At 40.6% G+C, this 288358-nt stretch overlaps 3 protein-coding genes and 2 long non-coding RNA genes across 5 annotated transcripts in view; 3 read left to right on the top strand and 2 right to left on the bottom strand.

The window, feature by feature from the left end:
- Positions 1-48312, bottom strand: part of LOC140371856 (uncharacterized) — a 179939-nt gene extending 131627 nt beyond the window's left edge. Inside the window, exon 1 of the mRNA XM_072459085.1 lies at positions 48300-48312. The gene's annotated coding sequence lies outside the window, so the exon portion shown is untranslated. The remainder of the gene's footprint in view (positions 1-48299) is intronic.
- A 19140-nt stretch (positions 48313-67452) lies between these two features.
- dthd1 (death domain containing 1) lies at positions 67453-85993 on the bottom strand. Its single transcript, XM_072459439.1, has 10 exons — positions 85757-85993; positions 83517-83953; positions 80915-81245; positions 76467-76646; positions 75357-75607; positions 73101-73259; positions 70717-71009; positions 68523-68773; positions 68391-68448; positions 67453-67820 (listed from the first exon to the last, which is right to left on the bottom strand). The coding sequence occupies exons 1-10, from the start codon at positions 85991-85993 to the stop codon at positions 67492-67494; spliced, it is 2526 nt and encodes an 841-aa protein (XP_072315540.1). The 3' UTR covers positions 67453-67491.
- On the top strand, positions 71709-72073 carry LOC140372036 (uncharacterized). Its single transcript, XR_011928514.1, has 3 exons — positions 71709-71739; positions 71808-71967; positions 72038-72073. It is a non-coding gene; the product is annotated as an uncharacterized lncRNA (long non-coding RNA).
- LOC140372035 (uncharacterized) lies at positions 72188-72797 on the top strand. The gene is made up of 3 exons (XR_011928513.1): positions 72188-72273; positions 72345-72495; positions 72585-72797. It is a non-coding gene; the product is annotated as an uncharacterized lncRNA (long non-coding RNA).
- Positions 85994-91005: 5012 nt separating the features above from the next.
- arap2 (ArfGAP with RhoGAP domain, ankyrin repeat and PH domain 2) lies at positions 91006-211455 on the top strand. Its single transcript, XM_072458669.1, has 32 exons — positions 91006-91813; positions 92719-92801; positions 96635-96711; positions 96915-96979; positions 97690-98010; positions 99324-99393; positions 108903-109023; positions 117697-117887; positions 127329-127435; positions 132649-132848; positions 138403-138488; positions 139554-139736; positions 144637-144811; positions 151118-151246; positions 167678-167822; positions 173840-173942; positions 174815-175013; positions 183720-183783; positions 184618-184781; positions 185339-185551; positions 186361-186466; positions 188579-188726; positions 192733-192810; positions 194849-194923; positions 196069-196186; positions 197384-197512; positions 197661-197794; positions 199789-199871; positions 204450-204485; positions 205857-205920; positions 210582-210689; positions 210919-211455. The coding sequence occupies exons 1-32, from the start codon at positions 91071-91073 to the stop codon at positions 211276-211278; spliced, it is 4878 nt and encodes a 1625-aa protein (XP_072314770.1). The 5' UTR covers positions 91006-91070; the 3' UTR covers positions 211279-211455.
- Positions 211456-288358: the final 76903 nt, after the last annotated feature.

The raw sequence follows: 288358 nt of genomic DNA, 5'->3' as shown, positions 1-288358 counted from the left end.
AGTCAATTGAATTCAATCAAAATGCTTGCTTTAGATATGAAAAAGATGCATTTTATGTCCACATTCCATTTTATTGAGCGATGATTGTGAAGGTTCCACAATCCACCGGCTGCACCAGTGACAGAGGAACAAGGGTCGGACGTAGAGGGCATCTGATCTGGCATTATGTTGATTTGAATGTAACTGAATGATATAAATGTGCTAGTCTCTTCATTTTCTGTGAGCAAATACCAAACAAAAATAGAGAAGTATTCATGCTCTTCTTTACTCTGACTTTTCCCCGTAGGACAAGTCGATGGGCTGCATATTGCATTATTTGCCGCAGTGGATGGCTTTCGTGTGTTACGGTCTCTCGCACACGATGATTAATTCAGACAAGGAAGCGGGCCCCTAACATGTCACAAGTCATTTTTAATGTGCAGTGGTTCTAAGTGTTTATTTAGTCCCTTAAGGTTTCCACAACCACATGCAATGTTTCAACTGAAGAGAGACGATATATACAGACTATTATGACCTGTAGACATATTATCCAGTGTGTAGTATAGTGGCAATAGTCATGCCCAGTATTTGGACATCCGCGTGCACGTTTCATGGCAACCACAGGGCCAATCGGGAGCGAGGTCGTAAAAAGGTACAACCCGCTCACGCTGCTGGTTCCCACGGGGCGGGCGCTTAGCAATGAGCCGTGCTAACTGTCAATCGAACCTGTTGCTAACGCGAGCTGAAAAAGGACATTAGAGAAACATAAGAGGCGCCTGATTGGACAGATATTATTGTTCATATTTACAGACACAGAGAAAGAGACTCAAATATTTGGAACGTGGCGACTAGCGGGCTAGCTACGTCCATTTATGTATACAGTCCGTGGCAGCAACAGGAAGTGGTAGTGGCATGTGCAGTACTAGTCGTAGTAGTAGTAGTAGTTGTAGTAGTAGTGGTATTTCTTGCAGTTCTTCGCCATGTAGCCATGAGAAGTACAAAAGTAATACTATGTTGCAGCATTGGCAGTGTGTAAGTAAATATATTGAAATCCATTTTACGTTACACATGCGTTCGCACATCCGGGAACTTGTGCTGTGGCAACCGAGTCCGCCATTTTGAAAGGGGCACAACAGCACGTCTACTACACACGAAATCCAGGAAAAATGAGGCCAAAATGACAAAAACCTGCATAATCTGTTAGGACATCGCTCTGTTGACTGACCAAGAAATGATAGCTTTGTCGTGTACTTTAGTTTGCCGTTATCGTCAGAATAATCAAAGTATTCGTAGCTCATTATGCCGTAGAAAAGGATGCAGTCGTGTTGTTTTTTATATATCGCCTGCCCCTTTTAAAATGGCCGCTATGGGGAAGTCCCGCGAACACATGTATACATGAAATATTTCTCTCATTCAAGCATGACATTATCACAAAGTATCTGGAGCTCTTGTTTAAAATAAAGCACTATTGTCATGCTTTTAAGTCTCCTCATTGTTCTTTACCCATCAAATCACTTTCTTTTTCTCATCAATCCATCCCTATATCTTCTAGCTCTCCTTCTCTCTCTTCTTGCTCTTGACATGAGTGAAGAGGCCCGCTGAGATAAAACACAATGTCAGGCCTCTCTCCGCTGAGTGGGAAAATTGACTGGGATTGTCTGTGGCAGTCCCCACTCGCAGCACTCTGTGGACCGTGATGCTTAAAGTGCTGTTCTAATTAGTTTTCTCCCTGTCCTTTCCACCATTACCACACACACTTTGCCTTTTGTGCGTGCCTCGCTAACTTCCTGCTCCCCACAGTGTCTTTGTGGAGAGTGTGGTGGCTGCACTGCAAAACCTGTGAAAGTGGATTCGACTCAAATATCGGGAGATTGAACATCAAAAAAATAAGGAATCAATAAGATGCTGGGTCACCACTGGCAAATAGATCACCACGGAATTACTTTTGACTGAATCGGGAATCAATCCACACATTTGGGCACATTCACGAGGTACCAATAGCACTGTAAGAAGGTTAAACGCTCTGAAAAGTTAATTTTGCATGATATGGGCCCTTTAAACTTGCTGCTGTGCATGTGTAACCGGGAGAAACAGTTATTTTCAAAGTATCGCTTAAAAACAGCAGATGTGTGTTGCAGGTGGCTAAAGGAGAGGCGGACACAACTTAAGGGTTAGGGCTAGTAACAATAGTAGTAGTAACAATTTAATAGAAGTATAAAACAATCACACAATACAATGTTTTTTATTCCTAAAGGTTAAAAGACAATATTTAAAACACCATCTGTGTATCCAAACAGACAGGAGCTGACGAGGTGCGAGGGAACAATAGAAAAGGAGTCAGAGCGCTCACTCGGCTCCGTGCGAAACAAGTTTGCAAACTTTGTTCAGTGACAATGACAATAAAAAAAAATTCTGATTCTGATTTGCTCAAACAAATAACTCGCCTATTGTGACCTGTGGCATATAGTGCGTTGTATATACTACTGTTTTAACCCGGCTCTCGCCAGATTGATGTATGTCTCACTCTGAACTGAGTTATACGCATGAATCAGTCTGCGAAAGCTGTCGGGATGTTAAATAATACTTATCAGTGAAGTTTGAAGCGTCACAACAGCGGAAGAAGCCGAACAATCTAAATTGTGTCCTCTTTCTCATCCACAAATGTACAAAGTGCCATTGTGTGCACGTTGTTCCTAAAATAACCCGAAGCACAGCCGTCGGCGCCGCGATGTTTGTTTTGGCTTTTGATTTTTTTACAGTGTATGGGTGTCACACAAGCGACGTCTCTTTCTGTATTTGTCTGCTTAAGAGATGCTCAGAGATGACGTGGAGGCCAGAAGCCAACGCAACACACTGACTGCCCCAGATAGCGTTTGACAAACACACTGCTGAGGGCAAACTAAAGCTGGGAACATGTGGAGACCTGCGATTGGTTCAGAACATCATGTGGTACATCTCTACAGCGAAGGACCGAATGTCACACAGTCATCACCAGATATATATGTACAACGCTTAGGAGCAGATGGAGCTCTGAATATATGTTATATGTTAATGAACTGGCACAGCTACATTGATTATACTGAATCCAACTCATTATTGTCAGATCTTCCATTTACATTTTTGGACCCAATTTTCGTGACTGTATTGGAAAAACAATTGGTACATGACACGTTGCCTTTAGAGTATTGTTCTGCCACATTAGAATGCAACTGTAGTGTTGAGGGATCAATAGAAGAATAATGCACCTAAGCTCATTACAAGGTGATAATGCACTCACTTGTACCCGACAGGCCACACAGGGCTCATTTGAATACTATGAAGTACACGGTGTGACGCTCAGGTAGTCGTGACGCGGGAGGGTCGCCGGTTCAGTCCCAGTTGGTGCGTTCTTTCGTCAGTAAGCGAGCGATGGAGTGATTTAGTTAAGAGTGCGTGTACGCGAGCAAGTATCAAATACAAAACATCAACTTAAGTAAAAGTATTTCACAAGGAACTACAAAAGGCCTGATTTGCATATAACTGCATATAATTGCATATAACTGGATATAATTTGCATACAACTGCATATAACTGATGTAAATAGAGTGTTTATTTTACCATTATTATTAGTATTATCTTGTCTTACTCTAGCTGTTTTTATTTTATTTCATATTTATTTTTCCTCTCCATTCCTTATTAAGAAATTAGAGGTTTTGTCTATAGGAGTTTTTGTTTATAAGAGTTCTTCTATTAAGAGTGTTTTTTAAACTTCCTGTAAGTTATCTGTCCTTTTCCTCTGTATCTACCTGCGTTGCAACAATGAAATTTCCCCATGTGTGGACGATAAAGGAATATCTTATCTTATCTTATTTGTGGTCTACATATGTTTAATTTATATGTATTTTTAACTCAAAACCCTTAAAGAATAGAAATAGACAATCACCCCGCTCTGAAGTGACTGTTGTCCCTTTATTCGTCTAATGTCTGTGTTGTTGTCTGTCTTTTGCTGTTGTTGTTCTTGTTGTACTCACGATACTTTCACTCCTCCATCACGCTCGGTGGTTAGTCCCTGTTAACCGTATTTGACATCACGCTCTTTGGGAAGCGCGCCCCTCCTCTAATCACACCCTAACCTTGCTGGAGAAAGCCGACACATTTTCTCCTTACACCACGGCTTTCTCCCCGCTCCGTGTGATGAGGCGCTTGGTGCGAACAAGCAGATTGCCGCACGAGCTAATGAATTGTGCCAGATGTATTTACATCTCCAAATGGATATGTCTCTCTGAGCCAGTCCCAGACATTTAGCTGGTGGAGCTTTAATGAAACTGCTCTGAATTAGTTGGTAAAATGTGGAAGACTGGAATTAGATTTAGTTTACTCCAGGTTTTGACAAATGAAGCCTGCGTAAGTTCACCTGGAAGACCTAACCTAAATCTGCGTCGGCCACCATGGAAGGACCCCTCTCCCCAGCGCCATCATCGCACTCAAGAGGCGTCCGCCTGTCCGTCTGTGAGACTCAGATCCCTCACTTCACCATGGACTCTTCCAGGTTTCTGCGCTTATCCCAAAGAGGTTATGCAGTTTTTCCTGGCCAAGAAGGATTGGTAAAAGGACGGGGGACGTCCGCGTCATGGCCCCTACACCCAGGGCCGGCCCAAGCCTTCAGGGGGCCCTAAGCGAAAACACTTTTGGGGGCCCCTCACCACGTCATCAGAATCAGTTTTATTGCCATTGTCAGTGAACAATTCACATATGGGAACTTTCTTCAACGCAAACAAAGCGCACCAAAACTCCAGGGCACATGTTTGCCAGTTAGTTTATTCTCAACACCTCACAAGCTCAAATATTGATAACTTAAATCCCACAATGCAACTTGGTATTCCGCTGACATCACCTCTACTCCCTGTACAAATAACACACGTCCCAGATATGTTTTTGGGTGTATTTGTGGGCGTTAAGGGTCGACAGCCACATTAGCAGTTTAAATTAATAAACAGGGGGGTCTGGGGGCTCTCCCCCAGAGATTTTCAGACCTTTTTCGTGTATTCTGCTGCATTTTAATGTGGTCCAGTCGGCTAAAGTAAGAGTAAAATGTTGAGGTTGTAATGCTATAAAATGATGATGTGATGAAACTGTGCCAGGAAAAAATGACTAAAGCCAGTTATTAATACATTAGTGTACTTAATTACTCAATACAATATTGGCTATGAAAAATAATTATGATCAAATTGATTCATTTTAACTGAAAATGTAAAAGTAATAGTTATCCTTACTAATTTATCTTTTACAGCTCCCAACTGTTCCTTCTTGCTAAAGTGACAAAACAAGTTATATTAAATTAAACAAATGGCATAAGCATTGCTTGATTAACAATTAACACTGATAAAACAGTGCAAACATGTTATTCCCAGAGAATGAACAGAACTAGAACTGAAGGTCCAAACCTAGCTATTGTGAAGCGACTGCGTTTCTGCAACTTTGCCACTTTTGTATAAAAATATATAGTATTATTCTATAACAGACGTAATCATAATATGTCTGGTTATTTTTCACTATCAATTTATTATAATTTATAACAAATAGTCTAATGATGCTTTTTTAAATAAATTGAAATGTTTTATTGCTCTATTAAAAGTTAATTACAATATAAATGTTTGTTCTGATCAGAACGTCACCCACTGGACTCCTGCATGAAACAATGCTGCGATGTGATTGGCTGATGGACCTTACACGCATAAACCTTTACATTCCTCTTATTGCACTTTAAGAAGTCAAAGTAAAACAGACATCACGAGTCACGATTGATCTCACACATGGTGATGTGAGAGAGGGACGCAAACTCAAACCTGCTCATCTCAAACTGAGGCTGCACAGGGGCCCGGGACAGGGGCCCGGGACAGGGGCCGCACACTGTTCACTCCAAAGTCTCACGTCAGAGGTTCTGGACGAGACGGCGCTCGTCCGGACCGGATCTCCGCCTCTTAGTGACCCGGGGCATAGAGGCCCCTCACCGGCCTCACCTGCAGCTAACACTACGGGGCTGGTGTAAATGTGAAGCTCATTATCTTTCATTCAGACATATTGTGCGCGGGGCAGAGCTCTCGTCGCCTCCAGCCTGAGCGAACTAACGTGACAGAATCGTGTTGTTTCAAACAGCAGCATTAACCGTCTCTTTGTAAGATAAATTCAATACCTGGAGAGTGTTGTTGAGTTTGCAGTTTCTTTACATCGTCAAGAAGTTTCTTCTTTCGTTTTTTGGCACCAGGAGATATATTCCTCTGGACATGAGGACCACGCAGGGACCACGTTCTGTTGTGTTTATGTTTTGCTCTCGAGCTCCTCGCGCACATTGAAGTTGCCCAATCAGCGCATGTTTGGTGTCTTGGTTGCCAGATTGTCATTACAAATAAATACGGTTTGTGCGTTATATGTTACCGCTGTGTGCGCTGCCGCGCCAGCAGCGCTACTACACTAGTGGCGCACGCTGCTCTTGCACTTCGCATAAGACGGGTTGCCAGATTGGGGGCCCTATTAAAGCCTCGGGGCCCTACGCGGCTGCTTAGTTCGCTTATAGGCTGGGCCGGCCCTGCCTACACCTGCTCCTCATCCCCAATCAACGCTTAGTCACTCCTCCCCGCTCCAATCAACGCACAGGCGGCAGCATTTTAGCGCTCAGGCTGATGGCTCAGTCGCTTCAAACCGTATCTGCGACTGATATTATGTCAGATTCAAATCAGATTTCAAATCAGATGACCCTCCACTCAAGGCTCCCCGTCCTTTCAGGGCCCCCCTGGGTCCTCCCGCGGTCATCCGGCTCGGAAGAGCGCATCCACCTGACCCGGCGGAAGAGCTGAGCGGCTCGCCGCGTTTTCTCATCACAGGACTCCTCACTTTCGCTGGAAACGCTTCCATCCACCAGCCGCGCGCCCCGCAGCAGGAACCAGGAAATCATCAGCCGCCCCGCGCACGCCGCGGTGCCGCGGCACCTCTCCTCCGCATCGAGCGTCGGGACGTCTCCTTCACGTGGCTCCTCCCGCGCCACAGCGTCTCTCCACCGGATCACACTGACACCCGGGTCCAGCTGCATTGCTCAGCAGCTCCAGAACACGCTCCTCTCCACGTCAGGCTCTACCACGCTGTCAGCGCTCTCATCCTCTGCTCCAGGAGGCTGGCCCCAGGTTTCGCGGCCCGGTGACGCCCCCAGTTGAAATTAAGTATTCCTAAATGTTTTATCTGAGTATATTGCACAAATCACAATCGTAGTGATATTTTCGAGTCTCAACCACGCCGTTTTTCATAGACGACCAGAGTTGTAGAGCCGTGTAGAGGCTTAAAACTGTGTCTTCACGTTTGCGGCGCACGTTCCCCTCCCGCTCCTCATGAGCACAGAGCGCGCACCTGATGGAGCGCACCTGACACCTGACGGAGCGCACACCTGACGGAGCGCACACACAGCATACGGGTTCTCTCGTCAGCGCGTTGACGTCACATGGCTTTAGCTCCCCGCGGAGCGACACCGGAAAACGATCAGTGCAAGTACCGCACAAGTCCATGCCATTCATTCAACTCCCCGGCCAAGCTGGCTCCACCGACACCCCCGCTGCAGCCGTGCGGCCCTAATCGAATGCCCAACGCGCCCCCAGTCGAAATTAAGTATTCTACATCTTATTTGTCTTTTGGCTATCGCAAGCACACTCTTGGTGATATTTCGGGCATCAGTCTATTCTCATTAGGCGTAAAATCGCACAAGTCGCTCAGTTTGCTTCAACTGTTTTTCATGTTTGTGGCTGCGTGCTCTCCCTCCCCCAAAAGGCGGAGGAGGCACGGAGCGGCTGCATGTCCCCCTTCCCCCAAAGGCGCGGAGGAAGTGCCAAACGGCGCAGGTTCTCCCTCTTAACACAGGGGGATTTTCTCATTACCTGTCCCCTTGTTTTCTAGGCCGCGCTTGCCCCGCATACTCCCCGTCCATCCCAATTTGTAATATCTATACCCGCTGTCCCGCTCCAGTCTACATCCCACAGTCAGCCTCTCCGGCCAGCTCCCGTCTGTGACTCAAGTCCCAGTCATCCCTCGCCTTCCCCGCTGCCCATCTCTGCTGTCCCGCTCCCGTTCATGTCCCACATCTCTCATGCACCCCTCTGTCCGCCTCCCGTCTGTGGCCCAGGCACCCCCCTGTCCACCTCCCGTCCGACCAGAAACGCGTCCAGGGTCAGATCAAGGGTCCGGTCTGACACGGCACCCTTCCGTCCGCCTCCCGTCCGTGGCCCATGCCCCACAGGCACCCCTCTGTCCGCCCCCCGCCTGTGGCCCATGTCTCACAGGCACCCCTCTGTCCGCCCCCCGCCTGTGGCCCATGTCTCACAGGCACCCCTCTGTCCGCCTCCCGCCTGTGGCCCATGTCCCAAAGGCAGCCCTCTGTCCGCCTCCCGTCTGTGGCCCATGTCCCACAGGCACCCCCCTGTCCGCCTCCCGTCCGACCAGAAACGCGTCCAGGGTCAGATCAAGGGTCAGATCAAGGGTCAGATCAAGGAGCCGGTCTGACACAGCACCCTTTCGTCTGCCTCCCGTCTGTGGCCCGTGTCCCACAGGCACCCCCCTGTCCGCCTCCCGTCTGTGGCCCATGTCCCACAGGCACCCCTCTGTCCGCCTCCCGTCTGTGGCCCATGTCCCACAGGCACCCCTCTGTCCACCTCCCGTCGTGGCCCATGTCCCACAGGCATTTCTCTGTTCGCCTCCCGTCTGTGGCCCATGTCCCACAGGCACCCCCTGTCCGCCTCCCGTCTGACCAGAAACAGGTCCGGGGTCAGTTCCGACACGGCACCCCTCTGTCCGCCTCCCGTCTGTGGCCCATGTCCCACGGCACCCCCCTGTCCGCCTCCCGTCCGACCAGAGCCAGGGTCAGGTCCAGGGTCAGGTCCAGGGTCAGGTCCAGGGTCAGGTCCAGGGTCAGGTCCAGGGTCAGGTCCAGGGTCAGGTCCCTAAATTTCAAATCTCTTAACGTTAAGGCCCTGCCTCGTCACCGCACGCACACCGGTCTCTCTTGCCGCCCCATTCCTAGTCGTTCATATGTTCAGAAGGCCAGCCCACGTCAGCACCTCGGTCTTAGAACGCCCTAGGGCCACGTCGTTCCCGCGCATCTGTCCCCTCTACTCCGGGCTCGTTTAGATTAGGAGCCGCTACTTTCGTGGGCACCAGGCGTACATCGCCCCGATTTGCCTCTAACATCTACAGCCTAAATTCCCTGCACCCCGGTGCAGTCTCAACTCAACAAATACTGGTGGTGGTTCTAGATTTCCTCATTACGTCCCCCTCGTCTCTTGAGCCACGCTCACGCCGTCCACTCCCGGCCTGTCCTGATTCAGTCCGCGCCCCACGTTCACGGTCGAACTCTGCAGTCCCTGCGCCCGTCCTGCAGTCTACAGTCACTTCCCGTTCCGTCGACACTTCCCTTTCTGCCGTCTGCCTACACCTAGTCCCGCCGCATGCCGGCTTGTCCCGTCCTGCCGTTCTCCTGTCCACGCCTCGCCGTCTGCCGGCTCTCTCCACGCCCTGCCACTGCGGCACCTCCACGTCTGCTGGCATTTACCTGCTACCCCTGCAACCTTTGACCGTCTTCTCTCAATTCCTATCCACTTCCTGGCTTTCCATTTCAGCCGCATCACTCAGACACTTCGCATCCACAGGGAGTCACCCTCACCTATACGTCAATACGCTCCCCAGTGTCCGCCCTTCCCGGGACACCACTAATCACGGCGTCCTCGCGTCCCTGCCATCCCCCTCCGTAGTCAGCTTCTACGTCTATTCTTCCGGAGCATCAGCGATAACACGGCGGCTCAGACCCGAGGTTTTTGGGGGAAGGTATCTAATTCAATCAGATCATGGAGTGCCCATGATCGCTACACCTTCCACCGGGGTCTGAGCGCCAAATAAACTTTGCAATAAAGTTCGCTAAAACATCTTTTCTGCTTTTGTGTCTGAGTCTCTCCAGGGTGAAATATTTGACTATAATCCTGCCAGATAATGTAAAAAAAATCTCAAATTTAGAGATACCACTCTGAATGTGCATGTTTTTTTATCATTTAATGTCTTCGTATAAAACTAGGTGTTCTATGTGTGAAAATGGCCAAGTTTGCATATATTTGACACATTACATAAAATAAAAATACAGTAACAGCAGGACAAAAAAAACATGATTTAGCTATTGGAAATAAACTTTAAACATTCAGGAAGTGGCCTAAGTTGAAGGGTTTAGTGTAAAATCCTCTTTGATGGCTCCACAGTCTCCCAGCCTCAGATGACAAACCAGAGAAAATAATAATTAAGAAATAGGATTTTTCTTTAGCAATTTACCAGCAGCTACAGTTGTACTTGTCTGACATCTTTTCTGGTCCAAAGTTAAGTTTTACTAAAAGGAAGAATTCTCACATTTTGAAGTTTTTTGGTGGAATTTGACAAAGAAAGACATTTTGCAAAGAAGCCAAGAAGAATACACGAACGAACATAACACGCCATTTTCTAACCTTTACTATCATTTTCCATGAATAGTACGGTAAATCCAATCAAATGTTACAAATCAATGTGATAAAGTCTTTGGCGCAACATTTGAGCATTTACTCAAGAACTAGAGATTGGACCATTGTCTAAATTGATCAAATCTGACTTGTAGAGACATTTCTATAGCACATTTTACAAAGCCGTTTCCAAAAGTGCTGCAGTGAAATAAAGAATAATAAGTAATATAGTAAAAGCTACATAATTCATTCAGAGTGAAAAAATTGAAAGTTTTTTTTTTTTTTTTTTTTTAAATAAAGTACAATACAATTTAACATGAATGGTGCTAGAGCAAGCCCCTGGCGCCTTCATACGTCCACACAAATACTCTTTTGTGGATTTTATCTTCCCTGTCATCCAGTGGTCACACATGAGGTCATTAGCCCCGTTAGCCATGCACACTCCCACCCTGTCCACATGTTATAAGTCTGCCCGTGCTAGGATGGTCAGTATGCTGTGCATGTAGCGCCATTGTATTGGGCTAATGCGCTCGTGTTCGGTCATGCATGTGTGTGTGTGTCTCTAGGGAATCCCTGCTGGGTGAGTAGTGTTTGGGTGCTTAGCTCTCAGTGAAGCCTCGCATGGAGGTGCATGATTTGTGTACTGCAAGTCAGCGCGGAAGCTTGTATTGTTTGCGAATGGCGTGAAATACACAGTAGACACATTCAGGGAAGGATAAATGAGCGTACGATTGTTTATTGCTAGCTGTGCGGTTAGCATTTGCCATGTGATTTATCTAGGGCCATTTATGAGGCTCATTTGGAAACCAGGCTGAGGAGGTTTTGTGCTTCTTTGTATGCAACGGGGCGACCTCAAAGTTTGAAAAGAATGTCCTTGGAAGCGTAAACTTGTTAGTTTCATCTAGTTTGCAGCTTGACTAATTGACTCTCACAATCACACTTCTGGTAACTGACTGTGAAGGTTATGTATAAAAAAGAGGAAGATACTGGCTTTAGTGGGATCACATCAGTTAAAGAGCATGTACATGATATGTTTGCATCAAATTAAGTAAAATCAGTTTTGCCCCAGTTGTTGGGTGAAAATGAGACCACCGTGCTTTTTCTGCATCTAATTATAGTGTTTAATTCTCCACAAAGCAGGAAGTGCGCCATTTGCATGCTAATGTTTGTTAGCTTTAGCCTACCCGGGACGGCAAAACCAGCTGAAAATCACTTTTAAACTAATCTCTGTGAATATTTCGGATGCTGGGAATGCAATAGGTAAGTGAGCGATACATGAGGACCGCTGCAAAGAGTTCTGCTTTTCATGTAAAAATCAGGTACAGCGCCTTTTATGTATCACCGGTACTCATTATTGCAAATGTATTTAGTGTATAGTACTTTCCATTATTACAGTTAGCATTTGGGTGCCATTATGTTCTTATAATCTTTTGTAACGATCGGATTCGTTTCCAATTATCTGCGCACTTTAATATTCAAATATGCAGAGGGCGATTTGTAATCAGCACTTGTAAGTAAGTAACAAAGCTATCAAATCAAATGAAGTGTTTCCAATGACTTGGCAGCAGCGTGTTCACAAAGGGGAGCGAGCGGAGAGGAGAAACAAAGACATCGAAGAGAATTTAGCTTGAAATTGCACAAAATGCTCCTTGTTATGCGCCGCCGTGTTTCTCTTAGCTTCTGGCTTTCATCCTCCACACTTCGCAGCGTGTTTCCAGTCGCCATAAGCCGGCTCAGTGCATCCATTTTTCTCCACGACTTGTTTATCCGCGATGCCGAGATTGGGGGGTGAGATTCTGTGCATTTGTGTGACATATTCTGGTCTGTTATGGGACTCTTCACGCAGTTATTTTTCCTCAATTTTCATGCAAACAGAACATTTTTCAGATGCTGCTGAGAATATAGTCCCACATCAAGCAGTTATTAATAAGTCTGAGTTGAAAGAGATGCAGGGGGTGGCTATTTTTTGCTAAATTAATTTAACAACTGTTACAAGTTTATTTATTGTCCTGTTTTAAAAAGCAAACTTGCCAATATAAATGGAAAACAATAGTCACCCTAGAGAGCATAAACTTCTGTAGTGGCTTATCTTGCAATGGTAAAACCTAAACTAACATATTTAATCTTAATCCAACAAATGGTAATAATGTGTTGATATTTTTTGTGTCTGACAAGTACAGGAAATTACTGACATGTAAGTATATTTTACCTTAAGATATTATCTCTGGATCCACATCCAAATTAGAGCTCGAGATTGAGAGACATTAGCACAAATGAGGAAATCCTTGTAAACAAAAGAGACACTGGCTCATTTATTGCATAATTAAGCTAAAATACTGTCGGGAGTTTCTTGTTAATATTAATAAATCTAACCAACCAACTAACCAAGCTGCAGAAGGTTGTGTTTAACTGCAATGCCATACCATATATAGTGAGCCATTCCCTGATAGAGACACACTAAGAAAATGTCAAATAAGACTCTAATCCTCTGACGCACTGTGCTGGGACCGAGCGTCACATCATCTTGCCCAGAAGCAGCGACAATCTTTGCTGTGCCTCATTAAACCAGTGTCATTTGTGTGTTTTGGTGCAGTGGATCATGTGTTTTAATTGGATTTCAACAAGAGTGTGAGAACGCCTCCATATCCATGTACATAGATGAGCTTTAGCTAACACTTGAATGCAAATGAGGTGTTTAAGGTGCCATAGTCTTAATGTGCTGGTGTGTTGCCGATTGCCATGACCACCTCCAGCGTCTACTCCAGTCAATATGTTTACGTGCACAATCAGGAAATGTAGTCCCTGGGTTTGTCCGATTGCTTTGAAATACACGTAAACATGGATCTGTCTGTGATCTGGGATTTGAATCACGACATCTTCAGACACGTCACCCCCAATTTTACACCAAAGTAGTAACAGTGTATGAATAAGAATCTCTTTTCAACAGTAATTAGTCAGACAATTACACCAGCAATAAAACTAGGTTGGAGATCTATTTGTTCAGCATCAAATGAGCATCTTCAGGAAACACAGAAAAGGGACACATAATGCAGAAATAAGGCAAGGCAAGTTTATTTGTAGAGCACATTTCATACACAAGGCAATTCAAAGTGCTTCACAGCAGGAAAAATGAATTTAAATCACAAATAAATTACAGAAACAGAAATACAATAAAATTGACTAAATTAAAAATAAAAATAAAAAAAAACACCTAGAGTTTTAGAATTGTAGAGAATTTCTCTAAAGAAAGACCTTTTAATTTGAAAACATAACATACATCAAAAGGTGCTATTTTTAAGCTCAAATTTAAAGGTGCTGGGTACTACCTCAAAACAGTCCCAGATACATATTTTAGTTTTTAAAATGTCAAAAATAAATAATAAATACATAATAAATAAAAATAAATGAATACAAATAAAATAAATAAATAAATAAAAATGGATGGATGGATAAATAAATTAAAAATAAATAAATTAATAAATAACCATCATAAAAGGAAGGTTATCCAAAAACATGACTTACATCGCCTTATTACCTGCAGGAATGACTCATGATGGATTAAGACAGGTTTATTGCTTTGAAAAGCATTGTCCATCTTGTAAACATTTGTAAACTTTTAAAGCCTGCTTCATCCGACAACATTTAATAAGTAAGCGATGTAAAACGGTGCATCTTCTCGTCATTTATACACCAAACTGAGTAGTGTAGCAAAAGCAGCTTTGACGTCTGGTGTGAATTTACGTGTTGAAGTTACGCTCATCATGCTGGGACCAGACTGGGAGAGGCAGGAAACAGCCAGGAGACATGTGTTTGAACATGTAACTACTCATTTTTGACAGAACCGCTGGGTTGAAAGAGAAAGCTTAAAAACAACCAGACAATGCTTATTTTCTCTGCGGAGAGCACAGCAACTTCAACGCATTTACTATAAAATACTCCACGTAAAAGAGGTTTAACTTATCTGCGCCTGCCAAACGTGTGTTTATATGTATAATAGCCATTTTAATTAGCAATTAAAACTACAAAGTTGATTGCTATTGCTACATTGTGGACGTCTCTTTGCACCTATATGATGTTTTTTACCTGCACGTAGAGTCGTCCGAGAAATTAGATGAAAATCAGATCAACAAAGTTTGCAGTTACATGTTTTTGTTCACTGTCCAGCAAAACGTCATGACCACCTTTCCCAATAATACTCGTACATATGTAGCTCCACATGTTCTCTTTCATGTGTCAGTTTCTTCTTTGAACAACACTTTTTACAGATATACAATCTTAGGGTAAAAGTAGTCTTATTGTTGTGGCTTGTTGCTGAACTTGAAACTTTTTATCTTCCCCATTCTCCCGGCACCCATATTTAGACTCATTGTTTCCCTAATAGATGTTTCATTATGCATTCAGAGTTCCTCTAAGGGTTGTGGTGTGGCTTGTATAGTAAACAGGCATAATTTACCATGCCAAACACTTCAACTGTCTCTACACGTTTTTATTTGGAGAGAACAAATTGAACATGTCACTCTTCTACCTAATTATAAGGCTAACACAATGGAGAATAATTCACAATAGTTAAACAGCACATCCTTAAAGACCGGCTTGCTTGAATTAATTTGTATTGTGCAAGGCTTTGGGACGGTAACAATGGGACAATGCAAAAAGAGATGGCAATGACTTGATTGTCGCAGCTTTTGCTAAAGGCGTTTTTATCACACAAAGCTAGTGGTGTTTCCTGCCCATAGGATACAATTCACCAATTTACTTTTACAGTCAGCGTAAAGTGACTCAGTGTTGTCACAGTGTGTTATGTACATATGATGGACGGAATTGAAAGTATATGTAACGCGTATGTATGGAAATGTAGAGGTTGTGGGTTAAATCCTCAAGTGGACGCTCAGAATTAGTTGAATTGTTGTTATTGTTATGGTTATTTTGGGCCCAAAGATATTCAAGGTTCCACTGGTTATTATTTATTTTGACTTTATATTGTTACTAGATTTTGCAGCATTAACCATAGCAATATATAAAGTGAGTCCCAGATTTCTTTCTCCACACACAGACTTCCACCGCCACAATTCCTCCCTTCCAAGAGGATCCAAACATGTCCCAGGCCAGTCAAGAGACAGTCCCTCCAGCGGGTCCTGGCTGTCTTCCTCAGGTTATCCTTCTGTTGGGACGAGGTGTCCAGGAGGCAGGAGGTGTCCAGGAGGCAGGAGGTGTCCAGGAGGCAGGAGGTGTCCAGGAGGCAGGAGGTGTCCAGGAGGCAGGAGGTGTCCAGGAGGCAGAACGTGTCCAGGAGGCAGAACGAGAACGTGTCCAGGAGGCAGGACGTGTCCAGGAGGCAGAACGTGTCCAGGAGGCAGGACGTGTCCAGGAGGCAGGAGGTGTCCAGGAGGCAGAACGTGTCCAGGAGGCAGAACGAGAACGTGTCCAGGAGGCAGGACGTGTCCAGGAGGCAGGACGTGTCCAGGAGGCAGAACGTGTCCAGGAGGCAGGACGTGTCCAGGAGGCAGGACGTGTCCAGGAGGCAGGACGTGTCCAGGAGGCAGAACGTGTCCAGGAGGCAGGACGTGTCCAGGAGGCAGGACGTGTCCAGGAGGCAGAACATGTCCAGGAGGCAGAACATGTCCAGGAGGCAGGACGTGTCCAGGAGGCAGAACGTGTCCAGGAGGCAGGAGGTGTCCAGGAGGCATCCGGAACAAATTCCCAAAGAAGAGGAAACTTAATAGAACCGGTCATATGTAATCTTGTCCTTTCGGTCATTACCTGAGTCACCTGTCAATCTCACACTCCAATCCTTCTCTTCCTCGTGAACATGACCACACGATTCCTGACCTTCACTTGAGTCAGGGACCTTTTTCCGGTCGAGAACCATTTTTCCACCTCCTGTAAATTCAAAGTAAAGCAATCTTTGTTTGTGTGTTGGTGCCTCTGTACTGTTCACAATGAGCCTCCTCTGTCATAGTGATGTGGCCGTGTGCACAGGACCAGAGGACGGGCAGAGGAGAGCAGCTGCGAGCCCTGGACTTCCACAGTGGTCAAAGACTTAAACGTCCCCACTGGACCAATGGAACTCAAGGTGACTGCGAAGCTAAAACACTATTCTACACTGCACTTTCCTGTGGCTCAGGAAAATCACTCTTTCATATTACATTTCATTTTATGGAGTTTTGTTCTTGTTTTGAACATTGATATTAGAAAATGCAGTTTGATGCCAGGTTCACAGTTCAAAGGTTTGCACAAAAACAACAACATTTATTTTATTGTATACCTTCAATAAACCTATGTGTAGTCTATTTTGTTTTGCCTGGATCCCAATTTAACAATATTGATTGCAATTTACCTTCTATGTGGAGGGTAAATCTAGATGAATGGCCTAAGCTGTGCTCCAAACCACTTGAACGGAGGTAAAAATATATTCAAACCTTTCCCAAAACTTATCTCAACTGTTGGATAAACACTATTTGCAGGTGCTCACACTTTTTATAGTATCAGCAGACAAAATCCTTCTGTGGAGGAGGCAGGTTTGATCCTATCAAATAATGAACCGTGCTCTCCCTCCCAACTCTGTTATTGTGCATATGCATTGTTTATGGAATACTTTTAATGATCTATGTAAGTTCCCCAAAAAAATATTCTATTTTGTTCTGAAAGGTACAAGATTATTTAGTATGTATGGTTTCAGACCCTTCGGAAGACAAATACACTAATAAGAAGCCAATACAGCATGCGCATCGACTTCATCTCACAATTTCGCCGCCTTATCATGAATATCTGTTTAATGTGTAAAATTCAAACCTTATGAATAAAAAAAAAAAATATACAACCATACTTTTCAGACTTTAAGCCGCTACTTTCTTCCCATGCTTTGAACTCTGCGGTCATTACAATGGTGCGTCTAATTTAGAGATATTTTCTAGTAGGAAGCGCTTGACACACTGTAGAAGAAGACGTCAGTGGACAGTGGTCACTGTTCAGGGGACATGTCTAATCTGGACGCAGCTGAACACAAAGACACACAACGAGCGAGGAAGTGTGATGTACAGCGGTCTGCAGTGTAGAACCTGCCGCAGTGAAATGAGACTTTCTTGCCCTGACGAGTCACGGGTCAAAAGACAACATGTGTATCACTACAGTGGAACAATCTTTCTGTGTAAATATCTCATGTCACAACGTAACGCTCACTCGATAAGTACGAGATCAGGAGCAGATGAACCAGATGTGAAGACACAGACACAGGTAAATCAGCTCACACAGAGTCATCAAGGACAGAGGGGACAGTAGGGACAGCTGTGATATGTTTTCTGTTTGTTAAACTTCAAAATGCTGTGTTTTATTACAATCCATATGTTTCGTTTTTCTTCGTAAATGATGTGCATGCAGCTTTTATTCAGGAGCGCTGTCTAACCCGAAAAGTACAGTAATATGTTTTTATATATATATCCTTGAAAATGAAAAATCCTTGTCATTCGTTAAAAAAAGTTTCAAGTGCTGATTTTTCTTACCTTCTGACGTTATTCTACTATTCCAAGCTTTTAGGAACTTTCATATCCATAATTTGTTCTCACTAAAGTCTTCCATTTATAACTACAAAGCTTTTAGAAAGTTCTTGGTGACTCTTTCTTGCTAATGGATCTGCCACTGCTCCATCCATTATTTTGAGCTGAACATTCTTTGTGATGCTGCTGGGGAAGATAATCACGGCTTTTTAAATGCAAAGCGCTCGGCACAAACGGTGGTATCGGAACGGACACGCGACGCAGCTCAGAAGACAAATAGAAACAAAGCGACGGAACTATCTGCTCTCTCTAATGGCATTTTAGGTACTTTGAACCAAACGTTGGCAAACTCGAGGCAAAGCAGGCCCACACAAGCTATTTTGGGTATTTTCAATTGATCCGCCTTTGTATTCAAGAACAGATGCTTGTAAAAAACAGATCGATGATGAAGATTAAAGAGCGGACTTTCAGGACAGACTTCTGCAAAGACTGGCTGATACAAGTGCTTCTGTTGTTGTTGTTCATCAGGTCAAGGTCTTGCAAATGGTGTTGAAATTATGCAATTATGAATGGATTTTTGTCATTCAGGTATAAATGAATAAATCAATTCTTAACCTATAGGTCTCGCTAAATTCTAAAGCCATTACCGAATGTTTTTTGTTATGTTTTCAATAATATGCCAAATACATACACACATGTTGAGTTTATTTGCAAAAACAGAGGTAAAACGTAGTTAGAAGCTTATCATTTACTCTTTTACACTGAAGTTTTAAAGAAAAAATATCTTTGCAGGTAAACTCTTCAAATCATAAACTTACATTCCCTTTTCTTTATCATTTTGAAGGCTCGCTGGTGTAAGTGTGAAAATAAATATGCATTTTTCTGATGCGTTATTCGAATCTATAAGCTATTTGACTGTATATTGTTGTATATGTATTGCTCACTGTAAGTTTTTTGTGTTTTTTATTGTTTTATTCTGTGTTTTGTGAAGCACTTTGTGACTTCTGTCTGTGAAAGGTGCTATACAAAGAAAATTGACTTACTTACTTACTATTTTGCCGTACTCCTAGCAACACGCCATTGTTCAATTTTCCTCCCAAATCCAGTAACTTTGCCTGAACTTCTTTCTTTGTGAACTTTTCCATTTATCTTGCTGATGTGTGATCAATGCCATCTACTGCCATCTACTTCTTCAAATCCCTGTAAATTACTGAAAAACAAAAATAGGTCCATATTGTGCGTTATATAATCCGTTAAAACTCATTCATAGTTTTATAGTCCTATACAAGCAGTTCATTGAATGTATTTGTGTGCAGTAGTTCACTCTTCATGCTTTTTGGACAATGTGTGACTATAAAAGGTTTGAAATTTCATTAAAGTATTGTACGACAAATTTCTGAATGTCCTTCCCTCTCTCAGCCCTGTTTCACGCAGCACTGTCCTGTCAAATAAAGCCTACAGGCCAAAACATCTTTATCTAAGGAAAAAAGCATAGTCAACATAACAATAGTAAAGAATCTTTTCCCCAGTTTGGCTCGTTTTGGGCCGGCCCTGCGTGATCACTCTCTGGCACAGACTTCTCGTTTGATTTTGTGCCATTGTTGGACGTTGAGGCGCTGTTTGAAGAACCTCTCGTGAAGATTATTTCCAATCACGGCGTTAACATTTTGCTATCTCTCCCTCTCATCTCTGCCTCCCACCGTCAGATAATGGCAGCGCTAAAGAAACAAGGGCTGACCTTCATGTGGAGCGGTGCCCGGGGAGAACGGACAACCGCCATTCCAACCACACCACGTTCTGCTCGGGATTCAGTGACCAATCACACTCTACTATCACTGTTTCAGAGGTGAATGAAAGCAGGTAGGAAAAAGTTCAGGAAATAAGACACGCTGTATGGTTAATGTGATGAAAAACGTGTGTGCCCCTCTTCTTTTCTCTCCTGTGACTGGAGTAAAAGTGGATGATTTATTGCTTAACCCACTGTTCTCTCAGCGTCGCTCGGAATTGGGCCAGAAATGAAGAGCACAAAGAAGTGGTAATTTGGAACGGTGGGTACAGTATTCTCTCTCTCCTCCAAGTGCTGTCCGGTGGTGGAGTAGTCAAGACACAGCACACGTATGCCAGGCTCCAAGTTCAGCCGCAGAGTTGTGAGTTCCATTCCTGACTCTTGCTGTATGTCCTCCCTTCTCTCTCATCCCCCGTTTCACACTGTACTTTCCTGTCATAAAATACCTAAATACAAAAAAAATTAAAAGCAAAGCCTCCAAATCATTATATTATAAACTATAAACACTACCATTCCTTAAAAAATATGAATGTATTTGAGCTCCTTCATGTACCAATGAATTATGCTTTTTTAGCTAGTATTAAACTATGACCTATGTTAGATTTGTAACATATGTAGATAAAAAAAAAATTGTCTTATGCTCAACAGGATTCATTTTTAATTTCCAACAGTTTTTGATACATTTAGCTATTATTAGTATTATTCATTGTTGTATGCTGCACTTTAGCGCCAAAACTCTGAAGAATTCTGTTCACTCAAAAGTAATTTGAGATGTCCTCCGCTCCACCGTGAGCTCAGCCATGGACCCGCTGCAGTTTGCATACCGGCCTGGCATCGGAGTGGAGGACGCCGTCATCTCCCTGCTGCACCGCTCTCTCTGAGCCGGGCAGCTCTGTGAGGATCCTGTTCTTCGATCTTTCCAGCGCCTTCAACACCATCCAGCCGCTGCTCCTGAGGGACAAGCTGGAGACGGCTGGTGTGGAGTATGACCTGGCAGAGTGGAACCTGGACTACCTCACAGGCCGACCCCAGTTTGTGAGAGCCCGGAACTGTGTGTCTGACACTCGGACCTGCAGTGTGGGGGCGCCCCAGGGCACTGTCCTCGCGCCCTTTCTCTTCACCCTTTACACTGCAGACTTCAGACATGACACGGACAGCTGTGTCCTGCAGAAGTTCTCTGACGACTCTGCCATCATCGGACTCATCACGGACGACGATGACGCGGAGTACAGAGGACTGGCGCAGGACTTTGTGGACTGGTGTCAGCGGAACCACCTCCTCATCAACGCGGGGAAGACCAAGGAGATGGTGGTGGATTTCCGCAGACGCCACCCCACTGCCCCCTCACCAGTGAACATCCAGGGACGGGACATTGAGAGAGTGGACTCATACAAGTACCTGGGTGTTCATCTGAACCACAAACTGGACTGGACTCATAACACAGACGCACTGTACAGGAAGAGCCAGAGTCGGCTCTATCTCCTGAGGAGACTCAGGTCTTTTGGAGTGACAGGGCCACTCCTGAAGACCTTCTACGACTCTGTGGTGGCATCAGCTCCTGTACGGTGTGGCCTGCTGGAGCAGCAGCATCACAGAGAGGGAGAGGAAGAGGCTGGACAAAGTCATCAAGAAGTCCAGCTCCGTCCTGGGCTGTGCTCTGGACTCGGTGCAGGAGGTGGGGGACAGAAGGGTCCTGGCAAGATTCACATCTATGCTGGACCATGAGTGTCACCCCCTGCAGGACACCCTGTCCGCTCTGGAGAGCAGCTTCAGTGAGAGACTGATCCATCCTCGCTGTGTGAAGGAAAGGTTTCGCAGGTCTTTCCTTCTGCTGCTGTCAGACTTTATAACAAACACTGTTAGACCTGAACACTCGCAATACTGATCTAACCTAATACTGATGTGCAATTCTGTCATATGTGCAATTACTGTCGTGATTCATGTGCAATTCATGTGCCGTCGTGACACATATTCATGTGCAATTACTGTCGTGATCACATGCAATGATATTTATGTATTTATTTATTTATTTTTATCTTAGTTATTTTTCCCCTCCATCCCTTGTTGGGTAATGGGAGGTTTTGTCTATAGGAGTTTTTGTTTATAGGAGATCTTCTACTGAAAGTGTTTTTCAAACTTCCTATAAGTGATCTGTTCTTTTCTTCTGTATCTACCTCTGTATCTACCTGCGTTGCATCAATGAAATTTCCCCATGTGGGACAATAAAGGAATATCTTATCTTATCTTAATTGATGAAGATTTTCAAGAACAAGAGTGATATGGCAGTACTTTTTTAATTTTGAGGGGATGAGCTAAGAAAGACTTACTAATACCAAGAAACAGGAAGTTACAAAAATCCAGCCTTGATGAGCCGAAGGCGTGGCCAAGTACTTCTATGTTACATTCTTAAGAACATCAAAAAATTCTAATATAATTATATTATATATTATAAATATCTAAGTACAGATATGTGGGCTGGGAATGTTCAACTCAAATCTCAAAAGTAGAACTTGAGCATGTATAAATCAAGCAATGAAGGAACGTCATTATATCATGGTTAAATAAATAAATGAAACTGTCCGCCTTAAATTGCTTCTCTTAATGAATGCTACATTTTGAGCAGAACTAAACCCCATCATTATTTTTCCGTGACGCTGAACTCTGCCATACATTCAAACCGCCAATGTAGTAACAGCCTGATGTGACACGGCTGAACCATTAGGGCTAGTTTTGCTGGGGCCACGCCTGAAAAGTGGATGTTTGAAAAGCCGTGATTAAATGATCCCAAAGCCTTCCTCTAACTCTCTTGTTACAGCGCCGCCGCCCTCCTCTTCCTCCTCCGAATGTGATCGCTGCACAGGTCTATAGGACAGAGCACCAGACCAGCGCTTACTATTGATCTGTTTGGAGGAAAATGAAAAATGTGTTTTCTGTGTGCAGCGAAAGGATCTGGAGGAAGATTCAGGGCGTTTGTAAAGCAGTGAGTAGTTGATCTCCAGGTGACTATTGTGTCCGTATAAGTTCTCGCAGTTGGTTCAGTTACACGGTCAAAAACAATGTCACGTGACTAGAATAATCAGATAACACACTATTTAGATCTGATCATCAAAAATGCGTGGTACGTTCTGAATTTAGAGTAAATTTACCGAATTTTCCGAACTATAAGTGGCACCAGCCAAAAAATGCATAATAGAGAAGAAAAAAACATATATAAGTAGCACTGGAGTATGAAATAAGGTTGCAAGTGTGAAAATAACAAATAATATCACAGATAAGTTGCTCCGGAGTTTAAGTATAATAAGTATAAAGATAAGTATAAGTCGCACCCCGGGCAAAACTATGAAAAAAGGTACAATTTATTGTCCGGAAAATACAGTAATCCACTTTTTAAAAAATCTTCTTTGGACTAGCATAACAAATTTGTAGTCCTATTTTATGCTTTTTCCTTTATTTTAGCCCTAGAAAAGTCGTGTTTGAACCTGGTTGGTTATAGATCTGGTGGTACTCGAATATTATCTTGGTATTATTGGATTTTGTGTAAAAATATCCGCTCAGTCACAGGTATTAAGTGGATTTTTATCATCTATTATTTTTTTATTTTATTAGGCAGGAAAATATACAGGATTTTTCTTTCATCGCTGAATTTGCCACATTTGTTTGCACATTTTTTGCATAATTATTCACCTGCATAGACATGAAAAGTCAAAGAAATCAGATTACTCACATCAGATATAACTATTGACTTTAATACAATTCCAAAAATCAAATAATAATCAGCTTTTTGGTGTACATGTAACCAACCTGTAAATAAATAGTCTGGAACTGTTCCTGTTAAATTCTTGAGTATTTTGCCCAGAATATTAGCAATTGTTGGTTTATTTTTTTTGGAAGTGGTTAGCAAACAAGTGTGTTCAATTTAGCAAATATTGATGTTTATTGCACACTATACCAAAACTCAAATTAACCAGTGCAGAAGTATAACAACAAAGACAGACAACTAAAAATTGTGTTTTTTCATTACTCATTTTCCATTTTGACACATTTTGCAATATAAATTAAATGTAAAATAAACTAAAAACAAACAAACAAACAAACAGTGCCACACAACAGTAATTAAAAAAGCTGGATAAGTGTGTCAAATGTGAACGTTTTGCTAAGTGCCTATATACAGTATAATATTCTTGTCTATATTTTGTATTTATTCCTACACCTACATCTACACAATATCTTATAACATTTACTTTGTCTTGTTGCCACTTGACATCCCGAACTCCGGCATTAAAAGAACCAGTTCTATGAAGGAACTTGGCCCGTGCGCTGCTACAGTACCTGGAAGATCTATGGACTCTGCGATGTTAATGTGATCACGGTGGAAAAGTCGAACGATGCAAAACCCTGGATTAGCCCCGTCGACGAGATGCTGATTCACTCCCCCGGCAGCGGCTGTAGTAGGCGCTTTGAAAGTCCCATTGATTTTTAAAGGCTTGTTTAGTCCACTGACTCCGGCAATGATTTACATTATCTCCTCAATTAGCAAATGAAAATGCGTTTTTGCCATCCTTTTCCTGACAACCCTGAGTTAGCGATTTGGGCTCGCCGGGATTTTTTTTTTTTTGCCTGGATATATTTTCTCGTTTTTTTAATAATCACTTTCCATTGGATTGGGGCGATTAGCTTAGTTCGAATGCAGCGGTTATTCCCTCAATGGCGTGCTCGTTCATCAGTGTCAGAGTCTGTCCGTTCCATCGCCGATGTGTGAATGAAAAATAAATAATGAGGCCCATTTTTGCCGTCAAAATCTTGTACCGTCTCTGTATAAAAGTAGCAGCCCACTTCTCAAAAAGTAGTTTTAATTAAATGTTCTCAGAGACAGTAGAGTTTGAAAGCCTCTTTTGACCTACGTCTCATTCATCAACGTTAAGAAGGCAGAGTTGGAGAAGTCGGCCGCCAACTTCACCAGACAGCGTTATGTGCCACCGTATTGTCATCGCTTTATAAGACGCGACAGTGATGAAACTCTTGTTCATTTTGACAAGAAATTGTAATTTAGTTTTAGTCTTAGTCTTTTGAGGGAAAAGATTTTTAGTTTTGGTCTAGATTTAGTCAAATAATTCTAGTTTTATCTAAACCCCTATTATTTTTAGCCAAACAGAAATTCATTGTATTGTGTTGTACTGTTCGATAATTTATTTTAATTATTTTTTTTACTTTGTTCTGCTTCTGCTGTAACTACCATCGTTTTATTCATAGTTTTATTTGACGAAAATTAATGTAGTTTAGTTATAGTCTTTATAATTGCTTTTAATTTTATCAGCAAAAATAAATAATAATAAAAAACACTAGTTGTTGGTCTTTTTTGAAACTAAAATGAAAATCAAATTGTTTTATAAACTATTGTTTTGCTGTAGCAGGGCTTTGTCAAATAATGTTCAATTCTGACACTACAGGTTCCCCACTTTGTAAAGCAAATGTGGTCATTCTCACAGACACAATGGCATTATATCACAGGATATAATCCCCTGGATTAGTTACTTGTCAAATTGGTAAAAAAAAACATTGTCCATTTCTCGTTGCATCTCATAGTATTGAAACTGTGTTTGTTTCTGATCCATGACTCCACTATAGCTCTCTGTGGAAGGTGGCAGTGGATATGGCTTGGCAGCATCAGACAATGAGAAAGCAAGTGCAGCGTGTGCAGTGAAGTGAGAGACATCAACGTTTGACAAGCAAGCCACTTCTACTGCCCAAATATTTAATATGCAGGTGTTTTGCATGCAGAATTGTGTTATTGCAAACACAGTTTTCTGTGTGTGTATATATATATATATATATATATATATATATATATATATATATATATATATATATATATATATAATTATAAATTAATTCAAAATATGGCGGGAATTGAATTCAAAACCTTGTCACAGAATGTCTCCATGCACGTACAAAATGACCCCTCAGAGCGTATTTTTCACTCAAAAGTGAAAAAAATCCCCTATAAAAATTACTTGCCATTGTAACAGTAGGCGATGCACGTCTTTCAGTGTCTGTGAACTGAATTGTATTAAAGGTGCACTATACCTTTCTGGTATGTTCTGCCTGGAATGTTCCACAGAAAAGCATGAACTTGTCTCTTGCAGTTCAAATCAGTCAAATCATTCAAATTGCAGTTATTTTTTTGCTCATAAATACCTTGCATTCTTAATGCGTGTGTGCACGCCTCTTTGGAGATCCCGACATATAACTTGGTCGCTAAGTTTAATGCCATACTGTAGAACCCTTAGGGCAACTCAATAACCTCTCCATGGAGACAAGCATACGCCCACGTGCTGCTGACGTCACCAGACTGGCAGTATTCGAAACATCATTCTACAGACCCCCAATACCACAGAACAAATGAGTCCATCTTGAAGGAAATGGGGACAGAGCAACAACGAAATTTCAACTGTAAAGACAAAGAAACTGCATTGTAATCAGGGCCCTGCACGGCCCCTGGCCTCCTTGTTGTTTGTTGCACTGTTCCCTGGAATCATGCATCTATAATGGGGGGTGTGCCGCTTCCTGTTTCCACTAGTTGATGAGCCAATCGGGAGTCTTCACCTGCAGCCCCTCCCAGTACTTAAAGACACCTGCTGCAGCTGCTCAGGGATGCTGGCCTTTGTTGCCATTAGTCCAAGCGTCTCGTTGTCAGGGCTGTGGATGTGTCTCCTTTTAGTCTATCACGTCGATTCTGTTTATGGGCCTTTGTTTTGGTAAGCCTGTGAATATGAAGGTCCTTGAATAGAGGATTTTTGGCAACCAAAGTCTCCTGGCGTGGACAGCCAAGTAGTTCTCCCACATGTCAATCATTCCCTGTGTGCTAGTCGTGCTACCTGCAGGCTCGTTCTGGCTCGTTCCTAGGATATCAACACGTTGGTTGATATGCCGGTGTGTGTTTAGCGACGCTAGCAGCGAGTTTCTTCAGTGAAGCTCCACGCTTCGGGCTGCGAAGTACAAAAATGGCTGAGGGACGACAGAGAAGGACTGTGTTTGAGCTGGCTTAGAAGAGACGGAAAACTGCGGAGACAAGATATGCGATCTGGTCACGCTAAGAAACAAATGCATGTGTTGCAGCGGAGGTTTGATGATAAGCGGTCTCTCGGAAAGAACAGGAGGGTGGGGGGTGAATGTGCGCGTGTGTATTTTAAAAAAAATGTACCAACAGTCGCTGATTTCACCCTGGAGAGGCGCAGAGACGACGAGAAAGAACTGCTTAGCAAGCTTTATTACGTGGGTTATTTGGCGCTCAGACCCCGGCGGAAGACGTTGCGATCATGGGCACTCCATGATCTATTTGTATTAGATGTCTCCCCCCGGAGCCTGGAGACTGGTGGTGGTAGATATGGAGAGAAGGTAGAGGATGGTGGTGGGTTGCAGTACGGTGGTGGGTTGCAGTACGGTTTGAAGCGGCCGAGCCATCAGCCTGAGCGCTTAAATGCGACCGCCTGGGCGCTGATTGGGAGCAGGGAGGAGCGACTTGAGAGCGTTGATTGGTGATGAGGAGCAGGTGCGGGGGCCATGATGCAGACGTCCCCTGACCTTTCACCCTCCTTCTTGGCCGGAAAAAACTGCATATCTTTGGGATAAGCGCAGAAACCTGGAAAAGTCCAAGGTGAAGTGAGGGATCTGAGTCTCACAGACGGACAGGGGGACGCCTCTTGAGTGCGATGATGGCGCTGGGGAGAGGGGTCCTTCCATGGTGGCCGACGCCCGGACTGGGTGCGTTGGTTGAGCTGGGGAGCAGGTGGCCTTGATGTAGATGGGTGGAGTTAGGTCTTCCAGGCTGAATTTACGCAGGCTTCATTTCTCAAATAAAATGTTTTTTATCCTATGTATGGGTTTCTGTTCATTTACCTTTACATTCCTGTTTATTTTACAATTTTTTTCATCTTGGTTTTTGTCTCGACCAGGAAGGTCGACATCTGTGATCCCCGACCCTCAGAAATGTGAATGGGAACCGGGGAACGGAGAGAGACAAGCAGGGAACGGATCCTCCACCAGAAAAGTTATAGTGCACCTTAAAATTAATACATTTAAAACTCGTGGAAGAAGACCCCACCCCTATTTTTCATGACCTATTATACTGAATATATTCATAAGCTACTATACACCTTAGTATGATTATTCTGCTTTGGAACCACAAAAGACAGGTCTGTTCCCATAATGTCAGATTTTTATTGCAGGTGGTAGAACCCTTGACTGGGGAAATATGTCAAAGAAATGGGTCTCATTGAAGACATCCACTCACTGTCTGCAGTGGCCTTAGGGCTGCGCTCTGGGGGCCCCTGCTGCTTAGAGGGCCCCAAGCAATTGCCTGCCCTGCCTGTTGGGTAGCTACGCCTCTGAGGCCACCAAACACACACCTGTGTCTGAATTTAAAACAGCAGAGGTCTCATGCCCCCTATCCTTTTAAAACAATATGCCAGAATCCAGCCATAACAAAACAGAGGAATAATGTAACTGTCAAAGTGATACTTAGTTAATATTCATGATTCTCAGTGGCTCTTGTGGCTCCGCTCGGCTGGTGCAGGGGGAAAGTCTCAAACAGTGAGATTGGACATCCCTGCCGTAATGAGCAGGCAGTGTGCTGGTCCTCTTGCACCTAGTTATGTTTATATAAGAACAGTGGCCCATCACAGAGATATGTCAAACTTTGGTCTCTGAGAACAGGGGGCTCCTCATTAGCCCGTATACATTATTATGCAGGAAGTGATAAGGGAATTGAAGGTGGCAATTATCAAGAGGTGGTTTGGTACCAAGTTTAATGTATGTGGAATGAATTTAGTGCATAGAGTGTAGGGCTGCAATGATTTATCGAGTAATCGTGACTCATCGACAAAAAAAAATCTTAATATTTATCTGGACTAAACAGACACTAAAACATACAGAAATACCTTTTTAAAGCTGGAGTTCTTGATTCTCACACTGCAAAAGGAGGTAGGTTTTTAAATCTATCTAGAGTTTTAGAAGACATTTTTTTCAGATGGTGAAGGGCAACTGGAGTGGACCTCCCAAGCAAAGCCAATCATTCATTTCTGGCTTGAAAATAAATACTTATTACATGCAGACAGCGTGCAGCGGCCTGATGTTTGTCACAAAGTCCTGCTTATGCACTACACTGGCACCCCAGCTATAATAACAAACTATGTTTAATAATGGATTCACTTTAACCCTAACGCCTAACCAATTATTAAATCAAAATGTCAAAGAAAATACAATTTGTTGACTTTCATCAATAACACTTTTTTATCTGTAAATATTCTATTTCTAGAACCCTTCTGTTACAATATTTCAACCTTTATTTGGTTGATAATGATTGCAGGAGCCATATTATGGTATTTGGGTCACTAGTTTGGTTGCCATGGTGATCCCTGCCAGAGTTGACATGGGTCATGGGAGCCTAGGGCTAGGCGGTGTATGCTGGTTAACTTTTAAATATGGCATGCTCTTCATCTCAGGTGAGGAGTAAAGGAGGACCTGGCTCTGGCTTGTCAAAGTGTATCTATCGGTAATCGCAGCTCGTATCGTAACATGTCCAAACATAATCGCTGTCTAGTCGACTACAAAAATACTAGTTTGTTGCAGCCATAACAGAGTAAAACATCTCACAGAAAAGGTCAAATGTGGACCTTTTGATAATTAACCTGTAGTGGGGTAGAGCAATACATGATTGTTTTATGGATTGCACAAAATATTTTGCCTCATGATATGGGTCATTCAATTTGTTTTGATCTACACACCAAATGTACATCAAAAATAGTTGAAACACACAAAATACTGTAGTCCTAGACGGTTTGTCTGAGAGCGCTGCCACCTCCAATCCCATCATGTTTGTGTGCTGATTTGCTTGGCTGACTCACTGGCCCTGTCGGTCCTGTCTGTCCCTCCATGTGGCTCTATGGGCTCTGTATGTCTGGCAGCAGCAGTGACTAACCGTCCAGAGCTGTGTGGATGACGCACACGCCACACACTGTGCAGCGCTCAGAGGGAAGCCCCCTGACATCAGGAGGGGACGCTCCCGGCGCTCACTGTACATAATATAAGCCTGATTCCACTGCTATTTTTGGAGCATTTATGCAGACGGGAAATGTAAATAATGTGGTACAAACAGAAGAGAGGGTCTGTGCATAAAGATGTTTTCTGAAATGCATGTATAGTTGCTATTTTGACTCAGAAGAATATAGGACAGAATTGGGACACGTGCTTACACCTGGTTTGGACAAAAAAAGGTGAGTAACAACTTTTGAAAGAAAACTGCCACAACGACCGCAAACAATACAATTCTGAACTAAAGTGCACTATTTATTTTGTTATCAATTTGTTTTAAATTATGTCAAATTCAAAATAAATATTCTTGGTGGATCACAATTTTGATGTTTTCACAGTTCATATTCACTCTGTATTTTTTTTTGCTAATAAAGTCATCTGCTTCTTCATTGTGATTGGTTAAATCCAGCTGTCACTCACACAGAGCTTTACAGAGGCCAATCAATGGGTGGGAAAAAGTGTTTTAGCAGGAAGCTGCATTAAAAAGTGGAAATGGTGAATATGACAAAAATAAAAGATCGTCAGGGATGAGATCACTGCATCGCCCATCACTACATTTACCTCTCACAATTATGACATAACACATAATAATTAATGGAATAACACCCAATTTGGGGACCATTTGATCATACTGCTGCATTATTCCATATCCACATTACAAGCAGTTATCATTGTTTTTTTACCGTAAATATTTGTGTTAATCTTTGTCTGTGTTAATTACTCTATAATCAACATTTAATTGTTTGTGGTTGTCTGTGGTTATGTTGACCCGAGAAAGAATAGATAATAATTAATGGAGAGAGTTATGGAGCAATATAACGCTATGATATAAAATAATAATGTTTCTTCTCAAAAAATACAATAAAAAAAACATGTAAGAAATTGAATGAACAAATTTGATTTTTGAAATAACTAAGCACTTTGTTAGAAGTAACGGTTCTATCAGTATTTATGGAGTGTGGCTTTAGGTTAACATTTGACAAAGTAGCTGTGCTTACTTTTTTATTTGACAACAACTAGTTTAAGGATCATTTTTTAAATCTAAATAAATACACAGATTTATAATTCCCAAGAAGGTTGTTTGGTATTTTAATGGGCATCATTCATGGTTAATATGCAGTTAATTGCTCCTTGTTACTGCAGTGTTGTCCACAAAAACAGACAGCAGGTGATTGATGTCTTTTCTTCCATGGCATCGCTGTTATATGACCACATAACGAGTATATGCCATTAGGATGAGTGATGTGCATTCGACACCGCTAATCAGCCTGCTTCTCTGTGATAGCGTGTCATTAATCGGCTGATCCCACGGCACTATAAAAAGGATGTTATCTGCGCTCCTCGCCGGGGTCATTGTCTGCTGTGTATCTTAGCAGTAGCGTCATGTTTATAGCCTGATCTTTAGGACATTCTAATTGTGCTTCAGCAAGATGGATTCGATCTGCCCTCTGGTTCGTGACATAACATTTAGATGGAATATTTAACTTTTTTAACTTGCAAGCGCCGTTCACACAAACCCCAGGAGCCGCAGCTGAAATGTGCTAATTGTAAGCGCTAAATTCAAATGCTATCATTATCTTGAGCGACAGGGGCATAAATATTAATACTTCATAAAGATGATTAAAAAAGCATGTGTAGCCTCGAGTCGATCTAGTTAAGTTTCATGGATGTGCGGTGTTGGAAGAGCAGGGCCTATCAGCGGTGGAAGGAAAATAGGGTAATGGAGGTTTGTTTTAGAGCTGGAAATATGATATCAATCATGATCTGACTTTGATAATATCATATTGTGCGATTCAGATGATACTCAAGCATTTTCTTCACTCACTCGTCCTCTAGGTCTGCCACTATCATGCTCTGCTTAAAGTTTTATTCATGTCATCAATCATTTGTTTAGCCCATATATTGTAAACGCAGCTCTTTGGGTCAAAATGAGACCGATGTGTGCTGTCACTCGTGAGCCAGGACGTAATTCGGATGCAAACCTCAGCTCTGGTCTCTGAAAGTTGTGATAGGGATAAGTTTGCACCTGTTTAAAATGAACTGGTTCCATTTTTAATATGACAGTAAAAATCTAGCACAGCGCTTTTAATTGGCAGAGTTAACAATTAACGTATACGTTCTCGTTTGATTACCGAGGTGAGTTTTCACGTTATATACAAGCGTTCCAGTTCCACGCATAATAGGCCAATTCCTCCAGTTAAGATAAGTCCTGAGAATTTCTCTGCCCAATGCTCTGAACATGTCGCTCCAGAGGCATTGATGAGTGGGCCAAATGCGAGTATAGTCCTTAGGGAATCAATAAATTACTGTATTTTCCGGACTATAAGTCGCAACAGAGTATAAGTTGCCGAAAAATGCATAACAGAGAAGAAAAAAACATATATAAATTGCACTGGAGTATGAAATAAGGTTGCAAGTGTGAAAATAACAAATAATATCACATAAGTCGCTACGGAGTATAAGTATATAAGTATAAATATAAGCACAAGTCGCACCCCGGCTAAAACTATGAAAAAAGGTGCAACTTATAGTCCGGAAAATACGGTATGCTTACACTAAAAGCATATTGTGATCTGAGATTCTACAATTCAAGATCATTTCTCATTTATGATCATATTTCTGATTCCAGACATATAATAACAGCAATACGAAAAATATATTCTTTACCCATCTTAAAAAAATATGTAGCATGAAGCGGAACATCTCCTCCTCACAGAAACCAGGGCACAGACGCACCTCCTCCCTGTAATTCCTCCTCTCTCCTCGGACACTCTCACTGGTGACCTGCCCTTGATCCACAGCTGTTCAAGGCTCAGCAGACAGCCGAACGAGCCCCCCCACTGCCAGCCCCTCGCCCCAAACCTCACCAGTCCTGCCCGCTGTGAGCCAGGCAGAGATGGCAGGTGTCGACAGGGTTCCACCTGGAGGAGTTTTATCACTGCCGCGCCCCAGCTGCTTCTTAATCAACGCGCACGTCACAAAATACAGAGGGGAAAAAGGCCCGCAACCAGATTTGTGTGATGAACGCCAGTACCCAAAATAAACAGGAAATGCAATTATCTTTCTGTAACTTCATTAGCCTGGGTAGAGGTTGTAAATAACATGTCAGTGGGGATGCTATTGGTTCAGGATTTGTGTGTAAAATGTTCACAGATCCAACATTCAATTCTCTAGTTGCGACAAATTAGCAATTAGCAATAACATCTTAATTGGTGAAGATAGTGGCCGTATTTTATCCAAGCCAAGTTATGCTCAAGTTTGAGGACTCGAAAGCTGAAATTAAATGCTTCAAGATAATTTAACTAGAGACAATTGGATTTGGAAAAGTTGGTTTCATCCAAAAATAAACAGATGTTGTTGTTTTCCCACATTTGGCAAAAATTCTGTCATTTTTTCCAGTTGCAGTTATGATTTCCAGTCAGTTCTTGACCTTTACTTATTCATGTGTAATTGAGGATGGTGGAATATTTTTAAATAATAGTCTAACATAACATAAAATGAATGCCTGTAGCTAAATATATTGATATTTACCCAATAAAATATCAGATTGTTGGATTGTTTTGTTCTGGTTCCTGAGCCGGTATAACCCAGGCCTATTCAACTTCAGGCACTCCGAATAATCAGATTTTCATTGAGCTTCTCTTAACCAGGACAGTCCCTCTGAGATGTCAAAGCCAAAGCCGATTGTACATGTTTTTAATGGTAGTGGAAACCAGAGCACCCGGAGGAAACCTACACAGACACGAGGAGAACATGCAAACCCCTCACCACCATGTTATCCGAGGACCTTCACAGCTTTCTGGCTTAATTCTGGGTTAGTACAAGTCTATACTTTTTAGTCTTGGTTTAGTCCAGGGGTGTCCAAACTTTTTTCACAGAGGGCCGCATTTTGAAACTTACACAGAGCAGGGGGCCACAAACAACCCAACTTTGTCAAATTTGTTGAAGGACAAAGTGAATCAATGGAAATTTTGCATTTGACATAGTTTGGATGAGCCTCCACACCTTTTAATAAGACTTGGAACATGAATATTAGGTTGGTATGACATCAAAATGCAAACATCAAGAATTTTTTTCCAATTTCACAGTAAAAAGTACTGTTTGGACCAACTTAGCAGGAAGCCGGAGGGCCCAAAAAGATTGGTCTGAGGGCCACATTTGGCCCCCAGGCTGTAGTTTGGACATGCCTGGGGTAGTCCTTGGTTAATTCATCTTTAGACCTGGTTTGGTCCTAGTTTAGACCTGGTTTAGTCCTTGTTAAATTCACCTTTAGACCTGGTTTGGTCCTAGTTTTGACCTTGTTTAGTCCTTGTTAAATTCAGCTTTAGACATGGTTTGGTCCTAGATTAGACATGATTATTATCTATTCCTATAGTTTAATTCTGGTTCAGTACTGGATTGGTAAGGCTGTATTTCATTTTTCCACAATAAATCTAATATTGCAGTAGTTATTTTATCATTATTGAAACATATCTTATGTTGTGGATAATTTGGGCGACACCAAATTTGTTAAAGTGTTAGTTTAATCGCATAGTGCACCTATCCAGCCCAGAAGCCACGGCCCTCGGGAAAATTAAGTTGCTCTAACCCATAGAATGCATCATCGTCGTCATGCTAAACATACCTCGACGACATTATACACTGCACTGCACAGCTTGGCGCCACAGCGGGGTGTAACGGCTGAACCCCATAATGCATTGCCGCGATCATCATCTTCAATGTTTAATGGCGGGGGGTGATTAGCAGAGAATCACCGCCTCCCACTCTGCTACACCGCTGGCTGGACGTCCTCATTTACATACATTATAAAAGGGCAACAATCACTCTTGACTTTAGTCCAGTGATGCTTCCATTACAATATATGTTGCTGCCCCAGTGCAATATCTCTATCAATTCACATTTATTGTTTACTACTACTATTATTTCCATTTTACTTTACTCTTTTATGAAGTACATTTTACTGTGGATCCTTTACTTTTACTCTACACTATACTATGCTCACTATAACTGAGAGTAGGTATTTTCACTTTTGACTCCACTCAAATTTTAACAGGACTGAAAAGAAAAAGTACTTTCTGTATGGTTTGAAGGGGTATTTTTTTTAGCACGTGTACGTCTTGGCTTTGAAAAAATAAAAATAATCAATTATATAAAAAGGTCTAGAAACAGATAACTTGATTGACAAAACATCAGGACAATTCTTTATCAAGATCACCACATTTCACTGTTTAATATGATCCAAAATCTTACTTTTCGACCTAAAAATACAATTTCAAACACACACTTCAATACTTTTACTGAATCAGATGTGATACGTTTAATTTTCTTAAGCGACAAACTTTAGTGCTTGTCTCACCACAGAGTTATTATATAACGACAGCAACATAAAAGACCATCATCACAGTTGCTTTTCATTGCAATATTCATTCACGAACGCTGTGCCGGGCTGTTGCAACACTTGCCTTGGGGCTGACACAAAAACATGGCTGCCATTCTGCGCCCAGTGCCTCTCTACATCATCATCATCGTCATCGCTCACGAACATCATCGCGTTCATGCTTATGGGAACGGCAGGTGTTTTTGCCCCAGGACACGATCGCGCTATGATCAAAACACCAGCTTTCCAGTTCTGAATCCATTGTCTGTAACAAGCAAGGACAGCAGTTCAACAACAATTCCCAAAACACAGATTTATTATTGAATATTTGGCAAAGGCGGCGAATGTTAACAAGCACACACGAGGCACACGCATGTCAACACACAACACGGATTGCTGCTAAGCGCTAATATATTTCCATTTTGCACCGGCGTACGCAGAAATGGTTGTATATGTATATTATTGAAGTTGCAAAAGCGCACAAGCTCAGTCCCTCACAGTGCGGCTTCTTTACCTCCCTGCGCGTCCTCCTCGGTGATATATCTGTCGTGCTGTTGGAGTCGTCAGCGCCTTCAGACCGACGTACACTCTCCATTCGTCACCCTGAAGTCCAAGGCCTCCTCTGTCTGCTGGGCTTTTCTCATATGAACGGCCTCGTGTGGGCGGATGTATGTTTGCTTTTGTGCTACTGAAAGGAAAGTGAATTATACTATGGCGCTTGGAGGTACACACTGGAGGAGTATATGTGTTGTGGTACTACTACTATATGAGGCTTGAGTGCTGTGGGTGGTGGACGATATTGACTCTTCCTTTTTGACCTTAGGCTTGTTAAGAATTATATTTATCTCATTTCACTGCTGTTTAAAGACCTATGCAACTTGCAACATGTTGATCTTGTTTTGTGTTCGTTTTTTTTTTTTTTTTTTTCTAGTAGCAGAGCCTGAAGCTGTTTTATTGGCCAAACTTAAAAAAAAAAAAAAAAAGGTCTTAATGTTTTTTTTTAATTTATTTTCTAGATTGTTTCAGATAATTCAGTACGATCGGTTTCCATTTCTCCTTTAAGTCATTTATCAGCTAATGTACATGTCAAAGTCAGCTTTATTTCTATAGCACATTTACAACAACACCTGCTGCCCAAAAGATCTTCAAATGCACAATCCATGGTAAAAACGCAGATAATTATAAATAGAAAATATAGATTATAATAAAACGACACAGAATGCATGTTGGTTCTGTCATTAGCTCTGCTGTTTTGTGAGGAAACACTTGGAAAATGGGACTAAATGAAAACTGAAATGGCTTTTCTATTGATTCTTCTGTAAACCAGCTGGTACCAATAGGCTGGTTACGCTCATTTTCCTCCAACGAAAGGTCATTGGTGCGATACGTCGTCCAGACTGTAAGCAAAGACGAGCTGTCATGACATCATCTGTGGTCAATGGTAATGGTGTAGTTAAAGGGGCTCGGAAAGGTTATGCTTCTGTCAGAGGCATTAGTAGACAAGCGAAACTACGGTACATCATATGGACCGTAGCTATGGTAACTGAAGGAAACGACTGACGGGTGACAAATCAGAACAAAATATGATCTTTTGACTCACAGACCTTAAAAAGAGGACGCGGCGTGAAGTACGAATCCTCAATAACTCGCCTTCAAGTCAGTTCAGTAAATTGATAGTTTTCTGGAGCCATTTTTCCCTTTTGCATTAGCATTAGCAAAATTATGAATAATCAAGATGTTTTTTGGTGGTACCAGCCCATCGACCACACTGTGATTATGACTCACATTAACTACTGTCTCAACACTCAACACAAGGCCTCTAAGTTATCACCATGGCCACAGCCTACACAATATAAACTCCTCAGTTGGGAAAATCTATTGAATCATATTTGTTTTGTGTATAACATTCTACATGGTTTAGCTCCACCTCCTTGTGTTCCTCTGATCATTAAGAGTTGTATTGTTCTCTTCTTATTGTATTGTGTTGTAGATATAGTTGTGTGTTTTAATCATGTATGTCTTTTATCATTGATACTGGGATGTGCATGGGACTTTTTACATGGACTGTTACTTTCAGGGGGTCTCTTACATCTGGCAGGGGGACTGTCGCTGAAAACTAGCCTTGTGGCTAATTGTTATGATATTCTTTAATGTACACCATTTTACTGAAAAATAAGTAAATGAATAAAAGGCCTGACGTCAAAGCCTAGTTGATAATGATCATTGAGTGTTTACTGTAGACTCATTTCAATGGTTTGACTTCCAATCACAAATCTGTATTCACATTATTCTGGAAGCCATCATAGATCTGTTGTATTAGTGAACACAGGGCCGCCGAGTTCTACAGAGAAAAAGCAGTTTTCGGGCTGCCCAGGGAATCGGTGCAGTGTTGATTTGTTGGTCACATGAACATAATTCAAACAAATCTACTTTATAGCATGTTTTAGGAGCAAGACCTATGCCTTGTTCTCCATTTAAACCAGTGGAGTCCTCCCTGGACCGGAAGTGTGATTACAACAAAAGTGCTGATCACGTGGGAAAGAGGGGAAAGTAGGTGGGGCTGAATAAGGTCGATAAGGCGATCGAAATCAGTGGTTCTCAACCTTTTTCAGTAGCAACCGATGGCATTGATGACCCCCACAAATAAAAAGTAGGCTAGATAAATTACCTTGGCATACCAAACAATAATGATCTACATTTACCACATTTGAAGGGCCTTGTTTAAGCCTATATACATTTTCATCATCTGGGGACCCACTAAAATCATTTCCCGACCCCCAGGTTGAGAACCACTGGCTAGTATTCATGCTGTTTCACCTGACAGTTGCTGGTGTTGTAGCTTTCATTTTATTAGGAACCAAAAGTCAATTTGTAGGTGTTTTATTCTTATTACGCACGCGACCGGACCATCCTCTGTGCAGTCTATATGAATGACACCGTGGAGCAAAGTCACAATCCACTATTACTGAGGATACACCGGCTTTCCGAGAATCCCATGTGACGAAGCTTCCGCAGCCCTGGCCTAATAAGCTCAGCACATCAAGGCTTTTCTCCTCTTCCTCCTACCTCCTCGCTCACATCCTACCTCCTGTTTCTTTGTACCCATTAATCAGCCTGTACGACTCCGCAAAATGGAACTCAGTCACATCAATTGCAATTTAAATTAACCCTTTTTTTGTCAGCCGGAAACACCGCTCTCCGTCATGGATGATTTTGGGCTGAATCAAAGCGGTTACGCGTCTGGCTTGTCATTATTTGAACTGAAATGGGAACAAAGAAAATGGACCCGTAATGACAGTGCCGCACTTATTAGGCATTCTAAAGACGTACGGGAATTCAAGCGCTACTCTCTGCAGGGCAATTAGTTTGGCACGTTCACCTGATGTGGCGCGGTGAACGTGAATGCAGCGCCTACAGAACACGTCACCGCTGTCAATGCAAGTGAGAAACGATAAGAACAATTGGAAACAGTTTAGCAATTCATCACAAACATCTCAATTGTTGGGTTCATATAATAAATAAATGGAAATAATAATGGATGATGGGATATTGAGCTCTTCCACTGTGATCAAACACCAAACATCGAGAGGGGAAGGGAATACTTTCTGTAAATTGTCCATTCAGGATTCATTTACTGAGCATTTACTGTTCGACTACGAATGGCTGTATTGAGTCATAGTACTTAAGACAATGCCCTCAGAATCTACAGTTTATGTTGCCCATGTCACTCCTCTCTAATCCTTAATTATTGACAGCGTCCTTAATAAGTGCGACTTCAAACACAAGCCCCTAATGACTCCCAAGGGTGGGTGCGACCGTCATCTTGTCTTGGCTCTGCCCAGTCGAACGTGATACTGCTGTGTACTTATCCTTTAAAGTGTTGTCAGGAAACAAACATCAATGACCATGGAAGACAATTAAAATAACAAGTGGACAGTCGAATGCTTATCTGATTGACAAATGTTTTGGCCTCCAATGTGATTGAATCTGTTTCTGTTTCCTCGAAATCTTGTCTCACTGGACTGATGGCTTCATGTGCTCGTGGTTTTGTGTTTGATTTGAGTTTCCAGTTGAACGTCTGAAGCTCTGTTCCCACAGACGGGGATGACCAATTACTGTTGGACATCCCAGGATTTGTATCCTCACTCACAAAGACTGAAACTAAAACTGAATGGAAAAAAGCAAAAAAGCAAAAAGTAATCTTTATTCTCCTGCAAAATAAATTTCTTTTATCAAGTAATTTTTGAACACTATAGTGATTTAAAATGTCCAACACACAAAGTAATGACCCCAGGGTGTCATAAATGATAACTATATAACAGACAGTTATATAAAGTGAAATAGACTAAACCCAAATTACTGCAGCTAAATATGGATATTTTATTATATATCGTAAACCATCCAATTACATTTTGTCCAAAACACATTGTTATTCTTGGTGCAGAAGGTCAGTTATAACATTTATATGTGTGGATTTTCCATTTGCCGTGGCCAGCCTTGTTAGCATTCTGCAGGATCCTCCGGGGATATCCCTCTCCCTCCACAAACTCACGGCCCGGCTGTCAACACAAATGCTGCGAAAAGACCATTAGGCTTCACTCAAATCATTTCACAATCAAATGCCAGAGGCCGGAGATAAAAGGTACTTCGGATTCAGTCAAATATGTGGTTCAAAAAGTTGTTGTGTGAATCCAATAACAACTACGGTCGCGATGACATCAACCATCAGCTCTGTAGGGAAATGCTGAACCACTGAACCACTGCCAGCAACAAGAACGCCCAACACAGTCCTACACGACACGACGGCTCATTTCGAATGGCCTCAGCTCACTTCGACTGGATCCGACTCCCAAACAAACATGGCACTCGCTGTAATTACTCCATGTACTGTCCTGCAGCCAAACCAAATGTCCTGGAATCATGCAGCATTGTGGTGGCTAATAGGCCAGCGCATCATCGACTGTTTGCTAATCTGTCCATATAAAACAGCTCATGGACAAGCAATTTGTTCAACCAGAGGAATTAAGTGATAGATTAAGCTCTGCAAGTGTGTGGGAGCCTTGCGTTTGCAGACTTTAACTGGCATGTTCTAGCCGCTGAGCTAATTAGTGTTTGGGGCTATTTCCTGCTACTGTTGGATTAATCCATCTAATATATTGTGTGTGTTTGCCCCTGCGTGTTGTATTCATTCATTTCCTTTAGCGTACTTAACTAATTATGGTAGTTTGTCCTGATAAATTCTCATACTAACAAACTAATCATTCTCCAGTGCATTTTAGGCAAAGATTATGAGTTTTTTCTAAGATGCTAACCTTTTCTTGAAACATTACATTGCATTTTAATCTGCAAATAAACTAATATAAATCGAGGTCTGTTCCGAGTGTAAAACATGTGCCTTGTCATCATAGTGAAAATCCCAAATGATGTGCTAATCTCAGGAGCGCCGTGCGGGGAGGAAACGTGTCTGAATTGAGATGCAAAGCTGCAGTGGGGACCTCTTTGCCGTGGTGAAGCGCTCCTGTTTGACACCGGATTAATAACAACAAAACGCATTCATTTGCTGCAGGGAGGTCTCTCTTTTGCACGGCTTAAAATGGTCGGGATATTTTGCACGTGCAATCTTGAAGTCATCGTTTCTGGCTAAATAAGCTTTAATGGGGTTTTAACCTGGTAACAACTGTGTTTCCTCATTATTATCTTATTTGTATTGATTTTTACCCTGTATTTTATTGTATTGAGGCTTGAGTGCTGTGAAAATTCCAGTTTTCACCTACCCCCTATAGACTTTTGCAGATTTCGGAAGTGTTTTCACAGTAAAGTACAGTACAGTCAGCCGTATCGCATTGAACTGGAGTAGATCAATGAAGCTGTCCATAAAACGGATTTTAGGAGTCCAGCATCCTTTTAATGTCCTTGGTGAAAAGTGCGAGGTGTGGCACGGAGTAGCCGATCACTTCCTCTGTTCCTCTTCCATCTGTGACGTCCCGTTTATCCTGTTTCAAACTCTGCTTTTGAGATGGCTGTAATTAAATCCTCGTCATCCTCGATCATAGGTCCATCTCATTAGCTGCTGCCTTCACATCATACAAACAGTGCATGACAGAAAATGCTAAAGTTCGAAGTGCCATAGGGAAAGAAATCACGCACACTGTCTTACTTGCAAATACAAGTTTATTGGTAAAGAGGCAACGTTTCGGCAACTGGGCCTTCATCGGGCAAATGGAGGATGGGACAGAGGTTTAAATAGGAGTGGCCTAAAAAATAGGAGTGGCCAATCACAGATTTTTTAGAAACACGTCAGAACTAACACAAACATTATCATACACATTAACAATACCCAAAACGATAGACAAAATAGTGACACCTCATGATGAATAACACATACGTCAAAAATAGTGATTAATACAGTACAAAATGGATAAAAGTAGAATAAAAGTATACATAAATGTGTTGAATAAAGCAAACAGGTCAATGGGAAAACCCTGTCAGTTATATTCAAAACTGCATGTGTACTGTAGATCATCCTCAGAGCAGTTACAGGAAAATGTTGAGATTGAACTCGTCATTCAACCCCTTAAGAGCCAAAGTTTGAAGTGCCAAAACTTGAATTCAAGATTTGTTTTTGAAGACTCAAATTTGAGTTGGGTCTATTGTGGATACAGAAAACTCACAGCAAAGACTTAACCAATTCACGCTTCCTTCTTCTGCCGAGCGTAATGCGGTTTGTGAAGGAATCCGCAGAGAAAAAGCGTTTCCAGTTTGCTTTTCTCTCAAACTGTGTCAGCATCAGTGGCCCGCCCCTAGAAGAAGAAACATTGGCTCATTTAGCAAAGCATTCAACCAACTCTTACCAGCTTCTATTGTTTTCGCTTTGTGATGCATATTATTTCAGAGTTCCAACCACAAGTCAAGTTAAATAATGAACTTCTCAGTGGCTTGTTAGATGAGCAGACACGTCGTGCAGAAAGCCAATGGCCTTCAGATATACACACATATATCAGACACGGCTCAGTGACCTGTGAAGGTGAACGCCACAGAAGCCGGGAAAACATCCTTTTATATCCTTCTTTTCACTTGGGCAGCTCGCTTTTCATTCCAGTGTAGACGTGGAAATGTACTAAATAACACAGTGCATTGAAGCAGAGCCGGGGATTGGGTTGTCGCGTCTCTATTTTCATTGAAACTAATGTTGAAACTGTGCAGATGTTTAAGATAGTAAATATTAAAGTTATACTAGTGTGATAAATCTGGTTGTTTCCTTATTTATATTGTATTGTAATGTATTCTCGATGGATGTTTCAGAGCTGCAGTTTGTTAGTTGTTTAGTCAATTAATCGATTAAATGGCATGACTCAATATTTTCTTAGGATTATAAGGATTTAAATGGACCAAAGTAGAAAGAGGAACACATGGAGTGAGTTGTATAGTATTTTTGGAGTGATTGGACAATTTAATCGACCTTTTCACTTATGAGGATGTTGTGTACTTAACATTGCTACTACTAATGCTACAAGTACTACAACAACAACCTTTACTATTCTTGTAAGTCTTTGAATGTATAGCTGCTACTAATATTTGATTTTAATGAGCTAAAAAAAACCTCTTCACATATATTTTTCACAAATACTAGACATTTCCCCCCAATTCTTACCATCAAATTCAACATTTTGTATTTCCGGACAGTTTTTTTCTACTTTTACAGCTTTATAACATTTGCATCCTATTGTTGAGATGCTGTCTTTGTTTTGACTTTTGGGAGAATATAATGTGCCATGAAGCTTGAATAACTAAAAGTATTTTGAGACACAATGTGCAAGTGAGTGTAGGAGAATTTCATCCAATCCGACACCATTTAACACGAGCTTTGGTTCTTAAGTTATGCGTCTCACAAGATTTTAAACATATGTGACTGACCGTGGCCAATCCAGATTCTGAAAGTGTGAATTCAAAGCTTTCCAATGATGTCTCACTCATGTAGATCTGATAATATTTGAGTAAGTTGTGGTCATTTGAATGTATACAACTCTCAAAACCATTCACTGAGAAAACGGCTTCCAAAGTTTCTCACCTGAGTGAGCCCAGAGTCACAGGGGGGCTCATTTGCATCTCATTGAGATAAGCCCTCCCCCCTGTCACACTGACAGCACCTCCCCCTACAGCTGTCACTGAAGACTCAAGAGGAGTGTTGTTACTGATGGTAACTGGACTTGAATCAGAATTAGAAGTTACTATATTAAAATGGAAATACTTGGATTACAAAAGGCCCTGAATAGAATCAAAGAATCAGAATGAGAATAGGGTTCATTGCATTTGTCGATAAACATAATTCACAGGTGATTCAGTGCACCAACAATGGTGCACTGAATGATTCAACACAAACAACAAAAGATAAGATAAGATAAGATAAGATAGCCTTTAATGTTACAACGCAGTAGATACAGGGGGAAAGGACAGTAACTTATAGGAAGTTTAAAAAACACTCTTAATAGAAGAACTCTTATAAACAGATGCCAGGGCCAGGTATACGAACTGCAACGGGTCCATGGCTTTGAATATATGAGATATGAGATAATAGATATGATATGTACACCACCAGAGTCCAATTACATCAGAGATCACATCCTCATCCTCTTCTTTGTCTGTGCACTCTTCTGTGCTGTGACTCTCGGCTCTTGGCATCAAAGCTGTAAACAAATAACAGGACATTTAAGAAATGGCTAACTATTTCACATAAAACACTCATTAACTATTTTTTTTTTTTAACACAATGTGAGAGTTTCAATATAAATACCTGAAGTGCTGATAACTCTTGATCTTTGGAAGCCGTCTGAAGAAGGGACTCAGATGCTTCTGCCAGTCCAAGTTCTTGACAAACACTTTGCCATCCGCCGTTCCAACAAGCTGTGGGATATTGAGGTGAGACTCAGGAGAGCTGTTTTCCACTACCTGATGACAAGGGCGACACTGTAAAAAAATGAGAACAGAAGAAACATATCTTAAGCAGAGAGCAGCACTGAAGTTTTGCCAGGCTAATGTTTACACATTACAGTAGTCAAATAATATAAACTAACCTCAGCGATGTCTTCCAAAGTGTCAACCCTGGTCTTCATGTATGCTCGCTTGATAATCTGATGATCTGTGCATGGCCTGCAGCTTCTGATGTGTTGGAGAAGCTGTTTCCACAGTGATCTGAAGCTTGATGTACAAACTGCAGGCTCACCTGAAAAACAGATGTTGCTTATGGTTAATTATACTCTAATCATTAAAACACGAAAATCACCAAAATAATGTTTTACACTTACCACGCTCCTTAGACTTCACGTAGAGACAGGTCATGTCAGTCAGGGTGTCTTTGCCAATTCTGAAAAGGGGGATAAAAGGATTAGGGTTAACAGTAATATGGGAATAACACGCTTCACAGATAACAGTTCACATTGTGACGTTAACGGTGTATTTAAGATGCAAAACGCGGAGATATTGGGACATCTGCCATTGGCTAGCGATGCTAGCTAGCTCACTTGAGATAACACGGCTCGTAAAAGCAAAACACTTGCAGAACAGCACACCAAAACATAAACATACACTCGAGTTTAAAACCGGCGCACATTAAAGTGATTAAAAGCGGGTGTTTTAGTCGCAAAGCTTACCTGGTTCAGCCGTCCTGTTGTCTCTCCCAACACCGTGCACAGAGAGACACACAGGAAGCTGATAATGGCCAGGCAAGCGCGTGATTGGTTCGAGTGACGCAGTGCGTAAGCCACGTGACCAGAAGTGGTATCGGGAGTTGTAGTTTTTTTCTCTTCCCTCGCCGAAAAATAACCCGATAACATAGCAAAGTTTAGCTTACAACTTAGCTCCGAATAGCTGCGTTTAGCTCCGGGCCTAACAGCCGGTTTAGCACCATAAAACAGACACAAAGCACGACCCACGGGTCAAGAAATACTACATAAGTATAATTTGTACAGACAAAACGCCGAAAAATAACCCGATAACATAGCAAAGTTTAGCTTACAACTTAGCTCCGAATAGCTGCGTTTAGCTCCGGGCTGTGGGGCCGGTTTAGCACCATAAAACAGACACAAAGCACGACCCACACAACCCACGGGCCAACCCACGCCGAAAAATAACCTGATAACATGGTGATAACAGCAAGTAATCACATTAAGCCCGTATTGCAGAGTGCACTGAAGCAACATGTTAGCTTAGCATTAGCTCCACCGGAGCAGACAAGTAAGATTCTAAAGTGATCACGAGACCGCCTTAAAACACAGCGTTAAAGCAATAATTTAGTAGTAAAGTAAAAGTGTACCTGAGTAAACAGTTTGGTTGCAATGTAGTCCAGGAATTGTAAGCTCTGAAGACTGTGCTCTGCAGACGGTCTGGAGTAATGAGCACGGAGCACGCAGAGCACGCAGCTGTAGCCATGCGGATCACAGCTGATTGGTGGAAAATGTAAACAACACGTTGGCTAGAAAAAGGTGACGCCCCCCAGGAGAGCAGGAAAAAGACCTGAAAACTCCACATTTTTAACAGCTTAATGTATACGTTTAAGACAACCAATAGTGTTATCTGAAGCACACAGGGGCTTATTCATAACTTCAACTAGCACATTCTGCAAAAAAACGAAAATCACAAATTTGGGGGAAAAAAAGTAAAATGCTGTTTTTCTCAGTTTCACCGAGGCCGACATGGTCCGACAATTGCCGTGGCGAGTCACATATGTGAAAAGCCTGAATACGATTACATCTAAATAGCAGTGCACCAACTGACAGAGGCACACACAAACACAAACACAAACACAAACACAAACACAAACACACAAACGCAAACGCAAATACATATTCATTTAGCCAAAGAAGGAAATATTTCTCTCTTTGCCCTTGGGACATTATTATGTACAAGTGCTTCTGAATGCATCAATTCATCTTGCTTACAGTGTAGCTTTAGATGTTTTATATCTCTCACAGCAAATAAAAGAAACAGCAAAAGTCAGGATTTTAAAATAGATTATAAACTATTACCAACAAGTTGAATTAGTTTGTCAAAAGGCAAATTCAAATTGTTCTAAAAGAGACACTATGTAAATGTCACGCTATGTAACATTTGGTTCATGGTCCATCACCTGCTTCTCTCTGTTATTGCTTTGCCTGAGATATTCCACAGTATGGCATTTCTGGCATTAAAACCACCTGTAATTTAATACATGCAAGATACATAGATTTATTGCCATACTGTGCAAAACAATAACATTTCCATGGATACAAAGCCTCACCTGAAATGTTGCAGAGTGCACATTTAAGCATTTTAAGGTCTGTACTTTTGGCTCGCACAATGTTCCCAGTTTATGCAGAAACTGTATTAAATATTCAATTCAACACAAACTATATATATATATATATATATATATATATATATATATATGTTTCAGTGATTTATAGAATTTAGTGTTTAGTGGGCTGTTTGTGAATGAAATACATCACTTGGCATTTTGTACAAAAGGCGGAACGGTAGAAAAGTAAAAGTGAAGTAGATGACGAGAGCGCGAACACGAGCAACAAAACACCAAGCAGAACAGGAACAACTCAAATCATCCATTTCTGATCCTTGTAAAAGGGAGAACGACATTATGGACCAGGATGGAGCAAACATCATGGGACATTGAGGCCTTTTTACCCCCACACACCCGTTCTACTGTGCTGAAGAAGCCCAAACACTTTAACTAACTCTTTTAACCTTTTAAAATATGATAAAAGTTGGAAGGTTTTGTCTTAAATAGTCGAACCAACAAAACTATAGGTGGTTTTCCTTGACGCTCCAGGCTAAGCTCACACAAGCCTGCCAGCCTCCAGCCTAAAGCTTACTAAACGAAAGAGGAGATTGAGGCTAAACGAAAGAGGAGATTGAGGAGATTGTTTAGCATTATCGCCATTCATCATTGCTGCTTGGCCGACCGCATGTTGCACAGTTATTGTGGATCCCCTGAGGAAGACCTACATGTGCCACTGTTGCAGACAGACAAGACGATTGGATGGTAAAAATCATGAAGGATATAGCAAGAGAAGGAAGGATGGAAGGAAGGATGAAAGAAAGGAAGGAAGCGAGGAGGAGATTGGATATTTTTGAGGCTCTATCTTTTATCTCTATACACTCCCAATCAATTAGTTTTGGACAATTTTCTCCGGGGGCGCAGGTGAGGTCGGATAAACAAACCGAGGATTGTGGGTAAAAAAAAAATGTGTGTGCTTGGATGGACCCCCTGAAGGTAGAGGCAGCAAAAGATAGAGAGAGCAGAGGATCAGACTCTATCGCAGAAATCACTACTGCCTTGTATTTAGCAAGTTCTCTTTTTCATAATATGTAATCTATACAAGCTTTAGTTTGACCAAATGCTCACTTGACCTTTCTTTATGTTTGCAAATACATTTTTATCCACTGTTTGTGTAGAAAGCAATAGCAAGGCGCTCCAGTCCAGTTAATTCTAGGGTTGTGTTTGTTCGTATGATTTCAATAACACAAGGTTAGTGCTTCCATTCTTCCTTGGTCGCTTGTTTTGTCCTGAGATAATGGAGGAGATGCACAATATTACTCAATCCACAATATATTTATCCTCCAAACAGATTCTGCGTAAGTCAAGACGGCAAAAGATAAAGTGTTCTAAACATTATTGTGAGCATGTACCATTGAAATGCTACTGCTTCTTCAGGAATTTTGTACAGTATGAGATTACGTTTAGTCATCTAAAGGGATTCAACCAGGCCAAGTTATGGGTCAGACCTGTGGAGAGGCGACGCCGCTCACAGTAAGAAGGTTTTAAAGGGTTTTTAACCAAGGAATAACATCAAGAAATGCAAGAAACATCCAGACAAACCACTAAAGTGCAGTGTATGTATAGCAGATTGTGCACATTCCACTAGCGCACTTTTAGCCCATTCCACTTGGTCCTTAGCATTTCCTGATGAGGCCAACGAGTGCACTAGTTCTATTTTGCAAGTCTGTGAATCAGGCTGCCTCAAATGCAAAGTGCTGAATGGGATAAAAACATTAGCGCGTGCCAAACAGGCTAGCTTTGAGTTGCCAAGTTGCACAGCAAAAAGTAGAGCCAAGACGACTATGTATATATATATATATATATATATATATATATATATATATATATATATATATATATGTATTTTTTTTTCTCCAAACGTGAGCATACCATAGCGGACTGTAGCATGTGTCTTGGTTTGTTCATGACATCTCGCCCCTGCCCTCCAACAACCCCCCAAGGACGGCCGCTCCATTAGTCTAATTAACCAGCGAAGGGAGCTGATGGGATTGAAGTGAGGGAAACGCAAAGGAGGTATAGGAGAGATAGTGAAGGCTGCGGACCAACGGTAGCTTTTGGGTGGGTGTTTTTTTTTTTTTCTGGGTTTTTTTCCCCCCGCAGAGGCAGCAAGTGGGTGGGGGCCCGCGACGTTAATCCCTGAGTGACTTTCAGCGCATACAGTAAAGCAGTGGCAGAGCTGCCCGCAAATTAATCTACCAAAGAGCCTGGGGATGTGGCCGCATTCAACGCCCCCCTCCATTCAAATCCCCCCCCCCCCCATAGCTAAGGTACATTTAGGGGAGGGAGGCGAGGAAGAAAGAAAGAGAGAGAGAGAGAGAGAGATTGAGAGGGAGAGAGAGAGAGAGAGGGGAGATAAGCAGCTGTAGTTTTGTCAATTGAGTGACACAGAACTGCGGAGGAGAGAAGGACGAACGGGTGGAGACGGGGTGCAAGAGAGAGAGAGAGAGAGAGAGAGAGAGAGAGAGAGAGAGAGAGAGAGAGAGAGAGAGAGAGAGAGAGAGAGAGAGAGAGAGAGAGAGAGAGAGAGAGAGAGAGAGAGAGAGAGAGAGAGAGAGTGATGGGAGGTGTTAAAGGGGTGGGTGGGTTGATAAGGGAGAAGTGCATTGTGGTCTATTAAAAGCGCGGCGGAGAATAATGGGCAGGGTCCCGCTCCGGTGACATCACTCATCCACGCAGTGATGTCACCAAATGTGCAGAGTCATTTACCGCAGGCCTGTGTAGTCAGCGGCGTCCAGAGCGTAAGAGGTCATTCATCATCCAAACTACTTATATAAGGAGTAGGCTGGGAATGAAAGGGGATTATATAGGTTAAGGTTCGATACGTGCAGAAAAAAAAGAATGAATAATATGTGTTTTGATAGATTGTCTTGCATGGGCTCCTCACAGAAAGACCTGGACCTGGGCCGGGTTTGCTCGTTTTTCCTGGCGGGACCTTGATAATAAGGTGGGTTGTTTCTTTAGCAAATAATGTACTAAATGATTTGGGGAGTCGGCCACCTGCTTGTCTCCGTGGTATGTTACGCAATATGGCATTAAACATATAGCTCTGAGGAGACGAGCAGGCCAATGTATAGATCAGATCTGTGAAGTGGCTCTGCTTATACTAAAATACATGTTTTTCAAGGTATTTTTTTGCAATAAGAATACACGCAATTGAATAATACACTGGGAAAGATTTTGGCAAAGAAATAATGCCAGAGCCATCCCCAGAAAAATGACATAGTGCACCTTTAAATGAACATTCTACGCTATAGTGTGTAGTGACTTGCATTGTAGATTAAGTGTAGTTTTTTTAATGTCAGATGCCCTTCTGTCTGTCAAAATCATACAACTAGTGTTCATCATGACTACTTTGTACCTGCAGACATTGTTTGTGTATCCGAATGGGGGAAAAAGTGCCAAAAAATGAAGTAACAGAAGTTCTCGGGATATTATAAGACCAAATACAAGAAGTTACAAGTTAGCATTATAATATTTTACATTATCATATTATTACTTTCGTCTATTTTTTTTTCTCTTAGTATTAACAATCTGGACACTTTATTCTTTCATTTTGTCATACAAGCCAAAGCAGGCAGGAGTAAGTGGCGTAGAGAAGGGTTTGAGGAGTGATATGTCAAGCTAGCGCCCAGTGTCCATGCTCCGAGGCAGGGCCGGGGAGTCGTGTGGGAACTTATTGGCCCACTTTGAAAATCAGTGGACTGAAACAGTTTGGCTGGAGCTGACAGCTGTTTGAGTAATGCCAAATGTAGCTGGCAGAGAGAAAGCAGCCCACATACTTCTACATATACAGGAATTTGCTTTCCATCCATTTCTTGTGCACAAATAACTTCGTACTGCGGCACAGGATTTTCGCCCGTGCGTTCGACTGCACATGAGTGAACGCACTACTTTAGGTGCTGCGTTACAGTATTCATGCAGCAATTGTAATACTGTGTAACTTTAACTGTTGGATGGTTCCGCTAGAGATCTTTCTGCTTTGAGAGTGTTCTTCAGTATGGAATTAAACTTAAAAACAGCAGTTGCCATAAGTTACATGTCAGATCTGTGGAGGGGTGATGGCCTGCTCGGTTCTTCTTTTTCTTTAAAAACTAAAATTCTAATTCAAAATGGATATATTTCAGGATAAACCAAAACAAGCAGGTGTCCAGCAAAACTCTCCACCAGAAAAGTGATATAGTGCTCCTTTAAGACACAAATTAAAGGGGCACTTTCATGTTTGTTATACTTTTCAGGTGGAAAGGTGGTGTAAGTCTCTGTGGAGATGCTATTTTGTCATGAATGATGCTTCAAATGTATTCAAGAACATGTTATTGCCAAAATATCTTAAAAAACATTCAGTCTTATTGTGAGCGAGCTTGCCTCTTCACAGATCCGACCTGTAACGTGTGTCCTGCTTGTGTCCATGAGTATAGATAAGTTCAATGCCACACGATAAAATCTCCACGGACACAAGCAGATGCCCTCCACTACAAAAAGTGACCTAGTGCAGCTTACGCTTATGACGTCCCGTTTCTTTAATCATTCCATTTTGTCCAACATCTGATAAAAGGGAAGTGCTTGATATGCTGTACATGAAAATAAAGCTGTAACTCTCTTATTTCCAGTCAAATCAATCATTCTTGGAAGCATCAGGGTCAGTTTGTACTCCAAAAGTGAAAAATTACACTCAAATAAAATATGACTTTAATATGGATTCCGCCAGGGCATTATGGCTTTACTACAAGTCTCTAAAACACATTTTTAGTGAATTTACCCCCCCCCCAAAATGGTCAAAACCCAATGAAACACATGTATATACTTCACATAGTAAATCTAATGAGAGCAAAACAGACATCAGAGTACAACTACAACTACAGAGTCTCAGCTTCACAAAGACTCGCCGTTGTATGTACTCCAGAGGGTTCAGGACCCTGTAACTAGTACTGCTGTATCTTTCCTCTACCTTTTTTATTTTTTTGCCTTGACATTTGAATAATAAGACACGATTAAAATTGCTATCTCACTTTATGAAAACTTAAGCTTCTTATTCCCCTTAAACCCTTAACCCGAAATGAGATATTATTGAATTGGAAAGTGCGATTTTCCTCGGTGTAAAATGGAGGCAGTAAAATTATGTCTTACCTTATACAAATTAACCCAAGAACATGAATATTTAGTTTATTTCATTAGCCTTGTATGCATTTAGTCATTATTACTTATTACTTTCACCACATAATGAGTTTAATTTCATGAATAAATGGTATGAATCTTATCGTTTGCTTTCCTCCTAAATTTGTACATTTAAAGCCAACAGTATCTGCACTTATAAAGAATGACATATAAACATTTAAACCGTAATTTGTAAAAGCTTCAGGATGTTTTGAACCCCCTCATGCATGTCTCCATCAGGCCTCCCTCCCTCCTCTCTGCAGGCAGTGTTCGAGGCTGGGCGAGGAGCAAAAGATCAGAGGGTGCAGGGAGGTCACCCATCCAGACGCGCTCCTCTGCTGACCACTCGCACTAACAAGACGTCCACAAAGACCCGCCAGAAGCAGTCGGCTACAGGCTGGACCACAAGGTTGATTTAAACTGGTGCATTCCATGATTTGTGATGGGCTTCTCTGCACTGAACAGCATTAAAAAAGTATTCTGTGTACCATGTATTTTGTTACCATGTATTTTGTATTACAAAGACACAAGAAAGTAAGACAAGTGTCCAACTATACTGGCAATTACTATACAATCCTGTCGACTTATGTGTATTAGATATGTGTTAATGGAAAACAAAATATACACAATTTGAATCCAAAGTGACTGGTTTATTGGATCACGATGCTCAATGTGTGAATATTGTGGGGCTGGTGGGGTCATGAGAGGAGCGGTCATAAACTGCAGATTAAAAAAAGAACGTTCATAATAATTACTTGGTGTAAAAAAAGTAGGATTACAAAACTTTCAAATCAAAAACACTGTCACTGATGGGTACCATTTTGGGTGAAGGTCATGGTTCACTCAAATACACTCTGGTGGTCAGTGTCTCGCTGAGGGGAACTTCCTTGACTAGAGAAGAACAATCAAATGAAAGACATGATAATCTACAAAACAAACACACTTCAGTTAAAAAAATCCAAAAAAATACTCAATGATCAGGACTAATTGTGGGCAAATAGTTGAGCCTTTACACTAGTCATTTTAGAGCAACAATCTCTGCAACAAAATTGATATATTAAATTGTGATGAAGTCATACATGGACCTTTTAAATGAACATAAGATTAAAGACTACATGGATTTTGTCTACATATATTTATACACTGGACTGTAATCTTTCTATTGAGGCTACAGAGGTTTGTTTAGGCTGCTGGTCTAAACTGGGGCTGTACATATGGAAAATGGCAAGTTAAATAATCCAATTTGAATTCAAAACGATACATGATTCAACTAAATTATATCGTATTACCATTTTTATGTTGTGACGACACGGCGTTGCTGGTTGGAGTTGGCGAGCCGAGCGATGGGCTTTTGGGGGAGAAAGGAGGATCACAATGGCAGCTTTCCCCTGTGGATGTCGATGGTCGACTTGGGCTGAGTTGGAGTTGAGGCTGATGTTGCTGCAAAACAGACAGTAAACACTATGAAGGGACTCATTAAATGGTAAAAAAGTACAAGCAAAAACACAAAAATCTATGTTTAAACCTCACCTAAATTCAAACATGTTTAAACCACACAGTAAAAAATAAACTGTAAGAATAAAAAAAAGTGCAAAGCTCATCAGGCTCAGATCTGGAGGCAAGAGGGCGCCGCCCATGGACAAAATAAACATAAGACGGTACTGATGCATCCATACAATGTGTGACAACTTGATAAATAGTTTTGTTTTTTCATATAGTTCTAGACTGGTCCAGGGTAAACATGAGGTCATCACTTTTTACTACACATGAAACTGTTTGGAGGTCAATGTACTTTCTGTGATAGTTTTAAATAAGTCAAAACCTGGGCAAAACAGCGGCTCCACCATGACTAAATCCAGGTAAAACCAGGGTGCCAGGAGCAGGGACTACATTGTGAGGAGAGCAATGTGTAATTCATGTCACTAATTAAAAAGGATCCAAAGACGTGAATGACTAGATCTTTGTGTGTGCATTGAGAACTACTCTCGACCTGCTTGGACAGATCTTCCACAGTGTAGCCCGGCGGTCTGCTCTGGGTGAACCTCAGCACAATTCGTCTCTTACTGCGGCGGGGCTCCTCCTCCTCAGGGACAGGGCTGGAGCAGGTGGTCTGGTTTTCACAGGACAATGCAGAGAAGAAATAACGTGTCTGAATTATATTTACATGAATGCAAAATCCAAGCTATTACAGTGCTAATAAACGTATATGTTCTTACCTGGTCTGGGAGCTCCTCAGTGGTGGCCCCACGTGACCTCTCCATCTTCAGCCCACGTCGGAGCGACCCCTGAGAGGCAGACTTTGCACTGACCACAGACTGAGGCAGAGAAGGAGCATGAGCATTTGAGAAAACTACTGTCTCTTAACTGATAAAGTATTTTTCATAATACACTTGTGCATTTACTGGTCTTGACCTGCTCTCTCTGAAGGTCACACTGAGGCTGAGTGGGACGAGCGTTAGCAGAGACATGCTGCGTCTGAAAAGGAGTGGAAGCGGCTCCTCAGATACATCCACAGCTCGCAGATTTCCTCTTAATGACCAACTCATCTGATGTTTTAGACCTCAAGTGACAAATGACATCCGCCTGAACACTTGACACTTGAGTGCTGCCTTTGACACTGACGATCATGGGATCCTCTTACAGAGACTAGAGGACTGGGTGGGTATCACTGGCACTGCCCTAATCTGGTTAAGGTCCTATCTGGAAGACAGGAAGTACTTTGTTGAAATTGGTAGCTGTGTCTCAGACCACATGACCCTGACCTGTGGAGTGCCCCAAGGGTCAGTGGGGCCCCTTCTGTTCAACCTCTACATGCTGCCGTTAGGTCAGCTGATAGGCAGCGGAAATCTGTCCTATCACAATTATGCAGACGACACTCAGATCTATGTTTCACTGTCGGCAGGTGAATATGGACCAGTGGATTCACTCTGTCACTGCATCCAACAGATCAGTTTGTGGATGCAAAACAACTTTCTCCAGCTCAACTCAGACAAAACTGAAATAATCGTTTTTGGCCACAGAAACAAAGAGAAAGTGTTAGCGGTCACCTCCAGAGTCTCGCTCTAAAACCTACAAACCAAGTTAGAAATCTGGGGGTAATAATGGACTCAGACTTGAACTTTAACAGTCATGTCAAATAAATAACACTAGCAGCTTTTTACCATCGAAAAAACATTGCCAAAATAAAAAATATAGTGTCCAAACCAGATTTGGAGAGACTTATCCATGCGTTTGTCTCCAGTAGATTAGACTACTGTAACGGCCTGTTCACTGGCCTCTCCAAACGAGCTGTAAAACAGCTGCAGTACATCCAGAACGCTGCTGCTCGGGTCCTGACTAGAACCAGGAAGTATGATCACATTAGTCCTGTTCTCAGGTCTCTGCACTGGCTCCTGTGGCTCAGAGAAGAGACTTTAAAGCAGCTCTGCTGCTCTCTCCATGGCGTAGCACCAAAGTACATCTTGGATATGTTAGTGCCATATGAACCATCTCGGACTCTGAGGACCTCAGGGACCGGCCTCCTGCTGGTGCCAGAGTCAGGACTGAACATGGGGCATCTGCGTTTCAGTTTTATGCAGTTAAAATCTGGAACAGTCTTCATGAAGATGTGAGACAGATTCTACTCTGACAATGTTCTATTATAAGCTAAAAACTGTTTTGTTTCACTCTTCTCTTTTATTTCTTAAACTGTTTTGTGATTTAATTGTTAACTGACAGACAGGCTATTCTGTGACCTATTTTTGAAATTTTAAACACTAAAATATGGGTCTGGGACTATTTTGAGGTTGTACCCTGCACCTTTAAATGTTATCCTAAAAATAGCACCTTTAGATTTATTACTATTTAAACACAATTCAAATTGAACATGTAAATACTTCGGCTGGACACAATAGCCCATTGTGCCGGTGTCCAAGTGCAGCAGCAGAGCAGGTGCCTGGGGAGTGGGCTAGAACACTCGCTGGTCAGGTTGTAGGTCGGCACTAAGCCTACTGTAAAGACCAGGAAGAGCCAGGTGCACCGACCCACTGACCAAGAGCCAGTTTTAATACTAAAAGCTTTGGTCGAGTTTTGTCTGGGACAATTAGTTTAGTGAAAGCTAAATCTAGGGAGCGGCAGACGAGACTGGGTCCGTCGTTAAAGATACATATGCTCAGCACCGGCGTGTGCAGTTTGCAGACAGCGCACTGATATGGGGAAGAATCAATCTAAAAGTGATGTGTCCATCCCGGAGACACCTGTCATGCTGCAATGTCAAATAAATATGGGAAAGAGTGTCTGGAATACTATGTATATGTGGTCTGTAATTTCTTTGTGATTTGAATGCATTTTTCCTGTTGTGTGAAGCACTTTGAATTGCCTTGTGTATGAAATGTGCTCTACAAATAAACTTGCCTTGCCTTGTCTTGCCTTATTGCGAGGTGGATGTGGCCCTGTACTGGTGGACTCCCTGTAGAGAAGGAGACCTCCACTGGTCTCTATCTCAGTGATGAGGGGGCAGTTCAGCTTCTTCCACAGGCGCTGCTTAATCCTGCTGCCCAGGGCCAGACTGTAGGGATAGAGTCGACCTCTGAGGGACCTGCAAACAACCAGAGGACAGGACAGAATTAGACACATGTTTAAAAGCACAGGGCAACACACAGGACCAATTACAGCAGGACTGAGCCAAGACTAAAACTAGACTCAAGGTTTAAAGCTGGAGAAGAGAAGGACTAAACCAGGATTAAAACTTCCCTGAATACTCGTAAGCATAAACTATTTCAAACAATGCAGTGAGAAACAAATGCAATCTATCAACATGTTGTAATCTGTAATGCCACAAGGACCTTTTTAATCAATACATTTAAAAAAACACCTGACATGGATTAATGAGAAAATGTCAGCAAAAGTGGATTTAGCTGGTGAAACTTACATCAACATGTTATCCACGACAGAGTGGTAGATGACCTGAAACTGGTCTACGGTGAGACCGTGGATGAGCAGAGGACCAGGGGCCGGGGAACAGGGTAGAGTACTGTCCGGACAGGGCTGGACTGTAACGGGACTACCAGGGGCCGGGGTACAGGAGGAGGGCAGGTTACGGTCAGGACAGGGCTGGACTGAAACAGGACGAGGGGCCGGGGCAGAGGAGGAGGGCAGGTGACAGCCAGGACAGGGCTGGACTGTAACGGGACTACCAGGGGCCGGGGCACAGGATGAGGGCAGGTTATGGTCAGGACAGGGCTGGACTGAAACAGGACGAGGGGCCGGGGGAGAGGAGGAGGGCAGGGAACAGCCAGGACAGGTATGGACTGAAACAGGACGAGGAGCCGGGGCAGAGGAGGAGGGCAGGTTACGGTCAGGACAAGGCTGGACTGAAACAGGACGAGGAGTCGGGGCGGAGGAGGAGGGCAGGTTATGGTCAGGACAAGGCTGGACTGAAACAGGACGAGGGGCAGGGGCAGAGGAGGAGGACAGGGAACAGCCAGGACAGGGCTGGACTGAAACAGGACGAGGAGTCGGGGCAGTGGAGGAGGGCAGGGAACAGCCAGGACAGGGCTGGACTGAAACAGGACGAGGAGTCGGGGCAGAGGAGGAGGACAGGGAACAGCCAGGACAGGGCTGGACTGAAACAGGACGAGGAGTCGGGGCAGAGGAGGAGGGCAGGTGACAGCCAGGACAGGGATGGACTGAAACAGGACGAGGAGTCGGGGCAGAGGAGGAGGGCAGGTGACAGCCAGGACAGGGCTGGACTGAAACAGAGGACTCAGATGCGGGGACCTGGACCTGTTCAGGAGCATAAGAGGAAGTCACTATCTTAATTTAGTTTTCACAGCATTTGTGTAGTTGGAGATGTAATCGCTAACTTAGATTCGGGAGCAGGACCACGCCTCAACCTCTTACCTCCCCAGCAACCACACCTCCACTCTTTAACCACGCCTCTTATTACCCAGAAGGCCTATATATGCAAAGGCCAATCCCAGCATCTCTTGTTGTCTCTGCTCTCTCGACCCCACCCTCCCACCCCATGTCTCTATCATCGTCACCTTAACATATAACCATCCATGGAGGGGGGGTTCTGAATCGGCTGGGCTGATTACCCGAGACAGAGCCCCCATCCTGAGTCTCTACCCAGCCATCTCATCGATCTCTCTCTCTCTCATCTCATCGATCTCTCTCGCTCTCGCTCCCGCTCTCGCTCTCGCTCTATCGCTCTCTCTCTCTCTCTCTCTCGCTCTCTCGATATCTCTCTCTCGCTCTCTCGATATCTCTCTCTCTCGATATCTCGCTCTCTCGCTCCCTCGATATCTCTCTCTCATCTCATCGAGCTCTCTCTCTCATCTCATCGAGCTCTCTCTCATCTCATCGAGCTCTCTCTCTCATCTCATCGAGCCCTCTCTCATCCCATCGAGCTCTCATCGATCTCTCATCGACCCATCATGACTTATCAATAAACATTCTTTCGTATTTCATTGTTGTGGCGTGGTCCTTGCTAGTGAAGTGGCATCAAAATATACTGCTCTTGTAATTTTCTAAACAATGTCCATGTTGCTGCTTGGTAAAATAGCAGGGGAAACTTTGTAGGCTTGGAATGAGTGAGTGAGTTTTGAGAAGCTTTAGGAAACTGTGGAACCAGAGGGCCTCATGCTGGACCGCAGGAGCCACAGGTCAAAAGCCGAACTAAAATATGTTCCCACGGCTATGTTGGCATGTAAATAAAATAATGATTCAAACTAGTATTGCTCAGTGGCCCTTGAAATACAACTGGTGCTATGTTATTATTGTGCTTTATTCTAGATTTGTTTAACTTTGGCAGTTTGTGCAGAAAGTGGCACTGCATTTTGCCACATTTGGACACTTATCTAAAGTTACTTGGGCTAAAAACAACTTAACAACAACAATTAGACTTATATAGTATATATATAGTATATAACAGTCCAGTAAAACAGACATACAGACAGACAGAGGGCAGAAGTATGTGTGAGTGGTCACAGCGGCCAGTAGGAGACGCTGTTTAACCTTACGTGCTTCATGCTTGAAGCTTTGGCGGGAGACCCATGTGAGAGACCCATTGTGAGACCCAGGAGACAAATCTGGACAAAGCGTCGTGTCAGAGGCGAAACAGTGAGACGTTTTCTGCCAAGGCTGTGACAAGGTAACACAACAACAACAATGATGATACTAATGTTGTTGTTGTTGTTGTTGTTGCTTTATGGCGCTTGGTATCCAAGTGTTACGTCACTGCCAGACTTTATTCCTTAGACTTCATTCCAACGATGACACGTTAAAGATCAAAGCAGCGTCTCAAGATGATTACGTCATCATTTGACCAATTATGACAACAACAACAACTAAAAACCGCCATAAAACAACAACAACAACAACAACAACTAAAAATAATGTAGCTCGCTCCTTCTCTCTTTTCGCACCGCAGTTTGCTGTTCAAGCGCTCATCGATAAGCACTCAGGTGATGTGTTTATTTATACCGACGGGTCTAGGGATCCTGAGAGTGGGCGTACTGGCGCCGCTTATTTTGTGCCTGACCTGGGGCTAGCGGTGAAGAAGAGGTTGACAGATCGCCTTTCTGTTTTCACGTCGGAACTTATAGCGATACGGTTGGCGTTGGAATGGGCGGAATCTGCTTTGCAGTGTTGCGGCATTGTGGTGGCCTCTGACAGCCTTTCTGCATTGCAAAGCATTAAATCTGGGAAATCGGATTGCAGACAGGATGTGTTGAATGGCATCTTCTGTCTGATGCTCTCCCTGTCCAGGAAGGATGTGAGGGTTTCCTTCATTTGGGTCCCTGCGCATGTGGGGGTGGATGGTAACGAAATGGCTGATGCACTGGCTAAACGTTCCCTTCGGCGGCCATCAATTGATGTGGCGGTTGAGCTGGGCAAGTCTGAAATCAAGCCCGTTATCAAGAGTCATGTGGTCGGCCTTTGGCAGGAATTTTGGAGCCACTGTGTTACTGGACGGCATCTCTATCACATACAGGGTAGTGTGGGTCCTTGCGGGTCTATGGGCAGGAACGCGTGGGAGGAAAGGGCCTTCGCCCGCATGAGGATTGGCCATACTGGACTCAATTGGTCACTGAGTAGGATAGGCAAACATCCGACCGGTCTGTGTGGTCACTGTCGGGTGCCAGAGACTGTCGAGCATGTGCTGATTTGCTGTGAGGCTTATGATAGGGAAAGGGCCGGGTTGGCCTTGTGGTTTCGGAATAATGGGCGGGAGTTCAATCTGCGGAACGTTCTGGCGATCCAGTCACAGGGTTTGTGTCAGGCTGTGGTTGCTTACTTATGTAGCACAGGGCTGGGTAAACGTTCATAGAGGTTGGGGGTGTTGGAGACTGAGCCTTGGAGACTGAGCCGAGGATGAGGAGCAAGAGGATGTTCTAACGCGCTTGGACTTCATGGGCCTAGAAACGCCAAAGTGATGGAAGAAGGACTTCTAAAGGATAAAACGACAAAGACGTCCCATGACCTCATGGGCTTTGTAAAACAACAAAGATGTCCCATGATCTCATGGGCTTTGTACTTCCAAAGCACCGAACGTCAAAGAGGGCGAGGAAGGTGAAGAAGAGTCTCCCTGGAATAAAGCCGGTTGGTCTCTGACACAACTATTCTAGTCACAAAAACACATCATGACCTCATGGGCTTTGTAACGCCAAAGCAATGGGAGGAGTACTTTTACGGACTACGACAGAGTCTGAGGACTACGAAACGTCTGAGGAATAAAGTCTGGCGGTAATGCAACACTTGGATGCCAACCGCCATAAAACAACAACAACAACAACAACGTATCATGACCTAATGGGCTTTGTATCACCAAAGCAATGGAAGGAGTACTTTTACGGACTACGACAGAGTCTGAGGACTACGAAAAGTCTGAGGAATAAAGTCTGGTGGTAATGCAACAATTGGATGCCAACCGCCATAAAACAACAACACGAAACGTCTGAGGAATAAACTCTGGCGGTAATGCAACACTCGGATGCCAACCGCCATAAAACAACAACAACAACAACGGACTACGACAGTCTGAGGACTACGAAAAGTCTGAGGAATAAACAACAACAACAACAACAACATCTGAGGAATAAAGTCTGGCGGTAATGCAACAATTGGATGCCAACCGCCATAAAACAACAACAACAACAACAACAACAGTCTGAGGACAAAGCACTGGAAGTCAAGGCACTGGAAGAAGAACTTTTAGGACTACGACAAAGTCTAAGGAATAAAGTCTGGCGGTAATGCAACACTCGGATGTCAACCGCCATAAAACAACAACAACAACAACAACAACAACACTTGGCTACCAACCGCCAGTGAAAGCGACACAACATTATAAGTAACACTTTTCAGCTGAAGTAACCAGATCTTTATTATTGACTGAGTAAGAGCGGTAAATAAATGTCACATGTTCCGTTCTCGCTGTCAAGTGTTGGTCAAAAGTACAGCTCTGTTTCCAGAGACATGTTGTGCCCTGTGGTTGACTACATCAACACATAAACAAGCCCTCATTAAATAAAGCTGTCTGCTCTTATAATACTATTTCCTCACATTGCTGAGGCCATATGATTCATCATAAACCATCATAAAGTGGGACCTATGACGTTTGGGCAGCGTGGGTTGTGAGTTGGTTAAAACAGACTAAATGATCGTTTCTGAATCAAAATGTATTCTCTGTTATTGTTTCAGCTGGTGCAGCCAGTGTCCTCATTATAATGTTAGTATGATCCCAGTCCAGGTAAAATAAGTCAGCTTTCCTGTTCTGTCCTTATATAACTGTCCTTATCTGGTTGTATAAAAAGATGTCTGGACTCAATCCTTTGAGAAAACATTGATCTTTGCAGTCTGGGATGAAATAGTACAAAGCAAAGCATTTTAAAAAAGTGGACTCACCCACTTGTGTCTGAAGTTTTCTCACAGCTAAATACACCTTTGTCTTATTTATACTGATCCTTAAAGAATACATGTATGCACAGAAGTATTGAAAAACATGCATTCTTATGTACAGAGAGGAGACCCTTAAGCTGCCCTCACAAGCAGGAGGCCAACACCCTCAGAAGGTTACATAGTGCACCTTTAATCCAAAAAACAAACAGTTTACACAATGTTTCAGGACAGAACATCTTGTATGGGCATATTTGTTTATACATGTTTAAGGCAGTGTGGGCTGTGAGTGCAGGGCCACTGTTTAATCCACGTGTCCTATTGGTCAGGTGTGAAAACTGGCACAGACTCATAAGAAGCCCTCATAGTGTCATGATCTAACGTTGACTGTTGAACTTAAGTAACAGTTTTGGTTTTCTGTTTTCTTTGGTAAATTATACTTCATTACCTTAGCTTCACTGCATTTAACAGCAGAAATATGTACTTTCTACTTCTCTACAGTTTTTAACAGGACTAAAAAGTAATATATATTCTTTATCATTTGAGCCTGTGATGGCTAAGGGATCATTTTTTAGCACGTTCATGAATTAACGCCCCAACATTTAGCAAACAAAAACACAAAAAACTAAATATATTCAATGTTTTAAATCCAGCTCACTACTTTTGACGCATAATAGTTCTCAACATCTGTTTTACTCCAATTGGACTTCTTCAATCTTTTTACTTTGGTTGATTTGTGCATGTCACATTTTACTTATTGCTCCTATATCTATTCATTTACTTGAGTAACAAAAACACGAGTACTTCTTCCACCACAGACTTGCACATTAGAGCAATTCATTCATGTTGTTTTTAGTTCAGATTGGGTGAAAAACATCCTGAAACACTATCACACTTTTACACCTTTGCGTTTCATTTCAAAGTAGGGGAAACCTTGACTCCCCTGCCACCTGATCTGTGATAATATGTCCACCTGTCAGCTTTGGTTTCACACATGAGGAAACCCACTGCTACTTCCTTCCTCCCTCTCTCTCTCTCAACCTCTTCTCTGCTCTTTTCCCATCATGCATCACTCCCATCACACCTGCTGACCCCTGCCTCTGCTCCCCCTCGCTCCCTCCATCTTCACCGTGCCTCTTTTCACCTTGTTATGCGCTCTTCATATCACACCTTCTTAGGGGGCATTTCCGCTGGCTCCGGGGGCCAACAGTTCAGAGTTATCAGCACACAGAGGTTCAAGCCTTAATTGTGAGGAGTTCAGACTTACTGCAAGCCTAGGCATTGGCCCTATCTTGCAATGCTGCAGTCTAGTCTTGAAAATGTCTGACTGTTTATCCTACAAACACAGCCCCTACGTATATTGTATGTATTGTGTAGATGATAGTGAAGATATGTACCTTTAGTGACCTCTTGTGGCTAAAATGTGTACTTTTAGCAATATTTTAAGCAAACAATGATTGAGTATTAAAGATAATGCAGTGGTTTAGTGGTTTTAGTTCATTGTGTTCTATTGGGGGGAAATAATTTGTTGGCAGCATTAAAGTAGATCCTGGAAATGTTCTTTTATTAAGCTAACACACTACTAAACAAATTGAAAAAAATTACATTCATGACTTAATTTGAAACTAGACAAATTTGACAGACTTTGGACCAAGTGGGGCTTTTGTTTTAATTTAAATGTAGCATGATTAATTTCTTTATTTTATGTTTAGTTGGCGTCTACTCTGTTTTCCATATTTATAATTTAAAAAAAATAAAAATTAAATGAATAAATAAATAAACTAATAAGAAAAATACAAAAAAAATTAACACTTAGTTGATTATGTGTTAAAATGTTAAAATGTGTGTTAAATCATTAATTACTCATTTCTTTGTACTATCAAACAACAACCAAACACTAATGATCATGTTTTCTTTGCAGATAAACCAGGACCTCCACTGCAGAGTTTAAAACAAGCCAGTCAATGTCTTTAATCACTATCAGCGTGTTGCCAAAAACACTTCATTTATTGTACTGTGGCAGTTCTCACATTCTGCTTTTAACAAACAAAGTCAATCATCCAGTGCACAGCTTAAAAAATGGGTTTAAATACTCAAACTCTTCTTTCAATTCTCTTCAAACATCCCTGAGCAACTGAAGGTGTGCCAAGATTTCTATTATGCTTTTATGGGAAAGTAGAATGCATGTGTTATTGCATTGTATTTGACAGGTGTCATTTCCCAAGATGCAACAGTATTGCGACCAGGATTCCCATTGAGGCTGTACAAGTGACGATAAAGACACTTCTATTATCTATTATACTGCGCTGGCTCGGGAAGCAGAGGTAAGCAACAATATACCTGGAGAATGAGTCATAATACCACATACTAGGTTTATTTTTGATGTATTGTATGTATTTATATATATTGAATAAATAGCTGTTTCTATGTATAAGATATGTTATGATGAATTCTAAAAAAACTGCATGAATCATAAAAAAAGAGACATTATCTATAGTTTTGCTTGATATTAATAGATGCTTTGCTGTTTTTGTCACCTCGAGATAACTTTATGTTTATTCTTCCATAAGATTGATAAATATAGTACTTTTTTATGTTATGATGAATTCTAAAAAACTGCATAAATCATAAAAAAAAAAAAATCTATAGTTTTGCTTGATATTAATAGATGCTTTGCTGTTTTTGTCCCCTCGAGATAACTTTATATGTATTCTTACATACGATTAATAAATATAGTAGATTTCCATTGCGAGTTGAACATTCAAAGTGAAAGATTAAGTGAAATAAAGTGGTTCATTTGTTCATAATGGTGTGAGAAACAGAAAACAGACAAGAAACAGCTCGTGAGGCTTCAGTTTTACCTCTAAAATAACACATAACATCCCTATTTATAACCACAGAACGTGAAAGTGCGCTTGTGTAGAGCGGCCCCAGTGCACCTCGTCCGTCCGTCCGTCCGAGCGGCTCCATCACGGCCTCTGTTTTCCCTCATCTCACAGTTCAGCGCGGATCCATAGCACCCGCCTAACTCCCTGTCAATAATTCAGCCAGACAGGAAAAGTCCAATTTGTCCACATGTCATCTTAGATCAGCGTTAGAGGTGTTGAATTTGAACACCGCAAAATAACTTTATTATTGACGTTGGCAAAGTTTTCTTTTTACAGCTTGGAAATGGTTCTATTGCTTACCAGAAAAGAATAACAGTCTTAATGGGTTTAGGCTTCCTGTTATATGCAACATTTTGAAGATATCGTATTTATATTTGGCTTGAAATTGCATCCCTGTCAGTAGCTTCTCTATGAGTTATTACCAGTGATGGGAAGGATACTTGAAAATGTATTTAGTCACAGAATACTGAATATCTGCATTAAAATGTGTTTTAACTGTAACATATTCCGTCACTTGGTCTAAATACCTAGAATGCTTTCACATTGTGTTGCCATTAAAGCAGCTTTGTGTTTTAGAGTCACTGTTTATTCTTTTTTTATTTTGTCATAAATTAGAGCGGGGAAATATTACACATTCTGTCACAATAAGAGCTGCTTTTTCTATTTTTCTCTTAGTTTGAAGCCTGAATTTCATGATCAAATACCACGATGTATTCCCCTGATTTCAGTAACTTTCTTCTGAATACCACTAAATGAAAGAGTAACTGCACCAGAATACAGCTATAATCTAAATCAGTATTCTGGACATGTTTTCAGTCGCTTCACTGGCTGTTACCCGACATAATGCTTTGTAAAATGTATAGATTTTATATTACAGTCTCAATTTGTGTTCTTATTTTGCTGTTTTTTACCATATGGTGTGTAAAGAGCATTTATCTTATCTACAATCAATTCAAATCCGGAGTAGTTCTAATGCCCCAGTCATCAATGGTGCGTTTTTGAGAGATAATATGATAAATAGAATGAATGTGATAGAAAAAAGTGACATTTTGAATAATATTCTTCAGGGAACATCAAAAACAAAACCATCCCTTCAATGACCACCTGAAGTGAGTAGTGACTAAAACTGCCGCGTCCAACAAGTGACAAACAGAGACAAAAGTTGTATTCCCTATAGTTTGAAGTCGTTAAGTTCGATTGTCTGATTTGATGCAGAAAGTTTCCTAAAAGCAGCCGTCAGGGGCAACAGCAAACCCAAGCTAATTAAGAGACCCTCGCTTCAGTGCTCTGCTGCTGACAGTCTGTGTGCTGGCAAAAGCTTTCAAGTATTACCCGGTACGGGGGCCCCTGGGTCGTCATGGCTCCGTATTAGACAGGACGGTGCGTATGCTCCTCCACGCCTGCCTTAGAATCCCGATGACATTTGACTATTTCTACTTTCTGACAGCTCCGTGTACAGCAGGAAGTTCCACACGCCGCTTTTAATCAATTTTTACTCTTCCTGCCTCTACGTGAGATACCGACCCCCCGCATCCCTTACGGACGACCCCCCAGAGTGCCTTGCTGCGTTGGCCTTTTCAATAATGTAAAGGGGCGAAGATAAAAAAAAAAAAAAAAATGAGAGAAGAAAGGATTTCCTCATGCCGCGGGTGATCTTTGGGTGACATTTACCTTTCGCCAGGACCCCCGAGTGCGTGTGCGAGTGCGTGTCTGATGGCTTGATGCTCGACTAATGACGGCCCCCCTTTGGTCGCCCACTCTCGGGGCGCAAAAACTGCAACCAGACGGACATTTAGGAGGAGTTTGATTAGGCACAAGTGTGGGTTGAGGAGCAATGAAAGGGTTTAATGCGGAATGGATTTGAGTGACACGTAGTCTTGTTTAATGCATTACCTGGTGCACTTTCTCGCCTCATTAACTGGCCTCCCACTCGCAGCGTTATGGGGGCTCCACGGGGAGGCGCTGCACACACACACACACGCACACGCACACACACACACACACACACACACACACACCACAGTACAGTACAGTACAGCATGACTAAGGGTGCTCAGAATGTCACGCAGCAGGGGGACGGACGCTAAAAGGCACACGGCGGATGCAAATGGCAGGAGAGTGGCGTAAAAAGGCGTGTCTGCAGGAGGTGGGCTCAGTTGTCACGAATTTACAATGTCTTTTTAATAAGTCTGAAACTATTAGAAAAGAGCGTTCTCTCGACGATGTTACAGATTTTTAGGTAATCTGGCCTTTTCTCACAATCTAAACGCATGCAAACGGTGCACGGTGACATTATTGGCGCATTTGAGAGCAGTTTATTCAGAGTTTATTAATGTTCAACGTGTACTACACTATTTACAGCAGGTGAAATACTATGATACTTCACTGGGACATAAACATGAGGACAAACAAACAACTGCTCTGAATTATGAATAAACCATGTGCTAAAAACGTAACATCATTATGTCATTAGGTTTGCGTTGGTTTTACTTGTTATATTGTACGGTCAACTCTTTTGTAAGCGTGATTGTTGGCTGCAACTGTAATATTAAAAAATTCATAAATCTGCACTGCATTCTTGGCACATTTTTGCAGTGGTGCTTAAATGTAACATCAGTACTACTTAAACTGTTTCACTCAAATAAAGTGCACCTATTTGTCAAATTAAATAGTTTGTAACAGTAGTTTTAATAGGGAAAAATGTGATCAACTATGTAAAAAAAAAAAAAAAAAAGACAAATGTATATTTAATGCTCTATTAACTGACCGTATTATATTTTCATTTCTGTTTTATCGCTGTGGAAGTGAAATATAGTGTGATATAAATTTCCTCCACAGCGACCTGAGAAAACACGCATTATTACACTTTTATAAAACGTGTAGTTTGAACGTAACAAAATATTGGTTCATTGAGACTCCAGAACTACTTGGATTATTATTTCCCCCCACACACACTGCTAACATTTAACAGCGTAGAATCCCGTGGTGCACTACTGACCCCTTGTGGCTGCATCACAACACTGCCACGACCTATTCTCCTGTATCCCCCGCGTCCCCTGAGGCCTGCTTGCTGATGGCAGTCTGTCTGAGCAGCAGCTCTCGGGCCAGGTCCGGTCTGCCGCTCTTGGCCAAGCAGTTGGCCAGATGATTGACGTTGGACTGGTGCGGAGAGGCCGGCAGCGTTCTCCTCCACATGAGCAGGAGGTGCAAGGCCTGCCCCGACAGACTGTCCCCCGCCCGGAGCTTCACGAGCTGGGCCGCGCTCCGACGCAGGCGCAGGGACGGCACCAGCAGGGACAGCTCCTCCGCCGAGAGCTGCTCCGACAGCCAGAGCAGGAGGCAGTCGGGCAGGGAGCGAGCTGGACCAGAGGAGGAGAGGCAGGAGATGAGATGGAGAGAAAGGATGAAAAGGATGTGGCCAAACACTACAAAAAAACTAATATGTACATGTTTTGTGATTGTACGGCCAATTTTTAGGTCTAGAAATGGAGTATAACAATTGTTTGTGGTACATTTTGAATAAACATGTTAATAATCAGAAGTGTACCACCAAAAATAGCTACGTACCCACAAAGTTATCTTCTTCTATTGTTAATTATAATGATTTGTGGCTTTTTAAATTGAATACATGATGATGACACCTGTACGGTCATTTAAGCGCGTTTCCTTAGCGTTTTTTCCCCGATAATTATTGTGATATTATTGTCACTCGCAATTATTTTGGTGATGATAATTGTGACTGAAAATGTCAATATCGTCCTTTGCCAACTACGAAATATGAAACAATTGACGATATTGACCAGGTAGATGGTTTTACTCAGGATATAAGGTTCTTTGGATAGAACGTATCAACCTTTTCTCAAGAGTTAATGAACTGGAAGTGTGAGGATTTTATCTACAAGTATGAATGAAATCGATTTGAAACTTACAAGTATCTTCACAAATCTTCAGCCGAGTCACATTCAGCCGACTAACATCCTTTTCCCGCTGAAATCAAAAGAAAAAAACAGTTGATTTGTGTTTTTGTCCCTCGGTTAAAGAGCGGGCGACCTCCGCGGCACCTTGGGTAGAGCCAGAGGCAGCTTGCAGATGGGATCTCCCAGCAGCTTCACGTTTACAGACCCCGGGCAGTCACATGACCGGTCCAGCTGACCCCTGTTGACCTTATGGAACACGGCCGTGCCCTTGTAGTGGCTGGAGCTGTGGTTCCCAAACGGGTCCACTTCGGTGAGGCGTACGGTGAGGTGGTTGGTCCTCTGGCTGTGAAAGGCGATCCACTCTGACGTGTGCTCGTTCTGGGAGTTACGCGCCCCTGCAACGTAATGTACCGCTAGTTATGGGAGTCATGGCAACAACAAACAACCGGTCAAGCAGTCAATATCGCTTTTTTGGTGAGGGGCCTGTCTTCTTCTTGTTAAAATTAAAGTGACATACAGTAGTTTTCAGGTCGCTACGGATCTGTAACTAGGCCCAATGACAGACTCTCAACAAGAAAAGTTACACAGTGCATCTTTAAAGAGGGTGTATGAATCCAGTCCAAATGACATTATTTGGTGTATTTTTATCTGTTGTACATATAAATTATAGTTTTACACCAATCGAGTTGGTATTCGTGGAGAAAAGTGGAAAAAACTAGAAAATTACAGGAAGGAATCACACCAGGGCTACTCATTCCAGAAGTTTATGCATAATTTACACAAAATAAACTTGATTCTCTAAACAGTAATCCCACAAAAACAATTGCTCTCATATATTTTCATTTGTCAAATAAAAAAAAATGGGACGTTGGGAGTTTTTTCCTTATAATTATCCTAGTAATTTCCTACTGTGGTGTCATCGATTACAAACAGGAAGTTTAATTATAAACCTAAAACAAGTGCTATTCTGTGATCACATTTTTTTAAATCATTTTTAGCAGTTTTAAATATATAAAACTTAACTGCATTTTAGTTCAATGAGCTGTAATGTCCTGGTATTCATTTATTTTGTACTAATGTGAGAGTGGTCCGTACATATTCCTCCTCGCTGTCATTTTCAACAAAAGAAATATGTGTTTTTGATTAGGAAGTAATGAAATCACAAATACAAACATACATCAGCTCATTTTGTGGAATGTGACAATACAGCTACAGTTTAGTTTAGCTGTTAAGTGTTGCCTTCATAGAGCGGGATCATTGTGTCACAATAAACAATAATACACACAGATTTCGTTACTAAGTAGAAAACCTGATACCGATTTCAACTACTTTGTTCTGGTAGATAATGACCTTTTTAAATTCTGAAAAGCTCACATTTCTGCCTTGTTTATTTTTCAAAATGATTTAAATGTGTTAAAATGAGTCTAGTTTGGATATTAGTTTTAGTATTTGTATCTGGGTATTGATACTTCACACTCTCTAACAGCATCACTTGTAAATAGGCAGTGGCATCGTTTTGTGGACAAACCTCTGATTTATCCTGTTTATTTCACAGGCTGCTGTGTGGGAGGAAGGCCCAACAGCCACTGCAGATCTAGAATATTTTATCACTGGTGCGTCAAACACATAATAGCAAAATACACATACTACAATACAATAAATCACCTGTATGTGTGAGATCTTTGTATAATTGTAAAATGTGTTTTTCCGTACCCATTTCTTTTTGAATGTGAGAAACAACGGCCATTTTGTACAGGCTAGTAGTAAACTAATCTTCATAAGAAATGGAGATGCGCTAAACAAAGCAACATGTAAACACTGGGTGAAGTAAATAATCCAGGGTCTCATTAACCAGCGGTTCACAACCTTTTTGACTTAATTATACATGTCTTTTCTTGTATATATCCAATCATAACTTATACTTTCTTGCTTCAATGATATTTATGCCAACTTTATCCTATAGAAACATTATTGAGGATGTAAAATGTACTAGATCAAACGTTCTATATTCAAATGATAATATTCCACACTATAGCAGGAAACACATTTAACTTGCATTTTTTGAACATTCCTGGCAAATCAGTCACTCCTGATTTCAGACTCCAGTTGAAATATCAAACAAACAAACAAACAAACAAACAAACAAACAAACAAACGGACAAACAAACAAACAAACAAATATACACAATATCAACTGGCACCTTCATGGAGACAAGCATTTAGCAGCAAAAGTTACTCAGTGAAACTTGAATCAACCATAAGTTTATTCAATCATTTTTTACAGAATAAAGTGACTAAATGGCTCTTCTGTTTCCCGTAAACGACGTACATATCTTACCCTCAGACGTGATGTTCCCGCTGAAGCGCAGCAGCAGTCGGTCTCCCTCGCACATGGTGATCTCCAGTGAGCTGTCTGTGGTGCTGCTGCTGAATCCGCGGGCCTTCAGTTTGGACAGTTCCCACGCCAGGTCTTTGCTCAGCACCAAAGCGACCATCACGGCGCGAGGGTCTTCCCTCTGCCTCAGGAGGACGACGGCGACGGCGTGACAATACACCGCCTCTTCTAGACCCTCGACCAAGGAGACGAGGTGGCAAGGACTTAGTGTCGAGAGGAGACGCACGACGAGGAGCCTGCAAGGATCAAAGCAGTTAATAATGGAAGAAAAGATGAGATATTATGAGTGAAGCAGCCTTAGAATAGACAATGGACGATCAAAGCTGAAATGAAAGTTCCTATTGCTAATGCTGTTCAGGAGATTACATTTGCACTTGGGGCGATTATGTTAATTCTGACTTAAGACGTGTTCTACCCTGGAATTCAAGGCATTTACACCCTAAATCCATAGTGCCGCCCCCTTAAGCCCTTATGTAAAGTAAAGCTGCATAGTCTACTTCAGATCATGGGAACGTAAAGAAACATAAATGACAAAGGATACATACGAGAGTCAAACTGGTAAGTGAAAATCTTTATGTTCATTAATGACAACAAGCATCTATGGATTTGAATGTGAAAGGAAGTTGTAGTGTTGTGATCTAAACCAGTTTAAATCTGCTAAAGACGTTGGGCAAATCCAAATCTATTACGTAATATTATTGTTAATCATTTCATCAAATAATGTATGTAGCTTAGAATAGTTATAGCACAGTTAGAAGTACATAAACTCTGCTCATCTGAATGTAGTTGCAATACAAGTTTGAATAATGTTACAAGTTATATAAAGTGAAGAAGTTACAATCAAACTACTACAAGCTATTTTTAAACATTTCCAAAGACCACTTCATATGTATCTTTTTTAATCTTTTCATTGCACTTGCAGGATTAATTTCTTATGAAGCGACCCTTAGAATTAACCGTCCAGAAGTAAGTTTCAGATCATTTTCACGATCGCTATTGCACTTTTTCTAACTCTACGCACTCAAACCGAGCAGGGACAACGTGTTCCTGCTGCTCTACGTGATCGGGGGTCTCCTGATGACGGTCACTGCCAGCGGTCAGTGTTTGGACGTGGCCCAGCACCCGGCTAACCTAATGACGCTGTACAAATCGCTGTTTGGGCCTAAAACCTTCAGACAACAAGCGCCAGTCATTGTGAGTATAGCGCTAAATGTCTAATACAACGTTCACATTGAATTCACCCACTGTGTTATTTATTTAAAAGACAAAGCGGAAACGGAAAAGGCTTTACTTCACCAAAAGGTATGCCGCTAAAAATGATGTATATATATATATATTTTCACCGCCTAGAGCATCAGATTTAACCGTTATGTGCTTTAGTCTCTGTATTCTCCTCAATAAACCACAGCAAATTCAGGAATCTCCGTTCGTTTTCATGGCGATGTTGCTTTGTGGTGCTCTACAGAAGACTAAAACTGCAAACTGCGTTCCAGTGAAAAGGTACACACGTCTATTGTACACAATGTATAACTTATATTGACATGTTTACTCTGTTTTGTGACTCCATATAGGATTTATTACGTCTTCCTCTTCCGTGCGAGCTGCCAGACTGTTCTCGCCGTGTCGATGTGGGGCAAAAGCAGGAAAGTGCGACGTTTCAATCCCTCAAACTGCCGAGAATTGCTGTCAGAGTTCAGCAATCAGGCACGGAGAGGAAATATGGTGAGTAAAAGATGTGTTTGTTGTTTTAAATGTACAGTTTTTACAGTAATTATGACTGTTTTCTCGAATAATATTGCTCTATTCTTCAGATGTATCTGTTTGTGTGGAAATACAACGGACAAAGTCACACAACGCGGCCATCTACAAGTCCTACTATGACCACATCAAGAGATCCTTCGACTTTAACACTTGTACTGTCGGCAGTATTTGTACTTTTGGTTTGGATGTACTTGCCTTTCATCGCTATTTGTCTCATTATTTACATTGGCTCAAAGCGACTGCATAAACTGTAAGAATACTGATGAAAAGTGGTCATTTTCTCACTAATATTTTATGTTTTTTACGTTTAATTGTCCGAAATTACAAATTAATTGAATCAAATCAATACATTTCTTTCTGTTTGTGCAATATTTTCCACCAGGTTCTCCTTTTTCCTGCTTTGCTAAAGGAATCATCTCAACAATACCACATTATTACGTTACTCTTTCACCCCCAGGCCTACACCAGATTGTTATAACTTTAAAATTCAATAAAGACAACAGAAATGCAGTTTTCCTAGACTGTGCGGCCATTTCCCACCATTCTTACATAGTTTGAAGCCGAACCTGTCATAGTTTTCTGTCACTTCAAACGACACGAGCCCTTTTTGCTGGTTCCTGACTGTGATCTTCTCCAAAGTGCTCCACTGCTGTTCTTTGTACCCCAGAAGAACCAGGAACTCATCGTGGCTCTCTTTACTTGACTTTGCACAATCTGGGAGCGTCCTAAAAAAGAACGCACAAATATAATATCATAAAATCAGTTCAATTCTTTCAACACAAGATGATATGTCATTTATGTGCGTGTTGCCCTCTTGTGGTCAGATCAAGGTGTGATCCAAGGAAAGCATATTATGGAAAAAAGTAGAAGTGAAACAAAGTAAACACGATGTAATATTTGACAGTTTTAGGGAACTGTGCACTCAACCTTTGTATGTAATGCACCTGCTTCAGCTTCTGGTATTTGAGTTTAGTGTGTGTAAAAGTACTGTATTACATAGTATGCTACAGTTGGAAAAACACATTCAAATTATTGTCACTTGAAAATAAAAATAAGTCATTCATAAATAGTTTCAGGAAGAATACTTGTACTGAAAATGTATTTAGTTACAGACTACTAAATATCTGCATGAAAAAGTATTACATGGTCCAGTCAGTGTAACTATTCTGAAAAAGTTACATTATAGCATAGTGTAAAAAAACACACAGGATTTAATTTATTATTTTATTTATTTATTTATTTAGTATATATTTTAAATTTATTTTATTTATTTTATTTATTTTATTCATTTTATTCATTTTATTCATTTTATTCATTTTATTCATTTTATTCATTTTATTCATTTTATTTATTTTATTTATTTTATTTATTTTATTTATTTTATTTATTTTTTCCTCACCAATTCACTATAAATTAAAGCATAAATTGCATTAAGTACCACAATGAAAACGAGTAATTGTAGTGGATAATAATGAATTTAGTTAAGTCCCTAAAAAAAGAAGAAGAAAGGTTTCCGCTGCTTCCACCAGAACAAGTGTTGCAGCTGATTCTTCAACTTGTACTACTACTTGATACTTTTATAATTACTATGACTTCTGTAACTGAACCTGATCCTAAACCTAACTCCTGCTCTATGGTGTGGAGAAAGTTCTTTAAATCCATTATTCTTAGTACAATAAAGAGCTATTTGAATAATACACACAGTTGTTTTTACTGAGCGCACAAATCCACTATTCTTAAAATAAAACAATAATGACACTTTATGACATAATGATTTACAAATGCTGCCACTTTTATTAGTCAGCAAAAAAAAACATCTGACAAAACAAGTTTCATGATAAAAAAAACAGGTATAAATATTAAAAGAGGTTAAATTTGAAAATCCCAAGGCACAGACTCACTTTGAACAGCTTGTGTTCTGCATTACAAGAAGTGAAACTGTGTATTTGTTTCATAAGTATCAGTGTTTATCAGTGTTTATAAGTCTGTAGGAGCTGTTTCTGTGACGGGGAAAGGGGAGGACTCTGTGGGAGCATGACACTATGTATAATTTATTTTGGCAAGTTTGCTATCTATTTATCTATTTAAGTGCACAATTTCAAATCAAACACAAGTTAATGCCTTTTTAAAAGCTATAGAGAGGAGGAAGAAAAGAACCACTAGAAAACTGTAATATTACTGTACCTTCTAATGTGTTATTCTAATGACTTGTGGGGCTTTTAATATTTAATATTAGATGTAACATTCTGGACTTGATTAAACGTGTCTGAATAAGTGTGATGTGCATAAGAACTTTGCTGAGGTGGAAAATGAAAATTCAACTTCTTCCCGCTCCCTTTTGAACATGTGATGACTTTATTCCTTAATTATTGTCCATGTTTCATTATGATATATATTTTATGTGTTTGAAACAAAGTCATCAAATCGACTTCTCAGGTTCAGTTCAGTAACTTCATCTCATACTAAACTGGAAAAAAGACAATATGTCAAGAAAGTGATTGATATAAGTAGTATTTATCTTGTTTGGAGTATATTTGACTATCTTAAAATAAGCTTTGCCAACAGAACAAGCAAGTTTTGTTATTATTTCAAGTGTAGGAATATTTTTTTCTCATTTCAACTTAGAAAATGCTTTATTTTTTCTTATTTTGTATTTTGACATTTAATCTAAGTTCAAGGTAGTCAAAATATACTCAAACCAGACAAATACTACATATTTCAAGCACATAATTAACTCTTATTTTAGATGTTTATTGTAGGCGTGTTTTCGTTGCTGCCATTAAAGTCTGCTTCTGTGACCTCTGACCTCTGCACACACTGACCTCACTGAGCAGGCAGAACCCCATTTCAAGGTAGCGGTGATGAGCTGACCATAACCACGCGCCGCCTCGTCTAACGTCCCGCTCTTCTGCTTGGGTTTGGGGGCACATGGGAGTGTGAGGGTGAGGGCTCTCCTCAAGGCCTGGCACGACGGGTGAGTCAGGTACACTAGAGGACTTGTAGAGACCACCGCGCCATAGTCTTCACTCCTGGACTTCACCGCAGACAGAAGGACCGCTTCTAAAGGCTGGATCTGACACAACAACAAACATAGGCCATGATTTTGAATTAGCTTCTTCAAAAAATGTCTTTGGTGTTAGCTTCTAACATGAATTTAATAGAATAATTTTCCATAGAATTGGGGGGAAATTAAAATTAAAATTAAAATTAAAATTAAAAATTAAAAATGATAATGATAATGACCATTTTGAAGCGTCCTGAGCTTCTGTATTCGAAAAGAAATCCAATTCAATCGCAGACTGATAATTATACATTTAACGTGCCTATGACAGGTAGGACTACAACTAAAATGCAGTTAAGATAAATATATTTAAAATTGGGCTAAAAGATCTTCACATTTTTTTTATCCCAGAATAGCACATTTTTAAGGTTTGTAATTTTACTTCCGGGTTGTATTTGATGACATCACACTAGGAAATTACAATTTAAAAACAATTTGGCGTATAAAAATATTTGAGATAATCTTTTTTTATGTAGTTAATGTTTAGAGAGTTGTTTGTTTTGTGTAAATTCTGCATAAACTGTGGATGGAAGGAGTGTGATGTCACTTCCTGTAATTTTCTGCAAATTTGTGTAAAACTGTAATTTATATTTATATATTTATATTGATTTACATTTATAACAGGTATAAAAACACAAAATAAAGTCTGGCATACGCACTATAAGTAGAGGTATCTAAATTATTGTAGTTATAGTTATCGTAGTAGTTATTATAATAGTAAACAGTAACAAGTAAAAACTATTTTTTTGGAGAAATAACAAAATTATCATATTATTACTGCAACTTGTACTGTCCAAACCTAAAACAAAACCATGTATATACTTTTTTACTTCTTTAAACATTACACATTAACATTACTATCTGACATTACCATTGCTTGAGCCATGACAGGAGCAGTGAAGCATGCTGGGAGGTACGTGAGACAGATTCTAGGATCCATGGACAGTTTAAGACACACCCCCTTCCTGGGAACCGTGTAGTTTTCTCGTTTCAAACAGGAAACCACAGCAAACAGGCCGAGTGCGTACACTCTCACCTCTGCAAAGGAGCCCTGACAACACACAACACACAAACACACAAACACACAAACACATAAACACATGAACACTCTCACCTCTGCAAAGGAGCCCTGACAACACACAACACACAACACACAAACACACAAACACATAAACACATGAACACTCTCACCTCTGCAAAGGAGCCCTGACAACACACAACACACAAACACACAAACACATAAACACATGAACACTCTCACCTCTGCAAAGGAGCCCTGACAACACACAACACACAAACACACAAACACATAAACACATGAACACTCTCACCTCTGCAAAGGAGCCCTGACAACACACAACACACAACACACAAACACATAAACACATGAACACTCTCACCTCTGCAAAGGAGCCCTGACAACACACAACACACAAACACACAAACACATAAACACATGGACACTCTCACCTCTGCAAAGGAGCCCTGACAACACACAACACACAAACACACAAACACATAAACACATGAACACTCTCACCTCTGCAAAGGAGCCCTGACAACACACAACACACAAACACATAAACACATGAACACTCTCACCTCTGCAAAGGAGCCCTGACAACACACAACACACAAACACACAAACACATAAACACATGAACACTCTCACCTCTGCAAAGGAGCCCTGACAACACACAACACACAAACACACAAACACATAAACACATGAACACTCTCACCTCTGCAAAGGAGCCCTGACAACACACAACACACAACACACAAACACATAAACACATGAACACTCTCACCTCTGCAAAGGAGCCCTGACAACACACAACACACAAACACATAAACACATGAACACTCTCACCTCTGCAAAGGAGCCCTGACAACACACAACACACAAACACACAAACACATAAACACATGAACACTCTCACCTCTGCAAAGGAGCCCTGACAACACACAACACACAAACACACAAACACATAAACACATGAACACTCTCACCTCTGCAAAGGAGCCCTGACAACACACAACACACAACACACAAACACATAAACACATGAACACTCTCACCTCTGCAAAGGAGCCCTGACAACACACAACACACAAACACACAAACACATAAACCCATGAACACTCTCACCTCTGCAAAGGAGCCCTGACAACACACAACACACAAACACACAAACACATAAACACATGAACACTCTCACCTCTGCAAAGGAGCCCTGACAACACACAACACACAACACACAAACACATAAACACATGAACACTCTCACCTCTGCAAAGGAGCCCTGACAACACACAACACACAAACACACACACACATAAACACATGAACACTCTCACCTCTGCAAAGGAGCCCTGACAACACACAACACACAACACACAAACACACAAACATATAAACACATGGACACTCTCACCTCTGCAAAGGAGCCCTGACAACACACAACACACAACACACAACACACAAACACATAAACACATGAACACTCTCACCTCTGCAAAGGAGCCCTGACAACACACAACACACAAACACACACACACATAAACACATGAACACTCTCACCTCTGCAAAGGAGCCCTGACAACACACAACACACAACACACAAACACACAAACACATAAACACATGGACACTCTCACCTCTGCAAAGGAGCCCTGACAACACACAACACACAACACACAAACACATGAACACTCTCACCTCTGCAAAGGAGCCCTGACAACACACAACACACAAACACACAAACACAGAAACACTCTCACCTCTGCAAAGGAGCCCTGCACACACACACACACACACACACACAAACACACAAACACACACACACAAACACATAAACACACAAACACTCAAATACACAAACACACAAACACACAAACACATAAACACATAAACACACAAACACACAAACACACAAATACATAAACACACAAACACACAAACACACAAACACACAAACACACACACAAACACACAAACACATAAACACATAAACACATAAACACACAAACACGTTAACACTCTCACCTCTGCAAAGGAGCCCTGACAACACATAAACACACATGAACACACAAACACATACACATAAACACACAAACACATAAACACACAAACATAAACACATAAACACAAACATATAAACACACAGACATAAACACACAAACATAAACACACAAACACCCAAACAAACACATAAACACACAAACACATAAACACACAAACACATAAACACACAAACATTTAAACACACAAATACATACACACATAAACACACATACACACAAACAAACAAACAAACACATAAATACATAAACACACAAACACAAACATGTAGGATATGCAGATGTCCTCCCCCTGTTGCCATGGTGACAGGAATGCAAGCTAAAGTGTTATCACCTAACCGTGTGGAGTTTACGGCCCTCAGAAGGAAGAGGATGTAATAGTGACAACAGAGACGCTCTGAACTTTGAAAATGACTTTTCATCAAATGACTCCTTTTGGATTACAGAGAGTAACGATCTCTCCAAGACAAACGCTAAAACGCTGAAAGACTATGCGGTTTTAGTGGTTTTAATAGACAATCATCAGATTGCAAAAATGTGTCCACCAGATGACTTTACATGTACATATTGTGATATTGTGTTTAACATGTCATTTTAACTGTTTCATAACTTGTTTTGTGGACAATTTTACCTTTTGTGTAACTCTTGTGGCCTAAAGCCAGATCTCGTCTCCTTATCAGCTCTGACCCCAGCGTGCATGCTGATTGGCTGAAGCCACGGCGCCAAAACCCCCGCGGGAAAAGACAAAAGGAAAGAGCAGGGAGTTACAGACCAGTACCATCCGAGCTCCAGAGCGAGTTCCATCCGAGTTTCTTTCGAAGCTCGACCCTCCATCCAGGGTCCCACCAGCAAGGTCCATGAGGCCTTGGGAGCAGGCCTCGGGCCTAGTTAGCGTGAGCGATGCTACGCTACGGGACAAAGACTTTTCCAAGAGAAGCTAATGTTCCCTCCAGGAACTAAGAAACCTGTGCCCGTTTTTTAAAAACGTGATTGATGCTGCATCACGCAAAATCAAGCAAGGACCTTTTGCAACTTTTCAAGTCCACAGCCTTTTAGATCAGCCACATCGGTGGAGCAGCACGACGGCCTTTTCATTCGGGAACGCCTCAGAGCCAAGGAGAACGCCTCAGAGCCAAGGAGAACGCCTCAGAGCCAAGGAGAACGCCTCAGAGCCAAGGAGAACGCAGATCGCAGAACCGATCCAGTCCTTCTTTGGCCAGACAACGTCAGAGCCGAGCTCCAGAGCAGGCCCTTGGACTCCACGCAGGCCCTTGGACTTCACGCAGGCCCTTGGACCCCAAGCAGGCCCTTGGACCCCACGCAGGCCCTTGGACCCTAAGCAGGCCCTTGGACTCCACGCAGGCCCTTGGACCCCAAGCAGGCCCTTGGACCCCACGCAGGCCCTTGGACCCGAAGCAGGCCCTTGGACTCCACGCAGGCCCTTGGACCCCAAGCAGGCCCTTGGACCCCACGCAGGCCCTTGGACCCCAAGCAGGCCCTTGGACCCCACGCAGGCCCTTGGACCCCAAGCAGGCCCTTGGACCCCACGCAGGCCCTTGGACCCCACGCAGGCCCGTCTCCTCAGGATCACAGCTTCTGGTTCCGTTCGTATGAATGCACTTCACAGGCTGAATTTCATCTTAGACTTAACTCTAACACACCTAGATAGATCTAGAACCATCATGTCTGGTGTTTTCCATCTGTTATCGACTCATTTGCATATTCCTAATTCATATTTATCTGTTTAATTATTTGGTCATTAAATCTTCATAACCCACATTTGGTTAAGTGTTCCTTCATTTCCAGAAAAGGGGTCAATGTCACGGTTACGTTCTCAAACCTTTAGATCAACGAGCAAAAAAAATTCTAATTAATTAATTAATCTAGATATCTGAGTTGTTAAATTGCCGATTATCCGGCTGGTGCCCCATTCTACTCTTAAAGATACGATTCAAACTTACCCACACTTAGGCAGTGTGTCATGTTTGAATAATCAATATCAAACCTGAATGCCCCGCCCCCTTCACAAGTGGGTGGACATTCATAACCTTACAGTACTTGTACTAGTATGTTACCCTACAAACACACAAATACATAAACATAAACACACAAACATACAAACACACAGACACAAACACATAAACACATAAATACACAAACACAAACAGCACCATGTCAGTGGCTGATGTTTGTGTCATTAATAAGCATTGTTAAAACAAAGGTGACTGAACACACCCTGTGCCCGCTGTAGTTTCCCTCGGTGGTGATGGGACAGATGTAGCTGGCTCTCCTCTCCACGTCCACCACCTTCACAGCGATGTCTCTGTAGTTGCCACGGTGGCGGGTGTAAAAGGGAATGACCACGGCGACGGGGAAGGACACACGGGCGCCGTCTCGGACCCTGAGCTGGATCACTCTGCTGACCAGCTCCTCTGGCCCCGTCACCATGAGGCAGCTGAGGGCCTCTGCTACGTCACAGCGAAGGGCCCGGGACGCTCCGGCGGCGGCTCGGACGAAGCACGCGTCCGGTACGAGCGAGTGATCACTGTCCAGCTCTCCTGTCAGGCTCCAGGGAGAGACAAACTACATTACAATACACACTTTGACTACTACTACTACCACTACTACTACTACTACTACTACTACTACTACTACTACTACTACTACTACTACTACCACTACCACTACCACTACCACTACCACTACCACTACCACTACTACTACTACTACTACTACTACCACCACTACCACTACTACTACTACTACTACTACTACTACTACTACTACTACTACCACCACTACCACTACTACTACTACTACTACTACCACCACTACCACTACTACTACTACTACTACTACTACTACCACCACTACCACTACTACTACTACTACTACTACTACCACTACTACTACTACTACTACTACTACTACTACTACTACTACTACTACTACTACTACTACTACCACTACTACTACTACTACTACTACCACCACTACCACTACTACTACTACTACTACTACTACTACTACCACCACTACCACTACTACTACTACTACTACTACTACTACTACTACTACCACTACTACTACTACTACTACTACCACCACTACCACTACTACTACTACTACTACTACTACTACTACTACTACTACTACTACTACTACCACTACTACTACTACTACTACTACTACTACTACCACCACTACCACTACTACTACTACTACTACTACTACTACTACTACTACTACTACTACTACTACTACTACCACTACCACTACTACTACTACTACTACTACTACTACCACTACTACTACTACTACTACTACTACTACTACTACCACTACTACTACTACCACCACTACCACTACTACTACTACTACTACTACTACTACTACCACTACTACTACTACTACTACTACTACTACTACCACCACTACCACTACTACTACTACTACTACTACCACCACTACCACTACTACTACTACTACTACTACTACTACTACTACTACTACTACTACTACTACTACTACCACCACTACCACTACTACTACTACTACTACTACTACTACTACTACTACTACTACTACTACTACTACTACTACTGCTGCTGTTTCTGCTACAACTACAAGATATGTTATAATTAGAAAAGTCCTTTGCAAACAACAAAATACACTGCTAACTCTGTAGTTTAGACCTCTGCTAACGGCTGAACAAATACAAAAAACAGTCTTCTCGCTAATGTTAATGCTCAAATGTTTAGAATCCATTATTTATACCAATAAAACATTAAATTGTCACAAATCATTAAGTCACAATCAGATATTTTGTCAAAATATTTTATTTTGTCACTACAACTACAACTTCTGCTACTGCAACTACTTCAAATACTGCTACACCTAGGCTGCAACAACAGTAACTACAACAACAACAACAACAACAACAACAACAACAACAACAACTGCAATTACCAACAGCCATTACAAGAACTACAAGGACTACTACAACTACAACAGCTACTACTATTACTACTACTATCACTACTATCACTAATAGCAGAACATTTGCCCAGCTTTTGTCTAAATCTATCCTTTCAGTCTGAGTTAAAATGTATTATTTGCATTAAAACCATAGGTATATTTGTTTCTAATTAATTCTAATTCTATTTCATCTTGATCTTAATTTGCTCATAGACCTGAATGAGTGGAGTCTTCACATGCAACTATGGGCCTCAGACAGGTTTTGGGTAAATACATCCCGACACCTGATATTTTAGACAAATGGCCTTGTTCTCAAAGAGTAATTTACACAATTTGATTCGAATGCCATATTTTCCATATTATAAGTATAAGTCACACCAGCCAAATAATGCATAATAGAGAAGAAAAAAACATATATAAGTTGCACTGGAGTATGAAATAAGATTGCAAGTGTGAAAATAACAAATAATATCACATATAAGTCGCTCCGGAGTAAAAGTATAAGTATATAAGTCTAAATATAAGTATAAGTCGCACCCCGGCCAAAACTATGAAAAACTTATAGTCCAGAAAATACGGTATTAACCAATATGGCTGATATTAGCAGTTTAAATGTTATATATTTCACTTAAACTCCATCAAACATTGACATTGAAATGGTTTGCGATAATCCAAGTGAAGATATTGAAATAATAATGTGGCAGTCTATCAGAAATGTGCTTATGTGCAATATTTAAAATGTGTGCACTTTTACAGAGCCATAACATCCTTCTGTCCTTGTGCACCTTGAATCGATCTATGTGTGTAAAATTAAGAACAAAAATGCAGAAAAGTCCTAAATAGGAGATAAAAAACCTACCCAACTGTTATCCAATCCAGGTTTGCCCCGTCTTTCTTGTTGGCGTGCTCGTCATCTGTCTCCAGGGACGCACAGTCATTCTCAGCGTGTTGACCTTTGACCTCCTCTTGTCCCGAGTCCAGCATCTCATCAGTGCCTGTTGTTGCCTTCAAGTCTGGTTGCCCTGACTCATTTCCATCATCTACAGTGTTGAATGCGGCGGGGTCACTGAAGGCCAAGTGCAGGTCGTCTGGCGGTGATGGAGTTTGTGATTGGCTGATATTCTGGGGGGCAGGGTCAACATCGGTGGGCTGCTGGGAACGTGTGTTTCCGCGGTTGGAACAGAGCAGGCACATTTGTTCATCCAGTCGAGTTGTGATGCTGTTCAGTTTGTCTATGATGACTCTGATGTCTTCAGTGACACTCAGGAACATGGTCGCCAGGGAAACATCTGCAGCCTCTAAAAGAGGTAAGAACATGAGCACTAAAAGTACTGGCAATATTCACGGTTTGATTGAGGTATTTGTTCATCTTTACAGTGTGTGACTTTGCTGGGGTCTGCTACCTGCTTTCCTCCATGGAGATGTTACTGCTTTACCAGGAGTTTACCAAGAGGCCGACACAGTCTCTTTATTTAAGACCATAATGGCTCATGCTCAGGCCAGTTAGGAACAGAAATATAAACCTACAGTTTAAGTTACGTTGCCCTGGGAGCAACTACGGGGGAAGTATGGCAGCTTGAGCTCTATCCTCTGCTTCTGACTATTTATTCTATTAACAACATATATTCTTTTTAGTTCATCTGTGTCTGTTCATTACTGTCTCTACTTCAAATGAGCGGTTCTTCATCTGCCTGGAAGAACTGGTTCTCCTCCTGAAGAACTAGTTCTCCTACAGAGTGGGTCCAGCTCCACTGTCTATCTCACGTCCATCTGTCCGTCTGATGGAGTCAGATCTAGTAGTAGTAGTTTTTCTTTCCCCCGAAGGCAGGTCTGAGGACATGCTGGGACATTTGTCTGAGGACAGAGGATGCTGGGACGTCTGAGGACAGAGGATGATGGGACATTTGTCTGAAGGCAGAGGATGCTGGGACATTTGTCTGAAGGCAGAGGATGCTGTGACATTTGTCTGAGGACAGAGGATGCTGGGAAATTTGTCTGAGGACAGGGGATGCTGGGACATTTGTCTGAGGACAGAGGATGCTGGGACATTTGTCTGAGGACAGGGGATGCTGGGACATTTGTCCGAGGACAGAGGATGCTGGGACATTTGTTTTGTCCGTCCAATTACTTTAACTCAAATCATAAATCACACTTTAAATACATTCTGAATCCAAACGGTGACTCAATATTTAACATTTAACATTTTCTCTCCAAACTCTCCAAACCTCTGACATTATGAACACGGATCGACGTGGAGAGAAGCAGGTGACAAAGCTTGCTCAAGTTACTGGTCAGATCTACGGATCGGCGACCTCACTCTTGGAAAGACTCAATAAAACATTTGTAATGGAATGAATGACGACATTTAAGCTTATGGCTGTACGGAACATTACAGGCAAAGCAACAACATCTCCATGGAGACGAGCAGGTGACAGTCCACACACCTGAAAAGTGACTGCTAAAAGTGTGCATAGTGCATACAATTAACCACAAAAGGGTAAAAATATCACTTAATAGTACAGTAGATTATAACCATACAGTGTCATCCTGTGTAATGGTACTACGTTTATACCCTTGTTATGGACATTACGATAGCTGTTTCTGTTCAGTGTATTTTTATATATTTTTGCTGTCATTTTCAATAGTTTTGACACGTCCCACATCTCCAAAACAATATTAAACAGTTTTTAAACTTATCTCCAACCTCTAAGTAGCAGTCTACACGTTGTCTTCCTTCTAAATGATGTAGTACAAATGGAATATACAGTAACAGTAATATTTTATGATGTATTCAACTGCTCAATCAAATATTCCAAATGAAATCTCCAACTCAAAACAGTAAAAATAATATGCTAAATAAATGACAGTACCTCCTCCTCCACGTGCATGTGGCTCAACACCGCCCTCACGTGGCGACTCACAGGTACTACATCCCCACTCCCTGACAGCTTCCCTCCACGCTGTCACTCTGTCAAGGTGGTAACGCGTCAACTTTCTCATGCTCTCCAAAACTTTGCGCCTCCAAACTTCCTCCTCTTCCTCCTCTTCCTCCTCTTCCTCCTCCTCCTCCTTGTCCCCGTCGTTTCCTCTCGCGCGCACGTCTTCTTCCTCCATCACCTCCTTCATCTCTGCATCTCTCCTCTCCGCGTCTCCTCCGCCTCCCCTCGCTCCCTTGCATCCGCCCACGCGTCCCCTCCGCGGATCCCGGGACACTTTGGCAGCTTCCAACCCGCGCATGCGCTCTGTCAACACGTCGACAAACGCGTTATAATGCAAATCTTCCTCCATAATTGTGTCGCTTAGTTGTTCCTCCTCCTCTTCCTCCACCTGCTCCATCCAGTTTTACATCCACACGCAGCAGGTCTCAGTTTAGTTTTTCACGTTTCTGTCCACTTCTTGGCATCGGATATTCTTGCTCATCTCTTCCAAAGCCATTTAAATACGACTGGGCCCCCAATAAAAAGACGTTCCCATGGCGACCCCTGGAGGCGTGTCGGGGACGCACAGAAGCGCAAAGTGTCCAGAGCAAGTGCTTGTCCTCTCCAAACGTATCTCATCCCTCTTTCTATTCTTCTGACACTCATTTTATGACTTTTTACTGCTACTTCTACTGCGTAAACACGGTTAAACTTATAGTGCAAGCCAAACATGTCTGGCACTCAGCCAAGAAAGGAAACCAAAACGCCCCCATTGATGGTTTTATGGTGTTTGGGCTGAGAGAGGTGTTGTGGCTTTAAGAGGAGTCCACAAAGATAAAATAGGCAACTGATGTTTTCGTTTCCTGAGTATTTTTTCCAAGTCTAAATCGTCCGTTTCTGCTCATTTATTTCCATGTATTCCAAATTGATGACAAATTAACAATCAAAAAACGAAATATTATATTTTTTTAATGCTGAAAAGTTCTCAAAATGTCGTCTGAAATAAGTTGAAAGGCATTGTTTGTAAAGGAACCAAAGTCTTTTTATGATCTGCACTTTTGTCACTGAGGAATTTGCGTGAGGGGCCAAACTGCTGCTCTCTGTCGCCATCGTGTGGACACAGCAGGTCAATAACAGCTCTACTTCAGTCGCTCTTCTAATTCATTTCTGTTATTATATTATACTGTGACGTCAATGTAGCCCCGCCTTCATGGCCTTATGATGTATTTGAGTTTCAACAAATTACACTCCTTTTATGATCAAGCTAGAGGATTCCTTTGCAAGAAATTGTACTTCTTGGCGTAACTTTTTGACGCTATACTTTTACTCCTACTTGAGTTATATTTAGTTTTAAGACTTGAATAAAAGGTTTATGTTGACATGAAATTATTTGATCACGTTTTTTTTTGCACCGCTCCTTCAGAAATTATATCGTTTCTCTCACTTTTGCGTCTTTCCTTTTATTTTATTCAAATATTGCAGACAATTACTCTTGGGCCACTACTTTGCACTTCTACTTGAGTTATATATTATTTTGAAAGTAGTTTCATCTTACTTCAGTCTCTACCTTACTTCTGAGTGTAATGCAATGAAACGTTATTGTTTTGCCTGGAATGTTTCACACGGTACAGTACAAATCTCCATGGAGACCACCAGAGCACCAGGCCTAGCTACAGGTCAGATCTGTGGAGAGGCGAGCCTGCTTACAGTAAGAATAGATGATTTATGAGCATTAGAATACTTGTAATGGATTAAAAAAAGATAGATTAGTTGAATGCTGCACTGTGTAAGTTCAAACAGAGCCATAGCATATCCAGGCCTGTAGCAAAAAGAAATAATTAAGTCAACACAGTAACCAACACCAGGAAGAACATTTAACAGAGGGATTTAAACGTCATCGAACACATTGTAGTGACAAAGCAAACTCTTGAATCCTTCTGGTGTTGTTGGGCGAGAATGAGGAGAGATGGGCCGAATGTCAGGGGGAAATCACGGGAGAAAAGGTGATCATCTTTCCTGGGATGAACGTGTGCAGAGTGTCACATTCCTGCCTGTTCAGAATGCGTAGCCCGGGGGCCTGAGACTCAAGCCGGGACATGCAGCAAACATCACAAAAGAGCCTTCACTTTCTGCTTCTCCCATGCAAGAAAACACTCACTGAAACTCAAGCTTCACCTGAAGAAACTCAGCTGATGAATAAGTAAAATAGTAAAATACAGTAGGTCCTAATATCCATGGGGTTCAGAGTCATGCCAGACGAATATATGTGTATCTTTTGAAAGAGCAAAAGTCATCAAAGTATCACACATAAACAGGAAGTTGAAGCCCACAAAGGGCAGGGTGATCTTTGCAGCATTACTCAAATAAATGTGACCAACATTTGAACTGTGTGAAAGTGAAAACAGAAAAGAAAGTTTTGTTTTACAGTAAATGCACCAACTTCTAATACAAACCCTAATTTCTTAACAAATACTAGTACAGTGGATCCTGGAGTACAACTATAGGCTCTTACTGTAACTTTTTTTCCAAACTGCTTGCACTGAAACACCAGATTTGAATGATTAACGTGCTATTTTCTCCACCATCCGGACATGAAATAAACCACATTATTTAAATTAAGCTCTTTAACGGTGCGTGCGCTCGTGCCAAAGTGGGCGTGGCCTTTCCCCCAAGCACGGAGAGAACGGAAACGGGCAGCGTCAAAGCGCGAGGCGTGAACTCCAAACAGTCAACACATCAGAGAGGTGCCGCGGGACGGGACGGGACAGGGACGGGACAGTGACGGGCTACAATGATGCGCTCTGTCCGCACTCTTTCACGCGGTACGTAAAGGACGCACCGCGCGGCACCACCTGACGCACCCGCGCGCCTCGCGTCAGGTTCGGGACCGCGTGCGTGTGTGTTGTCGACCCGAAGTGTGATTTAGTTGAACTTTTGGTCATGTGTAATGTTGTTTTTTGAGAAAATGAAAGTAAAATAGAAGTCTAATGAGGTGAAAAGTTTGCATATGTATGTGTTTCTTATTTTCATAATTCAAAGTTTTATACATTTTATATTAAACACAATCAAAACGTGACAAAAAAAAAACTACAAAAACAAAACAGTGAGGTGAACCACAAGTTGATGCCCCAGTTCATAACATTTAATTTGCAATGCCATTTTTGATTTATTGTTGTTGCCCAGTTTACTCAATAACGTTTATTTCCCCTGACTGCAAACAGGTGTCTATGTATATGCCTGCTTAAAACGTATTGTCCAGTTCATGTTTTTCGAACCAGGAATTGTAGAATACGAATAATTATATGGACTTTGTTCCATTGTTGGCATTGTGAGGCACGTTCCTGTGTGTGTTTGCCTGTAAAAAAGGGCGTGCTTTCTGTGTGACTCACCTTTCTCAGTGTAAACCCTCAGCTGCTGCTTGGACGCTCGTGCCTTTTTATGGGTGGCAGGAGCACATACTTGCACATACACTATAAACTACACGCATAGTGAACGTTGTCGCACGCACGACCTGTCACTCATTGTCTATATTTATGACGTGTCCAATTATTCAAGGCGTTTGCTGCTCCTCTCACGTCTGCAGACACCGGCACCTCTCACATCCCCTTGTTCCCAGGCTGTATATTGTGCATCAGACTGTGGGTTTGTGCGCTGGGCAGATGCAAGCGGATCAGAAACACCTACACTACCTGAATATCGTCCGCGAGGCCAGTGTGCGATGCTTTGGATGTGTTTTTTTCTTCATTTATGTGCTGAAGGGGAAAAAAAGAAGCAGAAATGTGCAAAAGGCCAGGTCAAACGATAGCACCAGCGTGTGGCGGCGTTGGATTTGAGCCAAATCAAGTCTCTACACATCAACACACGAGGCCACAGACTGCCCACTATATTGAATTTCTACTACACCGATCTATACAATTTATTTCGTTTCAGCCCAGCCTCTGCGGTCGCCTAGTTTTTGAATAAAAGTGATAAGCAAACTCTTATATTCGAAGAATAAAGAGGCCTTTACAGTGTCTCCTCGCTATAAATAAAAATAGGGAACTCATGGGTAGAAAATATGTGGTTTGTAAATGTCAGTTGCAGTTCTTCATTGGACATGAATACCACATTGGAAGGTACAAACTACATGCACTGCGCTGTCAAAGCAGAAGTGGCACTTGAAGCGGTGTGAGGTCAACTGACTAGATGTAGATAAGATATAGTTGAGCTGCGAAGTGGCAGAAACGAGGACGGAGCATCATTTTCGGTCTTGAACACGCACGGCGACGAGATAAAACGTTATTAATTCGTGTGTGTTGAGAAATTCAAGGTTATTCGAGTATCGGCATGTCGTTTCCACATAGTTGGTTATTGCTTACAGTTTCCTGCGCTGCCAGACAAAAGAGGTGTTGCAAAAAAAGCTGTCAAGAGCCACTACCCTTGTCACACTCGAGTCAACTTGCTATGTTTCTAGGATGAGCGGAAAGTGTGAACTTGTAGTGGTGAGACGCATCTTATTTTGTATTTTTTATTTATCAACAGTATAGTATTTTATTTAGTTGTGATGAAGAGAGACAACATCGGCAACATCGACAAACGCCACTAACATATCACTTATTTTGAATGATTACACTTTAGGGATGTCGCAATATTAAATTTTACTGTTACATTGAGGAGAAACGTCACGGTTTAACGATTATTCACGATTATCAGAGCGTGAGAAAATAAAAATGAAACCCTTAGTTTCATTCTTGTACACCACTGTTCCATTAATACTTGACCAGCTTTATTCACATTTTTTCAATGCAAAAGTAAAGTTATTGTGACATAAACCTCCACATAAAACTCATTTTGGGATCCAAATTGAATAGGGATTACATAATTTTGCTTTTAAAATAGTCACGATTATTAGTTTTTAGTTGTTACGTTTATATTGTGACCTGAAAATCTTGACATCCCTTGATTACACTGCACATTTCTGTTTGTTTATTTTTTTTATTTTTTTTGCTATTTTATATTCTAATTTTGCACACATACTTAATAGATAAATCGCAATCAAATTGAAATCTCAATTTTGAATGGATGCAAATCGCAAGGAACATAATTTCTTCCACAAACAATAAAATATCCTGTCATATTCTGGAAAAAAACTGCTAAGCCTAAAGACAAACATGTTATTATTTCATTATTTGTACAATTATTAAAACATAAATTGCAGGATCAGAATCTGAAAAAGGTTTATTGTTATTGTTGGTGAACAAAATCCACTCGGAACTGGCTATTTTTTAACCACTATTTTACTAAGATCTTCTAGTCAATATTTTGCCTGTTTCTGTGTTGCTTTTATGTTGTAATTATTACATCAGTCTGTCAATAATCCTAATCTTGTTTTGTGTCTTCACAGGCAATAGCTGCCCATAGTCCACTTAAATATACAGGTCCATAATCATCCGTAAAGATTTTCGTCATCTTCTCCAGTTGTTCTCCTAAAATGAGTCGGTGATCACTTCAGAATCATGTCCGAGCCCGACCAGGCCCTCGTGGACTGGCTCTCGGCGCTGCGCCTCCCTCAGTACTCCCTCTACTTTCATCATGGAGGCTACCGCACTCTGGACGACTGCAGCGCGCTCACCGACCATCGCCTCCTGGAGCTCGGCGTCTTCCCCACCGGTCACCGCCGCCGCATCCTCCGCAGCCTGGAGGCTCTGGGGCTGGTGCTGGGCGAGGACGAGGACGACGAGCACCGACCCAGGGGGCGGAAGCCGGTGCCCAACCCAAGGCACATATTCAGGGATAAAACGAGGGGCGCTTCTTGTCTGCACCCCCAAACAAGTGACAAAAGTGAGTGCAATTTGAAAGGGAGTCTAACTTTACCCCCCGGAGCTGGACTCGGGAGGGAACGCAACGAGGACGCGGCGCCGCTGGAAATTCCACAGCCGGCGCCCAGAGATCCTCAGAACATTGGCCTCTGCTACGCCCCGCGCCCGTCGTTGAGCAGTAGCAGCGACTCCTTCTCGCTCTCCGAAACGCCGTCAGACTGGGAGAGCGTCCCGCCCCCCGCAACCGACGGCGCCGAAGTGGCCCAAACGCAGTCGGACGAAGATGTTTCCTGTGAAATGGTAGAGAACTCCATTTATGAAGCACATCCCGGTGTTCTGTCGCCTAAAGGTCCTCGCCCCACGCGCTCCTATCGCCTGAGGCACCGGCCTGTCCCTGAGATCCCAAGTCTTGTCATTCTCCCGGACCTTATACAGGACAGGTACATGGAGAATTGTGCCGTTTGTTTTTTGCGTGTTAGTTTAAACCTGTACAAATATTATAAAATCGAGTTGGTAGTTCATGTAAAACTCTTAATACTTTGTAAACAGAATGAGCTTCTCCATTTGGAATGCCAGAACCTACAACTAATACCAGTTTTTAACACTCTCTACTTGGCGTTCCATGATATGACTGTAAATGACAGTTAATGCTTCAGTTGCTATTGTTGTTGTTGAACGGGTCTCTTTAAATATTTGGCATTTCGTGGCGGGGCGGGACTGTAACGTTCCATGTTCCCGAGCCCTAAACTGAACCAAAAAACTGTTCCTGAACCTAGACCCAGCCGTAGCCTAATACTGAAACAATATATTGTCAAAGATAAACATTTGCCTCGAACATTTGACATAATTAGAATGCCAAAAGCTCCACCCCTGGAACCAAATGCCACATGTTTAGGGACTCTTTTACAGCGTTAACTCACACCAGGTAAAATGACTGAGAGCTCATTCTCATTTATAAACATGACACGACTCCCGTTCCAAATACACTTATTGAAAGATTAAAAAGATCAACAGTTGACTGACAGCCCTGATAAACGAGGGTTACATCACGCTGGGCCCCTGGTGTAAAATATAATGTAATAAACTTTCATTTGGGACGTAGATGAATCACTTTTAATCGTTTACATGATACCGTGTCGTTCATTATTTGAGTTATTCATCACCATTAGCTCCAGTGAAATGACGAGTCTATTATAAGATCGAGTTATTTACTTGTCACTGCTTTGATTGACAGTGCGCGTAGAAACTCGGGAGCAAACTTTTCAACCAAAAATCTTAATTCAGTGGCGTGTTCGTGTGATTTTAAGCTACTTTCTTTTTTAACCCCCTCCCCGTCCCTTCTCAGGAGCGCAGCGCTGACGCAAGCCCCGAGTCCCGAACACCTAACCAGCTTCGACGGTCCCAGCGGCGCAAACGGCATACAGAAAGGTACACGCAGTCTTTCAGCCGCGCGCGCTTCATCTCCGCCATGAATATTTCATTCGGCGGCGGAGTCGGGCGTCGGCGGTGCTGTTGTTTGCCCGGATGAAAGCGGCTGAGGGGGAGGGGGGAGCGCGTGGGCGGGGCCGGCCCGTGTGCGTCGTGGGAAACGTTTCAAGCGCACGCCTCGCAGGGAATAGACGCTCTCACGTCTCGTCCCTCGGCTAGACCTCGGCGTGTAAATTCTGCGGCCCGGCTTCCCAAACTTATACATGTTTTTTAGCCCGTAAACTTTTTTAACGACTTAAAGGCTCGTTGTATTATATTTTCGTGCACCGCAAACGGATAAAATGACTTGAATTCACAATCTTAATCTTGGTTTGAGTAGTTTTGATGTGTCGTACCGAGCTGATAAAACTTGTCTCTGATCTGTTTAAAGATGATTTAATAGGGATGTCACGATTTCAAATGTTAGTTTATCGATTATTGGGAGAATAAACATCATGATTTAATGATTATTTGAGATAATTGACACCGCGAAGAATGAAAAAATCCTACATTTTCTTCCCTTCATGTTCTCTTCATACATCACCGCTCCTCAATATGAGACCCGCTTTATGACATAAAAATCTAAATATAAAAGCATTTAGGTTTACTTTTTTGCAGAAAGGACTTCATTTTGCTGCTAAAATTGTCACATTTCTTTTAATCAAACTAAAAAAGACCTTATGTAGGTCAAACATTTTCACTTTTTTATAAATATAATTTTTTTTGTCTTAATTTTATTTCTAAAAATCTCACAATTTAAATTTTTTAGTCTTTTATGATTATTTTTTCACGATTATTGATTAACCTAATAATCTTGTCATGCTGTAAGTGACATTTTCTTAGCTCATTGGCAAATAATAATAATCATGGTTCACATTTCATCAAAACTACCCACTCAAAGTAAGACAATAAATAATCAGATTTCAAGTCATTGTAATTAATCCAGCTACAATTTTTTCGCAGCACAAGACACACTTTTCAGTTTAATCACACATATATTTTGTTTCACATTTAATCATAGGGATTTAATTGCATCCCATTCAAGAGCATCATTAGCGTTCTTGATCAGCTGCGTCTGTGATGTTACAAATGAGCTGCTTCTGGCTCCAATTCCTCTCCTTTTTATATCAACATTATTTTTACTCTTCAGCTCCCTTTAGCGCTGGTTTTTTTGGCTCCCCGTCTCGCGCTCGTCTCGTGCACCTTTGCCGCAGCGGTCTCCTGGTACAGCCTGTTTCCCCCAACTTTCTCCTCTGCGCCGAACACGAGCGGGAGTGGAAAAACTACAGAGGAGAAAAGGCAAAAGTTGGGAGGAAGGAAGAGGAGAAGGATGCTAAACAGGAAAAAAGGAGACGAGACGGTCCCCGAACTGGGATCGGGGAGCACATCTAGCAAGTCAAATCTCTGCAGTGAGGGGCAGGAAGGAGTTTATTTGACATATCGGCTTTATATATTCCTATTTGATGAGTTTATTCCTAGTGGGATTGAGAGCGTGGTCCCGCTGAAGCACGTTCAAAGAATATTGATAGTTTCTTCATTTCATATTTGCTGACTGGTCAACAACAAGACAACATGGTATCTTTCTTGCACCCTTTTAGTATAATGTTGAGCAAGACTTCATGGCGACGTTAAGAAAGCACGATTATTTTGTGTTGAAAATGTCTCGTTTGAATCGCAGTTATTGTAGAATCTCCTAAATTGTCACTGCGTTTGTAGCCCATTCCCTAGAAACAAAATGGAGTTTGAACTTGATACGCTCATCCTTTCTCTACGTGTCACCTGATTGCACAGTTCCGTCTGAGTTTGGCTTGAGACGCAGCCGTGTGCAATGTAAAATGCAGCAAAACAAAGAGTAATCGCAGAAAAATCCTTATCGGTGTTACTTTTATGATGTTTTGGCCCGCTCCCGCCTCTCGTCTGCGTATCTGCGGGTCGTCCGGGTTACGGGAGTCTGGGTTGGAGCAGATAAAGGAACAGCAGGACTGAAGCTGCCGCCGGGTCGACCCTGGGGATGGGCCGCAGTGGAGAACAGTGGTGCCTGATGGTCCGCAGAGAGACCGCTCCAGGCCTGAAGGTCGACCGATACATGGTGATTGATCGTCCTTATGTGGGACGTGGGCTTGTCCGCAGTGATGTTATTTGTATTTAGAGATGGGACGTGTGTCGACATTTAGATGATCTGTTGTTTTGAAGAATATTTAGTAAAAAATGCTACAAAAAGAGCTGATCAAAAACATAAATGAATTAAATGTTCAGTTGTAGATTAAGAGATTAAACCGACTTTGGACAAGGTGGGACCGTTACTGTAAATGTTCTGTGCTGCTTATGTTCTTTTTAATTTGTCTATGTCTTGTCTTGTTCCATGTTTTGTGTTTTGTGTTGTTTTTTTTATTGAAAAAAAACCCAAAAACGTTAATTTGTAAACGTGTTTATGAGGTGATATTTCTGCACTTTTGTGATAAATTTAATTGATATTTCAAACTTTTCGGATAATTAAACCTCATACTACGTTTACAGAGGCGTTCGATACCCAAAAAATCTCAAGATATTCATTTGTATCAATAATGATCACTCCTATTTGTCTGTAATTATAACAATTACAGAGTGAGTCATATGTCTGAATATATTAAAAAAAAAAAAGTTTATTGATTGAAAGAAACATCTCTATATTTTAGTTTCAATCAGTCAAATGTTTCACAAGTGTAGAAATATTCCTTTATAGTTCATTTTCCCTTATCACATCTTTTGTCACTTTTGATTATTAGTCCTATCACTTAAAATGGAGCGCCATCGAATCTTCGCCATCGAATATGAATGGTCCTAATCAGCAAATCTTACTGACTGCAATTATTTAAACCCTTTGCAACTCCCACAATATCCTCTTATTATGTATAAAATCTGTTTATTCTAGCTGTAGTTTAAACCAACACGTTCTGAAATGTGACCCTTCTTTAGTCGAGCAGTTCATTTGCTCCTGGACGATTTAAAAATGTGCACTTTCAAATAGAAATCAAAATTGAAATTACAATGTCCGAAAAATCGCACAAAAGATACAAAACCGTTCAGCCTGACTTCAAACACTTATTTTTCGCCTCGTCGATAGTACACGACGCGAATTCTCCCGCCTCGTTGTGTCTGCCGTTAAACCTTGGACGTAGACTTTACTTGTATTAGATTTATAGGCGGATTTACGCGTCTTAACTCCGCTCTCCTCGTTTTGAAAGGCTTTGTATCTTGTCCTCTGTCATCGCGCGGACCCCTGCGCCTGTGTGTGCGTGCGCTCCACCTCACAGCGCCGCCCTCTGCCCCCCTCAGTCCCCGGGAGAGAGCCGTGTCATCTTTCACGCTGACAGCCCGTAGCCCACGCAGGGTGGCCGCGGGTCTCCAGACTAATAGTGTCTGGCCCCGCTCTCTCCTTTTCTCTCCTCTTCTTCTTCTTCTTCTTCTTCTTCTTCTTCTTCTCCGCGCTCGCCAACCGCCGATCAAGACCACCCCCCCCCACAGATGAGTCAGAGAAACGGCCTTGGCACTGACTCGTGTGCTCAGATCAGACCCAAAACAATCCCACTCCCAGTTGGCACGGGGATAAGCACGCTAAACATTTAATTGGTTTGCCGCGCGCTCGGATCAAGAACTGGCGCATTTTCCCACAAAGTTGTTTCAATCAAAGGCAGCTTAACATTCATTTAGATTTAAGCGTAGCAATCCTTTTACGTCCACGTTTGCGCCGCGAGTTTCAAAGTCATGGTAACCAAACCATTTTCTTTGCTCTATCTTTGTTTTTCTTTTTAAAGCGCCAATCCAAAGAAGCTTGATGCCTATTGTGCCGTACGGAGAGACGTTCCTGAGCAACAGCCCCGACGACGCTCCGGTAAGGACACGGGACAAGCGGACATTTCTAAACTTCCTCTGCAGTGCTTAAGCGGTTGCCAATGACACATAAAGCATAGACGGAGACGTGCTTGTTCCACAGCGTCCCCTGAGGTTAATAGGAAGTGCACTGGCGTGATAAGTGTCTGACGGAGGCGGACACTGCTCTCCTCGTCCGGTGCTGATCTGTGTTCTCCTCCATAGGACCGAGGTGATAAAGAAGGGGAGCAGAAAGGTTTAAAAGACAAGATAAAGCTCAAGAAACGAAGGTTTGTTTGTGTGTTTGACCGCTGCTTGTGGAAAAGAGAGCAGGGCAATACGGGAAAACATGGATTTGAGTTGATTGAGTTATAATGTTTTTGAGATTTTTTACTTATCAATCGGGCATGAGAGTCTCTTTATCAGATACGTTTACACATTTTCAGTCATTTGCACCCTATTAAGTGGAATAAACAGTGCTATCCAACCTAGGTACTATTTATTAGAGTAAATGCATACTAATTTATAAAAAATTTAATACGATATTCACACGAAATTTCCCCGTGTGTGGACAATAAAGGAATATCTTATCTTAATTGTACCTATATTACTCATTCATTTTAGTTACATTCACAATATTATTAGTATCAGATGTTTAAAATTAGAAGTTTATTGAAATGATAAAACTATTTCTTTCTTGGTCCGACTGATTACTCGCATCACATTTTGTGGTTTTCATGCTTTTTAACTTATCTTAAATGTCCAGAAATCCAATAATAATCCCATTTGCTTGTGAACATAGCCATTTTGTGTATTTGTTCTGAAGCTTCAAAAAGTTGACTGATCCTATAACTAAAACTAGTTTACAATACACCCACATGTGTCCTCACTATATTTCCACTAATATCTTCTATTTTAGTTGTTTTTTTATAAAGTAGTGCAGCTTTTGACCTTTTTAAAATAGTTAAATGAACAGTCGTATGCTTTCGTGTCCACACAGGAACAAATCCCCCAAACCCAAAGAGACAAAGGACAAAGATGCTGCTCCTGTCCCCGAGCCCGACATGGATGTCTATTCAACAGTGGAAGAATGTGCGCAGATACTGTCCCACTCCAGCACGGACCCCTACACTGTGTCCGGGACCAGTGAAGAGCCCAGCGCGCCGGCCACTCAAGCCGACTCTGCGCTCTCAGTGGAGTGCGATTTGTACTCACAGCTCACGGACGTCCTGCCCGATATCTCTCCTTACGCTTGTTTCTACGGGGTGCCCACACTCGAGGTGTTCAAGGCGGGTTGGCTGGACAAGCTGTCGCCTCAAGGGTGAGACCAGGTCACAGTTAGTTATTAGGCTCATCCATAAAGGGGAATATTCAGACCGAAAACTATTTTTGAAGCAAAATTATGTATATTTAGTTCTATCTGTAGTAGAAGAAATGGACCTAGATGTAAATCTTTTTTAATCTGGCTGTTTTTGTCATTCACTTTATTTTGTTTGTCAGAAAGTTCAATTTTGTAAAACTGGTCACAAATTGTTAGACAAAGGAATTGAAAGAAAATGTATTCAAGATTTCACAATCTCAATAATCATGAATAATCTTTAAACTGTGATGTTTTTTCTCACAATAATTGTAACATTAACATTTGATATGGTGAGATGTCTAGTCACAGTTTGTACAACTAAATCTATAATACATTTAGTCTTGTATATTTATATTATTAGCACTTTGCAGCTAACAAAGACTTGAGTAGTTATAGTCAGCAATTATATTTTCAATATAATGAAAAATAATGAGAAACTTTTTTATATTATCCAAATAAAGGTTGAAACGATGAATGAAAGCTTCTAGAAATATAGAATATTCATGGCTAAAGTGTGATATTGAGGAAAATCTGACATTGTTATTCCTTTTTTAACATTTTGATTTAATAATGTTTTAGTTGTGTTTAAAAGTCTGCATAGCCCAGATAAGGATGATGAAAATAGGATTATACAATTATTTTAATAACGGTCTAGTCACCATTAGAGATGTAAGATTATTCGGTTAACCAACATTCACATTCACTATATTTTGTCATTCAGACGGTTCAATTTCATAAAGCTGGTCACAAACGAGAGGAGAGAAAAGAGGAGATTTCACACAGTCTCAGTAATAATCCTGAATAATTGTTAGATCATGATGTTTTTTCTCACCATAATCATAGCACTAATATTTGGCACCGTGACATTCTGAATTGCTGCAACCCTAAACGCGCTGCTTCATGGAGATTTGTCCCAAGCAGAAAGGATCAGACGTGTTCTTTAGCCTCCGTTTTCTTCGGACTTTTGAACATGTATTTTTTAACCATAAGCATTAGCATTCTTCATTGTGTCCGGTCCGTGCACTTTCTCAACCCTTTCCATATTCCCCTTCACCACCTGCTTTGCATAGGTTTGGCAAAAAGCCCTGAGCTGTTGAATATTCAATTTGAAAGTGGTCATTTGTTTTGATTATGCTAATTGTCAGATGTTGGTACAACTCTTGACACTAATGAATGTGGCACTCCTGATGAAAATACCATAAGCAGCCATTCTCTCCGTGCCATTTAAGACCCGTCCACTCAAAAAGCACCAAATGTGTTCTAATCTCTTCCAGAAAGCGCGTTTTTCAAAGGAGATGGGTGCGGTTTGATGGAGAGTCCCTGGCCTACTACAACAATGAAAAAGTAAGTGTGTGTTTACAGCTTATCCCAAGAAAAAAGTAAAAGAAAATACAAAAACAGACCATAAAACTCTTGATGCAGCAGCAAATCTCAAAAGGTTAGGAAATTACTCCAAAATGTACCACAGATTAGCAGTCGGCAATGTACCAACATTTTGATAATATTGTTAATGTTTTGAAGCGGAATTTGTACAACCAGTTTACTGATCATGATAAAAATGGTACAAAAAGAGCTGATTTAAATGGAAACGTTTAAATAGTGTTAAAAAAGGTATAAGATAAGTTGAGCCTTTTTTTGGCTGCAATGGGGAAATTCCAGTGTTGCAACACAAAGTAGGTAAATGATAAAGAACAGATAACTTATAAAGAACTTTAAAAAACACTCCTGATAGAAAAGCTATTAAAAAACTCTTTAAAAAAAAAACTCTTATACTCTTAATTAAAAGAAAATAATAACAATAGTAACGCTCTTATTTACAGCTGTTACATGGACAGAGAATATTGCACCAAACAGTATTGCACATGAATATGACGGTATTGCACATAAATATGACAGTATTGCACATAAGGTGATATGTCTGCACTTTTGTGATTTAATTATCCTCCCCAAGTTTTTCAATTGTATTATACACAGTACATAATAATGGGGGCACAACCTGAGACCAAAGAAAATAACAATAATACAAATAATAAAAAATTATAATAATGGCACTTGAACCTCACAATGTTTTAGCATAGTGATTTAATTTGACAGACATTTCACATGTGTCTGATAATGAAACCGCAACTAACACGTTTTAAGACATGTTTTAACACATTTTTGTTGGACTAATATGATATCGTCCGAATAAAATGGTCAGAATATCCAGATAATAATCATTTTTGCCCACATGGCCCTCCCCTCCCACAGCTACATCCCGCCCGCACCATGCTCCCATGTTGTTTCTAAAACGTCGCTGGCGTTTTCCATTTGTCGCTGGCATCAAATTCCAAACGGCTATTAGCTCGTAGACAAACGACTCTCCTAACGCTCATCTCCATGTTACAAAGCGCGCCCACCAGCAGCAGTACAGTATGTATTGCGTGTTCTCCGCCAAAGCTCTGGAGAGGTCAGATCCCCGTCTTCTGCCGTGTTCGGTCCCTCCTCCTCTTTGTCACCGTCGTTTGCCTGGCAGTGAAAAGAACGGGGGCAAGGACGGGGAGACGGAGCTGCACGCACCACGAGCCAGCTCACTGTGCCCGCCCAGCCGCTCTCTACAGCACGTCTGGCACCGCACACACGCAGAGAAAGCCAGGAGTCGGCTCTTTTTTGCCGTCCTCAGCGTTTCCCCTCTTCTCTCTCTCTCTCTTTTTCTTGTACATGTTCTCCTCTTCGTTCTCCTTTGCTCTGACAGTTAAGTTTAAAATTTCGCTTAGCGTTGCCTGCCTCGTCATCAGGCGAGGGAGGAGAGGCGGATGAAGATGCAAACATTACAGCTTTTAACCTGGGCTTGTGTGGCCCGGGCCGTGCTTTTCACAAGTTCACATCGACATATTTGAATATATTCGTACAGTCGACAACAAGCGGTAAAAAAATAATATATGATAGGGCTGTCGCTAACGATTATTTCATTTTGATTAGTCTTTTAAACTATATCTTTAATCAAATACAGTGTGAAATGTTGTCACTGAAAGCTTTTGAATAGAGAATATTCACAAATGAAGTGTGTTATTGATGAACATTAGAAATACTTTATACTTTTTTGACATTTCTATTGAATTCCACTGTCTTTTCACGTGTTTTACTGTGCGACTATGAATCATCGCAGCCATAGAGCGATTTTGATTATAAGGATTAATATGGGACAACAGCAGGAAGTAGAAGTCGTCGAGTGAACAAGATGAAGAGTTGGGAGTAAAATTTGACAAATCTATATAGTTTCTTAGTACTTTTCTGTATAAATAGTTTTAGCTTTTGCATGAATTCCTGTGTGCACTTGTGATTTTGTGAGTGCAGTTTGGGTCAGATACATTGATAATTACCACTACAACTACTACTACAATTACTTGACTTATCATTTACAATATAAAAGCTGATTTTTTTTTTTTTTTTTTTTTCTTTTTTTTTATTGGCTCAGTATTGACAGTATGTTGTGTACTGATTCTTTGCACTTATTTTTCAACAGTTAAGAGTCAAATAATTATTCAATGTCTTATTATGGCTTTTAAATAAGCACTTGTGTCTTTGTGTGATAAATCTGTTAGAGTTCATGTTTTCTGTTCACTGGGATTATCCTACTTTACGGTTATTGTGTAAGTCCTAATGTTTTTTCGTAGCAATATATCATACTTCAGAAATAGTTTAAGAGCTTTTGCCTCGACACGGTCTACTTTTACTCAACTAATCGATCGGCAAGGCATGTTTTACCCATCCAGTTGTACCCGAGTTCTGTCTCAGGCCACTCTTGGTTTAGTGGACTGCTTTTTATTGCAAATATTTTAAAACATTTGCCTCAGATTAGCGATAAGATTAGGAGCGAGTACAACAGGGGGACGGCCCATCGAGACCAGGCTGTGGTGGTTGGGACGTGCAGAGAAGAGAAAGGGAAAAAAAAGACTTGAGTTGCCGGGCAGAAGAGCGAGTAAGTTTGAGAAAATAAAGTAGCTTGTTCGATTATTCTTTTATAACTTTTTACTACAGTATTATTCTCCAAGCTGTGGATATTGAAGTCAGCTTTATGCAAATTGCTGTTACGCACTAAAAGCTTTAAATCTGATTCTCGTGGACAGACGCATGGCCTGTACATGTTTTCTTTCCAATTTAAACCGCGTCCTTTCCAAAAGTCTTTGAGTGCTATAATTCCGCGTTCCCAGAGCTGCTAACCTGCCACCGCGCGCCCTGCCCTAGTGTTGTGGCTAATGACCGTGCTCTCGCTGCCCGTCTGTTTGTGCGAGTGTTTGTGGACGCTGACCCTCCCTGGGCCACGGTCTTTCTGCTGCAGCAGCTCTGCACAACATCACAATCAATGATGTGGGACCTGTCTGAAGCCTGCTCGTTAATCACTTACTAATTATAGCCCGCTGCGCGCTCTCTCTCTCTCTCCCCATCTCTGCGTTTTCTCTTTGCATTGCTTTATTTATCAGGACACGCTCTGTCGCCGGCAGAGCGGGGATCGCAGGGAGGCCAGCCAGTCAGCACTTTTACTTTGTGTCACTGTCGGCGGAGGCATGGCAGTTTTGGGGAAGATGAAAGTTTGCCTGTATGTGTGTGCGCGAGTGTGTGTGTGTGTGACGTAGACTGTTGTGTAGAGTTTTAGAAGTCATCCAGACAATGTGACTCTTCCCTTTGAGAGAGCGCGGGGCTTTATCATGTTTTGGGTGAGTGGAGAGGTCGAGTACAATCTCTCTGTCAGCCCTGTTTTGTGCAGCCAGCTGAGGCCTGCCTCTTCTGCACCAACTGCCAGGCTCTGGTGGATGCAGTGCAATGCTTCGGCTTTATGGTAGAGACTCGATTATAGACTTACTAATATGTTCTCTGTGCGGCGTGTTCATTTGGGGAGAAGAAACATTTATGTCACCAAAGGGCATGTCCTTTACTTGCACTGCGTTGCAATTCTACTTTGTGATCAGTTTATTTTGAGATTATTTTGTACAGTTTAAGATGATACTTTCTGTTGTTGTTGCCGTACTAAAATAAAGGCCACGTGTTATCATGTAGTGTCGAACGGCTTCAGCAAATTCACTCGATTACTTTGACAAAATCTTGAGTCGGGATGAAACAAGTTAATTGATTAATCACAATTTATCGAATACTGAGATAATTTGCAACTAAATTAGTAATTGAGTAATCGTTATCTGGACTATGCAGTCAAACAACAACTTTATTACTCGGACAAAACAGGAAACATGTACAGTACACTTCTCTGTGTTTTTCAGGATGTATTGAGCAGAATTACATTTGCTTTATCTGAATCAACTGTAGTCAAACTTACAAACTCGCCGGCTTTTCCATATCGAAACAACTAACAAGATTAATCAGAAGAATTATCGCTCGACTAATCGATTATCAGAATAATCATTAGTTGCAGCCGTAATCCTGAGCAAATCTCATATTTACTCGTCATTTATTCCTTTTAAAATGACACATTTGTGCAATCAAAACCCTGCTGCAAACAACTTTAGGCTTCCCCAAATCCTTTCAACAGCCTCAAAACCCTGAGGCTCTTTCAGGCACAGAAAACCCTAATCACACTTGATCTCCATCCCAGCGTGAAGGTCCGTGTCCGCGGTGATGTCATGGCGGGGCAGCGGAGGTGGCGTGGGAGACTACCCTGATCTCCCGTCTCACTTGTGTCTCTGCGTGCGGCTCAATCCACTCCGGCTCATCAATCTCCCCTTTCGCCCGATTTCGTCAACACGGGCTTTGGCGGTGGAAAGGGGCCCGGCGCTCCTGAGATCTGCTCCTCTGGGCGCTTGTGCGGTGTCATGGGTGTCTGCCTGCGCGTGTGCGTTTGTGAAAAACAGTCCAAAGCTTGTCTGGAGGTTGAAGGAGTCTCGCTGGGATGAGGAGATAAGAGAGCGGGGAGGGGAGAGGCGTGGGCCAAAGAGAAGATGAGGTTTTAGGTTGTGGGATCAGCCTTCAGCGCGTCCATGCGTCTGTCTGATTGTCTGCCTTTGTGTCTGCCTGCCACTGGAAAGCTCTTTCTAGCCTGATCCTGAAAGCCCCGGTGCTTACTGCCTCTGCCTGCGTCTCCCATGGGTACCACTGATCCTTACTGTAGCACCAGAGAGTTGCGCTTTTGAAACCAAGTCTCTCTCTTTGGCTCCGATTCATGTCCAACGCCAGAACTCCGCTCAATATGTCAAGCGTCATGATATTTCACATGTACCTCAAAACGACATCATCAAACAAGGCGGCGATGGTAATATTCCGCCAATGTTTGTATCGATATAACTTATAAAAAGGCAAAAGAGTTGAATGTGACTAATATATGTGTGTAGTTTGTTCGTTGTCATCTTGTACAGTAGAATTATTTTCAGGTCTATTAACTGCAGATTCTGTTTCTTATGAATGAGTTGCTTTTCACAGTCATCATTTCTTCCCCCATTTGCTTTTCCCCTTGACTCGCAATCCCGCACTTGTCACATCGTCACAAACACTTCATTTTCAGAGAGCGTTCTATAGCGCTCGAGATACTCCACACTTTGAACGGCCATCGTCTCATACCTGCAGTTCTCCTTCTTTCCACTTGGTGTCCTTGTACCTCCACTGAACGCAGGCCCGACTCCTTTAACGCCCTGCTGCTAGTGTACTTCTACCCTCCTTCCTGCTCCCCTCGCTGCACGGCGCCTCTATTATTGTAGGCTTTAGCTCAATTGCGCCCACTTAATTGTTTCCTGAAGTTTTATACTGGGCCGCTTTTGAAACCATGCGAGGGACAGTTTTCCAGACACCGTTTCTGATTGATGGCACAGAGTGGTGTTGAAACGATACCTTGACGTGGGTGTAGTGGAAAGGGCGATGGTAAGGGTGAGCAAGAATTAGTGAAGAGATGTTGGCATAGCGACCTGAGTCAGATGTTCCGCTGATTGCAGGAAAAAAAGAACTGGTTAGGCCTCGTTGCTTCTTCTTGGCAGTGCTGCATCTCGAGCGCCAGAATATGCATCAGTTTTGTGTGTTTTGTGTGTGTGGGCGCTTTTACTGTCCCTATACTGTAACATCAAACAAGGTAAATGGTAAAGTTGAGCAGAATTTTCACCGCAAATGGCAAATTTAGTATGTGGTTAATAACATAATACGGCTGTACAATTAAGGTCATTTGCAGTCATACAGTGTAAAAACCAGCACTATCCAAATACCGGGGGAGCATATGCACTAGATAATTATTTTACATTTATTGTCATTATTGCAATATTGATCTAAAACGACCTTTTAAAACAGAAATAATTAGACTGTATTAAGTCATTCCAACAGAAATGTGCTGTCTTTAAATGTCTTGGTTGAGATTTTATGTAAAATGTTCCACAAAAGTCCCGAAATATCAATCTATACGCTTATTTTTTTCCCACTTTTGATTTTGTATTCAGCTCTTTTTGCAACATTGTTTGTGATAAACAATGTACGTAATATTCAAATTTTGCACAAAACAACATTCCCAATATTTCTCTCAACTCTGTAAGCCTGTGATGAGGGAGCGCCATTAAAACGGGGTTAAAAGTTCATTTTGGATTATAAGTCTCTTTCATGCCATTCATTCGATCTCTAAATGATTAGTTTTCATGATAAACTTTGCAAACGGGATACCAATATTACAACTAACGCTGCGATTCAACGGACGGATGATTTGAAACTGTCCTGCAGAGGTTTACAGTGTAGCCTCTGCCTCATCAAAGTATTTACAGATGCACAAACTCACAATTAAGCAGCTCTTTCCTGCTTGACCCCAAAACTAGAATTAAAACAATTAATTACCCATGCGGATGTATAATTATCTCCGCGCCGGCACAATCCACCCAGGCCCGCGCACCATCCTCACCTTCTGTTAATTCCTGTCTAAATTTAGAGGCAGATATTGGTGTAAGACTCCCGGGGAGAGAAACACAGAGCCCGGCACGTCATTAATTAGGCCCAGCTCTTCTTTGCCATTGTTAACACCTAATGTCTAATACGAGAACGTCCTCCCGTTGACCCTCAGAGCCACACCTCCACCTCGCTCGCCTATAAGTTCCGCCTTGTCTGGTTGTGTCTTTCTATTGTATAACTGGACCATCTTCCCATTTTTGTTCTCTCCGTCCTCTCCTTGGCCTTTCACACAAACCTAATTTTTCCTTTTCCATTACACAATCGCCCTCGCTCGCTAACTGACTGGTATTTTTGGCCCTGTAGTCTCTAGAAAGACGCTTTTGTGGACGGCAAGGTCAGTAGCTTAATTATAAACGGCAATAGCAAGTCATGAGTTCATCTTTTTCATTCCGTATCTCCTCCCAGTCAGACACGGAGGCGTCGGTAGCTGGTACAGTGCAGAGCGCCGTGGCTTTGTGCCTGCAACAACGCACAATTAAAATTCAGGTCAAGTCCGACGCCGAGCCACACAGAGAACAGTCTGTTTTTTACACTTTGCAATGATAATGACATTATTTTCATGAATAATGTAATGTTGGCACCAATGTACGCTTTTTTAACAACTCAGTGACTTTCAGCTCACCACAGATGCATAATGTGCTGCTTTTCACGCCAGTCCCTCGCGCTACAATACAGCCCCGTGATTATCCAGCCCTGTTTGAAACTCCCTCAGCTACATTTTTGCTTTCGAATACTTATTTTATTGTTGTTAAAAGCACCAGTACTTGAGAGTCCAAATATGTCTACCCGCACTCCGAATAACAACTGCAGAATACAAGACGTTTGGACATTTTTGGAAATACTCTTGACGATTGTAATGCTACAATTCTCTGCCTTGTTCAACTCATTGGAAATCTGTATCTGCTTTCACTTAGTTTTCTCTTTCTCTGTGTCTATTTAAGTTTGTTGACATATCCAGTATCCATCATAACTTTCTATAATTTCTGTCACCCCTGTCTCAATAAATAAAGTAACTAAAAGAGACCTTCTATTAAGTCTAACGTATTACATTTATAAAGATAACAGCTAATACAATATACATTTCTAATAAATCAAAGGTTAAGTCCAATACAAATGCTTTTATACTTTTAGCATAAGTAGGTTTGCTATTTGTGCCCTTTATTTCTCTTTTGCAAATGACCCAGTACTTTTAATTGCCATTGTCGGGGGAGACCGTAAGAGGGTCACACAGCCTCTATGACGCTCCTTATTTGGATGCCTCCCCTTGCACTGCATCGTGTGCAATAAAACAACACACACGAGCCAATTCCCTGTGTGCCCAAACAAGCACTTCCTGTTCTGTGTCCAAGTCTCACTGAGAATTGTTACCGATATGTGAAGTTTGTTTTTAGCCTGAACATTTGTTTTTACGCCCTCGTGACAGCGCAGTTTGTTGAGTGTGCATCTGTGCTATTTTCAAGTGTTTTTTAAATAGCCACCGTATCATCTTTACATATTAAAGGTGCACTGTGTAACTCGTCTCGCGCTGAGCCTCAGAAATAGAAAGTCGAGATACGGAAACTAGAGGTCTTGTTTGCTTTTTAAGTCCATAAATCATCACATAGACCCGTTCTGAGCCTTTCAGCTTTCAAATTCTGTTCAAAACAACTGTGTGTTTTGTATTAGCATTTGTACATATACGGCCGCACCTGTCAATAAGCCCACATTGTAACCTGAGATATTTACACAGAAATATGTTCCACAGTGGTGATGCAGGGTCGTCTTTTGACTCGTGGAGCGGGTCGGGTCAAGAAAGTCATTTCACTGCGGCAGGTTCTAAACTGCAGACCGCGGTGTATCACATGTCCTCCCCCTTCTTTGTTTTCAGCCGCGTCCAGATTCACTTCCTCTTTAGACTCATTTCTCTGTGAATATGAGTCTGATTGTAATAAAACACAAAGCATTTGGAAGCTCAAAATCCAGTGAACACGATGTGACCACTGTCCACTGACTTCTTCATCTACAGTGTGTCAAATGCTTGCGGTACCTGCTAGAGTGCCCCCCCGCTGGCCGTTAGCCAATAAAAATCTATAAATTAGACACTATGATACTTATGTATCGGCCGCAGGATTCAAAGCATGGGGAAAAAGTAGTCAGAAAAATGCGGTAGTTGTTTTTTTTGTTTTTCCCCTTTCTGCCTGTGTGCTGCTAGCACCTAATCTACATGAGTGAGCACAGTATGTTGCACCTTACCGCTGAAGCAAGTTCCCCGTTTGTGAATTTTGTTCACTCATATGATTTCAGATTTTTTTCAAGGTCTAAAACATGAGATACCAAAGCAAAGAAAAACAACAAAAGAATAAAATACTAAATAATACATATTATGTGTCCTTTAACCATATCTATCTCCATGGAGACAATCAGGCGATGCCTCCGGCAAAGTTTTATGTCAGATCTGTGGAGAAACAACTCCACTCACTGTAAGAATGCACGTTCATGAGTAATAAAAGCACCTGCAGTTGCCTAAATGCTAGATACTGTAGGTTTAATGCCATGCTGTGGAACATTCCAGGCAAAGCAACATCTCCATGACGGACCCTTCACTAGAAAAGCTACATCGCGCCCCCTGAAGTTCCCTTGCTATGGAATAAAATCAGAGAGGCGGTTATGTAAGGAGATATAGATAAATAGCACCTTCAAATGCTACTTGTCCCAGAGCTCCATAACATAAATAAAATGGGGGAACAATTGCTGCAAATGTATTTAATGTTGTATTGGTGAGTTGCGCTGGCTTGATGAGGATGTCTGCTGCGAAATTGAATACGCCCATAACCCCGGTATTACAATGTAGTGTCAAATTGAAATGCGAAACTGCAGATTTGTTTTCGTGGTAACAAGCTATTCAGTATTGTTAGTATTACAAAAAATGTGTAAATGATTCCAGACGGATTCCTTTGTTTTTCTGTGCGTAGGAAATGTACTCCAAAGGCATGATCCTGGCCAGTGCGATCCGACAGGTGCGAGGGCTGGGAGAGAACAAGTTTGAAGTGGTCACTGCCCTCCGGACCTTCATCTTCCGAGCGGATAAAGAAGGTATACTGTGCGTTCCTCAGGGCTGTTGTATATTGAGTAGTCATGGGCTGCTCTGTCTGATCTGTGCTCATCACTGCGCGGTGTTGTCTTCTGTCTATCTGTCTGTCACAGCCTGTTTTCCTCTACATAATTTTGCTTTCTGGTCACTTGCCTTTGTTTCTAAGGCTCTCTTATCTTTTGTCTTTCTCTCGGACTGAATTTCGGTCGGACTTGCTATTTCTTGGCCGGCGTTTAACTTGGACAAAACAAGCGTCTGTGATGTGACGGATGCTTTGACGTTTAAGAGAAGTGGTTTTGCTTTCAGTGATATATTTTTAAAGGTGGGGTACCCAACATTAACCACAACATTACTGATGAATTCAGTTCTAAGCCTATTCTTGCATAAATATAAAATATAAATGCATAACTATTAAATGTATAAAGTAAATCTATTGACATTGGCAAAGCTCAGGGTTGTTTTTAATGACATAAGGAAATGTATATAATAATGTGAACTGAAATGATATGTCTTTTTGTATGAAGGAGGAGGATGTATACCCTAATTATACACAAAGTAGCACTGGGATAAATAAACATTTATTCCTACATATCTTGACTAGAGGTGGGCTATAAGTCGATAACTGTGTAATATCTCTGTCGTTTTAGAGTTTGGAGATATGCGAAACATATTTTACTATTTCAAACGACCTCCAAAAGAGTCTAAAAAGGAGGTACAAAGTAATATTTCTGCCCTTTTGTGGTTGGTTTTAATAATGCATTGTTAATTTTTTTTTTTTTTTTAATCATAAATTGTGACTATGATTGCTTTGTCTTGTGTTACTTGTGCAGTAAAAACTCGATTGCACTTCAGCATGTGCTCACTCAACACATCATTTCCAAACCCCGCTCTACCGGGCTTTAGCCTGATTGAAGTATTAAGCACGTTAGAACTCGCACTACCCCTTGCCCTGCCAGTAAAATGACAAAATTGCGCAAACTGGAACCGGTTTAAAGGCGACCCAGAGCTGCAGTCGACGACTCTCTAATTCCAACCATCGTTCCAACTTTTATCATGTCGTTCTTTATGCTAAACATTAACCTTGGCGCTAACCTTGCTGTAATTGCCTGTCTTTGTTTAGAGACAACACGGCGAGCGTTCCTGATCCGGCGTTTGAAGATTTGCCAGTGTCCGCTCCTTCGGCGTGCTTTGTTGTGGCCAGTTTATTAGTCATCGCGGGTCAAAGCGCTCATTCACTAATCAAGGGTCATTTGACAGGGTCGTGTACTCCCCTCTTTTATTCTTGGAACCCAAATGATTGAGTTGGTGGTAATTATGGCAGTGTAGACCTCTGACTCTTGCATTTTACCACTCAGCGGAATATAATGATTGGTATTGAATCAAACGAGGAGTTCGCAGTCCATGTTATCGATGGGGGAAAAGATCATTTGTATTGAAGGAATGCTTATTACGACAGAGGAGTTCAGGCTCTTCCTAATGACCAGTGTTGTAGAGGTGTGAGGTCAGCCCGAAGACCGATCCAGGCAAAAATATCAAAGCTACTCATTCAAGTTTGTTTTCAATGATCACCTTATCCTCTCATAAGAAGATCTGAAGATAAAAGTCATAGGCCATCAATGTGATTACGGAAATATTCTTGTTTTAACTCTTTGATGTTGTATTTGAGGCTAAGTAAAGCAGAAAGCCAGTTTCACATAATAGTCTTTTTTAGTCTGTTTTAGGTTTCAGTATTGGGGAATTGGTTTTCAATAATGATGGAAAGTAGACCTACAAGACCACTTAACATAATCATTGATAGACATTTGCATTTTGAATTAATAGAAACATAATATGCAGTAACTGGTGGAATTAGTTTTTTGTTCCCAACTAATTGAAAAGTATTGATTGGATTCAGTAATATATTGTATGTATTATATTATATTATATTATATTCTACTAGAAAATAATAGAATAGAATAGTGCTGTTCCTTTGCAAGATGGGTCATTTTTTAGTGGAGAAAAGTGGAGGACAGAGCCTGGTTAGTATTGGATGGGAGACTGCTGGAGCACCAGGTGCCACAGTGGGGCGCTAGAGGAAATGTCACCCACATTGCCTCTTTGAGTGACTTGAAGATGAAACAGCACTATATAAATACACTGTAATATAATAATACATTTATCTATCTTGCATTTATTCAATTACTAAAATTATTTTATTGCTAAAATGTAAAAACATGTAAAGAAGACATTTTTATGTACTCAGTATATTGAACTATAAAATACAGGAGTAGATACTGTAATGTTAAACAGCTTACTATTAGAAACCTGCAGAACTGATAAGCTCCGCCTCTTCATAGTGTCACATCACCGTAACAAGTGGCACATGTGGGCGGGGATAGGGGGTAGGTGAAAACAGGCATTTTCAGTGCACTGGAGCCTCAGATCCACGACAATACAGGATTAAACACGCAGGAATCCATCGAAATACAACTTTGAATAAACTAAAGATGAGGAAACGACGTTGTCACAAGGGTAAAGCTCATTAAAGTCGATTTTGCAGAATAATGTTCGCTTTAATGTCGCCTCTCCATGGATCTGACCTGTAATTTGGCCTTGGCCTGCTTGTTTCCATAGAGGGAGATACCGTTGTGTTTGCAGTCAGTCTGGGGCAGGATCAGGTTAAATTCAGTTTTCGTTTTCTGTGTTCCCACCAAACCCTCTCCAGCAAATCATTTCACAAACTACCGACTTAAGCTGCAGCAATCCTCCCTTCTCCCGGTCTCAGTGAATCATTCTGACGACTGACTGCCAACCTTTTGTAGTCTGTCGAGAAGTCGCGGGTCATCTCTGGCATCATTTTTCACGCCGTCTTCTCACCGCTCAACACCTCCCGACGCTGGCAGTCGCGGGCTTAAGGTCTGTATCTGGAATCTGCTGAAAACCTGTCGCTGAGGTGGCTGCGCCGTCAGAGGAGCTGTTCGGACCGCGAGACGGAGAGACGGAGCAGAAAAGTTGGCCTCATCACCTCATGCATCTTTAAACAGGCCCACTCGCTTCGGCGCGGGGAGTCATCAATCTTGGGGAGAACACAGGAGAAAGCGCTCGACAGACAGACAGAGGATGAGACGCTGCAGCGAAGTGAAGTTAGGAAGCAGAAAATAATGGACTGATGAGGAAAAAGATGAAATATGATGGTGAATTTTGAAGAAACGTAGGAAGACTGGGTACAGGGGTGAGGTAAGGATGAGGTAAGGATGCTGCATGGTATAGTTTTTGGGTGAGGTTGGGTGGATGAAAAGGGCAGAGCGCGGAGGAGGGTGCAGGAGGGGGGCAAGTGAATAATTGAAGGCCACCGGAGAGAGCGTGCACACAGCTGTCGGCTCAGTCTCTGCCTGGTCCGCAGGTGGCCTCTCCCCTCAGGTTCTGTCAGAGATGGAGGGGGGGAAGGAGGAGAGGATCGGAGAGGAGGATGGCAGTGGTGGTTTGAAACGTGCAGAAGAAAGTTAAAGATTTGTTGTTTAAATTGATTTTGTATTCTGGCGCTTTGCTTTTGGATGATGGCACAGGCATTTGGAGAACAAAATAGTGGAGACGCATTGGCTGACTACAAATTAAAAGGACATACCGTACACAATTCTTCTGCTTTTAGTGCTATAAGTGGAAATCTGCTAACATCTAGTTTAGCCTTATAAAGGAAGGAGTGTTTCTAGCTAGTTTGTAGTATTTATACTTTTGCATACGTGCTTAAAATTAGACCAGTATTTGACCAACACGTAGAAGTTGGGCTGCTCGATTTTGGCAGGAAAATACTATACAATTGTGAATTTACACAGTTTTGCACATTACTATATATATGTGTATATTTTTACACACGTGTGTGTGTGTGTGTGTGTGTATGTATGTATATATATATATATATATATATATCTTTTTTTTAATTGCTTTTTTTCCTTCTGCCAAAAGTACGTTCTGTTGGGGAAATATCTGCAAACAATTACCAAAAAAGGAGGAAGCAGAAGAGAGTCGGTCTTTCTCAAAAGGTGGATCTTTATTTACTCGTGCACAGTAAATAATCTGTCCCTAACCCCAGAACAAATGACAATACACATGCTTTTATAGGCAGTAGCATGCACTGCCACGTACGCACATAATCACATCAAATCAGCTCCAAAAGAGATAAACCAAAACATCACGGATGTGATGATTCGAGCCATCTTATTCAGAGGTCAATCTGAGATGTTTTCACACATAATCAAGGCCTGACGCACTAAATGGCCTGATACAGAGGCGCCGGACCACATTTATCAGTAACTCATATTCTTGTATAATCTGCACACAGGAAAACAACATAGATAGGTTAGACATGACATGTCATGACCTATTTTTCCACTACAGTTCCAAAGGTATCCATTTATTGAGATTTGAGGCCCATAGTTCTTATATTGAGAGGGATGGCAATGTCAGAAACAGTCTGCAGTGAATTATTAATTTCAGTCCAACATTTTTGAGTGACAGGAGAGTCCCAGAACATGTGGTAGTGGGTTGCCTCCAGTTTGCATTTCTTTGTGAATAATGAGCATTTTGACATGGTTACGGAAAATCGTGACATTTTTCTAAGAGAATTTCCACCAAACCCCTTTTTTAAATATTATTTCCTGACGGGGCATCTGAAACATAGCATCAAAATCCACTACACCACAATACGTTTTCAAATAAGGATGCTCTCTACATTGCAAACTTGAAATACCTTCACAAGCATTAACATTTGAGAAAGGACTGAATGAACAACAAGGTTAGCAATGAAGAAGGTACAACTTTTGCAATTTTAATTTAATTCAGACCATTTAGTGTCAACAATATTAAACACAAATGATTACTCTTTGATCAGAATATCAGTTTGAATGTATTCTCATTTGGATAATCAAGGCTTTGCAGTTCAATAGAGGGACTTGAATTGAGTCTGGATCTGCTAAATTCTTGACTAATGTTTGTAATATAATAATGTTCTGTATATGGGAGTAATCCTTGGCCAGCAGCAATGAGTGGGGCGTTCTGAATCAATAACTTTTTAAAGCCTCCTGTCTTCTATGTCTGCCGAGGATAATTAAAAGTAAACATTGGCTAAAGCTCCTGAAACCTCTCTCTCGCTCTTTCTTTATATTTATTTGTGAAAAAAATAACCCTATTAAACCTCAATATCTCCAATGTTAATGTATGGGTTTATTAATAGGAAACTTGTGTTGCATAATAGACTGGACTGGTGGACTGGATAAAGCCGAACAAAAAGTAAATGTTGGAGTCCCACGGCGTGTGTTCCGTCTTTTGTCTTTTTTTTTTTTATTTTTTATTCCCGTTGATGGAGTCTGTGTGGGCGACCTCTAAGATCTCGGCGGAGCGCTGAGTGGACCTGGCTCTCATCCCTTCCACTTTTCAATGAGGATTAGCCGCCTCTCTTCCCGTCTCTCTCCATGTCGAGTGGAACAGTCTTTCAAATACGCGGCTATATCTGCTAACAAGGGATAAGGCTTTATTCTGCTGTTTTTCACCGGGCGTTATATTCGTTTTTATGAGCTTGTGGAGGTGGCGGTCTGTTTGCATGCTTTCCCGCCGCCTGAAAAATAAATTTGGCGCGCACCGCTGGAGGTTTTTGTGTATACAGTGTGCGCAAATATGTCAAAAAACATGCCCCTGAACATATGCGAGCCGCGTCCGTGCAGCCACAGTCGCTCCCTCTCAAGTTTCGCTCCGTCTTCCCGCCAGCTTTCCCCCGATACGTCCCCGACTCCCGCGCTCTGATTGACAGCTCCGGCGGCGGCGGCGGAGGAGAGGAAGAGGAAAAGTAAAAGGAGAGATAGCAGCAGCCGAGAGGAAGGCCTTGAATAAATGAGCAGGCAAATAAGTGGGCGCGGGACAGGTAACAGAACAGTAAGGCGCAGTGATGTAAAGAGCGCTTAATAATTGAGGAAGTTCATTCGTTATTGATGCCTGCTCTTTGTGAATTCAGAAGAGCCGAGGGCGAGGATTGGACCAGACAAGCGGATATGTTTTTTTTTTTTTTAGAATTCTCGTGTTTTTTCCGTTAGGTCAAGGTGAGGCTAGCAGCTGTAAGGACGAACACCGAGCCACAAGGTTAGAGGTTTTATTAGGGTCAGGTTAAGACAATGTGGGGTTGTTAAATGACAGACAAGTTGCTAAAAATGTTTTACAAGGTTGTCTTGCTATGGAGGGCGTTCAAAGGACATCAGACGTACTCAGGCAAAGGTGAGGACAGTGCAAAAAGATGTTGGTACACTTATCTCTGTTAAAACTAATGCTGCTTGAATGAAATCAAATTTGAAACGCCATAATACATTTTCAATAATTTACTGACATGATTTTTAAGTCGTAACAAAAATAAGCAGCAATTTAGATTATCCAGGGTCAGAAATGTCAGTTGGTTTGCTGGGTTTGTTTTGGGTCTTCTTCCGGGTAGTGCGTAGGCATGTCACTACAGTGTAATCTCATTGTAATCTGATTGGTTGCAGCACTGCGTCTGCCGCAAAAAAGTTCAACAAGTTCAAGTTCTTTTCTGTGTCGGCCACTCTGGCCGTGCTGGCCGTACGTCCAAAGCGTTCGACACTCCAGGATTTGCACCTCAAAAACGCCCAAAACGCGAGTCCACATAGACTTTGAATACAACACGGTGGTATGAACCCAGACTTGTTCATTTGAAGTAGTATTTTAATGATGGCGCTACCTAAAATATGGGATGAAGTTGGGTTTTAGGGATGGTATCGGATGGCGGGCCATTTTGATTTATCTTGTTGGGTATGGCTTCCCCACCATCCCTGTATGTACGTAGCGAGACCCCTGATCTGTGGTTAGCGTTTGCCAAAACCACATCGATTTTTTTTCTCTTTTAAAACCACATGTTTCTCTTCCCTTTTGCCTCCAGTTACCTCAATTTTGGAAGTTAGAATGTATTTGTGAACACACTTTTAAAAGGGTCTACACACGTTTCTTGCTCCCTGGTTGGATCCACACTTTTCACTTTAAACTGTGTTCAGATATGCATTTGCTTTTACCCTCACTGGAATGAAAAATAATGGAGATAGATTTGAAATCACAGGGACATGATTATTTGACCTCGATCCCTGTATTCTGAACAAGGATCATATAATCATACTGTGCAGTTATATTGAGAAAAGACAACACTAAAGGCTTTAACAACTCTGGCAGTTTTATACCAGTTTTATCTGCAGATTATTCACAAGCTGAGATGCATAAGGTGAGGCTGTGTGAGGAGAGGAAAGACGGTAGTTGGAGCAGGTTATTAGTGAGTTTAGAGTCTCCTTCACATAGATAATCTTGTCTATCTCCTCAAACTCGAGACAAACAGCATGTGTAACAGATGCCAGAATCTGTACGTTCCAATTAGTGGTGAGTGATATTGACACAAATTAACATTATTTTTCTGTTTTGTATCCTGGTAACAATCGTCAGGCGTTACTGTGTCAGACAGAAACACATTTAAACATGTCTTTAAACGTATTAGTTGATGTTTAATTATCAGACAAACGTGAAATGTCAGAATTAATCACAAATGAACAGACATATCACTTTATACCCTTATTAAAAAGTTTATACAAAGTTTATCGTTTTTTTTAATCCGCGCTTTCTGTAGCATTTTTTTTTTTAACTACTAACAATATACTTAATATTGCTCTCCTTGTCTGTGTGTTTTCATTCAAGATAAAGTATTCAATAAAACAAATGCTTTTGCTTACATTTCCTGTGTCAGTGTTTAGTCTTTTGTCTTTTTTGAAATAAATCTGTCAATCATTTTTCTTGTTTTTTGACTTGAAGGATGCAGTTTGAGTCCGTTTGTTTTCAGTTTTTCCCCATCCTCTGATCTGATTTACGGACGATTTTTATTTTCCTTTTCAATTTGGTAGGAAGCTCTTTCCACACCGGGCGCTGCTGTGATCTTGGTGGTGCGTGGTGTGTTTACAATCCTTTGGTATTTCTTGTGTTTCCACTTGTCTGGCTTTGATAGCTCTGTGTGTCGGGCGATGGGGGAATGGGCTTTACAGCAGCGGCCCCGTGTCCTCTTTCATGTTCGTTTCCTAAAGTCGTAGTGGGGAGATTTCTTAGAAGCCCCGTTTTAAGTGCACAATGTTTGAATGTACAGCCCCATTGGGAAGCGGTTGCACTATATTTGAGACTATTTGAACCAGTCGGCTCAAGGACAAACATCATTTCATAAGCTGCATTATAGCATAGCATCTACATTAAAACATTGAACCTTTGAAATCACCTATTGAAAAAAAAATAAACTAGAGAAAGAAAAATGTCAAACCTTTTTGTTCAATTTAATCTTAATTTTAGCTTGTTTCTCACTAAATTTATCCCTTTCACATCTTGCTTGAGGCATCCAAAACTCCGAAGCTGCTATCTATATCTCTCCTCAGGATATAATAGTGTGCTCTGTTTCTCAATTACTTCTCCATTTGAAATTTGGGTATCAGTATGCACCAAATGTATGGCAACCATTGGGCCGGCAGTGTCTACAGAGGCGATGCAAAAATGATGAATTAAGTTTGAATTTCAAAGATTCCACTGCTGCTGGAGCCCTCTTGTTCACACACTTGTATCCGCACGCACCATCGCTGCCTCTTCCCGTGCCCCGTTTCTCACTTTCACACGTGTGTTCGCAGGGGAGCGCCAGGAGTGGATGGAAACTCTTCAGACGGCCACGCGGCCCCCCGCCTGCGGCTCCCACCCGCGCCCCGGCAGCCTGCGCCCCCCCAGCACAAACAGGCTAGGCGCACTGGAGCTGCGCGGGTACAAAGGCAGAGTGCTGGTGTCTCTGGCGGGGAGCAAAGTTAGACTCTGCAAAACAGAACAGGTACTTCTAACACTAGTGGGACTTCCTCTCAGCAGGATGACAGCTTCCTGTTTGAGGAGGAAGATTATAATCTCATAGCTGGGGCAGATACACATCTGTATTCATGACATACAACAGGCCACTGTAGGTCTTTGCAAAATCCATGCTTTATAATCGAAACAAGAGCAGTATTTTGTGAATGATGCACAACAAGGGGTGGTGCAGACAGAGGACCACAGCCTCTAGAGAGGTGTTTCTCGAACTGTGGTACAGACACAAGCTCCTTCAGGCGGTACTCTGTTTAGAAGTAATAGTTTAGTTACCTGGCATCTAGAATACAGAGATCTCCTGTACTTTACGAAAAAAGTCAGATCACCACTCCCTCCGTCGCACCTCGAAGCAGAACCGTGCGATCAAAATGGTTCATTTCTGTGGTGCATGTGAAATGGGAAGCTCATTGGTCAGCTCTCATTTAGCACAAAATCAAACTTCTTTCACCTTAGATTGAAAGTGTTTTTTGCTTTGGTCAATGAATCTGAAGAAACCCATAATGTTTTTCAGTCCCCTGTGGTATTTTTCACCTTTCTTTTTTCTTTGTTTCCAGCCATTGTGTTTTTATAGAGGGGTTAGGGTGCGTGTCCTTGATGTCATGGCCAACTGAATGCCTTGAAGAGACTGATATCAATCTGTATACTTTCCAGGCAAATGGTTCAGTCCTATATTAGACCTCGTTTAGCCTAAGTTTAGCCCTACAATCGTCCTGTTTTAGACACGGTTTACATCTGCTGGTAGCTTGAAAGCCAAACATTTTCTCAGGTGATACTTAGTGTAAAAAGCTTGAGAACCACTGCTCTAGTGCACACGGTTCACTCACAAAAAACAGCAACTGAGTGAACAGAGGTGAGTATCAAAGCGGTAACAGGTCTGTAAAGATTTCAAAGCAAAGTAGCAGATGTAAATGTTGTTAATTTACCTTTTGGTTGTTTTGAAATGGAAAACAAAAACGTGCATCTTTTGGAGGTGAGAGTACATGCATTCACCATACTTACCAGGAGAAGCGGGTGATAGTTGTTTCCACCTCCTCGCATCCACCACAACCTTTTTGAAATGACGTCGGCCCAGAGTTCAGCCAATTTAGATCCTGAACATCACCGTTAAATGGTCTGGTTAACGGCCCTGGACACGCCCCAATGGTGGACCACCGTCAAACTAAGATTCGTCACAATATAACTGCAGCCTTATAATCCATGAATGTGCCTAATTTAGTTCGTAGCCACAGGGAACACATCATTAGGGCTCTGATTTTGGAGCATTTAATGGCAAAATGAAGAGGCTTAACCAACGGAGGCCAATATTCTTCTGAATGCCTAATTGACAGATGTTAATGATTATAACTCTCAGTCAGGTCTAGCACAAATGGTTTTATGAGCGTGGACTTTAAATTTGATTTAAATATCCGAACGCCTGCTAATGTCCTCGGTTTTCTGCTGCGAGGTCACCTGCTTTGGCCCTTCGATAATCAACTCGTGTGGGGACATTAGAGTGATTGAGTTTTTAGACTGAACAGCAGATATAAACAATGCTAGGTGAAATTGCCTGCTGTAAAGTGGAACTGTTCATTAAAGTCCACTCACATTGTCGTATTTCTTTTTGTTCTGGGCTCAAGCCAAAACAAAACATTCTTATATTTACCCCAAAGAGCATTTTTATATTCAAATACTATTCCATTTCACCTTCTTTTGCAACCTGAAGCTATACCATATTAAAGAGTGTAGCGTCTATCGTGTCTTTTTAATATAAATGTGCGTTTTGACTGCACATGGGTCGTCCAAGTTCACGTAGTAGCGTTTAATAAGCAAGGTTACAGCAGTGAAACTCAATGAGGCTGAACAACAACAATGAAAGTTGAAGGGGATATTACATATTTTATTCCAAGAAAAGGATTGTAGAGACTTGGCAGGACAGTTCCCTGTTTCTTTCTGGCTGAGCTGTGGTGTTTGTGCACTCCCAAAACAGAAGCAGCTTTGTTTCCTGTTCATCTGTTATGCAGACAGTGGTAAAGAGGAGATGCGCACTCTATAAACTGCATTTGTGATTGAGAAAATACTACAGCTACAATTCAAATTCAAACATAAAGAAAGTAATGCTATCTGACTTAACTAAATAGTTTCGTTCATATTTATTTACTAACCTTAATGTAGTGTTTTACCCAGTGTTTTTGTCCTGTTTTAAGTATGTTTTTGGTTAGAACTGCTGTAAGATGTAGTGTAGTGTAGCTAATTTAGATCTAGAACCACTGCAATAAGTGATTAATGAGATGGAAAACCCTTAAAGGTAATGTATAGCTTGAGCTCCTGCTGGTTTTCAAAGTACTACAATCACAAATGATCTGGATTGCCTGTGCTTGGAAGACACACTTACGCTCTCCTAATTCTCTAATTCTCGCAGACAGAATCAAAGGTTTTATTGCCATTGTCAGTGAAAATGTGTAAACTAGGAACAAGGTGCAGGATACAACATGACACTTGAAGAATAATAATAATAATAATAATAAAAACTATAGACTGTACTAGAACTGGTCAATATGAAAAATAAATTATTTTTCTTTTCATTTTTGATTTGATTTGATTTGGCCTTTCCAAAAACAAAATAAAATGACTTTTAGTAATGATTTCTTGAACATAAACTATAGATGTTATAGATTATAACATCTATAGTTTGTTTGTTGTTTGTTGATATGTTAATCTGTGCCATTTAACACAAATAATATTAAAACTGCAGCTAAAATTCTGCTCAAAAGTAAAAAACAATGTTTTTATTGACAGAGGGTCTACTGTGGACTTAGAAACCCACCCACCACTGTCGATCGTTCGATTAATTGCCCAGCCCTATACACCGAAATATCAGAACAAAAGTGTAAAACTAGCAGATAGCAAATATGTGAAGTAGTTAAAGTATTATTTACATCAAATACTAAAGTGACAGTTGAAACTTGAGTGAAAAACAGCAAATAGCTTGGCTCTCATGCGCAGCTTTAAACGCCTCATTTCAATTTTATAAAACATTTGTCTCCAGATATAATTATTCATACCCTCACTGCAACAACCCTTGATATTCTTCCTGTTGTCATGTAATCTAAAGCCCCAAGAGTCTTTCGACGCCTTGTTGTAGAGCGGTTAAACAGTCGGCTAATACGCCGCTTTGATAAGTGAGCTCACGTCTCCTGAAAGCAGATACATGTTCTCCTCTTTTCGCTCAACTCTCTCATTTGATGTCAATCCAATTAAGCCATAACCCTGTCTCGTTGGTCTGATCCTCTCTCTGCGATGGAAGGATACCTCAGAGTCTTTAAACACGTGCATATTTGATAACCGGCTCATATCCTCCCATCCGCCGCCGCACTCATCTGGCTCCGCTCGCTCATGTAGTTCTGTTGTTTGCCTTTCATTATTTTCTTCATTAGTGTGAACAAACATCTTTGTTAGAATTCTCTTTTGGGGCTCGCTCCTTGTCAGCACATTTCCACTTCCTTGATCTGAGACAGTGGGAGAAACGAGGGGAAAGAGGGAATCGGAAAGTGAACAAATTAATTGTATTATTCCAGCGTATAGGAGCTAAATCCCCGACATAAATGCGGCAGCGGCAGTGAGGCGTTTTCCATAGAAACTGGGAATTTGTGATTCACATTAGCACGAGGAAAATGTGTGAAAATGATTCCATAGTGTGGACGTTGCGTAAAATGTAAATAATGCTGCATACAAGGATTTGCCATATTTATTACTATGAGATAATCCCAATTTCCTTAAGATGACTTTATTCAGCAAATAATGAAGGTGCTGTGTATGTCTGTGAAGCTGCCATTGTGGAAAAGTTGTAGCTATTGATATTGCAAGCAGAAATGTATTACAAATGAGGTTGGCAAAAATCAATTCCATACAAAAAAAAATCTAATTTGAAGTAAAGCATGATTTGGTTGAAAACAATTATTTTCTCCCTCCCTCCTCCGCGGGCGCATTCCTCTTTGCTTTTGCATTCTTCTGCACAGCTTTAACTAAAACATATTCTTTTGCCAAATTGCCCTGCTTTTGCACACATTATCCTACGACAATCACTGCACACAGCTTAAATGCATGTTTTGTGAAATCAGAATACGTACAATTTTTACCTCAAGCTAGTTAAATGAGCTTGCGCCTGCCAAAACCGCACACACTTAACGTTGTCTGGCACACACAAATATCTAGAGCGTGATCACAGGCCGTCGTGGAGACCAGTGGCCCGTTGAAGTTCAGTGAAGTGAAGTATTTAATCTAACAAGATGAACGAGCTATTGAAAACCTGATCCTCCTCCTCCTCCTCCTACTTTCCAGTTGAAAGTAACAACCAACAGCAACTACCAAGCATTAGAAATATGTGTTGAATAATTTAGTAATAAAGGTGCACAGTGTAACTTTTCTGCTTGACTTCATGGAGATGTTATTACTTTTCCTGAAATGTTTCACAGTATGGCATTAAACCGATCCATCAAGCACACAGTTTTTTTTTTTCCTTGCTCAAAAAACAAACAAACAACTGAGCAGGTTTGCCTCTCCACAGATGTGACATGTAACTTGAGGAGTCTCCTGCTTGTCTCCGTAGGGATGGATAGGTTTAATGCCAAACTGTGGAATATACCAGGTAAAGCAATAACATTTCCATGGAGACAAGAAGGTGGCAGACCCTCCACCAGAGAAGTACCCTTTTTAAATAACACATTTAAACATGAATTCATTCATCTTTTGTAGAATCTATATTAGGGATTACAATTTATTTTGTATCATTGTTGAAGTATTATTGATTTACAATCACAACATCATATAAAAGTTAGCAATATAAAGAGTCTTTTACAAAAATAATTAAAATGTTTTGAGATTCTGTTACTTCTACAGAATTACACTTCTACAGCACTTTAAAGAACTGACAAATGCATAAACATTTTCAAACGTTCACAAGGTCAAAACAGGACTTTGTGGAATGGTCGTCCTTGACTCCTCACCACAACACCTCTACCTGGCTTTCATGTTGCTTTTTAAAATACTCACATGCATTGTCTCTATTGAATGTCTGCTCTTAAGACTCTCCTCTCCTTGTGTGAGTGAGACTCGCTCTGCAGCTTTAGTGCAGCTTAAGTGGCTGGAGCCGCCGATACAGAAGCCGAGGCCGCCTCTTCTGTCTGGTTTCATATGGCGCACCTGAGAGCGACAAAACCTGCTCATGAAGACTCAGTCTATTTAATTGGATACATGGCAAGAATGTTCAGACTTAAAGGTTAGCTATTTTAAGGTTAATGTTGAGGTACACTTTATTGTTCCCTTAGAAAAAATTGTCCTGTGCATTTTGACCCATCATGAAGCTGGGCCAGGATTGTTTTGGGTTGATGGGGGAAATGGGAGAACATTTCCAGTATGTCCAAATCAAAGATGCAATACAATAAATATATTTTATAGAATATTTTCAAAGTATCTAGTCCGGGGGTATCAAACATCCGGCCCCTGAGAAGTTTTCATCCGGCCCGCAAAACACATGAACGCTCGTCCGGCGCATTTCTCCGTTCATAACAAATTACCTGTTTGACTTATAAGATTGTGTTTGGCATCGATCATTTCTTCAGACTGTTGGCTACAGAATGAGACCATCCAAATTTTTCTGTCCACGGGTTTGTTTTTTACAGCCTCCGCAAAAAAAGATGCGCCCCTTCCGAGGCACGAGATTCCTCTGTTTGCATTGAGAATGCGCATGCTCACGGTGACGTAGAAGACTTTGATTATATTATATATCATATTATTCTAGCCAATTAGTATAGCTTTCGAATGGTGGGTGGGACTTATGGCTTCCTCACACAGAATTGTCTCTTCACGTGCGTAAAGCAGTCAGAGCCTAGATTTTTCGGCAGAAGGCGACTAGATTTTACGCATCACGTTTTCTGATTTTATTAGCCTTTTGGTCGCGCATTTTGTTATATGTATTATTATACCAATACAAAATTACAACAACATTTCATAAAATATTCATATTTTATATTAATTGATTTTTTTTTTTCACCTCTATATGGGAAATTCATGGGTAAACTCAAATTTATACATTTTCACATACATTGTTTTTAGCAGTTATAATAGGTATTAGTGGCCTACAAAACATCAAAATGTATGTTTTATGATCATAGAGGAGCTAAAATTGTAATAAAACAGTTTGTCACAGTTGGCACATATTTGGATAACTTCCAAATATACTTTTTGATACAAAAAGGTCAACAGCACCAAAATGCCTGTTCCTAGAGATCTGAAACTTAACACAGTTGTTGTCAACAAGATAAACAGCATGTGCAGTGAACAGCATAAGCACACAATGAAGTATGTCTTGCTCAGGACCATTACAGATTGACAATATTCAGGCAAGACTAAAAAAAGGATGTTTTGTTTATGTTTGGGCTTCTGTAGTGCAAGTTTTGAAGCCCTGACAGTGTTCATCTGCACATCTGCAGAAACTAAAAGGCATAATAAGCTTTCAAATGATGCATCACACTTGCATGTGGGCTGTAAGACCCTCTTTTAAAAAACAATGCCATTTGGGTATGTCCAACCATTGTGCACAGGGCGAAATAGGTGGATGGTATCAGGTTAAAACCATATTTTGGAACATTCCCCGTAGCAATAGATTTGTACATGTTATTCCATATTGTTGAGTATTACAGCCAAACTAACAAAATTTCCATGGAGACAAGCAGGTTGAGTCAATTTTGTGGAGATGCAATCCTATTCACAATAACGACACATATTGCAATGCAATAAATACATCCAAAATTATGAAACTATGCTTTGTTTTACTTTGTTTTTAGACTAAAATCTTACGCGGTGGGGCTTTAAACAAAATAATCACCACGATGACCCCCAATATACCCATAAACACCCCGTTGACCATCTTCCTCGCCTGTTGTAATTGGACTAGTTATTTTTACCTACTTGCTTCCTTGCCCGTGCGTTTCCATCTTGGCATTCCCACCGTCATCGCTGAATTAATTGGAGGGGGCAGGAGGCCGCGGCTCGTATTGGGTTGGTAACGAGTGGCGGGGGCTAGCCTCCTCCGCTAACACCCGGCGCTCTAATTGGCTGCCTGAGAGGGATGAGGGTCATTAGGTATTGGTGACTGCTTTGGCCCCTCACCACACGAGCACAGATCCGGGCGTGGCGGATGCATGCGCTCCTATGCACATTCCCAGCTTTCGGAGCTCATCACGGGCTGCCGGGAGACACTTGTGTGGCCGGTGCTGTTGGAACGAGTGTCGGAATTTATAGTGGTTTGTGAGAGGGGTTCACTTAGTTTCTTTCTTGGGGAATCATTTCTGTCATGAATTTAAAATCAAAAATATGCAAATGATGATAGAGGATTTGCTCGGTGGACAAAATACTGATCAGATTGGATGGACTTGCAGCAAAAAGGTGTGGGTGGAACACGCTTTGACAGAGTGCGACTGGTTTCAAAAGCCTATCTGAAAAAAATATACGACATTTGCATTTCACAGACTAATGGGTTGGTTTTGGTTGTCTGGAGCCTATCACAGCTACTTTGAGCTTTAAGTGGGGTTAGTTTCCAGGCCTTTTAGACACTTACATTTCAAAAGACACATAGCAGATAACGTCCTCTTTCATGGTTGGTTATGGAAATCAATACAACTCTTCCTGTGACCATATTTAAAGGCACACTATGTAACTTTTCTGGTTGTATGTAATGTTTCAATATATACACAAGGCAAGATTTTAAAGGAAAAAAAAAAAAAATGCTATTCCTTGTTATTGTGATTGCAATTTGATGTTTAAAACGTGGATATCTGCACATTGTAAACCAGTCCAGGAGCATTCATATTTTAGAGAAGACTGAAATCTGAACAGCTAAACTAATACAAGAATCCCATGTATTTCGCAACATGCCAAGGTTTAAACTGAAATAAAAAAAACAGCCTTACACAATGCACTTTTAACCTGTGTCGAATCAGCAGCCGCAATAGTAAAAATCCTTAATGAGAACACAATATGTTTCAATGACATCCTTGTTAGTTTCTAATTAAAGATTTGGGAACAGACATTGGGCACCACTCCACTGCGACCACCTCTTAAACATGCAGTACATTGTGCCTACTCATTTTTTTTGTGTTGTGTAATTAGCGCCAATTGTTTTCCTTAGTCTCAAACACACATGTCCTTTGTTGGCACGGAAACAAAACATTTAACTGGCCGCGTTTCGTAATTTGCAGTTATGGTAGTTTTGGACCTCATCCATTTTGCTTTGGCAATTTGTTCAGAAGCAAATTTTGACTTCAGAAGACGAGCATACACTTATTTTCCATTTCAGCATTTCACCTTTCAAATGCCCTTTACGCTTTTGACCACCTAATTAGTCATGCGATGTCTAGTTTCTTTTTGTCTCAACGTTTGACTACAACACATTTTTTTCCTCTGTTCCTAATTTTGTGCTTGATTTTGATGTGCGGCGCCTACGTGGGTGTTGTGCACTCGGTGTCTCTTCCTGTAACTTTTCTCTGAGCTTTAGGCGATGAAAAGCTGAAGCTTGTGGGAGAGGCAATAAGGTGTGATGCATAGTTACCCCGGCGCTTATGAACACTGCAGGCGACCGCTTTGAAATGTACATTTACGTGGTCGGCGTTCACACGTAAGCTAAAAGCAGACACATTTTGGCACCTCCATATACTGTGTACATAAGAAACAGATTTGAGTCATGAATCACTCAAGTCTTCTAGATGTTAGGGAAAGGTAGAAGTGATATATATTACATTTGCAGGTAAAAGGCTGCATACCTGATCAGTAATATGATCTCATCTAAAGAATCTGCCTTGTATTCCTGTTCATTTCCTCGTAGATTACTTCCAAAAAATGTTTTTACTAGTATTTAAGGATGGAACTAAATCTCATAGATAAAATTGCCAAAAGATTGTGCTCACTCAAAAGGAAATGGATCTTGTGAGATTGTTTGTTTTACATGTGGTACGGACAAAAAAAGGATTAAACGCTGGTCTAGAATTTCGACAATATCTGTTCTAATTTATGGTATTGATGCTGTTTGTGTGTCTTGTGTCTTGTTCCATCCCTAATGTTTCCAAAACATTTGGACTTGCCATTGCTCTTGTTCTTCACAGACCGAAGCGCAATAGCCAAATTGCAATAGCCAAAGATCAACCCAGTTTTGGTTTTTGTCTAAGATTTGTGTATGCTGCGCCTCTAAATATTGACATCCTCTGGTGCATTCTCTGAGACTTCCTGTGTAGAATGTTTGGAGAGGGTCAGAGAAAGGCTAACGTGGAGCAGTCCCGACACATCTATGCCTGATGTATTGAATATAATTGGGATAGTATACATTTCATATTCTTTGTCTCATGTTTGTTGGTTGAAGTATTGTTTCTTCTTGATTTTCTAGGACTATAAATCTGGTCTGGCTATTGCTGAAGTGGAACTGACAGCTGCCCACATAAAGGACATGGATCGCAGAAGCTTTGAGATCAACACGCCTTTCAAAAACTTTTGGTATGTACAGGGCCGGCCCAGCCTATAAGCGAACTAAGCAGCCGCGTAGGGCCCCGAGGCGTTAATAGGGCCCCCAATCTGGCAACCCGTCTTATGAGAAGTGCAAGCGCAGCGTGCGCCACTAGTGTAGTAGCGCTGCTGGCGCGGCAGCGCACACAGCGGTAACATATAACGCACAAACTGCATTTATTTGTAATGACAATCTGGCAACCAAGACACCAAACCTGCGCTGATTGGGCAACTTCATTGTGCGCGAGCAGAAGAGCAAAACATAAACACAACACAACGTGGTCCTCATGTCCAGAGGAATATATCCCCCCGATGCCGAAAAACGAAAGAAGAAACTTCTTGACGATGTAAAGAAACTGCAAACTCAACAACACTCTCCAGGTATTGAATTTATCTTACAAAGAGACGGTTAATGCTACTGTTTGAAACAACACGATTCTGTCACGTTAGTTCGCTCAGGCTGGAGGCGAGGAGAGCTCTGCCCCGCGCACAATATGTGTCTGAATGAAAGATAATAAGCTTCACATTTACACCAGCCCCGTAGTGTTAGCTGCAGGTGAGGCCGGTGAGGGGCCTCTATGCCCCGGGTCACAAAGAGGCGGAGATCCGGTCCGGACGAGCGCCGTCTCGTCCAGAACCTCTGACGTGAGACTTTGGAGTGAACAGTGTGCGGCTCCTGTCCCGGGCCCCTGTGCAGGGCCCCTGTGCAGCCTCAGTTAGAGATGAGCGGGTTTGAGTTTGCGTCCCTCTCTCTCACATCACCATGTGTGAGATCAATCGTGACTCGTGATTTCTGTTTTACTTCTTAACGTGGAATGAGAGGAACGTAAAGGTTTATGCATGTAGGGTCCATCAGCCAATCACATCGCAGCATTGTTTCACACAGAGTCCAGTGTGTGATGTTCTGATCAGAACAAACATTTATAATGTAATTCACTTTTAATAGAGCAATAAAACATTTCAATTTATTTAAAAAGCATCATTAGACTATTTGTTATAAATTATAATAAATTGATAAAATATTATTATATAGACATATTATGATTACGTCTGTTATAGAATAATACTATATATTTTTATACAAAAGTGGCAAAGTTGCAGAAACGCAGTCGCTTCACTATAGCTAGGTTTGGACCTTCACTTCTCGTTCTGTTCATTCTCTGGGAATAACATGTTTGCACTGTTTTATCAGTGTCAATTGTTAATCAAGCAATGCTTATGCCATTTGTTTAATTTAATATAACTTGTTTTGTCACTTTAGCAAGAAGGAACAGTTGGGAGCTGTAAAAGATAAATTAGTAAGGATAACTTAATTTTACATTTTCAGTTAAAATTAATCAATTTGATCATAATTATTTTCATAGCCAATATTGAATTGAGTAATTAAGTACACTAATGTATTAATAACTGGCTTTAATCATTTTCTCCTGGCACAGTTTCATCACATCATCATTTTATAGCATTACAACCTCAACATTTTACTCTTACTTTAGTCGGCTGGACCACATTAAAATGCACCAGAATACACGAAAAAGGTCTGAAAATCTCTGGGGGAGAGCCCCCAGACCCCCCCTGTTCATTAATTTAAACTGCTAATGTGCTAATGTGGCTGTCGACCCTTAACGCCCACAAATACACCCAAAAACATATCTGGGACGTCTGTTATTTGTACAGGGAGTAGAGGTGATGTCAGCGGAATACCAAGTTGCATTGTGGGATTTAAGTTATCAATATTTGACCTTGTGAGGTGTTGAGAATAAACTAACTGGCAAACGGATGCTCTGGAGTTTTGGTGCGCTTTGTTAGCGTTGAAGAAAGTTCCTATATGTGAATTGTTTACTGACAATGGCAATAAAACCGGCCCTGAGTATGTATTATACAGTAACTGTCTTGATTAAGTGTCCACATTTACGTCAGTCCAAGACACGGGGGTGGGAAGCACAGTGTGCAGAGTGATGACAGGTTTGTAGTTTGTCTGTGAAATCCTTTGGTAACAATGTGTCGCTGGAGAGTTTTAGTGTAGTTCTGCCTCTCCGGGTCAGTGCAGCCCTCGTGTGAACAGGACGCTGCTCTGAAATCACTAACTATCAATTAGAGGCAGTTATTGAGGCTCCCCATGTGTTCCTGCAGATACGGGGGCCTCAGCGGGACACAAAGCCTTTGAGGTGACATTGGTCCCCGTGGGCCCTGGATCGATGAGTGCGGTGCTTGTTTGTGCTGTAATGGCCCATTTAGAATACAAGCGTCACAGCTGCCTGGACAATGCCTCACAGTTTGTTTGTGCTTGTAGGCTGTTTTCTTATGCCTTCCTTTTTAGTGTAAAGATTTTCCCCTCATTCCTCCACCTGTCTGTTGTATGTCCCATCGATCTGTTTGTGTCAGCCGCATTAATGGGTCCGGCGTTGGGCAGCTTCGTTAATACGCAGGGCGTAATTGCCATTTTGTGTGCAACAAAAAAAGAGGCCGAATTAAAATGAGCCTGAGTCCCCTGAATTGTTTTGATCAAGCGATTGCTGCGGCTGCCTGTGTGTGTGGCAAATCGATTGGAGGCTCTGGGAGCGTTCTCTACCTGCTCAAGGTGGGGATTAGTGAGAAACTCATCTAATCACTTTAAGCTGTGGAGACTCACTTTGGCTTTTCTATTGTTTTGCTGCCATTAAATGGACAGAGCTTTGAGTCCACTGCAGCGGACACAATAGCCCAGTTTATGAGGAGATGGAAGTTAAAGGGAGAACTGGCAAAGACGCTGCAGTTAGAGAAAGCAAAAGTTTGTACTTTTGATCAGAAAGCACTCCTGCTAAAGTAAAGCTGCAGATAAACGTCTCTCTCAAGGGCATACTAAAGAAAATCTCTGTTCATCTTGTTGCCAGTTTGTTTGTCTTTTCAAACTTTCACAGGCAGACATATTTTACTTTCAACTCAAAATTCTTTTTAATAACAAAGTCAAGGTCCTGTTTGGATTCTAAACACACGGGCCATTGTGCGTGTAACTCTTTTGAATACAAACAACTCCACATTGACTTGTTGGTGACAAAACAACAGAAAACGACAATATCCATTCATACTCCCGTCCCACTGAGGTCTACAGATGACTTAACCTTGTCCCAGCTTTTATGTGGCTCAGGCGGGATGTCTCTTTTGGTCTTGACTCAAAGACACTGGCACAAACAACTCGCTCATTAATTAAGATTACACTTGAAGGGAAGTTGGTAAGAAATTCTGCCTCTCATAATTAAAAGCTTTTCTGAACATCAAATACAATCACGTTCAATTGGTAGCATTTCATCTTTTAGCTCCACTTTATCCCACAGCCTCTTGTGACAGCGTGAGGGCCTGTTAAATCTCAGTGCCTCACCCCACACACACACACACACACACACACACACACTTTGGGGCGCTGCCTCCTACCTTCACCTGTCCCTCTGTGCTTTTGGGGCCATGCAAACGCGCCGTGAACTGTCCTCTTTAGACGGGCCTTGGGGCAGTGACCTGTGGGCACACTACAGCTGAACCCAATCAAACTATCCATCTGGGTCAAACGGTGACGACCTGCAGATCCAAGGCTCTAGGCGAATCCTCTCCCGCTCCCTCACCCAACCCACCCTTGTCTTCCTCACTTCTTTTTAGCTTACTTTACACTGCTCTTCAGGTTGCCATGGAGACTGGTGGTCCCATTACTTCTATCTAAGTGCCTTCCTCAGTCTACATTTTTTAACTCCTAATTTTATACCACTGTCGATCCGTCTGTCTGGCTTGTCTTTTCGCTCTCAGTAAATAGCTTGTTAAATTCACCTAGTTAGCTAATTTTAGACAACCACGGCGTATAAAGCACACGGTGTACTTAAAACGCTATTGTCAGCGTCAGCAACTCGTGCGTCTGCCTCTGGAAGGTGTCTCGAGTGCTCATTAGCTTGTAATGGACACACTGCAAGTCTCTCACTCATATAGGGAAAGACAGCTGAATGGCAGACAGTGAATAATAGACATGCATGCTTTATATAAATCCTATATCGAACTGTTGAAATAAGTCATGGGACGCACAGAGAATAATAATGTAGACAGATGATAAATGAGTGGAAGTTGACATGTGTGTATCTGGAACCCTGACTTTCCTGTAATAAAGGTTATGTCCTTTTTTTCTTTTTTTGGCCTGATTTTTTTCCACGGAGAGCTTTTGTTGTACTCAAATACACTTTAGAATCAGAATCAGTTTTCAATTTATACGGTAAAATGAAAGCCGAAAGTAGTTTTTGTTTTGTTTGTTCAGAACTTTGCTAACTTGCTAGATAACATCAGGGGGAGATAAAGACTCGTCGCACAACTATTATTTTCCTTAACACACAGCCTCAGAAACGTGTTTTTTAAGGAGAGAACGGTTGTCAATTCAACTCTGTGTGAGCCAAACATTCTCATTGAAAAATGTGAGCGCAGCTGCAGTGATCTTTATTATTTATCTGGTTTTTTACAGTTTAGTTTATACTGTTTAGTTTGTATTTGACATCTAATAACGGAAAATATAGTAAACATTTAGCACAGTTGTAGAGCTTTATATTTGTTATTAGACTTTATCAGCTTTTTCACATTTTTGTTGTGTTTTGAGCTCCTACAGTAGAAAATGTCATTAATCACCAGTGACTCTCATGCATTATCATGTCATCGGCATAACCTCTTTGGAAATTATTAATTGTGTTACTTTGAATTGCACACATATTTCTGTGAACTGAAATTTAGACTATGATGTGCTTATTGCGGCTGTGAGTGGATCAGCCTCTATACATCATCACTTTTGAACTTTTAAACTACTCACACCAAAATAATATCCTGAGAAAGTAGCTTGCATTAGCACTTTATAGATTTCTGTAGTGCGAGTAGAGCGTAGAGACAGATTGATTTACCTGGCCCTCCACTCAGGACCCAACCCCTCCATCAATTTCATCAAGTTTATTGCAATCACACGTCGCTGCCGTACACCTCCCCTAAAAAAAGTAGTCCTCGCCTTCATAACCCTGCCAAACGCTACTGTGCTGTTTAATTGCTCTCTCAAATTAAATCAATAACAGTGAGGCATTTTGTCGTTGCTGACTAGTGTGTGTGTGTGTGTGTGTGTGTGTGTGTGTGTGTGTGTGTGTGTGTGTGTGTGTGTGTGTGTGTGTGTGTGTGTGTGTGTGTGTGTGTGTGTGTGCTAAAAAAATCAATGGTTGTAGCTTCACAACCGAGTCGGAGCGGGAGAAGGAGGACTGGATTGAAGCGGTCCAGGAATCGATCGCCGAGACACTCTCCGACTACGAAGTGGCGGCGAAGATCTGGTTCAACGAGGCCAACAGGAGCTGTGCCGACTGCCAGGCCCCGCAGCCAGAGTGGGCCTCGGTCAACCTGGGCGTGGTCATCTGCAAAAAGTGCGCAGGTATGTAAGGGTCACTCCAGGGCCACGCTACCGCCAACGCTACGCTACCGCCAACGCTACGCTACCGCCAATGCTACGCTACCGCCAACGCTACGCTACCGCCAACGCTACGCTACCGCCAAAGCTATGCTACCGCCAATGCTACGCTACCACCAACGCTACGCGGGAGGTGTTGACTATAGGGACTTGTTCAAAACTTTACTCTCGACTCTTCTTCCCACACGTTGCCTGTGCAAATCGAAGGGAGCAGCTCGGGCAGAAAAAAACTTTGCAAGACTTGGGATTTTAGGCACATAGTTGGACATTTTTGTGACAAACGTACAAGCAATTCCGCAACCGCTACCTAGCAACCTTATAGTAAACAAGGGCCAAAATCCATATTAATTCAATATTTATTTATTTGACCTGACAACACATTTATTTTTGTTAAATCATTGTTTAAACTGTCAGGAAAAAAATATTTTTTGGTAAATTGTCTTGCTTATTGGATTTTTCCATTTTTCTTCACAAAATACAGTTTGACTGATGTTAACCTAAGATAATAGTTTACCACAGGTTCATTTCTGCCTAAGTCATAAATAGAAAAAACTTGAAAACCTGTTGTATGTACTAGATAGTAGTTGGATACTTTTCGAACCAACTAACGCAGATTCAGAAATATTTTTGGTGTTGATCTGTCACGCGTGAGAAGTAATCAAACATTGCATCACAAGCTTGCGTAATACTTTGTTCAAATATCATGTATACAAAGTAGGGATGTCACAATATCAGTTATTGAAAGAATAAACATTTAACGCGATTTAACTGTTATTTGCGATTATTCACGATTATTGACGCCATGCAGTCAACAATGAAATTTGTTGCCTTGAACATTAAAACTCCTCAATATGTGACCAACATTATTTTGAAAGGAAAAAAAGCAGTCAAATCTGATGGTAGCTTGTCTGAAAATCAAGGCATGACAAAGCAGCATACATGTTGTGGTGCCGTTGTTAATGTGCATGTGTGCGGCGATGTCTGTTTGTCCCTGTGCAAGTATGTCTCTAACCCGCAGGCACTTTTGGAATAACATTTCAGGTGATAAGCTACTTACGGGAGCTGGCATCTGGCCCCTGGACTCCCTCTAATCTATTTGGCAATGCTGGATGGCTCAGATGAAATGACAACAAAGATTAGGCTTTGGGCGAGAACTTGGGGGATCCTGAACACCTCCTTGACCCGCTAAACGTGATTATAGAGCTGCGGCCGTCATGCTAGCTGCCGATGGATGTGTGCTGAGTGTAGACCTCTTTTTACATGTCGCTACACATTCCCTCAATCCACTTTTTTTCCCTTCCAGGTCTGAGATTTCTCCCAAAGCGATTCTTCCCCTCACCTCTCCAAAGTCCATGTAATTGGTGCGCATCAGATATCAGACATCCCTTTTTCAAACAGCCTTAAATGATTTCATTTGCAGGGCTGTTTAATATTACATTTTGTCGACACACAGAGACGGGAAGGCAGAGAGGGAGACAGTGAATATCTACAACTAAGAAAGCTGTCCTCACCCCCCATTCTACAGTTTTTGAATTAGGCCGTGGTCCATTTTGAATACCAATGACTGCTAGGGCTTTTAATTAGCGCGCTCATGTCACGGACAATAAAGAGAGATGTTGAGGAAGAGGAAGAGCAGTGGAGTAATGAGAAGACTAATGGGGAAAATGATCTAAGATGGGCTTTCCCCTTTTCGTTTAAGACGGAATGAATTTTAATGGTCCTTAGTTTGAGTCACTGGAGAGGAGTGCTCTAATGCTTTTTTCATCCTCAGATATTGTCTTCGATCATAGCATATTGAAGCTGTAATCCTTATTTAACATTTAACATTAGCTAACATTTACCATTATTTGTCTATTAGTTTATGCTGCTCAATTAATGACTAGAACCAGGAAGTACCATCACATTAGTCCTGTTCTCAGGTCTCTGCACTGGCTCCTGTGGCTCAGAGAATAGATTTTAAAGCAGCTCTGCTTGTGTACAAGTCTCTCCATGGCCTAGCACCAAAGTACATCTCGGACATGTTGGTGTCATTTAAACTATCTCGGACTCTGAGGACCTCAGGGACCGGCCTCCTGCTGGTGCCCAGAGTCAGGACTAAACATGGACCGGCCTCCTGCTGGTGCCAGAGTCAGGACTAAACATGGACCGGCCTCCTGCTGGTGCCAGAGTCAGTACTAAACATGGACCGGCCTCTTGCTGGTGCCAGAGTTAGGACTAAACACGGACCGGCCTCCTGCTGGTGCCAGAGTCGGCACTAAACATGGGAACTCTGTTTAGAATCTGGAACATTCTTCCTGAAGATGTGAGACAGGCCTCTACTCTGACAATGTTCAAATTGAGGCTTTAATTCTATTTAGCTGTGCATATGACTAAAAGGAGTTTACATGCACTCTTTTAACGTTTTTTTGACTGTATAATGAGTTTAATGCATCATCAGCATCTTGTTTTTGTAAATCTTGTAAAATTCCTTGCCTTAATTTGGTAACATTGATGCAGCATACACAACACACCTTTGAGTTTGGCCTAATTTTGATAAAAAGCCTTGCAGACCAGGAAACCTCACAGGAGTTGACGTTTTGGGGATGCTCTGTTCCAGTTGTACAGCCATCATTGATCACCATGATTTGTGCAATGGTCATAAGGACAGGTCTAAAATCAAGCTTACTATTTTTACATATTGACAAGCTCATCATTTTCAGTTCAATTTGTCTCTAATTGCCATTTATTTTTCAGTGTTCAGTGACATTGACTCTCATTTTGTGACTAAAAATAGTTAATGTAGTGGTGGAAAGTAACAAAGTACAAAAGTAAAAGTTATTTTACTATTTTACTTTACAAATGTACAATACTACATTTGAGAGCAGAAATCTCTACTTTCTAATCCATTATTTTTTTTTTTAACAAGATTTTTAAAGCGGTCTCAAACCATAAAGAAAAACTAAGGATTTTTTTTCACGCTGTTAAAAATATCCAATAAAAAATTTGCAAAAATATCCTATATATACGTCGAGAGGAGCCAGCTGAGGTGGCTCGGGCATCTGTTCCGGATGCCTCCTGGGCGCCTCCCTCGGGAGGTGTTTCAGGCATGTCCTACCGGGAAGAGGCCCCGGGGAAGACCCAGGACACGCTGGAGAGACTGTCTCTCGGCTGGCCTGGGAACGCCTCCGGATCCCCCCGGAGGAGTTAGAGGAAGTGTCTGGGGAGCAGGAAGTCTGGGAGTCCCTGCTCAGACTGCTGCCCCCGCGACCCGGCCCCGGATAAAGCGGCAGAAGATAGATGGATGGATGGATCCTATATATATTTTTGATTCAATTAAGTACAATCAACACAATTTTTTATCAAGATTTCTACATTTAAATCTTTACCAACTCTCAGAATCTGTGTGAAATACTTTTACTTTTTACTCTCAAAGTACATTTAGGAATACTTCAATGCTTTTAGATCATTTAGATGCTCCTGTATCTGTTCTTTTAATTGGGCAATAAAATGGAGGACTTCTTCCGCCTTTGAGTCGATGTTTTCATAGTCTTCTTCCTTTAAGCTTTTACTTCTATAAATCACAGCGGTCCCAGACTCCTTATGCGAAGGCAATAAAACGTCCCCAAAGCCAACACGTAGACGTCTGCTGGCAACTGTTGCTATGGCGACTCCCAAATACATGGCTCAGTGTAGTGACTTTACCTCTCGCTCGTCGCATGGGCCAGCATGATGGGGGCGAGAGGAAGTCAATGGGACAGTTTTTAATTGTAGGTCAAGTCCTCGGAGGGTTTGGGCAATTTTAAGAGCGCTCCACCTCGCTAGCTCTGCCCTTTAGTGTGTTGTGGCATGGGGCTGGCTGAAAAAGATGAAGCCTTTTACTACAGGCTATTTATATGTGAAGTTTTCCGCTTGTTGTCAGTGGCAAATCCGCACTTTTTCAGCTTCATTAACTTTACACAAGTGAAAATGGTCCTGCGGCGTGCTATGGCTCGGTGGATGGAGAGCGGCGGCAGAGCTGCAGCACAAAACAGCAGGAGCCAAATATTTTTCACTTGTTCACGGGCAAAAGTGACAGGATCTGCCTCTTCAGACCCCATCGCCAAGTGGGAGATCCCACTCCAACGCTGAAATCCTGCCATTGTCCCTTTTACTTTTGGGATTAGAGAAACCTGATTTAAACACAGCACAATCCATCAGTGGGTGACATTTTAATGCCGGTTTCATGCACAATTATATAACTACTGGGTGAATGGGGATCCCTGCTATTTATAGTGTCACCTACAGCATTGCAGCGAGAAGCTCATTGGGAAAATCACACATGTACTGGGAAATATAGGTCAGTCGTAGTTGTTGGGACGACCACAATCGGTGCATGTCACATCGGGTTTTTAATATGGGCATGGGATAGGGCCGCATGAGCAACACGATAAAAATGTGAAGCAAGATTTATTTTTTTATAGGCAATTGCGCTTTTTGATTAAATTTGATTTTTGTGTTATTAAATCAAGACACTACAGCTGAATAGGATAAACATTTGATACTTCATTTGTAGTTTACTTGTATAGATGTAAAGACAAAAATGTATCAAGTTTTTCATCATTTTATATTTTCGTACAAAATATGGCATTTTATGAGTCAAAAATAGAGAATTTTGTTTGTGTAAACTAGCATCTGAAAGTAAAATTAGACTTTCAACAAACCCCAAGTCTGTATGATCTAAAATCTTATCAAGTACAAGATTGTAAAGTTTGGTGTAGAAAATGGCCTTTAAGTTATAAAGTCCCATATACAAATATATGGATGGAAATTGAATTAATATTCAATAATAAACCATATTTGGTGCAGATTGGACAATGTTGTTTCTCACTCAATACAAGTAAGTTTTTACATTATGTTTAATTTATTAGTAACTCATTGAGATTTGTGCTTTGGGATCAGCACAAAAAGTAGAGTAATTGGGAAACTGGAGTCACACTTTGTTGCTTGATTATAAAAGTGTGACTCCAGTTTTATTGTGATTGTCATGTGTGTTTTATTGCGTTTAGCTTCAAGCTAAACGCAATTAAACAATCACCTCAAATCTAGATTAAAAAGTCAAAATTAGCATTACCCTCACAGGACATCATTTACATTCACACACACGCCTGGCCTCTGTCTTATATATTATAGATGTCTACTATGTCTCTGGCTATAAGCAACCCCAGCAGCACCCCGCTCACCCAAATAAACAGGCCGACCAGCAAACACAATGAATTACTCATGATTCATTACCAATTAATAGGCCTCGTTCTGTGCTTTCATTTCCAATTAGGAGAAGCTGAGGAGACTAAATACGTCTGTTGTGAGAGTCATGCTCCGCTTCTCCGTCTCCTAACTGCCTGCTGCTTTATTATTTATTCTTTCATTGGCATTTAGAGTGCGTTTTCTGGTACACTAAGGAGACGCCAGTGCGTATTATATTTGTCTTAATTTGTGCATATTTGTGTAAAACCTCAGGCAGTTTTGGAATGTGTCAAATGTGTTTTTACTCGTGTTTCAGGGCAGCACCGTTCCCTCGGTCCCAGCATTTCCAAAGTCCGCAGCATGAAACTGGACAGCAGCATCTGGAGTAATGAGCTCGTGGAGGTACTGCCATTGCTAATTATTGCAAAGTACACAAAAAAAGGACCTGCAAAAATGCGCAAGTATTATTTTGTGCATCTGTACCAGCATCAAGATATATAACAGGTGTAGAAGTACATTTATCGCAGAGGGAAGGGAACACCGTCATTTCCCATACCTACAAACTAGTCTCACTTCACCAATCAATTCATTGCACAAATCTGCACTCTACATTATTAAAATACTGCTTAAATTTATCTCTCTCAATGTTTAATCATTAGAAACGTGAACAAAGCCTTAGCTACAAAGGCTTCTCTAAAAGATAGTTTTTAACCCAGTTTGTTGAAACTTGGCGCTGCTGTTGCTTCGTTTCTCCTTTGCACATGCTCAGTTAGGGCAGAACCTGCAAACATCCTGGAACCTCACACAGGTTTTTTCAGCGTGGTTTGAGCATAGATCCATGTGTTTGAGGCTGTATTATCCTCAGAGCACATGTGCAGACCTCTAAAAGAAGCTGCTGTTCGCTTTGGTTCTAAGAGCTCATGTTAGAGAACAGAGTATGAACAAGCCTCTGAACACGGTCAGAGAAGAAGAACCAAGCTTCCTGCGCAGTACTGCCCAGTGGCCTATAGAGGTCACTAAAAGACACCATGATTTCAGCCAATCTTCAGCAGCAGAAGTGAGGGCTTATTTGGATATATTTCGGAACAATTTGAATATAGTTGTGACACACGGTAATTCAACATTTGATTGGTCAATCACTGTTTGCCTTAATTGCCCTGACCGCAGGCCACTGGTACTATTACGTCCTTACACGTTGAGTTTCCTCTTCTCACTGTCCTATTACGTGACAAAAGCTTTATGTTGACAATCTTAAATGATATAAACTTTCCTGATTTTGTGCATTATTTAATGTTTCGTCCTTTCAAAAACATTAACTTGTAGTACCCTATCAAAGTTTTTACTCCTAATTATACTGTGCTTTTCTACATTTGCAGTTGTAGCACTTAAACGCGATTACACCGACATAACGTAAGCACTGATTTTTAACACATAGTAAAGACCCATGTGTCCTTTTTGGCCCCGCAGTTGTTCCTGGAGGTGGGGAACCAGAAAGCCAACAGTTTTTGGGCGGCCAACCTCCCCGCCGATGAGGAGCTCTTCAGCGGAGCGTCGGCGGAGCTGCGGGCCACCTTCGTCCGTAGGAAGTACAGGGAGAGGAAGTACTGCAGGCTCCAGGAGAACTACGACACCATGGAGCAGCTCAACCAGGTGCACATTTAATAAAGTCGGCAGAGCAAAGGTCAAAGCACTTTAGAGGGAGGATTTGGGACGGGATAAGAGCTGATTTTGTCGGCCTATATCAATATCCAGCTCGATCTATGCTGCTGTCAGTTTTAAAATACTTTCTCTTTATGTCATTTGTATTGTCATTTTGTGTTATCAAGCACCTATTGTATCGCTACATTTAATTAAGATCTGTCGCCAAGAGAAAAAGTAGCCAAATAGCACTATCCGTGAGTGTCATTATTACACAGAGAAACGGCACAAAAGCTGGGGATAATTACAAGATGGTGTGGCTAAGCTGAGATCTGGAATTAAGCTTTTTGTGTAATATCTTTAATTATTTATTTGTTTGTGTAGTGGTAGTTTGTGTGTTTTGTACTTTCATGCACTAGTATGATTTAAAAAAAGCCCAATTCATTTGTCTAATTATAAGTTAACATGCATGAAGAAGATAACATATTTTATTTGCTTTACCTGTAAATTTAGTCCCTTGGTACCCAACTGTTAATAGTTTGATGTGCTACGCTTTGCAACTTCACTTTTTTTTTTTTTTTTTTTCCAACTCCATTCGTACACGACCAACTCCATTTGCTAAATCTGTTAAACCCTGGAAAGTCGGCTGGTGCTGACCTTTGGACTGTCTGCACAACTACACTGAAAGTCAGGAGCCGCCAAAGGGAAGGTTTCATCGATCTCATGTGTAAGCAGATTGACACCCTGGCTGCTCGGCCAGTTTGTGGCCGGGGCTTACAACACGCCTCTTTTTGTGTCCAGCTGCAAAAGAGCAGTTTTTTTTTAAAGCTTTGAGCCTCAGAACAGCAACGTTTCCGCCTTCGTCAGCGTTTGTGCAGATCAACGCAGCCTGTATTGTTTTCCCTGAATAAAGAGGTGAGGACCGGAGAGGGGAAATGGAGAAAGTGAGGTGGAGATATAGGAGCGAGCTAAGTGGAAAAGTGGATTAGGATCCACAACAGAAACGCTTGGGTTGGTTTTATTGTGGCTTTGGCTGGCTTTGGGTGTGAGTGTGTGGACATGCGTGTGAACATGTGACGCGTGAATCTGCTGTTATTGTGATTATATAAGCAGGGCAGTGCAGGAGCTATGACGGGAGCAGGCATGCGGAGGAAAAGGTGTCCATTTTAAAAGCTTCAGGAGAGCCGAAGACGTCTTTTTCTGTGTGTATGAGTCACCTCTGTCGACTCTTTCATCACCAATGAGCTTAGAAGATACAATATGATAGGGATCGATGTGTCACGACGCCTCGCCACAATCTCAAACGCAAATGAGTGCGCTATCTCTCCTTCATTTTAAGTAAAAATAGTATTTGAACATAAACAAAGCCTGCTAACTTAATCAGATTTGACACGCTGTTGAGTTCCTTTTCACAATTAATTTATTCGCAAATGCATGAGCGTTGAAACAGCTATATAAAACCTCTTCCATTGGGAATTGTCTCGCTTACAAATACCATTCTTCATTGATATTCATGCTTTTTTTTAAATCCGCCAATGACATTTTAATAGGTGTTATGAGCCCAGGGGTCACAGAACTCACTCAACAGATCCAGTAAATCTCTTTAAAGTGTCATTCGGAGTAATGAAATAAAAACTGCCAGTGATTTATGCTTGACTGCATCAATATGGCGGCTAATAGAATGCGCACAGGGCGAGGGCGTTCCTGGTCCGCGCCCCCTTCGTATCCCGCTCCCGTCCGCAGTCCCATGTTCTCCATTAGAAGCTCATATCCCCACGACCTCCACAGCGTCTCCACAGGCCGGCTGACCTAGAGAACAGGGTGTCAGAGGACCTCCTTATATCATTACACACGCCGCCTTTGTCTCAGACGCGCGCGCACACACGGGCCGGGCTCTAGTGGGCTGCAGTAATTGCTATGACACGGGAGGTCACTTCCAGAGATGATACAGCATAAGGCCAGGTTAATCTGACCCCATCGTGTATGAGAGAAGGTGAACGAGGGACTAAATACAGAGGAGGGACGTGGCTACTTCGACTCAAGCAGGTTACACGTCCGCTTAATTGAATAAATGCGACTAATATACAGTAGAAACAAGAATAATCTTCAAGAAAATAGAGAGTATTACGGATTGTGTAAAAGTGCAATTATTAATAGCTTTGGCAGTTTATTGGCACAAGTTGAAAGATAGTGATGAGCGTATCGATAAATACATCGTCTATATTTTACTTATAGTTCAAGCTGGAGTGAAGAGAAAATAATGAGTTTAAATGCTTTTTAGTACAAAACTAACGCCATGGTATTACCTGATAACAGATCAAATAAAAATCTATCAAATTGTAAGGTTGAACGGCCTGAACCTGAGTTTTTATTAATACCATTTCAGGAAAATTCCTGAAATAGAAAAAGCAGCAATTTGTTTAAAATTCCAAATAGCTTAAAACATGTTTTTCACCCATGGTTAAAAATAGAGTTTTAAACTATACTTTAGTGTCTGTGTAGACATAAAAGCCTCGGTATTTGACTTATTCTTCAGTGCAGCTGGTTAGGATTACTTAGCTGGAGGAGCTACTCATTATAATTAGTCTGTAAACTTCAATAAACTTTTAAATAGTATTCCTTTCTTACTTTAAGGGGAAACACTGCAGGCATAATTGTTTTTGGCCTGTTTGCTCTTGCAGTTTCCATGTTGAAATGACAAGATTGTCCAAATAACCCTAAAGATGTTTTATTTTTTCATTCATAGATTTATATGGAACGTTGTAACAGGAGACGCCATTTTCTCAAAGTAATTTTTTCTCCTATTGGAATAGAAAGATCAGCGTGTACACACACCCAACCATACAATCTTCTACTTAACATGATTTGTACAGAAGAATTTGCTGTTCTAAGCCTCATTTTTTTAACTTGAAAACATGAAGTAAAAATCTTATTTAAAATAGTTTACTAAATAAGATAAAAATCTTTTGTGTTTTGGCAATTTTCACAAAATGCGTGCTATATTTATCATATTTCTTATAATAAAGTTATAGTTATTTATTATAACTTGCAATACTTACCTTAATGTGAGCAAACTTAAGTAGGCGTTTCAATCTGATCCCTGTAAAGTTTCTTATTCACCTGCCGTGTCTCGCCTACTTCATCTCTACTTCAAACACCTGATATTCCTGTGGAGAACGTGTGGGACCTGGTACACCTGTGATAAAAGCTCTAATGTCTTCATATCCTTTTGTGTGTTGGTGGAAGACTTATTGACAAACACTTTTCGATGGTGTGTCGGGTACACTCCTCACTTTGAGACGGATCGAGCTCGTTTGTGGGCGATCGATGCAGCTTAGAGACGCGCCCCGGGTCCGATGAAAGACGAGGTCCGCTTGCTGAAATTCTGCCATTTGCCACTCGACTCCGGTTGATCCACTTTGTCGCGGGTCACGGTGCACAATGTCACATCCATTGACCGCGCTGATGGGACGAGGCAGACGGAGGGAAGAGCCTCTTTTCCTCAGCCGCGCGCCTTCATCTGGTTTTCTCTGAGTGCGCTTACAAGGTGAAACAGGTGAATAGTTTTAACAAAGCACGTCTGCCCGGCCAGACACTTTCAATATGAGCCGAGGAGTTCTGCCGCCATTAAAGGAGCATCTCATCCTCAATAACACATATTTATGGAAGCGAAATTTAATGCACCTTTCCCTGGAGACCTCTCAGAGCAGCCTTTATGACTGATTGCCGATACCAAGTGCCTTAAGCAGCACCGTGGGTCACTAAAGGTGAGCTTGTGTTCTGGCATGGAAAAACACTCAATACAAACTTCTCATTTATGACTTTATTCTTGCTAGTCTGAAGTCTGAAGAGTACCTGCAACATTGAATAACATGTACAATATTTTCTGTTATAGATGCATTGCAAATATGAATAGATGCCTTTTTAGATACTTACTTTTTACACGTGATATACAGTGTGGTTAAAGCAGAACTCAAAAGTCTCAAAATCCAGTCCGCTTTTCCCAAACCCAGAGACAGTTTAAGGGTTGAGTTGAGAAGGGCATCAGACATACCGTAAAATCTATGAGGAATTAGTGTGGAAATGAAGAGCTGTTCATTATATATCTACATGATATTTACCTTTTTAGTTAAACAGGTAAAAGAAAAAACGACAACATTGAGACTGAAACGTCTATTTCAAGGGTGACCTTTTCTGTACAGCACTTTGGGCTTTTAGAAATGTGTGTGTTCTATAATTAAACTTTGACGTTGACAAAACAAGAAACATTTAAAAAAGCACAGGCTATTTTTGTAGGCTTCTCACCCTTTATTTACATGATGTGATACTAATGGTTGTTTTGAAGGAGAGAAAGAGTTGATGAAGCAGAAACTTGTAGTATTGTGTTCCTTGGTTTTAGCTGAGGTGGGTAGAGTAGCCAAAAAGTATGGTACTTAAAAATAATAGACTTAGAAGTAATTTGTGCCACTACTTACTAAGTAGTGGCACAAATTACTACTCGAGTAAGATTAAAAAGTGTTTGACGAAATGTATATTGGAGTACTGACTATTGATTTGGTATTTCTAAAGAATAGACACAAAATCAGTCATATCTGAAGGTAAAGTGTAAGAGCATTTATGTTCATATAACACATTTGTCACTAGACTCACTCACAATCCTTTACTCAAATAAGAATACTGTTACTACAAACGAACAATTACTCGAGTAATTGGAGTAGTTTTCTGACATCATATTTTCATTCCTACCCAAGTACTACCCTCATCTCTGGTTTAGTACTTTACTGCAAAAATATGATTTCATGGGTATAATTACCGAAGATAAAAATGTATACAGCTATATACATTTGCCATATGCAGTTTAAGTTCTGTGTTAAAATGTCTTGTGCTTAAAGTCTCTGTGTTTTGTGTGCAGGCTCTGTGTGCTGCAGTGGTGCTGCCTGACATCCTGCACACAATGAGCCTGGTGTTCAGCGGAGCAGACGTCATGTGCGCCACAGGAGAGCCCTCCCACTCCACCCCGTACCTGTTAGCCCAGCGTGCAGGACAGAAGCTGCAGATGGAATTTCTACATCAGAACAAACTATCCGGTAACTGTCTCTCTCTCTCTGCTGCACCATTTGTGAGTGTTTTGTGTACTTTGATTTGGAGCGGGCGACACTATCCTCTGCCAGACTACAGCTGGTCTAGTCAACTGCTATGTGTGGATGATGGTTTAATGAGGTCTGGACTTGGCCACCAAAAGGTTCTAAAAACTGGATGACTTATTAGTTTTTATTAGATCTGGAAATGAGGCACACCCACACACACAGAAATGTTCAAGCTGCTCGGGCTATTATCTTTACCAACAGCTTCATACTTAAACAAGCATATCATGTTAAACTCCGTTAACTGCAGCTTTACAGACACTCCAGGGTTTTGTGTTTCCATTGGCATGAACAGGAAACTACCTACATATTAAAATAAAGTTTTTGTCCATTTCTCTTCCCCTGTTTTCAGTTTCTCTTTTGTCCCTTTTGCCTTTGTATTGCACCTCATGTCCCTGGCATTGCAGGCTCTGCACAGATGTACCGGTGTGCAGCTTCCTTATGGCGCCTGTGTTTGTTTGGATCGACACTGGGCTGATGATAAAAATGTATCAGATTAAAGGAGTGCGGCGGCCACGGCTCGGGCTGGGCCACAATTTCTCAGGGACTGCCTTTTACATAATGCATGTGCTGCATCTGTGCACACTCGCAAGCGCACAGCCTGTTACAGACTCCTAATTGCAAGCATGGGTCACCTGGTCGTCATGGCAATGCCCATTACTTGAAGGTGTGGGAGCTCAGGTTTAAAGAATGTACAGGTTTAGTCAGTAGCTGTGTAGTGTATCTGGAAATAGAGCACCTTGCATAAGCAGACTAATGGGGATTTTAAGAAGCAAACTGTTAGTTTGTGTTCACACAAATGTAGACTAGTGTGTTGCATATATTCATGCCCAACACTATTGTGTGCTGCATATATACACAGTTGTGCCACAGTAATTATCAAAGTGGTTCCACAGCTCTTTTAATTGTTTTGGCTGATGTAAAGTTGTTGCCTTTTTTCCGTAAAACATGGAAGATTCTTCCCATAAGCATTTATGATGTAGGTTCATGAGTTCTTGTGTGTGTTTCAGAAATGGATGATATAAAAAAAGAACATTAAATATATCTAGTACAATCTGCAAAAGATGAGACATTGGTGTAATCCAGCTTTATGCTCAAGAAAAGACACACGCCCTCGGCTTTTCCAGCAAACTCTCCTTCTACTGATCAGACCTTGTCCCAAAGTTTGTGACAGAAAACAAAATGATAAATACATATTTTCCTCAACCTCTGAAAGTACATTGTATTTTGCATTCCTCTAGTCTACACAGCAGTGTCCTTAACAATCCTTGCTCCAAACAACTGAAATTCCCTCTTTGACATTTTGCCTCTGTCCCGACATACAGAGACGCGCAAGAACTGTTGTCTGTGCTTCTGGTCCCCCGGGTTTGCTCAAAGACTTCTCCAATTTTTTTTGATTAAGCATAAAATGAACTTGCTTTGCCGCATTGTGTCTTGCAGAAAATGGGAACAATTTAATACCCACATGACGAGCTCCCTGCTGTACAGAGATAGAGACAAAAAAAAACACAGCCGCACTAAAGCTTATATTGAGGACATTAGAGTTTTAGATGAACTTCGATCAAGTTATTCTGAAAGTTTTATTTGCTGAAACGCATTTAGCCACGCCGTTTAAACTTCATCTGTGCTTGATATTGTCGTCGGTGAGTGTACTACCATGCCGTTATGTTCATACCTGCAGTGCCTTCTCTCCCTCTTTGTTCTTTATCCCACCACTTCAAAGCTGCACTCCAGGCCCTTGCTCATCTACAGTGAGCCGCAAACCAGACGCACTCGCTCTCCCCTCTTGAGTGAAACGGCGACAAGCGCTCGCTCCTCCCACTCCATCCATCGCCTGCCGACACGGCGGCGACTGAAATAAGCTCACCATAAACAAGCGTCAAAACTCGACGGCAGCGTCATGTCCTCGCACAAATACAAAAAAACAAAGAAAGGAAAGGCAGAAGAAAAACGCGGATCTGTATTAAATTCCCCTGGATGTATTGAGCCGCAGAGGCAGGCTCCGTCCCCGCGCTCCCAAACAGCTCATTTGTTACTCCAATCCACCAGTGTTAGGACGTCCACTGTGGCCTGATAGCATTGCCACTTCATTAGCTTCTTCTCCTGCCGTATACCCCGATCCCCGGCGGGCCTCGTTCTCCCGCCTACACCTGCTCAACCCAGCGCCCGGGGATGGCGCAGGAGCACGGGCATTTGCATACCTACATTCCAGGTTTCCATTAAAAAGCCAATGGCAGATCTCCAAGGCAAAGTCTCCCTGCGTGTCGGGAACCCTCGAGGGCAGCTTCAATGATGGCTCTATCTCGTGTTGTCCAGGGGCTCGCTCCGTGGTAGTTTGTTATTCCTGAGTGCGTCTAGCTTTATTTTATTTTTTTCATGTCAAGTTTAGTCCCACTTGTAACACCCTGAAGGCCACATGAATAAAAAAATGACTATGAAAGTAAAGTAATTGACTTTGTTGTACAGTGGAATGAATGTGTTTTCATTGGATGTTTTTTGTGTTTTTAGTCTACTCTGGAACATGTATTTTTTGGGATATAATGACTCAAATCAGCTGCTTCTTGATGAATGATTTTAAGTCACACATTTCCTAAGATGCTAGACTAATGCTTTGGTGGATAGTCTTCGCTCTTAAATGTGTTACTTACTTTTTTGTTCATATTTGTTCTGTTCCTCGTACAGTAAGATACAGTAAGACAGTAAACGTGTAGATTGTGTTTTATGGCTCCTCTTCACTCCACCTAGAGGGCCGTTGTATTGTAAAACCGAGCTAAACTGCATTGCCTCTCACTGTTGACATCATTGCTTTTTCTTAAATGACACACAGCGGATTTGGAGCCCCGCCCGAGCCCCCCGCCCCACGCCGCAGATCTCTGAATCTAGCAGAACATTAAAGATTTATCCAGCCGGCATTCTGTGTGGATAATAAAAAGATGAACACCAGCAGCAGCAGCTCACAGCCTCTTTCTCACACATGCACACATCCCTCAGACTCACTCCACAACATGACATGTTTCTGCACCATTTTCGGTTCCTCTGTGTTGTTTTGAAGTCAAATATGAAGGCTGCACAAGAGCTGGGACGGGTCAGAAGGTCAGCTTCTTTCAGGTTTGGAGAACCCTCGACAGAATTGAAGAGTTGGAATATGCTTTTAATTTTTAAGCATAGAAGCAAAGTGTTTAACTTTATTTATTCCAAGTTTAGCTGTTGTTCTTTAAATAATAACTAGTATTCAATGCAATCTGAGGTTAAAGTTTCACAGTTGGCCTATAACTAGACCAGATATGTGACTTCTGATCAATTTTGGGGACTGATAATTAATATGAACACAAAATTAGGTGTAAATTTGACTTTTGATATAATACAATTAAATATCCAGTACCATTATTATCTTCTATCTCCTTCCTCTGGCCTCCCGCTGCACCCCACTGTCCACGTCTTGTCGGGGAGCGCTTTATGACCGTTGCCGTGGGCGACCAGATGGCTAATTGAGCACTCTGTCATGTCGCCTCCCTCCACCGGGGACTCGGCCAATCAGCACGGGCCAGCCGCCTCCACGCCGCCGCCTCTCCCTGAAGGAGACCACCGCGGAGTCTCATCTTAACAGAGTCCAGCTTTAGACCGCTCAAGGGACTGTTAACAAGCCGCACAGAGAGAGCCTTGTTACCACTCCAGCCACTCGCCTTATTTACATTCTCATGAGCAAAGGAGAACTAGAAGATGCCTCGTGGAGAGAAAAAAAAAAAATGTGAAATCTTATTCTGCAGTTGGCTGATTACGTTCCAACACATTCTGCATTCACAGAGATTATACTGACAAACAATATGGCACTCTAAAGGCAGATGTTTGTGTTGTTCAGAATCCCATAAAGGCCTAATGTCACTCAGTTCTGCGCTCTGAATAAAGAGTGCAGCACGTCACTAAACTCCAAGTAAATATTCTCGAGTGAATCTTTGAGACCGGGGATTGCTCTTAACTCGAGGAACATTGGCTTTGTGGGGTTTTCCCTCAACAATGACCACCAACGCACGTGATTAGCTTTTAGTATAGTCATAGCTGCCCTGAGAGGTTTACTGACCACCAATCACTAATTCACACACCACCAGGGTTGTTCAAAAAATAAAATAAAATCCAAAACCAGACACCGAAAACCTATTCTCAGCGATACTGTAAATAATGTCAAAATTAGGACAAAATTGGACCTTATCTTTTTGTGATATTTATACACCATTTTAATGCCATGTGATGATATTAAATAAAGTATAAAAAATTAAAATCCGGTCTATATCGGGTTTAAATCAAGGCTTAAAATTGCCAAAAACAGGGGACCCAATGCGAACCAGTTTGAGAAACCCTGAACTATATTATTTTTTGTGAAGATTACGTTTGTCTCTTAAATTGTTCCTTAAAATCAAGATTGAGTTTGAAATGCTTGTATCGTCGCATCACTACTTCAGGCAATGTCCCGTTTTGTCTGGATAAAATGATCTGCTCCGTATCTGTTTACCCATTTTATTTTTGTTTTGTATGGCCAAAATATCAATTTATCTGATTAAATTGTTCACACATTGCAAAGTCTTATCTCTCACCATTTAATAATCAAACAGGTAATGAGTTTGACACCAGTATGTTCTTAAATTAACCGCGATATGCAGCTTTCACTGTACGAAGCGTCAGACTTGTCCATGAAGGTGGGAAATGCCAACACAATTAAAAGTATTTTCATCTAAAGTTATTTTGCCTCGCTTGATGAGAGCCATGGAGGTACAGAAGATAACATCTCTAAGATATCACCAAGGCAGAAAATTGTACCCCAGCATTGAAACTAATTTTGCAAACGATAAGGTTGGATGTGTGACGTTGTTGAAGCTCGTATGTAAAACGGTAAAAGATGAAGCAAGAACGGACCATAAATGGTATTTTTAACAGATGCACTATATTCTAATTTGCAAGAAAACAACAACTTATCTCTAACTTCTTAAAAAACTGACCACAAGCTTGACTAAATAAATGGCATTGTGCATAATCCCATTTAAAGCTACTGAAAGGGGACGACTGATAATATTGTGGTGCTTCTCGAAAAGTGAATTTAACATTAGAAGGTCAAAGCCAGTTTAAAGCGCACAGCCGTAATCGCGGACCTGTTTGGGAACTTTGTGTATTACTCCGGGACGCTTGGCAATAAGGCAGAGTAAATCCAGGCTTTGTGTTTGAAGGACAATATGCAGCTAGGATCTGGGATTAGCACTATCGCGCTCAAAGTGCCCCAAAGCCTGACGAGATGGAGGATAAAAGTCATTATGGACACTCGAGCACGTAAACAGGTCATAATACTGCTGATAATACTGATATAAATGATTCTGAATGCCTGAAGGCATCCTGGGAGTTTAATTGAACTCATTTATTTCAAGGGCTGGCGGTTTGACATAGATTTTTGCACGGATTCTATCATTTTTTTTCAGACATTAATTTGTGCTTCCTTATATACATTGTTCTCTGACAGCTGGAACTCTATCTTCACAATCTTGAGCTAAGAAAATATTTATGGGATTCAGTATAGAGTGCACATTTTTAAACAGAGTCCAGGAGCTTAAGCATTTGAGGAAAATACTGAAATGCGATCTTTTAAACAAATGAACAAATAGAAGTCTAAACTACTGGGTTAGTTTGCGGAGGATATTTTGTTTCTTAAATAATTGCAGCCTCTGTGATTTGATAATTGCCACTGTTTATGATTGATCTTTCAGGCTTATCACAATCCAAAAAATATGTTTATTTCCCCCCCAAACAACTCGACAAAGAACAATTTCATAATATTGAATCTATTTTCTATTTATTCGGTGAATGATAGAAAGCAACGTCAGTAACTATCCAGCAACAATATTAAACTCAACCATAAAGTAAACGAAATAATAAGTATTAAGATGAATTTAGATGTGAAACCATCTGATCTCAATAATAACTGAAGAGAGTTTCATACACTAGAGTCAAGAGTCAAATATCTTAAATTTTCTTTTCAAAACTGCACTCAGTAAAAGATCCAAGGTGAATTTGGTTTCATAATAAATGTATTGTGTACAACATTCTGAACTGTTTGGTATTTTACATCATATACTCTGTCAAATTCAATAGTTACATTTGTACATAGTAAGAAATGAAGACAATTTGGCAATGGAATATTGAAAACTGTAACAACTTTTAACTGTCACAGTTTAGTAGGAACATAAAAGTGTCTCTTTCACACCACAGATTTCCCCCGACTGGAGCAGTGGTCGGACTACGCCCTGCTGTCAGACTCTTCCCCCTTCATGGATGGCTTCCTCTACATCGGCACCGGAGCGGGCAAAACGACCACCGTGGACCGCCAGCGCCGAGATGGTAAGCCCGCCCGCAGTTTTTTTTTTTTTTTTGCAAGTCACCTCGCTCACCCCCACCTGCCTACATCACCCCTGGCAAAGATGATCCATCCATCAGTCCGTTTGTAAGCAATTTAGCCCCGGTGTTTGTCGGAGGTCTGCTCCAGTTAGCCGCTGATCAATCAATCCGCGTCAGTCCGTCACTTGTCAAACTGCCAATCGTCTAATCTGTTCGGCAAACAGTTGAGTTGAGGAGATCAACGCTTCCGTCTCTCAAATGTGTTCAGCATAACACCCCGGAGAATACTTGTCAAAATCCAAGAATGTTTTTAGAAGTACCACTCATGAATTCCAAACAACAGGGACATACACAGTAGAGAATTAAACTTTTTTTTAAGCCTAGTCTGAACATGCCTCCTCATAAAACTTCCTGTAATAGAAGTTTTCTAAATTTGATTTCAAGCAAACGTAAATTGTCACATCAGAAAAACATTGACAAACATTCTCAAAGACAAAACAAGACAATAATCACACCATATCTAAGTCTTTGATATAATCTAATTTCTGCTTTCCTCCACCGTGAAAATAAATAGGAACAATTCATATCTATTTATCAAACCTTGTTGATTGTTTAGAATCTATAGAAAGCTGCACATGATTTTGGGCTGATATGTAGCCAAATTATGTAATTAAAATTGACGACAACCTCCTCAATCTTGTTTTACTACAAATTGGTTAAGAAAACGGTGTCGTCACATTTTGTGCAGATCCGTCTTCATGTGTTTAAATAAAGTTTGATGTGTATTCTTCAGGCAGCAGGTCAGCCAAGACTATACACCGACCTGTTCTGGAGAATTAAGTCAGATGGGCTAAAAAGTGCAGATATCGGTCAGCTAATTTATCAGTCCATCTCTAATTTAAACTTCAGACAAAACCTCGACAGTATTGCATTGTTTCCCCAACTTCTTTTTAAAACTTTTAATCAGGATCTACTTCACACCCAAACTTTCTCCTGCGCCGCTCTGCACCTCCTGCTCCGGTGCGCTCCCACTTGTCCAAACAGCTGGAGCATTAGGGAGACCCATGGGTAATTAGAGAGGGAGCCGGCTTCAGATGCGGCCCCCGGGGAAGAAGGGGGAGATCGGGGAAAGATGAGAGACGCTGTGTGCGGGTGCTGCTGCTGCTCCTGCTCTGACAGCTTGGAGCTACCTGTGACTGGAATGAGCTCACTCTCCCCCATCCGTCTCCATTTACATCAGACACACACACACATACATATATACATACATACACACACACACATACACATACACACACACACACACACACATACATATATACACACACACATACACGCACGCACACACACATGTACATGCAGGATTCATCTAATTCATAGTTGTTTTGGCCGAGTTTGATTTTAAAAGAGGAGGTACAGTATGCAAATGTGTTGCCTTTAAGTCAAAGCATAGAAACAACTTAATTTTAATTCAATACTGGGAGCAAAATATGATAAAGAGCTTGAGATGAAATGTCAAAAAACAAATGGTATAAGCCAAATTTGCAATGTCTGTGTTCAAGCGTGGAAAACGTCCATAAAAAGAAAAAAGAAAGCAAAAGAGTTGTGGCATTAGAACTGCTAATAATACTGCCCTGCACTACACTGCACTAGTTTATTTTGCTGCCCTGGGGCGGACTGACGAAAGTGAGGCAGCCAATCTGCACCATCGGCTCCTCTAACCATTCAGCGCTCACCACTTTCATACTGGGCAGAATGGGTGACGTGTCTTGCCGGGATTTGGGCTGGAGAACGAACCAATGAACGCTAAGTTTATATTTAGTAATTTAAAATATCCATTGGTCAAACAGTTGGCAATTGTGACGATGAAATAAAATATGAATGCATTTATCAATACAAAAATTTAAACACTTTTTCAGTAGTACCCTAAGTCTAAAAAGATGTTGTGCATAATTTATTCAACGGTAAGTCAACATAGTAAATTTTTGGATAAAGAACAGTGGGCATTGTCACATAAACAATAATAATAATACATAAATAAGTCTGGTGCTTCTGCTAAAATAACTTCTATAAATCACAGGTAGGTGGCTGGATGAACATTTTGACGATATAGCTCAATTATATCATTCAGTGCTTTAGAAAATTGAAACACTTCCTACATAGGATCGAACACCATTAAAGCTTAAGGTATTTATATTGTCTGGAACACTCTCTTAGTCACTTTTCACAATTTTCCCTTCACTCAAACATGACCCCTCTCTGTCTCTCTCTGTCTGTCAGGTAAGTACAATAAATACCTTGTTATATCATCTATAATGCAAAGTGCGACAAGTTCAGCCGCTGTGCTTTAATGGAGGTTTAACTGCTGCTGCGGCTTTTGAAAAATTCAGAAGGGCCTGAATTTAAAACTTCATACTTGTTCAATCACGTCAAAGTGCTGTTAAAAAAAAAAGAAAAGAAATGAGGTATTTCTGAATGTTCTCCAGGATTCTTTGGCTCGCGACCTAATGCTTTGATGGTCTATAGAATCACTCTTAATAATTCATAGCTATTGCTCAAGGCTTATTAAAAGCACTTGGCGCCTTATACCTGGGCTTTGTTGTCGTAGAAATTCCAAAAGACGTTGGCTAATATGGGATATAACTTGCTTTTTCCAAAGTACGAGCTGTTTGTGGTGTTAATATAATTGCACAAATCCTCTCATTTATCAAGATGCCTTTCATAGAGTTAAATAAGTAAAAGGTATGTAGCTGGAGTGGTGCAGTTGGTGGTATTATGGCTTAGTTATTCTTTGAATGGACAATGCAATTTCACAATTTAACTGATATTAAATGTAAGGCCAATGATTTTATTTTGTACAAAAATGTAGCTACAGTTTAGATTTTCCAGGCTAAACATGTCAGTTAGTTTGCTTTGCTTTGTAAAACTAGTACTATTTTACGAGCCTATACCAATATCAGTAAAATTCGGTATTTTCCAATAAAGCCAAGGTTCTTTTTTTTTTTTTTTTTTTTTTTTTTAACACGAGCCGTTTTTAATAAGAGACTATTAAATACAATTATTTAAAATACATTTATTAATGTTCTTTCACCAGGCTCTGACTCACTTTTCATGTCAAAACCACCTTGTATTTTTCACATTTTAGAATCGTACCTTGTCCATTGACAAATTTTTGCCTCCATTCCAAAGTTTAGAGTGTTTGTTTTAGTGCTCTGTTAATTAGATTAATCATGATTAATCACACTGCACTTAAGTTAATGTCATTCTCAACGTGTTTGCACATTTTCTACAAGAAATGTTAAATCATTTCACAAATCTGAATACATTTGCCTATTTAAAAGCCCTACTCTATATTATAAATCTGTGATCACATGTTTCAGGTGAAGTTGCATGAGAAGCAACAGGTTTAGTGGGGTTCCAGGTCCTTCATTGCTGCTTGATCGCTTTTTCGATATTTTGGCACACCCCTAGTTGACAGCCCCAGTTAACCTTTAAGTTGTCTATACTTTACTGAGTACTTTTTTGTATGGAATGTGGTGTTTTTTTCCCCTTCCTTTTAAAAGGATAATTAGTATCCACAGCATTCAATAATCTTGCAGTCTTGGTTTGGATAAAAGTATTTCTGTCCAAATTCATTCCTCCATTATGGTTAGGGCCATAACTTTTAGAATCCCTGCTGCATTTCTAACTTTATAAATGAGCTTGTTTTGACTTGCATTTGGAGGAACATTTAACGATATTGGGGAAATAAATTAGACGGATAAACACCCGTTCCTTGTTGCAGAGCTGCAGTTTAGTGCTTCTCTTCTCTATAACCAGTTTACAATGTTGATTTGAGTCTTCTATAGCTTCAAACAGAGCTGCTACAAGTACATATTTGTGTGATGAGTGGGGAGCGAGCCCAGAGACATCGGGCACTTAGTCTGAAATTGTGAGTGGCAGATGCAAAATGGCACCAGTAATTTCTGATTAGCTCATCTGAAGAGCTGCAAGGGTGTCTATACTGCCAAAATAACTTTTTTTCGGAACGCCAAATCCAAGCAAAAAAACTATAGCAAGCACCGAGTTACTGCCATAATGGTATCCTCATCCAAGTTGGCCATGTGACGGTCGGAGCGCTGTACAGGAGGAAAGGGTTGCACAGAGAGGACACAAGCTCTTCAAATTAAGGTTGATTGATTAAATTAGTCAATTATAATTTGATTAATTTATCTACTTGAGTCAATTATAATTTTAATGGAGGAATCATGTTGACAGTTTTCTTACTTAGTTTTTGTAACTCCTATAAAACCATTTGTCCTGCGCCGATACGCCTAGAGGAGTTTTGTTCGTTTAACTGTTCTAGGGCTTCCTCCTACCTTAATGAGCGCGGTGTGCTGCTGTGTAGTACTTAGAGCCTGAATCCAAGGCAGATATGTATTTTTCATCTGATGTCATGCGTGTCCAGCCGCGCCTGTAATGAAGTACTCTGTAATTCTGGCACAGACACATCGTTCAGATCTCTGCAGTTTCTCCATTTCCATTTCCAGCCCTCCTGACAAGCTGTCCGGCAGATGTCTTCATCACAGATATTTTAGTCTGATGTTGAGATGGGCAGGAGATTGGCGCGGACTGGGAGGAGGAGAGACTCAAGGCGTTTAGTGAGGGAAGATTCACTGGAAAAGGTTTGTTTCCACAGATACAGACTCAATCAGACCATGTGCAGTGCCAATATAAATAGGAAGGTGTATTTATGAGCTGTGCATTTATGGTTGGTGTACTTTTATTCAAGCATGGAAGGGCTATTCTGGGACAGGATGCCCTCCTTATGTATCTGAGTTTTCTAAAGGTATTTCTGCTTCCTCCCACTGTCTAATGACGCATTTGTTTCAAAATGTTTACCTCAAGATGATTTTTTGAAATATGTTCACTTGTTTGTCCTTACTTGGAATGAGCAGTTCCATTTTGTTGGTCGGATCATTGTAGGGACGGGAACACCGGGACAACACGCACTTTTCGTGGAGGAAAAACAGGAGTCTTCGTTAGCGTCTCTGACTGAATCAGAACTCACTTTAATGAACGGAACTTCCGGTGCAAAACAGTTTCAGTGTAAGAGCACACATTTATATACACTGCGGATATCATACATTCAGGGCAACACCCCCACTTGCTCTTAACACTGTACATTTTACATATATACAAACGAAAAATGCACCTTTAAACTATTACAGTTTACATTTACATTCCAAAAAGAAAATTTGTAAACCTCTCAATTTTTAGCTTGAAAACAGATTTTGTAAAAATATCTGCAACCATGTCTGCTGTAGCACAATACTCTATACAGATTTTCCCATCATTGAGTGCTGACCTAATGAAGTGGTATTTTATGTCAATATGCTTACACCTCTGACGATTTATGGGATTTTTCGATAATGCTATTGCACCCTGATAATCGCCGTACAAAAGAACTGGTGAGTATTCACGTTCACTGTCCATTCCTGTCAGTAGTTGTGTAAGATATAAACTCTCCTGAGTGGTGGCTGCCATGGCCATATACTCCGCCTCACATGTTGACAAAGCTACTGTTGCATGCTTCCTAGTTTTCCAACATATAACAGGCCCACTTTTAGTCGGGGCAAAACAGTAACCAGTAGTACTTCTTCGGTCAGTAGAATCTGCTGCCCAATCTGCATCACTAAATGCTATAAGGTGCAGATTGTCCTCTGTCTTTTTATAACACAGCTCTTTGTTCAATGTACCTTTTAGATATCTTAGCACATGTTTTGCGGTTATCCAGTGATGATCTTTTGGATCTGATAAATATTGAGAAAGTTTGCTTACAATCCAGCTTAAATCTGGTCGTGTACAAGTCATTAAATATATCAAGCTGCCCACTAGTTTGCGATACTTTGCTGCATCTACTGGCTCACCATCAGCATCAAAGTTGTGTTTTTGTTCACAAGGAGTAGAACGTGGCTTACAGTCTGACATATTAAACCTTTCGAGTATTTTTGAGATATACCTTCTCTGGTTTAGTTTTATCTCTGTGCCTTGAGTACAGTCGATTCCTAAGAAATGTTTAAGCTCACCAAGATCTTTCATCTTAAATTTTTCACTTAACATTTGCTTTACATTTTTGAGTGAACATTCATTGTCAGTAGCAATAATAACATCATCATCAACCCAAATTATCAAAATAACTCTCTCATTTTCTGTTTGACTGTTGTAAACACAATGATCTACAGGATTCTGAACAAAACCTCTTTCACATAGATGATCGTGCAACATCTTGTTCCAGTTTCTTCCAGATTGTTTCAAACCATATGAAGATTTGTTAAGTTTGCAAACTAACTTTTCACCCGTGTCTGACTTTACTTCAAATCCTTCTGGTTGCTCCATGTACACCTCACAATCAATTGGCGCATGTAAATAAGCAGTTTTTACGTCCATTTGGTGAAGTTTTAAATTGTTCTGTACTGCCATTTGCATCAGACAGCGTACTGATGTCATGTCCGCAGTTGGAGAAAACGTCTCCTTGTAGTCAATTCCTTGTACTTGACTGTAGCCTTTAGCAACGTACCTGGCTTTAAAAGTGTCAGTATGATCTGCATTGTCTTTTACTGTAAATACCCAACGTCCCCCCACTGCATTTTTACCTTCTGGCAGTGTGGTCAACGTGTATGTGTCGTTTTCTTTCAGAGATTTCATTTCATCTTTCATGGCATTAGTCCATAACTTTGCCTTTGGGGAGTGTACAGCTTCTTCAAAAGTCTGTGGCACACCATACATCACCCTGTAACAGTAATCAATGTTTGTTAAGGTTTGGTCATCTTCTTTGCAAACATAGTATTTCAGAAACATTGGACTTTTCCGGTTTCTTTTAGGGTAACGTGGCTCTTTACTCCCACTTTGTTCTTCCTGTTCTTGTTTTGCAGGTTCACAGTCATTTGTACAGTTCTCGTAACTTTCAATATTAGGCTCCTGTGCCTCACTTTGACTCTCGTCGTTTGTCTCGTCTCTTGCAGTGGGACGCTGCAACAATCCCACTGGTAGATCATAATCATCGTCTTCATCTTTATTTGTCTGGGTATGGCGCTCAACTACACTCTTAGTGAGGAACTTAACCAACCTGTGTTTCAGAACTCGTCCAGTGTCTGGGTAATACACTAAATATGACGGACTGTTTTTGTCATAACCCACAGAAACTCTTTCATTACATTGCGAGTCTAGTTTCTTTTTGTCTTGTCGATAACTGTAACAAACTGATCCAAATATTTGCATTTTGGACATGTCTGGCATGTCTGGCTTCTTCCCTGTCAGCATGTAATAAGGGGTCTGTCCTGTACGCTTGCTATAACACCTATTGCGAATCACTGCGGCTGTCATAACAGCATAAGTCCATAGGTTTTTTGGTAAATTACTTTCAAGTAACATGCACCGAGCCATCTCAAAAAGCGTTCTCCAATTTCGCTCGGCCGTCCCGTTTTGGTGGGGTGAATACGGCGCTGAGGTCTCATGTCTTATTGCATTCTTACGGAGTAAAGACTGGAACTGTCTAGAAGTGAATTCTGTTCCATTATCTGACCTCATACGTTTAACTTTCCCATAAGGTGTGACGTCTGCAAAGAATTTTTCAGTCGCCTCAACAGTGTCACTTTTTGCCTTTCGGAAATAGATAAATGTTGCCCCAGAGTAGTCGTCTGTAAATGCCAGCGTGTACTTAAAACCCTCTTTAGCTTCTGGCTCTATTGGTCCTGCCAGGTCGGTGTGGACTAGCTCTAACACTGCCTCTGCTCGTGTGTCAGGCTCTCTGTTTCGAGTTTGAATAAACTTCCCTTTTACACAAACTTCACATTCTGGTCTAGAATTGTTAGCTCTACTCTTGATTTTCATTCCCTCAGTGACATTTTCTAATTTTGTCAAATCTTCATAGTTACAATGTCCAAGGATCTTGTGCCAAGTTTCTATATCATGACATTTGTGACATTCATCATTAACAGCATTCTCATTGTTAACAGTATTTAGATAGTACAACCGTCCATATTCTTTTATGTCAAACTTTGTACCGTTTCTATGGATTAGCTGGTTACCTCCCTTCTTAAAGGTGATGGCAGCTCCTTTGGCGGTTGCTGCCTGGACTGAGAAGATGTCCTGTGGGTACGTAGGGATGTAAAGTACTCCGTCCAGCGTAGCCTTTACTCTGCGTCCCTCGTCGTCTTGCAGGTAGATCTCTGCTACTCCACGATTCAGGGCAACTCCACTTGTCCTCGTCCCGTCAGCCAGCTCCATGAAGTGTCTCTCAGGTGTGAAGGTCTCATCAAAGGTTTTGAAACTTTGGATGTCTGTCACAATGTGTGACGTAGCCCCTGTGTCCACCATGAGGCCCTTTTGTTTCAACACATCACAATTGCTTGCTTTAAATACAAAAGTGTGGTTTTCTGCGTCAGCTGCTTGTTTAGCGTTGGTTTTCTTTTGTCGTCTACAGTTACTGTCTTTATGTGTGGGGCTTTTACAGTAACTGCACCACTGCTTCTCATATTGTTCTTTTCGTTCATTTCTGCATTCACGAGCCATATGTCCTTTCTTTCTACAGTTGAAACATCTGTCACGTCTGAGCTACTTTTTCCTTTTGCCCAGTTATTTGCTTTCATCACATTATCTTCAGAGTTGGTGCTCTTTTCTGTGCATTCATAACTCCTCAATTTTGCCTTGAACTCTCCAAAAGTCATTTCTCTGTCACTTTGAGTCACGTGGATTGAAAAAGGCTTGAATGATTCAGGTTATCCTTTCAGAACCATTGCAATAAGCAACCCGTCACTCAGAGTCTCTTCAGCATTTCTCAGAGCTGTAATTGTCGTCTCCGCTCTTATGATATAGTCCGTGATGCTTTCATTAGCTGTTTTGTGTAGCGACGTTAGCTCAGTGTAGAGGCTAATGACACGTGGTTTTCCCTTACCGGCATAGTGCTCGCGCAAAATTTCCAGCGCTTTCCGCCCGTCATCTGTGGCTTCTCTTATCACAAGTGAAAGACTTCTGTCGTCAAGAAGTTGTATCAGCACTGCATAGGCTTCCTCATTTTTATCAGCGTCACCGTCATTTTCATCTCCGCCACTCGGCTCGTTCAAAATGGTACTTTTTAGCCCAAGTAGCCGCAAGTGTCCGAGGAACTTTGTTTCCTATAATTCGTAATTCCTTTCGTCTCCATCGAAGCACAAACGGTTCCACCGGTTCCCTTCATTCCCTCTGGGCCCATAACCTGTTGGTCGGATCATTGTAGGGACGGGAACACCGGGACAACACGCACTTTTCGTGGAGGAAAAACAGGAGTCTTCGTTAGCGTCTCTGACTGAATCAGAACTCACTTTAATGAACGGAACTTCCGGTGCAAAACAGTTTCAGTGTAAGAGCACACATTTATATACACTGCGGATATCATACATTCAGGGCAACACATTTCCATTAACATTTTAGTTAATTTAAATCTCCACTATGTAACTTTTATCGGCTACTTGCTTGTCTCCATGGCAATGCATTGCTTTTTCTGGAATGGAAGTATGGCATTAAACTAATCTACCTTGTATTTAGGTTTCTTTTTTTTTTTTTTAATTGCTAAAATAAACCCTGAAAATAACATTTTGCATTTTCACAGTGAACTGGGTCACCTCTTCCTCTCAGCTGTAACATGGCTATGGTGTCACTTGATTATCTCCATAGAGATGGAACTGTTTAATGCCTTCCTTTTGGACGGAAAAAGCGATAATGTCTCCATAAGACAAGCTGGTGGTGCACCATTTGCGAGAAAGGTACATGGTGCACCTTTCAAAATAAGTGGGCTGCCACATTCATATATCTCGGCCTATGTCCTTAAAATAGAATTAATGGCTACTTAATCCTTTTTTAGGTGCACTATTTATTGTGTTTGGAGATCGCAAATGACAAAGGTTATCACGCCTCGAAATAACTGGTCGGACGCGGTCAATGACCGACGCAAAAATCAGTTTTGACCGACTCAAAAATAATGTCTCCGGACATACTGACCGACGGTAATTTTGTGACCCCATATTGAATTTTCTAATGGCCCATTTACTCCGCACCGTCAAAGCGTCTTAGTTTACATTCAAAGTCCATGTGGACGGGTGTTTTTGCGGCGTGAATCTTGCGTTTTGACCGTCGGACGCAACACGTCGGGGGCGTTTGAGCGCCCCACCGCTGAAGGCGCTGGAGCCTGAAGCACTTGCTCAGTGCGAGCCAAAAGTGAAGCCACGGAACGCACAAGCTCAGAGGAGAGGGAGTGGGAGGGAAAGAGAGAAGAGGAGACGGGTAGTTCGAGAGCGTAATCTTACCTGTAAATTGTAGAAAAAGCTTCAGTTGTAGTCACCTGTAAATGCTTTTTTCTTCTTCACAAATCTGTTTGTTGTTGGCGTGAGCCAAAGGAAAGTTTCAAGCCCCTCCCAGTGCGTTACCATGGAGCTGATCTCACTAATAAATTATATAATGCTTAAAAGAGCTACATTTGTCCATCCATTTTCTACCGCTTGTTCCCTTTTGGGGTCGCGGGTGACTGGAGCCTATCCCAGTGACTTGGGGCCTTAGGCGGGGTACATCCTGGACATCCTTGTCACAGGGTCAACACAGAGACATAGACATTACAGACAATTATTCACTCTCACATTCATTCACTAGGGCCAATTTTACCTAACACATGCATGTCTTTGGACAGTGGGAGGAGCCGGAGAACCCGGAGAGAACCCACGGTAACACGGGGAGAACATGTAGACTCCACCCAGAGAGATCATGTGATGTTGGTCTGTTCCGGGAATTGAACCCATGATCTCCTTCTTGGGAGGCAAGAGCGCTAACCGCCTTTGCCACCGTGCACCAGCTACATTTGTGGCCATTTTATTTTAAAATGAATACGCTGTATTAAAGAGTAGGGAAGTTAATTTAAAAAATATATATATATATACAATATAAATGTTTCTTTACTTTTTCTGATAATTGTGAACAATCGTAAAATCGTGATATTTCTCCTCATGATAATCGTGACTAAAATGAATATTTGACATCCCTAATAACGAAGCAAACAAAAGTCACCCAAGAGCTAATAAGACGAGGAAATATGAGGAACTGTATGCAGCACTTGGCTTTCCCCTCTGACTGAGGTGGAGACGAGGAAAGACCACCGTGTCTACTGTGTCTTCAAATGTTGGCTGCGACCGCATGAAGCCAAATAAATAAATAAAACACAATAAAAAACACACTTGTGACTGATTCAGAATTAGCCATGACTTCCAAATGATTGGTACCTGTCATGTTGACAGGGACGTAAAAATAATTATTTCAAGGCTTGATTATTAAGGGGGTCATTGAAAAAAAGATAGAAAATAGGCCTACAACAAGTTAATCGATTATTTAAATGTCAAGTAATTTAGTAATGGAATAATTGTTAACTGGGCTATACATAAACTCCAAACCATGAGCTGAAAATAGAGGTTTCAAGACTCAGCTTGATCAGTATTAAATCCATCATGTTCACAAGCGTCTGAACTTAAGGTTCATCTGGTCAAATTTTGTAAACATTTAATATTCACAGGCCTTTCCCGTTTAAAGAAACCTATTGATTGATTGATTGATTGATTTGATAATTGAAAATATCAATTAGCATAATGACTACTCAAAACTACTCACTACTCCGGAATGAAATCAGAAAAGGTTTATTTGATTTTGCAAATGGGACGTGATAAATAAACAATACATGTGAAAACTTGGTGAAGAAAATTTATTGATAAAAGTATGTGATCGAATACACCTCATTTTGCTTTCAGAGAGCCCATCAATAGGCATGAGGAGAGAATTTTTTTTTCAGAGATTTTTTTCACTTGAGAATCTAGGCTAGGGGAACTCTTGGTGCACCAGCTAATTGGAGTAATATTTTCTGGTGGCGCACGCTGCAGCTTGGCTTCCTTCCTTCCGCATAGTCTACTGCTCGGTGGCGGACCCCTGCAGTGCGCGCCTGGGTCTGGGGGCCGCGGCAGCGTGTGGGAAACAGCTGGCTCTGGACGCAGCTGCCTGATTGTGAATCAAGCACCATTGTTCTCTCCACTGAGCCCGACGCTTGCCTCAAAGCTGCTGGTACCACGAGCGAAGGAAGTGTGCAGCCACAAAGACACGAGGAGCGTTATTGGAGGCACTTTTCTGCTGGAATTTATTCATGGCTTTCAAAGGTATTCAGAGCAGTGGGAGAAAATAACTCCTGGAATCCAACACTGGTGAATAATGGAAACTACAGTAGATGAAATGGTCTAAATGATTGGCCATTCAACGGCTATGTACTTACTTTGAAAGATTTTATTTGCCTTATAAAGTTTCTGAATAACAGATGATTACGCCCTACTTCACTGTGGCTTTTGATGCCATTTTTAAGCTAAAGCATCAGAGCAGTCCCATTTTACAATATAGCCTTTGTCAAGATGATTGTTATTATGCAAATTTCTACTGAATGTTTTGCTAGCTACTGTGACTAATCTTTTTTTTTTTTCTGGCAACTTGCCAATGAATCCATTTTTCCTTAGCCACGGTTGGATTGGTATATTTATTTAAAGGTGCACTATGTAACCTCATTTCTACAAGTTACATGGTGCACCTTTAAATAAAATTAAATAAACACACTTCTGGCTGTTAGCTACAAAGTGATTAAAACATGTCTTAATAGATCAGGGAAACTATGCATTGTTTAGTTAATCAATTATCATTTGTGACCATTTTAGAAGCAAAATGAAGTCATTTTTTGGTCTGTTTTTGTCAAATTGTCCAAAAGTTTAACCCAGGCGTTTAAGATGACTGGCGTTGTTGTGTAATCAAAAAGTGATTTCGTCGGAAAACCTTGGAGGAAACCTGCTCTCATTAACCCCGTTGTATCTCGTTTCATTCTCGTCGCAGTCTACGGTCGGGTTCATACTCCGGGTTTCAAAACTCCGCTCCTGACGTTAAGGCCACGACATCATTAACTCCAAATTAGACAGGCCAAGGTGAGGAGGAGATGTTACTATGTATTTAATCATCAAAAGTAGTAGCTCCGCACTTGTATTACATTAGCTGCCGTACAAATATCTCGCTCATTTTTGGTGCCTAAGATAACATTGGTTTAGTGAGTCTTCGATGAGCATCATTATTGCAAAAAAACACACAAAAGGTGAAATTGGTTATTACTCGATTAGGCTGGGGGATTGCGTAAGCTTCAAATATAGTACAAAACAACAACTTCACTCCTTCTGCCAGGAAACAAAGGACTTGACATTTCAACAACCAGGGGGACGCATTTGTACCGTCGCCAAGACAACACCGCATCCAGCCCGAGAGATTGAACTTGTAATGGCTTTAAATACCATCCATTGTCTTCTTAACACATGACAGCTAGCTACAACCGCCATTCCCTTTGATAGAGGTGATGAAGTGAAAAGCAGGCAGGATAATTTTTGCCCATTTGAAGAAAAGTAGGGTCAGAAAGGACAACAGTCTTTTTCAAAATGCCACTGAATGCAAGAGGATATGAATATTGCCTGTCTTTTTAGGGCGGAACATAGCCTCGTCCTTTTTTATCACATCCTTCTAACAGACAGATGTAGACACTTCTCTGTTTTTATTGGGACTGTATCGGTTCCTCGCAACATCACACACATTTGGCAAAGGAATGCTCAATTAGCATATTCATGAGAGGAATACAGTGGAAACTTTGTAGCGGCGGGAGATGTCGGGAGGGAGGGGTGATGCTGCGTTTCCGATGTGTTTGTTGCGGAACAGGAAGAGGCAGATGGCACGGTGACTTTGAAAAAGCCAAAATTAGGTGTGTTTTCGTGAACTTCATGCTCATTGGCGATGTAAATGGCTCTGTCAGACAGTCAGCGGAAGACAATGTGGTGTGTGTGTGTGTTTTTTCAGCGTCTCCACAGAGAGCTCGTTTGTTGATTGAAATCTGCTTGATAAGAGTGGACTCTCAACTGTTCAGAGTGGTTCAGCGTCACGAATGCATGCATTTGGACACTTTTAAATTGAAAGATGCACATTTAATACAAATTTACCAAAATGGATTGCTTAATATACTGTGTGTAGAATTATCAAAATGTTGCTGTAATACTTTAAAGGGGACATATTCTGCAAAAGCAACTTTAATGTGCTTTTAATGTGAAACGAAGGTGTTTCTTCATCATCACTATACTCAAAGCCATATTTTGATTACTGCGATACTGTATTGTCCTGCAATGAAGGCTCCAGTGCTCAGTAAAACAGTTTTCACCTACCCCCTATCCCCGCTCACATCCCTGTAGAAATATTTGAAAAATTAAGACTAAGTGATGCATGTAGGGTTCTAAAATGTCATGTACATGTTTCTAAACTAAAAACATTTAAATGATAATCTGCTGCTTGTTACTGTGAAATGTCACGATGAAGAGGTGGAGCTTATCAGTTGTGCACTTTTTAACAGGAAGTCGATGGACCTAATTCTATTATGAAGGCGTTTTAGATCAATGATGTGGTTTAAAATTAACAAAATGTAAAATTATGCTCTACTTACAGTATGTTATCGATCAATACTAAGTACCTGGAATTGTTAAACTTGGTAATCAGGACAGCAATAGTACTAGGAGTCATAATTGGCAGCTGTAGAATTGGCATTGTTGCAGTAAAAGCCGCAGTACAATAGATATAGTTCTTGGGCTGTAAAAGTGATACATTATTGTATGCTAGTTGTAGCAGAAGCTGAATCGATTTGCTGTTATTATAGTAATTGTAGTCATACTGTAGTAGTCTTGGAAGGTAACGGCTTAGGGATCAGATTGTAAGTACTTTTTCCATCTTTTTCCTGTTCACGGTTCCAGCTGTATTCTTTACATTTGCCCCATTGTCCTCCACTGAACCAAAGCTAATGAAACGTCCCTCTTTGTTAAAGGTTTTCATGGATGCTTGGCAAATTGTGATTTTCCTTTTTCCTCAGTGCATTCCAAGCCTTACGTTTCATCGATGAGGATATCTTTGATTTGGACAACTGTCTGCGATTACATGTTAAGAGGAAGCGACAAAACAGATCAGTGACTTTGCAAAGAGGAGTTTGATACTCTATAGTGCATCTATCATCCACAAACATTCAAGGCTTATCTAGGGGCTTTTAAATGCTTTTTAGCTTGGAGGGTCATTAGCTGTTTAATAGGGTTAGAGTGCTGCTAATTGTACACAAAACAATCTCTAACATTGCAGGCAGTAATTAATTTCCTCTCCTGACATGATAAATAATGTGCAATTTGTTATATATAATACGAACTATGCGTTCACTAAAAGATAAAGCATACATATTCAAGGACTGATATATAAAAGGCAACTAATTACTTGAAATTAGCAATGGCATCAGCATTAATTTTTACTTTCCTTTAGTTTAAGTTTTGGTTGGGGGTAAATCAGAGTTGTAAGTGCAGCCAGAGCACGCTAGGAACACCAGGTGTAGGGCACGCTTTTCTCGCATCACTTCTGAAATTGATTTTAAGATTGTGTGTTTTTAAAGTTATGAATGGACTGGTCCCACATTGCATCTCGAAGGCCAGTTCCGTTAATTCCTTCCATTAATTCAGTAACTACAGTAAATACTGTCGTTGTGGCCCTGGGAAAGACACTTCACTTCACCTTGTCTTTGTATGGATATGGTTTGTTTGTGTGGATATGGTTTGTTTGTGATATAGCATTGAAAGATGCTATATCAGTCCGAGGCATCATTATTTTGTCATTAACATTTAGTCGGATGTCACGATTATTCGGTTAACTGATGATCATGGTAAGTCAGGTCACAAAATAATCATAAGAACTAAAAATAGTAATTGTGAGAATTGTAGGCAGCAATAATGGTTCATTTCAGTTAAATATTTTCTCCAAATCAGCCAAACTAAGTAAACTTCATTTATATAGCGCTTTTCACAGACATATGGACACTGTGCTTCACACAGTAGTGAAACATACAATTCAAAATACAATAAAATAAACACAATGCAGTCACATTTGAGCTTGGCCAGTGAGGCTAAAGTGCTTGTTGGTGCCTTTTAAAAGACATCTACAGAGTCCAAAGAATGAAGGAATGTTAAATATAAAGTGCTTTTCTATCTGGCTATTTTGTGAAAATATCTACATTTTTCAGTAAGAAAGATGTCGATGTCACTTGGTCACAACAATTGTGAATAATCGTAAAACTGTGACATTTTCTTCTCATAATAATCAATCTCAACACTTAAATTTGTCATCGTTACATCTTTAGTCTTGATTCACTTTCTAATACATTTACCTGACTTATAAAAGGCTGACAAAACATCTGCGTTTACTACTATAGAGTTTTTTTTCTTTTCTGGCTGGATAAAGGACTTGACTGGATGGTTTATTGTTGAAGAAAGGTGTTCGATAAGAAGCGTTTGTTTTCAGATATGACGAGGCGCTGGTGCACCCTGGAGGCGGGCTTTCTGAGTTACTACGAGAGCGAGAGGAGCCCAACGGCCCTGGGCAGAGTGGACGTGACGGAGGTGGTCAGCGTGGCGGTCAGCAGCACCGAGACCATGACCGGAGCTGGGTATGGACACGCTCAAGTGGAACAGAGGACACACTCGAATATAATCCCACATACTAAAACGACGAATGATCATTTATTTATATGGCAGCAGTAGCTAAAAAGTCAGCGTGAGGAAGCTAAAGACTTCGTTTTTGCCGACATTTTAGGAACATGATCTGACATTACAAAGCAAAATGAGACATAAGAATTCATTTGATTTATAAGAAGTACTTCCAGATGTTTTTTTTCTGCTACTTAGTGAGCTACTGTATAAAACATAGATCATTATTTGACTTTTTAATGGGATTTGTTGTAATGGGATTCAAATGGCACTCAGCCTTCATTGTGGCATTTCACCAGAGCAAGAAGATTTCCATTCTAATGTTTTTATTTGAGAGAAAATGACAGTACATTTTAAAACCTTTTTGTATGGCCCGTTTTGATTGTTTGTTTGGTTTTCAGAATAATAAATAAGTACAGAAACGTGGGCGGAGATACATGTTTTACATTCAAGTCTCAAATGCTGGACACTTACTCAGGATGACTCAAACATGCATGAATCACTCATAAGATGGGTAACAGCTCAAAAAAGTAAATAAAATAAGTCTTCTAAAGTTGCAACGACCAAACCCTATTGAATACATTATAAAGGAAAAACAGAAATGTAGTTGAATTATTTAAAAATACTATACTATTATTATTATTTGTATTTATTTGTTGTCATATAAAGGACAAAATAAAGCAGAATTACACACCTTTCTCTTATAAATGATATATATTAAATATATTATCACTTGCAAACTTAATGTAAGAAAACCTGGGAGTCACTGACTCTTGGATGAGTGCTGATTGGCTGTGTGAGGGTGGTCCACCCTGCTTCACTTCCCTGTTCTAAAGCTGTGGCCTAAAAGCATGCATGTGAATACAAGCGACGTGCCAAAGGGTTTGTGAGAGCCAGAACCAGTTACCAATTTATATCTACTTCCTCCTTTCATAGTTTGGAAACAAAGTTCCCCAGCTTTAAGTCAAAATGCTAATCACCAGGAGTGTCCATCTTGAAGGAACCTTCCTAGTGAATTTATGTCCACTATTCCTCCTTGCACTAATGTAATAGCGCCAATAAATCATACTTTATAAGTCACTGTCCATGCAGGTTTAAAGACACACAGGCATTACATATTAAAACAGATTTATCCTCATTAAATAAACTGTAATTGATTGATTGCACTGACTCATTCAAGTTTAAGATGCATTCGCGCTCTCATCATGCTTCCTCTTAGCATAATCTTTATTCCACCATTATTCAATTTAACAGGAGCTATCAAGGCTTTACGACAGTTATATTTCCTGTTTACTTGAGCAGCGCCGCATTTGCAACTTTAACTGCCCCACCCACCCCCGCTCTGATGCCTCCTCTCGCAGCTCTGCAAAGTTATTATTAATTTCCAAAGTTTTGCTGACTACAAACTTTCATTATGTTCTGGAGGTAGAGCACGCTCCAAACAAGGGAACAGATGTCCTGATCTTTCTCACTGGCGTTGGTTTGCACTGTGCTGTTCTATGTATGCCGTCTGCTAATGTCCAATGATTAAACATAAGGCTTAATGACACCAGCAGATGTTATGAAGAGCCTAACACGCTTTTATTTGTAAATGTTATTCATACAGCAATAAGAGCACATCTGGTTAGCGCAAATTGCAACTTTTATTATGAAATCAACAACCATAACAGGTCATAATGATCATTTCTTTAGGCATGCAAAGGTATGTTTTGTTATGCATTCATTGCTATTTGGACATTTTCAATTATTATTATGAACTGTCAAAAGTTCCCCTGTGAAGGAAGAATAGACTCACCATTTATGAGTGTTTCCAATTTGTGTCGAAAAGTGGTTTTCTTCCAGGTTTTGTGGGGGAAAAATGTGTGTCCAAATCATTCAGAACCACATGTTTATTTATTTACAAACACAAAAATACAATCATAAAAAGTTTTTTTTTTTTTTTACCACTGTATGGTAAAAAAAAAAAAAAAAAAAAAAAAAAATATATATATATATATATATATATATATATATATATATATATATATAGTGATTATTTTTTTTTCTTCTAATTTTTATTATAATATTTTCTTTAGCAAATTTTGTGACTTTCAAATTTGAGTGTTTTGAGCTTTTTCTTGTTAGTTTAAATCCTGTCTGAGACTTTTCCTCTGTTACAAAATGGCTATTATAAAGAAGAACTTGCAAAAGCATAGTCCTTTTTGCCTTTATGATGAGCTGAATAATAAAAATGATAATTTCTTTCAGCCTTACAAAGCAGACGTTTTCGTTATGCATGGACTTATAGGTCACAGTGAAAGCCTATTATTTCTATGTGTAATACTTTGCCTCCATAATGGCCGTATGTTTCAGTAGATTAAACTCTGAGCCGAAACTTCCCAGCATGCCTAAGTGCGTGTGGAGAGAGCGGGGACACCTCACCTTTCGTCTCTTCATAAATATTAACGTATGCAGATGGCACACTCCTACCGGCAGCCTATCGTGGGGCTACAGGAGGTTGTAGGTGTCGCTTCCATTAAACGCAGTGTTTGGGTAATTTGAGCGTGGCAAGAGGACACCGTGAATTACAGCACATCCCTGAACACATCCTAAAGTTGTGTGAATATTACAGAAGAGCGGCTGCTAAAGGTATTAAAGCAGGAGGGAGAATGTTGGCCGCTGATAAGTTTTTTCCAGTCATCTGCCTGTTCAACAAGAACATTTTGTGCTAAATTTTGACCTTCAATATCAAGTTAAAAGCTTTGAAATGTAGTTACGTTGACTTTTTGGGTATTGCAGCCTTCTACTTGAAATCCCTTTGACTTATTCACAGACATCTGCCAAAATGGAAATTCTCGTCCGTTTTTACCATGGCTACGGTATTAACTTCTGCTGGAAAAGTGAATTATTTATCCATTCAGTCAGTCATTTTTTCGTACATTTTCCAAAGGTCATGGGATTTTTTAAAGTCAATTCTAGACCCTTTTGGTTTAAGGTGGAAGCTCTGCCCACACCTGACAAAACACCAATTTATATTTACTCCTTTACTGCATATGTTTGTGCAAAAAATGAATAAATCTGATTTTCAAACTGCTCTGAAGTAAAGCAGTTTAGAGAAATTCTTGCATCATCTGGTACAAAAAGTCTCATACTAATTACAAAGAAAGTACTGCAGGTTTCACAGAAAGAACAACAAATTACCTTTTTTAGAAGAAAAAAAATGCATTTAATTAGAAATATGTGTGATTGAATTAAATGAACGGGCCTTGTGTTAATTTGGCTCACAACATCCTCTGTAATTAATTGAGTTCAAAATTCCTAACCTGGAACTTAACAATATGTTTTGTTCTTAATTACATTTTGTTGATAAAAAGGCTGATGTATTTTCTGTTAGCTACATATGATACATGATGCTTTTTTAGATGAAATAAAATATTATAACTACACAAGCCAAGATCAGTGGATTATAACATTCTCTCTGAACAGAAATGGTCAATGCCAACAGCCGGTGACCAATGAGCTTTGCCGATTTTTAAGGGTGATACATAGGCCTGATTTGTATCATTTACCCCAAATTATATGTTATAAAATGACTCTGTAACCGTCCCTACAATACGCTGCTGTACATATCAAAGTATAATAAGGAAAAACAATGTTGATTGAAATGTACAACCTTCTGTATTTAATAATTGACAAATAGATGAGGTTGTTAATGTTGTTTGCAAAATATACATATTAGGGATGTCCCGATCCGATCACGTGGTTTCAAACTCGATCGAAATGGGACGCCGCCTCCCGATCACTGATCGGATATACATTTTACTCGTATTAGTTTTTATTAGATCAGCGCTATACTTTTCAAGCTTATTATTAGTCTCTCACCTCCGTATAACGCATGAATGGATCGCGACATTTTACTGCCGTAAAGCCCACACTTTACAGCAGTAAACTTTAGTTTACTGCTGCTTTGACACTGTTGCACTTTCATTTAAGACGCACTTTGCTTATTTGTTTACATGCTGCTGGGTATTTTAAGTTGAGCTGCTATTTTTATTTAATTCAAATTTTGTACTGTTATTTCTTATTCAAGCTACCTCAAAGAAAGGTGCACTGTTAAAGTGTTAAAAAAATAAAATAAAAACTGGGGACAACCTGTTTATGTTGCATTTGTGCATTTTTTAAATGTGTTATGAAAGTATCGGATCGGGACTCGGTATCGGCAGATACTCAATCAGATGACTCGGAATTGGATCGGGGCCAAAAAAAACTGATTGGGACATCCCTAATACATATAGATAAAATATAGTTTATAATTTAAAAAAGGTAGATTAAGAAAATGAGAGGAAAACATTTTGAAATTGTCTGACATTTCTGTATTTATGCATTATTTTACAGCCATTTAACATTTGTCTGAAACTTAAAAACCTTAACTAAATCATTTAAAGATATGTTTTAACACGTGTATCTGTTGGAATGACATAATATCATCCCAACATATATCGTTCACCCCTACAGCCGTCCCACTAAAGTGTTCAAACAAATGCCCAAACTAAGTATCCTTCTATTCTTTAATCTCTCAGGCCAATATCCACCAAACAGTGCAGCATATAGACCAACTGTACTTTTTCTCCCCCCTATGCCATTATGATATAGTCCCAATACTTTTGTAGAGGTGTGCACATTCATGGAAACAGGACTTTATATTTTGCTCATTATTCCGGCGTCTGCTTCACCGCTTCCCACCAAACTGTTCCTCCCCATTAGGACGCCGATAATGCATCTGTTGTCCTTTCCCCGTACCTCCACTTGCTCGCCTGCTCCTCTCCCCGTAACCTGCTCCAGCTCGTCTCTCCCAGCGGAGCCCCTCTAACAAGCACCGCGCACCTGCCACCAGGAGCCAGGCGGATGAACGTGCAGGGGGGCGAGGACTAACGGGCTCGGGGTCAGGCCGGGGCACACAAACATCCATGTCTGCGCCGTTCCCATGACGCGAGAAAGAAGTGCGCAGCCCCGCCGTTTCTTCTGACCCCGGCGGCTCCCAGCTTTAAACACCCGTCCAGGCGGCGTTTAGAGCCCACTCCTGCACCGCAGAGAGCCAGGGAAAAGGAAGCGGCAGTCTGCGGAGCGGGCCAGCCATAAAGATGGTGATAACATGACCCCTGCACTGGCTCAGGAAGGGAGAGAATGAGAGGGGGAAGGAGAGGAGGAGATGTAGACAACACAGGCCCAAAGAAGACCAAAGATTAATAGCTGCCTTTTTGCTTCTGACAGCAGGGATTTTGTGAGTGTGTTTTGGTGCGTGTGTGTGTGAATGCATGTTGTAAAGAGCATCAAAGTGCTTTATCGAGTTAAATCTGGAGTATTGAAGGGCCAAAGAAGTAAAGGACTATCATGTTCACGAAACAGTCGTAGTCCATTTAATTATGTCCATGTTTTTGTTTTATGGCAGATGAATAACCTTTCTGAAGGCATTTTGTCTTGATGGAGAAGATATTGCTTTGCCTTAAAAGTTCCATAGTCTTGCATTGATTCAATTGCAGGTGGTTTTATTGCTCAATGTCTTGCAAATGCCTTGAAAAACATGCATTCTTACTGTGAGCAGGTCGCCTTTCCACACATCTGACCAGTAACTTGGCTTGGTAGCGTTCACTGCTCGTCTTGCGGAACTTCTAGACAAAGCAGGTGGCCTGAAGTAAAATGTAAAAGTCTTAACTACTTTCCAAAGACAAACGCCTGGTTTTCTTTGCAGATATATCTCTTGGCTAAATACATGTACTGAAAATATTTTGGGGAATCAGTTTTGGAATTAATACTCATGGCATGATACACCAATACAGCTTAATTAATGTTTTCACCAGCAGTTAGTCTGATGATTTCTTCATATTCCCAGATAATATAACTTTTACTCTCCAAGATAAAACATGATGCGTTCAGACCTGTTAATTTTGTGCTAACGTTTCCTTCTTTCTTAGTATTTGTGTGTTTTTTTTTTATGCAGGGCCGTGTTCACTGTGGAGCTGTATTTGAAAACGGAGCGAGTCGTGATCTTTGGGGCCGAAACTCATGAAACGCAACATGACTGGATCCAGGCTCTGACCAAGGTGACACAATTCTGCTGCTCACCGCTAAGTCTTAAAACATTGTTGTTTTCTTCACATCGAGTGAAGTGCAAATTGCTTAGTATGTCCTTTTATGTCCTGTCTCTTTCCCTTTGACAGCCTCACAATAACACACACTCACACACACAAATGTTACCGTAATGTCCTCTATGATTCTTCAATCCCAGCCAATCATGGTATAGACTGTGGGAGTTATTGTTGTTTTGGTCCATATGCCTTCCCATCTGCAGCGCGGTCCTCCTACACCGACATCTACAGTATAGCTGCTTGGAACACACCACAATAGCTGGGCAGTTAGACACTGGAGCTCCACCAAATTTGATCCAGCATTAGCAGCTGTTCAAAAAATCTCCAAAGTTGAAGTTAAAAGTGAAGTAATTTAACTACTATTAAAAGGTTGACTATGGAACTTTTCTTGAGTCTGCCACCCGCTTGTTTCTGTGAATAGGTTATTGCTTTGTCTACAGTGCTTTCCTTTTCTTTATCATTAAAAACATGCGTTCTTCCTGTGAGCGGGTTGACCTCTCCGTGCAGCTGGGGTCTCAATTATAAAACTGAATGTGCAATTATGACTGAACATAAACTCCTTGAAAATTGCTGACTTGAGAGAAAGTCTTTTTATAGATTCAAATCTTAACATGGTAGGTCACGTACGTGCATGTGCTCTAGACTTCTGGCCTGTAAATTGGCCTGGTAGTGCTTGTCTCCATGGATATAGAGAAGTTTAATGCCATACTTTGGACCTTCCTGGCAAAGCAGATTTGTCCCTCTAGAAAATTTTCATAGTCCCCCAATAAGTCACAAACGGAAAATAATGATTTCTTGAACTCTATATTTTGCTCTTTGTTTTGCAGGGCTTTGTGCCATCCCAAGTAGAGCGCATGGTACAAAAGGAGAGCGAGCTGATTGGATGTCTGTACTATAAAGAAGGTCATGACCTTTACCACTGGAGGCTGGGCTGGTTTGCGCTGGAAGACTCCACTTTGCACTTCAGTTCGGGAAAAGAAGAAGGGGAGGAGGAGGTTCTGCAGCTCAAACAACTCCAGGAACTCAGTAAGAATATTTGCGGCCACATTACTCGCCCTCTGTACTTTCTTTTCCTGAAGAGTTCTTCACAGACTCTGCTTAAAGGCCTCTGAGGCCGTCCCATGATATTTGAGCTCATGTTCTCGATGCTCTGCAGTTTGTTCTTCTTCTAAAAGTGAAGATGCTCTCCACAAGGCTTTTAGAAACCATTTCAAGGATAACTTGGCGGCTTCCAAAAGCTTCAATCCACGTGACAAATACACCCTTTGTGAGCGTTTCTTAAAGATACAATTTGTGTTCTCTTCAAAAGTAAGTCTGCTGTCTGTTTGTGGCAATTAAAATGATTGACCATCTCAACATTTTGTGTATTAATTGCTATTGGCAGCAAAGACCTATCATTTTGCAAGACAAGCTCCTTAGTTTTAGAAACATTGATATTTATCTAAAAAGCTTTTCTAAACGTATTATGTTAACAGCGAATATTTAGACCTTTAAATACTACCAGTTGTCCAAATAAAGTAGTTATGGCTGTTTAATCCTATGTGTAAAATAAATAAAGATAACTTTTTGTGAATGAGAAGGGAAAACAGTTATGAATTTGCTAATATGTCTCCTTCAGTGTTATTTAACATGAAATTGTTTGCTACATGTTTGTGACCATTAATTGCAGCCTTCAGTTTCAACTCTTACCAAGACTAATGTATGTTTTTTTCATCCGTATAAATGTGCGTTGGAGTATGTTGAACATGCTTTCTTTCATTCTTTAGTGTGATTACAAAATTGCTTTGTGCACTTTACAAAGCCACTTTATTAAAGGCTGATAAAAGTAATCTACTTTGACGGCTTACAAGAAAATATGTGCAAAATAAGCCCATTTTGAAAACATTTTATTTGATGAATTGACTTTGTGCTGTGTATCTCAAAAACCCACCTGTGTTAAGTGGCTTCAGTGGAGCTTTAAATAGATAATACATCCCACGGCACAAACGGACTATATCCTTTTATGGTTACTTGCGTTAACACTGTGAGGGATTGCAAGGAGTTTTTGCTTTTAGCTTTTTTTTCCTCCAATTTCCAAAAAAACTACTTATCCATAAAAGCCTCCTACCAGTGGCATTCATAACTGCTTAATGATGTCAAACGATGCATGCAAACGACCTGTGCCAGAAGACATTCCAGCTTCTCACACCATTACATTTTTCTGCTGGATCTCTGCTCTAATTGACCCGAGCACTTGTCCAGAACTTTGGAGGAAAAGGAGGATGGAGTGTACAGGAGTAGTCTTTGGACGGTTCACATGAACTTAAGGAAGGAAAAGGGGGGATTTATTTGCCATTACCAATATGGAAGGCGGGCAACAATGACAAAACAATTATATCTCAAAGTTCTCATATCTCAGAACAGATGCTGTTGAGTTGAAAGGTACACTTTTTCTTAGCATGCCTGAACTACCTGTTTATGGAATTGTGTTATATGATATAGTGTTGTATGGATTACTGGCTGTAGGGGCCAATAACGACACTTTATCACACATTTGTGGCCTGGTCTTTGGAAGCACGCATTGGAAAAAACCCTAAAACTTAGCTGCCAGATATAGTGGACTGACTTCACCTCTACATTAAGTAAGAAACAACCTCAGTTTTTTTTAGATGAGTGGGGGACCTCGGTTGTAGCTGTATTAGGCAGCACAACGCTGGGTTACTGAATTCGGCGCCATGACTGTGGTTTAGAGAGCAAGTGGCGCTTTGTGGTGCGACCCAGCTTCACGATGGTAGTTGGTGTGCAACGGCCTAATTGGCTGTGGCGTGGAGAGGATGCGACGTGTGGCGACAGAAGGACCACATGCAGTGCTTTGTAGCGTGAGATCGTGGACAGTACAGGAAAGACACCCGGTGGAAGGCATTTTCCTGAGCAGCAAGTAACGCTGGTGCATTGTGGGGCACTGCTGGACAGCAGCTTGCGCACATTGTTTGAGGTGCACATGGAGCGAGGATAGCGGCTGTGCGTGGTCACACTTTCATTGCAAGTCAGCTGTCTAATAAGAGACTTTTGCACATAGCCTACTTAACTATGGATGGGCATTCTATTAAACTGAACTCTGATTTGTGTGGTTTGAGAAGTATTGGGAAAATCTTCTGCTTACATAAAGGCAGAAGCTGAGCGTGCAGGTGTTAAACATGAGATAGAAGAGCAACAATGACTTGAATTACTCGAAATTAAAACGCGGTTTGAGTACTGCCTGGCGGTCAAGCGGATAAGACACAGCACATGTATGCCAGGCTCAAAGTGCAGCTGCAGTGCAAATCTCTGAAATCCAGTGCTGTGGGAAAAGTCTCTAGAATCTTGTGACCAAACAGGGGCCGGGAATATGACTGGGCACTTCCCAAAGCTGTTAATACACAAGCGTTCCAACCAGATCTTGATCCTTTTAAATAACTTTTTGATTCTTTGGTTTGGTCTCTAGTACTCTCTACCTTGTATCAGCATTGTCCTGGATTTTGCTCTCACAACATCTAACGACATTGAAAGCAGTGAGTCAGTGGAGGTTGTCAAAGAAACAAACAACCAACCTCCAACCGCTGAAGGCTCACCACCATAAAAACTTTCAAACACACAGCTCAAATGAAGGACATTGCAAGAAAAAGAATGGAGATCCAAGAGACAGTTCTGCACCAGGTGTGTATGGGCCGTCATGGTGCTGGAATGAGAGAAAAGGCCAGCTGAATTGTGGAAGTGAAGACTCCACACAGAGACAGAACCCGAGTGCTAAGGCCACAGTCCCAGGAATGTAACCTTTTGTGCAAAATGTGAAAGTGGAAAAGGCCATTCTTTATGTGAAACCAGTGAAAATGTTCAAGCGTAAAAGTAAAAATTGTAAGGTAATACATTTGTGTAGGCTGATGTAAAGGTTATGAATTACTGCATTGCGTTGGATTATTGAACTCAGGACAATGGACACATACTCAGTTATCAGTCATTTTTGTTAAGAGCTAATGGACAAATGTGCTTTATTTGTTTTTCGGCACACAATTAAGGGGCTGGTGTGTAGGAGCCAAAATGTACCTCCTCTCCTAGCCTCTAGGTGGCACTGGCGGATTTATGTGTCTGAGTGTATTATGCTATAAATGTGGCAGAAAAAGTGTTGCACCGGTGCTGCTAGGTTGAATGGTACGTTGATTCATAGTGTGCCTGAACTTCCTGTTTGAGTAATTGTGTTATTAGTGTCATGGATTACCTTATTCCGTCCACTTTTTCCCACGGATCAGCACTTCCACTCTGATGGCACTTCTGGTCCAGCTGGAACTCCGTTGGTTTAAATGGAGAACGGGGGAAAAGTCTCGCTGCCAAAATATGCTATAAACTAGATTGGTTTGTGAATTAATGCAACCAGAAGAAGGATTACTTGAAATGGTGGCCCCAGACAGGCTTCCGGAATAAGGTGAATAGGGCCCAATAAAGACGCTTTAACACAATAGACTGGTCTTCGGAAATACGCTTTGTGGAAACTCGTTAAACTTAGCAACCAGGAGGCGAGTATAGTGGACCGACTTCACCTCTACATTGACTATAAGGGCAGGCAAAACTGACAAAAGTGACTTTTTTTCAGTATTCCAATAACGATAGACCAAATCCAGCCCTCAGACCAATTTTGTGTTGGCCCTCTGGCTTCCTGCTAAGTTGGTCCAAACTACAAACGTACTGTAAAATTGCAAAAAATTAAAGCATTTTGATATTATACCAACCTTATATTAATGTTCCAAGTCTTATTAAAGATATGGAGGCTATGCAAAATTTCGAATTGATTCACTTTGTCATTCGACAAATTCAACATTGTCTGCTTGTTTGTGGCCCTCAGCTCCGTATAAGTTTCAAAATGCGGCCCTCGGTTAAAAAAAAGTTTGGACACCTCTGCTTTAAATGTATTAGTTAAAGTTTAATTATCAAAAAAACTTGATGTCTGTTAAATAATCCCAAAAGTGTGGATTTCATCTTTCTTACGTTACTTACTTGTTGTTTTAATCACCCCTTTTTGTAGCATTTTTTACTTTTAACTATATACTCAATATTCAAATTTTGCTTATCTTGAATGCAACATTTAGGATATGGGCTGCATCTATCTGTATTTGGGAGTCAATTAAACAATAAATGGCAAGCATGGGCCTAATAGTAGGACATGTTTTACAATAATTTAAGACGGAGATAAGAAAAAACAATAAAAACCATTAATAAAATTCTATAGAAACATTAACTTTTTTTTTAAAACTCTGCCTGAGTATTTATGAGTTTCTGGTAAAGCATATTAGACAACTTCCCACAAGCCTGCTCTGCTGAACAAGTGTGGGCGGCTCATGTAAGACAGACTATGTGCAAGCAGAGCCTTTGCTGTGGTCATTAAACATACACGAGAACAAAAACTACTTTTTAATCAAAACTATTTCATTACAATCCAAATTAATTGAATGATGTCGCCAGCTGGAGTTAATTTCTTACCCATTTGTTTTGCCAGTAACTGCCACCAACGTTTGCATTCAGCACGTTCCGGGAATGTTCTAATATTTACAAGATATTAGTGGTTTGGCAGGACGTCTTTGTTAAAGCCCACTGGTGACGTCCGCCAGATACTTAAGATTGCGTTGTGAACATTATGTACCCACCTAACGCAGACAGGGGTCTACTTTGTTTTACAGACTTCTTAGTAAAACAAGTCATTTCATCATATTTCAGTTTCATTACTTATGAGCTGTTACTGTAGCATCCACAAATGAGTAATTACAACCTTCTCACTAAAGCACGTAATAATGCTATTGACCAGGCTTATTCAATTTTAAGTCAAGGGCGATATATTTAAGCACAGATGACATGAAGGCAGACAGTGGTCAATAAAGTGAAACAATGAGGTACCATCACACTATTATTCAGGCTTGGAATCTGTTCTGTTGCGCAAACATTTTTTCATAATTAAGGTTATATTGGTAGAAGATTTCTACTATTAATGCACCCAAATAAAAGGCAATATATTATTCAACAGATTACTGTTATCTGCAGCATTGAGGACCTTTTCATCATTCAAAAGATACAAATTTAGTTTTAAATTATTTATCACTATTGTAATTGAGCTCATTTTTAATCATTCTAAAACCCATGGATTGTAAAATCTGAAGAACCAGCTTTAATAATTAGTGGAGTTTGGTTCAGGTGAAAAAAAGTGTTCAGGGCCTAGTTACAAATTCTGTTGATATGATCTGGTTCTCCATTTGTGCACTTTATTTATTATTAAATGCTATCTATTAGAACACAAAATGCCTCTGGTAATAAAGGTGTACTTGAGAACTTTTGTGGTGGAAGGTCAGGCACCTGCTTGTTTCCATAGAGTTGTAAAGTTTCCATAGTGTCTTTAATAATGTAATCTGGTCCTGTTTAAAAAAAAACAAAAAAGTCTGTACTTGTAGTAGTACTACAAAAGTACTGTTCAACCTGCATTTGTCAAGTGCCCAGAAGACGTTTGAAGAAAAGCTCAAGTGTCACGAGAAAGTGCCAGACTTCCGAGTTCACAGCTCCGTGCCTGATACAAAACATTTCGGGGACATTTGAATCGACTGCACAGTGTGATGCACAAACACGCCGGGGTTAAATCGATGGATCTTTTTAATCCATTTACAGCTCGGCGTGGATCAAATCGTGTCTGCGGTGCCTCATCTCCTCACCTGGGGCCAGGCAAAGAGCTGCAGCAGAGTTCATACTTATTCCAAACATATTTGTCACAGCCGCGGAGCCGTCGGCGCCCGGAGGGAACTGAGTCGTGTCGGGGGATGGTAGACTCCGGTGAAGCCCTTTAGGAACCGGCGTCTGTGACATGGGATTAACTCTTCTTTTCTCTTCGCTGACACCAGGCTCCGCTGTTCACAAGCCGTGGATTAAATAAATAAACATTTAAATTAAACTCGCGGCACGCTTCAAACATACAGTGACCCGGGCGTTTACAGCCCCGCCGCTGGCAGATTTACAATCACCTGCATCATTTTAGCAAACCCACTCGGGGGGATTAGCACGGTAGGTAAAGCAAGTTTAATCAAAGCCTTTATCGCCAGTTCCGTAGGTTGCGGCTCGCCAACAATACATGGAAAATACAGCGTCCTGATTTTCTATAAACTCCCACTTGTATGTTCGGTATGACGCCGGCGTTTTGTGATGACAAATCATTTTTGTAAATGTTTGGGCTTTTGTAATATATTAAGTCTGTTAACAATATTCGCTTATTGATACAGCTTGTAAACAACCATGCATTGGATTTTAGTGTTACAATTATTGTGAGAAGAAACATCACCATGTAAAGATTATGTATGATTATTGATAAAAAACAGAAGGCAAATCCTTAATTGTATTTTATTTTAACACATTCAAGTTCCAATAGTATGTGACCAGTTTATGAAATCAAACTTTCAAACAATTGCAAAATGAGTTAATTATTGTGATATAAACAGTTTGTGGTGGTAAAGTTATTACGTTTGTGTGAATTTGTTATCTCTTACCTTTGTTGGGATTATTACGTGTGTAGCTGTTACAAATAGCCACATAAGCACTATAGATGTAGATGTACTTTTTTGGATTTAAAATTAAATGACTTAATTCTTCTTCCACAAATACTTTTTAGCTCTAACGATTAAGTTGTGACCTGAATAATCATCAATCAACCAAATAGTCTTAACATCCCTAGCTGCGGAGTATACAGTACATTAAAATGTATTGTTTGTGAATATGTCGTACCACCTGGGAAATGTCTTCGAGGGCCAGTACAAATTCTACCACAGAGCTGCAGATTTAGGATCTTATCACACAAACATATTAAGTCATTCAAAAATCCCGCAGTGAGCCATAGGCAGATTAAAAGGATTGCTGTATTTGTTCTAACTACTGTGAAGTGTTTTGCATTCACCTGATAACACTCTTATTGATGTCCTCTGAAGTCGATATCAGTCACTAAGTTTTGTTCTCGTTTCCCTTGAAGTTTGGATCAGAATTAAAAACGGTGCCCTTGAAATCCTGCCAACCAAAATATAAGAAATCTGTGAAGAGCGACTTTGGGGATTATAGTGTTGTTTAGCAGAAAATGTAACAAGCAACTGTTGAACTACTTTGTCTTACTCTATAATGAATTCCACTGGGCTTATATGACCACACTTCAAAATTATAGGCATCATTGGGGAAATAAGAATCCGTATTAGCAGATTTTTACTCAAACCATCATTGTGTGGTCCGTCTTGTGTAGGTTTGGATGCTACAACTTGCCAATTGCCAGATTTTCTGATTGCCCCAACGTTGCTCATTCCTATCCATTGTCTGATGTTATCTGTCCACATTAATCACGGTCTCCCATTGCTGCTATCCTCCCTTCTCGAAAGACTCTTTGTAAAGCATTGTGACCTATAAATACCTCAGTATATTCTCCAGGGCCAATTTGTCCTCTTTCCTTGCCCATTCATGTAATCTTAAGCATCTTTCTATAGGTCCACATCTCGAATGCTCTCAAACGATCTATCATTACTATAAATAGTCCAAGTTTCGGGTTCATGCAATAATCTTGACCATACAGAACAGTGTAGGATTCTTCGCTTGGTCTTTAAACAAATTTGAGGCCTTACAAGTACATTAGACCTTTTGGTGATTGTTGTTTATTGCATTCAATATCCCTCTATTGATTTCTTCATCACATGTAGCAATCTTCAGATTTTTACGACCTAAATAGATAACACTTGCAACTTGTTGTTGTTGTTGTTTTATGGCGGTTGGCATCCTTGTTCTACAGTAATTCCACTCCATCAATCTTTATAACATAAAATTCATAATTGTTCATCATTCTTACTGATATCCATAGTCTTTGTTTTCTTTCCAGTCTTCGTCAACATCACAGTATCGTCTCCATATCGTTCCACTTTGATCCCCTGTAGTCTGAATATCCTTTCAGTGTACAGGTTAAAAAGACATGGGGACAAAACACATCCCTGCAGTAGGCCTACTCCACGTTTTATATGCAAGTAAATAAGATAATTTAGTTCATTATAGCAGCTGTAGGTAGTATAATGGCCACCAAGCATTAGAAATTTGATTTAAAAGCCACTGTTATTTATGATATACTTTGTTTTAATTTGTTTAGAGATGTATTAGATAGAAATCACAAACTGACTCGATCTGATATTTTGTTTCCCTTTCCTCATGCGTTTTATTTTTATTTGTTTCAATTTTAGCTATTGATTTTGTTAGCATGTGGTCGTTACAAGCCTCTTTTTACTCATTCAGCCTCCTGTTTTCGCCTACATCAGCTCATTCACCGTTTATGTCAGGCATTTTTGATTCCATCCGCATGCTTTGATTATGTTCTAGCTGTATCCATTTAAAAGATTGATTTTTCAAAACAAAAGAACAACTTCTGATTTTTGCGTGTCACAGTTCAGGCTGTTACACGATAAAAAAAGTAAACACAATTAGATTTAACTTTGCTCCCTTGTCTGGCTGCTTATTGGAATCGCTGTAAGAGTCTAGACATATTGTACAGTATATTCTTGGCCATGAGCGACTTAAAATGCAAATGAATTCTTGGTGATTAGAGTGCTTTCAGTGTGCTTTCAGTGTTGAGCGATAAACACTTTGATCGAACAAACGCACACGCTTTTAGTTTTATAGTCTTATAGTCTAGTATAGCGAGGTCAAGCTAATGTATGGCACTTCTCTCCCCAGCGGTCTCTACACACACAGAAGGAGAAGACAAGATCCAAGTCCTTCTCATGGTGGCGGGACGCAGGTGAGAAAGAGAAGAAAGCGCTGCGGGTGTAATTTATTTTGTCCAGACACAAGATAATATATAATAGATTAAATTAGTTAGTATTAGTTAGTAGACCTTTTTGGCCTCACAATTTGATTTTCCGAACTATAAGTCGCACCTTTTTTCATAGTTTTGGCCGACTTATACTCCAGAGCGACTTGATATCATTCGTTATTTTCACACTGTCAACCGCATGTCACATGTTGATTATTTTCACACAACTACCTCCGGAGTTGGCGGAGTTGTTTAGAAGTGACACAGAGGAAGAAGAATTCAATAGATTTAGTGATAAAGTGGGGTAATACTGTGTTGTTTGGTAAACGTGTTAGCATGTTCTTTATGCTATAGTTATCTGAATAACTGTTAATATGTTACGTTAATATACCAGACACTTACGACAGTTTGTTGCATCATGCAGCTGAAGGTGTTACGTTAGCATATGTACACCTATTCACTGTGTTATTATTTTAAATTGCATTTCAAGATTAAATGTCTGTTCTTGGTCTTGGATTTTAAGTAAATTTCCCCCAAAAGTGCGACTTGTATATGTTTTTTTCTTCTCTATTATTCATTTTTTGACTGGTGCGACTTATACTCTGGAAAATACAGTACTCAAAATGTAACACACCCAGCGCTTCTATCTGTACAAGCAGGGCACAGTTGAAAGTGCAAATAATATGTTGGACTTTAAAGGCTGAAATCTAACCTGGGACAGTTACTGAAATATATTGCATATTCACGTTCTTTATCCGGGGTGTTATTATTTGTTTGTGATAAAGTATAATACAGTCACTTACATTGTCTCTTTTACAGAACAGTCTACATCCATGGCTACAACAGAATGGACTTCACCCTGTGGCACTCGGCCATCATGCTCGCAGCGGGTAATGACGGCAAAGCGCTCGGCAACCAACAGCTCACCAAGAACGGGGTTCCTATAGTTTTGGACAGCTGCGTAGCTTTTGTCACTCAGTATGGTGCGTGGACATTTTACATGTACAGACAATAAATTGTTTTGTGTTTGTTTAAGAAAAAAATACTCATGCGTCAGAATAATGACCGGAGTTGCATTTATTCCCCCTTTGGGTCAGAGGTTAATGTAATTGTTGCGCATGTCCCAAGTCTGGTTGAATAGGGAAATATCTGGTTCATATTAAATACACATTTCATCCTAGCAGGCAGTTTATTTGCTGTTGTGACTGCATAAAGCAAAAGGCAAAAATACATTTTTTTTTCCATAGAAATGATTGCAGACTGAGAGTCATTTCAGGCTGAAAGTATAAAATGCCAGTGAAGGTTAATATACATAGCTCAGACATTTTATTCCACCTGCAATTTAGATTTGAATAAGATTATATAATGTATTTAAATCTTTTCAAAAGCCACAAGCCTGGCCAGTACTTAATTTATTTCTACTTTATTTATCTGCTATTATCAGGATGAGTCATTACATTCACAGACATCACATTTAGACCTGAAGTAAAGAGAAAAGTTTTCAAACTGCTTCTCTTACCTGGTGTTACTTCTGTGGCAGGCCTTTGTCAGGAGGGGGTCTACCAGAGGCCAGGCGATCCGGACCGTGTGGCCGCGCTGCTGGACGAGTTCACACGGGACGCTCGCAACGTGAAGCTGAGAGAGAAGAAGCACAGGCTGGAAGATGTGACGGAGACCCTCAAAAGCTTCTTGGCCCACGCCGAGGACGCTCTGCTGACCAAGGAGCTCTACCCGTACTGGGTGTCCGCGCTGGGTATGCGACTTGTCAGGGGGTTTTCAGTATACAAACTTCATTACCTTTGAACCTTTTATACTGGGTAGATTCTTGACTGGCAACTATGTCATCAATACTTGAACTTTGGATTTCAGTGGTTGTCCTGTACTCGAAACATAAAAAGTCCCTTTGGGTTTAATGCAAAGCGTTGTTGTAGGTAGGGAAGGGACAATAAACAATGACAACAATTGTCCATGGTACATTTTGTATAATCGTAATAATCGCCAACAAAGAAAATTGCCATTTTGCCATGATCATTGTCCAGAACAAAGCTACTTACCTATAAAGTTCTCTTCTGTCATTGCTTTCACTTATAATAAAGTATAATTCTATAAATGTAGTTTAAACATGGATCATATTCATAATATTTATTTAAATATTAGCATTCATAACCTTTTAAAATGCAAGCAATTCTAATAATTATTGTAATGTTATCGTTAATCTTATTTTGACCATGATCATTTCATTATCGTCCCATGCCAAGGCATAGATAATTGGCTTCAGAAGCAAAACTTAAAATATTAAGGATTTAATCATTTTTTTCATATTTCAATGATAACATTATAATTGTCAGTGAAATCAATATTTGATCTGAACATGTTTACTATATATCTGAGGACACAGAGAAAGGCTTAAGAGAAATGTACACGTCTTTTAATATTTTCCACAATTCAGATCTAACTATTCATTTCACCTCCTCTTTCAGCCTCAGGTTCCATTTGTTCCACTGGTTTGTAATGTCACATATACATTTTCTTTAAGCTTTCTTGTCCTCCGTGTGTTCGCAGATGAGACGAATGAAAAGCAGAGGGTAAAGAAGTACTCGGCTTTCATCGAGAGCCTGCCAAAGATAAACAGGTCAACGCTTGAAGCTCTACTCCAGCATCTGTACAGGTAAACACTTTCCCCCTGACACCCTAGTGTGTCTTTAACATGGTAAATAATTAAGCTTCTAACTGCCTGCTATAACTGTTCTTAGCTATTTCATCTAAAAAAAAGAAGAAATATATATATATATCCCACGGCAATAAATGTTCGCCTAGTTTAAATCATAAAATCATAATATAACCAAATTTGACCTTCTCAAAAGATACTTTTTGCTCAAACTTAAATGCAATTGCAAAACCAAACATATCTTTCACATTCAAGTGGTTAATAAGTAAAAGTATACACAAGTTGCAAATTACAGTGGGTAAAATGATGTTTCAATAAGACAATTTAAATAATTAAACTCTGCAATGTTTTCCTATTCTCTGCACAATATTTTAGTTAAATTAAATGAGCAAATTACAGCGATATGACTACAAGGGAGGGTAGCTCCTTGGAACTCCTGTAGATTTTTCTTCACTAAGCTCATTAAGACTAATTACCAACATAATTTATTAGACGCTCGACAACAAGCCAAACTGAGCATGCTAACCCCGCACGGTACACAAGTCTGGCTGTGTTTAAAAAGTACGCTTGGATGAAGATCTCCCGTTTTCCCGTTGTGTCTCACTTAGCTGCACGCTGCTTCACAGATGTAACAGGTATGGAGGGTCCCGGGGCCGCCATAGGGGACTCTGTGATCCGTCACCTGCAGATTAGCCGAGTGCCCCTCTGCTCTGCTAATGACCCGTCTGCTCTTGTCCCTCTAATTATTGTCCAACCTACCAATCTTTACTCTTCAGTGTCTCTCAATCAAGGCGAGTAGAGCAAATACTACTACAGCGTACACTCCTTTTGTAGGCTTTGGGTCAATTTGTTTTCAAGAAATTACACTGTCAACCCTAGATTTTCTTTGACATTTATTTATTAAGAGGAATAACCCCTTGAGATTGTGTGTACCGTATTTTCCGCACTATAAGGCGCACTTAAAAGCCTTTCATTTTCTCAAAAAATGACCAGTGCGCCTTATATATGGATGAATTCTGTTTGTGGTTACTGACCTCGAAGCGTTTTTGTGTGGTACATGTTTTATTCCGCGTTATAGTCCGGTACGCCTTGAAAAATGATCGAAAATAGACCATTCATTGACAGTATAGTGCGGAAAATACGGTATTAAAAATGTTAACGTGTCCAAAAATAAATATATAAAGGAATAAATTACACATAAAATATCTTCATTTTGCCTGAAAAAGTAAAGGTTGACCTTTCCGTATATATGTATGTCAGTGAGCTTTACAAAAACAGTTTCAAATGGATTGGATCTTTCCCATTCACCTTCTCGGTCTCAAGGCTGGTGTGAAACATTTCGAAACACAGTTCACAGAAAAGATCCTGCTAAACGGTGCCGAGCATTCAAACTACTTTATGCAATGGACACAATATGCATAGAGCAGGGAAATCCTACCAAACATTTGAAATACAGTGTCGTTAAAAGGCATATGCTTTCAAAGACAAATAACAGAATGAAACATTGATTAGCCATAGAAATGACTTATTCACTGCTCTACGGCTCAAATCTCATCATATTACTGTAAGAATAATAAGAAGGCATCCATTATTGTAGAGGAAATTTACAGGCGATAAATATTGAGCACCAAAATGTATTATTATTCATTGTCGATTGTAGTAATTTTTGTGTTTCTCTTTTTGAAAAGTTTGCACACGTCTCCATGAGTTATACACAATTCCAAATATATTAAAAATGATTCTCAGTATTTTTCAATGAGGCGCATGGTGATTTTGTGAGGTGAATTACTTTCGATATAACACTCCTCCAAACAAACCTCCATGTCAAGTTTAATCTTAAACTTTCCAGCAGGCAGTCATTAGCTTTGAGAAGACGAAGGAAGTTCTATGTAAACATCTTTAAAAACACATAATCATAAAGTCAGCAAGTCTTAAAAATAGAAGGAAAAGACTTAATTCTTGCACCGTTTGGGTTGCACATAAACTGTTTCTAAATATGTTTGTCGATGTGAACGTTCTGTGTGGGTGAAACAAATAACAGTCTGATTGTGAACTGCATATTTATAATTATATAAGTTAAAAGCTGGGATTGTTTCTGTATTTTTGCCACAGGATCCACCAGTGTTCCCATTTAAACCAGATGCCCAGTAAGAAGCTGGCCTCGGTCTTCTCGTCCTGCCTGTTCCAGACGCAGGGACAAACCGCAGAGGAAGTCCACGTGGTCCAGGATCTCATCAACAACTACATAACACTGTTCGCTGTGAGTGTTTCTGTTTTATATTTCAGATGTCGATGCGCTTCAATCATGGGCAAGGGTGATTATTGAACATTTGTCCATTAAAACCTTCCAAAAAAATCTCTTTACAGTATATTTTAGATCTTGAATTGCCTTGTGAAATGAATGTGCAGTATAAATAAACTTGCCTTGCCAAAAAAAACTTATTTGAGATCTAGTTGTATAGGGGATACATGAAAAGTAACAAAGTATACATGTAAAGGACCGTACTTAAGTGACATTTTTGGCTATATATGTTCTTTACGCCAGTCATTTTTACAGTGGATACTTTTACTTCACTACATTTGGGAGTAGGTATCTGTACTTCTACATTTTTTAACTGGACTGATGAGTAGAAAGTGCTTTTCATGGTTTGAGGGGAGTTCAAGCTCACAAATGTATACATAAAATTCACAAGCAGTATTTAGAAATTGATTTGAATTGCACAAATCTTTATCAAAATCTCTACATTTAACGATTTAACAGATCTCAAAAACACTGATTTTAGTTTTATTTGAGTATTATACTTATGTGACACAATTGAGTACAACTTCCACCACTGTGTATAACCAAACCATGAACATAACCAAAAATATTGAAGGCTAAAAGCACACGCATATATCAGAATTAGCATAATTTACTGAACATTTTACGTTGATTTAACAGTGTTTCTAAGTGAACGGTTTAGACGCAAACATGTCAAGGGGGCATCCAAATACTGCATGTAATTTAGAGTAAGATTTTTTTTTTTTTTTTTTTGGAGAATTGGGGCATGTAAATATACTTATTTTTTCTTTCCACATAAGCTCTGTGAGAGTAAGTAGGCCAACGTTTTTTAAGCCGAAAGTGCATGATGTAGTTACCTGTCGCCAAGCTTGCTCTGTGGCAATGCAAGTGCGGCTCTATTAGTTATTGTGCTCCTCAGCTGATAAAATAAATAGTTTAATATCAAAGACTGTGCCAACTGTACCCGATTTGCACGCTTGGCCCACATCTCCAGAAAAACAAACAAAAACAGGTCACCTAGAAGAGAAAATAAGAAGGCAATTTTCACCAGAAACCAGGCCGGGCTTGTATCTGTGAGCTAAATCTGCACAGCTATTTTGACAGCGGAAGAAAATTCACCAATTATTAATAAGGTCACTGTCAAATATTCTTTGATGCAAACGGACTCTACTGATTTTTCACTTCAATCTTGTCCTTGAAATCGCAGCGACTGATTTTCGGCGTAAAACAGTAACACGTTCTTTATGTTACCGTGTGGGCTTATACTAGATCTGATAAAGCTCAAGATTATTCTAAAACTGTTCATGAATAGTGCGATTTTGTCTTGTTAATGTCATGTTTAGTACTTGTGTCCAGTTTCAATACAACCGGGTCAAGTTACAAGTGGGCATGTCACAATGTCACATTTTAGAGTTGCGATCATTGTGAGAAAAATATCATAATTTTATTCACAATTATTGAGACTGTGACCATACAACAGTGACATCTTTCATTTCTTTCATTCCCGTGGTCTGACAACTCGAGTTTTTGAAAGAGAAAATAAAGTTAAATGTGACAAAAACTACCAGACAAAAACAGCTCTTTACATTTAGGTCTTTTTTTTTGGCTGTATATGAACAAAAAATACTTAATGATTACGATTATTATTATATGGTGTTTACGATTATATTGTGACTTGAATAATCCTGATTATTGATTAATTTGATAATCTTCCCTTGTTACAAATCAGATGATTCAGTTCATAAATGATCTGGATTATGAATGAATATAATTAAATATATGTGATGGACCATTATTTGTAAAAACGTCATAGTTCTGACTATATAAAAGCAAAGTTGAGTAATTTCAATTCAATATGTACTCCAAAAAAGTACACCTACAGTATATTATATTTGAAACTTGCACATAATGACTTCCCTAGTTTCAAGTCAGATCTGTGGAGAGTCTTGGCCATTCAGAGTACGGCAGCTTGTTTTTTATTTTATTTTTTTGCAATAAAACCCCCAACACACACACACACACACACAATACTTGATAATGAATAACCCCATAATACATTTGATACATATAATTTCAAGGCAGCATTATGAAACTGAAGCTGCGTGTCTCCATGGAAATGTTATTGCTTGCTCTGTATAATGCACCACATGTATTCTGCATTTTTTTTTAAATATCACCTGCTTGTCTCCATGGAGATTCATAGTTCACAGTCTTCACCAGAAAAAAGTGCACCTTTAACAGTAAATTATAGCACATTGTTGCACACGTCATTATCTAGTCTAGCAGCAAGTCGCATGTATGTATTTTTATATACATTCCAAGAAACATTACCACTTTTTGCTCCCCCACTTCACACTAAAAGAAAGGTGTTGTTGCCGTGTCTGTAGAGCCGTCTGAGTGTGCAAAGGAGCAGTGTGAGATCAATGCTTACTTTTGCAGAACCGACCGGCTTATGGGACAGTGAGCTGCGAGCCACCACTAATTCCCCGCAGAGCCCCAGATCCCTCTTGTTCTGACGCTACAGGAGAGGCATTCACTCCAAAATCGCTCTCGAGGCGCCGCCGCTCGCATGACAAATAGCCATTAAGCTCAACCAATCACGGGCCCAACAGCGCTGAATGCACACGCTATGACATCAAATGAGAGACGTTTCTCTAATTAAAGCTCCGAGTGTGCGCTGGGTGTTGTCAGCGGACTATTATCAGGACTAAACACTCACGCAGTTTTCACTTCTTCAATCTTCTTTCTGTAACTTCTACAAAGGAAAACGTTCTTGCAAAAAAGAAAAAAAAAGGAAAATGATGTTAAAAAGTTTAAAAATAACAGTTTTTTTGCTATCAGTAGTGGCTGTTAAGTTTTTTTTTGTACTGCACACTACTGTATTTCGCAAAAAGTTTTGGGGAGATGTGACGAACACTGTTAACTATGAAGCCTGTATAAAGTCAAGCAACTTATTTTTTTTTGCCCGGTAACTGATGACCATGCATATGTGACCTGTGTGTGTGTGTGTGTGTGTGTGTGTGTCGTGTGGATTTTATGTTTGTGGTGCATTGGGTAGCCTCAGGAAACAGTTGAATCTTTGGAGGAAGTCTTCGTTAGCACCCATCGCTTATCTTCACTCTAAATGCAGTACATCAAAGCAACTTAAGAGCTCAATATAAACTTAAATAAAACTATTTTATGATAACGACAAAATTATATCAAAAGCACACTTAAAACGAAGGATTACAAATGATGACTGACCTCTTCCTAACACAGGATTTGCAAAAAAAGAAGAGGAGGTCACAACCCTCGAATTTATACAAGTGCACCAAAGGAATGGGGCACAAGAAGAAGTAAAATACAGAATAAGTGACTGGAGCACCAAGACGGCACAGTCAATCAAACAATAATTAACAAAAGAACATGAAGAACATGTTATTATAATACATGAACTGGTTACACACAGCTTTAATAGAATAGTACAAAAACATAATTTTTTTGTGTTGTTGGCAATCAGAACATTATTGCGCAATAAGGCCTTTAGTCGTTTAATCCATTGGTCGTTGATAATTAAATTATTTCATTAGGTTCATAAGGATTTATATGGAGAAAATTATGAGCATTGATTGGATCAGATGGAGTTTTGGGGTTGACTGGACAATTTAATCTGACGTTTTTCCTTAAGAATATGTTAATTACAAGCTCTTTTCTGTCGTTTTCCTGTGTATTTTGTCAGTTTTGCCAGTTCCACAAGGCATCCACTTTTAGCCGACTACAGCCGTTCAATAAGGTGTTTGCTTTGGAATCCAGATCTGCATATATTCCATCTTAAACATGGCAAAATATGTCTATTGCTTTATCAGATGATTAAGCTCCGCGCTCCTAGTAACCAAAACTTTTCGCACAACACCGGAGCTCCATAAACTCTATTTTGCCCCGAGTTCTTTGTCCGAGTCCTTACAGCATGTGTTCTGTGAGTGTGACTGGGTCTGCTCTCCGACAGGTCAACCTCGAGCAGGTGCAGCAGATGGAGAAAGAGAACAGCTTCATCACGAGGTGGAACGACAAGAAGGACACCACGGTGAGTCTGCTTAATGGAAATCTCCGCCGGCGACGTGTTTGTTTGTGTGCGAGCGTATTGATTTAGCCGCGTGTGTCACGGTCTCTCAAATCAAAGAATTCATTTGCGGAGGTTCCCGGTTTTCTGGCGGAGGGGACGGGGGAGAGAGGGCCGCGGCAGCAGGTGAGGCGGAAAAAAAAGGCTTTGTTCCTGTTAACCTTTACCACGGGTACTTAATGCCTGGATGCTTCTGCACAGAAAAAACATTTGGTCCCGATAAGTAGAAAAAAAACAAATAGCATGCAGCCGCGGTTGTCCAAATCTAAAATAAGTTGTTTTGGTCGATTCGTTCGCACTCACTCTCCCCCTTTCTTGTAGCTCGTCCATAGCCTTTCACGACATGTCCTCTGCTGAGGGGCACAGGGTTACTCAGTGGAAAGCAGGCACTATTATGAAGCTGTTGGAGGTGAAAATTGGGACAACATTTCAGTTATGGACTCAAATCGACCCGAGGTTTAACCTGCAAACGTGAAAGGATGAAAGTATGGCTCTGCAGCAATTTAGCTTGGGTTTAGGCGGGATACTTTATTGACATCAAAGGACATGCAGGACGTTTAGTGCGACTCCTAAACACGGTAACTCATTTATTTTACTAAAGAAATACAAATGTTATGTATACTGCATATACTTGACGGGTGTGACTATTGACTATTGTATGATATAGAAAGTTATATTTTTTTTTCAATGCCTTTACAAGTCTTAGTCATTCTCCAAAGACATCAAATGTGAAAGTGCCGTTATTTCTTCATGTTGTCTGCTCTGAAAGGGAGCAAAGGATCATGGTCTATGTAGTTCCCTGCGTGTATATCGTGACAACCCAAGATGTTATTGTGAGACTTTGATGAGACGATTAAGGCTGCGTTTAATGATCATTTTGTTGTAAAAGTCACGCGGTGAAAAGATTTTGATTTGATTTCTGAATTGAAGCCGTTTGAACATCCTGGTGTATGGACTCAAATATACTACATTTAAAGTCATAAAACGTCTTCTCTCAGCTCATGGTATGTATATATATGTATAGACCAGTTTACCATTATTCAATTAGTACATTTGTTGACAATTATTTAAATATGAATTCACTTGCAGCCCTAGATATGACCTCACAATACTTCAGTTATTGTTCTCTAATCAGACTAGTTATTAAGATGTAAATTAACAACACTAGTAGTAGTGGTTGCAGTTGTAGTATTTGTAGAAGCTGTGCAAAGTAGTGGTTGTAGGAAAGTTAGTAGTGGCATATTAATATGGTGGTAATAGCAGTACATTTAAAAAAAAAAAAAAAAAAAAAAACATGTTTAGACTTTTGTTGAGTGTTTTCCCTTGGCTGCAATATGTAATTTGAATATCAAGAGCAAAAATAATCTTCTCTAGGTTGTACTGTATGTTATAAGTTCACAAATAATGCTCTATAATAGAGTAATTGCTCCATATGTGCTCATTTTGTTTTTTTTTTCTTCATTTTTGTGGATTTCTGCATTTTAAGCCTGATATTAACCAAAGTTGTGCCATTTCCAAGGGACAGAATATTAAGTACACCTGAGTCCTGCCGGCGTCTCATATGACTAGACTTTGGGAGTTTGTAAATCAGCGATATAATCAGGTACAAGCCAATGTCGAGGTAGAAGTGGCACTCCAAAATCAATAGTTCCTTTCAGAGTCCGAGCTGGTGCTGTGAGGGGACGACATTGAAAATTAAAAGTACTACCTTCTTCTGCCAATAGATGAAAGTAGTTCTACTTTATACTTTTTCAAATAAGTGGTCCATTATCTCATTGTTAGCGACACAACAGTTTCAAATTTAACAAGTTAACACCCGAGAGTATAATCACACATTCCTCAGCTTGTGAAACCTTTATTCATTTCAAAGCATTCGCCTTTCCAAAATTTGCTCAAGCATTTTATTTTACAACTTTTGTCCTTTTATTCACAGCAGAAAGTTGAGTGCCTTTGTCTTGCTAAAACAACTCTTGCATTATTGTGTTATTTATGTCCCCAACAGTTTTCTCCAGCGGGGGACTTGATCTTCGAGGTTTACCTGGAAAAAAAGGAGCCGGAGAACTGCTGTTTAATCAAGGTCTGAGTCCTGTGTGTGTTTGTGTGTAGGTGTGTGTGCGTGTGGCCACTTCTCCCTGAGGTCCGAGCTGAAATAAGAGCAAGTGGAGTGAGGGATGGAAGCAGGTGCAACAGGACCCAAAGATGATGGTTCTGGGAGAGGAGAGGTGGAGGTTGATAGAATAGGGCCGAGGCATTGATGCTTTAAACCTGATGGGATTACAGCCAGCAGAAATAAATCAAAAGTGAGATAATCAAAAGAAATGTCCAGTTTAATTGAGTGAGTAATTGCGTTTCTTGAGCTGCGATGTACTGCTGGAGGTGATGGGGCCTTTCACAGCACAGAGTTAAACAGGAAGGATCAGTTGCAGTTTGACTTTTAGGTGGTTGAATTGAATTACAAACCACCACCAGCAACCAAGTACTACTTCTACTGCATTACACTAAATAATGCACGATGGAGGCTCCATGGCCTGCTTGTCTTCACAGAGATCTCTTTGTCTAGAAGGTTACGCAGCATGGCATTAAATGTATCTATCCAAGATACATGTCAGACATGTGGAGAGGCATATATTGAATGTCGTACTGCAGAATATTCTAGGCAAAGCAAGAATAATAACTAAAAACACAAGGAGGGGGAAAACAAGCAGAGCAAGAGTGAGGTTCTTGTTGGGTGTAAACCTAATGCGAGGTGGGTTTGGATTGTTGCAGCCTGTTACACCAACTCTAGTGCACTGTGGTCCGTATTTTGAGAACGCTGCACAGATTCACTTGGTTTTTTACCCCGGAGGCTGTCTGGGATGCCTGAGAGCTTCTGACCAGACCAGTCTTTTATGCCGCAATGAGGTCTTTTATGAGGTCAATGAGCTTTTTTTTTTTGCTTAAATTGCCCCCCAGGGATAAATGAAGTAATCCAATTGATTGATTTTGATGAAGACAATGCTCTTCACCAGAGAAGTTCCCCTTTACATAGTTAAAGCAGTTTTTTTAAATGTTGCCAGAGAGAGATGTCCAGCTTCTTTCAAAACTGTAATGACATTACCTCACTTGTGTAGGAATCAGTAAAGAGCTTTTAGATGTACTCCTCATTCCACAATATGTGATGTGACCATTTTGAGAGTGTAAATGCTAGAAAACCAAAACTGAGTTTTACCATCTGTGTTGTAGTTGTCTCCAAGTATGAGGGCTTCAGAGGTGGCAGAAACAGCCCTCAACATGAAGAACATCACTGTCAACACCGAGGACATGTGGACTACATTTGAAGTCATTGAGAATGGAGAGATGGGTAATTTACACTTCTGAAATATGTGTTTTTGTTGACATTCAGCGCAAGTATGATGTCAAAATTAATTTTACAATGAAAAGTAGGGCATTGAGAGTGACAGCAGCATCATGCTGCCAGTGCCAGGAGATGTATACATAAAGGGGAGTGGGGTCATTGAATTGAATTCTGCCCTGTTCTTTTGGGAGATCACACTTGATTTCATGGACCATATGATCAGATGCTGCTGGCCCATCCTTAATAAATGGATCTCAAAGAACATGGAGGCATACTAATTAATTAGCCTTGTGCTGTCGTTTTGATAATATGCACATTCATTAATCATCTTCCCCATGATGTCATAAATTACCTTCATCTTCTTTGCATGATCAGCCCAGGGAGCTGGGCCACCTCTTTCTGAATGAATATGCATTGATAGGACCTTGTGGCATACTCAGAGTGTGAGAGTAGCATTACTGGGGGAGGCGTCAAAGTTTAGCTTTGTGACTAGGGTGCTTAGCTGGCGGTCCCTCTGTACTTTTCATCAGTTCACTCAGAGTTTACACTCACTCTCATGTTTGTTTTTCTGCAAAGTTACAGAGGACACTGTGCCCTCTTCTAAAAATGAAGGTGTGTTGAATACTGAATATATTTGCAGTTCAGCAAATTTTCCATGGCAAGACAATATGTGTGCTGAAGAGTAAACAGGCAAGTTATTTTGAAGGTGGGACCGTGACAGGTTTGGCTTATAAAGCTATGAAGAGGGAGGGGAAGAACATTAATTAGCTATTTTGAAGGATGGCTTCAGATAAACACTGTTATCGAGGACAATAGGCAGAAACAGGAGCTAATATTTGTCGGGATATGAGGAACTAATTCTATGGCCCAGGTCTTTGAGATTGTGAGGGAGATAAACCTGCCTTCATGAATAAGTTATGCTGCTGCTGTGGAGCGATTTACCTCCCTCCGCCTCAAACACTGAGGACGAGCTGCTACACAAATCATCAACTCTTAAGGATGAGTGTCAATTAGGAAATGATAATGTGCACACCGAACACAACTTTACCTACAAAGAGAGCTAGTCAAAGCAACGTTAACGTTAATTACTTACCATTAACAGAATAGAAATGTCAAGTAAAAGATGGAAATAAACAGTTAATAATCAATTTATTACAGAAATTACAGAAAAATAGTCAATTTTTCTGTAATTTCTCCACATAGAGCGACCTCTGCATCACAGTGAGAAGGTGCTGGAGCAGGTCTTGGAGTGGAGCTCACTGGAGTGCCCCAGTTCTGCATTCCTGATCATCAAGAAGTTCCTTGCAGCCAAAAGAACTTCTGAGGAGAAAGGTAGTGGACAAAGTTCCGTCTTTAAAAAGTCCTTTGCTTTTTATCTAAATGGTATGATGCTAATATATGACAAATCAACAGTATTTTCCTTGAAGAGAGATTGTCTGAAGAACGTATTTTGTCATTATATCTAACTATCCTGTTTCAGACCAGAGGATGCTCATTAGAGGAGACTGTCTAAAGTTCAATGACGGATCGTCCAAATTGCTGTCGGGCCATAAATTCCAGGACAAATACGTGGCCCTTCGCTCGGAGAAACTGCTGCTCTACAGAGATATCAAAGTATGCACACATTTGCATCGTAATCTGCTGCTTTATCCCCAAAATAAAACCTACTATCACAGAGGGACTGGCTGGTATCTCAGGGGAACGCTAAAGGTTATAGAATCTAAAATATCACCATAAACAAAAGTAAAACCTTCTCTCTCTGGTTCCGTGCCAATGTCGAGGATTCAAATATTCAAATTGAGAGGTAAATAACATGTACCCCGACTGTGGAATTCCCAAGGCAAGAGTGGAGTAAGCTCCGTGATGGCCAGCAGGTAGAGGTCCCTGGGGAGGATTCTGTGCGTGTACAACATTTTAGAGTACTACTAAAACAGGGCCCAGGTGTGGTGAAAGATAGAAAAAGGTGCAGTACTTTTCAGAGAGATGAGGGAATGATTAGCTACAAAACAATTCTGAAATAAGTAGAATATAGACTAGATCAGGAACGTTTTCTGGTAAAGACATTGCTAATTTGATAGAGTCAATAATAATGACGTTTTTCCATTCCTTTACCATTTTCTGGTTTGAAAGCTTGAAAGTGGCTAATGTGGTAACTAATAAAGACTAGTTTTATGTTTTTTTGGATTGAAAACTACAGCGTTACAGACATGGCTGGCTAGCTTCTACCATACAATTTCATCCGTTAATGAAATTGTGTGCGTTTTTTTACCTTGACATGTTGCATGATACTTCTGAGGTAAATACAAATACAAAAAAAAAAAAAAAAACATGCATACATACATACATACAATTCCTTATATTAGAAAGTCTATGAGAAAAATGAATGGCAAATTTACTTCTTGAACCTTTCCGGGCTTCAACGTTTTCAACATCCTTTTTGCATTTTACAACGTTTTCTTCAATCAGAAACCACTGCTACTTCTGAGGGATGAGGGATTACACCGACACACTGCTACTTCTGTAACTACAACTGCCTTGAGGCTAAAAAGCAAAGCCGCCGCTGCCAATCTGTGCCAACGCCCTTTCCAGTCGTCCAGTTGAGCGCGGGCGTCACGCAATAGGACGCAACGACAACAGCAGCTGGAATAGAACCGCCGACTTCTGCAGATATTGGATCTGCTTCTCATTTTATGCATAAACGAGCGTCGCCTGATAGCATTCATTCACGTTTAACGCATTGTCTCGGATCCGCGCGTGTCGTAACATGGGGTGCGCCTCCATAAAAGCCGCATTCGTATCGGCCCCGAACAAACAAGGAGCCTAATTATCCGACTATTAAAAAGGAAGTTTTGTTTGTTCATATCGCACGGCCTCAACAATTGGAACAGGACGTGTATTAGGCACAAAGGATGTCGGAGGGATGGATTTGGCGTCGGGATGTGATGTGTAGGTGTCACCGCAGTGCTCTAACTTTGATTCACTCAGCTTTGTTCTCTTTGACTTTGTTCTTTGCCGCTCGAAGGAACAGGTCTGCGAATAATGACCCAAATGAATTGTCATGCGGCGACACTCTGACAATGCCACAAACAGGAAGTCGCTGCCATAACATTAAGTAAAACTTGACATGGTTGTTGATGCTCGGAATATAATCATACACTGTGGAGAGTTGTGCATTTTGTATTCCTACTCCCGCATGAACTTAAACTCTGCGATTTTGGGATGTTTTAACTCAATTCTATCGTCAGCACATTTTTTGGCTCGCTGTCAAACTCGATCCTTACACTTTTCCATCGTTCCTACTCAAAACACATACGTTGGACAAGTTTTCAGAATAAATATCCCACAATAAATATCCCACATTGAAATCCACAAGTATCCAAAAATATGATAAGCCCATAGAATGTTTTGATGTCTCAGTAATAAGATGAGCCTTTATTTGTCCCACAATGGGGAAATTGTATTAGATTACATAATGAAGACATGATCTGTATTATTCAGTCAATTATCCTAATATTGGGGTTTCTGTATGTCCCATCTGTTTTACAATGCGTTTTATCTGCCAACGACAATACTAAAAACTCAATTGCAGCCGTTCTTTTCTTTTACAGAGCACTAAAGCGGAGAAGGCCGTCCCGCTCAAGGCTGTGAAATGTTACCTGGGAATGAAGAAGAAGCTCAAAGCCCCAAACAGGTGAAATCAAACCCATCATCTCTTAACAGCCTGACTTCTTGTAGATAACAGCTGAAACAGTGATACACGCAGAGTTTTAGTCTTAGGCTTTCATTAAATCTGCAGCGGTGAAAAGGCACGGTTGATAATAAGCAGTTTGCACATGCTGGGCTTTTTAAGACACATCTGGTGTGTGACTACAAAGTAACAGTCCTGTGACATGTAACAATGGAACACATTTCAAATTATACTGTTTCACTAGCGGTCTGTTTGTTAGGTCGGGCTGCGCAATATAACACCATTGAATCAAAAATGCAATTCGAGTTTGTGCCATTATCAAATCTCAAAAGGTGCAGTTACTTTAGTTATAGAATGTCCTCCGCAAAGAATAAAAAATCCTGTATTTTTATAGAAAGATCTTGTATCTGTAGTTTAGACCTCTATAAATTGTGGGATTTTAAAATAAATTGTTGATCAGGTCATATTGCGGTCTTCTTTCCTTTGTTTTTTGTTGTTGTTGTTTTTTAAACTGGGAACCGAATCCTACCTTTTTAAATATTTATTTCAAATATTGTCACAATCATAAAATTGCAATTACATTTGTCTCCTAAATTATCCAAATCTAGTGTTAAAGGGCAAATATGATGCATTAGGTATATTTTTATTGTACTTAAACATGCTCTTGAGTACCTTAAGTTTGGCATCTCATGTTTTAAAATTAAAAAACATTTTTATAACAAAAAAATGTACATTGGGATCTCTACCTATTTTCAACACTGCAAACTGTGTAATTCCCCCTTGCAGGATGGCGCCACCACTAAACAGTTTAAAGATACACATTTCAGAGAACACGCTTTCGGTTTACTTCCTTGTCTCAGCACGCAGTTGTACTGATCGTGAAGACGACAGAAAAGCACAGACTGGTGATGATTTATGGACTTAAACAGCAGAGAAGATTCTCACAGTCACGTTGGAGCCAAATCGCAGCTAAGTTAGAGTCACGTCAAAGTCACGTCAGAGCTACGTCAGTTATCCAAGAAACATCAGTAATCGTGGAGAAGCAAAGAGGAGTGAGAGAGAGTAGATTGTCTTACCAGGATTCCTCAAACTAGCACGAAATAAGCTAAATGCTACTCCAAGTATGTTTTTGATGAGGGAACAATGTTAGAACATGGTTAAACACTGAAAAACACAGAATTTAGCATTATGTGCCCTTTAAGTTGGTAACATTGACCTAAACAAATTGATTATAGCGTTAGCTTGATTACATTTCTGAAATTAATCAGAAACAAGCAAAATGTGCCATAAATGTCTGCATTAAAGTTGCACTACGTAACTTTTCGGTGCCACCGGCTCGTCCATGGAGATGTTATCGCTCTGGAATGTTCCATAATATGACATTAAAGTTACCTATCTCCATGGAGACCAGCAGTTTAATACCATACAGTGGGACGTTTTAGCCAAAGCAGGACATATTACAATATTGCAATATAACAGTTGTTTTTTGTTTTTATTGTAAACCATACATTTAATTAGTAAATCATCACAACTAATTCAATATTATCTTGTCAATGATATATTACCCTCTTTTACGGTAGTGTCCTGTCTGAAAGTGCGTTAAATCACAGCCGTCCTATTGCTCCGTCGACTTGAATGTATTTTACTTTGGCCGAAGACGCATTCAAAGTAAGTATATCCGTGTAAAGAATAGTGCGCGTCAAAAAAATGAGGCATTGATCCGAATGAAATAAGAGCTACCTTAAAGTGCACTCCATGTCCATTTATTCATTTGCCTTTTAGCCTAGCGTCGCTGAAGGTTTTTTCATTTTTGAAGATGGCCACTCTTGGTCCAGATGCTGATGTTCCTTTACGGTGAATGGACAATGGGAGAAATGCTAGGCTAGATTCTATGACCTCATTCCCCGTGCTATTGCTGTCTGTGCTTAAACATTTAGGATATCAGATATACAAGTAAGACAATACTCAACAGGAGGTATCACTTAGCATTAGGCACTATGACTTTTTTTTTTTTTTCCTGTCTTAAGTTCCGAAATGCGATTAACATTTCCAAACTCGATTTTTAAAATGTTGGGCGTCTGTGTAAATGCGATGTATTTTTGTCTTGTACATCTCTTTTAAGATCGTAAATGCTTCAGGGATAAAGTTTGACTCGACTAGAAACAGATGAAGAGTTAACAAGTTTTATTATTCCATTATTCTGTGACTATCATAGAATATATTTTGTTCACACCACATTAATCTAATTAACTGCACAGCCAATTATCACTTCTTTGTAATGTGGTTTAATAACATGTTCTTATCTTTCTTTATCACATCCTTCGTAAACACCAACACCTACCTAAACCACTCTCGTGTTTGTAATTATAAAGTAAAGATTTTTAGCTTTGCTCTACTACGGTGTTATTTTAGATGAACTTTTCTCACTGTCCCTGCAGATACTTTTCTATACTACTCCTCACCTCGTCTTATTTTTCACTGGAGCACGATCGATTGAACGTAATTGCATTTTAATAAATACAAATGATCAGCCTCCCTCTCAGTAGATAGAAATCCCAGCCACCAATGCTTTATTGTAATGATTTTCTATTATTATAATTTATGACACTTGCCAAAACTGCAACAGCTCCAGTTGGTCATCTAAACTTTTTGAGAAGCATGAATTTAGTGTCTGGAAATAATCTCTGGAATGTTAGGGAAAGCTGTAACATAGATGTTTTAATTACTGGCAAATTGAACAAAACTCTTTATATGAATTAATTCAGTCAAGTATTTAAAGGTGCTTTAACTTTTGTTGATGTCATCCCTTTGTTTATATGGTTTATGGTAGCAAACCATTTGATTTTGATATAACTGACATGATTGTGTCAAATATAGGGCTGCAAAGATTAATCAACTAGTCATGACTGGTCAGCTAAAAAAATAATGATAGTTGTATTTTGATACACGTGATCTGGGCAGTACAAACTTACTTATTCACATTATTGAATCAATATGTCAGCAATGTCTGTCAATAATAATCAAGAATGCACTTAATTTATAAATCTCTATATTTCAAACTTTATTTGGTTAAACATAAAAAAAAATCTCAATTTACAATAGAAACATTAGATGACATGATAGACAACTAATCAAATCATTGTTCGTTACAGCCCTAGTCAAATGTAATATAATAAATGTAAAATGATTGATATTGCAGTTCTTAACAGGCATATCCAGTCGTGCCTCCAAGGGGTGGTCTGGGGAGTCCCCTGATATTTGATTGTTCACCCTAGTGGTCAGCTCATGTCTGATTGGTTAGTAACTTAAATGAGCTCTTAAATGCATTCTAGTCAGTGTAATAAAGGTCTGCTTTATTTGGTTACACAACCCAAAGGTGAGAATGAAGCATTTTTGTATAATAATGAGCTGAAATCCCTGATCATTCTTCCAACACATATCCGTGAATCCCTTGTGGATATTGTGAATTTCACAGTTAAAACAATGCACTCTGTAAACTTTGCATGTTGTTTCTGTCAGTATCTTTAATAGAACTTTACTAAGATAAGATAAGATATTCCTTTATTGTCCCACATGGGGAAATTTCATTGATGCAACGCAGGTAGATACAGAGGTAGATACAGAAGAACAGATCACTTATAGGAAGTTTGAAAAACACTTTCAGTAGAAGATCTCCTATAAACAAAAACTCCCAGACAAAACCTCCCAGTACCCAACAAGGGATGAGGGGAAAATAATAAAGATAAAAATAAATAAGTAAATTATGTGTTTTATAAAAGCAGTACTTTGTGACAAAATAAGACCACTGTGCACTGCCTCCAGCTAATAATGATGTATTTTGTGTCTTTCTCGTCAATCAGGAAGTAAGAGACAAAAGCTTTGATTGGTTGCGCGTGGGTGGTCCGCCCCAGTTTCGCTTCGCCATCTGAAAAAAGCCTGTAAATAAATGCGGAACATAGATTTTAACTGTTAACTTTTAATTTTACTTCTTTTGCGGTGTGAAAATTAGGTACTCCATCTTTACACAAAGCTATTTGTACACATATCTATACTTCTTTGACAGGAAGGGGCGTCACACAGTTTTGTTTTACTGTTCCAGTAAGATGTATATCTATTTTTGCACGTATATGCCCTGTACTATAGTTAGCAGAACCTACATAAGAAGAATAATCTTTTCTGTATTGCATGCGTGTGCCCTTCTCCTCGTTCTTTTATATCTCCTGTCTATTTCAGTCACAATATGCACTTTTAAACAGAGTACATAAAGGTAGTACTTTTTTACTCCTGGTCAGTAGCAGCACTAGTTTGAAACTTTGAAGAGTTAAGTGGAAATAACATTCTCATAGAGTTAATGGTAAGTTTTCAATGTTTCCATGTTTCCTCAGTGCACTTTGACCCGGTGCATAAACACGCCTGTTTTAGCATCACATATTTACTTATTAATTATTCAGTTTAGCACCTTGTATTTGTACTTCATATCTCGTTCTTCGTTGGTGTAAGGTGTTAAATGCCCAAGAGTTTAAAGGAAGTTATTATATTATTATTAACATATCTGACTTTTGATTGTGTTTGGATTTTCAGTTGGGGCTTTACAGTCTACACAGAGAAACAACAATGGTAAGCACTGATCATTAAATTCTATAGCTATGATTAGGGTGTGGCAATATTGACATAAATTAATGTCAATCCAACAAAAATGTGTTAAAATGTGTTTTCAAATGGACTTGTTGAGGTTTAATTGTCAGACAAATGTGAAATGTTGGTCAAATTAACTTTTCAAAAGTGCAGAAAATATTACCTTATAGCCTTATTTGAAAGTATACAACAAAACTTTTCTCCTTATTTTTAATCAGCTCCTTTTGTAGTTGCTTATTTTTTTAAGCATTTTTTACTATAAAAGATTTTTTCAGTATTATCTAGTAAATTTTGATATATTGCCCACCTCTAGCTATTGTTTTATTTTAATGTAGCTAATTATAGGACTTAATTATGAACCATTATTATACTTATTCAACACTAAAGGATTACAGTGATCCCTCGCTATAACGCGGTTCACTTTTCGCGGTCTCGCTGCTTCGCGGATTTTCATCATGCATTGTGTTCTGCATTCTGATTGGCTAAACAGTCTCTCCGCGTCTTCTCTACCTGTGTGTCAATAACGTTATGGATTAATATGTACACATACGTAAGACCACTTGCCAAATTGAAGTTTGCGAGGCCGGTGAGAGCGCGCGTGTGAGCTGCGGGAGAGGCCGGTGAGAGTACAGTACAAACGTTAATACAGTACTTTTATTTGTTAAACAAATGCTTGGGCCAGTAAAAAGGTTTTGTTCCTTGCTTTCAATGTTTTATGGAGTATTTCATTGTATAATAACTGTAAAAAAATAAAGGTTTCTACTTTTTCGACAAGATTTCGACTCCCGCCGGTTCTTCTTGGAACGTAACCCCCGCGATAAACGAGGGATCACTGTACTTTAGTTCTGGAGTGAAAGCTTTTTCAAAACACATTTTTCCCTTGTAAATAATTTCATACTGACAAAATGTTCAATATCATACAGGTAGTGCTCAATCTATAGGTTTATGCTGCTAAAACAACATTTAATTCACCCAAATGTGGTTTAGTAGCTGAAACTTTTTTGTTTTTTATTGGAATGTGGACCGTCTTACATAATTATGGTATTTATATGCCTCAGAATAGCCCACTTATTACATATAAATACAGCATGTTCTTCTCGGTGTACTCAGGCAGCACACAGTTCATAGGACACGTAGCGTTTAAAGCATCATATTAGATTGTCATTAGCGCTCCTCTCGCTGTTGGTAATGGACACTTTTCTCATGGAATCATTCACGGTAGGATTCATCCGACCAGTCTCGAGACGCCTTGTCCAGATGACCTGTCAGTGAATGCTGTGATTCACAATGTACGTTTATGGAAGGAAATGACAAGGTAGCGAGAGTAACTGCATGTGCGGCTCTGCTCCTCAGGCATTTCTGTTGCAACAAGAGGGAGGTGCAGGTCGCCTGGGTGACAGACATCGTCCGAACTAAGGTGGGTGTACGCTTAATGCAAAAGAAGAAGACAGTCAAAGATCTAAATATGAATGGTCAAAGTAGGCTCGTATCAGTGTACCTGTGTGAAGAGAACACACAGATACCCTCTCTTAATCATCTAAATTATTATTATTATTTTTAGTCCATTTAGTCCATGACCTGCATTAGGCCTATATACACTATGCAAAGTGACACAGTGTAACTTTCTGGAGGAAGAAGACACCTGCAGGATTCTATGGAGATAGAAAGTGATATGCATACACCAGAACATCCTGGATGGAGATGGATAAGTTTTAAATAATCTTGTGGAATATTATAGCCAAAGGAATATTTCCATGGAAACGAGCAGCAGGAGGCTCCCAGGTCATATATGAGTGAATTTAGTGGAGATGCAAGCCCTTTTTCAGTAAGAACGCATATTTGTATTAATTTTTAGTGCAATAAGTACATAAAAAAAAAAAAAAACAGACAAACATACTTTTATTTTTGTTTATTGTTGGCTAAAATCATATACAGTGGTGCTTTAAATTAGTCAGATTATTTATTTTTGTATGTGTATATATATATATATATATATATATATATATATATATAACCACAGTTTTTGACTTTTGGGATGGATGATATGGGAAAAAAATAATCAAGACTTTTTTTCCCTTTTATATTGATCGGTCTCAATGTTTGATTACATTTGATTTGGTCCTTTCCAAAACAAAATAAAAAGGCTTTTAGTAATGATTTCATGAACATTTAAGATGTTTAATCTGTGCCATTTAATAATAAAAAAAAAGTCTGACCGAGGATTGGCCACAGGCCAACTGACTCACTGAATCTCCATCTCGATCTTTTGATGAATTATCCTGCCCTAACTGACTTTCTGTTCAAAAAGACATTTCACTGAAACTAACAGAGGATTATCATTTATGTGTTTTTATTTTTTAAACAGGAATTTTGAGAACAATTGCATTCAAGTACAAAGTAGTGGGCGGAGATACGGCATAGGTGAACACTGACATTTTCTGAGCACTCAAGGCTCAGTTGCAGGACAATACAGACTTACCGGTATTCAAATATGCATGAATGAATCAAAATACAGCTTTAAGTATACTAATGATGAGGGAAAACTGTTATCACATGCTTCAAAGCTCATCTTAGTTGATTTTACATGATGTGACAGAGTGTTAAACATAATTCACATATTTTGATACAGCTTTGGCATAAATAATAAAGGGACTTTTCATACTATGACTAACACACACAGGAAATTGTACACATTTTAAAATTGACCATGGAGGGGACGTAGGGATGACATTACCAAGACGAAAAAACTTGTCAAATTTAACATGACAGATTTGACAGTACATTTATTTCCTCTTAAATTGTTTCATCACTCAGAAAAGACTGAAATATTTAAGACAACGCTGTCTCTTTTCTTATGTGTGGAAAAATATATATTCAATTACCAGAATAACTCGTGTTGAACTTGAAGATATCATAAATCATATCTTTAGATTATGATGTTCTGAACCCTAAACAGTGAGGAGAAGTGTGGAGTTTTGGAGGTCACTCTGTAATAAGATAAATCGCTTTATGTGGAAAAAAGCTCTGAGGAGAAGGTCAGGGCGACTGTAACAATCACATTTAGGTACTTATAGCCCCGAGATACGGCTAAGTGTTGACACAGCACATGCCACAGCATCAATAATGCAGTACTGTGTCGTACGGCCCTAATATTCCATCTACAAATCTAATGTTTTTGTCATTAAACTAAACCTGGAGTGTCCCTCACTTTTTCAGGAAGGTCAGATTCGGGAAGTGTGAAAAGGTTCAAGGGCTGTCTGGCTTATGAATTACATTTAAACGTGCTATTTTGTCATGATAATAATAATACAATTGTGTTAGCTTTTCAGTTTGGCTCCAGATTTAAATAAAATAAAGTGATAAAATCTGAGTGAATGGAAATGGAAACCAGGAAATACATTACATACATACATACTACAACAAAAATACAAAAAGAAGATCATTTAGTGATTAAAAATCTGGTGTGAGCGCAGTGAAATGATGCAAATGCAAATAATCACACAAGATTCATCTTAAGAGATGCATTTTGAAGCCAAGAGTCATGACTCAAACTTTGGACATCACTAAATGTTCCTTCCTCCTCGGTCCCGCTGCGTCTAAAATGCCAAGCTCGTTCCATTAGTCTTTCTGGGAACCGCAGCCAGTGTTGTTTATCACAGGTGCTTACAGTAAAAAAAAAAAAAAAAAAATCTCTCAATACTTTTGTTTGGGTTGGCAAGTAAAAAGGGGCAACTCTGTCCGCACAACCACTCTAAAATGAAAAGCCAATTGTTCATGTGTTGTTGTTCTGAGTGTTTCAAGGTGTTTATTACAGCACTCTCAGCGACTTTACCTTCAGTTCCGAGAGGCTTTCAGCTCCACAAAATAATCCCATTGCGGGCTCGAGCTGGCTAAAAATATTAGGCTCCTTCTCCGCCAAAATCCTCTAAATATTAGGATTGTCAGCAAGGACTTTACCGGAAGGGCAGAGGAAAGTGAAGATGAGAAAATAGACATACCGGACTAGTAGTTGCCTGACGCCTTTTCTTTTACCTGTTAGACAGCCAGCCGACAGTTGCTATGGAAACTGCGGGACTCATTTTTGAGACGAGGTGCGATGGGATCCGGCGAGTGGACAGATCAGAGAGGCCGGAGAAGGTCCAAGGACAGGTGCAGCGGTGATAAAAGGAGGATTTGTTAAAAGAGGGACGTAAGCGCGAGTCTGCGGGTCGCACCGCGACGAAGGAAGCTGTCAGAGAGAAAGTGTGCGCGGACATCAAACGAGACTTTTTAAGGAGGGCCGGAGCTCGTTAGGAAGTTTGTCTTTGCGCTATAGCTGCGTCACTTTTAATACTTTTAAAAATATCTGCAAATGACAACTCACTGGACTGGAATTTATAAAAAGATACAACAAATAAGGCTTATTTAGCTCTGTATTTGTACATTTAGAAAAGCGTTTACTGGGATTCTGGGCTGTGGAGTTATCGTGTCGTACTTTCAATATTGTTTATTTGGTGTTTATTTTACCATTATTATTAGTATTATTTTGTCTTACGCTAGCTGTTTTTATTTTATTTTATCTTTATTTTCCCCTCCATTCCTTATTAAGAAATGAGGGGTTCTGTCTAGGAGTTTTTGTTCATGAGAGTTTTGTTTATAAGAGTTCTTCTATTAAGAGTGTTATAAGTTATCTGTCCTTTTCCTCTGTATCTACCTGCGTTGCAACAATGAAATTTCCCCATGTGTGGACAATAAAGGACAATAAATCTTATCTTATATCAATACCGGGATATTTTCAAGTAGCAATGTATCACAGGCCTGCTTTACTGTCCAATATAGCTAATAGTTTAACATTTTAACAGCTTAAAATGGCAACTTTAAAGGAGATGTATTGTGTTTTTTCGGGTACTCAGTATTGAACTTTAACACAAGTAGATCATCGTTTGACATTATTTTTGCGAAGTGTGAAAACTACTTAATAACAGACGGGTCCATTGATTTCCTGTTCAAAACTGCGGAACTGCTAAGCCCCGCCTCTTCATAGAGACGTTTCACTGCAACAAGCAGCAGAATGTCCTTTAGTTTTTGCTTTTTTTGTTTGTTTTATTACATTTTAGAGCCCTACATGTGTTAATCTGAGTCTTATTTTCAATTAATCTCAACAAAAAACACAAATGTGGGCGGGGATAGGGGGTAGATGTAAACAGGACTTTACTGAGCTTTGTAGGACAATACAGGATTACTCAAGCATGCAGTGAACATGAGTAAACGAATGAGGAAGAAATACTGTTGTGACAAGTTTAAAACCTCATTAAAGTTGATTTTGCAATGTGTCTTCCCTTTGAAATATATAAAATATGTTGTTGTGCAGCCTCTGAGTAATTTAAGTCTAGAGATCCTGTTGACAAGGAATATAAAAAAATAAGTACTCCTCTTTTCTCTTAAAAGGCTTTAGGCTGTCACACTTAGACTAAGACGCGAGACATGTTAGCGTTAGTTTTTTTGCTCTGGAAAACGATAATGGAAAGTGTGAAAATGAAAACGATCAGACTTTGCGTGAAATGAATCGCAGCACGTTTTTCCAAGTTTGATCTGTGTCACAGTCTCGCTGTCGGAGATGTGACCCACGTTTTCCAGCTGAAGACTTTCCTCACCATCAGTAGTTTTATCATCACAGACAAACACCAGTGGTTTTAAGGTGGTCAAATGTAAAACCTCTCGTCACGCTAAAAGCTTCTTCCCACACGCTTGAGCAATGCACTTTAACTATTAGGACCTTGCACTTTACTTGATTTTATTATTAGTTTTCTTAAAATCATATTAACTTCATCTTTTTGGCTTGCGTACTTTCACAGTGCCAGTTTTTTCATGGTTCTTTTAGTGTTTTGTAACTTATGTCCGTTGTTGTGGGCTTTGGGTCTTTCCAATGTGTTTTTTAACTGCAAATGGCAAATAAACTCAACTTGAACATGTACTGTATGTGCATGTGAAGCTGTGTATCGCTTCATATTAAACCATGTACCAAGAAGCACATTCTAGTACATTATCGCGACTTTTCTTTTTGTTTTTCTGATTTGTATTATTGGATGTGTGTTTCAGTTTGGCTCTGATATATGTTTGAAGAGCATTACTTCAAATGCATCCACAATCAAGGCTTCCACTCTGGGACCGGGCACTACACTGCTTAGCAACCACCCTGGTAAACAGGTCAGTTATTGCTTTTATGACTAGATATATTGAAATTCATAACTACGCAGACTGTGAAAAATAAGTAGATTGCCATTGCCATTTCATTAAAAGTATGCGCATTTTAAGATAAGATACACAAGGAATTCTCCCACTGACATGAATAATGTCGGGGGCTTGGCCTCTGAGGTGCGCGCTAGCTGTAGAAAATGTAGTGCAATTTATCTTTATCGGCCGTTTTTGCCCCCAGCTGACAGACAAGACGATTTGTGTTGGCGAGAGCAGCTTTGCCAAGTCCGGTAAAGTTGGCAGCATTCAGCACAAGACCAATACCATCGCCAACTGCTTAAGGCACGTGGACATGTTCAAAGCGCCGGACGTCCAGCACCAAAGGACCTCAGTGGACGCGGGCCAAACGCTGACACTGCCTCCGCCCTCCTCCAGCTCGCCTGTCACGCTTCTAGCCAAAAGCGGGTACAAAAACACCAGTAAAAAGCCCTCTTTAGTTGGAGATTCAAAAATGCCGGCCAATCTTCTCAATGAACTCAACTCTGTGCTGAGTAAGAGCGGGCGCGGTGCGAAGAGCGGCCAGCGAGAGCAGCCGCTTTGACCTGGAACACGTCCACATTAAAGGTCGATGTGGAGGAGGAGACGGGAGCGGGAGCGTCTTAGCCTCGGGACAGTGCTGTTATGAAATCCGGGAGGGCGAGGGAAGTGTGGGAAACAGGTGCAGGAGATGCCCGAGGTCACGCAGACCGCAGCTGGACATGGCGCTTACCAAAGTACTGCTGCTTTATAAAGACCTCGGACAATGTTACAAAAATAGTGTTTAGTCCCTGCACAGCTCAGACCTTTCCTGAAATAAAATGCTTATTTTAGTCAGATTTCTTTCTATTCTTTTATAAATCAAAGTAATGTGTTCTTATATTGTGCTTTGTTAATTTGTAGGTTAACATCTAATTGTGCGAAATATTGTTGTGTACATTGTATTTTATGTAAATCAATTTGATAAGAGATATATTTTTTTATTAAAATGTATTTTTGTGGGGTTATGTTATATTTTTAGCTTTATCACTACCTTAGAGCTGGAAAAATGACAAAGATACTGCACTGTAAACATACTGTACTTTACATTCAATTTCTATTTACCTACAAGGCCTAAAATAAGGACTATTCCTGCCCACATCTTACTAACTTAAAGGGGTAACCTTGGTCTGCCTGTAATATCCCACAGTATGGCATTAAACGTGTATAATCCCATGAATGCAGACAGGCCAAGGTAAAAGTACAGGTTTATATTGCTCATATTTAAGGAGATATACTGTATCATGCATTTCACTGCAACAAGCAGCAGATTACATTTACATACAAGGGACATTAAAAAAACAGCACATGAATCACTCAAGAGTCTTTATTTTTCAGATAATAAAAGTATAGGAATGTGGCTGGGGATAGGAGGTAAGTGAAAACAAGCATTTTCTGAGCACTTAAGCTTCAGTCGTTAGGAGTTTATTTTGTATTATTTTTCATTCACAAAAAAACACTAAGGAATGAATTCAAGACGTGCATTTAATGTCACATTGTGGAATTTTCTAGGCAAAGAACTAACAGAAAAGCAGGTGGCAGACCCTCCACCAGAAAGTTACGTAGTGCGCCTTTAACATACTGCATTTGCACTGAATCCCATTTCATTAACGTATGTTTAGATACGCTCATGTATAGTATTTGATATTGCTTTTAAATATAAATTTGCTTCTTTTTTTTTTGCATTGTGAAAACTTGATTCTGAAAACAATACCACAAAAACAACAGACTTTTAATATGAAACTGACTGACTGGATTAGCGGGTAGATTTAGCTAAATGATGGAACATTTTTCTGTTTGAATGCCCCTTCTCCCTGCAGCACATTGTAGCACTTTTATTTCTAGAATATGTTCTTGCTATGTTTGGGCTTGTTTTATTATTTTATATGTTCTCCTTATAGATCTACATCTTCTCAATGTATTGAAACCTGGTCACCTCCAAATACAATATATTTAAATAAAATTATATCACCATTCTATTCATGGAATCATCAACATTTCTTGTCCTGCGAAATGTAAGAATAAACCTGCCGCCGCCCGCTTCTTGAATAATGTATTGTGGTCTGAGAAAATGCACACGTAGACAATTGTCACACTGGTTCTTCCATGAAAATTTCATATTAACATTTTATTTTCACTACGCCTCATCCAGCCGCCACTCACCCTTTCATTTCATGTCTTGATATTTTAATTCAACAGGCATATTTGGGCATTCATGAGACAATATTTCTATGCATGACGTATATTTTGTTTGTGATGAGTCTTGATGTATGTCCTTGTTGATAGCTTAACTGTTCATTGATGGCCATTTCTCTGTCTAAATGCAATACGCCTATATAAAGGTGTATTTTGTGAACCTATTCTGCATACAGTAAACACCAGACAAATCCATTCAAAGCAAGTTTATACTAGACTTTGCACACTGCCAAAGAAAACGACATGCAACAGTTTGGGAGACAAAATTTGAATAAAAAAAAGGAGCGAATAATCATCAAATCTATGTCTTGGCTTTTCCCTGCAAGGCACTCGATGTTGTTCATCTCCAAGCACACAAAAACAATTTTAGCAATGAGAATAAACTGAACAATTTGCTCATTTCAAGTTTTTTAAATGACAAACTGTTATCGAATCACTGTAAACTTGTCCAAAATATACCTGTAAATTGTTATAAACTTAAAGTGCTGTACAGTTCAGATAAATATGTACGATTTTGCAAAACAAAGTTACTCATACACGAGTTAAACATTTTTTTAGGTTTATAATTTCACTTCCTAAATGAGAATTATGACTTGAGACTTGGAAATTCCATAATTGTTACTTAGCAAATATGTTGAGCCAGAACGTCCTCTAACGTACAGAGACATTATTATTTGACAAATAAAAACATTAGAAAATCATACAAACATGTCATACGTACTTTAACCAAATAAACATGTCAGAAGCTTAACAAAACAAAAGAACCAAAGAAAAACAATTATATCTCATAAAGGAGAATTTTAGCAAACAGAAAAATAACTTTCAACAAAAACCAAGAGAAAAATGCAGCATCTGCTTAAAGGAGCTTATTACGATGTCACCTCGTCTGGCCGTTTCACTTGAGCACCGGCTTCTCTCCCCTTTTGTCTTTTGTCTTCCCTCATCACTTTTATTTCCCGTTGCACCTAAACACAGCGTGCAGCACATTCTGCAGCACCCCAGGGTTCAAAGAAACGTCTATCATCTCTGCTCGTCTTTCAGGTGGTAATTAGCAGTCATTCTTGTTCAGCTAATCAGAAATCTCACCAGCCGATGAGGGCCATTATCTTGCTATCAGGAAAGAGGGGGAAAAAGAGAAAAACATGTGGCTTTGTATGCGATATGTATTATGATAGAGCCACCACCTTATCACCAAAAGAATAAAGAGATTGGATCTTTTGGAATCATTTCCATATATAATAGAAATGATCAGACTGTATTGTTCCTTTGGCTAATTGTGCTTTCAGACATGTTTCGAAAAATGCCAGAACAAAAGATTGCAGTTCAAAGGGTTAACATAAGCGGAATATAAAAAGATAAAGCAATCTGGTGGCATTCAGGTTAATGAAAATAGGTTATAAAAGATGGAGTTGAAATGTTAGATCATTTTGTGGATTTTGAATAATTAAAACCAAAAACACATTAAAATTTAAGCTAGCTGCCACTTTGACATTTATGGGCTCCGTGTGAACTCTAATATGGAAACTAGCATAACAACAGGAAAATTACCTTTCAGAGTCATCATTTTAACTACTGTTTACAATGTGTACTCCAAATGATGCTGTGGTTTGAAATGAGTTCACAATAAAGTTGATTAAACTTCTCTGAAACATGTCTGTGAACATTACTGCTAATTTTGACACGTGTTGCTGCCGTCAAATGAAAAAAAAAAAAAAAAATACAAATGCAATGCAAATGTATGCCTCATCTTTCTTGATGAAACATTTTAAATAACAAATATTTCTGAAAACGCTCCACTTTTGCCAGCAGGGGGCATAAAGACGTCGCTTCTGAGGGCTGTAAAATGGCCGTCAAGTTTAAAGGAGCTGTTGTTTAGCGGTTGTTAGCGTTCTTGTGAAGTGCAGAAATAATTGGAAGCAGTCGGGTGAAGGTCAGTGGACTTCCTGGATTACCACCGGATGACATCATGGGGTGGTAGACAGAGAAAATAGGGAGGAAGACATGTAGGTTCCATGGCAAAAGACCATTGAATTCTGTCAACTGGACGAAAGTATAAAGAGTTAAAACGTTTCGCCACTGATCACTGAAGAAGCTATTTGGACGAGTGGCGACATACAAAGTTCAAAAGCTTTAAAAAAGTCTGGTTGGTGCATAAAAAAGTAACTCTGAAAACTGACTTTGCAATTGGAGTTGTTTAAACTTTATCGTAAATTCACGCTCTTTCTCTTGACAGCATTTTGCGAACATCAATCCATAGATATTTTGAATTTTATGAAAACCTCAACTGACAAGCACAGCAATTTGTTATCCTCCCCCAGCCCACACACGCGAGATATTTGGCACTGCTGGTTTGAAATATGTGCTTTAACTTAAGGGCATCCAAACAGCAGCCAAGGACGGCAGCTGAAGTTTTGGAGGACGACTCCTGCCACTTCAAAGCAAACTTGATGCATCTTTAACAAGGCGAGACTCTAGTCGCTCTCCCGCGTGCCGTTTCTGTACCCTGTCGAGCTGATAACCTCATTTAGACTAAACAATTGGGAGATGAAGGTTACTGTGGATGGACTGGCATTCCAGATGAGATCGGGATAAATAAATAATGCGCTCGGAATAAGGCTACAAATTATGCCGGAGCCAGCCAATTCGAATCAATGCCGTCCGATCCATATGGACGTCCTTGGGATGGTGCGGTTGGTTGGAAGAGTAAGCTTGGGGGCAAACTGCTGACAGATGGGTAAGGGTTGTGTTTTTTTTTTTTTTTTGTACTGGCTGGGCGGTCACTCTTGGGAGCCGGCCACTGTCTTTAACAGCGAAGTCAAGGTCCCGCGTAACAGAAAAGCGATTGAGGAAGCGTAGATAGAGAGGTCACATCAGCCGGCAGAATTCCTATAGATAGTGTTGTTTTTTTGCTTTTGCATGAGATATGAGTTGAAGTTGAAGAAAATATGGTAAGTCTTATCAACTACTGTATATAACATATTATTCTAGTTTTATTTTGAAACGTTTAACAGGTTTTTGGCTGTTTTAATTGGCGTTACAGCTTATTTTCTTCCATGCATTTCAACACATACCTTTTCCAGATTGTAAAGAGACACATAAACACAACATTTTTGTTCTTGAAAATCGACATCCAAAGTGCTCACTGGTGGTGCAGTGATTTGGGGCGTTGCACATGTGTGGTTGCTGCTGCGTTGACATTGTGGGTTTGCATCCCAGCCTTGACCGCTCGAATTTGCACTCTCTTTAGACGCTGTAGCTGTCCTGTCATAAGCCGAGCGTCCACTGCGTGATTTTCTTTTTGTCTTATAAGATCTATGGATGTCACACTACAAGACAACACACGCGATGGTTCACATGATCGGTCGTAGCTATGGTCAAAGTTTGTCTGCGTGAATACCTGTTGGTGGAGGCTAGGACGACATGCAAGCTGTGTTTTGTAAATGAAAGAGAAATGACGAGATGAGGTCCCGTTCGCGGCGCAGCTCATCTGTTGTATTTGAGGAGCGTTTGCGTTTACATGTTTGACAAAGATTAACCGCAGACGCAGCAAGAGGATTCACTCTGCGACCGAGATTCCAAAATGTAAAACTAGCTCTCAGATTGAGACTTACTGTTGATTCAACATTTTTTAAACAAGACACACGATTTTGAAATACGACGGCCAACATCGTGCGGTGGGCCAAAAATTAAAAAATTAAAGAAAATAAGAGTAAAAGTCAGCTAATTTAATCACAGACCAATCAGGAAGTCAAAAATCACACACTTTGACATTATTTTTCAAAGTTGTTTTGGCACTAAAACTCTTTTTTCTCTGAACTAAATGAAGTTTGCTATTCAAACCGAATTTATGAAGAACTGGCTGGTATAAAATAAATATAAACCTGTATCTGTTATAGGCTTTTATCTATTTATTGTATTATGGCTGCTATTTCTGTTACCTTTGCACTATCAAAAGACAGCATCATGGACATCTGTACAGTGAGGTCAGCTTGGGTTCTGTCTTATCCCTGCTCTGGAGTTGATCGCAGAATTAAAATGACCATTGCTTTGCTCTTCGTCCTCTTCTTCCTGTTGCAATTTCCAAAGGTCCCGCAGTCCCGACCTCGCATACACCACCTGCATACCCCTGTCAGCTCTACCTAGAATCACTTTCTGTTCACAAAACATACAATTTAGTTTTATATAGGAAACATACTCGAGAGATTTGGGTTGTTCAAAAAGTGCCAGATAAGTTTAAAGTAAGTGTAAGATGCAGTGCCCTGAAAGTATTATTTTAAAGCCAATGCTGGAAAATGTACGTTATGAAACTGCAGCTCTCTGACAAAATAACAGCCTTGGCTCCCACATTTGGACAAGTCTTGAAGTATATAGTAGTGATGGAGCTTTAGTTACTCTCTACTATGTAAAGATGTGTAAGTTTTGTTTAGTGCACACGGGAATGAGGTCCTCCAGTGCAGTGCAGTTGAGGCTGAGCAATGCAAACAGTAAAGGGTTCAGGACACGCCCCTTTGGTGTGCCTGTGCTGATTGTTGGTTCTCTTGATGTCAATTTGCGACCTTTAACTTTCTATTGCAAGTTTGGTCATTTGCAATTGCTTAACGCATTCAAACAATCCAAATGTTTAGCTTGATTGAGTGTAGTCTCTCATTCGTCCAGGAGTGTTCCATTGTAAAAAAATATTCAGTTGTAGTAATCTGGACTCGGTTTAGTGAAAAAAAACGATACGTTTCGACTCAAAGGTTGTTGGTTTCAACAGAAACTACAACTCCTTTTGTTTTCTATCAAACTAGCCTCTTGTTTACTATCAGTCCTTTAATGGGCTCACTCTCTTTCTCTTCCCTGAGGACCTGATTAGCATCCGAATGCCCTGAGCGTCTACCTCTCCAGGGATTCAAAATTCCATTATAAACAACAGGAAGGTTAAATCTTAGCCCCCCATTCCTATTTAATGATGATCTTCCTTTTTTAACAATAAATTGCCTCTTTAACTCCTCTTTCAAACTTTTCTCCCTGCTCAGAATCTTCACCTCACTGTCTTCAATAGAGTGATTAGTGGCTTTAAGATGAAGATGCACGGCGCTCTGTGGTCCTGAACTTGCATTTCTTCTGTGCTGATAGAGCCTTTTGTGCCGTGGCTGTTTAGTCTCCCATATGTAACGCTCTTCACAATTTTCTTCACTGCATTGGATAGAATAAACTACATGAGGCAAAACATGAGTCCAGATGACTACAACTGAGTATAGCTTGATTTTTCTTGTGACAAAGAGGCCAAATACCGGGTTGGGACTTTATACAGATTTGCTGAGGGAAACATTAAAGTAAAATGGAGCGTGGGACACCGTACAAACGTGTTGGTTGGACTTTTCACAATGGTGCTTTTGTTTTCCACATCATCAAATTGATTGTTCAATTGCACTTGCAGCCCATAGTTGCTCTCTTAAGATATGAGATTTTATGGCAAAAAATGTAATTTTGCACCTAATGATAAAAAATATCCACCTGGTGAAATTTCGGCCTGGGAATAGCTTTCAATCACAGCGCACCGAGGTTACCACCCAAGCAAACACGGGTTATCAGTGGGGTGACTGCCTCCATCTGGCAACAGCGAATACCAATAATGGAGAAATATGGAAATGATCCACAGCTCCACTCTGCTGCCGGTATGTTTAACTGGAATGTTTAACTCCTCCTGCTTTATTAGCGCTGCTGCACCGCCTTTGCCCGTCCAGGGAGGGGGGCAAGAACTGATGGAGCTTTTAAAGACTATCCCAGCTGAATTGCAATTGCAGAGGCTTTTAATTAGATAAAGCTTGGCTGGTTTGAACATATACTTTATGGCCGTGTCAGGCTAAAAGGCTGCATGTGTCGTAAATATCATCAGAGACATTAATAGAATCAAGATTAGGGGGGGCAGAATGTGTGGATCAGCGTAAAAAAAAAGGCGGGCAGCAGCGGCATCACTTATGGTGAGCTATTTATAGGCGCTCAAACAGACGGCTCCATTAATATAAGGCTTACCCTTTGTGGAAATGTAAATCACAGGGGCCGAGGCTTGATGTGTGTGTTAAGACAGTCGCAGTATGTCAAGAGTCACTACTGTACCACTGATGTATGGAGCGGGCTATAACTGCAAGAGTACATTTAGGGAAATGTGAGTGGAAATGTCGATTCAAACTACAGAGGGGCATATCGGAAAATGGTAGTGGATGTTGTGCAGAGATGGATTGGATAGATTTCAGAACGTTTCGTCATATGTACTTTTGTTGCAGTCTAATTTGTTTAGATTGAGTGATTATTTAATATCTTAATTCATGAATTGGCTTTGATTCACTGCTCTAACTCTTTTCTGCATGTCGCTTACCCACTTAATATAGGCGCTCACCAAAGGTCGGTCTTTCCCTCCTGAGTTAAGAGATGTCAAGTCCATTGATTATTTTAAAATTAGTCTAAAAGCTGACTTGTTTAAAGCTTTCCCTGAGTTATTCTTATTTGTAATTTATTATTGTCGTCTGTGAAGTATGAGTTTTGCTCTCTGAAAGACGCTTTACAAATAAAATTGATATTTACTTGCTTTCCCACATTTCACGAACCACTGGCCAACAATATTGGATATCTATATCTATAAAGAAAATGGCTGTATACATTTTGATTTGACAGTCCAAACAATACAAATCTATCCAAGACTAGAATGAGACCTGTCACTTTTGCCTCTCCTTTGCCCTTCATGTCTATATTTTCAGTGCGTAGAACATAAAGCTTCAGATATCAACCACAGTGGAAGTCTCTACAAAGCTGCGTCCTGCAGATCAATACCCTCCACATTTCAGCACCACAGGATTCAGCTCAACATGTCAGTCTCATAGTTCATTGTCACACTTATTGTAAGGAATGGAATCTAGGTTGCTCTTTTGAAGCGCAAGGATAGTTTCTAAAGCTTGTAAATCGCTGTTGCATAAGCTTTAAACACATCCAGAGTGTTATATATATATATATTATATATAACACTCTGGATGTGTTTAAAGCTTGTACACTTTTTGGAACCAGAAGAAGACGTGGATTTAATCAGTGCAATATTTTTTTTTTTAAAGAGGACTGTAAGATTAGGAATAATGACCCTCAATAAACACAGATGTTGACCATAACAGATCTGAATTCTAGCGGTCCATGTGGCTTTAATGGCCTTCTCATTTTATCTTGTGGCATCATTATCTTTCCTTCTTTTAAATTCAAACACGAAAACAGATCTTTCTACGGCCTAAGCCTCAATAGCTCTATTATTCAAGAACTAATAAAAAAAAAAGTAATTCATTATATTTGCATTACCTTTAGCATTGACACACAAAGACCTCCCTCTCCAAACACAGAAGTGTCCTCCAGAGAAGTATTCACTTAATTTGCTGTCCGCTGCCTGGTCTGTCAGGATTATTTTAGTGCGTCTAAAACCCCATAGAGATAGAATTAGACTGGAAGTAGTGATGCTAACACTGAGCCAGCGAAGTGCCATCGCGCACAGAGCAGATTAGTCTAAGACAGGGGTTCTCAAACATTTCAGGTTGGGACAACCAAAATAACTGTGAAACTGACTCAGGACTCCCAGCTAAATTTCAAGTTTTAAAGCATTTTAAATTAGGCTGAATTGTTTTTTATTTTAGTTATTTTTTGTGTTGTCTGACCTATTTTTTATTTTTTTAATGAATAATACTCAAAACAATAGTCAAAACTTTAACATTATATTTTGATATCATCTCGCAAACCCCAGCTCATGTTTCGAAGCCCCCACTTTGGGAACAACAGGCATACGGATTCATTGACAAGACACATATATAGGCTATACTATTTGTTTTATTGATAACTGATCAGGTTTTTACCATCCACTTTCAAGGTGACTCCCAGGGCTGTGGGTCTGAGCTAACAAGACCATGACATTGACCCTTAACTTGCGGATGTGAAGAAACCAGTTAAAAGAGGAGACTTGCTACCCGCAGGAGTTAAACGACTTTGTGTGCTACTACTTCCTTGTTTGCCGCCCCAAACGCACCACAATTATAAGGGGATGAGGGCAGGTGATGAGGAATAACAAAAAGCAAAAAATTTTTATATGTATAGGCTTCCGAGGCTCACAAACCCAACATTACTTCATTAACTTAAAATAATTTGTTTACAGATAATAAACCCTGGTCTTAGTTGACCTGAAATGTGTACAGGCTATGCAAAACTGCTGTATGGACTTTAAAAACCTTAAGGAGCTCCACAGTGTACAACATGCAAACATAAGGAAAGGAACAGTACATGCTGAATTAAATTACCAAAATGTAACCATTTAATAAACCATTACGCTCTTTCAGAAATGGCAAAAATGCATCGACTTACTGCATTTCTTAAATACGACTTTTTTTTTCCCAGGGAGCATTTCTTCTCATAACTTTTCCGTTGTCCTCTCTAACCGTCTCCACAGCTTTCCAGGCACAGCGAGATTTGTTGATTTGACGCCTCCCCGTTGTTCCCACCAGGGCCAGTGCGTGCCCTCCAGCCAACTGTGTCCCAATGAATATTTGATTAATGTTGATTACCCATCGGTCTGGTTCTATACGGCATGCATAAGAAAGGACGGACACGTAAAAATGTAAGCTGACAAGGGGATAGGAAAGAGTAAGTGACAGGCCTGACTGTGGTCCTTTGATCTTAAACCCCACCAGAGCAATCCCTCCTCTGCATTTGTCTTTGTCTTTTGTTAGAAGTGGATGTCTGATGGGACTACCTGGGAGGGAATTGGAGAATTATTTGAATGTCTTATTGGATCGTGCGGTTTTGAAATACTGGCTGCTGTTTTAGTGTTGCCAAGTGCCAAGGATGTTGTTTATATTTTGTAGTTTATGTGGTTTAGTGAATTGAAAGGCATATTTTCACCAGGATATTACAACGGTTATAGACAAACAGTAATTTGAATGCACTTTTATGAGTTGGGCTTAGGCCGTGGTACACAGTGTCTCTTTCTCTCTCTCCTTCTCTCTTTTTTTCCTCTGTCTCGCTTTCTCTCTCTCTCCTCCCCTATTTTCCCCTTTTTTTTAAACAGTATAGCGAAAAACACATACTTTGAAGACTATAGAAGACGTACAACTGCAGAAGACGTACAACTGCTGAAGACGTACAACTGCAGAAGACGTACAACTGCAGAAGACGTACAACTGCAGAAGACGTACAACTGCAGAAGACGTACAACTGCAGAAGACGTACAACTGCAGAAGACGTACAACTGCAGAAGACGTACAACTGCAGAAGACGTACAACTGCAGAAGACGTACAACTACAGAAGACGTACAACTGCAGAAGACGTACAACTGCAGAAGACGTACAACTGCAGAAGACGTACAACTACAGAAGACGTACAACTACAGAAGACGTACAACTACAGAAGACGTACAACTACAGAAGACGTGCAACTACAGAAGACGTACGATTGCAGAAGACGTACAACTGCAGAAGACGTACAACTGCAGGTGAGGTACAACTGCAGGTGAGGTACAACTGCAGAAGACGTATAACTGCAGAAGACGTACAACTGCAGAAGACGTACAACTGCAGAAGACGTACAACTGCAGAAGACGTACAACTGCAGAAGACGTACAACTGCAGAAGACGTACAACTGCAGAAGACGTACAACTGCAGAAGACGTACAACTACAGAAGACGTACAACTGCAGAAGACGTACAACTGCAGAAGACGTACAACTGCAGAAGACGTACAACTACAGAAGACGTACAACTGCAGAAGACGTACAACTACAGAAGACGTACAACTACAGAAGACGTGCAACTACAGAAGACGTACGATTGCAGAAGACGTACAACTGCAGAAGACGTACAACTGCAGGTGAGGTACAACTGCAGGTGAGGTACAACTGCAGAAGACGTATAACTGCAGAAGACGTACAACTGCAGAAGACGTATAACTGCAGAAGACGTACAACTGCAGAAGACGTACAACTGCAGAAGACGTACAACTACAGAAGACGTGCAACTACAGAAGACGTACAATTGCAGAAGACGTACAACTACAGAAGACTTACAACTGCAGAAGACGTACAACTACAGAAGACGTACAACTGCAGAAGACGTACAACTGCAGAAGACGTACAACTGCAGAAGACGTAAAACTGCAGAAGACGTACAACTGCAGAAGACGTACAACTGCAGAAGACGTACAACTACAGAAGACGTACAACTGCAGAAGACGTACAACTACAGAAGACGTACAACTACAGAAGACGTACAACTGCAGAAGACGTACAACTGCAGAAGACGTACAACTACAGAAGACGTACAACTGCAGAAGACGTACAACTACAGAAGACGTTCAACTGCAGAAGACGTACAACTGCAGAAGACGTACAACTGCAGAAGACGTACAACTGCAGAAGACGTACAACTGCAGAAGACGTACAACTGCAGAAGACGTACAACTGCTGAAGACGTACAACTACAGAAGACGTTCAACTGCAGAAGACGTACAACTGCAGAAGACGTACAACTGCAGAAGACGTACAACTGCAGAAGACGTACAACTACAGAAGACGTACAACTGCAGAAGACGTACAACTGCAGAAGACGTACAACTGCAGAAGACGTACAACTGCAGATGAGGTACAACTGCAGAAGACGTACAACTACAGAAGACGTACAACTGCAGAAGACGTACAACTGCAGAAGACGTACAACTACAGAAGACGTACAACTGCAGATGAGGTACAACTGCAGAAGACGTACAACTACAGAAGACGTACAACTGCAGAAGACGTACAACTACAGAAGACGTACAACTGCAGATGAGGTACAATTGCAGAAGACGTACAACTACAGAAGACGTACAACTGCAGAAGACGTACAACTGCAGAAGACGTACAACTACAGAAGACGTACAACTGCAGAAGACGTACAACTACAGAAGACGTTCAACTGCAGAAGACGTACAACTGCAGAAGACGTACAACTGCAGAAGACGTACAACTGCAGAAGACGTACAACTGCAGAAGACGTACAACTGCAGAAGACGTACAACTACAGAAGACGTACAACTGCTGAAGACGTACAACTACAGAAGACGTTCAACTGCAGAAGACGCACAACTGCAGAAGACGTACAACTGCAGAAGACGTACAACTGCAGAAGACGTACAACTGCAGAAGACGTACAACTGCAGAAGACGTACAACTGCAGAAGACGTACAACTACAGAAGACGTACAACTGCTGAAGACGTACAACTACAGAAGACGTTCAACTGCAGAAGACGTACAACTGCAGAAGACGTACAACTGCAGAAGACGTACAACTGCAGAAGACGTACAACTACAGAAGACGTACGATTGCAGAAGACGTACAACTACAGAAGACGTACAACTGCAGAAGACGTACAACTGCAGAAGACGTACAACTGCAGAAGACGTACAACTGCAGAAGACGTACAACTACAGATGAGGTACAATTGCAGAAGACGTACAACTACAGAAGACGTACAACTGCAGAAGACGTACAACTGCAGAAGACGTACAACTGCAGAAGACGTACAACTACAGAAGACGTACAACTGCTGAAGACGTACAACTACAGAAGACGTTCAACTGCAGAAGACGCACAACTGCAGAAGACGTACAACTGCAGAAGACGTACAACTACAGAAGACGTACAACTGCTGAAGACGTACAACTACAGAAGACGTTCAACTGCAGAAGACGTACAACTGCAGAAGACGTACAACTGCAGAAGACGTACAACTGCAGAAGACGTACAACTACAGAAGACGTACGATTGCAGAAGACGTACAACTACAGAAGACGTACAACTGCAGAAGACGTACAACTGCAGAAGACGTACAACTGCAGAAGACGTACAACTGCAGAAGACGTACAACTACAGATGAGGTACAATTGCAGAAGACGTACAACTACAGAAGACGTACAACTGCAGAAGACGTACAACTGCAGAAGACGTACAATTACAGTAGGTGGCGGTAAATGCACCTGGCAAACATTAAAAGCCATTAAAAGCAACAACAACAACAACAGCAATGCACATTTACTGGTCATACAACCACATCACATGATCCGTTGGTGTCAAAACAAACATGGCCGCTTACATATTAAAAAATAAAAAGGTAAAAAAGACTTAAAAAATCCACTACGCTTATTAAAAAGTAGGCCTAATAATTTGTTATGTCACAGTCTTGACATCAGATCGGATCATTTTAAAATACAAATCCACCAGCTTGTCTTAACACGTTCTTCCATTAAATCTATCCAGACGATCTTAAAACAATTCCTTATTCTATTCACATATTCCCTTATTGCTAGCGGCCTAATTTATGATTAATTACCGTCAGATTGTTTGTGTTATTGCTTCTTAGGCCAGGAACAACTTCTGGGATTGCGATTGCTTTGTTCCTTCCTTAGCTCCATTCTTTCTTCCTGACGTATTAGCCGCATTGCATCTGTACGTGTGCGTTTCTTAATAGAGGGACGCTAATGGTGCTAAAACAGTGATTTCTCCAGCTGATTGGCTGATAGACGCTACTCAGAGCTCCTGCATAATTGATGGGGATGTCTTGTGGATGTCCCAGTGCTGCGCCGCATTGAAGCTTTAATCGTGTGTGTGTGTGTGTGTGTGTGTGAATGGACGCAGTGTTTTGGGTGGGGCCTCCGAAACTCCCCAGTCCTCTTTATGTAATTTTCGCACTGTCAATTCCAATTAGCAGAAGCAAGCGCAGGCATCTCCATAATGTATGAATGTGGAAGGGTGTCGGAATCTTCACTCAGATTGAAAGAAAACAAAGCAGTAATCTAATTGTTTGCAAAAGGGGGGACGTGTTGAATGTATGGGAAGAGACGAGGCAAAGAGGAACAGAGGGGATTGTGCAGGGGTCCGCGTTCAAATGCGGGTAAAAGAGTTGATAGAGGCTCGTGAAATGCAGCTAGACAAGGAGACGCGTTATTGTCATGTCATTACAATGTGTAGAAATTCTAAACTCAAAGGTCAAAAGATTGTCAAATATTAATATAATTGCCTTTTGTGGTTGTTGAAATGATTTGATATTTGAATGTGTTTTTATCCGGAAGGACGGACAAAACCTAACCAGTGTTGTACTAATTCTCGTGCTACTGCCGGAGGTGAGTACTTAGTTGTGCATACTATTATTTCTACTTGAGTAATATTTCATTGAAGTAGCGGTACTCTTGCTTGAGTAAAAGTGACAAAAGTTCTGACAACTTGTTGACAATATTAAACGATTTGAACAATGTTTTTTGTTTTTTGTCCTGTTCCATCACATATTATTTAGATTTTCCAAATATTTGTAGTTAATTTTTTGAAAATACGCAATCTTATGAATTCATTTTTCTTCCAGTTACAGTACATTAGGTTAAAATTATAAATCTAAAGTTAGGCCCAAATTGTTACTCTTAAACCTTTATATGAATACCACAAATACATTTCACTCTTAGTTGAGTAATTTCTCTGACCACTACTTCTACTAGCAGTTATACTAAGTAATATTATTCTGAAGTAATGTAAGATTTGTGTACTCTGCCCACTTCTGGCTAGTACTACTATATTGTATTTAAGCACTATTAGAGAAATGAAGTGACTCTCCTGTCAAATATTGAAGCTAACTCCAACATTTTAAACCTTATTGTCTTGGAAAAATGTGAATCAAACAGCATAGAATAACCTCGCTCCTTCCCTCCTGCCGTATAAGCAGTGTGTTTGCCAACAGGTGTATGTAGAAGATGAAAAGTTAAATACCTCACCTCAGGGTTGTAGTCGGTGCCGCCGCTTCCTGCCCACATGTTTACACTTTCTCTGCAGATCTTGGTGGATTCCTGTGAACGTGTGTGAAAAACAACCGTGGCATGTGGATCTGAACACCTGCAAGGTCACCCGGAGAGAGCCCGTGGATTACCTGTGGTCTCTGCCTCCCTCCCACACAGACTCCTGCAGGTACACAGCTTACCCCGCTGCTCGTCCTGTACTTTAGACTTTGACTGTGCGTCATCCGGACTCCCCAGGGCGTCCTCGGCACTTTTCCTCTCGATTCTTCCACTTCTGCTTGTTCAGGCACAAAGCCAAAAACTGTATCTCCAGCTCGAGCAGTCAAGCTTTTTGTAAGACCTGAAAGAAGTAACAAAGAACAGGTATTAAATGTCATGAAAATATGCTTTAAACAGTTTGATTATAGAGAGTAGTTTTCAATGTATTTATGGGATTTTCCATGATGAAGCTTTGACAATGTAGTGCATTGCAACGTTAGAGCTTATTTGTCAGTAAGTTGATGTAATTGTTAGTAATCATTCTGCCTTATGGATTTATAAGATACATCTTTATAGAGGTTTGTGATTATGATATTTGCAGTTGTTGTGAGCGCACGGAAACAGGTCTAAAAAGATTTATCCAGGGCCAAGTCGCGGGGGCAATGGCCTAAGCAGGGACTCCCAGACTTCTCTCACCCCAGACACTTCCTCCAGCTCCTCTGGGGGGATCCCGAGGTGTTCCCAGGCCAGCCAAGAGACATAGTCCCTCCAGCGTCTCCTGGGTCTCCCCCTGGGGCCTCTTCCTGTTGGGACGTGTCCAAAACTCCCCCCCAGGGAGGCGTCCAGGAGGCATCCAGAACAGATGCCTGAGCCTCAGTCCAAAAGATTCAAGCTGATAAACAGAAAATAAACAGTTGTTAAACTCTAGAGTTTAACAACTGTTTATTCATTTAACAACGTTTATTCATTTAACAACGTATATTCAGTTAACATCTCATTTATCTCTAGATAAATGAGATGTTGAGATGGCAATGTTTTGTCACCAGGACTGATGAACTTCAGATGAGCCAGAAGAGGAAACCTATATGTCCATGGTCATCACCAATAGTTGTTCATCAGCCTGGGCCAAGCAAAGAGGACTCTCTATGGGCACCTCCTCCCACCTCCTCAACAATCGCACAGGAAGGAAGGAGGTCTTCAAACTCATCCTGAAATCAATGAGCATGTTTACAAAGACAGGAAAAGAGGATACGATGCTGCCCGGGGGCCGAGCGGTTAAATGCCAGGCTCCAGGTGCAGCTGGCCGCAGTGTCGTGAGTTCGAATTCCAACAATTTACTGCATGTCTTCCCCTCTCTCTCATCCCCCATTTCTCCCTGTCCTCATACGGGCAACAACATTTAAGAAAAAATAAAAGAGAATATGAATAGGAAGGGGGAAGCTGGCAGCAACACCAACGCGGACAGAAGAGTACAGGTCAGTGCCAACAGCTCCAGAAAGCCCCAGAACAACAGAGGTCAAAACAGTAGCGGAACCCGAACCATCCAACCAAACAGGTCTGGAGGGGTTGAGATTTGCAACAAGCCCAATGTGGACGCCAAAAACCACATTTATACCAGCTCCAATTCCAAAAGAAAACGTTTGTACAGTTCGACTGACAGTTTGAGCAGAAGTGTCAGTCAGGCTGCAGAAGAACCCACCAATCCTCAGGGACACGTCCACACAGAGACGCCAGACAAAGGATGGTAAATGCAATGAAAAGGAAAGTAGAAGAAGGAAAGGAGACAAAAGCTGGCTCCTAAAAGACCTGTATGGAACCCCAGGAGAACACAGGCTAGCAGAGCTCAAAGCAGCTGACCTGGGCAATTTCAAACTCATGGGGGCAACATGGAAAAAAGGGGTGGTTTTATTTTAAATTTTGTATGTATGATAATGGGGCACACCAGCCAGCACTGAACAGGCTGTTAGCGACTAGCCCAACATTGCACATGAGAAGGCAAAACCTGTGTTTATCCCGGCTCAACCTAAAGTAGCCGTCGGGAGGTGAGAAAACAAATATTTGAACAGGAGCATGCAGCGAGACAGGAAGAGCATAGCAATGTTCAGGTAAATGTCCGCACTGATATCTCTCCCAGAAAAGGAAAGGGAAACAAGAGGAAGAGTAAAAACCCGGAAAAACTATTATCTCCTGCATCTAGAGGAGCTGTGTCAATCCCCACATAAACACATGTCAGCAAACCTGGGCCATCCAACAAAAAGAGGGAAGGGGAGGAAATAGAAGTTCTGAAGATGCTAATGACAACAAGACCAAAGTGGACTCAAAACCAAAAGATAGTACAGGCAAAAATACACACAAAAAGAAAGTAAAACCTGACATTATCCCAAAGTTTGCACAGGCACATGCTGCTAGACAGGCGGCCGAAGAACTGACCAGCACTAGGGAATCTGTCCCGACTGACGCTGACGGCGGACAATGGCAAACTCAAAGAAAACAAAACAAGAAAAGGAGCAAAGATCTAGATCCATCAAGAGCACAAACAACTTCACTGGAGATGCAGAATGATGATGATGATCTAAACTGCAGCGGTGGGACAGGTCCACCGTGATAACATCTGTCCCAGAGACAGAGAGGCGCTAAAAATGTCATAGGTGCCTGTTCACAAGTTTCAAGCATGAATAAAGGCAAAAAAAAGTCTGTTATGTCATGAAATCTAAAAGTATACAGCATTTGATTGTCACAGCTGACTTTTGCTAATAAATAATGTACGTTTGAAATTGTTCACTTAAAGGCGGCATTACCTGAATCTCAAATGAAAAGAGGAAGTAGGTATTCACATCTGTACGACTATTTCTAGCTCTCACAAATTATTATTCACATCCATGATTTTAAGAGCACGTGCTCAGCTTTAGGTCTTTTTCAGATGTTGTTTTTGTGGCAGATGCAGTGGTGGACCGTCAGTGCACAATCAATACTAGTTTGTCACCAATAAAAATAATTTTACTGATAAAGGTAGAGTAGCTTTAAATATTTTCTGAAACACTAACCCAGACTAAAATAGCAACAACTTTCAAAATATCAGGCATAGTGATACATAATTTATTCTAATCCATATTTCTCACTGTAAAACCGGCCAATAGGTCACACTTCTTACACCACAAATCAGTTATTTCTGGACTTATTCTGGCTTTTCTGGACTTTTTTTTTTCTTCTTCATGCATCCCATTTGGAATTTTTATTTTCTATAGCAACTGTAATTACCATTTAGAATCTGCACATCAAAATCATGATGTGCAGCTTCTAAATGATAAATACAGTTGTATCTCCTCCCACGAGGTCACTTTTTGTTGGTATGGCACAGGCCCAGATGAGGCATCCTGTTATTTGTTCTGAGGAGTGCAGCCAAAGGAATTTGTTTTTGTTAAAGAATGTTATTGCAAAGAGTGGTGCCAAAGTTAATGTCATCATCCAAACTGAGTTATACTGGATATTATGTTTCAGGCTCAGTCTCTTTCAACACTCTCTTCTAGACTGTGACTTACTGACTTTCTGCAAACGTGATGTCACCTTTCTGATGATCTTCACTTGCTTGTCTCCATGGAAATAGTTCTGCTTTGCCAGGAATGAAGGCGTTACATTTCCCCATCTTGGATTACAGGTATTTTAACTTTTAATTTAACTTTAAATGGGGTCACCTCTCCACAGAGCTGATCTGTGGTGTCTTACTTGAGATTGTTCCTTTTTTGGTATACATTGTCACCATGAGATTACAGGTATATAACATAAGTACAGTACACAACAAAGACAGAGACATCGTGTGCAAAGTTTTGAATTAGTACCTTCTTCTAATTATGTTTCGGCTGTGAAGTTTAACCCAATGAGGGACTGAGATAATTAACAGCTTTTCTACATCCGAGTGTTCTATAAGTGATGAGTTATGACATAATTGATACCTTCTGTCTGTCTTTCCAGTTTAGAAATACAGTTTTTCTGCTTTTGCAAGTGATTTGAGGATTAAAAACTTTAGTGTGTAGGATATCTGGAGGTTTTTCCAAGGAGAGCTATTTTTGGACAAAACTGGGGATGTTACGGCCAATAATTTCTGACAGCCTACACATAACTCCCAACTAAAAGCGTTGATGTATAAGCAAAGAGAAAGATATAGTTAATTATTGCAATACAGTGGACATTTTTTGGAAAAGCTGATGTCAAAAAGTATTGATGTACTGAAGTATAGGAACTTATTGTGACAAAAACCACAACAAACACTCACATTCAATGGCCTGGGGTTACGCTTAAAGCAACAGTATGAAACATTCGCCATGGAAATAGATTTGTTTTAGCCCATACTGTGGAAGATTATAGCAAAAGGAAAAAAAAAATTCTATGAACACAAGTCGGTGAAGGCTTTTCCAGGCCGAGTACGAGTCAGGTTTGTGGAGATACAAGCTCACACAGTTATGAAACATGATTTGATTTTTAGTTTTTTAAATCTTTCTAGTGCAATGGAAAAAACAAAACATCTTTTAGTGTATTTTATTGGTTAAAAAGTTACATACTAGGGCTTTAAAATATGTATGTCGCTAATGTTCTCCCAAATATACCCCAGTGCAATAAAGAAGAAGCTTTTTCCCATCTTAAATCTTCAAGGCTGCAACTGTAGTTATTAATAATATTACTTTTTATGTCACTTTTGATTTGACTTGTGACAGTTGTAATTGAACATATTCAAAACCAATGAGAAAAATGTGAACAAAGGCTATTTCAGTTCACTTTCAAGTGTTCAGTGGGAGGTAATTTGATACAGGTAAATTAAACCAACCATTGCGTGAAGAATAGAACAAAGACCTACAAAACGCTCTTTTTTTTCCCCCTTCTTTCTTCTCATTGTTTGAGTTTGTTTATCAGTAATTACTTCACTAATAATGTGAAACACACTGCCACAGTATGCAACCCGTATTGTCCAGAGCATTGAGGGGTCAGAGCAACCATTTTATTTATTAACTTCAGCAAAATTGCATTGTAATTCTTTCTAAATGGATTTTAAAACATGCCGGGGTGAGAAAATGTCCACTCAACATTTGAGCCAAAACAGTTTAAACAAAGAAATGAGCAAAGTTGCAGTAGAAGAAAATAAGTATAGGTTTTATTGAATCTGATCTCATAACTTCTAAATGAAAAAAATCAATGGGGAAAAGTCTGGAAATTCAATAGTGTCTTTATTGCAGTTTGCTTTCACAGCGTTTATTATTGGCATTTTGGCCGGACAATGAATAATGGTACTCTGTTATTGATGACCAGGATGGAACAGGATCCTGCCAATGCCGCTCGCTTGTGTCTTGGCACCGTTTGACTTGCAGAAACAAATGTAAATTGTTCTGAAATACCAGCTTCATCAGTAAGTTGCAAATATCGTCCATTGTATTGTGTTACGCGGGATTTTCTTTGTGTGTTTGCATTATTATGATGGCGACAATATGCTCATTTCACCACATGAAGGATTATGTACATGTCCCGCTGTTAAAGGTGGAGGTTTAGCCACTCGCTGGTCTCCATGGAGATGCTGTTCATTTAGAATGTCTCGCAGTATGTTAGAACGCCCAGTTACGGGTCAGATCTGCGCAGGTGCGGCCCACTCATGATAAAAAAGGTAAAAAGCAAAAGCAAAACACGTGATTACTTGCAAAACACATTAGTTTAAAGCTATACTGTGGAACATTTCTGACAAAGCAATAGCACTGATCACAGAAACATTATATAAAACAGAAGATATAAAATCTACGCCAAAGTAACATTTTTTAAAATTAAACACAAACAACAAACTGCACATTTCTTCTCAGAGTCCTCATATGTATTTTGTCATGCTCTGTTGCCTGGGTCTGTTTATAACTGTTGTATATTTATGTTCTTTACCCTCTGTATTCTGCACTATCAATCTGGAAAGTATTCAAACAAATACTTCACGCTGATTTCCTGAAGCGCCACAACAGTGAAAGTTGAAAAATCTAAATGTAGTTAAATGTAGAAAAGCACAGACAACTTTCCCTCTACAAACGCACAAACAAATATTGTCCATATTTCTGTCACAATGGGTTTAAGTGCTGCCCTGTGATTGGTCAAGTCCCGCACCACTGTTGGTTTGGACTCACCCCTTCCCCCACCCATATGTATCAGTCAAAGCAACATTCAAATGCAGCTAAAACTAATGCTTCTTTCTTTTTTACAGTTTCAACTATGATGACTTTTCACCTGTCAATCCTACAACATTCGAAAAAAACGATAACAAATCCAAAACGCTTGCAGAACTTTGCTCTATAATTCAAAACCAGAGTCGGGATGGCATGCAAAGGAACATTTTGGACTTTTTTTTTCCTGACAACGCCGCCGTTCTGGTCCGGGCTTCTCGACTGATATCAAATTTGTTGCAGGATGGGGAGATGTGTTCATGATCCACTACCTCGCTTCAAATTGCATCTTCCCCTTCACGCTGATAATAAGACTCGGTTTTGAAATTATAGAGATGTAAATATTTGCGGTTTACCTCAGGGACAGGCGCGTCGCAGTAGCAGACAAAACACATGTCTCGGCTTCTGATCTGCAGAGACTTCTTTATCCTCGCAAAATCTGTGCTATTTTATTCATTCGCCATCGCAGCGCTTTCTCCTCACAATATAATGAGTATCACGGGGGCTCATTTATGAAAGCAAATGACATAAATTTATGCTTATCATCAAAAATGGGCCCGAGCTATGATAAAGGGGGAAAAAAAATTGATTCCCGTATACATCATTGTCTTTCCCAAGTAAATTATACATTCTTATCCACACTGAACAAGTCATTTTCCGCCAGGGGTTTATTTTTGCATTGATCATTTGTAGCGAATGAAAAGTACATCTGCTGTTTGGCTAATTGAGCCTATAGAGTATCATGTTCTTATTATAATGGGTAAAGGAGGTGTCGATAAGCAAGCTCTTTATACAACTTTGAAATTAAATCAATGCTTTAAGGCGATAGATAATCGCACTCAAGCGAACAAAACTGAGTATAGAGTCAAGTACAGCCATTACAACCGGTTTCTATAGTGGGATACATTATTGACTGAGGGAAGTTATTATTATTGTTTTCATAATTTGGCTGTGATTAATTGTAAAAAAAAAAAAAATGTTAAAAGAGCTTGAAATCTTAAGTATAACTCAAACTTCTTCGTGGATTTCATTTGCGAGTTTTAAAATAATTATTTCTGTGTAACATGATTATTGTTTCTCCTTATTTAGTGAAATGCTTTTAATTATAATGTTTCGTTTCAAGTGCAAGAGCATAGTTTTATTACATTGAGTGGGATTTTATATTATATATGTTATTACATTTTGTATTTTTTTTTATTTGCTCAAATCTGGATGTATAACCTTTTTCAAGCTATTTAATTTGATTATCTAAAATGTGGCACAGAGGTCTAATGTAATAGTATCGAAACAAAAAATGTACTTTTTATTATGGAAAGTCAGTGTCTCTGTCTTATTTAAATTTTTGAGAGGTTTTATACTGAAAGTTACACACTTTTCAAAATGAGACTGAATACATTGATCAGGAAAAAAAAAAACTACTAACTACTTGGCCCTGGTATATATGTGCTATTCAGGCTATTCTTACATTGTATATAAAATAAATGTAATGTAAAAAAGGTCAAAGGTCATGAGTTTTTTCTTTTCTTTATCCATCAAACAGACAACCATGTCATCACAATGGTGTACACATTTCAATATAATCAACACAGTCATGATTATGTATTTCAAATTAATAATACTCATATTTTCCGGAGTATAAGTCGCACCAGCCAAAAAATGCTTAATAGAGAATTAAAAAAACATATATAAGTCGCACTAGAGTATGAAATGTGGCTGCAAGTTGGAAATAACAAATAATATCACATATAAGTCGCTCTGGAGTATAAGTATATAAGTATAAATATGAGTATAAGTCGCACCCCGGCCAAAACTATGAAAAAAGGTGCAACATATAGTCCGGAAAATACAGTAAAATGTTTAGGTGTAGATGTGGAAACTAAAACTTGTATGTTGACTATTTATCTGCAGTTAAAAGTACTCTGCAAAATACTAGCCTGAATTTAACTGGCTGTATGTCAACTCTTAAGCTAAGTGGTGCTACCTCCATTTTTGTAACTTTTTTCTTTAATTTTCATTTGGATCGACGTCAGTCTGTCAGTCACTGCTGTCAGTCAGAGAGCACTGAGCCCTGGCTTTAAACTTAAGTCTTCATTTGACTTTTACCACGGAAAGTCTGTCTGTGTGGGTTATACTCCGCTCTTACAGTCTTCACTTTGACATTTGGCAAGTGTGTTATGAAGGGAATTTATGGAAATATTCAACTTTGACAGAATGGTAAGCATGTTAATGTTAGTAATTTCCTGAATGTTAAATGTACTGAGTCAGCAAATAAGTCTAAACACATTTTTTGTTTTTTCTATTCAAAAATCTACTTTCTAGCTTAACTAACTATTACATTTAAAGGAGACATGCTAAGCAAAATGGACTTTGAATGTTTTTTTACATTCTCCCTTCTCATTTACTCTCTTGAAATTGTAGTGATTGCGAGTGATTCAGGCATGTTTGAGTATCCTTTATTCTCCTGCAATCAAGACTCACAAAATTCCCATTTCCCCTACCCCTCATACACGCCCACTGCTCTGTACTTCCTCAGCTTTGCGATTCTTTTTCTCAAATGTTGATACATGTCAGTGCAAAGTGACTTAAATGATGATCCATGTGTTTGGCAGATTATCGATATAGCTATTGCAGACACAAGTGTAATATGTAGAATTAGAAATAGCATTTTTTATAGTTGTATAGTGAAGTATGCTGAAGTTTTACATTCAGTCAGGTATTCATTTCATATGATAGAAGACAGTAGAATGACCGTAACTCATTAAAAGTCAAATAAACAATCATCTTACAGAATGTCATGTAAGGTATTTGTCTCAAGTACCATTATAATTTGACCTACATATGCTGTACATGTTTTAGCTATTCAGCCTAATAACCCAACCATTCCAAACATTGCAATTGAGCCTGAAGTTCAAGGCGTAACAGCTTTTTTCTAATTTCGTGCCGCTTTCCTCTCTGACATTAGCCCTGATAATGTGCATGGCATGTATTCATTACAATATCTAACACGTAGCTATCTCCCTCAGCCTGTCCATCAGCGTGTCCCTCACCCAAACAGACCGCATCCTCAATACAGACTTCCCCCCCCTGACAGCTTCTACATGCGCTCAACACCAGATATGACTAATCACAATTACCCAGCACCAGTGTATTCTGGGCCCACGAGCCTATCACTGCCATCAGGGAGAGAGGCAAGAAACTCCTGTCACCACATTTTCGGGCGGAACCTAATATTTGCATAACGGTATGTCAGATAAGGGAGGAACCATTATAGCGTGGCACAGCCATAACCAGGGGGCACGCAGACAGCAAGGCATTATGGGCCTTCTGATTGGGGATGGTGTGTGTGGTGATTTCATAAAAGATGGAGGGCAGAATGTGGAAGCAGAAAATCCACCAGATGTTTGGGTGTTAGATTTGTAATGTGTTTATGAGCTGAAATTACAGCATTATTATAGATAAACTATTGTAAAGAGGAATTACCAAGTCTTACAATCATCATTTTGTTAACGTGTCTGTTTAATGTAGGGTGTCCCATTTTCAAGCAATATCAGTTAACATTTGCTCTGTTTAAATTCTGGTTGCTAGGGCTGGAAACTAATTATAGAGAACAACAAAATAAGCAGTTAGGAGGGCTGCATGGATCTTTGTGCATAGAACCAGAGCCAGTCAGGTGCTCATTGAAAGTGGCAGGTGATTGATATGCAGGCTCCACGAAAGAAGAAGACTCATTAGAGCAGAAACACATTGGTGCAAACTTATAGCCATGAAGGCGTTTTAATTATTACCGTCTTTGAATGCCCTTGAGTTCAAAATCCTATGTTTTCAGTGTAATTAAGGCATTAAATTATGTACTGATGCTTTAAGTACGCATTATTCACTCCACTGTTCCACACAGAGAGGTGAGGAGCTACTTTGTCTTCAATAGTTAGTTGCCCTGGGACAAAAGGACAGAGATGTGGCAGTGATTCTGTGCCTGTGGCCCTTCAACATAGCACATACAAACATAATGTGCACAACAATAGTATCCTTGTTGGAAACCAGTCACAAAAAGTATCCATGCTTGTAGCGGGTATTAATCTACATACTTCTCTCTACATTTTACACTTTCCTGTCAAATGAAGCCTGCAGGCCAGAAAAAATGTTTTAATTTCTACTATTCTGCCTAAATATTGCAATAAATATTGTATCATGAGTTGAATATTGTGGTAATATTACACAGAAAGTTTAACATTTCATTACATATACTTTCCGGTGAGTATCTTTTACCTCATGAGCTGCTCCACGTTCACCTGCGCCACTTATTCACATCCGCAACAAGGCGCGGTCAGCGAACGGCGACGGGACAGCTTGACCCATCGCCCGCACGACTCCGGCACAGTATTTTTAAGATTCACCGGCGTAACGCACCCGAGACTTCTGCCGTTTCTTCACTTTCACAACTAACTTTAACTGTCAAATGAGTTTTATGAAGTTGGGCAGCTATCAGCATGTCACTCCCGCTGCTTTTCAGTATGCAACCGCATGATCCTGTCTAGACAATGTTAGACAGACAGCTGCCTGCGAGCGCTCACACTGCTCCCTCTCCCCGCTCAAGTTGTTCACTCCTTTATGTGTGTAACGGCACCGAAACTAATAGATGAACGCGCGCGGCTTATCAATCACGCTCGCAAACAGGAAATCAATGCGCGCGGGCTAACATTTAGAAAAGACTTGACACGTCCATATCATCTCAACTGTTGATTTCCTGCAGCCGCGGCCGTGTCCCAGCGCGGCGGCGGCGTGCTGACCCAAATTTGTTTTGACAGGTGTTCACAGCTGCCACTTACGCCCCGTCACCTCGCCAACCCGATCACCAGCGGGCCCTCGGCATCCTTCTTTCCCCCCTCTTCTCCCACTGTCTGGGCTTATTTCCGTTCGCAAAACACCTTGACAGTTGGCTCGCTATTCCGGCTTCCTTTCCGGTAACTCGTCCGCCCCCTCCTTCTCCTCGTTTTCGATAATAGATGCAGTTTAGGACAACACAAAGGCGGAGGGCTGAAAATAATTGATGAGAAGGAAAGCGAGTTGTTTTTGTCGACAACAAAAGCATGAAAGGGTGAGAGAGAACATCTGGAAAAGTGTGGCGAGGAGAGGGGCCTTCCAAGTGGGATAGGGAACTCGACAAGCCTTCTGGGCATATTAACAAATGTTTTAAAGAAATATCTTATTAAGGAGGATGAAGGGTTATGTTTTTCTCTTCTTTTTTTTTTTTCTATTTTGGCATCAAACAATCAAAGAGAATCATTGAGCAGCTTTGGAACAATTTGGGCCTGTGTTTAGCAAAGGGAATGAATCCACAGACAGACAATAATCAGATAATTAGGAAGCCAAATTAAAAAAGACAGATTCAGTGAGTGAGCTTGAAGTCATATTCGGTATTTTCTTTTTCTTTCTTATTGACTCCCTCCAAACGCAATTTATATGATTTGTGATGTGAAATAGACTTTTCAGCTTTGTTTCATCATATAAAACCTTCTTTAACTTGAAATGTTTTCAGTCATTTGTATTCTCTGGCACTAAATTTCTGTCTGCTGCTCAAAATATACATCTAATAATGCACAGTGTTTATGTTTTACACGTATATCCATCCCGTTCCAAAAGCAAATACAGAAGTGATTAAAAAAATAATGAATAATGAATAATAATAATAATAATTAAATAAATCATAAAAACAACAGTAAAAATAGCAATAGCAGTAGCTTCCATAACATAATCATAAGTATACTCATTTATGGCAATGTCAGGGATGCTAAAATTCATAAATTATTAAATGTGTATTTAATGCTGTATTAAATGTCCAATGTAGAATGACATAAGATCTATTAAATGTTACACCATTTTAATGTCAAATTCCAGATTGTGACTTCTCAAAAATCTCCAAAGCAGTTGTTTAAATAGAGACATGGAAATGTGAGCATTGTTAGTAAAAAATATAGTTCGTACAATATACAGTATATGCAATTTACTATATACATACATATAGTGGACGTGACCAAATATTCCTTCCTTCGCCTTTAGATAGATTATCTAAACTCAGTCGTTCAGGGGACATAAGACAAAAGTTCTGGAAAGACAAGTTAATTTTTAATTTTGATAGAGCTGCATTATGCTGGTCTGTTTGTCTGTATTGTCACAACATTATTAATAATGATGGGTGGATTGATGCCAAATATCTGACCGAGGAATAGAAAAATGTTGCTTCCCCTGCAAAATATTAATTTAATTTTGTTTAAATCAAATTTTAATCAAATTTGGAAATTCGTTATTTATGTTTTAGTTTCTATGGGAATATGTTTAATCAGCTGGTATGGAGTGAAAATTACTTCACTAAACCCGGATAAATACTCAGTGGTATCGGTATCAGATTAATCCCAATACTTGCCACATTCTCCTTGATATCGGATTGAAACAAAAAGGACTAGTATCCCCATATAAAGCTCATAAAATGGACGGTTCTGAAATGTTGAAACATCACGTCCACACAAAATCGGGCAGCTATAACTTTCCGTTCAGTTCCTGCTTTCTGCTAAAATTGTGATTTCATTCCGTTGAACACCGCTCTGTCCACTGTGGGGCCGCGGGCTGCTGCAGGCACTATTTGCTCAAAGTCAGAGGGTCGTATCCCTCACCGCGTGGCCTGGGGCTGGATGTAAAGATGGACTATAGTGGTGCGCTCTGCTCTTCCTTCCAACGCAGAGCACAGACCTGGCCAAACACGCACTGAGGCTGATCCAGAAGGCAGTGCATCAGTCTTCATGACGCGTCCATCAGCGTCTCTTCATATGTCACCGGTCACTCATAACGTCATTCATAACGCCCGCTCACTGATGCTTTGTGTCACTGCTTTTTCTCCTGAGCTGCTCGATGAGGAATTGCTGAACATAATGAATATAATACTGAGCCACAATTTACTAGTCTGATTATTCCTTTTACCAGCCGCAAGAAGTTGGATTCCCAGAGCAATTTCGATGTGTTTTTCAATTACTAAAATAAAAATACATTAAATATGACATTGAAACTCAAATAATGATGCTGTATACATGATGAGACTACAGCGCATGGTACGCTCTGCTGAGAAGGCGATCGGCTGCAGACTTCCATCTCTGCAGGACCTGTACGTCTCCACGACTCTGGGACGTGCAGGTCGGATCACGGCGCACATAAGCTGGAGGTTTTCCATCAGGCGGATCACTAAGCACGGAGAAAATGTGTGATGTATGTCAGCAAAATTGTTAAAATGAATGAATAGAAATGAGGGTTTTGTGATTTCTCTCATGTCTTTGTGATTTTTTTTTTCCTGTTGTGAGAAGCACTTTGAATTGTCTTGTGTGCGAATTGTGCTCTACAAATAAACTTGCCTTGCCTCGCAGCTGACCCTTCTCACCCTGGACACGGACTATTTGAGCTGGACCAGAACCTTCCGCCACAAGAACTGATTCTTTCCCTCTGCCGTTGGACTCATGAACACTTAACGCCTGCAACTTTAATAATTATTTGACCAATACTATTCACACTGATCACTTTCTGCACTATTTCCGACCATCTGTACATGTTTGTGTAAATATCTGTGTACATACTGAGTCCAAGTTTATTTTTTATCTTATTTTATTACTAAATTCTAAACTTGCACGCAATATTTAGTTCTATAGTCGTTGCTATTATTATTATTTTATTATTCACTGTTTTATGTTGCATCTTAACGCTGAAAAAAGTATAAACTAATCCAAGTGAAGTGGGGTAAACCTTTGGACTTTTTCCTAATTTATTACATTTTGTCCATTACATGGTAAAAGGGAACTATAAAGCTCATGTGCATGTTAAACACAAAAGTACAATTCAATCCACTTATTTCTAGTCATATCAACATTTTTTGGGATGAATAAGGATCAGTTACAAACAGCATTTACATTTTTTTTTTTTTACTTTTATTATTAAATGTCCCTAAATCAATTTTTTTGTGAAATATGATTTAGCTTTGAAAAGGGAATAAGACCCAACAAATGCTCAATCAACTGTCTATCAGCTCAAACAGCAGCTTTACTCTTATATTTACCTTATATTTACAAAATATATATTTTGATACTCTATTTAATGTTGGCTTTTCCTGATTATCGATTAACCTCAGGCCTTAAAGTGCACCGGGATGCACAGATAGTCAGTACCAACACTTCTAAAATGCCCCTTTTGAGCACCAGCACTTCTCTTAGCGGTCAGCACCTTCTCCCCAGGACGTTACAGTACTGCCAATCTGCTGTTCTCGTCACTGATTGGCTGCTCTGAGTGTCTGTCAGGGTCATACACAAGTCCCGCTTTCATTGGTTACCTGTAGAAAGTAGGCGAAACTAATAAACACTCAGGGATGTGGGGGATTGGTTGGAGATGACGGAAATGGCACCGCACTGTGATGAGAGCGAAATTCAAACAGGATTGCAGTTAGAAATGGAAACTAAAAAGAAAATGAGCAAAAAGAAATGCCTTTCAAGTGAAGTTGGCAAGTTTGTGGATAAGGAGATTGGAGAAGTCAATGTCATCAGGATAACAAGGAAAGGACTGGTCATAATAAAGTGTAAAATGAAGGAACAGCAGGTGAAAGTACTGGCTAATAAATGGTTTAAACATTGTTCTTTCATATTTTTTGAGTTACGAGGATGAAGGGTGTCGTCAGAAAACGATTACCTCAATGTTGATGGTGTTCATGAAGCGTTTTGTGGCTGGAACTAAGCCAGACAGCACATCAATCTGCCTAGCACAACTTTTGGATTATAATCTGCTATCGGATAAGACCTTTTGAACAACCTCCTTTAAGACGTTTTGCTCGTCAAGAATATGGCCATGTTGCATCGGAAAAAAGACAATTGTGGAAATGATGAATGAGTGTTCCGTGAGGTGGAGCCAACGTGCCGTCATTGCAATGGGAATCGCAGAGTTGGAGTTTCTGTTTGTCCATGAGGAAAACTGGAAGGTCAGATTTATGACCTCAGAGAATGAAATAAAAATCTTGTGTGCTGAAGCTGTGACGATGGTGGAGGCAACGTGTGAGGAGATGGTGGAGGCAACACGTGAGGAGATGGTGGAGGCGACACGTGAGGAGATGGTGGAGGCGACACGTGAGGAGATGGTGGAGGCGACACGTGAGGAGATGGTGGAGGCGACACGTGAGGAGATGGTGGAGGCGACACGTGAGGAGATGGTGGAGGCGACACGTGAGGAGATGGTGGAGGCGACACGTGAGGAGATGGTGGAGGCGACACGTGAGGAGATGGTGGAGGCGACACGTGAGGAGATGGTGGAGGCGACACGTGAGGAGATGGTGGAGGCGACACGTGAGGAGATGGTGGAGGCGACACGTGAGGAGATGGTGGAGGCGACACGTGAGGAGATGGTGGAGGCGACACGTGAGGAGATAGTGGAGGCGACACGTGAGGAGATAGTGGAGGCAACATTTGAGGAGATGGTGGAGGCAACACGTGAGGAGATGGTGGAGGCGACACGTGAGGAGATGGTGGAGGCAACACGTGAGGAGATGGTGGAGGCAACACGTGAGGAGATGGTGGAGGCAACACGTGAGGAGATGGTGGAGGCAACACGTGAGGATATGGTGGAGGCAACGTGTGAGGAGATGGTGGAGGCAACGTGTGAGGAGTTGGTGGAGGCGACACGTGAGGAGATGGTGGAGGCGACACGTGAGGAGATGGTGGAGGCGACACGTGAGGAGATGGTGGAGGCAACACGTGAGGAGATGGTGGAGGCAACACGTGAGGAGATGGTGGAGATGGTGGAGGCAACACGTGAGGAGATGGTGGAGGCGACACGTGAGGAGATGGTGGAGGCAACGTGTGAGGAGATGGTGGAGGTAACGTGTGAGGAGATGGTGGAGGCAACGTGTGAGGAGATGGTGGAGGCAACACGTGAGGAGATGGTGGAGGCAACACGTGAGGAGATGGTGGAGGCGACACGTGAGGAGATGGTGGAGGCAACATGTGAGGAGATGGTGGAGGCAACATGTGAGGAGATGGTGGAGGCGACACGTGAGGAGATGGTGGAGGCAACACGTGAGGAGATGGTAGAGGCGACACGTGAGGAGATGGTGGAGGCGACACGTGAGGAGATGGTGGAGGCGACACGTGAGGAGATGGTAGAGGCGACACGTGAGGAGATGGTAGAGGCGACACGTGAGGAGATGGTGGAGGCAACGTGTGAGGAGATGGTGGAGGCAACGTGTGAGGAGATGGTGGAAGCAACACGTGAGGAGATGGTGGAGGCGACACGTGAGGAGATGGTGGAGGCGACACGTGAGGAGATGGTGGAGGCGACACGTGAGGAGATGGTGGAGGCGACACGTGAGGAGATGGTGGAGGCGACACGTGAGGAGACGGTGGAGGCGACACGTGAGGAGACGGTGGAGGCGACACGTGAGGAGACGGTGGAGGCGACACGTGAGGAGACGGTGGAGGCGACACGTGAGGAGACGGTGGAGGCGACACGTGAGGAGACGGTGGAGGCGACACGTGAGGAGACGGTGGAGGCGACACGTGAGGAGATGGTGGAGGCGACACGTTAGGAGATGGTGGAGATGGTGGAGGCGACACGTGAGGAGATGGTGGAGGCGACACGTGAGGAGATGGTGGAGGCGACACGTGAGGAAATGGTGGAGGCGACACGTGAGGAGATGGTGGAGGCAACGCGTGAGGAGATGGTGGAGGCGACACGTGAGGAGATGGTGGAGGCGACACGTGAGGAGATGGTGGAGGCAACACGTGAGGAGATGGTGGAGGCAACACGTGAGAAGATGGTGGAGGCGACACGTGAGGAGATGGTGGAGGCAACGCGTGAGGAGATGGTGGAGGCGACACGTGAGGAGATGGTGGAGGCGACACGTGAGGAGATGGTGGAGGCAACACGTGAGGAGATGGTGGAGGCGACACGTGAGGAGATGGTGGAGGCGACACGTGAGGAGATGGTGGAGGCAACGTGTGAGGAGATGGTGGAGGCAACGCGTGAGGAGATGGTGGAGGCGACACGTGAGGAGATGGTGGAGGCGACACGTGAGGAGATGGTGGAGGCAACACGTGAGGAGATGGTGGAGGCAACACGTGAGGAGATGGTGGATGGAGGAAGAAGAAAGGATCTGTCTGGAGAAAAAGTGCTTCTATGTTTCTTTGCATTCGCCATTCAGTTGGACGGCATACAAAGTCAGACAGTATTGACATGGTCCTCGATGCCGCCAAAGGATTCCTAAAGGTGAATAATACTGATCACTGTTTAAGATCTAGATGACACGCTTAAGGAGAACTTTTGATCAGCAAGGATATAATGAATCACATATATATGGTTTTGTTTTTGCTTTTCTTTGTCACTCATCAGTTAGTGTGAACACCTAGAGCTATTGCATAGTCACTACAGCAGGTGGCAGTAATGGGCTTTTAAAGTTTGCCAACCGCTATAAAACTGCAGAAGAAGAAAAAGCAAAAAGAAGGAAGAGGAAAGAAAAGGAAGAAGGAAGGAGAAAGAAGGAAAAAGGAAGAAGGAAGAAAACAACGAAAGAAGGAATAAGGAAGAAGAAAGAAGGAAAAAGAAAGAAGGAAGAAGGACGAAGGAAGACGAAAGAAGAAAGAAGAAAGAAGGAAGAAGAATCGTGAATATGATGAAAATAGAAACTCAATAAAGAGCAATCACTTTTAAATAAAGTGTTGGACATGGAGATGAAGAGGACAACCTGCCACTCTGAGGACACCCCCCCCGAGGAAATGCAGAGGACGTGTGAACAGGAGAAAGTCTTTGCTAATGTGAGGCTAAAACATTTTATAAATATTGGACAATATTCGTAATAGACGCTTCAGTTTCAGGATTAAGGAGGATTGAGCTAAAGCCTGAGTAATATGTCTTCTATTCATTTATGTTGAAAAAATACACAGGTTCAGCATTGCAGTGACAGATATATTCAGATATTTGACTGAATCTGTAACTTCTGCTCAAGCCCTCCTCCTCCTCCTGCTGCTGTTAACCCCTCCTCACCCTGTCCCAGTCAGTTGGACAGTAAATATGTGTCACCACAGATGTGCGGAGGTGTAGTTTGGACAGTGTTTGTCCCGAGGTGCTGTTGATTAGAGCAGAGACAGTTGGATCCATAGTGTGCATGTGCATGTGCAGCCAGTGGTCCCCAAACTGTGGGTTGGGCCCCAGAATTAAGGCGCATACAATTTAAAAAAAATGTTTATTCAGTGTATTTAGAACTTGTCACTTTTACTAATTGTATCATAGCTGAAAACGGACAATTAGAGAACCTGCAGTTGATTTAAAGCACTGATTAACCTTATTCCACCCACTTTTGCCTATTTCTGCTATAGATTGTCACTTCCATTTTTTTGGGGCCATTCTGGTTGAGTTTGCTACATGTGGTCGGTGAACATCATGAATGTACAGTATATTTAGCCACAACTGAGGATGACTCTTTGTTGCTGACCACAATTCTCACCATCATTTTTTTCCCAATCTTATATCATGATTATTGAGGCCAATGTGGGCTTGTTTTTTTAATTACTGCCAAAAATATATAAAATAATACACCTACATGTTGCTAACACACTGCGGTTATCTGTCTTATCTTAACAAATACGAGGAGTTTGAGCGGTGAGTTGACAGACAAATGTGATTATTTAACTTCCTAAAAATGCTCTGCTTTGTTTTGCTTCCTCTTTAAACAGAGACAAGACAACCCGGCGATACCTCCAAAAACGGTAAGCGCGCATGTCTTACTTTAGTTTTGTTGTTTGTCTTTAATGGCGTTTGAGACGATGCGTTCGGTGCTTTGAGTGACAGCTTTACGCCTGGTGTAAAGGTCTGTGCTGGAGATGTGGCTGATTTTTCTTCTGTTCTCATCGATTGCATTGCTGGTCGTTGCTGGTATTGTTCTGAGATGGTATTGGTGCTGGTATGTTTCACTTTCTGTAACAATTTTGGACATTTTATTGCACCTTTTGTTTATAAGTCACGGTGGTTGTAGTATAACTGACAGCGTGTCGACAAAGCTATAAAATATCTAGGCTGGAAAATACCCTACCACGTTAAAACTGGTTAAAGTCTATTTGGAATAATCCTTCAAATATAATGCTTGGTTCTGATGGTGCAAAAACTTATCTTTTAAAAGTGATTCTCAATGACATTCAAAATAAACCCCCCAAAAAACATGGCAGGTGTAAATGTCAGCCAAACTTCACCGTCGCACTCACATAAGCCTTTCAAAATCAATGCCTTGGATGTTTTGTGCAATTATGGTCCTGTTAATTACTACCTCGGCAGTTAAATACCTTTTAAGTGGCGTAGGATCACAGTTTGAAACGTATCATAGCATTATTTAAATGTACGAACAAAGAACTTTAAAATATTTAGGAGCGATGTTTACCTCCATTTGGATTTTCAGCGCAGCCCACATCAGTTTGAGTGAAGCTAAAAGCACCGCGCGGAGAGTCAATAACTGTCATGCTAAATAACATAGCATGATTTTTTAGCACTTTGCTGTCTAACATAATGATCAATACGATGTCAGACTACAAACTGTGCAAACATGGCCCTCTATTATTGAATGCTAATGGCGGCGTTGCAGTCGGACCGTTTATTTTCAGTCCAAGTTGTCAATGTTCAAGTGAAAGTCTCGAGTCGCCGAAAAGTTTACATGAAGTATAGCGATGGATTATATAAATACATGGCACTGTAACAAACTAGGGAGAAGTGACGCTTGTTCGTGCCCACGTCCCAAGTCTGAGTCTGATTCACCAATTCCCTGCATACATTTGAGAATGGCTTTTGAAGTTTAAGTTCTCCAGAAACAAATCCACGTTCTGGTGATCAGTAAAGCAGTCTGACTTTTGGCCTTCAATTCTAAACTAGTTTCCTTATTCAGAGGGAACTGTTTATAACTATGGCTGAGTAGCTTTCTTCTTTTTTTATTCTCTCTGAATTATACCTGGTACTGGAACCTGAACAATATCTGTTAAATTATTCTTTAATACTGATTACGGTTGCAAAAACTGTATACCTGAATTCATGGAAACACGCTTAAATATCTATTCTTTTACTATCACAGCATCAAAAGGTTTTCATCATAAGATTAAACCACTGTGGATATAATGAAGGATTTGTAGGCATCCAGGTGTGTGACATTATTTGTGTCTCAGGTGCTGTCATCTCATCCTCAAACTGATGACGAGGAGTCACATCTGGGCATAAACTGACTATATCTTTAGGATCACATTCAACACAAATGACAGTTTGGTGTGAATCAACAAACATAACATACATAGATTACAAACACGTTAAACTGTGACCCTCAAAAAGGACTGAGATGATTAGGACTTAAGTCACTGAGACGTGACAAGATTCAGACACAAACTTTCAACATAATCTGGCCTCAACACACTGGAGAAATACTTTTTAGTAGCCTAATAGTTTTTATATATTTGTGTGTAGTTTCACACGGTTGACCTCATTGGTGGGAGGGGGAAATTATTGTATAAATTGTATGAGTGGCATTAAGGGCCATGCTCAAAAGATACGCACCAGCGAAAAGCACCACAGGGCTCGCACGGTGATCTTAAAGTACTACGGCCACCGTGCGAGCAAGCGCCGTAGTACTTTTCGAAAATGTTTTAAGTACTTTTCGCAAGCGTCCGCACCGCCATCCTTCAACAGAAGCCCAGCGATAACACTGAAGGGTTTTAGTTGAGGGAATTCTCTGGTTATTTTCTGGTAATTTTCTTTATAATAACATTAATACTCAATCTATGAAAGACAATTTACTTGAGCAAAACCCATATTTTGTATCATTTACTTGGGCTGGGCATAGAAACTTTTTTTTTGTTTGTGTACGAAACATCTTTCCCCCAAAACCCCAAAAGTGCCTTCTAACAGTTTCCTGCCTTGTCTACAAATTACGAGTAGTACACAAGAATATCATGGCAGGCTGAGGCCGGCTACAGGAGGAGGATGGAGGAGCAGCTGCAGCAGAAGAACATTCAGGGAGTGTGGAGGAGCCTGAAAACCATCTCGGGCTTCAAAATCCACCCTGCCCAGACAGAGGGGGATCTACAGTGGGTGAATGATTTAAATGCTCACTTCTTGAGGTTTGATCGGTCACCCGCCCCTCCCCCTGCACAGCTGCATGCTCCCTCTTCCACAGCTGGACAATGCCCTGCATCTGTTCCTCTTCGCTTATCTGCCCCGGACCATCAGCTCCCCACTTCGCCTGGACTCACCCATCCCCCCAGCACACGGTCCCCCTGCCAACCACTGACTGTCACAGCAGCACAGGTGAGGAGTGAGCTGAAGAGGATTAAAGTGAGGAAGGCAGCAGGACCTGATGGCATCAGCCCCAGGCTCCTTAAGTCCTGCGCAGATGAACTGTGTGGAGTTATGGAGCATGTCTTCAACATGAGCCTGAAGCTGAGGGTGGTACCACAGGTCTGGAAGACCTCCTGTCTGCTACCTGTGCCTAAGACACCGCGCCCCAAAGATCTCAACAGCTTCAGGCCAGTGGCTCTCACGTCCCACCTGATGAAGACACTGGAGCGGCTGGTCCTGGACCACCTCCGCTCCACCGTGAGCTCAGCCATGGACCCGCTGCAGTTTGCATATCGGTCTGGCATCGGAGTTGAGGACGCTGTCATCTCCCTGCTGCACCGCTCTCTCTCTCACCTGGAAAAGCCTGGCAGCTCTGTGAGGATTCTGTTCTTCGATCTTTCCAGCGCCTTCAACACCATCCAGCCGCTGCTCCTGAGGGACAAGCTGGAGACGGCTGGTGTGGAGTATGACCTGGCAGAGTGGATCCTGGACTACCTCACAGACCGACCCCAGTTTTTGAGAGCACGGGACTGTGTGTCTGACACTCGGACCTGCAGTGTGGGGGCGCCCCAGGGCACTGTCCTCGCGCCCTTTCTCTTCACCCTTTACACTGCAGACTTCAGACATGACACGGACAGCTGTGTCCTGCAGAAGTTCTCTGACGACTCTGCCATCATCGGGCTCATCACGGACGACGATGACGCGGAGTACAGAGGACTGGCGCAGGACTTTGTGGACTGGTGTCAGCGGAACCACCTCCTCATCAACGCGGGGAAGACCAAGGAGATGGTGGTGGATTTCCGCAGAAGCCACCCCACTGCCCCCTCACCAGTGAACATCCAGGGACGGGACATTGAGAGAGTGGACTCATACAAGTACCTGGGTGTTCATCTGAACCACAAACTGGACTAGACTCATAACACGGACGCACTGTACAGGAAGAGCCAGAGTCGGCTCTACCTCCTGAGGAGACTCAGGTCTTTTGGAGTGACGGGGCCACTCCTGAAGACCTTCTACGACTCTGTGGTGGCATCAGCCCTCCTGTACGGTGTGGCCTGCTGGAGCAGCAGCATCACAGAGAGGGAGAGGAAGAGGCTGGACAGAGTCATCAAGAAGTCCAGCTCCGTCCTGGTCTGTGCTCTGGACTCGGTGCAGGAGGTGGGGGACAGGAGGGTCCTGGCTAGATTCACATCTATGCTGGACCATGAGTGTCACCCCCTGCAGGACACTCTCTCCGCTCTGGAGAGCAGCTTCAGTGAGAGACTGATCCACCCTCGATGTGTGAAGGAAAGGTTCCGTAGGTCTTTCCTTCCTGCTGCTGTCAGACTTTATAACAAAAACTGTTAGTACTGAACACTCGCAATACTGACCTAACCATGTGCAATTCTGTCATATGTGCAATTACTGTGAAATTCATGTGCAATCTATGTGCTGTCGTGACACATATTCATGTGCAATTACTGTCGTGATCACGCATCATGCAATGGTATTTATGTATTTATTTATTTGTCTATGGGAGTTTTTATTTGTAGGAGATCTTCTACTGAAAGTGTTTTTCAGACTTCCTATAAGTGATCTGTTCTTCTGTATCTACCTCTGTATCTACCTGCGTTGCACCAATGAAATTTCCCCATGTGGGACAATAAAGGAATATCTTATCTTATCTTATCTTATGTTTTTTTAATATTATTATATGATGAAAATAAATGAGTTAATTCTGTGCTTGGACCCTCACAAAAGAAAAGTTATTATTCCACTGTGAATAGCATTTAGATCCATATTCCAAAATGCAAACCATTTCACTATTCTACCACATTTTCAAATTGTTACTTCAAACACCACACCTCACAGCTTCACACCAACAGCTCGTTTATCTTTCGGTAAGTGCCTATTTACGTAGCTCACCTATTATGAATGCCGAGATAAATCATAAATAAATACAAGCCATCTCTGCTGGGGCCACTCCAATAACTCACATACTTTGAACACAGGCGTCATAAAAAGCTATTTACCGCTGCTATGTTGACATTTGAGAGTTGACCTTTGAAATCAAACGGCCGCATAGGCAGGGACCGCGGATGGCATTAATGAGGGAATTTGGTACTCTGTGTCCATTTAAAAGTCCATTAACTTTGCACAGCTTTCCGCATACCAACTCATCTCTCGCCGAAGCTAATTGCCATTCTGGATAAGGGGATGGCAATAAAAGTCCCCGAACTGAAGAGGCTCCTTGGTGCATGAGACAATAAGGCCCTTTTCTCCAAATAAATAAGATAAAGAGAAGGAGTCGGTCTACAAGGGCAAGTGATTGTGCATGCGGAGCGGTGGAGTTAGCCGCAGATGTTATCGAGAAGTAAATTCCTGATCCCCTCTGTGCAATTTCCATGTTTTGTCGTCTCCGAAATCGCTGCAAATCATCAGCAGTGGGAGAACGACGCGGCGACGGAGAGAAGAGGATAAATCCACATAGACAAAAGACAAAAAAAATCATGATGGCATCGATAAAGTGGTGTTTGCTTTTGAGAGGAAGTTTGAGTCATTTACTTGGTGCTTTTGGCTCAGAGTGGAATAGATAACGCAGCAAGAGAGAAGGCAAGCCACAGAATAGAGGGCTCTTTTGAACCCTGCGTGGAGCCTTCATGACTTCTGCAATTGGGAGGTTTTGCTTGCCCTTCAGTTGTTTTTATTTATTTATCTAATAATAGCAGAGGAGAGGTTAGCAGAGCTTGTGCTAATAGATTGTGTGTTGTTCATTAAACCTTTTGGATCTAAAATGGTATTTTATTCAATAATAGTGTTTGAGGTGTTATGGCAGTTGTAGTAGGTGTTGTAGTTGTATAAATGCTATAATTGTAAAATGTAGCAGAAGTAATATATACCGGTGATAATAAGCATGTTGAATTGATATTTCTATATCAAAAGCATAATCCCCAAAATATTTTTTGTTTGAGTTTTACACATTATCAATCTGGGATGGCTCATGCTTGAAGCAATAGTTTAGACCAAGCCATTTTCACCATGAATATTGCATTTGATGTAGTTTTGATGAGTGTCTACATTGAATGTAGGTTGAATGAGGCTTGGGCCAGTGTTTGGACACACCTGGTTTGGACAAATACTTCATGCTGATTGGCTCTTATTAAAATGTCAAACATATTGGGTTCACAAACTCAGAGCCACCTCACATCCAGGTTTAAATAAAGAAACAAACATCTTGACATAACTTAAATTTAGCCCATACATATGTGTTGGATTTGAAATGTTGAATTTGAAATTTGTTATCCACTGCACCACCATTCTTTTTGTGGCTATACTGTCTGGTATGTGCTGTGTATGTGTAGTTGGATTTTTGCCACTGAACAAACTATATCATAATGACTCATGTTTGTCTTTATTGTGTATTGATTGGGATATTATTTACCCTACACTCCAAAGACACTGCTACACACAGATACGGTATTCGTTTCCTTTCTCTTACCTGAAGACAAATGTTCGCAGTGCACCTTGACACACGTTAGACCGGCCGGGCAGCTGACAATGGAACGTTCACACCGCACATATTATCAGACACTGAAGCCAAGGTGTCCGACATGTCGTCTGTGCCGTCTTTCTCTATCAGATCCTACATGATGACACGGGCAGGGCAGGAATACAGCCCGCCCACACATGTCAGCTGCCCTATATGCATCATGGTGAGTTGTAGGACATTAACAAGAAGTACTGGGACAATGTGGGCATAAATGTTGACACTATGGTAAAGATGGAGCTCCATGATCTAATCTTGAACTGGGCACGCTCTGGTTTAGGGTAGGGTCGAATTATCCTTTTTAGCAATCAATAACATTTTATTTGTAGAACACAATTCGTACAAAAATGCCATTCAATGTTAAAAACACTTAAAAGAGAGAGTAAATTAACACTTGAAAGGAATCAATTAGCACCTAAACATGAGTAAGGTTCTGCACAAGGTTTACTTAAAGGCCCACTATGCAACATTTCTGGTGGGAGTGACCAGGAAGTGACGCCACTATTAAGTTGTATGTCAGAACTGTGGACCTGATTACAGCCAGATCACATGTTCACACAATAAATGTTTGTGCAAGTAAATGCAAGATAAAAGTGTTAAACTGTGGAGCTCTATAGCATCTCCATGGAGACAAGCAGGTGTTGGTGGGTTTGTGGACCCTACCACAAACATACTGCACCGTTTGCATAGAAAGTACCTACTGCACAACTGCTCTTTTGTACTGAAAGTAATTTGAATTGGCTGCAACTGTACTTGGTAGCTGTCCATGGTGCTGAAAATCTAAGTGCTGCTCCTCAAGATTCAGAAGCTCCGAACTGCCAATACAAAAGTTCATCATTGTGTTTCAGTGCATTTGTTTACTTCTTTGTCATTTTCTTCTATTTTCTGTGTGCATTTTGAATGCTCTGTTTAATTGGAAGGACAGGCAATGTGGGAGAGCAAGGAAATTATCGGTATCCAGACTCAAACCCACAAATTTCAATTATAAAGGTTCACTGCACATGAATTTACATTTATTCATACAGGCTGAACAAATATTATAGACATTATTATTCATTTATTAAATTACTATACTGTGATTCACACATTTGCACTAGTATATGCAATGCTACTCCAATAACAACAGTTAAAATCAAACATCTGCTCTTACTCACTATCATTGGCATTTGAAAAAAAGTACAGATTTAAAGTTTATATTTGAAGTTCTGTTTCAGGCCTGAACTCTTTGAACTTTTGCCTGGTAGAGCTCTGGCCTAAGCCGCTGTCCATGGTGCTGGAAGGCTAAGCACCACTCCCCACAGCCTCTTCAGTGACTGCACAAATGTGTGTGTGTGTGTGTGTGTGTGTTGTGTTTACTTGAGAGTGCGTTTAGAGGGACTGCCTCCAGATCCTCCTGCCTTTGTGTTTACCCTCAGGGCTCCCCTCTGTCTCTGCTGCACTGAGGGGAAGCCATGTGTAAAGATGCAGCGCGGCCTATTCCCACAACAAGAAACATGGCTCAGTGAGCAAACATAGGCTAACTCGCAGGCTAACACATGGGCTAACACACACAAGTTAAAACTGTGGCACACTCTGGTCTATGACATGGCAAACTTGGCCAAAAGAAAGTGACATTGTTTGCATCCAAAGGCTTTTTAATCACGGTGTATGCATCATTTTCAGCTTCCTTTTTAAACTGAAATTTTGAGGACTTTTGACCTTAAAAACATACATATATTTATTTTTGAAATATCAATTGCTATGGTAACAGTGCAAATGTTTCCAAAATATGAACAAATATTATTGTGATTGACATAGCTGATGCGATACAACTGATGAGAACTGCAACATTGATATTATTATAATATGATGTCACCCGCGACCCCGAAAGGGAACAAGCGGTAGAAAATGGATGGATGGATCAATGTATAATAAAACAATTTTAGTTATATTAAAACTGTACATGCCTCGATTTACTGGGAAACAACAAGACTAGGCCTTAACATGGGAAAAAAAAACACACTGAATTTTCCAGTACAATAAGATATTATTTTGCTCACATCATTTAGTGAAATATAGACAGAAAAGTGTGTTTTTTATGTTTCAAGCTAAAAACAAACATTTCAGTTGAGTTGAAGCTGTAGTTACAAAAAGCATTTACAGGATCTGATTGGATTGTTGAGTATTTTTAGCCCATAGTGACAGTATCAACAGGTTAAATGCTACATTGTCTTTTAGTATTTACAGAAATATCTGGACAATTTTTAACTGTAGGGACCTCAAGGTAGTCACCCTGCTGCCGATATTTGCCTTTAAAATCTCCTTTTCAGCCACAAACTGAGGAGTAAGACGCTGAGAGATGAGTAAACACTGAAAAGGCAAAAGAGCCTCAGGAGCTAATCAATCAAAACTGAAGGACTATAACCTCTGTGGAAGACAGACTTCTCCACATGCTAATGATGCTAAGCTCCTGAGGGGCCGCCCGACACCACACAGCTGAGCCCCATTCCTGGTTGGGACCCCCGGGCCCGTACAGAGATGACATAACAGGTGGCCCTCATGTTGCATGAAATGCAGCGTGACACAGCGTCAGCTGAAGTAAGCTAAAGTCAGAGCCAGGAACAACGACTTACGGCTTACCAGAATGGAAGTCGATTTACTGGAGCTGAAGGCGGGTGCAGACGGTGGAGCATGCGGCGCGAGGCGGAGCATGCGGCGCGAGGCGGAGCAGCATATCTCGGACATTACCGATGAATTACGGTTGCTGAAACTCTGGTGGAAAATATGAAGGTCAAGAGTCTGTGAATCTCAGACTCATGAGAGTCCTGAAGTGTGAGGAGGGGGACAACATGGAGGGCTTCCTCCAGAAGATAATTCTGGACTGGACTGGACTGGAATTGCGGTCCCTTCCATTACTATAGAGAGAGCACATCGCTAAAAGTTAAAGAAGACCTCTAGTACAGAGGTAAGAAGGTATTTCTTGCACAAAACGTACCATATGAAATTTGTTAACAACGTGCAAAGGGTCGCCATGTCGGTGAGGAATTCGAGAGGAGACAACTAAGTTGTGAGGTTTTTCACATCCAGCAACCCTTCTGGTGACTTTTGAAGGTAAAAAAACACCAGCAGAGGGAAAGATGATCTTCAGAAAAATGCAAAAAACAGGGAACTGAACAGCAACAGAGATGGATCCATCAACGTGAGGCATGTGAGTGTAAATAATGGTCACAGTGTAAGACACACTGATGGTTGTTGCGTGATATATTTGTTTTGGCATCTGACTTTATTGCATCTCAGAAGCAATCATGTGATTATGAGGCAGCAGAAAAGAAAAACTCTTACTTATTATTTTTGTCTGTCATAGTGAAGATAATTTCACCAAAATGAAGATGATATATACATACATGCATACATACGTGCATACGCACATACATACACGCATACCATACATACAGGCATGTTTGCATGCATGCATGCCTTCTTTTGAGACACATTCACTCAGCTGAGTGGTACATGAGAGTAAGTTTGTGGGAAATTAGATAAATAATTACAGAGGGCGGCGGAGAAGAATAGTGATTTGGAGAGGTAGTAGACTGGGACCAGGAGTAGACTATTCAGTAAATATTCAGGGGGCCCTTCATTAGGAATGGAGTTCTCCCCATTAACCATAAAAAAATAAAAAATAATCTTTTCTTCCATTTCATTTGATGTAGTTCTGTATGTAAACAAATACAATCAATCCAATGGCAACAGAAAAGTTACAAGTAGCATCCTTTATAGTAAACGGCATATTAAACCCAACCAAATGATAACAAATATTTCAGCAATATAGACCATCAATAAATAACTTCATCATGCAGAGGCAAACACAAGAGGCAAGTTCAATATTGATTTCAAACCAAATAGCTGTTGAACAAAGGTTTGAATGTAAAGATGGCAGATATGTACTGGTTAAAGGACCAATTCATGGAAAGGTTTTTATTGAAGTAGAACGTGTATGCTCCACCAGGGAGCGATATCACATTCTATACTGACATTATAGACCTAATTGCAAACCCCTCTGAGAGAACCCTTATCTGTGGCAGCGATTGGAATCTTATATCAAACTCAAAAAGTGTTGGTGGAGCAAAAAATAACACATTTTGTAAATAAATGAAGAATAAAGGACTGACTGACATCTGGAGGGAGATGAACCCCAGTGCTACTCAAGAATATGGGAGTATGAGAATAATATCTATATTATATAAAACTATCAACAATTTGGACAGCCACTCTACTGAATACATTTAAAATAAATGGGACATAGAAGACTACTTTATTTTGACAGAACGGGAATGAGAAAATGTATGTACATCCTGGTGGAGAACCACAAAATCACATCACACACATTTTGTGACTCTCCTGTTTCTCAGAAATACTGGATTGAAGCCACAAAGCGCTGCAGATATTTTTTGACATCACCATCCCACTGGATTTCTGAACTATGTACTTGGGCCTCAGGACACCTGCCATGGACACAATAAACAGCTGCCTCTGTAACATACTCCTGGCAGCGGCGAAAAAGGCTCTCACAAAAATAAATGACACAAATTGCACTGACAATGACTGAACCAACATTATATTGGACATTCGGACAATGGAAAAGACTATTGTATTTGTCTGCCTTGATTTTCTTTGCTTTTTCCAAGTGAGAAATGTTCTTCACAAAAGCCTTTTGCATTTAAGCCTGAAACAATGTATGGAACCATTTCTTTTGTGCAGTCAAATGAAGCTATCTTCCTGAACAGCCTCATTCTATCAGACAGTAGTAAATGGCTCACACCAGGTATCTGCAGCTAAACATCCCATCATGCTTTGGGGTATCTTTTCAGCTGCGGCAGATGTTAGCGAATCCACACAGACGTCTGAATGGCAAACCCCGCTTGCATTATTTGTAACTAAATACACAAAAAAACACAACAAATTGAATCCAAGCGCATGTCAGTGTGTTTTGGAATCGACAGGATTTGATGGAAATAATGGAGATCTACGGGAGACTTTTGGCTGTGAGAGGATGTGCCACAGAAAGCACAAAGCTGGATAGACTTTTTCCACTATGGCGACCGCGGATGGCTCACATGCTAGTTCCGCTATATGCACGGGTTCAGGGCTTGCCAAGTTTGGTGTTCGTATTTTAGTCTTTCATTTTACAATATTTAAAGGGCCTTCCTCTGATTTTTTTTTTTTTTCTTTTTCTTTTTTGCCTGACAAGTGAAGGGTGTGAAGAGCAATTAGACTGTCAGGGGGAGTTTTGATAGTGGTTGTTCTTCCTTCCGAGGACATCTGCCACCACAAGATTTGAAGTCTTTAGAATCAAAGAGAAATGGTTCTTTGACTGTTGACACATTTGGTGAAAGCGCGAGACTTTGACTGCACCTGATTTGTACCGAGCCATGTGTGACCCAGAAAATGCTTTATGCTCTTCCTCAATGGTGACTTCAAATATTAGAAATGCTCATTAAGTCCATTTATGTGAACTGATCTTGGCTTTTATTGGCTTTTATTTCATGCTGTTTGGAGTATTGAGTTCTCAGAGACTGCAGATTTTTTTTTATTCCATTTGAATCTCATTACATTTTTCTAGTTAAAAGATGTGAAAACGTACTACTTAGTTTCTCAATTACATGAAAAGCGCTTTTAAACTGGTATAATTTCATTGAAATACTGTTTGGTGTCTAGGAGGTTGGCAGTATAGTTTCTGCTAACCTAATACCTTTTACAACTTTGCCTGTATTGTATTACTGTTTCTTATTGTATATTTGGTTGTGGTTAGAAAGTTTGATATCTTTACACAACATCACATGACATACTCTATTGAAACTACTTTCATAAGCTGCAAAACCCCAGTCAACCCTTTTCTAAATGAACAACATATTTTAAGATAAATAAAAACACTGTAACATATTTGATGTGATTTGTATACATATTGATCTTATTCCGCCCCGCCCACTTTTCCCTCTTTTCCCCACGTTAGTGGACAATCGTGCCGCTAAAACATGTTATAAAGTAGATTGATTTGTATAAAATGTCCAATGTTCATCTGACCAAGAAGTCAAAAATGCACCGATTCCCTGCGCAGTCTGAAAATGACTTTTTAGTCCGTGTGTCCGTGTGAACTAATACAACAGATCCATGAAGGCGGCGCCCAGACGGCTTCCAGAATCATGTGAATAAACCATTTTTGTTTTATTTACTCATAATACATCTTGCTTGTGAATATGTTAGCATATAGAACATACATTTAAAAACACTTGGAAATCCAGATTATGCTCTAGAAAAGCCGTTTGAACCCTTTTAAAGGCGTTCTCAAATATAAAAACTGCTCATTTAGTCCATTTATACAGTTTCTTTTTCATTTCTATTGCCTTCTATCACATACTTTAATTTGGACATCATGCTGTCTTGAGTATTGGATTCAAAGAGGGAGAGGAGCAGAGGGGGAAGATTGATGTGCGTGGGTTGGAGACGAAGCCGGTAAGAGCTTCAGGAATAAATTGCAGCTACAGAGAGAGAAAGAGACTTGAGTAATGGGCTGTGGGGCTGGGCTGGTGCGGGGTCCTGCCCACAGCTGATAGGAACACAGCGAGGTCTCCACTGTCAACCAAAGCCAATTTAAAGCCCACTTGTCTATTAATCCAGCAGCTGTGATAACCCAAGCGTGGTCCACTCCCCACACACATGATTCAACCTCCTCGTTTGCTATTGATAGCGAGCCAAGACGAGGGTTTGTGTGGCGACCAGGGTCGTACATCATGACGCTCTGTTAAGAGATGTACTACTAAGTTTGCCGCTAAAAGTACGAGAACTTGAATAGATGAGGCATTGGGAGTGAAAATATTGAGAAAATAAGTTGTCCGAGGGGTTTTTGCACTGAAGGAACCATTTTCAGTTCCTTATACATTTTTAGTTCCAGGACACATTTGATTGGCGCAGAGTCAGAACTAGGGCCACACTTTTGAGACTTTGGAGTCAGACATGGGAACTTTTGGTGACACAAGAACCTGTACAACAGTTTATTGGGAAATACATTTCTTCACATGGACAAACTTTATTGTTCCGCATGAGAAATAACTTGAACACAGTAGCTCCATAAAACATAATTATCAATTGTGTTTTGTTGTTAATTGAATTGTTGTTTTATGTGTTGAGCTTTTGGTGCATCACATTGAGCTCATGGTCAGATAATATAGAATAGTTCCCTTAGCCTGTGCCCTGCTGATCATTTAGTTGACTAAAAAGGTGGCATGACAAGACTACAGCCCTACTTGGTCTGCTTTCCCTGACCCTATTTCTATTAGTGCTGCAACTGCTATTATGTTATCAAATATACATGAGGGCTCTAGACATATTTCTTCAAATTGTACATTAAAGTAATAAAACAATTGTTAAAAATCTAACTAGAAAGTAAAATGATTCCTGTGCGGAAGGATCTTGTACTTTCAGTGTCCTTTGAAGAGGTAAAGGATAGGTGCTTAGGAAGAAGTGGCGCTGAGGCAACATTTGGAGACTTGAGAGACGAGACGAGAGCAAAAATCTACAGTCTCCACTCCGGCGACTTGTAGTGTTTTATGAGCTCCTTCTGAGGCAGAGGTGGGTGGTGAGGGCGCGCACGGATAAATATTCAGTTATAAAATGAAAAATCTGTGCTCCGAATTATGTATTCATGGGTTTTCAGGCAGGAACACAAGCAGTGGGCACCCAAAGAAAAGAGAGAGTTGAGCGAGAGAGAGAGGGAAAGGGGAAGGTCTCTCTCAACAATTCTCCAAGCGGGCCAATCCATTTGTCATGACGTTGAGATGGAAATGGTTTCAGTCCTGGCTAACGGCTGACCTTTGTTTTACATGTCCCCTAAGACTGTGTCAGAGCATTTATCAAAGGCTCGCAGGTGAAAATGGAGACGTCCTAATGGAGAACTTCTCTCTTTTCAACTCTCGACAGCTTGATAGATGTCTTTATTTACCCCTCTGTAAAAGTCATTCACACAATATAAGTACTGTGTTCAAAAAGTCAATTATGTTCTTCTCAAATGATTTTTTTCAACTTAATTCCTCATGGATGGATGGATTTTTAAGGCACCTTTCTGGTTCTTTCTTTTTTTTTCTTTTTCTACACTAGATGGCATAAAGTTGTATTTGTTTGATTAGTTTAACAATTTTGAATGATATATGGAATTATGAAGAGAAAAGTGTGATCTGAGGCTTAAGTTTAATGCAAACACGTCTCGGCTAAAAGAGTCTTCTTCAGGACAGAACAAGTGTGATCGAGTCACATAGCAATTCTATGGCTGTACAAGCAATAAAAAGTAAATAAAAAACATTTGAAGACTAGCAATATCAAATTAGAAAAAAATCACATGGGTCACACAGGGCTCACATACAGTGTTTGAAGTACTTTTAGTATACAGTAATATGATTATATTATATATATAATAATAATAATAATAATATTATGATAATTGGAAGCTGACATTATTATTAGAAATTATTGCAGTTGACATGTAACTGTATCTTTAGTTTATTTATAAAGCACTTAAATAAAACAGCCACCATGACCCCAAAGTAATATACAAGATACATTATGGCACTATAATAGTAAAAGCATATTGTAAACTGTATGAATAAAATCAATCAAATAATGGGCATGTCATTAAAGTCTTGATTTAAAAGCCAATGTAAAACTTTACTTCACGGTAAACTGTTTTCTGTTCGTGAATTGCATTGAAATGTTTACTTGTTTTGGATGTTGTTGAATAAAGTGGCGCGCAGCTGGAGATGCATTGTGGGTAATGTCTTTGTGGCACTGCGTTGTGAAGGTGCATTTAATGGGGGATTAGTTGTGAGCGGGGCTTTGATGCCTAATGATGGGCGTGTGTTTGTATGGAGCTGGAGCTGTGTGGGGCAGATGAAAGAGGAGTTTGAGACAAGGATCTGCTGCTGTGAGTCTCCAGAGAGCTCTGCTGTCTCCTCCACGAGCATCCACACACCCCGGCCCTGTGCACGGGACGGACCGGCAACTGGAACTATACATCTAACAAACTTTTTGATTCTATGACTCTCAAAATGGTATTGTTTAATTATTTTGTGCATGTTAAAGTGTGTTTTCTAATCAATGTCTATGGCTGGAATTCTTGCGTATGCACTATCAAAGATTATCAGTGTGAACATTTACTAATAAACATTGAACCAAGATGTTTTACCTAATACCTTCTTCAACATTACATCCATCCAGCATCTCTAATTCCAATTCTTCAAATTTCCTGTTAAATAATGCAAAAAAACATCCATTCTTCTCACCACCAGATTAGCTTTCAACACATAGACACCCATTAAGTGCAATCACTCTGTTTCTTTTTCCTATACCGGTAGTCACTTGTTTATTGCACCATTTCTCTTTTTAACCCTTCACCACATTCTTTCATCTCCTCTTCTTCCCTCCATCTTACCAATCTCATCCAAATAAAACAGCACAGGTATTTCCCTATTCAATTAACCGCTCGGGACGTGTTCAAATTCTCCCTCTCCTTCTCAATCATCCTCTGTGTGGAATTATGTGCTTCTAATCCATCAATTAGGGATATCAGTGCATCGCTTCTCTGGCCCATTAGGAGCCGTGTCGTGGTATGACTAAGTATATAACCCCTCCGCTAGCTTGAGCCAACAGCAAAATCGAATTCAATCTTCTCATCACTCTGCGTGTCAGTACCATCTCCACAGCATGCAGAGCCCCAGTGTGTCCTCGTGTCAAAGAGCACACCTTTTCTATTTGCAAGCTTATTTTGACCCTGTCTCTGAAATATATTGTCAGAGAGAAGGACGAGAAGGAATCTGGTGTTGATGTGGAACCAAACAAGCGTACGGTTTGGTGGGAGTTATCATTTTTGACATCATGCGTTTTTGCTGACAAATGTGTAGACCCATTGTACTCTTAAAATATCTATATGAGGGTGATTTAAATGGCTATCGAGGAGATTGAAACAGTTTGTAGCAAATGCGGTGGTTAGAATGCAGATGACGTTAAGATCTGTGTATTTATTAAGCATGATTCAGGTTTAGTAATTGCTTAATTAGGGTTAGAGTTTTAGGTAAGTGATAACTAAGCCTGAAACATTCTAATTAACAATTTGTTCATTGTGAATTAAGTCTTTGTTCATGCTTTACTAAGGCAGGAATATGTGTAGTATGTGTAAAGTGTTACCAAAAAAGAAATATTATAGTGTAAATAATTATTATTTCTGTATTAAAAAGCTCAAACAATCCAACCAGTCTGAAAACACAATTCCAATTGACAAGTTGATTACTGTCATAAAGTAAGCATCTTGACAGTATGACGGTTAAGAAAAGCAGGAACTTACAACTAACAACTTTCTGTTGTAGTAGAGCTGGCAAAAAATAAAGATATTTTTTGTGTGATTTTAACTATTAACTTATGCATAATACGTCAAGATCAATTACCATTGAATGGACGATTTTTTTTGGCATAAATCTGAGTCTTATTTCTTCGTGGCGTGGACGGCCGATTAGTCCTGCCACGTATCAATCATAAAACACCCCTACCGCTCACCTGCAGCCGCATGCGGCTCGTCCTCCGAGAGCAGCACGGTTCCGCGTGCCTAAGCGCATGGATCTATCATAATATAGTTCCCTCAGTGTACGGGACAAAATGAAGACGGAGAAAGACAGTTCGAGCTGACTCAGAAGAGACAGAAATCGACTGGAGACGAGAGATGCGATGTGCTCCGTTGCGCTAATAAACAAACGCACGTGTGTGTCAGTCCGCACGGGGAGTGGCATTAGCACTTCCGCCTGCGTTCTCAAATCACCGAAAAATCGTCCATTGCGCCTTTAAGATAAATATATTTTTAATTTTAGTAAAAGTCATAATAGCAAAATAGTAACTTTTTTTGGTTTATAATTTCACTTCTTGTTTGTAATTGATGACATCACACTACGAAATTACGCAGCAAGCCCTGGGAAAAAACTCTTTTTTTATTTTACACATACAAAATATACGAGACCACCTTTATTTTGTTGAATTTATGTCAAGAGGGTTAAAAAAGTAGTTTATTTATGTACATTATGCATAACCTTTGACTGGAATGAGTAGCCCTAGTGTGATGTCACTTCCTGTCATTTTCTACTGATTTTCTCAAATTGTCTTCATATATACCTGCTCCATTCCTATAAAACTATCATTTAGATGTAGTACAGGTAATAAATACACCATAAAAATGTCAAATTAGAAAATCGTTAAAAAAACTGTCACAACATTAACATTCAATCTTTAATCATAAACTAGAGTGAGTGAGTCAACTTTGCCCACACCATAATACATTTATACAATTTGAATGCCCCCTAAGCAGCTGCTCATGCCAATCTGAATAACAAAGGCAAGGCAAGGCAAGTTTATTTGTAGAGCACATTTCATACACAAGGCAATTCAAAGTGCTTCACAGCAGGAAAAATGCATTCAAATCACAAAGAAATTACAGAAACAGAAATACAATAAAATTAACTAAATTAAAAATGATCAATCCAACTGATTTTCTAAACTAATAAAATCACAAACAAAAGAGAAGAGTGCAAAGAAAAAATCCTTTCAGTCATATGCGCAGCTAAACAAAACTGTTTTTAGCTTAGATTTGAACATTGTCAGAGTAGAAGCCTGTCTCACATCTTCAGGAAGACTGTTCCAGATTTTAGCTGCATAAAACTGAAACGCAGATTCCCCATGTTTTGTCCTGACTCTGGGCACCAGCAACAAAGATGAGTAATTAAGAGGTCTCACTCTGTCCCGAAGTCCACTGTACGGCGGAGACACTCGGCAGGTGCTGGTTAAACATTCAATATGAAAACGGACCACTTCAAAGACTTGGCCTCTCACAGTCGGTGTAGCTCCATCATTTCCAATTAACCAACCCGTGGGCCATGAAACATTGATGACCAATTCTCAAGAGTTGCCGTCTTAACCCTCTCACAGCGACATGTGCTCAACTCATTTGTAGGAGTAGTAGGATAGCAGCAGGAGTCGTGCGAGCTTTTCTTTTCGTCTGAAATCTGACAATTGACCAATTCATTCCAAATCTTTCTTTCCCATCGTGAAAGTTTATGTTTTGATAGCTTACAGCAGAACTTTGGTCTGGTGTATCTGAGGACGACTTTTTGCCAACATATTAAAAGTGCTAAACTCAATCAAAAACTGTCTCGTCAGTTTCTCCTCTTCTGACTCCGCGGATCATTAATCTTTTACAAGCGCGACACAATAAATAGTTCTCTCTTCAATCAGACGGATCTTCTTGTTCTGTTTTCCTCCGGTTTCGGTCTGGGAGCCGCACTGGGTTATTATCTGCTATGTTGTACAAATCCATTTACACATTTCTTCACCTTTGGAGCCCGCATGCAAAACTCGGGGCGGCCAACTTTTGTGGGAATCAAAAAACCCATCGCCTGTAGCCATTAGTAAACAAGACCTCATTATTTTCTGGCGTTTGATCCGAGAATAAAACCTCCACACCTTTTCAACTTCATTTTGAACAGAGGACGAGGTGGCTTATTAGCTTCAGACTGTGTTTAAAGGCAGCAGAATTACTATGGAAAAAGCAATTACATAGGTGTTATATCACATCGCACCAATCAGGCAAAGTATTATGCACACTTTCCTTTGCAACTGTGGGGTCCCAATGTTTTCACTGAGGGCCACATTTTGAAACACATACAGAGCAGAGGGCCACAGGACAATGAAGTGACTCATTCTAAACCGTTGCACCTTAAGTTTATTATTTAAAGTTTGTGTAAAAGTTTTTACGATTGGTGTATTTTTACCTTTAATTATAGTTTTATACAACTTGAGCAGGTATTTGTGGAGAATACGTTGAAAAATCTGTAGAAAATGACAGGAAGTGACATCACACAAGAGCTACTCATTCCAGTCAAAGTCTATGCATATACGAAGAAACAACTTTTTTTTTGACCGACTAAAGTCACTAAAAAAATAATTGTGATATTTGATATTTGAAGTTTTATTTTTTTTGCCTAGTGTTTGCTGGGTAATTCCCCCAGTGTGATGTCATCTATTACAAACAGGAAGTGAAAAAAATGTGCTATTCTGCGATCACATGTAAGTAAGTTGAAAGTTTTTGAATAATTCTAAATATATTTATCTTAACTGCGTTTAAGTTCATTGAGTGGTCCGACCTGTCATGTTATGATTGTAAAACTTCACAAAATTTGCTGTAAAAGTTGTTTGCGTTCGATCACTTGGGTCTGGAGCTTGTAGGGAGTTTGTTGCACGTGTTTGTAAGTCCAAGGTGTGATATATTGTAACCACATTGCGCCAAATTCTCCAAACGCCAGAGTCATGACGCATGAATCGCGCCAAAACCCAATTCCAACCAAAGCAATATGGTAATAATGCAGTAAAGCCTCGAAATTCCTTTATCTCCTGCACCTCCTCTCTCTCTCTCTCTGATTTAGTGAGCCGAGCTTTTTTCACACCTGGTCTATTTTTGCAGTCCATCTTCTCTTGCCCTAAATAGCTTATGCGCTGACTTTAAGGAATTTAGCTGACGTGTGCGTAATGTGGTGGTGAGTATTAGCTCTGCTCTATAAGACTCCTAATGTGTGGCTTTGTGTTCTTACTTCACTGGAAGTCACTCTGTTCCTGCTCTGTGTCTTTGCTTACCGACCATCATTTCTTATTCAACTTCAACTTTTTACATTTGTATGGAACTTACTTTGTGCAGGGAAGTTTGGTATATATATTTTTGATTTAAGGTCGAGGGTCCACCACCTGTTTGTTTCCACTGAGATGTTATGTCTTATCTATCCGGCTAGTGTGTGTTCTAAACGGCTAAAACACATTCTTACTGCGAGTAGGAATGTCAAGATTATCAGGTTAATCGATAATTGTGATTATTTAGGTTGCAGTATTAATTTTAAGAAGCAAAAAATTATAATCGTGACGATTTTAGAAGCAAAATTAGGTCTTTTTATTTAAATTTATAGAAAAAAAAAAAAACTTTTCTATCTGGCTGTTATTGTCATATTTAACTTTATTTTACTTTCAGAAAGTAACATTTCATAACGCCGGTCACAAACTTGAGGAACAGTAACATTTTAGACAAAGGGAATGAAAGAAAATTCAAGATTTCGCTTTAACCACAGTCTCGATAATCACGAAAAATCCTTAAATCGTGCTGTTTTTTCACACAATAATTAAACTTTAAAATAGTTTATTGTGACATCCCTAACACCTCTACCAAGATCTGACCGGTAATAATTATAAGGGACAGCCAGAAAAGTCTGTCTCCTCCTTCTCTCTTCTCTTCTGTTGGTGACCTTTAGTACACATTCTTCACATTTTAGTAACCGATTTATGATATTTGCAATACATTTAAGTGATTCTTTTATATAATTTCCTGACCTCTCCATGTTCCTGACGCACTCTGCCCATTCTACTGTCTCTAAAGCGGTTCTAATCTCTAAGAAATGACTGCTTCTCCCTTCAATAGACCACTCCATACTGCTCCTGTATAAAGATCTGCTGACAGCTTGCCAACTTCCCCTTCGAGACGCAACACTCCATCCGTTGTCACCCTCCCTCCCTCTCTTCTTCTCTCTCTCTCTCACTCCTTCTCCGTCTCTGGGGCTGATTTTTAAACCTCCATCTTGTGTTATTTCATTTCTCCCCTGCACAATCCACTCCGGGCTCGCACAGATCTGTTGATAAGGGGCATTTGTTCGTGAGTTGAGTTAAGGAACATTTAGCGCTGATAAAGATGAAGCCGGGACGAACGACTGGAGCGAGAAGTGTGAACGCCAGGGAAGGAGTAGTTATTTATTTGTTTATTCAGTCTTACCTAGCTGCAAAACTGGCTCGAGTCGTCTTTGTAAGCTGAGCCAGAGGATTACCACAGTTGCTTTCTCAGCAGTGGCAAACGTGGGTGCGATTCCAGAGACGGGAGGAGGAGGAGGAGGAGGAGGAGGGAGGAAGAGGATAGAGTTAGACCCTGGGGAAATGGCTAACATATGCGGCACAGTGGCATGACAAAAGCGGCACAGAAGACGGCGAGAGAGGGAGCGCTGCTGACGAATGCTAATATAAAGATTCATGAGTCAGTCGTTGCTCACGTGCTGCTACATTATTTAAAAACATTATTTAATAATTCCCCAGTGGCTCCAGGTCGGCGGGGCCCATTTCATGGCGGTGGTGTCATGAGTTATGCTCCTTCAGCACATGTGTCAGAGGTGAGGTCTGTGCTTTAAGTCTGCGGAGAAGAATGTGTGTGGCATGTGTTTAAATAAAGGCAGTGCGCTGAACTCAAGAGTATCAGCTTTGGTCTTTTCTATCGAGCGGTCCAGTCAATCCTCTGTCAGTAAAAACATGGTGTTTGGAAAGGAGTTCCAACTTTGGAGGAAAACCTTATATATTAAAGGGTTTTTTGCTTATGCTCAGGAAAATAATAGTAATCAAAGGCTTTTGTGTTTGTCTTTAACCAGACAAAATACAATCAAATCCAAAATTGTGATTGAGCAATATACAGATGAGGTTTTTTTAATTTGTTATATCACCAAGCCTTGTTGGTGATGGTTTGAAATCTATTGGTAATACTGCCCTTGGAAGTGAAGGTATTGCCAGTTGTGCCTTGAAAAAATAATTGACACATCCACAGTAATTGAATATCTGACCAATATCTTACCATTGTATAAAATACAAAGACGGAGACACAGTGGCAAGGACAATATTTACAATGTTACTGAAAACATTGTACTTTAGGGCCTTGGAACACCATTTAAATCTCAATGAGACTTTCCTGGTTAAAAGCCAATAAATAAATACATGTGTGTGCGATTTGTTAATATTTTTTATCTGTAGTGTGCAAGAAATATTTTAAGGCAAAATTATTGAGTGCCGTGACTCAAAGGTTGAAAATAACTGGTATCAAAAAATGTGTAAAAATAAATGTAGCCATTTAGATTTGTGTCATTTTTAACAACAGTTGTCAAAAGCACCAGCAGTGCCATCACCAAAACAACAATTTTGCAATTCATTTAATCCAATCGACTGTAATTGCTTTTAAGACCAGATATATTAAATGTATTTTTCATCCTGTGAGTAAAACATAGACAACACACTCCACATTGTCATCCAGCTCAATAATAACCCATTCAAACTGTTACCTTATTCATGCCTTAGCCGCTGCTGTTTCCTATGTTGGCTCTAACTTTTTGAAACCTCGCTTGCATATACTGACTGACAATAAGCATCAAAATCAAATGAAATCCCTGCATATCCAGCGGTCCATCAGTCCTCCACTGCTTACCTGACGGTCAGTGTTCAGTTTGCCTCAGGGCAGCGCATGAATCTGCTGTGTGGGCTCCTTAGCGTGGAAAGTGTTGGCTAGGCATGTTCTCTTTCATATGTGATGTTTGAGGATGCTTTTGCACCTGGGAAAATCCTGTACTGCAACTCAAATCAGTTTTAAGATGGAGTTCTTTTCTGCCGCTGCACTTGATGGGAAAACGACAGGAAAGACAGATTTTAATATTATGTGCTTGGGTCAAATGTGATGAGCTAAAATAACACAGTGGATTCTCATTGTATGTTCTAATTCAATTTCAGTTTCACACATTGCGTCTAACTTGAATCATTTTTATTCTTGTAGTTTATGAATTGAAATGCATTTGCAAAGGGTCAAAGGTGATTTCTTAGTCATATAGTTCCTCAAGAATCCATAATGGTTAAGTAAGGTACAATATGTTAATTCTCACTGTAATGCCCTTGTCCTGCTCTTGTTATCTGCAAACCTTAAAATAAAATGCCTCTTGAGTAATTGTGGGATGGATTTGACCAATTAGCTAAGAATACAAATGAATACAAACAGAACAAGACACAAAAAATAACATAACAAAATCAGTCTCATTTTCAAATTCCCTTTCCATTTGATAAAAGTCCAAAGTTATTTCAGTTTAATCCTTGACAGTCAGCTCCGTTCCTGTCATCCCCCTCCTTGTTATTGCTTTTTTCCCCTTTTTTCCCCCCGTATCCATCTATTGTTTCCATTTCTGGAGTTTTACATCCAAATTCAAGTTTAAAAATCGAATGGAATGTTCGTGTTGAAGTCCACAGTGCGTCCAGTATTTATGTACACGGTAATAGGCCTTTCCCAAAAACACATGATAGTGATGTGCTACTTGACTTTACTTTTTCCAGCTAGTATTTCCCTGTGAATACTGCACTTTGATGTAGTGTTATAGTGTACATATTTCTTCCTAAACATGAGATTTTGTGCTCCTTCTTTGGGATGTTTTTAGATGGAATATTTTCCTATTCTTCATCAGTATTAACAACCAATTTGACTTTTCAATTGATTTAAGAAAGTACAGGAAATGGGGTAGAGAGTGGGAAGAGACATTCATCAAACCAACAGAGACAACTGAAGCATATGGTTCCGTAATAGCTTGGTTGGACACACAAGTTTACATTTAATTTGAGCCTAAAATGATATTTTTTTGGGAATGTATTTGTAAAGAGCTTAATCCACAGGAATTGTAAAAAAAAAAAAAAAAAAAGATAAAATGATAATCCCCGATCTTAAACTTTAAAACTAATTCAGTGTTTGGTTTTATTATCATTGCCACCACGACATTGGGCCACTAGCTTATTCTGAATAATATCAATATCGTTGCATGGCCAGATGTAAATAGCACTAACCCTGTGGCCATAGCAGCATAAACTCTGTGACTCCTCCGCTGAAGCGCACATAGCAGGTGTAAAATGGAACACAGAGGAGAGATAAACACAGCAAAGGGTCCGTCTGACAGGAAGAAACGGGGGTCTGGAGATGAATGGAAATCTGCCGTACGACGCCCCATCCTACCATCTACGGCGCCGACACAAAACAAAAGCGTAATGGTCTCTAGGTGGCCATGTGTGACAGTGTGTGCAGACGAGCCACAGGGAAGGGCCAGTGGAGGGGAGACGGTGCATGCGAGGAGCTGTCGGGGGAAGAAGAATGGACTCGGATAACATCAGCCGGCGTTATTGGTTCTTGTCTGCTAATATCTCTTAATTTATACCTTTTGATGGCATTAAATTAAACAATTTTATGCAGTGATTTGATTGCTTATTATTGCCGGTCCCTCAACCTCTCTAAAGAACTTTACCAGTTCAAATTTACTTCAACTTGTTGGCTTGTTATTTCTTATTTTTTCCCTAGAGCAGATATGAAACGAGGCCCACTGTGTGCAATATGCATCTAATTATAAAGCTTTTTATATTAGATAAGTGCTCATGAACTCATTGTAGTGAATAATTAGATTGCAAGAAATGCAAAAGGAAAGTGAGGAATATATTTAAAATGAAGTCGTTCTGTTTTTCTCGTTTTTGAGATCGTAAAAAACAGGTACAGTGCTTTTCATTGGTTTAAGTTGCTTCCCATTCCATTGGTCACCTTGCAATATTTCAGTTACTAGAATTAAAACATACTACAATAAACCATAAAGACGAGGCAGGTCTGTGTAATCCCGCAGTCGCCTGAAAAAAGAGTGATCCACTGTAGAAAAAGTAATCTGGACAATGTTTTACAAATCAAGACGTTCCAACTTCCATTCAAAAGTAATTTTCAATCTAAAGAGCTGGTATGAAAACTCCACTTTTAGATTAACGGTAGACTAAACAATTGTATAGCTGTACCCAAATGTCGTAATTTTAATTTACAGTGATGATATATTGTTTTTAATTCACATCGTTGACAACACAACAGCAATTCAGTCAGCACAATTGTAGCGCTATCCCCTTACATTGAGTCACTGCTCAGCTAAACGTCCTTTTTACATAGTTTGCTGCATTGGCAACATGGCAGCGCGGCTAATGAATTCAAAGAGTGTGAGGCAGAGAGAGAGAGGAGGGTGCGGCGGCGGCGGCGGTAGTGGTGGTGATGGTGGTGTGTGCTAGTCATCTGGTGAGGAAAGCACACTGCATACTCAAGCAACTCCTCCATCCGCCGCCTTGGAAATGAATCAGGGCGACTAATACAATCTAAAGCAAGTGTTAGACCGTTTCTCCTTGTTTAACACCATACCAGAATGTGTTGGGTCATAACAATGAGGTGGTGAAGATGTTTTAAATGTATTCCTTATGCAGCATGACGTACCACTGACATCCAGTAGAGGGCGGTAATGATACACAGGAAAGACTCTACCTTCCAGTTGTCTCGTTCCACGCAAAATAAATTATAAGTGCCCTATGTGAACAGTAAACTTTGGCACTGTTGGCGTTAGAGGTTGCATTTAGCTGTGTTTATTTGTTTTGCGGCTTTAAGCGCCCGAATACAGTGTTTTACAAGTCATTAAACCAGCGTGAGATCAAAAGAAGGAGGTCTTGGCGCTTTTGAAAAGGCGAGGAGGAGTTGGGATAATCTACTCTAAAATAAAAAAACACATTGCTGCACTTGGACCGCATGCTGGCGTTCCTCTCTGCAGGATTCTCTCTGCCAGTTTGTGTACAAAGAATATGCAGTGTAAAGAAATGGCTTGAGGGGAATTTGCTGTCACTGGAGATGTACTAGAATTATAATGTCGTTGATTCAAATGTAATCCAATAAATATTATGATTACATTCGGATATTGCAGGTTTCAAAGCTGACAGTGCATGTGGGTAAGTTTATTCATTTTTATGCAAGCCCATTTTGAGAGTTTTGGTACACTGGAAAGCAGAATGAAGAGTTTACTTTGCTAATCCCATGATAATATGCATTATCCAACCAGGAGATAGGTTCATAAAATAATAATTACTGTTGAGTTCTTATTTAGCAACATGGAACCACTTGTTTTACAGAATCAAAAGCAACAACAAGTATTTTTTTTTGTTTTTCCCCAAATTTTTGATTCAATAAAGCTAGGTTACGGTCAGATACTGTGTGTCAGCACATGGGTCACTCAAACAATGAAATGCTGAACCTATTCAAACACCTCATATTCAGCACCCCGACTCTGGAACTCCCTCCCCCAACCTGTCCGCCACTCTCCCTCACTCACAACATTCAAATCCCGCCTAAAAACATACCTCTTCACCCAAGCCTATGACCTCCCCTACCCCTAGCCTCCTCTACCCCATTGCCTACTCTTCTACCCCCTGTTACATCCCCATCTTTTTCTCTCTACTTCTTCTGTCTTGTTCATTTTATCTGTATATTAATGTGTATTGTACGTGTTGTCCCCCCTGTCTGTAAATACCCCCCCCTTTTTTATTATGTTCAGCGTCTTTGGGTCACTGAAAAGCGCTATATAAATAAAAGTTATTATTATTATTATTATCATATTGCCACCTCTGTTTTCTGTTGAATCTAATCTTCAGGTTGTACTTTTGTGTCTAACACACAGTGGTCCTCTCCATCACCTCCTACTGCCAGCCTGTCCGCTCACTGAACGCCGATGTGCTGGAGCCTCTGGCCAGACTTTACAACAGTGCGTTTAGAATCCAAGATATGAAGAGCATGAGCATTCGGTTTTAGTTTCAGAAAAAAAGCACTGGACACTAGATCATATTCACAGGAGTAGCTCTGGAACACCTTTGGACAACGATTTCTCTTTCACAGCCGGTTCTGGAATGATGATGATTCATTTGAGGTCATGTAGCGCTGACCTTTTGGCTGAAGGCTGTGTTTGTGTGTGTGAGTGTTGTAGTGTTTGTGGTTGTCTGCTCTTGATGTGAATGTTTCTTTTCCGTCCTACGCTGCAGAACCTAGTTTACATTTCAAATTAAGAGTGTTTTTACAAGAGTTTTGTTTATAAGCGTTCTTCTATTATTTTAAACTTCCTATAAGTTATCTGTCCTTTTCCTCTGTATCTACCTGCGTTGCAACAATGAAATTTCCCCATGTGTAGACAATAAAGGAATATCATATCTTATCTTATCTTAAATTGACTTCAAGTTTGTCCATGCAGAATTCCCCTTTTCCCGTACTGCCGATAAATTGTAATGGCATTTATTTGGGTGAAAACTAGACTGCTGCTTGCTGTCTGCATGTAATTAAAGCGTCTTGTTCCGTCTGAGAGATGGAAGCTTGCTGTTTTTAGCTTTACAGTGACCACAAACACTGCTCTTACAGAACAGTTTAGACACATAGAGTCATATTATTCATCATAAACCTTTACCTTGAATGCACCAAGAGCTCAGAGATAATTGTTCTGCTTTTTAGTGAACATTTGTCATTTCTACTTCAAGTTCTAATTTAGTTTCCATAACAACCAAAGGCTGTGCAGTCCATCTCATTGAATCAAATCTCAAGGACACATCATTATGTACACACCAGTTGCTTCAAAATACAGTTAATGGCATCAAAATTGCTGTACATATTGTTTGTTTATTCCAATGCTCTAAATGTAATTCACGAACTTTCCGACCATCACAGCCACTTGTCCACAGGGAAACGTCCAAACGATTTAAAGGCGTTTTGTGACCTCTCGTGTTCTGACTTTATTGCTAAATAATGTCAAATGGAGAAGAGGAAGGTCATGTCCTTAAAGCAGAGAGTTGTAATGTTCAGGAATATGTTATATTTTATCATGAAAAGTCAAAGCCAGTTTCCTTCATTGTTTTTTGTATTACCTTGCACAGTCAAAAGGTTATAGGTGTTTTATTATCTTATATGTACTCTGCTAGATCAAAATACTGCCTTGTTCAGCCATTGAATAAAGCTTAAAGAATATACTGAGTGATGACTTAACATTTTGTTAATGATCTGAAAGTGATAGTAATAGAATCAACTTCAAAAAAACTGCAGTGGCATTTCAACACAGCAAGCAGCAGATTTTGTCTTTGCTGAAAAAGTTTGACATTGAGTCTGATTTTATTATTTTTTTAATAATCTTCAGCACTGAGTGAGAAGGTGAGGATGTGAATTAGGTGAACAATAAGAAAGATACAGCATTCATCAAACATGCATGAATCAATCAAAATACAACTCTGAGGAAGCTAATGCTGAGGGAAATCAAATACATGGTTAAAAGCTCATTCAAGTGGATTTTACATAATACTTCCCCTTAAACCTGCTTTAGCGTGCAACTCAGGATGTGACATTTGAACCATAAAGCCATATAAAATGTTAGAGTTACAATTATTCACAATTGTTGGCACTGTAAACAAACAACACTGAAATGCTTAATTTGCTGAACTTTGTGAATAAAAAAGAAATAATATTATCACATAAACAGATAAAGAACAGATAAAAAAGTACTTTACATGTAGTTTGACTTTTTTGGCGAGTAGATTGATCTGACATCACTCATTGCTACTGCCTACGTTTCTCAAGATTATTATTATTTTTAGTTATTACGATTATATTGTAGCCTGCATCGGCACAATTATCAGTTAACCGAATAATCTTGACATCCCTACGTACAACATTCTTATTACCAAAATGTATAACACATCTACGTTTAATCGTGTTTGTTCTAAATGTTTGTGTCGCTCCTTACACCATATATATATATTTATATATTAATATATATTTAGATATATTTAGCCTGTTTTTTGCCGTGTTGTGCACCTGCGCTTGTTCATTGTTTCCATTAACCATGTGGTGAAGACAAACAGTAGTTAAAATGCAATTCCACAAAAGCAACCTGTTCATTCATTACGAGGAGGTGGCCATTTTATTCTGAAAAAGCCAATTATTCAACCTGTTATTCTAATTGTTCCGCTTACTTATTGTTCCTGTGCCAAACCGTGCTTGCAAGCGGCGGTAAAAAAAACAAAAAGAAAATCACCAGATGCATGTGAAAGCTGCTGCAATTGTCTATTTTGGGGAGTGTTTTTTAATTTTCCAAAATGTCTACTAATTTACAGCTATTACAGATGTTTCAAAGATGCTATAACAGGTGTTTTACATGATTAAGATATAGTAGCGACAGCGTTAATTAGCATTACCTAAGGGGGCGATTCTATCATAGGGGTCTGTTTTTTTTTGTCCAAAGATGCAAGGTAATTAACTAAAGTACAGAAAACAGGCTCAAGCATTTGTTTTTACGCCCCATATAGGCAACTGGAGCAGTTTGAAATAATACTAGTGTAATGAGGACGATACACTGAAATAGATGTTCATTAAGTAGTGGTAGTGTCTAAGTTGTAAAGTATGTATACATGGACACTTTAAAAACATCCCTCTTAAGCATGTCTTGAGCTGTAAAAATAGTTGAGACAAAGTACACAAATAGTGAAATGGAAATGTCTTTGTAGTTGGTGTGTTAGAGGTGGGGGATATGAATCAATACAATATCTTTTGAGTATCCCGATAGTAAGATAGTAAGATAGTAAGAAGAAAAACATGGTTGAGATTTAATTATCAGAAAAAAATTGAATCATATAAGTTTTAATTTCAATTGTTATGATTTATTTTATCTTGAATGAGCTCGGGAACAAGCGGTAACAATTAATGAATGAATGAGCTTAATTCATTTGTATATACTATTGTTGTTTGTTTGTGTTTGTCTTTCATTTCCTTTTATCTGCTTATTTTGGATGGAGGATGCATGTAGTTGCAAGTATTGGCAAGCAGTAGTAAGTGATAGCAAATAGTAGCAAGTAATAGCAAGTAGTAGTAGTAGTAGTAGTAGTAGTAGTAGTAGTAGTAGTAGTAGTAGTAGTAGTAGTAGTAGTAGTAGTAGTAGTAGTAGTAGTAGTAGTAGTAGTAGTAGTAGTAGTAGTAGTAGTAGTAGTAGTAGTAGTAGTAGTAGTAGTAGTAGTAGTAGTAGTAGTAGTAGTAGTAGTAGTAGTAGTAGTAGTAGTAGTAGTAGTAGTAGTAGTAGTAGTAGTAGTAGTAGTAGTAGTAGTAGTAGTAGTAGTAGTAGTAGTAGTAGTAGTAGTAGTAGTAGTAGCAGCTGGTGTTGGTAGTAGTAGTAGTAGCTGGTGTTGGTAGTAGTAGTAGTAGCTGGTGTTGGTAGTAGTAGTAGTAGAAGCTGGTGTTGGTAGTAGTAGTATGTAAGTATCCTGCTTCCCAAGAGTGCACACGCTTTTTTGCTCGCTCCGCTTGCTATCGCTGCTTTCCTTATTTATTTTGCTTTTTAATCAGTTTTTGTCTTCCAAACATTTTTGCTTTAGACTTTTCAAGTAAACCAAGGATTTTAAGAACATTTTTCCAGTTTTAACGACATATCTGACGCCAGCGACATGTCCGGGAGAAGAAGGGAGAAAGACTGTGAACGCTGTCGGAAATATCAACAAGAAATTAATGAGCTGAAAACACGGATATTTGTTTTGGAATCTGAAAAAGTTCTTCACGATACCATTCCTGTGTCAACTGATGGTAAGAAGAGCATACTTTTTACAAGAAAAACTGCTACTTTCAACCTAAACCGCAGTGACTCTGTGTCGTTTCCAAAACTGTCTAAAAACCAGAAAGACCAGGCTGTTTCTTGGAACAAACTTGGAGCAAAGCCTAAACGATACAAAGTTAACGTGAAGTCACCTAAAATACAGATTTTTACCACTTTCAGAGATGGAATTAAATTAAAAAAGGAAAGATGACGTGGCCAAAATACAGCGAGGAGGATCTGTGCCAGGAGCCAAGGTCACGCAGATTGTTTTAGTTGGGGACGGCGCGATAAGTCACGTGACGCATGAAAAGATAAACACACATTCTTTTCCAAGCGCCACTGTTTCTGAGATAACGTCACTCCTTCCAAATATTATGGCTAAGCATGGAGGAGCTAAACAGCTGATTGTGCACGTGGGTGCAGTGGACATGCGGCGGGAACAGACTGAAGTTTTGAAAAAAGACTTCTTGAAGTTATTCGACGTGCTTGATAAAATGGAAATCAAAACATTCATAAGTGGACCTCTTCCAAACATCGACAGGAGGATAAACAAGTTCAGCCGGCTTCTTCAGCTGGCTTCTTCAGCTGAACACATGGCTGTCCAAAGAGTGTACCCCTAGAGGACTACACTACATTGAGAACTTCTATCTATTCTGGAAACGAGAGGACCTGTTTAAGAGAAATGGCCCCCACCTATGCAGAGGTAGAGTGAGGGTGCTGACAGAGAACCTGCTCCACGCTCTGAGGCATTGGACTGGGCCTGGACAGGGTCCTGAGCAGATAGTTAGAGGAGAGAGGAATGAGAGAAGAATTCCTGCTCCATCAGCCAGAGACCGAGCCAATGTTTCAACATCAAAAGCACCACAACCTCAGCCTCCACCAAAGGATTCAGCTCCAGCTGCTCCACATTCACCTCCACCGCCTCCAGCAAAGGAACAATCTTTAAAGGCCTTGGACCCATCTGTGACAAGCCCAACAACATCCCTGTCATCGCCCCTGCCTTCACACCAGCCCTGGGTTCCCCCTGCAACATCTACTCCCACTAAAGATTCATCATTCTCCTTCTCATCTCCACTCTCACCCATGGGCCTTCCCAGCCATTTTGAAAGTCTGATCAAATCAGGCATTAAGATGGCTCCACTCACGCCCAATATAGCAAGGGCTATGTCACACAAGCCGACTACACCAACAAAAGCCCCACCACCAATCCCCCCCTCGCCTCTCACCTGGTCCCAAACTCTCCTTGGCTACAAAAGCCCCACCACCCATCCAACCTCGCCTTTCACCTGGTATCTCCCATAGCTAGCGTTTTATTGATGATTTTACTGAGATGCTTTCAGTCATATGCACAGACTTTGATGGTTTGGTCATTACAGGTGATTTCAATGTGCATGTTGATAATATTTGTGACAGAAACGCTAAAGAGCTTGATGCTGTCCTTGAAACCTTTAGTCTTACTCAGCATGTGAGAGGCCCCACCCACAGCAAAGGACACACTCTAGATCTCATAATTACAAAGGGGGTAAATATTTCAAATGTTAATGTGATCAATGTTGCTCTGTCTGATCATTTCTGTGTCTTCTTTGACCTGTCTGTTTCTCCCAAACCTCGGGTTGGTCCTGCAGTTGTTCAGAGGAGACACATAAGTGATGGGACAGGTGCACTGTTTATGGAAATGATAAACTTTGAAAATGTCTCATGTTCTAATGTAAATGATTTGTTGAATTGGTTGATTTGTTGTTCAAAAAGAGATTTACAAAGAAAAGCTGAACATGTACAACCTAATCTTATGTAGAACTAGGGAAAGAAATTTTTCTGAAATAATTGGAAGCTGCAGTAACAACTTGCGTGTCCTGTTTGCCACAGTAAACAGATTAACAAACCCTCCAGCTCAGCTGCCGTTAGAACTCATTTCCACATCCAAGTGTAATGAGTTTGCATTATTCTTTAATGACAAAATTCAGGGCATTAAAAATGCTATAAATCCCACAATGCAAAAAATTACCCTAAAACCACCAAGACACTTAGAGCTAACTCACTTTGCACCAGTAACTGACAAAACTGTCCATGAGATCATCACCAGTCTAGTGTTCATCTACATGCTGCCTTGATGTGTTACCCACCAGATTTCTAAAGTCTGTGCTGAACAGTTTGTTAGCACCATTCACTCACATAGTTAACATGTCGCTTCAATCTGGAACATTCCCAATGTCTTTGAAAACTGCGGTCATAAAGCCTCTCCTAAAGAAGAGCAGTCTTGATGCCGCATTACTGAGTCATTACCGGCCCATCTCTAATCTGCCATTTTTGGGCAAAGTCCTTGAAAAGGTTGTTTACCAACAGCTCACAGATTTCCTCTTAATAAACAACTCATTTGATGTTTTTCAGTCAGGTTTTAGACCTCATCACAGCACTGAGACTGCTCTTGTCAAGGTGACAAATGACATCCGCCTGAACACTGACACGGGCAAAGCCTTGGTCTTAATTCTGTTAGATCTGAGTGCTGCTTTTGACACTGTCGATCATGGGATCCTCTTACAGAGACTAGAGGACTGGGTGGGCATCACTGGCACTGCCCTAAACTGGTTAAGGTCCTATCTGGAAGACAGGAAGTACTTTGTTGAAATTGGTAGCTGTGTCTCAGACCACATGACCCTGACCTGTGGAGTGCCCCAAGGGTCAGTCCTGGGTCCCCTTCTGTTCAACCTCTACATGCTGCCATTAGGTCAGTTGATATGCAGTGAAAATGTGTCCTATCACAATTATGCAGACAGCACTCTAATCTATGTTTCACTGTCGGCAGGTGACTATGGACCAGTAGATTCACTCTGTCACTGCATCCAACAGATCAGTTTGTGGATGCAAAACAACATTCTCCAGCTGAACTCAAACAAGACTGAAATAATCGTTTTTGGCTCACAGAAACAAAGAGAAAGTGTTAGCGGTCACCTCCAGAGTCTCGCTCTAAAACCTACAAACCAAGTTAGAAATCTGGAGGTAATAATGGACTCAGACTTGAACTTTAATAGCCACGTCAAATCAATAACATCAGCAGCTTTTTACCATCTAAAAAACATTGCCAAAATCATAAATATAGTGTCAAAACCAGATTTAGAGAGACTTATCCATGCGTTTGTCTCCAGTAGATTAGACTACAAAGTACATCTTGGATATGTTAGTGCCATATGAACCATCTCGGACTCTGAGGACCTCAGGGACCGGCCTCCTGCTGGTGCCCAGAGTCAGGACTAAACATGGGGAATCTGCGTTTCAGTTTTATGCAGCTAAAATATGGAACAGTCTTCCTGAAGATGTGAGACAGGCTTCTACTCTGACAATGTTCAAATCTAAGCTAAAAACAGTTTTCTTTAGCTGCGCATATGATTTTGTGATTTTATTAGTTTAGAAAATCAGTTGGATTGATCATTTTTAGTTTAGTTAATTTTATTGTATTTCTGTTTCTGTAATTTCTTTGTGATTTGAATGCATTTTTCCTGTTGTGTGAAGCACTTTGAATTGCCTTGTGTATGAAATGTGCTCTACAAATAAACTTGCCTTGCCTTGCCTTGCCTTGCCTAGTAGTAGAAGTAGAAGCTAGTGTTAGTAGTAGAAGTAGAAGCTAGTGTTGGTAGTAGTAGTAGAAGCTAGTGTTAGTAGTAGTAGTGGTAGTAGTAGAAGCTAGTGTTGATAGTAGTAGTAGTAGTAGTAGTAGTAGTAGTAGTAGTAGTAGTAGTAGTAGTAGTAGTAGTAGTAGTAGTAGTAGTAGTAGTAGTAGAAGAAGCTAGTGTTGGTAGTAGAAGTAGAAGCTAGTGTTGGTAGTAGTAGTAGAAGGTAGTAGTAGTAGTAGTAGTAGTAGTAGTAGTAGTAGTAGTAGTAGTAGTAGTAGTAGTAGTAGTAGTAGTAGTAGTAGTAGTAGTAGCTAGTGTTGGTAGTAGTAGCTAGTGTTGGTAGTAGTAGTGGTGGTAGTAGTAGTAGTGGTGGTAGTAGTAGTAGTAGAAGCTAGTGTTGGTAGTAGTAGTAGAAGCTAGTGTTGGTAGTAGTAGTAGAAGCTAGTGTTGGTAGTAGTAGTAGAAGCTAGTGTTGGTAGTTGTAGTAGTAGAAGCTAGTGTTGGTAGTAGAAGCTAGTGTTGGTAGTAGTAGTAGAAGCTAGTGTTGGTAGTAGTAGTAGTAGTAGTAGTAGTAGTAGTAGTAGTAGTAGTAGTAGTAGTAGTAGTAGTAGTAGTAGTAGTAGTAGTAGTAGTAGTAGTAGTAGTAGTAGTAGTAGTAGTAGTAGTAGTAGTAGTAGTAGTAGTAGTAGTAGTAGTAGTAGTAGTAGTAGTAGTAGTAGTAGAAGCTAGTGTTGGTAGTAGTAGTCGTAGTAGTAGTAGTAGTAGAAGCTAGTGTTGGTAGTAGTAGTCGTAGTAGTAGTAGTAGTAGAAGCTAGTGTTGGTAGTAGTAGTAGTAGTAGTAGTAGTAGTAGTAGTAGTAGTAGTAGTAGTAGTAGTAGTAGTAGTAGTAGTAGTAGTAGTAGTAGTAGTAGTAGTAGTAGTAGTAGTAGTAGTAGTAGTAGTAGTAGAAGCTAGTGTTGGTAGTAGTAGTAGTAGTGGAAAAATGAAGATTTGTTGTAGATGAAGTCCTAGAGAACTGACATTTACAGAAGTACTTGTCCAAACTGAGATACATTGATGTTCAAGCGCTTAAGGATGCCAAGGTTAAAGCCGCCAGCAGGGGGCCTCGGGCAAGAGTTGGTATGATATTCAGAGGCTGCTCGACTTACACAAACAGCGTTTGACTGCTGTGATCGCCCAACAGCCAAGAGGAGAGGAAGACAGTTTGAAACATATAGAGAATTTACCCTGGAATCACAGCATTTGGAAAAACCATTAGATGCTAAAAGCTAACCCAAGATTCATGTACGCTCCAGTGCAAAACCAGTAACAAAGATTAGTTTTAACTTCTATTATCTATGCTTAAATTGAGTACATAACAATACATTTGCGATACATTTTGATTACCTAAACTCCATACATCCCCGACCTATTTTCTTTTACTGGCGCGGCTGCAGTGTGGATTATTCCGCCTCACTTCTCTTCAAAAGCTCGGCACCGGTGGCTCAGCGATGCAGTTTGTCTTTAAAAATCAGATGAGAACCAAGACGATGCGGAGTAATCCTGGGTTAACGCGTCCGGTCAAACGTACATTCTGCGTAGATTGCCCCCTGCTTCCGAAGAGTGCACACGCTTTTTCGCTCGCTCCGCTTGCTATCGCTGCTTTCCTTATTTATTTTGCTTTTTAATCAGTTTTTGTCTTCCAAACATTTTTGCTTTAGACTTTTTCAAGTAAACCAAGGATTTTAAGAACATTTTTCCAGTTTTAACGACATATCTGACGCCAGCGACATGTCCGGGAGAAGAAGTGAGAAAGACTGTGAACGCTGTCGGAAATATCAACAAGAAATTAATGAGCTGAAAACACGGATATTTGTTTTGGAATCTGAAAAAGTTCTTCACGATACCATTCCTGTGTCAACCGACGGTAAGAAGAGCACACGTTTTACAAGAAAAACTGCTACTTTCAACCTAAACCGCAGTGACTCTGTGTCGTTTCCAAAACTGTCTAAAAACCAGAAAGACCAGGCTGTTTCTTGGAACAAACTTGGAGCAAAGCCTAAACGATACAAAGATAACGTGAAGTCACCTAAAATACAGCTCACCAACAGATTTTTACCACTTTCAGAGATGGAATTAAATGAAAAAAGGAAAGATGACGTGGCTAAAATACAGCGAGAAGGATCTGTGCCAGGAGCCAAGGTCATTGTTTTAGTTGGGGACGGCGCGATAAGTCACGTGACGCATGAAAAGATAAACACACATTCTTTTCCAAGCGCCACTGTTTCTGAGATAACGTCACTCCTTCCAAATATTATGGCTAAGCATGGAGGAGCTAAACAGCTGATTGTGCACGTGGGTGCAGTGGACATGCGGCGGGAACAGACTGAAGTTTTGAAAAAAGACTTCTTGAAGTTATTCGACGTGCTTGATAAAATGGAAATCAAAACATTCATAAGTGGACCTCTTCCAAACATCGACAGGAGGATAAACAAGTTTAGCCGGCTTCTTCAGCTGAACACATGGCTGTCCAAAGAGTGTCCCCCGAGAGGACTACACTACATTGAGAACTTCTATCTATTCTGGAAACGAGAGGACCTGTTTAAGAGAAATGGCCCCCACCTATGCAGAGGTGGAGTGAGGGTGCTGACAGAGAACCTGCTCCACGCTCTGAGGCATTGGACTGGGCCTGGACAGGGTCCTGAGCAGATAGTTAGAGAAGAGAGGAATGAGAGAAGAATTCCTGCTCCATCAGCCAGAGACCGAGCCAATGTTTCAACATCAAAAGCACCACAACCTCAGCCTCCACCAAAGGATTCATCAGCAGCTGCTCCACCACCACCAGCAAAGGATTCAGCTCCAGCTGCTCCACATTCACCTCCACCGCCTCCAGCAAAGGAACAATCTTCATCGCCCCTGCCTTCAGACCATCCCTGGGTTCCCCCTGCAACATCTACTCCCACTAAAGATTCTTCATTCTCCTTCTCATCTCCACTCTCACCCATGGGCCTTCCCAGCCATTTTGAAAGTCTGATCAAATCAGGCTTTAAGATGGCTCCACTCACGCCCAATATAGCAAGGGCTATGTCAATACTTATCAACTCTTCCCTGCACAAGCCGACTACACCAACAACAGCCCCACCACCCATCCCCCCTCGTCTCTCACCTGGTATCTCCCATAGCTAGGATGCACTGGGTCTCAGCGTTGCCGGGACTTATTGTCACATTAAAAATCAAACCAACCCGGGGCCCTATGTAAAAAGAGCCCCCCCTAGTGCTATTTCTGTAGTCACATCATCACAGAGATGGAAAAACAAAATGCGAGTCAGGCCCAATCTGAGAAATGTGATTCATATTCCCTGTGAAAAGATAAAGCCCAGTCTCACTGAAACTAGTCTGAAACTTGCTGTGCTAAATGTCAGATCCTTATGTAACAAATCTCTCTTAATTAATAATTTTATTTCTTCTTATAATCTTGATTTTATGTTTTTAACTGAAACATGGCTCGACAAAAACACAGGAAATGTAGTTCTGATAGAATCTGCTCCACCCAACTTTAAGTTTGAATCTGAAACACGAGAAAACAAAAAAGGGGGTGGAGTCTGTGCTGTCTTTAGAGATGAAATAATTACCCGCAGGTTGTCTTTTGGGGTGTTTTCATCATTTGAGTATGTATCCTTTAAAATGGAGCTAAAACGGTCTCCATCCATTCTCTTCATTGTTTTATACAAGCCTCCCCAGCACTGCCAAAGTTTTATTGATGATTTTACTGAGATGCTTTCAGTCATATGCACAGACTTTGATGGTTTGGTCATTACAGGTGATTTCAATGTGCATGTTGATAATATTTGTGACAGAAACGCTAAAGAGCTTGATGCTGTCCTTGAAACCTTCAGTCTTACTCAGCATGTGAGAGGCCCCACCCACAGCAAAGGACACACTCTAGATCTCATAATTACAAAGGGGGTAAATATTTCAAATGTTAATGTGATCGATGTTGCTCTGTCTGATCATTTCTGTGTCTTCTTTGACCTGTCTGTTTCTCCCAAACCTCCGGTTGGTCCTGCAGTTGTTCAGAGGAGACACATAAGTGATGGCACAGGTGCACTGTTTATGGAAATGATAAACTTCGAAAATGTCTCATGTTCTAATGTAAATGATTTGTTGAATTGGTTGATTTGTTGTTCAAAAAGAGATTTACAAAGAAAAGCTGAACATGTACAACCTAATCTTATGTAGAACTAGGGAAAGATATTTTTCTGAAATAATTGGAAGCTGCAGTAACAACTTGCGTGTCCTGTTTGCCACAGTAAACAGATTAACAAACCCTCCAGCTCAGCTGCCGTTAGAACTCATTTCCACATCCAAGTGTAATGAGTTTGCATTATTCTTTAATGACAAAATTCAGGGCATTAAAAATGCTATAAATCCCACAATGCAAAAAATTACCCTAAAACCACCAAGACACTTAGAGCTAACTCACTTTGCACCAGTAATTGACAAAACTGTCCATGAGATCATCACCAGTCTAGTGTTCATCTACATGCTGCCTTGATGTGTTACCCACCAGATTTCTAAAGTCTGTGCTGAACAGTTTGTTAGCACCATTCACTCACATAGTTAACATGTCGCTTCAATCTGGAACATTCCCAATGTCTTTGAAAACTGCGGTCATAAAGCCTCTCCTAAAGAAGAGCAGTCTTGATGCCGCATTACTGAGTCATTACCGGCCCATCTCTAATCTGCCATTTTTGGGCAAAGTCCTTGAAAAGGTTGTTTACCAACAGCTCACAGATTTCCTCTTAATAAACAACTCATTTGATGTTTTTCAGTCAGGTTTTAGACCTCATCACAGCACTGAGACTGCTCTTGTCAAGGTGACAAATGACATCCGCCTGAACACTGACACGGGCAAAGCCTTGGTCTTAATTCTGTTAGATCTGAGTGCTGCTTTTGACACTGTCGATCATGGGATCCTCTTACAGAGACTAGAGGACTGGGTGGGCATCACTGGCACTGCCCTAAACTGGTTAAGGTCCTATCTGGAAGACAGGAAGTACTTTGTTGAAATTGGTAGCTGTGTCTCAGACCACATGACCCTGACCTGTGGAGTGCCCCAAGGGTCAGTCCTGGGTCCCCTTCTGTTCAACCTCTACATGCTGCCGTTGGGTCAGTTGATACGCAGTGAAAATGTGTCCTATCACAATTATGCAGACGACACTCAGATCTATGTTTCACTATCGGCAGGTGAATATGGACCAGTAGATTCACTCTGTCACTGCATCCAACAGATCAGTTTGTGGATGCAAAACAACTTTCTCCAGCTGAACTCAGACAAGACTGAAATAATCGTTTTTGGCCCACAGAAACAAAGAGAAAGTGTTAGCGGTCACCTCCAGAGTCTCGCTCTAAAACCTACAAACCAAATTAGAAATCTGGGGGTAATAATGGACTCAGACTTGAACTTTAATAGCCACGTCAAATCAATAACATCAGCAGCTTTTTACCATCTAAAAAACATTGCCAAAATCAAAAATATAGTGTCAAAACCAGATTTAGAGAGACTTATCCACGCGTTTGTCTCCAGTAGATTAGACTACTGTAACGGCCTGCTCACTGGTCTCTCCAAACGAGCTGTAAAACAGCTGCAGTACATCCAGAACGCTGCTGCTCGGGTCCTGACCAGAACCAGGAAGTATGATCACATTAGTCCTGTTCTCAGGTCTCTGCACTGGCTCCCTGTGGCTCAGAGAATAGACTTTAAAGCAGCTCTGCTTGTGTACAAGTCTCTCCATGGCCTAGCACCAAAGTACATCTTGGATATGTTAGTGCCATATGAACCATCTCGGACTCTGAGGACCTCAGGGACCGGCCTCCTGCTGGTGCCCAGAGTCAGGACAAAACATGGGGAATCTGCGTTTCAGTTTTATGCAGCTAAAATCTGGAACAGTCTTCCTGAAGATGTGAGACAGGCTTCTACTCTGACAATGTTCAAATCTAAGCTAAAAACTGTTTTGTTTAGCTGCGCATATGACTAAAAGGATTTTTTCATTGCACTCTTCTCTTTTGTTTGTGATTTTATTAGTTTAGAAAATCAGTTGGATTGATAATTTTTAATTTAGTTAATTTTATTGTATTTCTGTAATTTCTTTGTGATTTGAATGCATTTTTCCTGCTGTGAAGCACTTTGAATTGCCTTGTGTATGAAATGTGCTCTACAAATAAACTTGCCTTGCCTTGCCTTGCAGCGCGGGAGACGAGACAAATAACTAATTAAATCCTATACTCCTGGGCAATTAGACTCTTTACAATAAAATTTTCTTTGTAATAGGCCCTACATGTGACCCTATTCTCACCCTTTACGGAATGTATGATGGTGAACTCAAGGGTAAAGTATATATGAGAATGTATTCAGCTTAAAAAATCAATAAATACATACAAATAATAAATAAAATAAATAAAATAAAATAAATAAAATAAATAAAATAAATAAAATAAATAAAATTAAATAAAATTAAATAAAATTAAATAAAATTAAATAAAATAAATAAAATAAATAAAATAAATAAAATAAATAAAATAAATAAAATAAATAAAATAAATAAAATAAATAAAATAAAATAAAATAAAAAGTGATTTACTGACAATTTTGCAAAGCATTTGTGTTATCTAAAAAGATAAAATAGTGATGTAATTTATTTGGATATTGCCACCAAATAGAGGGTGGATTTGTGTGGTTTTATTGGCTTGGTTTTTAGCCCCTCCCATTTCCCTCCAGTGCAAACCTCATGTTAAACGCTTTGCACCGTGTAATGTATTTACCCACCTCGTACTTACAATGACCTAACATGGTCAGGCCACAACCAAGGACACCAACAAATCCTGGGTCTAACACCGGGGAGATTTCCAACAGTCTCTGGACAGAAGGCCGAAATAACTAATGCATTGTTCGACTCGTGAGCTTAATAAATCTTTATGTGCTACTTTTTATTAAGAGGCATCAAAGGGAGACAAGGCAAACCTGAGGGGAACCCGGGCCAGCTCGGTCAAGACTTCACGCGGGAATTGTGCAAACCGGCCCGCGGCGTGCACCTACCTGCGCTCGAGCAAAGTCACAGGGAGAGGAGAGAGCTTGATGTTCCGTACGACTGCAAAGAACAAGAGAACATGCCAAATCATTCATCATACTCCAACAGACTGCACACACACACACACATATACACACACACACACACCCATGTACTCGCTAGCCCCACCTATGGGTCACGCCATACACGGAGCAACTGTGATGGAAGTGTTGAGGCTCCAAATTGAAAGTGAAACAATACAATGAACATATTTGGTTAAAGAAGAATTGTGAAAACAAGTTTCTTCAAGTTCAAAATAACATATCGCGTTAGCTGCCTATGCTAAAAGCGGGAAATATCAGAAAATGATTAAAAAACAAACAAACGTCCAAATGCATAACAGACGACAGTATGTATTCACCGGAACTGGAGTCAGATGTGAGTAGATTCGCCAGATATTGGAAGAGTCATAGAAATGCAAAGTTGAGATTGAAGAAATCACTCTGAAAAGTATTCCGGAAAACAACTGCTCAATAACAGTAGATTTACACTCAACGCGGTACCGGTTCAGCACATATTTTGAGCGGGTCACTTACAGACTGCCTGTTATAGCGACTACCGTGTACTATGGTGCGGATTTGACCTACGCAGTGCAGGTCCACGCGTCAACACTCGTCTAATGACTTAAAACCGCTCCAGACCCTCTGTAAGTTCTGAAACTCACTCGACTTCCTGGAACTGTCGGGACATAAGTTCTGGTTTATAATTTGACGGACAGAACAACCATGCACACAATCTAGTAAGGTCAACATAAAGCTTAAGTCACTTGTAGAGACTTTTAGACTTGCCTACAGTGGGAAGAGAAACCACGGCTTTTACTCAAGTACAAGTAATTCTACACTGTGCAATATAGTTAATGCATAATGAATGCTACCCAGCTACCATCTGAGCTTTTAAAGTTCTTCATTCTTCATTCTAATTTCCCTTTCAGCAGTGCATCATATTGACACGTTGCATTTTTCTGTTAATCATTTACCTCTCCATTTGTTAATTAACACAGACGGATTTATGAATCTTTTAGCCGAATGCTGAATTTTTCATGTCTATTTTGCCAGGTTTTTCAGGCTGTGGCTCATTTATTTGGCCTGTCGTCACTATTCATGTGCTGATTTTCGCTCCAAACAGACATAATTTTATTTAGTCGCACACTGATCGATCAGCAGCATCTGTCCTGCCAACGTCACCCTTTTTGACACATGACAAATGCCGCTCCTGCCAAGAGAAATGCTTTCACACCTGCTGGAGGAAAATGACAATCTAAAAATTACAGTTTTTTTCCTGCTACTTTACTTATGGTGGTTTGAACAAGAAGTAATTTAACTTTCATAAATAACTTTCTTTTGTGCATTTTCTGGAACACAACACCGACCATGGGCTTAAGATAATTTATGAGTTGAGAAAAAGCCAACCATGGAACAATGAAAGCAAGTAAGTTTTTGTATTTAATCTCTTAGAGCATTTTGTGGGCGCCTAAAGCTGCTTATGTA

This window comes from Eucyclogobius newberryi, unplaced genomic scaffold, assembly GCF_026437365.1.
Source record: "Eucyclogobius newberryi isolate DKJ021-1_F unplaced genomic scaffold, fEucNew1.0.hap1 SCAF_22, whole genome shotgun sequence".
Taxonomy (NCBI): domain Eukaryota; kingdom Metazoa; phylum Chordata; class Actinopteri; order Gobiiformes; family Gobiidae; genus Eucyclogobius; species Eucyclogobius newberryi.
The sequence above is the reverse complement of the archived record's forward strand: the minus strand, read 5'-3'. Positions and strand labels throughout refer to the sequence as shown.

What these genes read in the sequence shown, in the direction of transcription:
- dthd1 (XM_072459439.1), bottom strand. Translation starts at nt 85,993, where the DNA reads ATGGAGCAGGTGGAGGAAGAGGAGGAGGAACAACTAAGCGACACAATT. An exon ending in GTGACAGAAAACTATGACAG is followed by an intron (nt 71,010 to 73,100) that starts GTTCGGCTTCAA and finishes TGATCCTTGCAG; the next exon opens with GCTCCTCGTCGTGCGTCTCC. An exon ending in TGCCTCTGGCTCTACCCAAG is followed by an intron (nt 68,449 to 68,522) that starts GTGCCGCGGAGG and finishes TTTTGATTTCAG; the next exon opens with CGGGAAAAGGATGTTAGTCG.
- arap2 (XM_072458669.1), top strand. Translation starts at nt 91,071, where the DNA reads ATGTCCGAGCCCGACCAGGCCCTCGTGGACTGGCTCTCGGCGCTGCGC. An exon ending in ATAAAGCTCAAGAAACGAAG is followed by an intron (nt 96,980 to 97,689) that starts GTTTGTTTGTGT and finishes GTGTCCACACAG; the next exon opens with GAACAAATCCCCCAAACCCA. An exon ending in AAGAACTTCTGAGGAGAAAG is followed by an intron (nt 197,513 to 197,660) that starts GTAGTGGACAAA and finishes ATCCTGTTTCAG; the next exon opens with ACCAGAGGATGCTCATTAGA.